This window comes from Prinia subflava, chromosome 1, assembly GCF_021018805.1.
Source record: "Prinia subflava isolate CZ2003 ecotype Zambia chromosome 1, Cam_Psub_1.2, whole genome shotgun sequence".
Taxonomy (NCBI): Eukaryota; Metazoa; Chordata; class Aves; order Passeriformes; family Cisticolidae; genus Prinia; species Prinia subflava.
The window spans coordinates 51,874,540-52,162,897 of NC_086247.1; the positions used below are offsets into that span (position 1 = coordinate 51,874,540).

At 41.3% G+C, this 288,358-nt stretch overlaps 5 protein-coding genes and 1 long non-coding RNA gene across 19 annotated transcripts; 3 read left to right on the plus strand and 3 right to left on the minus strand.

Annotated features, from left to right (window-relative positions):
* Window positions 1-4,211: 4,211 nt before the first annotated feature.
* Window positions 4,212-37,212, plus strand: RALBP1 (ralA binding protein 1). 6 transcript variants are annotated; one of them, XM_063396450.1, is made up of 11 exons: window positions 4,212-4,397; window positions 5,146-5,292; window positions 20,981-21,274; window positions 28,334-28,792; window positions 30,590-30,939; window positions 32,351-32,512; window positions 33,013-33,144; window positions 33,642-33,749; window positions 34,506-34,627; window positions 35,040-35,163; window positions 35,399-37,212. In XM_063396450.1, exons 3-11 carry the CDS (start codon window positions 21,031-21,033, stop codon window positions 35,660-35,662), a joined length of 1,965 nt encoding a protein of 654 aa, XP_063252520.1. In that variant the 5' UTR covers window positions 4,212-4,397; window positions 5,146-5,292; window positions 20,981-21,030; the 3' UTR covers window positions 35,663-37,212. The 6 variants fall into 6 exon arrangements, with proteins under 6 accessions (XP_063252520.1, XP_063252511.1, XP_063252538.1 ...); XM_063396441.1 differs by lacking the exon at window positions 5,146-5,292 and having other exon boundaries at window positions 4,213-4,397; XM_063396468.1 differs by lacking the exons at window positions 4,212-4,397; window positions 5,146-5,292 and adding an exon at window positions 4,612-4,918.
* Window positions 37,213-41,779: 4,567 nt separating this feature from the next.
* Window positions 41,780-106,743, minus strand: PPP4R1 (protein phosphatase 4 regulatory subunit 1). 8 transcript variants are annotated; one of them, XM_063396580.1, is made up of 21 exons: window positions 106,637-106,743; window positions 105,584-106,284; window positions 105,271-105,315; window positions 91,331-91,415; window positions 84,069-84,175; window positions 70,362-70,504; window positions 68,873-69,019; window positions 67,192-67,299; window positions 66,390-66,455; window positions 64,117-64,275; window positions 62,811-62,941; window positions 61,522-62,042; window positions 54,201-54,376; window positions 50,130-50,225; window positions 48,685-48,870; window positions 47,050-47,211; window positions 46,288-46,388; window positions 45,800-45,920; window positions 45,566-45,700; window positions 44,422-44,563; window positions 41,780-42,870 (listed from the first exon to the last, which is right to left on the minus strand). In XM_063396580.1, the coding sequence occupies exons 1-21, from the start codon at window positions 106,726-106,728 to the stop codon at window positions 42,707-42,709; spliced, it is 3,588 nt and encodes a 1,195-aa protein (XP_063252650.1). In that variant the 5' UTR covers window positions 106,729-106,743; the 3' UTR covers window positions 41,780-42,706. The 8 variants fall into 8 exon arrangements, with proteins under 8 accessions (XP_063252650.1, XP_063252632.1, XP_063252658.1 ...); XM_063396562.1 differs by having other exon boundaries at window positions 91,331-91,466; XM_063396588.1 differs by lacking the exon at window positions 105,271-105,315.
* Window positions 106,744-108,768: 2,025 nt separating this feature from the next.
* On the minus strand, window positions 108,769-124,492 carry LOC134550204 (uncharacterized). Of its 2 annotated transcripts, none has more exons than XR_010080269.1 (3): window positions 124,353-124,492; window positions 122,847-122,957; window positions 108,769-118,452 (listed from the first exon to the last, which is right to left on the minus strand). It is a non-coding gene; the product is annotated as an uncharacterized LOC134550204 (long non-coding RNA). The 2 variants fall into 2 exon arrangements; XR_010080268.1 differs by lacking the exon at window positions 108,769-118,452 and adding an exon at window positions 121,588-122,543.
* Window positions 124,493-124,568: 76 nt separating this feature from the next.
* Window positions 124,569-186,287, plus strand: RAB31 (RAB31, member RAS oncogene family). The gene is made up of 7 exons (XM_063396649.1): window positions 124,569-124,744; window positions 151,763-151,842; window positions 153,884-153,965; window positions 164,127-164,198; window positions 166,047-166,153; window positions 170,065-170,174; window positions 182,113-186,287. The coding sequence occupies exons 1-7, from the start codon at window positions 124,706-124,708 to the stop codon at window positions 182,208-182,210; spliced, it is 588 nt and encodes a 195-aa protein (XP_063252719.1). The 5' UTR covers window positions 124,569-124,705; the 3' UTR covers window positions 182,211-186,287.
* Window positions 186,288-201,700: 15,413 nt separating this feature from the next.
* On the plus strand, window positions 201,701-227,011 carry VAPA (VAMP associated protein A). Its single transcript, XM_063396634.1, has 6 exons — window positions 201,701-201,854; window positions 218,609-218,761; window positions 221,365-221,468; window positions 222,664-222,744; window positions 225,128-225,304; window positions 226,217-227,011. Exons 1-6 carry the CDS (start codon window positions 201,779-201,781, stop codon window positions 226,373-226,375), a joined length of 750 nt encoding a protein of 249 aa, XP_063252704.1. The 5' UTR covers window positions 201,701-201,778; the 3' UTR covers window positions 226,376-227,011.
* A 12,020-nt stretch (window positions 227,012-239,031) lies between these two features.
* APCDD1 (APC down-regulated 1) lies at window positions 239,032-267,001 on the minus strand. The gene is made up of 5 exons (XM_063396680.1): window positions 266,659-267,001; window positions 257,094-257,277; window positions 255,052-255,583; window positions 245,311-245,632; window positions 239,032-243,317 (listed from the first exon to the last, which is right to left on the minus strand). Exons 1-5 carry the CDS (start codon window positions 266,714-266,716, stop codon window positions 242,869-242,871), a joined length of 1,545 nt encoding a protein of 514 aa, XP_063252750.1. The 5' UTR covers window positions 266,717-267,001; the 3' UTR covers window positions 239,032-242,868.
* Between the last annotated feature and the right edge of the window lie 21,357 nt (window positions 267,002-288,358).

Below are 288,358 nucleotides of genomic sequence, written 5' to 3' on the forward strand. Positions count from 1 at the left end.
TGGCTTGCTTTCAGCATGCTTAATGGATTTCACATTTAATTCCTAAAAAATAAACATAAGAACACCTGCTTGTATCTTTAATAATATATCTATAGTCACTCCAGTGTTCCTCCCAAAATTATGGCTATTCTGATACCTGGTTCCCAAGCCCCTCATCCTGCTGGCTGGAGTGACCGGAAGTTTGCTGGTGACTGCACAGTGACACACGGACCCACACGACACGGATACACCCCGGTCTCTCCTGCCCCTGACCTGTAGTGCCCTGTCCCACAGCTGGCACTTACACCCTCATGGGCAAAGCCTGGGGACTCATAGCCTGGGAGGAGTTCAATGGGAGGAGAGGACAGACCATGCACTCTCAGGGTTGCTGTTCCCCGAGGTAATAAGGTTTTCTGTCTTCTCTTTGCCCTAAGTGTTTCACGCCAGAGACAGAGACAACAAGCTGAGTCCACCACTCCGTGTTCTCAAGGTTGTTTATTCTTAATTATCTCTCAGTTCTTTCCCAGCTCTGCAAGGCGTCCCCAGCAGAGCAGGACACGGGGCGGACTGGGCGGATCAGAGAGCCCTGCACCTTATGTACAGTACCCCTGACCCAACCACTGTCCACAATGTACTTTTTATTTACAAAACTGTACCAATGCCTACTACCTATACTAACATGTCAGTTCTACTCTAAACCAATCTCTAAAATCCAACTCAGCAAAAGATGGGGGACAAGAGCAAGAACAAGGAGGACAGGGGCCACTCCCCAATTCCTCCATCTTGTCTCTCCAGCCCCATATACTAAAAATCCTAACTTCCATATTTACATTCTATAATAAACTAGCTACTACTTATTTTAAATTCTTTCGGCTTGTGATTCTTCCTGCATGTAAATATTCACCCCCATGGACAGGGATCAGAGGCAGTGTCCTCCTGGGCTCTGTGTGAGGCTAGCTGACCCCCTTGTACAGATCCCAGACCCCCTGTCCAGTCTCCAAACCCTCCAGGGTGGCCAGAGGGATATCCTGGACTCCAACAATGCACAGCCAAACAACAACCTAACATTTTCCTGTTAGATGGTAATGTCTGTTGGGCTTGGCAAAAGGAACACCTCTACCAAGATTTGCCACGTTCCCTTGGCACGACATCTTTCACCAAATCACCAGTACACCATTAAAATTTGTGCTACTCACATGGGAAAACACACTTAGATACAAAATCTTCCTAGAAACAGAGCAAACCTGATTCAGACAAATACATCTAGGATGTAAGGGTGGCCAAGGCTCAAATTTTCTTATACATTGCTTAAGTATTTATATATTTTTCTTCCTGCCACAGAGAACTTGGAATTATTTAGCTTTGAGCAACCTGTTCTAAGGGAAGATGTTCCTACCCAGGGCAGAGGGGTTGGAAATGAATGGTCTTTAAGGGCCTTCCCATCCCAAACCATTCTGTGATTCTATGGCTCCATAATACTGCTCACAGGAGTTACTTAGGCTGAGTTCAGCACCATACACCTTTTTTGGCTTTGTTCTCCTGCTCTGTGGTAATTTCTAAGAACAACATACTTTCTCCCCCAAAGGCATTAACTAATTTACTACTTCTAGGTTTTCCTGTTGTATCTTCAGGCTCTCATTTTTTCACTTGTTTCAGCATGTGGCCATTATGTCTGCTGTGTACTCCTTTATTGCTAAGGAGAATTACACAGCATGTCTAAAGTTATCCCAGAATAGTACAGCCCATGGAGACTCCCATCTTTCCAAAACAAACTCAACCCCAGAACTGGCTTTCTTGAAGTAGTAGTAAGAGGAAGGAATTATTCATTAACACAGCTATGCCTTTTCCCTTTTCTTTCCATGACCAAATGCTATCCAAAGCTCCCCTCCATTATTATTTTATTACTTTTATGAAGCTCAGGTACATCAGTGAAGCTGATTTTCCAAGCAGAGAGCTTGCTACCTCAGAATCCTGGCTTCACTTTGTCTTTAAAGCAGTAAGAATTTACTGAGTGAATGTGGGGCAAGCTGAGGGTGTAAGAAAGTGCCTCGTAAGTGCCTGTGTAAGTTGGCCCCAGACCACAGTGAATTTTGCAAGTTAGAAATCATCCAAATGTGTTTCACATGGCAGTAAATTGGTATAGTCAGCACGGCACACAATCACTTGTTTGTCCTCAAAATCTGGGAGAAGATTCATTCTGGGTTCATTAGCTGATGGGCCCATTGTGCATGAACTTTTGTTGGCAGTGGCCTCTAATAATACACATTCTTCAGAGCTGAGAGCCTCTGGCCACTGTCACTTCAAGTGGCGATCCTCATGGGCAACCATCTCCAATTACTACGGGATGTTACAGAACTAACCCTTCTCTCTTCTTTTGCCAGGAGTAAGGTGGCCTTTATATATAACAAAAAAAGAAACACATTAGCTGTGATGTGAAGTTAAATAGCCTGTGAGCCCTTGCTGTTACACTGTTTCTTCTGGAGAGGAGGAGGGAGCCTGGAAGTTGCGAGGTTGTGTAATGCGTGGTGAAGACAATATCCCTGTGCTCCAACACTAATCGGAGTGTTTACAACCCTCCCTTTTGTAGCTTCCACTGAATAGCACAAATTCCTGTGGGGGACCTTTTACATTACCGCAGGAGGTGGCACAAAGAGCTCATTCGACAGGGACTAAGCAGCATTGAGTCTCAAGTGAATAAATGGAGCAGGTGGCACGCTGCCACAGTATTAATGGGTCCAATAGGCCGGGGATTATGCTGGAGGCTGTGGGAATGAATCGGCCCTGCTTCTGACTGAAACAAATTCCCCTGCTGATGAGCAATCCTGAAAGGGATTCAAATTACGCAGGTGCTCAACCTAACAGAAACTTGCATTGTAAGAGGCAACCCCCCCCCACAAAACTCCTTATAACATCACTGTAAACAGGATGCATCTTGAGATGAGGATGTGTTCCTTGGCACAAGTCGCCTCAAGCAGCATCCAGAAAATTTCTCCATTTCCCTCGCATTCCAGAAAGCAGTAGAGAGGAGTAGGTAACTCCTCTCAGGAGGTCAGCTTTGTTATGTGGGATGAAGCCAAAGCTACTGGCTGTTGTCGTGTGAACTGAGGACGTGGAATTCTGTCAGCAGTAACATCACTTGGAAAGTGGCCCAAGTGCCCCCACACTGAGGCTGATGTCTTGTGGTGTTTGTTGACCTCCCACTCCTACAAGCGTACTCGCACAACTTATTTAGCCATGTCCATCTTTAATCACTGCCAAAAGAATCTCAAAATCACAGAATGGGTCAGGTTGGAAGGGACCACAGTGGGTCACCTGGTCCAACTTCTCTGTTCAAGGAGGATCAGCACACAGCACAAGACTATGTCCAGATGGTGCTCGAATATCTGCAGCAGGGGAGACTCCACAATCTCTCTGGGAAATCTGTTCCAGTCACCTGCATGATGAAGTTCTTCCACAAATCCAGGTGGAACTTCCTGTGAATCAGTTTCTGCCCGTTGCCTCTACCCTATTACTTGACACCACTGAGAAGAGCCTGGCTTCATCCTCTTGGCATCCTCCCTCCTTCTGATACTTACAGACATTGATGAGGTTCCCTCCCAGCTGTCTCTTTTCAAGGCTGAACAGGTCCAGCTCCCTCAGTCCTCTCTTGTGACAGAGACGCTCTATCTCCTTAATTATCTTTGTTGCCCTTCACTAGAGCTGCTCCACGTCTCTCTTGTACTGAGGGGCCGAAAACTGGACACAGCAGTCCAGATGCGGCTTCACCAGGGCTGAATAGAGGGGTAGGATCACCTCCCTCGACCTGCTGGCAACGCTCTTCCTACTGCAGCCCAGGACATCATTGGCGTTCTTGGCCACAAAGGCCACTGCCAGCTCATGGCTCAGGGACGCTCACGTTCCTTGTGTTCCCAGAGGTGCGATGGACCTGCTGCCTGCCGGCTCTCGGCGGCTGCTGAGGGAGTCTCGCATACGGATCTCGCCGGGGTCCTCCCCCGGGACCGAGGCCGGGGTTCCCTCCCGCAGCCGGACCCCGCTCCCGCGGGCCTGGGGGCTGCAACAGCGATGGAGGCAGAGGAGCTGGATGCCTTCTGCAGCGCGCTGACCGCTGGGGGCTGTAATGCGGCGGCCGGCAGAGACCTGGAGTGCCCTTGCCGGCAGCGTCCCCCGGGAGGAACTACAGCTCCCGTCGTGCTCCGCGCGCGGGAAAACGGGTCCCTCCCGCCGCACCTGCCCCGCCCTCACGGCCGCGCGGAGCGAGGCAGCGGCGCGTGCGCGGTGGCGTGAGCTCGCGCCGCTCCCCGCCCGTCCCTGCGAGCGCCGGGCGGCGGCGGCGGCGGGATGGGGCGCGAGGCGGGGCGTGCCCGCCGCGCGTGAGGCCGAGGCGGAGCCGCTGCGCGGGCGAGCGGGACCCCCCGACGGTCAGTGCGGGGGCGCGGGCGGGGGCGGGCGGCCCGGCCCGACACCGCGGCGAGGGACGCGGGGCCGTTCCGGGTCCGGGCGGGGGCGGAGGAAGGGGGGGGCACACCGCTGGCGGCGCGAACCGCCACCGCCCCGCGGCGCGCGCGGCTGCCAGGTGGGGGAGGGGCCGGCGCGGCTCTCGAGCGGGAGGGGCGGGGCCGGGGAGGCTCCGCCCATTTCCCTTCGGGTCGCTCCTCGCCCTCCCTCGCTGTCCGCAACCTTCCCTGCCTCTTTCCTTCCCTCTCTCCTTTCCTCCTCATTTCTTTCCTTGCTTCTTTCCTTCCCTTCCTCTCCTCCCTCCCCTCCGTTCCCCGCCCGGGCGGGTGTCCGGCCCGGGGGCGATACGTACGGGCCGTGTTGTCCCTCCTGCCCTCACGGGGACGGGCGCCAGGCACCGTGTGCGCCTTGTTCCCTTTGGCGTTTGCTCCCTTTGGATCGTTCGCTGCAGCTCAGTCTGGGCTCTGGGCTGGCTCTCTGCAAGGTCGTTTGGGTTGATTTTTTTTTTTTTTTTTTTTTTTTTTTTTTTTTTTTGTGGGGAGGGAGAGGTCAGGGATTTTTATTCATCTACCTTCATCTAGAGGTCTTATCTTAAAACCCAGAAAATTTATTGTTATTGTAATTTTTCTACGTCTAGTGTGATTAGCAGGTTCTAAGGATGTCGTGTTTCCTGATAATGTTGTTTGGAATGTGTGTTACTGTTCATTATAGAATCACAGAATGGTTTGGAAGGGACCTCAGAGACCATCTAGTTCCAACCTTTCTGCCAAGAGCAGGGACGCCTTTCACTGGACAAGGTTGCTCAGAGCCCCATCCAGGATGGCCTTGAACACTTCCCAGGATATGTTAGTGGGTGATGTACGAGTAAATACACGTTATTTTTAAGTGCTAACAGATGTCAAAACAAGTGACAAAGAAAATTCCAGCAATCCACACTGAAAGTATCTGTTCATGAGAATGGTGTGGTTTGGATTTCCCCCATCCCCATGGCCCTGGGGTTAATGATAATTGTTGATGGGAAATAATCATTAAAAAAAACAGGCTAAGGACTTTTTGCCACTTGCATAAACCAGGGTGATTTGTGCAGGTCTCTTGTTCCAGCACAGGAAAACAGCCCTAATAACTCAACACAGGTTTCTGATCTGGAAATAGCTTGAAGTGCTTACCATGAATGCTCTGCATTGCCATAACCCACCCTTTCAAGGGTGACGTTAAGGCTCCGTTGGGTATGACGCAGGATGGTAATGGATGTAAATTTATTAATGAGCTTACAGGAGAATGGCAGAGGGATCCCTTAGATCCCTTAGGTTTGGGTTTTGATGTTTGTTGAGGTGTTGCATACAGCTCGTGGTGAATGGTGCTGTGCTTCAGTTCATTTCAGCGCAGTCCAGTCTGTGTATAATCCATACAGTCAGTGTGACAAGCTTTTGGGGGGCTCTATCATACAGAGAAATAAACAGGAATTAAAAAAGTCCTTCCAAACTGTTGTAGTTGTGAACATTTAGTACCTCTAAGTGTGTGAAATTTATTAACCCCCCTTGCTGTAATGTTCTAGCTAACTACATCAAGAATAGAGTGTCTATTTTGTTGAAGCAGGGAGCTTTACATTCTCTGTCCTAGGGATCTCATTTCTAGCTTGGGGAAACTAAGTGTTTTTTTTTTAGTCTTCTCACATCTGAAATGGAACACAGGAATAGCTGCCTTCAAATACTTAATACTCCATGTGCAACATTGGCACTGTTCTGTCTTAGTTAAGGTGTATTCAGGGGTAGGAGGGCAAATTTGGTAGTTTGGATTGGTGGGGGTTTTCCCCAAGGTAAAGATTTCACAGTGAAATCTCTGGTGTGATTGTAGTTAGGTGGGAAGAAAGTTCTTTTTCTGTAATGCAGATTATTTCCATTTCTATATGTGCACATCTGCACTGGAATATATTGTCCTGGAATTGCAATAACTGCATTCCTGCTTCAGAGGTGCACAGCTTGGTTCTGCAGATGTCCTTAGAGCAAAGCTGACAGACACAAGCACTGTGTCTAACTCTTTGGGGTTCTCATCTCCACTGTACCCTTCAGGCACTCTTCCCAGTAAGTTTTAGCTGTATTTTCTTACAGAAAAGGTTTGCATATTTTCTGAGTAAACACTCCTGTTTCTTAAGGGCGGTTTCTAGACTAATGTGGAAGATGCTGCTGTTCAGCAATGAATACCACCAAATGCTAATTTGCATTCTTTCTGTAAAGCTTAGTGTCATTTAGCCAGCCTCAAAATGCCAAAATACAGTATGATATTTACCGTCAGTTTATAGTAGTATAGTGTAGCATAATCTACCAAGCTTGTCTCTGAACTAGTGTATCTGAGTGTGTTGAATCAGTGGATGATTCACTACCCTTACAACTAGTCATGGTTTGCTATGTGCATGGTTTGCTATCCTTCATCAACTCCTTCTGCTGTTCCCCAGAGCCTCGTGGATCATAGTTTTCAAATTGTTGCTCAGAAAAGATAAATAAAATTCCACAATTGGGCTGGAAGTACCTTATGGAGTAGGAAGTTTTACTTAGGCTCTATCCCCAGAGGTGGTGGTGGTGCTGTCCAAATAAGGTTTACATCTTCTGCTTGCCATGGCCAAAACCAGAAGGGTAAGGATGCAGGTTGAGCTTAGAAAAAGGAAGGGTATGACTTCTTTTTGTCCATATTTACCCTTCTCATCCCAACCATCCCTCACCTTTTGGGCTTGACACCAGGGAATACAAACTTGGTTGAAGGTGTGGAGGTATAATAGAATGGAACAGACTTTGATGGTGGCAGCAACAGCAAGTCTGAAAAGCTGAATAGCAGCAGGATCCAGTGCTCCCTGCTTGCAGTTTTTCTTTAGGCTGCAGTAAAAACTGGGCAATAACTGCTTACCTGGGGCAGCTGCTGGGAAGTGCAGGATTTTTATGGGGTTACCCAAGTAAGGAGTGGTGATCCAGTAAGTTGGCTCAAATATATCCAAGGGGTTTCTAGTTTACTTTCTTCTGTTACTAGCAGATAATGTACTATGAAAAAAATATTTAGGTTTCATCAGAAAAATGCTGTGACAATTTTGAATTAGTAGGAAAGAACTTGTGAAAATGATAAACATGGGGTACAGTGACTTCAGTGGATAATAAGAAGGTAAAAACAACACTTAATACCTGAATGAAATACATCTGACCAAAAATATTTGGAATATATACTTGGGTCCTTAGTGTTGTTTATTATTAGTTGTGCATTAAAAAGGCACAGAAAGCAACTCTTTTTTCTTATCTAATGATTAATTCCATGTATACATCAGAGACTGAGATCTGCAAATTCAAAACCATGAGATCACAGTGTTTAGAACAATCAGTTCACTACCTACAAGCAGTATTTCCTTTGATAGTTAATTAAGGTGTGTTTAAATAGGGAACATGATTTGGTATTTTTTCCTTGTCTAATTCCTGTGATACTAAGTAAATAAAAGTAGAGATAATGAAGATGTCCCAGTTTCTTCCAGAAGCAGATCAGTGTAGGATCCTGACTAAAAAATAGCAACTAATTATTTACTAAACACATAATTTTATAATAAGAAAGAAAAAGTGCTTGCCAGATGCTAAAACAGTAATAATGTGAATCAGTACATATAGTGAATTGTTAATGTGTGTTAATAGTAATGTGATATTTAAAAAATATTGGGAGAGAAATTTTTATATTTTAAATAAGCAAATTTAGTATTGTTTTCTACAGAAATAGGAAATAGTGCAGAATAAAATAATGCAGTTATTCTGGTATAATACTAATAATTGAAGAAGGTGCTGGAAGTCACTTCATCTATGCTGGTGTGCCCTTAATTGTTAATAGCTTGCTGTCTGTCCATTTGTTGTAAGTGCTAGGAAAATAGGCAGAAATATAGACCTTATGCAATCAATGCAAAAAGAAAATTTCTTTAATAGAAGGATTATGATCCTTGATGTTGCACATTAATTTATGATATGACCTTGCAGGTGATCCCTGCCTTGCTTCCATGCAGGCTGTGTCTTCCCCGGAGGAAGCAGGGAATGGTTAATGATTCTTGCCAGCTGCAGCCCGACAGGAGCGCAGAGCTGGGGCAGAGCCTGTGTGAAGGTGCAGACATGCCCGAGTTTGGCTGCTGGGGCTGTGCTTTTCACAGGAATAGGTCCACCCTTCCGTGCTTCCCAAACAGTGGATTCCTCATACCCCCTCTGCCATCTTTATTCTCTTTCTTACCCACGAGGAACAGAGCTTTTTTAGACTGGCTATTCCGGTCCCTGGAGGCACACAAGGAAAGCAAGGGATGAGTGATGGCTCTTTGCATGAGGTGGGAACGGCCAGATGGTTGCTGGAGAGGAAGAAAGAGGAGCGAGTGCTGAGTGGTAAGCTTTGACATTCCAAGTCAGAATGCAAGTTTGGACCAAACTGAAAATTATTTTAAGGAAAATAAATTTAGTTTCATGTTCGTTGTTTTGTACATTTCTTAGCAGTGACTAACTCTTGAGTCAATTCCTATAGTTATGTATGGACAACATGTATTTTTGTACATTTTTGTCCTCTAGAATGAAAATTTCACAGGTTTCTGTTATCTAGGTGAAGGCAGCTCATGAAGTTTGCTTCCTCTTTCACGGCTCAGTAGGATCTGAGGGTCTTTTCTATTACTAGAGGACATGACATCTGGCAGAAAGGAGCTCTTGGAACTGATCATAGGACTCTACTAATAGAGCTCAAAGAATGATTTTAGAAAGCACAATATATGATGATAATTCTGTTAGCTTGACACTAGTGGAAAAAAGGATATCACAGTGGCAAAAATTGCAGCATGTCTTTCTCATTGAAAAGTAAGTAAGAATTCTTCAAGGTTATTACTTCTCTTTAAAATCATACCTAAATTTGTAAAATAGGAGTTACACCTATGAGTTTGAAGCTATCATTTAATGTTTATCCTCTAATGGCTTTTGTGAAATTTAACATTTAGCTTACCCTGGTGGTGAAGCTTGTTGCTACTTTAACATTTCTAGCCTGCCCAGTTGTGTTTTGTAAATACAAGGATCTGCAGTCAGGTGCAGAATTTTTTTGGATGTTGCCATAAAAATAAATTTTCAGTGAGCTTTATTAGAAGGAATTAAATTGAGTGCTAAGTGTAAAATCTAGTGCTAAACATGCCGGCAATTAAACTGTCTCATTTTGTGGTGGTAGTAGTGGTTTTCTACCATGAATACTGTGGAAGTTCATAATTCTCAGTTACTGTTTTCCTATATCCAATATACTGCTTTCACATACTTAATACTGAGTGTGTTAATATAGTGTATAATTACTGATAAAAGGTAATTAAGATGACAGATATTTTACTGTATTTGTACTACTCCAGTGGATTTTAATATTGTGAACCAAATGCTGTATATAAAAGTGTAATGCTAATCTGTACAAAACCCAAAATACCTTTTTTTTAAACTGGATTCAAAGAAAAGTGTAATTTCCTCTTCTATGTTTCAATTCCATGGCTTCAAAGGAGATGCCATTCTTTTAAGATGGCCTAAAGAGCTTTTCATATTTTCATATTTTATGGGATATTTTTAATTGATTGAATGGACTAAAAATATAAGAGCTTGGGTGGAAAAATACCAAGTGATAGAACAGATTTACCCAGAAACTCCTTGGATTATTTCAGTCCAGTGGTTTTAGCTTTTCTAATTCTTTAGGTGTTTTAATCATTACAAATTCTGTAAGTTTTCTTCTTGGTAGCCATTTGTTAATTCTAGATGCAGAGGTCTTTCACAGGTCATGCTTCTGAAGTTTCCATCCTGAAATTTGGGGTTGCAGTTCTCTAAAATTCATGCAGTGTGAACCACTGGTGAGCAGCTGTCTTTTAAGCAGTCAGATTTTGAAACGTTGTTGGAAGAAGCAAATTTCAATTTTCCACCTGAAAGAGGAAGTGATGAACATGTGGAGTTCTTTGCTGGTTCAGTAAGTTAGTGTGACAGATATACTAGGATGTATATTTAAATGCATGTTCCTCCACAAAGATAATTAAGAACTAATTTTCTGGCAATGGCTTTCACAAATGTACCTTTGAATATTCCAGAACCTGTATACACCACCAAAACCCAGTGGAGAAGGCACATCAGTTTTACCTGCATCACTCATTTTGTGTGCTGCAATTTTATGATATTTTATTTGGTCTATGATCAAATTCGTTTGCAGTTTTCTATGGGCTTCTTTTGGTTTCTCGTTCTTTATAAATCCTTTAGGAAGTAAGTTTTTAGTGTTATTTCAGTCAAACTTCAAAGACATCTAAAAGATAAACAAACGTGTCAAAGAAGTTTGCAGTTAGTGTGTATCATTAGAACAGTCAGTTGTTGGTGGATATTTCAACAGGCTAATTACATTTGGTGGGTTTTAGTACTTGTGTGCAAGGATTTCACCACTCTTAAAATTGCCTTACACTGATGGAGGCAGTTTATCTTCTTTTGAGGGAGAGATAGGACAAAGACCATCTTTGATCTTACGTGTATTGGGGCTTCCATTAAACTGTCTGCTCTAATTTTAATTAAAGCAGTGTGACTTGTGTTTAGACAAGGCAACACAACAGATTTGGGAATGGCAGTCAGAACTTGTTTGGTCCTGCTCTATCAAATACCAAACTTTTCCTCCATCTGTGAAGCATACAATATTTTAATGTTGTGTTTGTGTTATTATTCAGTTCATTTTTACTATATTTGGCAAGTAAATTGAAAACATCAATCAGTGTATTTCTTAAGGTATGGATTTTTTTTGTGATAGTCTCAGGATGTAGGATTGCTGAAAATTGCTGCAGTAGATGCTACAGACTGAGCTAAATAAAGCCTGTTTTAGAAAACATATGTGAATTTCATTTTAAATTCTGAGGATGTTTATACATTTAGATGTATATACATTTTAGAGGGCTGGTGTTTCATGTAAGCTTTCTTCTAAGGCTGTTTGACTAGGTAAATTGGCATAGAAGACAAGGCAAATACTGTGAACTTGTGGGTCCTGCTGCAGTTCCAGTAGTTGGCATTTTAATGCATGACAGGTTCCTGCTTTCTCTGCAGAGACCAGCAGCTGCCCCATGGTGGGTGGTGCTGCACCTTGCCTTGCATGCATTTCTGAATGTTTTCTGTGTTCACATGCGTGACATTTTGCAACATCTCAGGCCTGGAGGTGATGTTAATCATAATTAATAATCTGCTGAGCTTGTAAATATTTAAATTGACTTTCCCCTTGGGTGTTGAGTGAATCTGGGGCAGACGTGGAAAACAGAACTTGTTAATCCCATCTCTACATATGGTACTGAAAAAATAACTAAAAATTCAGAAATTTGCTGAAAGGCTAAATCCTTCATGTGATGTTAATGAAGAGTTGTCACTGGCATTAATGGGAATGTATCTGGGAAGAAGAGATGGCACAGTCCTACTCTTGTATGGAAACTTAACATACCATGCTAAAAATAAAAATTTTCTTTTGCATATAACATGAGTTTGAAAGACATTGACATCTATTCCCGCAGGTTCCTGCTGCAGACATAACATGGATCAGCAAAACAATTATTTTGCTGGCATGTCTCAGAACAGATCTCAAAATAAACAAGCTACATCAGAAAAAAACCTTTTGGTGGGTAGAACTGCATCTACAATAAGGCTGTGCTAAAAACTGCTGTGCTGGGAGCACAGAAACGTTACGCATCAATCCATTGTTGTTAAGGTGGGAAAACACTTGTGTGCAGCCCAGTCTGTGCTTGATGTTACTCAAATTTGGCTTAATAAAGCAACCAGTGAAGGTTGATTTCCAGGTCAATGGCCATTGATGTTAGCTTGATAATAAACAGGACTCCTAAGCCAAAAGCAAAGGTAATGCAGATAGACATAGTTATCAAATAATCACTAAGAATAATCAGCTGATAGACACAGTTGTTAAATAATCACTAAAAATAACCGGAGAAGCTGTTATACAAACAGTGTTTCTGGATCAAAGTATTTTTTGACTTTTCCTTTCTGCTGTTATAGTAGAATGGGTTTTATCTCAACCACCATAGTTCCATTTAGTATTCATTAGAAGCTGAACATGTTTTGCCATTGTTGTGCTGGAACATGCAGGATTTTAAACATGAAAAGAATCATACATGGAAATTGATCATCTGTGTCGTGTCTCACACCATGAAGAGACCTAAGCAAGGCTGTTCTTTGCTTCTTCTTATGCTACAGAGTTGTCAGTTCAAGTGACATCCTGTAATTGATAGATCTTTTCATCTGTGTTCAATACATGGCGGCAAAACTTCATTGTAAAGCATGAGAAAGTTAATTTTCACAGTTCAAGCCCTAAAGGTTTATGTATCATTAATATACTTTCAGAAGTTTCTTCTTTCTGAGAATGATAGGGCCATAGAATTGAATATTCTTTGCCTTTGGTAAGCTAAACTAGATTGTTTATACTGACCTTCCAGTTAAAGGGTTATGAAGTGACTTCTGCAAAGTTAATGCTGTTTGAAAACTCTATGAATAAAATAATGATCACAGTTCACCCAATTCAGAGAAGAAGCACGGTGCTTCTAATTGATTTTTTTCTGTATCCAGTCTGAAAGATGATATTTCAGTATTGGATTAAAAAGCCAGACTGTCTGTGCTCAGCGTGCAGTTCTCCGTGCAGCACCTGTGCTCTGCTGTTCCCTCTGCATGTTAAGCGGGTCTGTGCAGCTGGCAGGGTGTGGAAGGCTCTGTCCCTTGGGCACTCCGTGTTTGAGGGTGGCAGCATCACCAGTGAAGTGATGTTTGTAGGGGCACACACCAGTCCCGGTTTTGTTGTAATTGGCACGGGTAGGAAAGATGATGGTGCAGCAGCAGTGGCACCTGCCTGCACATGTCACCTTTGTGTGTTCCCAGGAGTTCCACAGAGCTTGAACTGTGCTGCTGGCAGGAGCCTCACGATGCCTTACTGCATCTCCAGTGCTGCTGTTGAATTTGCCAGGTGAATTGCTGCTGTTGCAGAAAGGCTGGTGCATTATAGGGCACATTTCTGGTGTGTGGGCATTCCCAGATTTGTTGCCACTGTTAAATCCAAAGCAAAGAGTCTTTGGTAACTGCTGTTTACCCTTGCCATTTCTGGTATTTTAGCATGTGTTAGCTAAGACACTTTAAAAAAGCCCACAAAACCCCAAATTAGAGTTTTTATAGGCTTAGCTGTTTTTTACTGGGTGTTGGAACTGAGTGTGCAGAGCTCTGGCCTCTCTGGAAAACTAGATTCTGTTCTCTGTTGTTTGATCTGTCATGGGTAGTCTGCAGATGCTCTTGAAAGAACAGCAGAAATGCTTAAAACTCCTGTAAAATATTTCATGCCGAATCCACTGGTTTTTCTTCTGCTTCATTTTGCATTTTTTACTCTGAATAGCACTTGCTTTTTTAACATCATTTGTAGTACATTCAGCTCAACCAGTCATGGGTTTATTATGTTTTTCTCCCTGACTGCACTAAATTGACAGCTGTTCTCAAGCTGGCTGCATTCAGGTACTGAAGTGTGACTGAATGATGCTGTAGTTTAAATCTCTGATCAGGAGAATTTGTCATTAAATAGATCCAACCCAGGAACCAATTAAAGTATAAAAATTAGTATTGATTTGCTAAATCATAATCACTGTGCAACTTGCTGCAGACCTTTGGGGACTAGACGACTCTTTGAAGAACTTGTCAGAAAATGTGAATTGTAAAAAAACTTGTATGTAGTCCCTAGGGCAAACAAAACCAGTGGTGATAGTATGTTTATAGTAATGGTTAAGAAAGTGAACTGCACACCTTTTGTTGTATTTTCCTGCCTTCCTCTGTTAAGTAGTAAAACTTTCTGTTCTGTTTTACAAGCATTAGCGCTGGTACAAGTGGGAATTTGGAGAGATGGACAAGGGAGAAAGGGCAGGGTTTTTACACCAGGAATAATTCTAAGGCCAGTCTAAGCAATAGTGGGTATTATATATGTTGCACAATGTGGTGGTTTTCAGAAGTATAGGAGGGTTCAATATGTTAGCAAGACAGTTGTAGTATTCAATTCAACTCTCAGTAATTCAGCTCTTATCAAAACTACCATATTTTAATTTGGACTGAAAAATTTTGTTTCAGAGGCTGGTACTTTTTATTTTTTTTTAAGCACTAACCAAATTCTTCAAACTGTTTCTGAGAATTCAGCTAGCAAGGAAATATCTCTTTTCTGTGATAATGAATGTTTTGGTGATCAGGCAAACCTTTTTAGTGCTACTTGGAATTTAGAGGGGAAACCTAAATTTGACTGGAGAAGACCTCCCAGATTGCCTTGCTTATGTGTGGCCCATAATTTGCAGAAGTTTTAATGAGAAGTGAGTGTGGGAGAAATAGAAGGTGGTGAAGGAAACCTGGGAAACAGTGAGCAGCCAAGAGGTGAGGTTAGATGAGAGACCGGGTGTGGAGAACAGGAATGGTGAAACTGAGTTTGCACAGGTCTAGGTTGTGAACACCTGCTTGGTGAGGAAAGGATTTTGAGCTAGAGGAGGGGCAGTCCTGATTGTGGAGGAACTGGACTGCAGGAACGAGGATGAGGAAGCAAATGGAGAGAGTGTGGGAAAGAGTGTGACTAAACATTGATGAGGCTGGTGAGGGCTTGGAACACAAGCCCTATGAGGACAACTGCGGGAGCTGGGGGTGTTTAGCCTGGAGAAAAGGAAACTCAGGGGTGACCTTATCACCCTCTACAACTCCCTGAAAGGTGGCTGCAGTCAGGTGGGGGTTGGTCTCTTTATCCAGGCAGAAACTGATAGAATGAGAGGACACAATCTCAAACTGTGCCAAGGGAAATGTAGGCTAGAAATTAGGAAAAGGTTTTTTACAGAAAGGATGGTAAAGTACTGGAATGGCGTACCTGGGGAGGTGGTGGAGTCACCATCCCTGGATGTGTTTAAAAAAGGACTGGATGTGGCACTCGGTGCCATGGTTCAGTTGAGGTGTTAAGGCTGGGTTGGACTCGATGATCTTGAAGATCTCTTCCAACCTTGTGATTCTGTGATTCAGTGTGAAACCATGGAGTGGGAAACCAGTGTACTGGGCTTGAGTACTATTACTGGAGGTATTGGATTACTTTGTGCCAACAAGACCATGGGATCCAAAAGAAAGATTTTCTGGGGGTAAAAACAGAGAATCCTGAACAGTGGAGTAGCACATTGCCAAGAAGTTTGGAGAATGAGAAATTATTCTTAGGGTGGGTACTAGCAGTTGCAGTGCAGGTGGCTGATTAGTCAAAATACTCCTGCAGAACTCTGGGTGCAGTGCCCATCTGTCTTGGGGGCATAGTTTGTAAACGCTCTGTATGGGGCTGTGGTTGTTACCCTGTAACAAAGATCTGTGCCCAGACTTTTCTTGTAGACTACTGGCTTTGGAGAGGTAGTGGGATATAAATTGTCACAGCCTGCCTCTCCAGGGAAGTGGGATGTTACAACAATATAGGACTGTGATGGTATAGCCAGTGCAGGAGGCGGCACCATGGGACAGGGGCTTTTCCTAGGCAATTCTGGTCCATCTCTTTTCAGTGTGCTCTCTCCTCGAGCAAAGCATTCAACCATCCATCCCCTTCCAGGGATCCAATTTTTGTTTTTTCCAAAATGTGTCTCTTGGAAACAGCCTGTGAATTGCATTCTGATGGAGCTTTACAGAATTTTGTAGGCTAGGGGCTGTAATACTGTTTTCCCTGAAGTGAACCAAACTGGAAAGCACGTGCTGCCACATATCTGGAGATTTTATCTTCATGCAGTTGCAAGACTTTATCATCTTGGGATTGGAAAACTTGTTTCTGATATGCCTAAAATGTCTAGGGTATTATTTAATTATTTTGTTTAAGGCTGGCTCCCTACTGATTAGATTAATGAAGAGCTGGAATACCCTCAATAATAGAGAGTGTTCTGGATACAGCTGCATATTCTAAAAGTGAGCTGGCTCCTCCAAGAGCCCACTCAGATGTGGATGTGGTCTGTAGCTCACTGACTGTCGACAGCTAAGTAGTTTTGTCTGTTTGTATACCACTCCTGAGCTGGAATGGACTCTCAGAGCAGAACTTGAAATGCTTTGGATGCTGCTGTAACTGGCAGACTTTATCCATCTACAGATAAATGAGAGACCACACAAAAGCTGCTTTTGTTACTTTTAGAGGTGATCTGATGCTGGCATGATTTGAAAAATGTACAGCTTGCTCCTATGTGAATTCAACTGTGTGATTATACACCCTCCTTTGAAGTAAATTTTGCAACATTCTCATGGCATCACATATCCTGTAAAATAACCTGAGGTTTAGGAGCTGAATTCTGCTAAACAATTTGTATTTTGTTATTTTTATCCAAAAAAAACCCCCAAAAAAACCTGTGAAGTCCCTTCTTGAGGCTTTAATTTTTGCCAATTATGAAAAGTGTGTGACTCACAGGGGAGTTACTTCATTGCTGTGTTTGTGTGATTACTTGTGACTTGTGAAATTTTAAACTTGCTTTGCCTGTCTATATGAAGTACTTCCTTATTCCTTCTCCTTTCCTGGCTGTGTTGCCTTACTAAAGAAAGGAAAGGGCTTTTATACCTGATTTTATACCTGACCACTGCTTATTAAATGAAACAGACTGAAATGTTGCCATGCAGTCAAATGTCAAAATTACATCAGAGACCACCTAAGTGTTCAGATGAAAACAGTGATTTGTATTAAGCTTTTCAGTATGTTGTAAAAAAATGCAATAGATACAGAACTTAGATGTGACACAGACCTTGTATAGTCTTGGTAAATAAATTCTAACTTGATCTTCTCATCTTATTTAAAAGTCTCAACAGTTATGAGTACCACTCATGGTTTCTGAAGTGTTTTGACATATTTAGCCCACAAGTGATAGTTTTTGTTCTTTCTTCTTATGGTTCATTACTTTCCTAAATGGAGCTGTGGTTGTTACCAGGATATTTTTTGTCCAAAAATGGTGTGCCTCATTTCTGCAAGAATCAGGTCCTTCATGCATGTCCAGATCTTTTGGACTGAAGGTCTGTGATGATGAGTGAGGTACTGCTGTGCTGTCTTTCTTTTGGATAATTGTGATAGGGCAGGTACTGGTACCTGAGTGAGTGTGCTCACTCTGCCTTCATATTTGATTAGTGACTTCCTGGGACTATTTTCAGTCCAACACCTAGGTATTCAGAGGGTGTCTGTTTGTGGCAAAATGGAATGACCAGGGGACACCCATTGTGCTTCAGATGTGGTCTTGCATAATATTTGTTGCAGAAAAATTCCACATCCTTCATTCCACCCAGAAGCTTTACAAAATAACATCTGTGCATGCAATTACCTGCTCTAATTTGCTTCTGCTGTTGCAATTGGCTACAAGGCACAAAGTCACAGTACAGACTCAGTGCGAAACAGAAATAATGGAGCCTTCTGTACTGAATGAAAGATCTGTGGATTTGGTCTTTCAGACTGCGCCTCCCTTTAATGTGTTCATGCCGACTTAGATGATACACTGTTGAAAGTGAGTTCTATTAAAGCTTGCTATCATCTCTGTCTTCCCTTTTCTGTGATTTTTCCAAACCTCATCTTTACTTACCAAGTATGCAGCTCAGACTGAATTTTTAGGAAAGAGTTCAATTATTTTCAAAAATGAGGCTTGAAGAACCACATTATTTTGCCTATGCAGGCATCTTCCTTCCTTTCCCCAGCCCACTTTCCTGTGCTTAGTCTGTAGTCTAGAAAAGTGGTGCTGGCATGATGGCTAGGAGATTTTGTGTTAATGATAATGCTGTACCTTCTTTCCGTGTTTAAAATATCTTATAATTTAGTCTTTCCTTTGGGGATAGAGGTCACGATTCTGCCCATGTTCAGTGAAGGCTTCTATTTGACATCAGTTATTCTGAAGGCTTGACTCAGTGTTGAGCAGGATGATGGTTCAAGAAACTGCATTTTAGGAGCACTTTAAGAGGTAGTTAGGTCTAAGAAGGTGCAAGAAGCTCTCTGATGCTGTCATGTAACAGCATTTGTGGCTTCTGTGGAAGAAGAGTCAAATGTCAAGTGAACGAGAAGTGGTGAGAGTCAAGGAGCCTCCTGTTGGCAGGGAGGTAAGAAGGGACTGTGATACTGGGGAGAGACTGAGAGCCAGGGAGAAATGGGGACAAGGTGAAAAGATGAGGTAACAAAAAACAGCAGCAGAGGAAGAAGTGGGAACTGGTAACTAATCAGATAGAAGAAACAGAGGAAGAAGAGAGAGAACTATGTCTGCAAGGAAGTGGTGTGGAGCAGGGAAGTAGGAACTGCCCAAATAAAAAATAAGATGAAGGGAAAGTAGGAAACTGAGCTTGAGTCACAGAGACCAAAGAAGATGAAGATCAGATTGTCTGATACACTGAGGGTAAAACAGAGTAGTAAGTCAAGACAAGAGCTATGGGAGTACTGACACTGGATGGTAAAGAAATCAAAGCCTGAAGTTATAAATACTAAGAAATAATTGAGATCTAGGAGATGAAGCTGTGTGTGCAGAATAGACAGAATGACAGAATAGAGGTGCCCAAAGAGAGAGGTTGCACTCGGTCATCGTGGTTCTGCCACTTCTTTGCTTTTCATTGTTAGTGCTTGTTGAGCTCTTCCACAAGCCAGCTCAGCAGCAGAAGCCTGTTGGAGCAGCTAACAATTCAAATCATCTCAAAAAGAGCAAACTGCTGCAATTGGAGGCAGAGGAGAGTTAATACAGGGAGTAGTGTGACCTTCCTTATGTAGCAGCAGTGAGTTATTGAATCTCCTGACAAATGAGAACTGCACAGGTGAAGAGAAGCAGTCTGAGGGAAGGGACCTGCTGCAGAGGAGAGGCAGGAGCGAAGCAGGAACAGATTGGGAAGGAAAAGTCTGAGAGGGAGAAGGTAGGAGAAAAGAATCCTGTTAGAAATGTTCCTTCTCAAAATTCCTAGAAGGCCCATGATTTTTTATTGGCCTTTTATTGCTGTCAGAAGACAATGGTAAAAGCCAGAGGAAATGTAAAGATTTATATGGCAGTAGAACATTAACATCCATTAGTCAAAGTGGAAGAGGTTTTTTCGGTAAGCTTAACAGCTCTCTTCTGCTGATAGGTCTTGATATAATTTGAACATCATAGAATTTCTCCCTTATTTAAAGGCCTAGGAAATGATACATATAGGAAAGTAATGCTTTCTTGAAGCTGTAAAATAAGAAAAATAAACATAAGTACAGTCTTAATTTGTTGTATTTGCAAATACACGCCATTGTCTTAATTTTTAGCCTGTGACTTTGCTTTAGCCAGAATAAGGAATGAACAATATTAAATAAAGATTTCATTACTATTTTCTCATCATAATTCTGTGTATTACTGTGCCCTATTCAAATTCTGATCTGAGTAGCTGGTAATTTCCATAAGCACTGTGAGTGATCTCCTGTAGGGAGACACAGTTGCATACATGCTCTAGAATTTCACTCTGTATACGGTGAGCTGAAGGATGAGAATTCAAAAAAAATTTTTTTTAAATTCCAACACCGAATAAAGTGAACAAACCACTCGCCCCAAAATCCATGTAGCTGGACTCATCTATAATTATTAACTGGGCACAATACAACACCATGTCATATTATTTCTGTATGCTACCAATCTGTAAATAAAAGCCCAGGAGCTGAGTGATACTGCTGAAGAGTGCTGTGGAATGTATCCTGGGTGACCATTAGACACAAAGGGCCAAATCCAGCCAAGCGGACTCCAGAGGTGTGGTGTCCCATACAGCATATCCATTCTGTGGAATTTCTGAAATTTATCTGTGCTAGGAAGGTTATGAGTTCCACTGCTGAGAATTTACGCATTGTCTTCCTTTGTATAAGCTTCTGTTTGGCCATAACTCTCAAGCAAACAATGTACCAGCATCTGGGTGCAGATGACCTCATACAGCCACTTCAGAGGGGAAATTGTTGTATACCAGAAAAACATAATCATTATTTTTTTACCTTTTTGAATTTGCAATAGCATAATTAAAAGATGAATTTGCTTTAGCTGTATTTATTTTATTTTCCCCCCTTATTGCAACAGGCTAGGCAAGTTCTTATTTGCATCTATAAAATATGCTTGGGAAAGAGGAAAATGCTTAAGGGCAGTGCTCACAAACACCCCGAGCTTCCAGGCAAATCTATCTGATGTCAAAAAAATTTGAAGTCAGCAAGCTAATTTGTAGTAAATACTACCAATCAGTATGCAAGCTGCCTATGAATTCTGTAAGAATTATTTCAAGAGTTAAAATATTCAGATACTTAATGTATATGTTTTATATATCATAAAGTAGAAATGGCTAAAATGGCCGATCTCATGTTAATATGGCTCAGGAGTTAACAAACAAATTCTGCAAACACAGCTTAAGACCTGATGTTGTGTTATTGTGTCGTGACAGAAGTTGGAACTCTTGTTGTAGAAGGTATTGCTGTTTATGATTTCAGGGTAGAGCTCCGAACAAGGTGGTCTGAAACCCACTGCTTAAAATCGTGTGGGTTTTCTTTTTGTTTTCTTCTGATGCAGGTGTGATGGACAGGTAGCAGAAGATTTCACTTGGATCTCCAGGTATCAGAATGACCGAGTGCTTCCTGCCTCCCACGAGCAGCCCCAGTGAACACCGTCGGGTAGAACACAGTGGGGGACTCGCTCGTACTCCCAGCTCTGAAGAAATCAGTCCTACAAAATTCCCTGGCCTGTACCGCACCGGTGAGCCTTCGCCACCTCACGACAGCTTACATGAACCTCCAGATATAGTATCTGACGATGAAAAGGAGCATGGGAAGAAGAAAGGAAAATTTAAGAAAAAAGAAAAAAGAAGTGAGTAGACAACTTTTCTTTTTATAAAATTCAGTGCTTTCAAGTTCTCTTTCCTTTTTTCTCCCTCAAAATTGCAAAGTGTTCCCAGTGGGTTCTTTTAAATTTGTTTCAATTGGAGGAAGTTAACTTACTACAAACAGACTTTGAGCAGCACCTGTGTCTCTTGCAAAAAACTCCACACCTTAATTTTTTTTTGTTATGCAGATACAGGTGCCAAGCATGTGCCCAGAATTACTAATAAACACATTTATCCAAGACCTTTCATGATGCATTGGTAAATCTGGCATTGGGTTTGTCTTCACATTCTAAGTGGAGGTTTTCAAATGTGTTTCCAAATACATCATTTTTAATCATAGCTGAGGTGCTAGCTAGAGTAACACTGTATGTCTGATCTGAATCATACACTTGTGCATTTGGAAGAAGCAGTTCCAACAACTGTAGCCCTTTTCCCATGTGTCTCCCTTATTCAGAGTTTGCTTTTGTGTACCATCCCAAGTTTTCACGTGCACACTGCTGCTTTTTTTGAGCAGTCACAAAATGTCTGTCCTTTTTTTTCTCCAGCTTCTCAGTTTAGTCTGATCATGCAGTTTCCTCCAGCAGTGCCAAAGTGTTATTGCAGAGGTCAAAAACGTGCAAACCAACACTGAGATCTGAATTTTCCAGAACTCACAAAGCAAAAGTTAGAAGAAGTAAAGCTTTGACTGTGGAATCCTTTGTCAGTGTATCAGTGTCCAGAGTGGAAATTTCATTTTAACAGTTTACCCCATCTCCAAAACAACAGAACTATCAGTTCTGACCTTTAGATTTGTGCAGAAAATTTTTGAAACATGAAATAGTTTTTATTCAAAAAAGTTTTTCTTCATATTCTCAAAGAACAAAGCACTTGGAAATACTAAACTGATACTGAGCACTCTCAGAAAGCACCTTCCTGTCCAAGTCTCTGAAATCTAAATATCACAGCCCAAGTGCTGGTACATTGTAAATGACATTTGTTTTAGCAAAATTTCAAAATGTCTGTGTCTGCTACTTCTTACATGTGGAATTTGGAAGATCAGAAACAGTGGGACAGCACACAGTATCCTGTTAGGATTAATATGATGACTATTTGTAATATGCATGCACATATTTAAATAATCACTCCTTAAGAATCTGCTGTCACTGCACTGCTTTTAATCAAACCAGTTTCCTGGAATGGAGGAATTCTTTCTACCACAGTTAAGGACTATTGCTATTTAACTAAAAACTAAAGAATACTGTAACTCAAAAAAGCATTCTCAAGTTAAAACCAAAGTGATTCCTTAGTGGTTTTCTGTAATGTAAACAATATTGACCTAGTACAGATTACTGAATTGGCAGTGAAAATTTGGTATTGATTGGGAAGGTCTAAATTCTGATTATCAGTAGTTGCTTTTTTACTGTCCAGCTTTCTGTTAGAGCTCTGCATTGCACACCTCTGAATCTGGAACTGGTGGATGGCAGCATTTTGCATTGTGTGGATTTCTTTGTATGGAGTTCAGGATGTCTCGTGGTGATAGTGTAGCTGAAGGCTGTTGTTTAGGAGGAAAAACGCTACTTCAGCAAATCCACCCAGGTCGGTGCACACTGGCACTGCAACTGTTCTTTTCCACAAGAGATTGCAACACATTTTATAGCTGATGTAAAGCAATTTCTGTTACTTAAAAGAAATTTTAAAGGTATGAAAAAATCCTCAAAGAACACAAAAATGCAAAACATGGGAAGAACAAATTCATCTCTTGCAGCACTAATTTAAAAGGCATTCAGCATTTCTTGGCCCTAATACATGTCTGTCATATAATTGCCAGACAGATAGAAGAGTAAGTTACATACCAAGCTTTCAGTACATCTCATACACTCTAAAAATAATCACTACTGTACCTCAACAGACAATTTAGACAACCTGTCTAAATTACAGGTGTTTTGTACAGTAGCTTATCATGGTTGATTTTAAGAGTTTTCCTTCCAGATTTGACCTTTGTTATTCCTCCCATCCTTTTGATTCTTCATTTTATTTCACCTTTTCAATTCTGTTGTATGTCTTCAAATTGTCTCTTCATTTTTTTCTGGCTACCTGCTTTGGTTTTGAACAGTGCACAACCTGCCATGATCATGCACATTGGGGTATAAACAAATATAATTGAACATGTTAGTGAAAAAAAGACAAGTTAACATTACGACAGAGTGAACTTGCAATAATAGTGAATTAATGAGTAGGTTGTTCTAACACCTGAAACTGTATCAAAGTTTAATCCCACAAAAATCTTGAGCTATTTTGAAAATGCTCTGAATGTAAACCTCAGAAGTTCTTGAAGAGCAGGAGGGAGGGGAAGGATAAATATCCCAAAGTTATTCAGTTTGGTTTTTCAGGTAAATAATTTCTGCAAGAGTAATGTATTCATAGCATCATTATTATCAACTATATCAAAAAAGTATTTTTGTATCCTAGCAAAATATCCTTTTCCACATTTTTTATGTAGATAAAAAATTAATTTATTTAAGTTATTTAATGATGTGATTTTTTCATGTTAGTGTCAGTCACCTAATAATACACAGCAATTATTCTGGGGGAAAAGTGCTAAAAATGTTTTGGAGCTAATAGAAAATTCAATGGAATGTTGTTTTTTATGTGGCATATCAGCTACTGGAAAAATGTTTCAGCCACTAATTTTTATTCTCCCCTCTTCTGTGATAGACTGGGTGTTGGTTTGCTGTACAGTGAGTTAGATTAGGGGATTTACTAGGGATTAAAAGGAATTTTCTTTTTACTGGCATAGTTTTAAATCAGATCTGTTCCCTGACTCAAACAGAACTTGTCCTGTGACAGCAGGAGAACAAAAATGGATCTGTGTTAAGCAGTAATGGATTATCTGAGACAGCAACCACTGTAATTGATTTTTGAAAATGTTTAACCACCTGTCACTAATCACGTGTTGTTAAAGCCATAAAATATGCAGTTTCTTGCAGAAGAAAAATGTTATGATAAAATACTTCTGAAGAAGCTCTTCTACCCATTAGAATTTCTGTAGATAAGGAGTCTGTATGTAGTAGATCTTACTCTGCTTATTCATTTTTCTTCTGAGATTGATGCTGGTGGGCAGGATGGGTTCAATATGCAGCTAGGATTTTTTTGTTTACAAGAATCTTGATTTTCTTTGTACAGGTCTTGGGAAAATGGAGAATTGTTGGAATTGTACTAAACTATCACATGAAAGCTTAGTAGGATCATTGGTATGAACTCTTTTGAAAATTTCAGGAAATATCTTTGAAGACCCGATCCTTATTGTGTTGGACAGGGCGTCCTGTATGTTACTTTGGAATGTAGATGAATGTAGAGGACTGAGACCAAACCACTGCTATTGCAAAGGAAGCATTATTTTTACTGTCTGGTGTGTGGAGAAGCTCTGAATACAGTTTTCAGATCTACAGATTTAGAAGTTATTAGAATTTTCTACATCTAATAAAGACAAGAGGCTCTTCGTATCAGGATTTATCTCTGGAATAAATACGGTATTCTGCTGAGGAATAACTTTGTATCTCTATATACCACTGTGTGTTTATCTAGCAAAGCACTATTTGCAGGTTGTTTGAAAGTCTGCCTTTCAATGCCAGTGATTATTTTAAATCAAAATAAAAAAAGACAAATTTCTTACTTCAGCTTCATTTGCTCTGCTAGCATAGTGCTGTGGAGCAATCTGAATGCAGAATTTCTTTGGGAATGCTGTGCTGACATCAGTGAGTCAAGAGAATATTAAAGACAAATTGATCTAATTGGAAATTGGATAGTGAGTGTTGGTAGTGTCTGTAAGGTGGAAGTTTCTGTTGATAATAAAAATGGATCTTGTGCAAGGAGAGAAAGTAAAATCCATCTACCCAAGCTCATTGTGCATTTGTGTGTCTTAGTTTTACTTAGGAGTGCTGTACACTCTGATGACAACCCCTCTGACAAACTGACATTAGGTAACTAATGCTTTCATTGCACTTCAGTCATATTTGACCTACTAAGTCTTTCCTATGTAAAAGCCATCCATGTTCTCTTTCAGTGAATTAATTACAGATGCTGCAGATTTCCCTGGGGAGCCAAATCAGCTGTAGAGTTACAAATTACTTAAAAACCTATCAAAGACCCAATGGACAAAATGTCTCTTGCAGTAGGTTTGATAAGTGGCAGTTCTTAATAATGTCACTCTTGGAGTTAACAGTAAATACTACAGCATGATTTCAGTGCTCTGTTGTGAGAACACAGGAGAAGTATTCCCAGGTATGCAGACTGATAGAGACAGTGCACTTGCTGCATGACAAAGATTATAAGCCTGTAAACTAGGTTTTTCCAGAGTAACACTGGAATTTTTTTTAATTATTTTTAAAAGGGTTTTTCATAATTCTCAGTAAGATAAGAGCTATTCTTGAAGCATTACATTTAAAATAACTGCAATGAAGGCTTGCTTATGGAAGGAAGGTCTAACAAAAGGAACTCGCAGATTATGCTGTGTCATTATGCTGGTGAAATTGGAGTATTTATTACATTAGTGCTGTTCTCATATAGATGGAGGAAAATGTCAGTGACGTGGAGTAGAGTCATGGGAAAAGGGCACTATTAGTACTGGAAGTCTTGAGGAAATAGTAAACAGAAATACCAGTTAACTATACCCTAGGTAATAGTCTTTCCATATTTAAAATTACCTGATTTATCAAGCACTTTTGGTAATTTTTGTTCTGTATAAATTTGTTTATATTTCAATATATTGTATCACTGGTGAAAGGGATACAATAATTTTATAACCAAAGTATAGTAAAGAAAATTGGGCTATTCTTGAGAGACATGCAAACCGTCTCTTGGTTTGGGTGGGATATTCTGTGTGAATTTGTATTAGTATATGTTGCTAAACTTTGTTGACTTACATTGGTGAGAAAAATTTTAAAAGGCTGGGTTTGTATTTAACTTGCTCCTTCATGTCTTCTCGTGAATTCAAGAAATACCAGTTTCAGTAATGTTCTCTTGCTGGTGTTACATTACCACAGATCTAGGCAGGCACCGGGGCTTGTGTTGCAGTGTGGAGTGTTGGGACATGTGGGGAGTGCTCTGTTGGTGGCACCGACCTCCCAGCTTGGTTCCAGTGCTGACACTTCCTGATGTGCATGTGGGAGCCCCATGCTGTGTCACTGGGAGCTGTCACAGCCGGAGGAAAGACGGAGGGCAGATTGTTCTGGGCTCTGTCTGGGGAACATCTGGCTTTCTGCTTGGAAATTGCATCTCTGAAGTTCATCTTGAACATTGGTGCCAGCCCCGTCTCATTCTCATAAAACACAGTGAAGGTGTGAGTCCTGTTGCTGGTGGTTCTGCAGTTGCTTCTGTACCAGAGTGAGATTTAAATCCTTACCAATTTTTGGGTTTGATTTACAAAAACCAGTAAATGACATAGCCAGTAAGCACGGGGAAGACCTGGCTGCTGGTTGTCTGTCAGTTAATGTTTGCATTGTTATGTTAAAATCCACCCCGACAGGAACAGTTCTGCAGTCTTTTTCAGTCTTCTATGAAAGTGTGTGTTTGGTAGTCCTAGGGAGGAGTATCAGCTGCAAAGACTGAGCTGATCCAACAATTGTAACTACTTTATGGTAGTTCCATGCTTTAATACATTTCTTATATTTGTTTGACTATTACAAGCTATCTTCTACAGAGGCTTCAAAATAGAGACAGTTCTTTTATATGCTGAAATCATGCTGAGAAACTCTGCAGTCTGGTATGGTTCAGAATTGGAAGGATGAAAGACTGAATGCCCCCTGGTTCTTCTGCAGATATTCCACTTGAAAAAAATTATAGCCTATAGTCTCGTGCATGATGTGCTCACATATTATCTAAGGGGGTAATTTTCCTCTACCCAAAACTATTCAGGCAGCAAGAGCACTTGGCTGTCAGTGCTGCCTCACAAGGGCAGACGCTCTGCCTGTAGGCAGTGGAAGAGCCTCAAAGGGTCTCTGCAGTGGGGGCTTGCTGCCCGCTGCCTTGGGGGACCTGGCTGGTGCAGATGGCGTGTCAAATGTCACCTTTGTTGACCAGGTTTCAGGCTTACTCTTCTAATATGGGGTACGTGTATGTAAAATTAGAATTAGTGGACTTGGAAGTTGTGTTGGATTGCATGTTGCTAGGTTTCTTTGTGAGTTGTTGGTTTGTTTTTTTTTTTTTGTTGGTGTGTTTGCTGGGGTTTTTTTGTAATCCACCTTTAAAGACTTTGGTGTTCTTGCCTGAAGGTGAGGCAGGGCCAGCTGCAGAGGCGTAGTGACTTAAAAGCACCTGGTGCATGTTTTAGACAGCACTTGGACTTTTGCTGCAGGAATGGTGTGCTCAGCCCAGGGACTTGTTTGAATCTCTCCCGTGTGCTTTTTAAGGCAAATCTGCGCTTTCATGGGCAGGTATTGTTCCAGTGTTACTGGAATTGTGTTATTCATCTAGTGAAAAGTAAGTGCTAGTGCTGTTTTGGTTTTGGTTTTGGTTTGGGGTGGGTTTTTTGTATTTTATTTGAGGCTGAAACTTTATTAACTTCATACTTGTCTTTAAATTCATAATATCCTGGAAAAGGGTTGGGGATTTAAGTGCTGGAGCTTCGTTTGTGGTTAATTGAAATTTGTTAGAATTATGTGTATGCAGTAGATGGTCCTTAACAGCAACTCTTATACTGTTGATTACAGGAACATAGAGAAGTTGCCAGACAGTTGTTTTTATTTTGCATTTCCTTGACTATTAGATGAGAATCTAGCCCATAAGATGGACATTGCCATTATGAGTAAGTATATAAAGTATTCGTTGTTTAGATCGTTCAGGAGCTCTGTGGCTTATCTTTGATGTAATTATACAACTTGATTTAATCCTCATCCACTCGAGTTTGTAGCAACTAAAGAAAACTTTCAGAGGGGTCAGGCGGGCACTATTTTTTAATTCATGTTGCTCCTTCCCTCTCCTTCTTACTTGCAACTTCTTGTTGTTGCTGTCTGGAAAGTAAACAGACTCACAGCTGTCCCCTTTCCCCCTCCTGCTTTGCCCCACAGCGGAAGGTTACGCTGCGTTTCAAGAGGACAGTTCCGGCGATGAAGCTGAAAGTCCTTCCAAGTTGAAGCGGTCCAAGGGAATACACGTCTTCAAGAAACCCAGCTTTTCCAAAAAGAAGGAGAAGGATTTTAAAATAAAAGAGAAGCCCAAAGATGAAAAACACAAGGAAGAAAAACATAAGGAGGACAAACACAAAGAGAAAAAGTCAAAAGACTTAACTGCAGCAGATGTTGTAAAACAGTGGAAAGAGAAGAAGAAAAAGAAAAAGCCAATTCAAGAGACAGAGATACCTCAAGTGGATGTTCCAAGTCACAGACCCGTGTTTGGCATTCCTTTGTCTGATGCAGTAGACAGGACCATGATGTACGACGGCATCCGCCTGCCAGCAGTTTTCCGTGAATGTATAGATTACGTAGAGAAGTATGGCATGAAATGTGAAGGCATCTACAGAGTTTCAGGTACTCTGGGCACACTGACATGCAGCTCCCTAAGGTCTTTACTTGCAATTTTCTTATTATTTTATCACTTCCAACATCTAGATGCACTGGTTTTAGCTCCATTAATTATCCAAAAGGTAATCAGCAAAGCAAACTTGTAGGTCTGAAGTACCAGAAGAAATTGGTAATGTGGTGGTACTGCTTAATGGTAGTAAAAACACACCTGTTCTGGCCTTTTGTCACAGGATGCTAGCAATGAATAAAATGTGTTAGTATGGGCAACTTGCATTCTTTTTCTTCTGCTTTATAAATACAATCGTAGCTGATTGCAAAAACAAAGAAGAGCTATAACCATTTTATTGCTTATGCTTCCCACTAAGTTGCTTTTCCCAGTTACTCCCATTGTATTTTTTTTCTTGAAAACTTATTTTCTTTCAGCAAATTTGCTAATAAGCAGAAAACTCCAGTTTCACTGTTGAACCTTAGCAACTGCAGCTAATTAACTGTGGTAGTTGTGTAACACCAGCTTTCATGAGTGAAACCTCAGTTTTAGTCATGTTAGACAGAAGAGTCCTTTTATTTGTGAGCTGCAGAAATGCAGCTCCTGTAGGTACTTCTGTGGGTACATTGGACGGGACAAGAACAAGCAAGGAAAGGAATTTCAGGAAAACATTTTGAATCACATTACTGTAACCAGCACTGTAAACCAGTAAAGAATGGTTCTAAAAATCAGTAAAATGGTTCTGAAAGCTTCATTAGCTGTCTTCATGCTGTCCATCTGCACATTGTTTGGTAGGCATGCAGACATACTGCAGCACCTTAAGTAGTTGCTTAGTCCTGCCTAGTGAAACATTTTGATTGGTTTTACACTCGATGTGTTGGGAGTTTTGACAGGTGTGTTTTCCTTAATTTCTGCTGTGTCCTTTGTAGGTGTTCTCCAGTGCAACAGCTCCCTCTTGTGCGTGTAGGATCGTTTAAATTCAGAGCTCAGAGAGAGCATTGCCGTGCCTTAGCGTCCTGCAGCTGTTGTGATGGCTCATTTTAGCCATAAACCTGAGCATGTTTTCCTGGCATTTTCCAGGGGCTGAGTGTGCCCAGTTGTGCTCACTGAGTGTGAGCCAAGCCAGGGCTGTGCACCGAGTTGGTGTAACCTGAGTGGGTGTTTGAGCTGCAAGAATGAAATTTCCCCAAGCTTAGGAAGATTGGAATGTCACTGAGTTTATACAAACACCTTGTAGAAAATCTTGGCTGGGTTGAATAATTATGTGAACACACTTTTATTCATGTGGTGCCTCAAATCAAAGATCCTGTGTGAGATTCCTTCTCTGAGGAGGGCCAGCTGGAAATCTGGAAACTAAAAAGTGTAGGGTTTGTTTTGACCAAAGGAAGCTGTTACAGGTAGAGCTTGTTGCACAGCATCTGAACTAAAAACATATTTGCTGCCTGGCTTAGGGATGGATAATTGAACAGCCAGAAAGAAGCTTAATGCAAATACATAATTGATCTTGAGTTTCCCAACCTTTCCTCACCCTATTTTATGTTCCTTGATGAAAGGGAATGCTGGCACCAGTTCTGATTCAGAGCTCTGTAACTGCTTTGGTTTTGCTTCATAGGAGTAGTCAATGCTTGTAGAACCAGTGGTCATGTAATTTTGAGTCACAATTTTCACTTTGTTACTTCTGGGTAACTTTTAAAAGGTGTTTCTCAATTATCTTCAATTGTAAGGAGAGGTGAAATAAATACGTCTCAAAAAAAAAGTTTAATTATTAGACATTTACAGTCAAAATTTCTCTTAATTCTTGATCTAACTATTTTAAGGAATAAAATCAAAAGTTGACGAGCTGAAGGCAGCCTATGATCGCGAAGAATCTCCAAACCTGGAAGAGTATGAGCCCAATACAGTCGCCAGCTTGCTCAAACAGTACCTACGGGAACTGCCCGAAAATCTGCTTACCAAAGAGCTCATGCCCCGCTTTGAAGATGCTTGTGGAAAGAGCACAGAAGCTGAGAAAGTTCAGGAGTGCCAGAGGCTGCTGAAAGAGCTGCCAGAGTGCAACCATCTCCTGATTTCTTGGCTGATTGTGCATATGGACCATGTTATTGCAAAGGAACTGGAAACAAAAATGAACATCCAGAATATTTCTATAGTGCTCAGCCCTACTGTCCAGGTATGTGCACCACGCAGCAAGGCTTAGAGCAGAACTGCAGCCCAAGAAAGACTTGTGGGAATTCTTTTGCAGGTGGGAACTGGGTGTTGTCTGATTCAGTTTAGCTAAATTACAGCTCCTCTTTATGTCTCAGGAACCCAAAATGCTGAGAAAGGGGGAACAAAAATCTTTCTGCATGTGGGCTTGCACGTGGGTCTGATATTTGGGTTATTATCAGAGTATTACAAAGACTGCTGTCTTTCAATTCTGTCGTAAGGAGAAGTCATTTAAGGTTGAATTTGTTCAATAATTCATGCAGATACACAGTTTCTGTGGAGTTTTGATTCAGTGATAGTTTAGTGAAGATATTGTTGCTTAATTTTAATATCAAGCTAATGAACCATGTCCTGCACATAGATCTTCCTGGTGCAGTAGTGACTTAGGTAAAATGGCTTTGTTGTCTGCAGCCTAATGGCTGGGGAATAACAACTGACTTGTTTTCCCATTAAGATTTTGTGGTTTCTGGATTGCTTGATTCCTTAATAGACATCTTGGAAACATTTAATTAAATACAGCTCAGAATTAGTCCTGTGCATGATGAAAACGTCACATTATTTGGTGTGGGTCTTCTGGAGCAAACCCTGCAAGTTAGAAAAACCTGACTTTTAATTATAAAGTCCATGTGGAGGCCCAGTAACAAAAGGGCTGGGTGTTATTCCTGGCTCTTTCACTGTGCCAGACACCTCTCTAGCTAGGAAAAGAAGTAACAATTAGGGTAAAACAATGCAGGCCCAATCATGTTTGGCTGGTAACAAGATCTTGGCAGTTGAAGTGCAGGTAGTGACAGAACTCCAGTATTTGTTTCAGGATAATTTTTAAAATTTTAATGGAAGATAAATCATCAAAGGCTTCTGTCTCAGGTTGAAACAAGGAATATAGTGAAAGATGCTTTCATACCACTTTTGGCTACTGTATTAAGTCATCTGAGAGAGAAGATGTAGCGAATACTTAAATGCTGGGGCAAGAGAGAGAAGGTGCAGCCAACCACCAGATAAAACACAGTAGGGTTGGTGTTCCCTTTTACTAACTGTCTTTACCTGAGTACAAAGAGATTTAATGCATTTCTACATCTACCAGTGATGGAAATAATTCTGGTAGGTTAAAAGATGTGAAGATCCTGAGTTTAGTGTGAAAATGCCTCAGAGGCACAGGTAAGAGAAACAGAGAAGTGATCTGTTGAGGCTAGCACTGCATTGTTGAAAGTAAAGATAATTTTCAATCCAGATTTTAATCTCTAAAGACAAAGTGACATGACTGTGGCTCACAGAAAGGTTTACTAAAAGCTGCTGTTTTTGGAGGATACTGTGCTTTGCAGATAAAGATGTGAATAAATCATCTTAACCAATATCCTGTCTGTCCGTCCTTTTTTCAGATCAGCAACCGTGTCCTGTATGTGTTTTTTACACATGTTCAGGAGTTCTTTGGAAATGTGACCCTCAAGCAGGTGACAAAACCTCTTCGCTGGTCAAATATGGCAACAATGCCAGCACTTCCAGAAACACAAGAGAGCATCAAAGAAGAAATCAGGCGACAGGTTGGCAACTACTTGAGTGTTTTTCTATTTATCTTTGCCCTGGCTTTTATATATTCAGTAGAAAATTCTCCTAAGTTTGCAACATACAATGTAATTCCATCACAATTATCCTATTGGTGGAGATCACTGGGAAGAGCTTGATGATTTCCTTTCCTTATTCATGGAAGGTTGTTATGGTCTCATGATGCTCATAACTGTGTCACCTGCAGAGTGCTTTGCTATGTAGGCCAGTACTTTTGTTGTGGGAGGAAGGTCAGGGGAGCCCATTAGGGAGGGTGGTTTCTTCAGTACTGCTCTTCAGCTGCCTCTGGATCCGTGCTGGATGTGTGTTCACACTTGTCATGGACATGTCAAGATTTTGGAAAACCAGAACTCCCAGCCCATTGCTACAAAGCCAGAAAGATCTTCCTTTTCAGTCTGCCCTGGTACAATATAAATTATTTTATTATATTAATAAATATAACAATATTTAAAGACAATTTCTTCATCAATCTTTCTAGGAGTTCCTTCTGAACTGTTTACACAGAGACTTGCAGGCAGGGATAAAAGACTTATCCAAAGAAGAGAGACTCTGGGAGGTGCAGAGAATCTTAACAGCTCTTAAGAGGAAACTAAGAGAAGCTAAGAGGCAGGTGGGTAACTTTCCTGTTTATTGGCCAGACAGCTAAATCATGGATCCTAATTCATAACAGTGCAGAGGTGCCCAGTTAGATCAAAACACCTTTCAATCTTTGCTGCAGATTTCTCATTTTAACTTTACATGCCTGATGAGCAATTGTGTTTTCTGCTTAGCTGGCTCTCCCTAGGGAGAGAGAGATCTTCCCAGCTGTTCACAAAAAAAATGTGTGATGAAAACCCTAGTGTTTGCTAGGGCACACTCATTACATGCTTAAAACATTGAGTCCTAGAGTACTGAGAGGGGTTACTGGAAGACTCGAGGTTAACAAATCTGAGAAGTGTATTTTAAACTATTTTATGTCCCACAGATGGGACAGACCATGCTCAAAATTTGGAAGACGACTACGATGGTGGTTCCAAATTTGGAAAATAATGCATTCAAAAAAATCTTTTTTAGAGTAAATACAGTCAGCAAGGAAGCTATCCTTCTAAATGTTTTCTTATCTGGCAGGAGTGTGAAACAAAGATTGCACAAGAAATTGCTAGCCTTTCAAAGGAGGATGTCTCCAAAGAAGAAATGAATGAGAACGAAGAAGTTATAAATATTCTGCTTGCACAGGTAGCTGGCAGGCACTTACCTGTTTGCCTGATGGTATTTTATATTTTAGATCTATTAAACACTCCTTCGTCCCTTCTGATGCAGAGGGGACACTGCAGGCTCAGAGGGCTCTCTGTGTCCATTAAAACCTCATGGCTTTGTTTTAATGGTCAGTGAAGCAAGGAAAGAATGCTGACTGCAGGAGTGAGCCCAGAGCTGAGGAGACTCTTGTTAACAGCAGAAAGGAGACACTGTGAAAGAAAAAAAGTGGCCTTTGTTGTTCATGTACATAGAAAGCACCACTTCCCAAAGTAGCCAGGCTCAGTACTGTTAACTGCTGTCCTGCTGATCAAAGGAACTAAGGCGGCTATTTTGGCTCTTTTGCCTTCTGCTGCTTCCCCCAGTAGCTTTGAAAATGAATATGAGGAGGAAAGTACAGAGGGGAGAAGATTAAAGACATATAATTCAGTTTTTCTAGTTATTTTACTGGTTGGCTAGAACTTTCCCCTGTGATTTAAGGCAAGGCAGCCAAACATGCCAGGATTTGGTGTGTCATCTCCACAACTGTTCAGCATAGTGATTATCTTGAGGATTTAGAACAGACGTTGTTGGGTTTGAACTTTTTATTTGCTTTGAGGTCTTGATGGATCAAAGTTCAAAGCAGACATGCTAACCACTGCCACTGAAATATTCAGAGAACAGCAACATCTCATACTTACTATATGTTCCTGTAGGAAATAAAGTCAAGGCTTTAAGTGAACTAACTGATCATTGCAGGAGAACGAGATTTTAACAGAACAAGAAGAGCTGCTGGCCATGGAGCAGTTTCTGAGGAGACAGATCGCCTCTGAGAAGGAAGAAATAGATCGGCTCCGAGCAGAAATAGCTGAAATACAAAGGTAAAGTGGACAGCTCACAGCAGAGCCTGGCCAGGATAGCACAGTGTGATTAACAGTACATAAATGCTTTGCTGAAAAAATACTCTAAACCACGCTTAAAAGCTCGCCCACTGAACATCACTGTTGAAAGCTACTTGTTTTTATTAAGTCTCGACAATTTGAATCTTGCAGGATGTTTTCCTGTTGTTTTAACAATGGTATTATGATCTAAAGGAAACTTGACCCTGTGCACTAAAGAAATCCCCCTAGGAAATCAGTGCTTTATTAAATTAAGCTTTGAAAGGACAGTCTGATTTTGCTCTTTAAACCACTGGCAGATGATTGAGAGGATGCAAGTGAAGTCTGTTATGTTGCCACAGTTCTGGCAGGCTTGAGGAAGTGTTTAAAGCAGAATTTGCCCTTGGTCTTTCAGTCGCCAGCAGCACGGCCGCAGTGAAACCGAGGAATACTCTTCTGAGAGTGAAAGTGAGAGTGAGGATGAGGAGGAGCTGCAGGTCATCCTGGAGGATTTGCAGAGACAGAACGAGGAATTGGAGGTAGGATTTGGTTCTTAGCGTTCACTGGTTCTCTGCCGCGGTGGTTACGTGATTGCAGAGGTGCAGACTGGTTGTGTGCATCGGTTTTGCCCAGGCTTGTGACCCACACACAGCTTCTAAATCGCTGCTGTGTGGGAGTCCCTGTTGCTGCCTGGGCCAGCACTGTGGAACGCCCCTGAGCCACAGCACTGCTGTGTCAGAGGGAGCCCTGACATTTGTTTCCCTTCCTCAAAAGATCAAGAACAATCACCTGAACCAAGCGATTCACGAGGAGCGCGAGGCCATCATCGAGCTGCGCGTGCAGCTGCGCCTGCTGCAGCGCGCAAAATCCGAGCAGCAGGGCCAGGAGGAGGAGGAGGCAGAAAAGCGCGGGGGCGTTTCTCAGCAGCAGAGAGACACTGTCCTGGAGACAAAAGCAGCCAAAGAGCAGCCAAAAGCAAGCAAGGAGCAGCAAGTCAAGCCATCGCCAAGTAAAGACAGGAAAGAAACTCCAATTTGATCCGGCTCCTTGGCTATGCACAAAATCAACCGAACTGTGCAAATTACTGTAATTTGAGTCAAACTGCACAAATTATTGGTGGCTGTGTACATTCTGTAAAGAAACTTTTCTTTTAAGCCCTGGAGACTTTTGTCTCTAATACTTGTGGCTTCTACTCATCAGACTCAGGTGAGTTTGGAGAGGCCAGAAGAGTTTTCCAGTTAGTATCAGATTATTTCAAGACTGGTTTCCTTCAGGTGATTTAAAATAATTCAGTAACAGTTTTATTTCAAACCAAAATCATTATTTACATTCACTGGAGCAGAATTGGAAGATCTCATTTTCAGTAAACAAACAAAACCCACCCACACTTACTAATGATTTGCCTTGTGAATCTGTTCATCCTCATCCACCATTATTTCTGCTTATTAACCTAGTCACTTCTTGCTTGTGCCTTTGATACCTTTCTGATGCAGATTATATACAAGGGAGCTTTAAATTTATTCTGGGTTGGCTGAAACGGTGGGAGACTGTGGGGTATCGTGTTTACCTAACATGCCCTTAAGCTTCATTTCTGTTCTGAGATGTACTGAATAAGTGTAAAAACTTGAGAGATGTTATTTATGTCCCCTTATGATGGAAATGTCCATGTCCTTTAGCAGTAGGTAACCCACTGACTCATCCTTAACCACCCTCATCACACCTGTTTGAGACAGGCCCTGTTCACACTGCTGCCATGTAGCCAAGAGCTTTGTCTTCATCCGCTTTAAATGTTTCCATCTCTTGGAAAAAGCCACTGCTTGTAGGCAGGGATGGGAGTGGTTATGTCTTTAGGACGTATCTGCCTGACCAAGCAATACAGCATTTCCCCTGCACAAGTCCCAGGCACTTGTGATTCCAAACGAGCCCGAAGAGCGATGCCAACGGGAGGCACCGGGGGTTCAGCAATAGCCTCTTTCTGTTGGTGTTCAACAAACCAACCAGTGCCACCTGGGACTTGGTTTGGGTTTGGCTGTTTTTAATGCTTCTACCCTTCAAAATCCTCCAGCCACACTGGCATTCAAGGGCCCTTTAATGTTTCAGATACGCTCATTGGACTCAGCCCTCAATCCATATATAGACAGAAACTCCACAGAGTGCATATAGGCTATCTTATTTTTTAATCTGGATATTTATTTTCAGCACCTGTTGGATGTGGTTGTATTCTTTATCTATTGCACTGTTGTGAATCATTGGCCATGATTTGATTTTTGTACAAATAATGCTTTGATATGTTATAGAAAAAAACAGCATAGTATTTTTTTAAAATTTGGAAAAAAAGTTTATAAACAGAAAATGTGATCAGATTACAAATGTAAACTAAAGCATTCTCCCTTGCCTTCGTTACATACATTTTATATTTGCTGGCAATATTTAAACTTTTTGTTTGTTTGTTTAATTCACACTAATTCCTATTGAATCATCACGAATTTTTCTAATGTTCTTCAGACAAATCTCTTAATATTGGTTAACTTTTATTTTGTTAGGATTGTATTTATCAAGCAAATAAATTCAACAGCCATTTGAAAGTAGTTTCTCCTTCATCTACTTCATAATGCAGATCACAGTTACTCTTCTTGGGTGGGTACCTGCAGGTGAGAGGTTTTTATGAAAAATTACTCAAAGAGAGGTGAAGCTGCTGCCCCTGCAGCAGTGCAGCTCCTGTAAGCAGGAACTTGGTGTCAAACCACCTGAGAGATGTTCCTTTGACTTGTTCTGTGCCTCAGCACAGGTGGGGCTGGGGCTGGGCACCTGCTCTTGCTCTGCAGAGGGGCCTGAGTGCCCCAAGCACAGCAGCAGCTTCCTCACCGCAGCCCTGGGCGCTGTCCCACCCCTCACAGAGGCCGATACCCTCAGACCTGTCAGGACAGGCCCCTCCCGGGGCACTGCCTCGGCGTGGGCACCGTCACTGCTGACACAAAGCACTTGCCACCACATTTCCTCTGGGGTTTCTTGTGTTGCCACCTTAACGGCGTGAGCTAGAACGTCTGCCAAAGGATTACACTGCACAAAGATAGGATTTGAAACCAGACATCCCCACTGCCACACCCTGGAAAATTCCCCATCCCAACCGCAGGAGTTCTCCGTACGGTCACGAGGTCACTGAGACCACTGGGGCAGAGCAACCCTGCAAACCGGGCTACTTCCCCTTCCCAAATCCCTCTTCTCTCTCAACTCCCCAGTCCAGGAGAGGAACAACAGCTGGTCCCAAGGCTCCCCCTGTGGAGGGGGAAGGGAGCCTTGGGCACAGCTTATGTAGCCTTGTTCATCTACAGCTCTGCAGATCACCATGGAAGTCTGCAGTCCCAGCATTTTGAGTGGAGAGATGGGAATACCGCATCCCAGAGTTTTGCACCAGTGAACACCACTTGCTGACACACAGGAGATGTGCCTGGGAGTCCTGATGAGCTCCTGCTGCTGCACTCCCACTACCGAGAGCCACTGCCTGCTGTTACCCCAGTGCAGGGCCTCAGGAAGTTGGGGGTGGGACATTTCTGCTGGCAGCACTGCCTATAGGAAACAGTGTCAGGAACAAAGATCCAGAAGGGGACTGGAAAAAAACAAACAAAAAACCCACCCCAAAATTCTCAGTCAAGAGACCAGAAGAACCCATGAGATCGATGACCAGTACGAGAGAAATGGCCTAGCCCCCATTTGTGCCTTTGCTGGCACCTTACTCAGACTGAGTTTATTTGGGTTTTTCTTACACCGCAAACCCAGACTGACTGAAAAATAATTGAAACTCCTTTTGATGTTCAAACAATGCATCTCTCCTCCTCAGCCTTGCTATAACACATGCAGAAGAAGTGTGCTCAGTACCTTCACTTGTCACAGTCACGATCCCAAAGCACCTGCAGGTAATCCCTTTAACACATTTCCCACACAGAGACATTACCACATGTCTGCAGAAATGGGTCACAGAATTTCAAGCAGACAGTGATCAGAGCTGTAAGGTGTTTAAACATTTGGATGTTTATCTCTGCTAAGTGACAGGGTATTTTAATCAGCTAGATGTAGTCCAACCTCAACAGCAACTGAACCCTAAAATAATCCCATTAACTTGGGCTCTGTATTTATTTTTCCAACCTAAATAGAATGTTAATTAACTGGCAGAATCTGAAGGCACTCAGGGAGGGGAGAAGATCATGCACACTTTAAATGAGACTTTCTGTCATACTTTCATATTTTAAGGCTGTCTATCGCTAAGTCATAACTCTGCACATAAAGAAATGATTAATCACTTTAAATATCCTTTCCCTGCTGGCACAGACAGGGAGAGAAGCCTTTCCCATCAGTGTCAGGGAGGACAGAGTAAGTGGGATACAGAACCAGCTTTTGCCCACCTGCCTGCCTCAGGCTTCTCTTCCCACCCTTCACAACAGAGGGGTCCCTGGGCTGAAACCAGCTCAGGAAACGTGAGCTGCACACCAGCTTCCCCAGCAGAAGACAAGGGACTAGCAGGAGGGAACTCAGTCAGAGAGTGCCTGAGCCATGGCACAGACTCTGCCCTCCTGCCCATCCGCTACCAATTGCAATCAGCCACCCCTGACCTCTGGCAGTGCAGGGACAAGGCACTGAGCACTAATAAGGCTGTAACAATACCCTGCTGTTCTGCTGTCCTAATGAACCCATGGGGCCAGGAACTTGTGCAGCAGCCATCTGGGACATGCGGAGCAGTACAAACACAGTTTCCAAGCCTTTCCTGTGTCTTGGTTATAAACAAATCCCCCCTCTACAGAGGTCCAGACATTTGCCAGTTTTATTGGCATGAAATCTGCAGGAAAGTGTGGCAAGGAAATGGGTCCCTGGGGAGAAACCACTGAAGGGAGAGCACCTGCAGTGGAAAACAGCAAGCAGGAGTGAGGCAGTGCTGCAACCAGGACATGGGAATGAAAGGGATTTTCTGTGAAGAATTCTCATTAAGATGATGCGAGATGAGTGAGCCAAAAGATTAAATGGCCAGCAATGAAAATTGCCTGTGAAGAACCAATCTGGTATTCCACCAAGCAGGTGGAGGTTGAGTGATGATACAGCTTTTGAAAACCAGGAACCAGGTGACAACTCCGGAGCCACCTCCCTTTCTGCTCAGGAAACCCTGACCAAAAGAGAACTGAAGTACAGAGCTCAAATCTTTCCTCAGGCAAGGCAGCCAGGAGGTAAATTCAGCAGGATGTCTGGCAGCATTCCCAGGCACTGCCCCACAGAAGAAACGCTGCCCTTTAGCAGCGCTCAGAACAAGGCTGCACATATTCCCAAACCCCATATCCTTAGGGACACCATGAAGATTGAATTATTGACACTGCTAACACTGCTGGCATGAGAAAATCCCCCAGCAGAGCTCAGCAATAGAGTCCACATCCCTCAGGCTGTAATGCTGTAATTTCCAAATGCTCTTGGGAAACGCTGAGAATAAATCAAGTCTCTCCTTCTCTTCTGCTTCTTGGGAATCATCAAACAAAGAAGAAAGGAAGGAGACAGATCCATGACACTCTGGGTGGAGGAGAAAGGACAAAGCCATTTCTCCACTGAAGATGATCTTCAGTTGTTACATGAAAGGGGAATTCAATTGAAAACTGCAAACACTCAAGTCTTAGGAAAAGCTTCAAACTCTCCCTCAAATTCCCAGGCCTGCACCACTACTGCATAAATAAAGCATCCAGAAGTTCTCTCTCATTTTTCAACATGGAAGTGTTTTACCTCTAAGTAACTAGAAAATACCTAAAGGGATCAGATACAATCCTTCATTTTACTGGACTAATGGAAGAGTACATGAGTACAGTGGTGGAATTAGGTTGGGCCATGTTAAGCCCTGGCCCCAAAGACTGGGATTTAAGCCCCAATACTCCTCCAGCAAATACTGTGCTTCACCCACAGCCAAGAGGATCACCTGAACCACCCTCTGGGCTCAACAGGTCCTGTTCACCTCAGGAACTGCACAGATGATTCAACTACCATCTAACTTTCATTACACAAAGACAAAAACCCCCTCAGATGAAGGGATTTATGTTCTCTGAACAAAATGCAGGAATTGCTTGGGCTTCAGTGCATACTGCTGAAATGGGAATCATCTGGTCTGGGAGGAGTCACTTCCAGGTGCTCTCCTCAGGGCAGCAGGGAGAGCTGCACTGCTCCCTGCTTCCACACAGCCTGCTGCCATCCACAGCCCTGTCACCCTGCCTAGTCCTCCAGGGATTTTGCCAATTTTGAAAAGAAAGAGGGACACGTGTGGGGAAAAATAAATAAGTAAGTAAATAAATAAATAACTACACCAGAAAAAGCACATTAAAAACACTCACCCACAAAAAGTAATAAAAAAATTTCATAAAAATCCTCAAGCCTAAAAGAAAAAAACCCCTGCAATTTAAAACCTCAAACCAACCCCAAAAATCCCCAAACCTGCCACACCTAAAGGCAGACAGAGATGACTCTGCATCTTAAGCACCTCCATGGCTGTGCTAAGGAGTACAAAAGCAGCCTCTGGGGAAGTAAATAGCAACTTTCTGTTTACAAGAGAATAAACTGCAGAATAATCTATTTTCCAAAAAAACAGGAGGTGGAAAAAAGATATCTCCCTAAGGCTCAACTGCCAGGGCATCAGGTACCTGACTGATAAGTGAAAATGTTCTGCTAAAATACATCAAAGATAAGCTGCCACAGACATTTCTACTTCCTCGGGGGAAAAAAGCTTCACATACTTTGGATTCTGAAGGCTGGAAGAAAGGTGATTTAAGGAAGTTAAGCCCCTGGAAGACACAGAAGGAGACACTGGATCAGTAATTTTAAATGAGAGGGAAGGAGAGCAGTTAATGGACTGCAGGCAGGTTAAGGGCAATTTGAACTCACAGCTTTCTGTAAATCTGACCGAGGTGGATGCTCAGACTTACTTCCAGCCAAGATGCCATTTCACGCTGGAGGCAACAGGTTCCCAAGCAAAAGGGACACTTGGAAGAATCCAGCAAAACCTCAACAACATGGTCAATGTACATCTGTGCTGTAACATATTCAGTCTCAAAATGCTGAATTCTTCATGATCATTAAGCAAACCCCTTGTCCCTGAAATAGCCACCAAAGTGTAGAAAACGGAAAGAAAACGTCCACTTAAATTTCAAACTTGTTTTTTTAATGTCTTAAAAAGGTCACAAGATTTTTTTCAATCTTATTAATAAATTTTATTTGGACAAGTAGAGAACAACTTGTATCACAACAGCTTTTAAACAACATGATTAAAGACTGCAGCACTCCAAGGAGGCTCACAGATATGTACAGTATATGAAGAAAAAAGTTGCACCTTCAGAGCTGATCATGATCAAGTTAAAAATACCTGACTTAAAGTACATGTGCTAATAAATTTCCTTTAGGTCATGACCAGCATGAAAATAATTAGAACACAGGTACTCAGCAAAGTTTTCTGCTAATGGGTACAGCAATATGCTGCATTTAAGGATTAAAATCAGATTCTAGTTTAGTGTTAGCACTGAGCCCTTAAGAGAAATCCAAATTTCTACTTTTTCCCATTTACAAACATCAAAGCTATTCCCACTTAAGGGTGTGCCCAGCTGCACACAGATCAAGTCCTTGACTGATAAAAACTTCAGCTCTAATACTGGAGGTCTCAGTCCCTGTACAAACTCACCTCTCTGGCCATCTCGCCTATCAGCTGCTACAGAAAAAACTTGCTAAGTTAACTCCTCAGGAGAAACAATGCAGGTCTCTGGAAATCATCACAACCTTTCTACAATGAAAATGATCTGCCAATTCAAGTTTCATTTGTTCAGGAAGACAGAAGATTTAAGGCTTCGGTGGCAAAAATAATCCTCTGAGCAGTGTTTTTCTAAAGTCAAGCTGACACAGGTATGTTTACTTTGCCTTGACTTAAAATCCCTGGTTATCAGTTTTAGATAACATCCACCTGTTAAACCTGGCAAGAAATCCCTCCTTCCAAAGAGGCTGCTCTAAGTCAACCATTTTAGAAGCATTTGAGGATAGTTTAATTTTTCTTTTTTTAATTATAGCAACATTCAGAACTCAGTAAGTTGATGAAGCAGTGCTCATGGCATCATCCGCAATTTTGGTACTGGCAGGGTGGATGCTCGCAAAATACTTGACATCACTGTCACCATCCATTTGAAGAGCCATAATTGTCTGTTCCACAGCTTCTTGGTGAGAGTTGGCAGAATTCAGGAAATACTCTGTAAAAGAAAATGCACAACACTTACAGGAGTAAAGGACAGCAGATACTTCAATACCAACCTCAGGGATACAAAATTTCAGAGGACAGTGCACACTTACAGTCCAACTGGAATATCTGAGCAGGCACACAAGACACTTCCAAATATACCAATGAATTCACCTTAAAAAAAATCATTCCATGTTGCAGAGCACAGTTGCTCTAATGATATTGTTTAAGCAAGGATTTCTATGGGCCTTCAGTATAAAACTGTGACAAACTCCATGGCCAAAGAGGAAGAAAAAGCCTGGAAGCAACTCCAGACAAGAGTGCTTGTATTTGTGACAGAGGAAAGTGAACCATCAACACATGGCCACTCCATTTCCCTGCCAGCCTAGCCAAATAATTATCAAATGACAGAGCTAAGATAACGTGAAACAGGAGTGGAAGAAGTTCCAACATTCCACAGTTTCGATGAACTACAGAACACAAGATCCATAAAAAAAGCAGTGTAACTACAAATGGCTCACAGGAAGATTAGTTGAGATCTGAGGTTTAAAAACTCCTGAACTGATTTTTTAAATCTGCCTTTCCCAATCTATCCACCCTCCCTAATCATACACAGAACACTTTTGGGGCAGGGACTACCTGTGCCACAAGCTTACACAGTGGCAATGCAGAATGGAGGGGCACAAAGATACCAATGCCACAAGAGAGCAGGAAGAACAGTGACATCCTTGGCACAGTTACCCTAGGATAAATCAGTGCCCATCTGCTGATCCATCTCAGCTGTCTCCATGTGCTTCCTCAGAGCCAGCATGCACAAGGCAGCTCCCAACAGCTCAGCAGGCCTCAAGCCAGTGGAAGTGAGCAGAAGTGGATGAAGTATTCCAATTGTGGACACTCTGCTGTTTTACAGAATAGCTGAATACTTCTAATGCTGCTTTCCTTTACAGGCCCTTGGATTCTGAGCACTGCTGACCCTTCTGGCACCTGCGAAGCACCAGGGATGCTTTCCTAAGCACAGTCTGCAATTTGAGAGCTGCATGTCTTATTTCCCTGAAGAGAATCCAGAGCAGCTTTCTTCCCACTGCTACCAGAAAATATAAAGCCCAAATAACAGCTCTCTTCTCCCCCAGTGAGAAAACAAATGGTGGTTTGTATTTGTGTAATTTTTTCTATCTTACTCTTATTACACAGAACATCAACAGATTTTTTTTAACTAAATAAAGGGCACTGTTCAACACCTTCACAGTTGCTAGCTGCTCACTTGTGCTTTCCAGTGACGCCTCTATGAAGCAGCTCACTCATGGAAAATGACACCAAAGGAACAGGCTGGCATATGAGCAAGAACTCATTTCCTCAGCATTACACAACAGCAGGTCAGACAGCACAATGGGGTCATGGCTTTATGTCAGCCAAGGTAATATCTCACACCAAAGAGACAGTAACAGCAACAGCAGCCCACATCTGATGTTGCTTCTTTTTTCCAAGATGAATTTAGGAAAATCAGAGAAAAAAAAGAACCAACCCCATGCAGTCACAGCCCATTGCAACTCCTTCTGCCACTAACCTTTCTCTAAAAGGGTTTGCTTCAATGTTTTTGCCAGCAGAACTCGAACATTTGGAACCTTGTCAGATGCCAAGTGCAGTAAGTGTGGCAACAGATGCACAGCAAACTGGTCCATGGGCAGGCAGTCATCTTCACTGATAGTCTGGCAGGAGCACAGAGGTGATTTCATTACATTTCAGCACAGGGAGGATGAAATCTCAACACATAATCACAGCTACCAGATCTTATTACCTTTGTAGCGCCTATACAATAGCTGGTATCCACGAAGTTTTAAACTACTGTAACAGTACTTTCTAGCACAAACCCAGACACAATCAAGCAAACTAGAGTTGAGGAAATTCAGGCTCAGTTAAAAGTCTACCTTGTTTTGTATAAAATCTGGAACTCCCTTTTTTTCTGGTTTTTTTTTTTGTTTTTTTAACAACTGTACCACTTGAAAACAGGAGAGAAAAGTAGAAGACCTTTGCAATCCTTCTCACAGTTAATTTAGTCTTTGTTTAAACTAGATACTGTATTAAGACAAAAATGTTTCATCTCAATAAACACCTCTTATACCAGAACATGTTTCTCTAAATAGGCTCGAAGCTCACATTTCTCCACACACATCAATGCAATGTCCACCTGGGCAGCAGCCACAGTGGCTCCCAGTCTGCACCTCTGCTACAGCCTCCAAATTTGACCATTTCCTTGGGATCCCAGCTAGTTCCAGCTCCTGTTTGTTTCACTGAGAATGCACAGGCTTTGACCAGGCTGCACAACCTGGCTGAAGAGGCACAGGCAGCACCTACTGATTGATTTCTAAAGATTTGTTATTTCACTTTATGCTGAGCAACAAAGCAGATTACCAACTCAGAGATTATTTTACTACACTTGAGCTCTATATTCAATATCAGATTTGATGACCTGTTGCTAATATGCAGAGCTAAAGAGGCAGTCAAGCTCAAACAGCCATGAAACTATTCCCCTGGAAACAAAGTTCTCAAATATTCACCAATATTGTGTCAATAGGCAGCTGGAGAGTTCCAGTCCCCTTAATTCTGATCACCACCCCCACCCCCCAAACAAAACAAGAAAACAGACAGACAACAAACCAACCAACCAACCTCCCCAAAACCCCCAGAATATAAATGAGAAGACATTTCACCTGGCAAATAAAGACAAAAGTCTGTCGACCAGACCATTTGTGGCATCTACAGAACTTTTCAACAAGTTCATTCATGAGGTCTACCACGAAGGTTGGTGTTGAAGCCATGTACAGCTTTTTTACCATTTCACTAACCTTGAAGAAGTGAGAAGAAAAAAAAAGTAAATACAAAAATTACTCCTGACCAGCAGCACTCAGAGGTCTGATATGCTAAATGCACTTAGATTGCTTTACCAGCTTGTAGGAAATCCAGCGGACAGAGGAGACTTTGTCTGCACAGAGGCTGAAAGCAATGGGCCGCAGGTAGTCGTAGATGTCCCTGGCACTGTACAGGTCTAGGAGCAGAATCAGCTGCCTACAAGACGGAGTAAGAGCCAAGGAGAGCACATCACAGCAAGAAAAAAGGCAGCTTAACTGAGTATCATCATTCATATAACAACACTTGTCAAACATGAGATGTGGCCATAATGAAGTTACTGGGGAGCAAAATCTACTTTTCAGTGCCATTGATTTAACTTGCAAATATTGAACTGCCACTTGCTCACAATAATGACAATAGAACTACTGGGAATTTTTAAGCAAGGGAGACATGGAGGAGGACAAAGACCACCCACTAATCAAACATGAAATAAGAAATATCATTGCAAAATAGCTATTATGTGATTTTCACATTTTTTTAAATATCCACAGCAATAAAAACAATCATTCAGAAAAGCACGTACTCAGCCAGCTCAGCACGGAAACGCCAGTTCCTGCTGTTATCAGTCACCAGGAATTCCTGAAGCTGATAAAGATACTCTCGTCTTTTGTCAACATGAAGAAGCTGTAACAGTAAATACAAACTTACAAAAAGAACTACCGGCTACGATCAGCAGATAGCACAGGAGCTTTAAATACAACTAATGAAACATTCCTTTTAATTTAAAAAGCCTTAAATCCTTAGCAACAGTGTTGCTTTCCTGAGCTAAACCCTGTAATGCTTAACACTGTAAAATCACATGGGGCACTACTGAGAGGAAAATGTGACAAGTCTCTCCTCATACTCTAAGAGAAGAGCCATAAAACAGTAAAGGTAGTTTTAGGATTTGTGTCTCTCAGCTCCAGAAATGAGGCAGTTACAGAGAAACTGCTACAGAAATTTGACAAGTAAGTTGTGTAGGCAGATTAGAGACCTCAAAAAGAACCCAACAAAATTCACCAAGAAGAAAACCACCAAAACAAACCAACAAACCCACCAAAAAAAAAAAACCCAAAAAAACCCAACCAACCAAAAAACATTCATATCCTGAATAAACATGAACAAAGCTCTTCAGAGAAAAAAGTACCAGCAACACAGATCTCCTGCAATATATATTCCTGTATTAAACAGATATCTACAGAGATCCCTGTAGAGTTACATGGGTGTTGTGCTAAAAAGCAGATGCACACAATGAAATGAAGCAAAATCTGTCAGTGCACTTGACCAGAGCTGAACACAGACGTACCTTCAGGAAGTCGTGCAAGTGCTTAAGCACACCTATCCTCACTTCATCTAGGTCCTTCAAAAAGCCATTGAAGACAGGAACTAAATCTCCAGCTGTAAGCTGGTCTCCAAGGATGACAGCAAGTTCGTGTATGGAAAATGCCAGCGTCCGCCGAACCTTCCACTGCAGCAGAAATCAATGTTACTGATCCAAAGTGCTCCAGTCAAACCTGAGGGCTGGTGTCCAAGCTGGACTCCCAGCAAATCCCACTACTTACAATTATCCTTACAGTGTCTCATGTAACAACTGAAAATTACACACTGGAAATTTAAAATGGAAAAAAAAAAAGGAAATGGAAGAGAAGACAAATGACAAGGTATCCTTTCTTCCACCTGAATATCAAAGAACTATTCAAATATAAGTCATCAAAATATTTTAAGTTTTCAGATGCCATGAAGCAAAATAGTATTCCTGACATCAGTAGTCTTGCACACATTACTTTTTGCTTTAAATTCTTTAGCATAAATTACTTTCATCCTACTACTCTCTCATTCTGTTTTTAAAATTAAATGAGTAAGATCTGTATCCCACAGCGTTTTAGCTGGGATATTTTAGCTTCCATAATAGGTAAAGTTTCTTCCACAGTTAGTGCCCAGCAGCCCAAGGACCAGTGTAGTTTTCAGACACCCTAAATTGAGGGTGCATTGTTTAATTTGAGTAATTATTTTAAGTAGAATTTTAAAAATAAAATAGCATCTGTTCTTTAGCCAGCACTTTCCAATTAGCATGGTCACTGTTCTTTTGCCCTGGTTTGGTGATCCAATCTTAACTCAGATTAGACTGGCGATAAATTCTGGACACTTCTGAACACAGGGTAATTTATTTTTACTTATGTTTTAAATTTATTAGCTGGTTGTTTTTAATGGCTGTAAAGGAGCCTGGAAAACATGAGCAATAGCCATGTATAAAATTACTCACTATGTATCACTGAGAACTGCTGCTCTGACAGACCGAGCAGCAAGTTCAAGAGAGGTGAAGCAGTCTGAGAATATTTAAAAAAATAAAAAAGAGCATCTCCAAAAAAGGAAACAAAGGAGGTCTGGGAAACAACTGTAAACCAACAGCAAAATGCAGAAAGCCACCTCCTTACCACCTGACAACAAGGAAAATGCTGCTATTTCCAGGATTTGTTTTTAAAGCAGCAGTGCTGCTGCGTGGTGATAGCGATGTTATTCCTGTATGACTAACTGGATGTGGCACCAAGGCCTGCTGTGAGGCTGACTCACTGAGCTCCAGACATGCCTGCAGGGGCATGTCTGCTCCCACAGCAGCACAGCCCCAGTTCTCAAACCTAGCAGACTCCCAGACACTGCCATAAGATCTCCAGCATGCAGCAAATCAGAAACCTCTCCTCATTTTCCTACTTGAGATCCATCTCCCACCCTAAACAGCCCATTCCTTTACTACCTGAGTACCACACTCCCCCTGCTTCCTCTGAAACAACCACTGCACCTTCATTCCTTATAGGATACCAGCAGCGATGGAAAGCTCTGAGTAAAAAGCACAGCAGCCCAGCACTCAGTGAAGAAGAGAAACCACTACAGAGGTTGTAACTAGTCTTTGTCACACACAGAATTTCAGACTGCTCGAGCTCACCTGCATGTCAGATGCCAGAGTCTCGTAGGTGTCTTTCAGACAGTGCCAGTTCTGCCTGCCCAGGGTCAGGGCCACGCCGGGCAGGCTGTAGGCACAGTGCTTGGCAATCTCGGTGTCGACTGTTTGTGCGCGGGACGGATCAGTCATGGATAAATACTGATCCAGCAAGGCTTGAGGTACAACATCCTGCAGCAGGACAAAGGCAGAGCGTCCACACTTTCATCACTTACTCCTCATAATGCTCACTGTAATTCCAGGGCCCTCTTTTTTCCCCATAACTATAGAATATTATTTAATTACGGTGTCTTAATAAGAGCAGAATGATTTTGAATCTACTAAGTTCCACCAAAAGGTTCCAAAAAAACCAGTAACATGACTGGGGGCTATTTGAAAATATCCAGACCAACATAGGAGGGGAGCAAATGGACCAGTCTTCTTGGGAGCCCAGGAAATGGAAAGACTGCATTCTACCTTTCTGCAAACATTGAGGCTCACGTGTTGTGCAAATTGGCTATTTTATGTCATCCATAAAGACACGTACAACAGCAAATTATGAGACTTCTGCAAAAAACCCTTTCCTAATGCTCTCAAAATCTTGAGAAGGTGTAGAGAAGAAAACTAAATTAAAATGCCTTGGGGAAGCAGGGAAGGGGAGGGAGCAGAGTAGTATGTTCAATATTGCTTCCAAACTCCCTGAACAATCAACAGGGAGGAAAAGGCCTCTCTAGAGACAAAGAGATCTCCAGTGAAGAACAATCCTGTCCACGGAGGAATTAAAGCATCTGAATTGAAGTTCTGTGAAAACCTCTTTGTGCTGACTTCACCACTGCCTTTGCTTCAGCAGTGCTAGGGACTGACTCCACTAAGGGCTGCACAAGAGCATTTTCCTCCCACAGCCACTGCAGTTCCACTGACAAGTGAGGGACTGACGTTTGCACTCAAGGAATCGCACTGGTGCACAGTGGCACTGTGATACCCAACTATGGAACTACAGACATTCCATTCCTTTTGGAAAAGACACCAGAGGCAGCTCCAGCTTAATGAAACACTTTCAAAACCGTTCTGCAAAAAGCTATCAAGGGGTGGGGGTGGTTCCTCTCAAAACACGCAATAAAAAACCCATCCTGTTTCCTCAATAACCTAATTCCCATGACAGCATGCTTTCCATAGAAAACTAAAAATGAAACAGAGCCTGAAGATCTTTGACAACTCTTATCTCATGTCAAAAAAAATTTGTCATCTCTCATGCACAGATGTAACAGAAGCAACTGCTAAATGAAGTCATTAACTCTGGAAACAAGGACTATATTAATGAAGAGTTCTTTAATAGAAACTATATCCTGTCAGAAATGACTGAATGAAAAAGCAGATAAAGGAAACCCCATATCCATAAAATAGTCACTTCTCTGATACATATAAGAAAACCAGAAGTCACTGTCCTTTACCTGTACTTTGGATTTTCTTTCTTCTTCAGGGCTGAAACTACTGTTGGTACTCAAATCTGAATCATTATGAATATAGTGAAGTGTAGAATCCATACTCTGAAAAAATGAAAATAAAAGGTCATACAAAACACACTCTAAGATTAAACACAAAAATACCAACATCAAGAAGTGCTGTCCTCGCCTCAGAGTCTATTTCTTAGATTAAAGGAATACATGTTTTATTATCAAATACAATTTTGCTGCAGCCCAAAATCAAAAGGTCTGCAAGATAAATCTGTTTTCAATGTCAAACACACGTTCCTCTTATTCTGCTCCATTTTGGTTCTTATGGAATGAAAATCACAGGAGAGGAGTACCTCTGAGACTGCATTAAAGAAAATATAACTAGCATATGGGTCCCATTGCTTCTTCCCTGAATGGAAAATGAGAAAACACCTGTAGCTGATTTTGCTGGATTTGTTGCTTTGGATTTGTGCTAGAAAAAAGTCAAAGCAAAGCCACCCTCATACTGAAGAGTAGAACCTGATGAGACTCATGCTGTTGCACCCTTCCTGGAGGTGATTATTGTATAATCTTCTCTGGATAAGCTTCACCTTATAAAACGGAGTCCTACTTGGCCACAGCTGCTGACAAGAGTCATCACCTCTCTCAGCAGTCGTATTAAAATCATTTTCAGCCATCATGTTAGCACCCTGGCTACACAAGTGGGCCTTGGGGATAAGGGCTGAGACTCTGCTTGGGAACAGTGGCAGGGGTGTGATGGGCTGCACTAAACTGTGCTGCTGGGGGATGCAGCACCGACGCCTTCGGTACAAGTCCAGCTCCCCAGATACAATGGGAGTCGTGTAACAAACCATGAATTTCCAGCAGCGTGCAATGAATATCTGGAAAGTAGATCAGGCTGCTGTGTGGTGGAACAGGACAAAGGCATTTTTGCTAGATTTGAGCCAAGGTATCTATCTATTCACAGATGCTGCAGGGGGAGCTCCTAGGGTCAACACAAGCAACAAGAACAAGCCTACTTCCACCAGATGTTCAGATCATTTTGACAATGAGAATTTTCCAGCAAACTACAAACTTCTTCAAAAAAAAGCCTCCAGGATACAATCTGTCTTCCTTGGTTTGACTTCAGACAGTTGCTTTTTCCTTCTGCACGAGCTGCTTTCATCTAAGCACTGGGCTGTAATTTTAGCTGCAGAGGTATAATTACAGGTGATAAAGAACAGGCAGAGCTGTGAGGCAATTGCATATCTCAGGCACAGCAGTCCATGTCACCTGTCAGGCTTAGCAAGCAGCAGCAAGAAGGTGTTAAAGAGCCAAGGAAAGAACATATTTCCAAGCAATTCCAGAACTAAACGTGTCCAGCAGCACAGAGCTCCAACTATAAAATCTCCAGAGGCTCTGAAAACTACCTCTGCAGGATTTTTAGTTTGACAGTCAATTCCTCCTTCACTTTTTAGCCTTTTGTTGAAAAAGAGATTATTTTCAGCATTGCCAGTCACCAGCTTTGATGTCTTGCAAATTAAGGAATGATGAGGTAACCAGTACACCCTAGCCATGGTGCTTTCCGTGAGTTGCCAGTTTGCACGGGACCAGAGGTCAGTCATCCATTCTGTTACAATAAATATGAAAGGACTACAGCTCACATTCCCTGCTACCTCAGTTCCAAAAGCTTCAGCTTAAAAATATCATACTTTATGGACTGAACCAAGTCAAAAAAACTGAATAAAACGGAGGGTGTCACGCATGGGAACGTTTTTACCCAGACACTTTTGAAGTCAAATATGCATTCTAGAGAGGAAGAGCTTCAGCAGAGAATGACAGCCATCAGTCAGTATTTAGGTTATGCAGTATCTCCACCCCTGAAAATGAAGTTCCATCTGTACTTCTTCCATGCACACACCAAACTGAGCATTGCAGAGAGCCAGGAATGAAAATCCAGCAGGGTTTAGCCTGAAAGCTTCTTGTGCACCAAATGCAAAATCTTTGTCATGGCCTTACAGATCTGTAAGGTTAAGCTTCCCTTGGCTGTGTAACAAGAGCTCCAGGGTTGTGCTCAAAGATCTCTGCTCCGTGTCAAGGGCTGGACACCAGGACAGCTGGGGCTGGTGTTTCCTGACGGGGCAGCTGGCCCAAAGAAAGAAGAGGCCAGAGTCAGGGGTCCATCTCCTCCTGGCATCCGTCCTATTCTTAGAGAGAGGTACTTGTGCCAGACAGGAGTGGGAAGGTTTTAGCCCAATTTCCTTTCTCCCTCTACCTCCAAATAAAAACAGACTCCAATACGTAACATCTCCTTATCAAACCTTAGAAAGAATGTACAACCTAAAGAAAATAAAAACAGTGCCTCTTGAGAAAAAATAAACAGCTACCTAAGACAAACAAGCTTTATCATGTCCCAGAAATCTTACTGGTTCACTCTAGTACACCATTTATTTTCATCTGAATAGAGAATCTGTCTTTAACATGCAGCATTAACTCTTTCATGAGCCAATACAGCTGCCAAAGGACTAGCAAACTGTGGTTTTGCTTAGTGGTATATATGCAGAACTGTGCAGGCTGCATTCAAATATAAAATTCTCTCAAGTCCAGTACGCTACTGACACACTGCTATGCTGAGACTTAAAAAATCCAAGAAACGACAAGAAGAAAAAAATCACCAAAATAACAAAACCCCCAGTAAACTAAAAAACCTGAACAACCACCTGCGAAAATCAGAGGTCTCTTCACTGCTAGGGGCAACAGTCTACTTGCTCAACACATCACAGCTTGATTCCCAGAATTCTAGGTCACCTCCATAATATCTGCTCACTAGTAAAATGAGGACTTGATTCAGTGCCAGTAACAAACAAGGAACTGAGATAAGATTAAGAGCATCCTTTTAAAGCATAAAACTGAAACATGCAAAATCAACATAGACCAGCTATGTGACTGGTTCTTAAATTTTCTATCAGCGCTATACTCTGTGTACAGAAACATAAAACGCAGGACAGGTCTCTCTGAACAAACACTGCCCTCGTCACCCCCCAAAATTCTTAAGAATGGAGGATAAATGTACACTGTCATTTTAGGTTAGCATTAGAAAGAAGAGATCCTACAATAAAAAAAGCATATTGAGCCTGACATGAAGGAATTGGTGGCAGGCTGGTGTTTTTGAAACAAACCCCATTTGTAGAGTTAAATTATGATTGTGTATAATTAGCAGTATCCAAGTAAATGTCACATTCCTGAACTCCTTGTATGTTTTTGGTCTAGATGGTAGTCCAACAGCGTAGAGAAAAAGTTAATTAAATGTCATCAAGAAACACTGCTCTAATTAAAGAAGGATGAAAATGTTTGCATTGAACTGATACTAACTCCTAGACATTTCAAAGACGTTTGTCAAAGTTTCATCTGGAAAACACAATTTCAGTAGTATGATTCAACCAATCACTTGCTGTGGTTTTATAGAGCCTATTTTGGAATCACTGCCTTCTGCAACAGCAACAGCATTTAATACCACCTGATCTTGTGGCATTATACTCAGTGAATGTGGTGGGTTTGGCCTGACACAGCAAAGAACAGAAAAGAGTATTAAATGCCAGGACTGCAGTCGGGCAGGGAATGGGGAGTTGGGCTGAAGAAGCAACTGCAAAAAATTCAAGATGTTACTGATTGCTAGAATAATTTTCTCTTTCAGCAGTCCACACAACATCTCAATTGCAGGTCCTGAACTTCTCTGATGCAGACCAGTAAACCACAATAAATCAATTCAACAGGGAGCAAAGGGAACAAAGTATCTAATTCTCAAGGTTCAGGGAGGGCACTGGAGAAGATTCACTCAGTATAGGGAGGGGCTCTGTTTTAAGCAAGGTAATTTCAGATTAATAAAATGTGGAAGCATTAAAGCATCTTCAAATGCAACAGTCACAACAGAGATTTTAACAGAAACAGTTTCAAGAATTTACATGGACAAGCAGAGAACTGGCAAAAAAAAAAAAAAAAAATCTTCACATGAATGCAAATTACAGCTCTGTTACTGGAGCCTTGGAAATCCTAATGGGAAAAAAGCAAAGTACAAAACTCTCCTCTTACCTCAACAGTGTCACCAATTAAAGGCACAATATCACCCAGTATAGGTTTAAAACTTTGTTGGTCATTGATGGTTAGCTCAGCCTGTGAATCTGTTCCCTTGCCAACACTGGCCATTGTCTCTTCTTGAGGATCCAAACTGGATGCTCTGAGTGCAGCAGACAACACCTCCACTTGTGCTGCAGTAATGAAAGAGAAATACATGAGAGACCAAACTGCAATAAACTTTTAGCAAGTCCACAGACCAACTTTTAGACAGTGACTAATTAGCCAAAAGATGGCAGAGGAGCTACAGGAGAGGTACCAGCTTAAGATCACTAGCTGTTGGTCAATGCCAAACTAGGGATGAATTCAGTCCTAGATTAACACCCCACTCCTCTCCTAGGGTACCCAACCAAACCACAGTCCAGTGAAATTTGTTCCTGAAGCTAAAATGAGCAACCAAACCCCATAACCCAAAAGGAGTAAGGAGACTGCTGTTATGGCTGGATTGGTTCTTTACCAATTTTAGTAAATATTAATGGTGCAAATAGGTTTTTTGGGGCAGAACAGCCCATGAATATTAACTTACAGACTGGGCGATTTGTGAGAGGTGGGACTAAGAGAAAGAGGGACAAAGTGGTTCAAATAAAGATTGAGAACAGGTTTAGTAGTAAACAGAGGACTTCAGTTCTGAGAGGTTATTTCTCCCTCCATACATTAAATTCTTACAATTTAATAGCAACTCTAAAGGAAGACCTATATAGAAAGATGCCAGACATGATACTTCAGCCTCCTTGGACCCTCCAAACAAATAAGGAGATTATACTGTCTGATGTTCTCATCTCAAGAAGGCATTGGCACTTCATACTCTGCTATCCACTCTTTTGGAAAAGATCCAGCAGTTCTGAGGCTGCTCTGCTTTCCATCCCTCTGTTTACTGCCAATTAGAAAAAGCTTTGTTGAGCAATGCTCCTTGGATATAGCCTGACCTGAGATCAGGTATTGGAGGCAATCTCAGCTGCAAGTGACACAGAATTCAATGCAGATTAATCTACCCTGCCACTCTCCTCCTCCACTTCTTTCCAAGAATGCAAGGAGGAATAATCTCCTCACTTACTAAATTCGAATTTACCCAGCCATCCGGAGGATCTGTTCCTCATAGATTTCATCTTTTCCAAGGTTTCTTAAATGTTCACTGAGAAATTACACGACAAACCATATGCTTGTTTTTAATCCCATATTGCCATGCTAAACTACAGAATTCAGAATTTCTCCCTCTAGCTTTTTGAGCATGCTTGTTAACAAGAACTAAACAAAGAAAGTTGGACTCATCTGTAGATGGAAGAAACAAATATGAAATACAACTGCTACAAGAAATAAAAATTGTTAATTCAGCAAAATCTTAAGATTAGAATCCTTAGCAAAATCTAGCAAAAATTGGAAAACACACTGTGGGTTCACTGGTTTGTTGGTAGAGTCTAATGAGCAGGAATAAAGACAATTCTTTACAATATGCAGTGCTAACTCTCTAACAGTGTCCAGTTTCTGATAAAATAACCTGAAAATATGATTGCTGTATTATTGTGTTCCTCAACAAGAAACAGGAAAAACACACTGTTAAAAACTTAACCGTATAACCAACATTATACTTATACTTCCACTACAAAACATGTGAAAAATACCATTTAAATATATATTATAATTTACGTATAAATATATAAAAATAAGGCAGTTTACAATTTTAAGATTAACGAGAGTCTGCTGCAACCTTACTCTTCCAGTATTACCTCACTGACAGTAAACTTATGTACTTTAAGAGCCATGAGAATAAAAAAGATCAAGGTTAATAAATTTCCCAAAAACTTGAATACATCACCCCCAAAACCAGGCAAAATAAGTGGCTATGCTAAGGCAAGAAATGCCTGGCTTATTTCCAAACTATTCCAAACAAGAAAATGAAAAGTAATTACATTCTGCTGCAAATTAAGGAGCCATTTTTCTTGAAGACCTCCTTCTTGAAGGACAACTTCATGAAAAATGTGCTTTCCTCTCACCTTCACTTAAAAGTCAAGAAAGCTTACCCTGACTAGGTAAACACATACTGCTTCAATACTGTTTATGTATTTCTGAAAAACACACACAGAGCTCCAAAGATGACTTCTAGTAACAGAAGCATCTGCAGCAGTAACTGGGAATTTTCCAAGACATATTCCCCACCCATGCCCCACTGTCAGCCTGCACGCCTGGCCAACCCTTGCTTAGGGGCTCTACAGGATGGAGACAACACCCTTCCTGATTTCCTCTGCCTGCCCTAGAAGAAATACAACAAAAATCTGCATTTTCTCAGCTTCTTGTCAATTCTACAATCTCAAGATGTAGAGATGACGGACAGGAGAAGCCAAATTCCCAAGGATTTCACTGACTGCCAAGTGTCCTCTTTCTTCTTTCAGTGTTTATTCCTGACTTCAGTGCTACCATTCACTGAAAGGTGAAAGACCTGGAGTGTATAAACATTAAGATGTTTAGCTAAAAGTTTAGATAAAGAGGAGTCAAGCATTGCTGCTGCTCCTCATCTCTCATGAAAGATTTCCTACTGACATGAGACAGAAAATGGTTTCCAGAAAATCATTTCAAATTCAAGTAAAGGATAAGGCTCCCCTTTCACGAATGACAGAGAAATGCTTCACGAAGGGAATCTGCTGGCTAACCAGCTTTCACAACTACCATCAGTAAAAACTGGAGTGTAAAGGTCAGTTCTGCACCTAGCACAGGACTCAGGTAAACTGCACTGCTCAGAGAAAGTCAATGTTCACTGGATCTTAGACCATTAATTAGTCTTTCTTCAACTTTTGTTTCAGGTGAGAAGCATTTTTAAACAAGAAAGTATTTAGTCTTAGCTATTGTACCCACATTCTAAAATAACTGGTACAATCTGCAAATTCTAAACCACTTTCTATCCGGTCTTACTGAATTTCCTGGTTTTCAGGAGTTCCTGTCCTTTCAACAAACCTTATTGTTGTTTTCTGTTTCTTCTGATGTTTCATTTATTTTTTCTTCTTTTTCATTTCTTTTTTTCCAAAGGATTTGCCTTCCTTACCCTCACTTCTTACTCAGAGGCAAAAGCTATGGGCCACAATAATGGGTACAGAGACAAAGTAACTGAAACATACGAACAAAGTTTCTTCTCCTCACCTTTTCCATTAACAACATATTTTAGACTTTTATTACAAGCAGTGCCTGTAACCTGACTTATAAACATAGTTCTTCTAAGGGAATGACCCCACATTTGGGCTGGTTTGTCCCTATTAGGTCTCCTTTTGGCAAAGCAGCTTGTAACTGGCTTAAGCCACAGTTAGCCTCAATAGCCTGCAGGTCAGGCTTCCTCTGTTCCCCCAAATAATATTAACGAAAGCTGATATTTCATGATTTAGCCCTTTCTATGCAGAAAGTAAGATGAAGCGAGTTAAACAAAGTGCCTGTGGAAAGAAAAATAAAGAAATAAAAACATCTGAGGGAAAAAATAAGCAATCTCTGAAGGAAGCCTCAGGGAACTGGAAAAACGTGACCTGAAAAAAGACCCTGTGATAATTTTTAAAAAGCTAGATACTTCACAGGAACGTGCAGGTTCCCATTTCCCAGTCTGAGACCTTCCAGATGTCTGGCCAGTGGATTGGAAAGGTCCTTTTAACAGGGATTACAATATCAGTGCTTAACTTTGCACAGCCCATGTAGCTCTGCTGGCCAGCAGTTTGCCTGTGAGAAGACACGCTGTCTTTGTCTCGGTTGCTGACTGCTCAACCACCTGTTACTCAGATTTATCACTAGCAATAAGCTAGCTCTGGAAGGAAAGCCCCAAGGTAAAGAGTGATATTCAGGTGAAGCAGTTCATCCTTTTGTGAGAATAAGATCAGGGAAAAAATATTCTATGATGGCTACTGATTACCATTAAAAATTGTTTTTGCTAGAGATCTCAACAGTCTCCATGCCTCGAAACAAAAATCTAAGGCTTCAAAACAGAAACTGCTCTACTGAGGTGCACTGCAGAAAACCCCAAACAAACCAATACCAACCATCCCCCCCCAAAAAATCCCAACACAAAACACCAAACCAAAACCACATAAGCATGACCAGTGTGTATGTACACAGGAACCCCTTTATGTTTGGCATCCAAGACATCTGGAAGATGGGGACAGGCACTGAACATGCCATACTCTGGGCTGCACGACCTGGTGATGCCTTTCCTTTGACTCTTCCCATTGGCATGGTACACTCAGATAAAAACTGAGTTCTTCTTTCTCAATACTTCTGCCATAATGATGCAAGCAGGTCAGGGGAGAAGCAACTCACACAACACAGAAGGGTGAAGCAAGACGTGAAGTAGAGGAATGCCAAACCCAGAAGAGAAATGAAAATAAAAAAGGAAATAGGAGGGAGAATACATGTGGAGGGGAGGGGATAGGGGTACAAAGGTACAATAGCTGCTAGGGATGAACATACAATGCAAAGCAGAGGGTGAGGTGGGAGGAAGGAACAACAACAACACACCAAGAAAACCCCAACAAAATCATATTTTTCTGACTCAGAAAGAATCAGTGCTGGCTGAACTTCAGCACCAAATCTCCACATCTGCCTCAGCTGTCAGGAACTGACTCTGAAACCAACTAGCAAAATAGAAATCATCAACCTCCTCTAACTGAACAGTGAAGTACAGCATCTTATCACCATCCCTAGGTATTCTGCAGATTCAAATAATAAAAATTCAGTGTGGTCTTAAGAAACTTCAAAAACCCTGTGCCATTATGGTTCCACACAACAGGAATTCATTGTCTTCTCATAAGTCTATAAAATGTTAAAAAAAAACCAACAACAACCAATAACCTATGTCAAGAGAAGGCTGCTGAATTTGCACAGTCAAGCATGGAGAGGCAAGGTACAGCCAGAGACAAGGTCACCTGAACAACTTCATCTTATTGACACATGCAAAAGATCATACACCACAGTCTCATTCCCAAACCACACCTCATCACCTCATCTTGTCATGCCTTCAGGATGCTTGGCCAGTTTGCTACAGATGCCAGAAGATATGTACCCATGGAAGCTCTCCAGTATGGCAGGCCTCCACTTACCCACCACAGAGAACACAGCATCTTCCACTCCCATCCCTTGGCTGGGAATGACGCAATAAAGACAGGAGCACAGCATGGAAGCAGGAGTCCAGGACTTAGGTGACAGCAAACCAATGAAGAAAATAAGTGCAAGAAAAAGATCACAGGGATTTAAAAAGAAATAAAGAGAGGAAAAAAACCCTCCTAGCTTGCTCAGTCACTGCTGTCAAAGCAAAGCCTACTCACAGTACAAGACTCAAAAACATAATGGCCAGCTTTGCAGAGAGGGGAAGCACAGGCAGGGAAAGACCCTATGGACCATTTGGGACCCAGGCTGTTTGGCATACATTTGTAAGCCATGTACACTGGAAACAAAATTATCTGTGAAATTAGGTAGTTTCACAACATTTCTATGAAAACAAATTAGGATAAGCTTTTGACTGAATATTTATACCATCAGTTTGCAACAACAATTTTAGATTATATTGCCATGAGCAAAGAGTCAGGGATCTGATCTTCTGGATTAGCCCCAGAGCAAGCCTACCTTTTGTCACAATTTAGGAAGTGTAGGATTCAAAACACAGGCATTAAGTCAGCTACTCAGAGACTAAAGTCTGGATATCTATCACTTCTATGTGTGCCACTGTGCTTGAGACAAGCATGCAAAATTAACACTACTTGTACTTTGTGCAAAACTAGAATTGAAATGTTACTAAATTGAAGCAGGCATGTAAGTTAAATTCCAGCTTCTCAAGTATTTAGACTGAATAATGAGAGCACGGGCAAGAGGCAAAAGAGTAGAAGATTTAGGAGGAGTCTTTTATGGGGCTTCACTACACAGCCTTGACCAAGTCAGAGTGTGGGAATCCATGGTGTTGACAACCTAGTAACAGTTTCCTTCTACTGAAATGCCCAAATATTGGTCAACAACTCCAGAGAAAACCTCCTGACACCCAGTCAAGAGAACTACAAACAAACAGAGGGAATTCCAAAAATCTGCCCTGAAACAAGACATGAACACACATGATGAACTCATCTGGATATACAAATACATGCTTACATAAACCACTGTAATTTATGTGTTAAGGAATGTTCTCTAACTATAGACAGAACAGTTTTACAAAGTAACCCTAAGCAGCAGTGCAAACTTCTGCAGGTAGCTTCAGAGATGGGTCATATGAAGACTGAAGCCATTAGCAAGGGTGAAGTGTTTTTCTTACCTCTTTCATCAGTGCCCAAAGCACTCCTAAAGCAAAGTTTCTATATGCTGACCTCACAAGAGATGAAAGTACAAAATGGATTTAAGAAAAGTTATTAGCGTATCAACCTACTAACAGTAAAAAGAAGCTGAAAGCAGTATCAGTTTATTCTAAAATGTTTTTCCCCAACTTGCCCCTTCTTTTACTCCTCCTGCCCCTATTTCTTCCTGGTATAGAGGCATGCTGCCCCTCTAGAGATCCTTCAGCTCCAAAATAATATGGTTTCTTCTTTAGTGGCACCTCCAGACTTTGTGACACTTGAGCCCGATGTGCCTTAGAATTTTTTCACCATCTGAATGCTAAGAAAAACCTATTTCCAGTAACTGTGTAGAAGAGCCAAGTCCTTTTAGCTCAGGAGCTGTCTCTGAAGTGCTGCTCCACCACCTTGTCACACTTATGAAACCCTTCTCCATTCTTCAAGAGCTTTTAAAATGGAGAATGTATGTTCACTTCAAGAACTCAGCTTGGACCAATTATCAGCCTGATCTGACAAACTTGTCACATTAAAGCTGTCAGCATGTGACTGCAATAACAAAGCAGAAAAAAATGAGACTATTTCATCCAAAATCAAACACATAATGTGTAAAAGGAAACCATTATTCACACTGATAATTAAAAAAAAAACCCACTCTTAATCTGCCTTATTTCGCATGCATGCTAATTAGAAATAAACTTGCTTATCAATAGCTTATGCTTTGAACCATCTATTTGATTATAATGTCAAAACAGGCAGTCAGAACTTTCTTCTGCTAACTGCACATGCATTCAGTTTATAAAAGGAATTATACTCCTTTTGAACATCTTTACACAAATGCAAATTCCCTTTTAGTTCCCTATCAATTTTCCTCAATCTCTTTGAGGACCAGGAGAAAACAGTACTTCTGACTTTTAAAACAACTAAGAGGTTAAAGCCCAAACTGCTGAAGGAACATATGCATATCTCCAAACACTAAAAATGCTTCAGTATCTTTACCATACCTTTAACATCTGGATCGTCTATATGGGGTTCCAAATTTTCTATCATTTCTTCTAATTCTTTCCTTGTTGCCATAGGAATGCTTGGAGACACTGGCATAGTGAGTTCCTGAATTTCTCTATCGAGTTTTGTATCAGAAGTCTGCTGAAGCTCAAAGTCAATATCTATTTCAGGAAGTGGAGTCCTCCAGAAATGGAAAGAGTTGTATAATTCCTGCTCTGAAAGAGAGGTTTCCTGCGAACTCAGCCCAGCCTCCTGCAGATCTGTTGTACAGCAATAAGAACTTTGCTCATACTCATCTGCCATTTCCCCACAAGATTCTGAAGGCAAAGTGCAATGAAAGGATGATTCAGTCTGGAAATCACTTTCCCTCTCGGAGTTATTTGACACTGTATTTTGATCTTCTATGACATTTTCAAGTTTTGGTGCAAAATCATCACTATCATCACTATGTGAAGACAGATCCTCTGTCCTGTTGTGCTCTTCATCTGTTGTGATATCTTCTGTGGTCCTGACTTGTTCACTGTTGAGTGCCAAAGAAAATGGACATTAAAAAACCAAAACAGACTTGTTATGCTCTTGAAAATTCACACACATGCTGTCAACTTGTTATTTGTCAAAGTAAATTTACTTACACCATAACAAAACAAATCACAGAATCACAGAAGGGTCAAGGTTGGAAGGGACCTCTAGAAGCCACCTGGGCCAACCTCCTTGTTCAGGCAGGGACAACCAGAACCAGCTGCCCAGGACTTGTGTCCACACAGGTGAGGATGGATACTCCACAGCCTTCATGGACAACCTCTGCCTGTGCTTAGTCATTCTCACACTAAAAAAAAGTGGGTTTTGATGTTCGGAGGGGACCTCCCATGTTTGGGTTTGTGGCCATTGACTCTGGCCCTGTCCTGTACACCATCACTTAGTGAGCTTCACCTAGGCACAGCTGACCAGCGCCCACGGGCACAGCCAGGCAGGCAGTCCTCAGCCCTCCTCACTATCTCCTCATCCGACCCAAACCTCAGCAGCTTCTCCACAAGCATCTCACAGGAGACCATGTCAAAAGCCTTCCTGAAATCCAGGTACACACTATGCACTGCTCTTCCTTGTCTATCAACTCAGTCATTTCACCACGGAACATATATCCTAATCATGGTCTTTGAAGATGAGAAGATCCAGATCTTTCCATTTGCCAAATATTCAACTTATCCAGGACAGTTAGTTTTTCTAATGTGCAGTTCATGCAGAAGAAGAACATGGAGGCAAAAATAACTTGTGGATTTAGCAAATTTACCTGTTTCCCTGTGCAGAATCACAATCTTCTGGGTTTTTACCATCTTCTTCTTTAAAGTACTGGCCACTGCTGGATGGATTAGCAAAAGTTGATATGAAAGGCCCCAGAGACTGAAAAGCTGCTTGGCGAACCTAGTGGAAAGGGCCCAAGGTGAAAAAAACAAAATTATATATATAAATCTTGCTGTCCTATAAAACATAAAATGCCTGCTCCTAAGAATTGAAAGGGTCATAAGCCTACTAAGGAAATCAAGACCAGAGGCTCCTGTCTGGAAAGAATCAGCCAGATGTATACAGACCGCCAAGTTTAAAAAAAAATGTTAAGAAAATTGAAAAAGCAGGGTGAGACCAGTTAAATCACAGGTAACCAAACTGACAGGCTTATTCCCCACAACCAAAGGAGGAATAATCTGTTTAGATAATACAAGCAGGTAAATTTGAGAGCTCAAGTCAGAATTTTAACAACTTGAAAGGAAATAAAAAATCCCACACAGCAAACAGACATTTAACTTTTGCAAATTTAACTGATAAACATTATATTTCTTTCCCTTTCCTATTTGGCTATGCTGTGCATTTGCTCCTCCTTTCTCCTACTATTATTTTCCTCTTATCAATAATTGTCTTTCTCAATTTTTGTTATTTGATTAATTCTGCTGGGCTACAACTTGCATGGCCTTCCAAGATCCACGAGTTCATGCTTCTGTGCAGATGATCCTTGGCTCTTGGAAGTAGTCTGCTCAGTAACAAACTTAAAGTTTGAGAGTAAATCTTCAAAATAATAAAAAATCCCCAAACAAATAAAAAACCAATCCAACCCCCCCCAAACAACAAAAAAATCCCACCCAACCCCCCTTAAAAAAACCACAAAAACAAAAACCTATCACCTAAGAAACAATAAAAATTTAATTAATAAACTCCCTGGCACCAACATCCAAAACATTCACAAAACCCCAAAACACAACCTCCACAAACTCCACCACCCCCTCCCCCAAAAAACGACATGGTGGTAGGGAAGCTGAAGAAGTAAAAGTATATCATAATTAATTTTCAAGTTTTGTTAATGATTCTCAGCAATGTTAAGTCACAGACAATTCTGTAGCTAAAATGACAGTTTTTCTTACGTGCTGCAGTGAAAATGTGAGGGATTCTTTACACCCATCAATGAACTAACCAGTCTAAGAACAATTTTGCTTGAGGTGCATGAAGTTAAGTTAGATTATCCACACCCATGAAAACTTCTACATGAAGTATTGCAGTAAAATCCTTCAAATATGACAGCTATTCAAAAAACAAAAAGCAATTCTTACCCATCGTGAAGGATCACTAATCAAATTAATAAAAAGAGTTGACAATTTTGTCCTCCGGACCTCCTGTGATGTTGCACAAGAAACTGCCATGAAGCACTCAGCACAGGCTTTCCTAACTCCCCACACATTATCAGAGCAGAGCTGGAAAAACCTCGGCAGCTGTTAGGAATATAGTGAGTGAGTTTGCAAGTTTGAATAGGCAGCACTTCAAACTTGTTTCAAAACAAGTTCTCTTTTCACTTTCATTTTCTTCACCACCTTCATACTTGGATGCAGAGTTTAACATTTGCAAGACAAAGAACACACATTCAGTAGCACCATGCTTCTAATCTGCTGCTTTCACATTACTTATGGATACAGATAAGGAAATTTCACCTGTCTGAAAAACAGCAAGAAAGTACTAACTCTTAAACCTGATTTATGCCCCAAAAAACACCCCCACAAAAGCCCAACTTCAAAATACCCCCAAGACCAACAAACCTATTGTAAGACAAGACCTCATGTCTGCACCATTCTTTTAAAGAAGGGACAAGAAAAATAATACTGGTGCATTACTAGGAAACAGTTCTTTACTGCAAGGGTGGTGAGGCACCGGAACACATGGCCCACGCAGATTGTGGATGCCCCAAGCCTGGAAGTGTTCAAGGCCAGGTGGATAAGGCCTTGAATAACCTGATCTAGTGGAAGGCATCCCTGCCCATGACAGGGGAGGTTGAAACTAGATGATCTTTAAGGTCCCTTCCACACCTTAACATTTTTTTGATTCTATGATTAACATTTTACCTATCAGAGATCACTTTGGATATTTTCTAAGAATACAATTCTTCAGAATTTCTTACTGAAATGCAAAGGAACAGCATCTTCAGAAAGAAAAAACTTCTTTTTCTACGACACTTCTCATTGTTAGATTTCTCAACCTCTGCCACCCTCTATCCTACAATGCAGGACATGAACTGCAAAGAGGAACACGGGAATGAAAAAAAGACTTCATTTGCTCAAGAGAAAACATGTCTGAACAAAGCAGTGGTTTTACTAATAAAACTTTCGAAGCATTTTGAAGGTGCTCAGGTGCTTGGGCTTTTTGGCAACATTAATGGTAAGGGTGGACAGAGTGCAGGTGAGGCAGAGACATGCATGGCTTGCAACAGGCACAGTGACAAAACAAGAGTAATCCAATGGCTGTTGCTACAGCCTTGTTCACAGTTATTGATGTTCAGCTGTTCCTACTCTCTGCAGCCAAGTTTTCTGGACTTTGCCTCTAATTTAAAAAAAGCTTTTAGGTTAGAAAATGAAGTTTTATCACTCAGCCTTTTACATCCCTCCTTTTTCCTAACAATAATCCAAGAAGAGCAGAAAATGGCATTTTCTGTCACAGAAAGAGAACCCCAGCTGTCCTGCCACATGTTATTGCTTTCAAATGAAATAATCATCACTTTTTTATTTCATAGTAGTCTAATTGTACCCTCTACAAAGTTTTAATCCAAATTCATTACGCTAATCACTAAAAAGACAGTTGTGTGAGAGAAATCAATTTACATCCCAAATCAGGAAGCATATGGGATGCAAATCCACACAAATAATCTTCACTACCAAATGACTTGAATCACTCAATATCTAGAGAACAATGCAGCAAATGCTTTAAGAGCATAAGAAATGGCCTGAGAGCCACAATAGGCCTACCTGCCCCAACACCACAACTGCAAAAAGCTGCAGTGCCTCTGGCTGAAGTCATGTCTGCACTCACACTCTGTCCATGTAAGTCCCTCACTAATTCAGGGCATTGATTCATCAGCCTCTGCTGGCCCTCAACAAGATCACTGCCCACACTGCCAAGAGGAGAAAGCTTGAAGAGGGATCTCAGAGACTGCCAAGCTGATTTTTGCTCCCTAGCCTTGTCATGTCTCCAAATCTATCAATATCCACTAGCTCCCTGGACCTACCAGGGGGATGTGGGCACATTCAAGGATCCTCTTCTCGCCACTCCATCCAGTTCCCTGCTTTTCCATTTTGAATTTGTCTCTCTTCCCTTTATTTCATTTTTTATTTCTGAGATTCAATTATTTTCTTTACCTTTCTTTTTCTTTCCCTCCTTCCAGGAGGCTGTTTGAGGCTTGAAGAGATTAAATCAGTACATAAGCCTCACCACTCTCAGCACTTTACCCCCGCTGCCACGCTCCCCCTGCAATCTCTCATCAACTGCCCTTCTTCTGTAGCTTGGCTGGCTCCACTCCTCAATTGTATTAATATGAAAAACCCTTTAAGAAATGGCTTACCAGCATTTCTTCGGTGGCTTGCTGTCCAACCACACTGCAGATATCCCCAAAATTGGCCGCACATACCTTGCAGACAGAATGCAAGAGATAAAGATTAAGATCACGGTTTTAATTCAGCAAAATCCAGGGGAAAATAAATAAACAACTTTTTAAATCAAAAAAATGTGTTTTGGTGCAAACTCACTATGAGCTACTTTCTCATTCCACAACTTTACATTGTTTTAAAAAAATATTTTTCTTTTTCTTCAAAATTAGTCAGTCTTTCTTAAGCATAGAAGAACCCCAGAACTTAAATGAAAAGAAAAGAGGATAAAATGTATTTGAAGTGCAGTCAAATTAAAGAGCACATGCAGCTATCAAGGGAAATAAACTATTCAATGGCAGGATAAGACCAAAATGCAGCCTCCACATCTGAACATCATGATGGAATACTGGTTTACTTCATCTTTAATTCCATCTGTGCACACAGATACAAGTTCAGGTGGCTGATGCTGTTGCAGCCACAGTTGGTTCATGTTTTCATGGCTACCAACACAACCATAAGGACATAAACCCAATCACACTGCAGCTATCTGTAGCAGATTCTTTCTTTGTTTCTAGCAATGAGGGTAGTGATTCTGGAAAAAAATCTCAGTATCAAATATTAAAATCTGTGGAAATGAAAGCTACAAAACCCCTCACAGCTTTCACTTATACATTTCACAAAAGAGATCTACCAGGAAAGTTTCTTAGTCACATGCAAGTTCCAAGCACATGACAAGTTTTCCGCAGATAATGTAGCCCAGATGCTCATCATGCACACCTTACGAACATGAAACATCCTGCAGTCACAGCACATCTCGCAGAACCGGGGAAGCACAAGCCTTTCCGTGATGTCCTTTCCAACCATGGAGGCCATTTTGCACATAATCTAATGACAAGACAGACACTAATCAGAGATGCTTGCACAACACACCCCTGTGTCAGCTAAGCACAGGCTTTTTACGTTCATTACAATGAAGAACAGATGTAATTTTACTGAAAACTGGTAAAAATATTGAAAACAAAACCCCATTTGAATTGAAAAGGTTTGGCCACTTTTGCAAAGAAATTTATTTCCCATTTCCCTGTTACGACACAACAAAGGTGTAGAAGATAGCACTGATTTTCCAATAAACTGAAACAAATTCCCAGCTAACAAAAATAATGGACTCTTAGAATTTATTCTCTTATATTATCCAACAGACGTCTAAAAAAAAGTACATGATTCTTCTACTATCTCAATATGAAACATATATATGTACAATTAACAGAAAATTATTGACAATTGATACGCTTAAGAGACTTTTGAGTCCTGTATGGTTTGAAATTAATTACAACACTACCCTGCAGATATGCAACTCCCAAACATAAAATCACCAAAGAAATGTATCACACCAAAAAAGAACTCTTCCCTCTAACTGCTCATTCTAACTTGTGCTGAAACATAAAAAAATAAAAATTAACTTTAAAAATCAAAAAGAATTTTACGTTTACCTTCCCCAACCATGTCAATAGAACTACTTACATTCGTTCCCCTATAATAACAAATGATGGCTTTTCTAACCTCTAGGGGGTTGATGAGGTACAGAAATTTCTGCCAAGTTTCAATACCTTCAAAACCATGAAGACAGATAAAACTAATCTGCTTATACTTTATTCCCTTATGTAATTGTAAGCTTCATCAAGAAGCACTAGAAATTTGGTGCCAAATGCAACAGTGCTGGAGCCTTTTTATTGTTTATCAGTCCAGCCACTGTAGGAAAGTAAAATATTAAATGAGGTCTCTCTCAAGCAAAAAGAAAAGAAAAAAAAAATCACCCAGCAGAAAGCATCAATTACAAAAAAACCAAAGGAAACAAAAGGGCATACATCTGCCATTTTTCCATTATAAACTAACTAATCTGCTTACTATTTTAATTCAGTACATACACTTTAATTATGAAGGTTGTGTCTAATGCAAAAAAAACCCTTCACCAACCAACCAACCATGAGTTAATCAACTCAGATGCTTATTACTTTGTCCAATAAAACACAACAAAATCAATAAAGAGAACAGACATACAGCAAGAAGCAACAGAACTGAGGCATTAAAGCTTTTGAACTGATGGAAAATTTCCATGCAGGCAATTTAAACTTCCATAAAATAAACAGACAAACCTCCAAAAAACTAAAAAGCCAACACAGCAGATGCTTTAGGAGCCAATAAAATTAATCCCCTGCACTGTCTTGTCCAGCTGGTTTGTTTTTTTTTACAGCATATATAAACTATTGAATTTAAATCTTAATTTGATCAGAGGGTACAGCACTGACACAGCACAGAAGTTGTTACAGATTTCTTACTGAGAGGGAATATAATGTTTTCCTTTTAGTAATGGCTGTGCAACTTGGAAGCAGACCACCACCACTGCATCAAGCACTCAGGCATACTTTTGGCTGTGTGATTTGGTCCTGCTGTTACTTACAGCCACAGCTTCTGTCTTCACATCGTCGTTGCTGTCTGGAGCTGTCAGATCTATCAGCACAGGGCACACTTTGGTCTCCACATCGTATCTCTCGATGAGTTCTTGCTCCAACAGCACTAACAACGCTGCCTGGCTTGTTTTTCTTACCTGCCAGTTCAGAGACAGTTTTATTTGTTGAAATGCATGTGTCCTGTGTTTTGGAAGCTGTTCCTATTACCAACACACAGCAGTACTACTGCACACAGTGAGAGGACAAGTGCTCCACAAGTGCTTTTGCAAGCCCTTCATGTTTGCTGTCCTGTATTTTGGGAAGTACAGGGGTGGACACTCAGGTGACAATGTGCGGGTGTTTCTTGGGATCCCACGCAATTTGTTTTAATGCCAAAAAGAGCAGTCATGGCAAAGCTCATACATGCATGAAGCAAAAGCAGCACAATTAATGGAGAGTAACAAATTTCTAAAGATGAATTTTATTTTAAAAATCCTCTTTTTCTGAGATTAACGAGAAATAGACTGGCAAGGAAATAGTGTTTGTTTCCAATGCTTTTAAATTCTGTGACACAATTTTGCTTAGTCCCTTTTTTTTAAAAAAATTGTACAAAAATAAGATACCCATTATTGACTTCACAGCTGGCTAACTCCTGCCTCTAAAAGGAGTAATTTCATCAGAAAAGACATTACATACAGCAAGAGACTACATATACTGCAATGCAGCAATTTTGGAAACTCCTTTGAGCTCTTTGTTTCAGAGATCCACAGCCCGAGAACTATTCAACATAGGTTAAAACAATGAAAAGCATCACTGAATCTTTTAGTAGGAGAACATCAAACAAAATCAGTGTTGTTGTATTATATACGAACTAGCAAAACAATTAGTAAGAAAAATAGGTTTGGGTAGTTATTTTTAACTATGTAAATTTTGAAAAGGGCAAGGAAAAAATGGACTAACTCAAGGCCTAAAATACTGAAAACAATGTATCAACTAGCATTAATCTAGTCTGAAATGACTGGAGAAGCCTCAAGAAAGCTCTGGACAAGCTATAACTTAGACATGCAGAGAAACAAACCACATGAGTTTAATCCAAAACTTCTATTGGACTGATATACAAATAACTGATAATGAAGGTACAGCAGGGTGTCAAAAAAACTGAATTATACAAAGGGCTCAGTTTTCCATTGCTACCATTCCTTTTTGCCAGAATTTAAATTAGGTAAGCTTGTCTAAATGACTGATTTTGTCCATATGAATACAATATCAGATAAAAAGCCCAAATCAGGACAGATCACATTAGATGTAAAAAACTGTCATGACATTTTCTTTAAACGGTTTTAATATTTTCTTTAAATAAATTCATAGTACCATGTATTTCATGTCCATTCCAAATCCTTATATCCCAAAACATAACACACTTGTACGATACTAACTTTAAATAACCTGGCATCACAACAGTAGTTCACCAGCTAGTAAACTACTCCCAAAGAAACTTACCTGGTTATTCTGGTCTGCGAGGTATCGCACCACAATAGGAAGCAGGTATTTGGAAAAAGCGTAAGGGATTGAAGGTCTGTTTTCTTGACAGAACATAGCAATATGAGGTACCTGTTCCATCAGCTCTGCCCGCACCGTTGGCTCTGTTAGGGTCAAAACAAAACCACAAAAAGGCACAATAGATATTTACAAGCATGCTCCCAGATGCTGCCAGAGTAAGCTTCTTACACTGTATTCTACATACAAAGTATGCTCTCAAGTGTTCGTGTCAGTGTTTTTGTCAAGCTTCATTTTGACAATCGTTTTACAAAACCAGATAAAACTACACCCTGTGCTGCCAAACTACTAAAAACTCCTGTCTCACATTCTTAGTAATGAAACAAGAGGAGGTGTAACACAGCTAGCTACCAAATGTTATGAGTATCAGAATTACCCAAACTCCCTATGAGCATCACCTACTTCACAGAAAGCTCCTACCCAGAAAGCCAGCCCAGAACTGGCACCACTGTGAGAAGAGAGGAGCTGAGGGCGAGTCTGGGCCACGGCCTCTTAGACGGGAAAGATCCCACTGAACAGGACAGCCAGCCATAACACAGATGCTGCTCTTCATTCTTTGCTTTTTAAGGCTACTGATGTCATTGTCAGATAGAAAAGGTCCTCGATCTTTCCACCTGTTTCTGTTACACCTTTGAGATGTGTTTCTCCCCAAAGTTGGTGATTATTTTAAAAATATTTAATTTAATTTTTAAATTCAAGAAATGGGACACTGCCCGAATGCATCCTAACCCCCCACAGAACATGCACATATATCTGGGGGATGAGAGAAAAGGCAAGAGAAGTAATACAGGTGTGGATTAAATTCCAACTACTAGAAAAACAGATTCAATTTAAGAACAGGACTTTATTGCATGTCTAACTTCTCCAGGGGGATAAAAAAAATCAGAACTAAGTACTTCTGCCCTTTCAGGATTTGACATATGTAGTTACCACTGGTCTACTGATTACCTACAGAAAGATATAACAGAACCAACGAATTACTCTCAAATTACACTAATTTGATTTACAGTATTTTAAATAATAAGATGTATATGTCACAGGATAAATAGGTATGCCTTACTGAATTTTTACCTAAAAGTTGTTCAGATAAAACTTAATGATATAACCTGAACCATATTCCTTGGAATACCTGTAATTAACGTGACTCATTAAAAATACCATCTTTTGTTAAATGAAAGCATGCAACATGTATTTGTGTTTAACATGGCAAATGTGTGCAGCACTTGACTTTCTTGAATGCTGGCTACAATTGTATACTCAGGTCTGAACAAAATGTAACAAAGACAAAGGAAGTCCCCAGCTGTGTGCAGGCTTTTCTTCATTGAGGACAATGAGAACAGGAAAGATCACTGCACACAAAGTAATTAAATGTCTATGGGCTCCAATTCTTTCACTACAGACTTAAATTACTTTTCCTATAGAAAAACATACCAAAATCAGAGCAGGGGGGACCTTATAGATCAGCTAGTTTCAATCCCTGGGGGTAGGGGTTCCATTAGACCAGGTTGCTCAAAGCCCCATCCAACCTGGAGTTAAACACTTCCAGGAATCCTCTGGAAAGTTTATGAGTTGCTGACCAAGTTGCAAAACACAAAATGAAGTCTCAGATAAATCAATATCATAAAGATTTGCTGTTCATGACAATAAAGTAAAAAACATCTTTCAACCTGCTCTGTATCTCCTCCCAAATGTTATCAGGAGCACACAGGAGAAAAACATTTTTATTTAAACTTCAGATGTTCTGAAACATGTGCAGATTGAACTCCATAAGCAATACAGGCATCCTGAGGTTTGTATTGAAGTCGGATCCCAAAGAACACTACACAAACTATGTGCAAGTTTCAGCACATCTAACAAAAATTCAAACCTTAACAAAATGCTGAACTCTAGTCTAGTGATCAAACACTACATTTGTAGCAGTAAATGTAACAGCTGACCAAAATATGCACCTGTAACTAGGACAAACTAATACTTAATGAGATTATTAATTCTGAAAGTTGAAGTCTGCATTTCATACTAATGCAAAGAAATCCTATCGTAGTAACTCATCTTTTGCTTCCTAATAAAAATTTGCCAGAGCAGTCCTTAGAATACAAGTAAGAGAAGGTGCAATTGTTCATTAGGATAAGGTAGTGTGTGGGGTCAACCAAAGCAGATCGGGTGCTCTGAAGAGTCAAGTTGGCAAAAATATCCATTTTCTTCCTACATTTAATTCTGTTCTGGTCCTTCTATCTGACAAGGCCTGGCTTTTTCAGTTCTGGAAGAGGGACTTAACGTGTGCCTGAGAAAGGAGTCCTTTTACGTGCCAATTTTGACACATCAGCATGTTTTTTTCCACCTGTGTGACAGCCTGCCCAAAGGTGGCTGAGTTAAAGAAGCCTTGCAAATACTGTCCATTTGCAACTGCCCAGTATCCACTGAAAGCAGAGCACTACAAATGGAAGAGTCCTTCCCTGCTGAGTACATTTTGAGATAAAGACATTATCTCTGAACACAGACCCTCTCCCCAGAGCAATTTGTTTGAAAAGGGTGTAGATGACAAACAGAGCAAGATGAGGAACCATCAGGTTGGGCAAGGAAGATGGGAACTTGATGGACAAGAAACAGGAACCAGTGCCCCAAAGTCAGGGCTGGAGGAACTCATGCCCACCTTTCCCATAAGGCTGCTTTTTCCAAGACATGCCCAGGACATGATCTAGTACAAGTGATTTATGTAGCAACACTTATCCCTAAGATCTTGCTCTCCCATCTTAGGACTCATGCCTTGTCTCTTGTGGCAGACAGAAGATGACTGCGGTGGGGAGGGAGGGCAGAGGTTAAAGGGGGTGAAGAGTAAGCAAAATCAATCTGACTGAGGCTGTATGTTTGGCAGCAGTGCTTCTTAAATGGCTTCTAAATTTGCTTTGGGCAGTTCCCACCCTCCCAGACACAAAAACCTGCAGCTTCCATTTATGCCAATGCTACTGTTCATGCAGACAGATAATAAACCCTATCAAAGAACTGATCTAGCTGATGCAGCTTTTGCCTCACCACAGCAGCATCATTAAACAGCAAGAACTGGCACTTAATATTGATCTCCCTGTGCAATCACACAATTCCCTCAAGTAGCAGAACTGTCTGATGATGGAAGCAAGCAATGGTAAAAGTAAGTGCTAGAACTGAGGGAAAGAAGCAAAATGCTGAGAAAATCAATTTATTCCTTTGCCTAGTGTGAAGCTGTGCAAAATGTTCAGGCTAGCCTCTTCACAGAATAACTGCACACTACTCATTTGATTGCATTCTGAACTCTGTCTTGATGCTGAAGAAACACCTCTGTAATCAAAGCCAACAAGAACTCTGTATTAAGTGCATCAAGAGCTGTGTACATACTTTGGACAAGAGGCACTCAAAACGGGGAGACTATTTCCATACCTCTTTGACACTTCCGCAGTTTGCCTGATAAAGCAACGGCAACAGTCCCTTTCCCCAAACTGATGAGGTTTGCTGTGAAACTGAATTCATACATTTCTTTATGAAGCACTCCAGTACGAGTGCAGGATGTACCAAAACCACGAGATCTTTTTCCTTCAGAACAGGGTTCATCTATTATGCAGCACTTATGTCAGCTGCTAGACAATACTAAAGACCTGTAGATGTAAAGTGAGCCCCTTTCTTCCTGAGCTACTAAGTCAGCTCTGGCTTTGTGAGAAACACAGGCAGATGAGATGATGCAATTAAAGATTTGAAACATTCATGCGCAGGAATGAATTTAGAACTGTAAAGTCACCTTAGTTCTTATGTTCCCCAGCTTTTAAGTACACGGCTCTGGGATCTTTGTAAGGTCGATTCAAAGCAACAAACAAGGAGCACTGTGTAGGGAACTGGCAGTGTAACACAACACCGTAATTTGCCATCAAAGGGCGCTTGTGCTGTTCTGGGGAATTACTGCAGCTATGCAAGAACCTGAACCTTAAGCTTACCAATTTAGATAAGAGTTTAATTCTTCCAAAGGCTGAAGCATATGTTCCAGTGTGTACTGAATAAAGCCTAATCTCGCAGTCTGATGCAGTTACAGTAGAGCTTTTTTTTTTTTTCATTATGTTTCCTTAAGACCTAAGCAACAATGCCACAAAAATCCACTGAAGTCAGAGAGCTTTCTCATTCCCTTCATCTACTCCTCAGCTTTGTCTTTAGCTTGAAAAGGTGGCAGCTCCAAGCAGGGATTCCAGGAGGCTTCAATACATAACAGTGTCTGCCATTTCAGTACAAACCTCCCTGTTGTTTAAAACCAAATTTACAGCTTGGTCATTGTGTTGGTTTTGGCTGGGACAGCGTTAATTTTCTTCATGGTAGCTGGTACAGGGCCATGTTTTTGATTTTTGCAGGAAATAGTGTTGATAACTTAGGGATGTTTTAGTTATTGCTGAGCAGCACTTACACAGAGCCAGGGCCTCTTCTGCCTTTCACCCCACCCCATCAGCAATCGGCAGGAGATGCACAGAGGGGACACAGCCAGGACAGCTGATCCCAGCTGACCACAGGGACACCAGACCATGGTGTGATGCTGATCATACAGAGCTGAGCGAAGGAGGAGGAATGGGGGTAAGTTTGGAATGGTGGTATCATCCCAAGTCACCGTCAGGTGTGATGGAGCCGTGTTCTTCTGGGATGGCTGAACAGCTGCCTGTCCATGGGAAGTGGTGTTTGCATTCCTCTCACATTTGCAGTGAAGACTTAAACATTATCCTGGGCTGTTATGCTCATAAATTTAAGTCAGCTTAAACACTGTTTCCAGCACAAATCCAAAATATGGGCCAATATTAGTTACTATGAAGAAAATTAACTCTACCTCTGCCAAAACCAGCACAGTCATCAACACAGTGAACAGTGCACAGCAGTTACAGGTTGCTTCATAAAGCATAAGCTCATCCAGCTGGGGAATACGTCTGCACTCTGTGTTTTTTGCGCTGTACAGTACAGCCAAGGACCAGGCTTTCACAGAGTATAAACAAAATCTGGGAGGAGAATTTTGCTTCATGTCAAGTTTCTATTTTAAGCAGTCTGGAAAAATCTCTGTGTACAGCTAGGTTCTATGTAACATTTGCTTGGAGCAGTATTTTTCCATTTGGCAGAGGAAGTATTTTTAAATGCTGATCTTTTCAAACTATCTCTTGAAAGTACAAGTCTATCTACTCTTTAAAGTAGCAATCTACTAAAAAGAAACCCTGGAATTTGTTAAAACAAAAACTTTGACAATAAATATTAATACAAAAGACTAGATTTCCTTACTCATTAGCATTTTATTTCATTCTATCATTATCTTGTGTATTATCTAGATACAGAATTACAATGAATTGAGTTTTAGGAATCAAACAAAACTAAGAGAATGAGAAGACAGTGCTAACAACTTCACTTTCTTCTGTTCATGAAATTATTTTGAAAGGAAGTTTCCAGAATAAAATGACATGGTTCTCTCTCTCTTCATTTCCAGACCACACAAAACCATCAATATGTTCAAATCTGCATCTCCAGAACCTGGGAAGACTTTTTTTCTGCATAAACAAATGCTCAGTTTTAGCTTTTTGACAAATGACCATTCAAATCAACATCCTAAACTGACTCCAAAATCAGAGAAGTAATTAACTATTTCTTCTTCATCCATAAAAAAACACATTTCCCCTTAAATCTGACACCATTTCTCATGTAAAGTGCCAGCATGCTCACTCGGCTACTCCTAGCACAGACACTCAGCTTGGATATATAAACGTGTAATGTTTATTTCAACCCTGCTGAGGCTTCAGTTCACTCTCTATTCCACTTCAGCTATGAGAGAGTAAAGCACCACCATCAGCTGCATACTGGAAATTAAAAGGGGATTATTTTAGAACTGCACAGTATAATACCAACTAATTGCTTCAGAGCAGTTATTTATAAATCAAGTCATTGTTCCACAGCCACCCCACAACTAGATTTATTTCACAATGCTTTATTCTGCACCAATGTATGATATTTAGAAAAAAGTCTGCAATGCTTTCATTATCCCACTATGACCATTCTGAAATACAAGCAGCTGTGAAGTCCCACTATATTTATGAGGGATTATAAGGTTTTTGTGTTGTAAAACTGTAGATGAAGAACAACCACTGATGATGTCAAAACTGCTTTAACTGACAAGTTTATGAATGTTTTAAGTACATCTGAAGATTAATAATATTGCCCTTTGTTCTTATTAAGGGTTGTGAGCAACAGAGGAAGGTGTAAATGCACGGCTTTGCATTAACACTTCCATTCTATAAAGGAATAACTCACAGAATCACAGAATATCCTGAGTTGGAAGGGACCCAGAAGGATCATCAAAGTCCAATTCCTGGCCTTGCAGAGGACCACCCCAAAGAGTCACACCATGTGCCTGAGAGCATTGTCCCAATGCTTCTTGAACTCTGTCAGGCTGATGCTGTGACCACTTTTCTGGGGAGCCTGTTCCATTGCCTAGCCACTCTCTGGGTGAAGAACCTTTTCTTAATACCCAACCTAAACCTCCCCTGACACAGCTTTATTTACCATCTTCTTTCCCCAAAGGCAACCTTCCATTTCCCTCTTTTATTCCCTCTACAAATGTAAGCATTTTCCCTTTTGATTTCTACCATTTCCCATTTCATCTTTCCCTCTGACTTTCCTACCTCTTACAAAGATAAAATAAAAGCTAGACAAGTGGAAATACACTGTAACCAGAGCCCATTGCTTTTAGCTTAGGAGTTCAGCAGAAAGGCTGATGTGTCTGACACATGTGCTGCTTCAGTAGTCAAGCTCTTTTCTCCTGCTAACCAGAAATGGATTTCATTACTGACTGGCAGAGCAAGGAGTGAAATACAGACTAATGAGGGAGGGTAAAGTCACCATTAGTCACTCATCAGATGCATGGAGAGACAAAAGAGGTTTACATCAAGCACAGGAGAAAACTCTTAGTGTAGCACGAGGTGGGAGATGAGGTATGGAAAATCTTGAAACATGAAGATGGGGCAGGGAAGAAAATACAGCTGGAGATATTGGCAGCTAGGCAAGGCAAATATTACCATTCCCATTAATATTGCTTACATTTGAAGATTTTTGTTAAATGAAGTGCTGCAGTATGTGCTGTTTAACAGGTAATGTTGGCATGTCTCAAAATACCAACAGCAGTAATTGAACCTACATTAATGAAATCATTTAAGCACACTATTAACTAATTAGGGTTGTGAGGCCATCCACATTAAGGCTGATTATAGAGCTTCAAAACCTAATGACCAATTAGCCTAATAATTGTTTTCAAAATCAGATTGTTTTGGAAACTGCATTTACAACTGATTCTTTGCAGTAAAGAGATTACTTTTCATTCAGAAGAAAAACACCCTAGTTGGCTATATTCAGACAAATAAGCACCAGCCCTTCAGGATCTCATTTTATTTTCCCCTCATCATTTATTTGAAAAGATACTCATGTGTACGTATTTCATAGTAAGCTAAATTACACATGCATTTCAGAAATGAAGATACAGACTTTCACTTTTAAAGAAACTTCAGAAAATAAGATTTAAAGCTTCTGGAGCCTCTTGCACACTAAGCAAAATGCCAATGAAGCAGTAACTCTGGCTGAGGCTAACTTTCAAAGCCGGTTAATCACACTTCAGCACACAATGATGCAATCTTGTATCATCTGAGCCACTCACAAGCTGGTACCAAAAAAAAAAAAAAGTTTGAATTATACCAATTTATTTAAGTGAAAAACTCAGACATAAAGCCCTTGTTCAAGCTCTCACAAGCCTGTGGCTAGTCTACATTTGAGAATGAAGAAGACCCGGCTGTCTTCATACAAAGATAAGCATTTTTAATCTAACAAGGGCTTATAGGGGATAACTTAACACTTGCCAAGCACTGGGCTTATACGCTGAACTACTTCTTGGTTTGTACAGATTCAAAGACACCACAAAAACATCTAAGTGGGAAGTCATACCTAATGTCCCTAAAGAAACAGAGATTTTACAGAGTGAAGGAACACCAGATACAAATGCAGTACAAGGTATCTTTCTTACCTGTCACTACTCTAGGAAACTCAGTACCAAAGACCACAGGGAAGTCCAGTTTAGGAGTGATACATACCCAAATTCCACAGCAGCATCACAGATTTAACAGCAACACCCAACTACAGCAATGAAGACAAAACCTGAAGTCTTCCAAACAATTCAGATTCAGAGAATAAATTTCTTTAGCAAGTGAGGGCCTTGGGGGCAGGGGATTATTCCCCAAATGCCACTGATGGGTTTCCTCTGTGGAACAGCTATTCTGTGCTGCCATGGACACACAAGAGTGGCACATGACACCAGGGCAGAATAAATCCTGTGTTCTGCCAGCACTGGGAGCAGCTCATTTTTACTACTACCTTTAGTGGGTATTTTTCCCAGTAAAAACACAACAGTGATTTTAAGGCTACAAGCGTAAACTGGAACTAATTCATTACCCACAGGTAAACTGGAATTAATTCATTAGAAAGAGTCCAAACTACCCTGCCAGGAGAAAGCACTTTATGTCCAGAAAGCACTTGTACGTGCAGACACAATGGTAATCAAAACTCTTTTTCACAGAATACAATTCACTACAATTCTACTCGAAGGGTCCAAATGAGTTTCCATCAAAAGCTATTTCTTTCAGATTTTTTTGACAAAAAGCTTTTATAAAACCAGTTTTAGAGCTGATATTTGCTTTTGCCATGATGCTCAAAAAATGTGTCTTAGCTAGTCAGTTGGTATCTCAAGATATGTTTCAATCATAACAAACCATACTCATCATTTTCTTCCATCCTACAATCATATATTTGGACCCAGATAATTTTTCAGTAAAAATTAATTTTTATTCCACATTAATACAGTATTTATTGAAACCAAGATGACATTTAGGTTCTTAAAGTTTTATCACAGTAGATGAAGAATGAAAATGATTGGAAATTCTCCTGCTTTTAAACACAGAAATGGCTGTCTCAGCGTAGCCCCAGCTAAAAGATATTAAAACCAACCCAAACAAACCTGAAAAAGCTACAAAAACCACCCAAGCCAACAAACCATAAACTCAAAGAATTTTTAAAAACCCCTGAGACTGACTCTTTTCCAAGCAAGGATCATGTTTGAAAAACATCAACCCAACTACAAGACTTCCAAAACTGCAAGGTTTTAACAGGACAGAGGACTCCCATGGCAACTTTAGGATAGCTGGTATTTCTAGTTCACTGCTGTACCTCTTGTTTAGAAATCAGCATCAGTAGCCCAGAAAGAGAACAGATATTGTGTATCCTGGGTATATGCTTCAATTCCAATCTCATTATACCAACTACTGAGAAAAAAAGGAAAAGTACCTTACTCTCTATGACATGATTTGACAAGAGAAGACAAGAGCTCCAAATGGCAAATGAACTGGCATAAGACTGACAAGCATCAACAATTAGAAATGAAAAGCCTTGTACTTAGTCATAGTTCAGTTTGACGTCCAAGTTTGCTTTTATTTTTATTTATTTAAACATTTAAACGTGAAGGTTTGACTCCAGGATGGCTCTAACCATACAAATATCTTGCTCTAACCAAGCAAATTAACACACTCAGGCACTTTTACAATGTTTTCTTATTCCAGATTCACGGGCTTTTATGTTTTATGGACAAATTGGAAAAAAGTATTATAAACGGAAAGAAGCAAGACAAAAATTAACAAGTCTAGTAGTAACAATCTTAAAGATACACACACATAAAATCCAAAACCCCTGCAACAAACCAAAAAGCCAAAACAAAAAAAATTAAACAAAACCCACTGTTTTATTTATGAGTAGTAGCTGCAGTACGAGTAATAGTCAAGCTCATATGCTAAGAAGACACAAAGCAGGATCTAGTTCCCTAATGAATTTTCACATGGTTTAAAACACAAGGATATTCTAATAACTTGTCTTACCGAAACCAGCCAAGTCCAATACTGCAACTGCTCGAGGCACAATACTCAGTTAACTCTGCACAAATTTAATTTGTGGGGCAGCTGCAGAATCCAGCACTGCTAGTTTGGCAGATCTGAGACAACTTCTACAATGCAGGAAAAGCCTGAACTGCTGCTTTTACTGATGCTGAGAAAATATCAGCCCTGAATAAAAATGTACTCCACCCTTGTTAAAGGCAACAAATTGATTTGAGCTCAACTCTTGGCTTCCACTACATTTCTGCCTAAATAAACTTCAATTTGACACACTTAGTTGGTCACCAATGAAAAGCCTAAGGCTACAAGTTGCTGCATGAGGCCATTTTCCCTTGGACACATCTGTCCTATTTTCTAAACTGAAGTGGAGCTTCAGAAAGTTTCTGATGCTCAAAACTATTCACAGGGCCACACAAACAGGCAACTGTATATGCAGACTTCAGAAGCAGAGCTTTGCTAGGAAAACAATCCACAAACAGCAGCATGTCACTGTTCTCAATTAAAGACACATTTTATTATAAGTGAATAGTGAGTTTTTTTCCCTTTAGAAGAATCCTTGGAGAGGTACTCAATACAATTATGTAATGCTTACAACAGGCTACTTTTCCTGGCTAAACAAGGACATTCCTTCAGAAAAATAAAACCATGCATTTTAAATTAAGACAGTAATGACAGAATAACAGAAATCAGCAGAATATATTTTTACCAGCATTATCTTCTGTAGTTTCAGAAGAAGGGAGAAAGACTAACAGACATTAGGTAGCAGAAACATTTTTTTCTCATTCAAGACTTAATACAAATTTCTCTCCATAGCACTCCAACAATAACAATGACCAGATCTTTTCTGATGTTTTGCTGCTAGACTTTCCTCCTTCTGGCGTGTCAAATGTATCAGCTATGTTGAAATCAAGCCCTTAATTCTTTCTAGAGCATCTTTAAGCCAGAATTGTTACAGCTCTGTCCACACTATTTTTCCCTTCATCCACTCCCTCATCACTTTTTAAGCACTCCATTTCTTTCATATTTGTTTTTCATTTTTTTCTTGCTTTTGCCTTTTATTCCAAACACTCAGCAGTCTCAATATCTTGATTAGCAACAGACATATTGGATCTGCAGAGCCCTCCTACTCATAGCAAAGAGCGTGCACAGCAAGCTCACTACACTGGATGACTTCAAGAGCAGACTTCTGGCACCTTCAGGGATCTGCTTGGTGGAGTACCATGGGATAAAGCCCTGGAGGGAAGAGGTGCCCAAGAAACTTAGTTAAGGATCACCTCCTCCAAGTGCAGGAGCAATGCATCCCAACAAAGAAGCTGTCAGGCAAAACCACCGGGAGGCCTGCATGGATGTACAAGGAGCTCCTGGACAAACTCATGCAAAAAAAGGAAGCCTATAGAGGGTGCAAGCAAGGACTGGTAGCCTAGGAGGAATACAGAAATATCGTCCGAGCTGCCAGGGATTGGGTTAGTAAAGGTAAAGCCCTCAAAGAATTAAAACTGGTCAGAGATGTCAAGGGCAACAAGAAAAGTTTCTATAGGTATACCAGTGACAAAAGGAAGACTAGGGACAACATGAGCCCTCTCTAGAAGAGATGGGAGACCTGGTTACCCCAAACATGTGAAGGCTGAGGTACTTGATGTTTTTCCCTCAGTCTTCAGTGGCAAGTTCTCCACCTGTGTCCCAGAATGCAAAGATGGGGATTGGGAAAAAGAACTGGCCACAGAAGATCAGGTTCAGGGTCATCTAAGGAACCTGGAGGTGCAAAAGTTCACAGGACCTGAGGAAACTGGCAGAAGTGGTTAAGCTACTATCCATTGTATTTGAGAACTGTGGCAGTCCAGTGAAGTTCCCACCAAACTCAAAAGGGAAAATAAACCCTTCATTTTCAAAAAGAAAAAAAAAAAGTAGACACAAGGCCAGTCTCACCTTAATGCCTTAGCAAGATCATGGTGCAGATCCTCCTGGAAACTGTGAGAAGGCACATGGAAAATAAGGACATGATGTGTAAGAGCTAACATAACTTCACTAAAGTCAAACCATTCCTGGCAAATTTGTTGGCTCTCTACAATGGAGTTAAAATGTTGGTAAGTAATGGAAGAGCAACTGACATCAGGTACCTGGACTTATGCAAAACATTTGACACTATCTGGTTATGCCCTTGTTTCTACATCAGAGAGACGTGGATTTGTCAGATCTCAAGATATCACTCAGTGGATAAACAGCTGGCTGCATGGTTGCACTCAAACAGTTGTGGTCAACAGCTTGATATGCAAGGGGAGACCAGTGACAACTGGAGCTCCTTACGGGTCAGTACTGGGTCGGTGACATGGATAGTGGGATGGAGAGCACCCTCAGCATGTCTGCCCACTACACCAAGCTCTGTGGTGGGATTGATTTGCTGGGGGGAAGGAATGGTATCCACAGGGACCCTTACGTGCCTGGGAAGTGGGCCCACGTGAATGTCATGAAGTTCAACAAGGCCAAGAACAGGTCCTGCACCTGGGCTGGGACAAACCTGGGTACCAATGCACGGTTAGTAGAGAACAGATTGAGAGCAGCCCTGAGGAGAAAGATTTGGAGGTGTTGGTTGATGAGAAGCTCAGTGTGACTCAGCAATGTGCACTTGCAGCCCAGAAAGTCAAACACATCCTGAACCGCATCCAAAGCAGCAGGGCCAGCAGGACGAGGGAGGGGATTCTGCCCCTCTGCTCTGGTGAGACCCCACATTGGGTGCTGCATCCAGCTCTGGGAACCCCAAGATAAGGAGGACATAGACCTGCAGCAGTGAGTCCAGAGACAGGTCATGAACTGATCAGAGAGACAGAGAATCTCTCTCATGAGAGAATGCTGATAGTGCTGGGGCTGTTCAGCCTGGAGAAGAGAAGGCTCTGGGAAGATCTTACTGCAGCCTTCCAGTCCCTAAGGAGGCCTGAAAGAGAGCTGGAGAGGGACTTTTTACAAGGCCATGTAGTGACTTGATAAGGGGCTTCAAACTGAAAGAATGCAGGTTTAGATTAGATATAAAGCAGAAATTCTTCACTATGAGAATGGTGAGGCCCTGGAACAGGTTACCCAGAAGCTGTGGATGCCTCATCCCTGTAAGTGTTCAAGATCAGGCTGGATGGGACTTTCAACAATCTGGTTTTGTGGAAGGTGTCCCTGTCCATGGCTGGTCCAACCTAAGCCATTCTCTGATTCTATATTTGCACCTTCACCAATTCTTGCTGCTTCTCTTATCTTCACACCTTGTTGCCCAAAAAGGTCTAAAGGAACAACTTCAGCATTTAAATTCTATCAAAACTTATGGGGGTTTTGCACAGATGGTTTCCAAATTTATTTTCAAGGCAAGAAACTAATCTTAATCTACAAATCTAAAATAACCATGTAGATCTCTTGAGCAGCAAAAGTACATAATAAAAGTTACTAAAAAATGTACTGCTGGAAAGCTGTAATCCTACATTTTGAAGGGGTGTAAATCTGTTGATGAAAATAGTAAGGAAAAAAGTCATCTTTGGGGGATGAGTAAGAAAAAATAATGAATTAATGATAATTAAATCTTACACTATTTTATTGAATTTGCAGAAGCCTAGTTTGAATATTGGAGAAAGAACATACTGCTCCTGTGTTAAACACAGATTCAGGACCTCTGAATTTCCCACATCAACCCAGTAAAATGTTTAGTGCTACCTACCTGAATCATCAGCTAATCTGCTGATTCTCTCCAACACAGCAATACAATCTCTCTCATCATCACTGACTTCCTTCAAAGTGTCCAGCAAACTTCGAGCCACCATTTGCCTAGTTTACAAGAAAGATTAAAAATCAGCATTATTTGTGTCCAGAAATACAGATAAATCAAGAAGTTGTGCAATCATACAAGTTTCTTACACCAAATAGAATTTTATATATACTCACTTTAAAGTCAGTAAATTTAGTTAGCCCTGCTTTGGGAATTCTTATTTCTGATACCTGGCATAATCCTTAAGAATTGTAAACCTTAAATATAACATTAAAAGTATCCCTTTCATTTACAAGGATAAGAGAAACCAGCCACCAAGACCAGAAATAGAAATCATCTGCTAAGCAGGCAAACAGGAGCTGAATGTTAGGAAGTCAGAATCAGCCTTCTATCCTCATTTATGAAGTCCCTAACTTGTTCCATACAAAGCAAAGCAACACTAGTATTGTTAAAACGTTTTTAAACAGAACTCTGAATTTATTTCACAAAAGCATGAACACTCAAGCTGAAGATTTTCATACCAATGGTGACAATTAAAGTCAAACTTCATTTGTATGCCATGGGTATACACTGTGAGCAGTGGGTATATCCTGTGAAAATAACATGTACTACCCAACCCATGTGTACCTGAGACATACATTAAGCAATGTAGAAACATGAAGAAAATATTAAATAAGTCATAATCAACTCAGTTACTACTTTGAATGAACAAGAAAATTTTCTATGCAATAATTTACGAGTGATGAGATATAGCCAGATTTGGGATTTTGTCCTCCAAGGTTCTGTCACAGCCTATATGACAAAGTCATACCCATCAGGTACCCAGATAGCCCTAAATGCAGCTGGGAACGTGTGGCAATCAATCTGTCTCTTCATAAACAGCCTGCAATGGCATAACTCCTTTCTCACTCTATTGGATAACATGGGTTACATGTCAGTTCAGAGCGCCAGCTGAATTATCCCTAGATAATGGAATGGGAATGGGCCAAGGAACAGCATCCAAGACACTGGTAGGTCTGGTAATGCCCTGGAGCAACTCAACAAAATGCTGAAGTAGCAAGTGTCAAGTGCCAGGTATTTCCAGAACTGAAGGACAGAAACACTCCTAGGATGCAGCCCAGGTAGAAGCACTGTTGACAAACAGCAGTGCTGTAGACAAGGGCAGAGGCATACCTAAACTTTATTACATTCACTACAAGCAGTGAACGTGAACAGTGGTCAACAACTGGTAAGAAAACAGACAGTTACATTCCTAGTGCACAAAAGAAACTCAAGAACTTCACAATTCCACTCAGAGAAAGGCAGGAGGTTTCCATGAATTTCCAAAGCTAAGCACACATTTTCTCCCACTGAAAATCAGTAATTTAAATACTTCACATTGCCCACTTGCAGAACTATCTTAAACTAAGCTGTTTTGACATACAGATGTATAAAATCTTCTAAAATAACAAACTGAAGAAACCACTGGCTTTAAAAAAATTTCCTCTCCCTCTTTTCAACTTGACAGAAGCACATCTCTCAGCAGAGATCCTGATAAACAGTTAAAATTCAGCCATCAAAACCCTAAGGGAGGGAAACAGACTGCATGACACACTAACCTAGAAGCAGAGTTGACTTGGTCTTTTAAAGGGCTGGATACCTCTGAAAAGAGAAGAGGAACAAATGAAGCAAATTCATAAACTAGCCTGTGTGGACACGTGTCTCCTACATATTAGATGTATTGGAAAGTGAGAGACAAGTCAACTAACCCACTGAGTCTCAGCAAGTAAGGAACCACAGTAAACAGCACTACAACCCATCTCATAAACAGCTCAAAATTCCATCTGACTCCTGGGGACTATGGAATGGCTCTCTACTATGCTGGGAATTTTGGAAAGACTCATCTATCTCCTCATAGAGCCGGACTCTAGTGGCTGAATCTCAGTGTCTTCACTAGTTCCTATGGGTTGGACATGTGGCTATGCAGAAGGCCATAAACCTGCTGAAGATGAGGAGATGAAAACAGAAATCCTAACCTAAGATCTTCTAACCTAGAAGTAGACTAGTAGACCTGAACTATCTACTAAACCTATTCAACTTATTCTGTGCACTAAATGTAGGATGGTTCCCTCCTGCATCCAGATGGTATTTCCCTCTTTCAGCTTGTAAAGAAATCAATGGATCTACTTTCACAACAAGTAGATTCTGGTAAAAAGCAAAATAGCAAAGGGCTATTACCAGAGCAAGCTAAACTCACTTCAACAAACCTAACTGGGTAAGCAGCCAGTAATCACAGAGTAAATGCAAAAATCACTCCATCCATTCATCACTATCCATCACTCTATCCATCATTCTATCACTCCATCCATATTTCTGGGAGCTGATGGCCACTCATGTTCTCCAAACATTACAGGCTGTCATCTAGTTCTGCCAAGGTGTGCTTGGTCTGTGACTGCCACCTCAGCAGCAACACAACTATTTATCCACTACAGTTTACACACCAAAGAAAGGCCAGAGGTCAAAGGCTGCAATGCAGCATGCAGTACAAGCACTTCCATTACTATGTGCAGAAGTGGGGGATATTTAGCAAAATTCAAAATTTCATGAGCCTGTCCAACATTAGGAAAGCTGATAGGATATCTTGTAGGTACACTTAACTGCAATTAGCAGCAGGACAAAATGGGAATAGATTACAAACACCCTGCCTTTATGCCCACATGCAGGTGACAGGTATTTTGAAGACTGTACACACAAACATAATATAGGATGTGAGAATATTCTGAGAAAAACTATAAGTATCTTTGCTTTGCTTATTCAAACTCCTTTGAAAATCATTAGCCCTTTAATAAATTTCTACTTTAGAATTTAAATTACTTCGTCTGCACAAGGAGCACATTTAGCTAATAAGCATATGTTTAAAAAACTGAAACAAAACCAGAGAAAAATAAAAGGAAAAAAGATATCTTTTTCTTTGCCCATTTTTTCAGAACTTGTAAATCAAAATTTCACAGAATCACAGAATATGCTGAGTTGGAAACACTCTGTCAGGATCATTAGGTCCAACTCTCAGCCCTGCACAAGACATACCAAAGAGTCATAGCACATGCCTGAGAGCACCACTGATATTTTGTGTTTAAATTAATATTGGCAGTAGTAACTGAGCTTGGCAGTGTTTTCCCCAAACAAGCTCAGAGAATACTCAGAATCAACTCTCAATTTCAAAATCAATATCTTTGTACCCTTAAGAAGAAGGCTAAACATGTAGAGGTACATTCAAGCATTGTTGAAGTAATTATGACTTTTTTAGAGCTTTGGGAAAGTTCTGTCCTTTGTTAGTTTGGCTTAAATCATTTTAACATACACTTAAAAGGTAGAAATTCTCAAGCTATATTTTATTTGGTATGCACAGACCTGCAAATCTATGTGCAAAAAGCCCCTGTTTTGAGATTTGTTTCATTTTTTACTACCTTTTAATTTTTGACATACACCAGGATCAGAAACACTGAGACAAAAACAGAGTAAATTTAGAGACCAGGAGAAATAACCTAATTTATACTAAAATGATGAGAATGTCCCTGTCAGAACAAGGTCAATATAGTTTCACCTGCATGTCTTCAGCATGAGTTTAGCACTTCCTTACTGTCAGTACTCAAACACCCAAAAAGGAAACTACAATGGGCTAGGCTGCAGAGACAGAATGGAAGAGGAAAAATGACTGCAGCTGTGGACAATCAAATTCTCTATTAACTTTAATCTGATCATACCTAAATAAAAATAAGGCAAGGCAGTCTCAACACCCCAGAAAACTGTCTTAGAGAGGTTTTTCATATGCATTACAGCAGGGACCCTGTAACTACAGCATTCCTCTGTTTCAGTGGGGGTACTTCATGCATGCAAGTCCCAATTTTGAAATACACAGTTAAATGAAGTTCCCCTGAAAGTGTTACTTTTAAGCTGTGCGTACACACACATGCCTAATCCCTCTTTGAGATCCAGTATATCCTCACTTACCGCTGTTCTACGAGTATTTTAAGTTTGTTGCCAAAAAACCTTTTCCAAAGGACATCAGGTATTCTCCCAAGGCAAAAGCAAAGACATACTTCAAAACACAAAAATGCCTGGCAAGAGGATAGCTTCCAATTATCTACATCGATATGCAGAGACAGTCTTGATAGCCAAGACTGACTTTATTCATGAATGAGAGTCTCCTGCCAAGATGTGCTTTGGTCTGAAGAGAAAAAGCAATAATTCCTCACAGGCTTATGAAAATGAAGGATCTGTGTTTAGGAACTGCCTCACTATTCAAATAGATTTATTGGTGAGTGCTCTACACTTTTGAGCCTCCTTTAATGAGGAATGGAAGCAAGTTCATGGCAATAAAGATTGGAAAAACCCACAAGGCATTTTAACACAAAAACGGAAAAAGAGACAAAAGCTACGCTCTAAATTGCACCAGCAACTAACAACTGGTTTGTAAAGCAAGTGGCAAAAGGGAATCATCATCCTTGCATGTATATACACACACCAGTGCCACCAGACACAAGACAACCCTGTGTTTTAGGGTGACAGCTTTGGCTTTCTGCTCAACATCTACACTTGCTGCAATGTGATGTTGGACTATAAAGGCATATGCTAGAGATGCTTCTCAAATCTGGTCTGGAGGCTGCCTCTTCAATAATCACACCACAGCCAGACTCCCACTTGCCTTATTCTACAGATACAACAGGGGGCATGTATTGTAATATTTGTCAGGTTTCCCTCCATTCTCACAGACTAAGGCAACATCTGTGGTGCTCACGAGCAACACCTAAACCAGTAAAAATGTAAACCATAACACACCCAAAGTTGTCACAAAGCAACTCTCTCCACCACTTTAACCAGCTGTTAAACCCTCTCTCTCTTTCAGTTAATCCCATCAAAAATCTTACATATGTAAACAAAGACATTCCTACTTCCCAGCCAAATCTCCTGAAATTTTTTAGGACACCAACACTGATCCATTTCCATCTCAGAACAAGTGGCTAAAAAATCATGAGTGCTCAAGGAATCCACTTAAAGGAGACTAGACTTTTGCAGCAGTTGTTAAAAATCCCTTCACTTTAATCATTCAATACCATCACAGACTGCAAATAAGCTGCACAGGTACATGATTAACCAGACAGAAAAGGATAATAAAACCAAATGCAAAGAGGAAATAATACCTAAAGTGAAATTCAAAGATAAAAAATTGCCATACTAAAAGAAAATTCATCCAGTTGAAGGGGAAAAAATATCTTACTCTAATTTACCCAGATTCAATGATTATGCTTCAAGAGTCTGGAATGTGTAATATGAAGCTTCCACAGAAATGCAGGTTCCAGGTCACAAAAACAACTGAAACATTACCTTAATCATAGTATTTTAAAGCTTTTAAACTACCCATTAGTAACTGGATGTGCTGATACCATACTAAGACATAGGAATAAACAAATGTAATTTAATTAATCTTTTTCCTATTAAATGCTCCAGGTCCTCTGCTTAGCAGAAATCCCCTCTATTATTCTGAGACTGACTAATACTGAATCATCATAAACTGACTGCAGTAGTCACTATCATTTATTGTGATCTAAGTGCTACTCACAATTATACCACTAATAATTATAATTTGCTATTTCCTACATTTTCTTATGCTACATAATGCAATACACCTACAAAGAGAGCTAGGATTAAAAAACATGTTTGTACCAGCAAGAATAATCCAAACAAGCAAACACAGGGAAAAAAAAAAAAAGATCAGGAAAAACTACAGTTACTCCAACCACCTTCCCCTGCAGGAAAGCACAGGATGCATAAAAGTTGGACAGAGCAATTAAAAAGATTCCAGGTTTATGCATGCCCACATCCAATGGAATCCATACTGAGAAATCAGACACAGTTTTTTCTTAGGTAAGCAAGTAAAATATTAGGATCAGCATTCTTGGTTAAAATTCAAGACACAACCTGAGTTTCTGAGTTTGTTCTCCTCCCTACTGGCTTTTATTACATAATTGTCACCTGGAGCCCTGAATGGGCTTCCCTCCCTCCCCCATGAAAAGCCAAAACATGCAAAAACTCTCTCCTGGTAGTATGTGTTTCATCTTAAATTGCAAAATGCAGCAAATTTTGGATTTCAGGAAAAAACAAAATTTGAAAATTAGGTGTGTTTCAGAACTCATCTGTGCATACAGGTTTATGCAGGTTCTAACAAGAGAAACCATTCTGCAATTTTCAGCTTTGATTCACTGGTATGTTCACACACATACTGTGGAATTTTAAGTGTAGCTCACGTGACTAAAGCTAAGAACAGGGGTAAGTCCTTTGTGAACCCAGGCCATGAACAACTAAACAGAGGCTATCCTATTGAGTGTTTGATCACAGACTTTGCTTCTGCATTATTACTGTATTAATAATTCAATATTAAAGCAAACACACCTCATTCAAAGCTTACTTGAAGCCCAAACTAAACCATGTTCAAATAAAATACCAGAAAATCTCAATGTTAACATATTTTATACACTTCTGTGATCCTGTTACTGTTTAAAGGTCCAATTAAAATTAACTATGGATTTCAATTTCTCCATTCAAGTGCAGAGCATCTGAGTGCAAGGGGATGGGGTGGGATGTGTGTCTGTCTGAAGTATGCTACAATACCTGTGGCTTTTAAATGAAACAACCATCTCAGTGGCATTACAGAAATAAAAAGGGGAAAATGATGAACACAGTATTAATTGGGCAAGTTCACTTTCAATAACCAGAAAAACTCATACTATAGAGGAGGTTGATTCTGAAATAAAGTCTTTGGGTTTGTCTTGGCAGTTCATTATGTTCTCCTGACTTTTCATGAAGTATTTTCTTAAACTCACTTTCACACAGAGTTATGGATGGAGTTTACTATCACCTTACAGTCCTGTGCCAACAGGAATGTTAGCATCTGCAAAAAAACCTCAACTATGTGCTCCAATTAATTAAGAAGTTAAAGAAGTCCTTCACTACAGTTGCTTAAAAGGTGAACTAATGTTCTTCTGTTATCATTAACATTTTGCTCTCTCTAAGTAGGAGGCGCATGAGCAAACAGGAGGGGTGGAAACTGAAGAATTTCGTAAAGGTGTTGGGTTTTTTGAAACTATTTGTATCCCATGCAAATTAACCTCAGTCACATTTGAATCAGACGAATAGTTTGCATACCATTAGCCAGACAGGACATTTAAAAAGCATACCTGTTAAATATGTTCTCACTTGCAGCGTACTTGTCCAATCTTCCCAAAGGCGTCAACATTTCATCTTGTGAGACAAAGTCCAGGGCTGAAGGTATAATAATCACATCAGACTCTGAGCTGTAGTCATCCACACCAACTATCAGAGACATCAGAAATATTCCTTATAATCACAGTAGTATGACACTAAAATGATGTCTGTTGTTGGTCTGAAATACAAAAGTCTAGGCAAGGTCCTATTGACAACATATTTAGTAACTGAATCCCATTGTTCCCACCAGCTTCCCCAGCCCCTACAAAGTCTTTCCTATACAAGTGTGACTGATGATCTATAAATGCATTTTGAGTCATTTTCTCTAAGTTCCCAAGTAAGATTCATCACTAAACTTCCTGAGTATTTTTATACCTTACATTTTTCTCAAGCAAATTACTTTTATCTCACTGTGAAGTCAGCTTTTTGAAGATATGTACTCAAATCATAGCATGTAGCCCAGAGTTTATACAACATGATCTAACAGACTGAAAACACTTTGTTCTAAACCAGAAAAATCTGAATCAAGCATGTAAAAAAAAAAATCACAGCGTGTTGCTAGATCTGACTACCAAATAAAATGGACACAATTCACCTACTGTGTAATTATTAACCAGCAAATCATCAGGGAACTTTATATACAGACCCATTAACCAAAAGAGAACCAAAAAGAGGGAAGAAGTCCAGTCCTGCTCTGCAGAGCTGCTTAAGAATAAGGATTTGAATCACCACCTTTTTAGTTTCCATATGCCCTCAAAGCTGCTCTAAAACTCAGTCCCACAGCAAACACACACTTCTGGCTGCAAATGAGATCACCTGCTTGAAAGGTCACCTCCAATTGTCCTGAAAACACAACACGACAGTACACTACCCCTACTCCTCAGTCTAGCCAAATGTCTCTGAAACACCTTTTCAAAACTTGCAAAAAGAGAAGAACAAAAGACAGACCTACAAGGAAGAAAAAAGATTACTGTCCTCTTACTTTCCATACAATTACGCCGTGCTATATAAATTGCTTACCAAATAGTGTGCCATTATTTTCAACATTCAGAAAACATCAACAGCTACCACTGCCTGAACATCTTCCTTACTGTACTTCAAATGTCAAGACAAATATTGAGCTCTGAGAGAGGTATATTTTCAGACATAAACTAAGTTAACATCACCCTTTTCCCAACAAAGTAATTTTCCCACTTTCTACATAGAATATCCACAGACATCAACTGATCCCATCCTTGCACAAGAGACCAGATTTTGCAGTTGCTGATAGGACATGAAATTCTTGCCAGAAATCAAATGAAAAAGTGATAGGGAAAGACCAAGTGTATAGGAACAATCTAAGACATGGGAGAAAGGAAGAAGGTGTACTAGGAGCCAAAGGAAGTGGAAGAGCAATCTGAGAAGAGGACTCAGTGGTGTTAGATATGTCTAAGGTAGAGGACAGAATAACAAACTGCAGGGGGAGGAAGGGAAGGCTGAAAAGAAAGATCAGCTATTGCAACACAAAGGGAAAGTGTTTAGCAATTCCAGGTTTACATAACTGTTTGAACTTGTGTTTGGTTTGGGTTTGTTTGGGTTTAACTTTTGTTGTTTAGTTTGGGCTTTTTGCAAGAATCAGTTTTATTTTCACAGGAAGTGGGAGGCAAGTAAAAAGGAACTCATAAAGCAGGCTAGGACTTTATGCCACATATTAAATTAACAAGGAACATGCTACACCCTTTGACAGGCTCGTAGGCCTTTAAGTCAATCCAACAATCCAACTGAGACCAGGGATTTCTCTGTGTTTTTAGCTCTGCCATCTCACACCCAGACTATTTCAGTCAAAGGTACCTTCAGCTATCATCCAGCGCAACTGCCCAACCACCTCAGGGCTGACCAGAAGTTAAATCACTTCTCTCTCCACTTCCCATTCTCAGGAATCCACAGAAAGTGATGAAGTCACCTCTCAGCCTCCTTCTCTCCAAACTAGACAGTGAAATTAGTTCTATGACAGGGTCCTATTTTTCTATTTCAGTGTCTGTTGATCATACTGTAAATTTTAAAACATAAATTGAAGAAACTGTGTCAAAATACCAATACAAAAGTAACTATACTGATGACAATAATTATTTAGCTATCAAACTCATGAATACAAAAAACCAAAATGCTGACCATTACATGCAACACAAATTTTACTCCCTCTATTTTCTCTTCTCAACCTCAGCTTTGTTCTATGCTCCTCTTTGTACCCTCTACAGTTATTTTTCCACAATTTTTGCCTCATGAAACCAGTTAGGTCAACCCAACTGCTAAATCCACTCTATAACAAATATAAATACCAATGATAAAAATACGAGCATCTGCTTACAATTTATCTGTTTGATGTCTCCTACTAGTTCAAACAGTGAGTTGTGTGGATTTGGCTCTGCTGAGTTTATGAATTGTAAAATTAGGCTTAGCACTACATTGAGCTTGATGTGCCTCTGCTACCAAACAACATTTTATGTATTTAAATAATTCCAGCATCTCAGCTCATAGTCACAGAAGAGATTGTTCAAATGACAGCATCTTGATTAACACAACTATAATACAGGGAAGAAAAGGATGGTAAAAATAAATCAATCAACACATGAACAGTTTACAGTTCTAGTAAAGTGCTGTTAAAATTACATTACATACTCATTTGCACTTTCACAACATCCATCCAAGTGAAAAGAGACAGTCCATTCTAACAAAGAGCTCTCATTCCAACAAAGCCCCACAAGTGGATGTTTGTCTTCAACTTGCCACAAACATGAATCACCAGCATCTAACCATTCCTCATCTAAAATGCATAAAGGACATACTTTGCATTATTTAATAAACCACGTCACTTTGCTATTCCCTCCACTTACACCAAAACAGTTACCAAAAAGGCTGTGGGGCTGAATATTGACTCTTCAGCCCTACTCTGCTTTCCACTCAACTTTAAGCACTTGACTAAGTACCACAGGACCTTCTATTTCTGTACATTCAAGTACCAAAGTAGAGCTAAATTAATACATTCATCATTTATTGAGACAAACTTTGCAAGTTTCTCTTCAAAACTCTACGCAATGACTGCCAAACACAAGCAAGCATCACATAACATGATAGCCACTGCCTTTTGCTTCCATGTCTGACTCTCATTAATCCATTGTATTACAGAAGCCAAGTAATTTCTCCTCTGTGTACTTCCATTTTCCTGTCAAAAACCTTTGTTTGAGTGGTTTTTTGTAGAAGCTGGTTCAAGCTTGTCTAAATATCTTGCATCTGGACCTTACTGTACTATGTGTAAATATATATTAGCATTCCCTGCTTTAAGCTCTCCTGTTTCCCTTAAGCTCTCCTCTGTTTTACGGCAAGGATACAACAACAACTTGACCCAGTTATTAACTAACATGAACTATACAGCAATCTTGCTGAGGCAGACTAAGTGTGGAGGTGCTTAGTTAACCACTGCCAAGCTTGGCTGAGCATACAACACCACCACAGAGGTCCATTTAAAGCTCAATCCCCTATAAAACCACAGCCTCAAGGCCAATTTTCAAGGGAGTTGGTTTTTCTACTACATGTCTCATCCTCATAGGATCTTTCACAAAGGTCTCTCATACTGAATCTTTTACAGAGAGGTGCACAAAATCACATTTGAAAAAAATAACTACTATTTTTTCTTATTTAATAATGCAGGAACAATTTTCCACCATAGACTGTTCAGTAACAAGGCCTATATGTACTGGTTTTTTTCTTTGGTATTTGCAATGAGCTCCATGGCAGAAACATATTCCTCTTTGTTTTGGCATAGAAACTCAGTGACAAGAAGTGTACTTTAAAAAAATAAGCAATTTTCAATTCTGAAAGCTGAACAACAAACAGCTTTAAGGATTAAAGATTTCCAGCCAATATTAACAGTTCTCTCCTTTTATCTTATGCATCCGCAAAGAATTCTCAAGATCTACTGCAAAATCCATATGGCAGACATATCTACTAAAATGGAGTAAATTTTATTCAATTTTAGTATAAGCTACTTACTACACTCTGCATCAATTGTTATCATATGGATATTCAGGATAATACAGCACTTATACACAGGAAGCACTGAGCTCTGTTCTGCTGCTCTGTTTATTTTTCTGCTTAACTGTAAAGCAAGAACTGTAATCTTATGAGCCCAGACATTTGATATCATGACCACAAAATAAGAGCAGCAGGTTTTGTTCTAAATTACTGCCCTCCATGTTGCAAAAGAATATAGTCACCTTGGATTCAGATTTCTGCAGAACACAAGCAGTATTCTCAGCCCTTCAATGTTGTAAACACATTCATTTCTATTTAACTTTCTGTAAGAAACATTACTTTGCATCTGATGTGCTGCAAAGAGAAATTCACCTCAGCATGAGCACTAATGCTTAAACATCTGCATTTGTTCACAGCTGAACTCACTACTCTTAACCCTTTCCTACTGCACTATGTCCCAGCCCTGGTTCTGCAGTGACAACACAGACCAAAGCATCAGTGACACTATTTCAGATTCATTTGCTACCACTTATTTCCTACATTGCTTCAGTAACATTAACCAACAGCTATAGCAATGGCAATCATACAAATTTTATAAATGTGCTTTTCATGCTGAATTCTACCACCCTGCCTGCCCAATCCAGGCATCACTCAGTGGTCATCACAGAACCCACCATCAGAGTGTAGGAGCTCTTTTTTCCATGAGACACTGAAAACCTACTTTTCAGTTATCCTCCTCCTGTAGTCCGAGACTGAAAACGCAACTGAGATGCCACAAGGTGTGTGAAGGCAAAAGTCATCAAGCAGAAGTCATCACTGCAGGAGATAATCTTAGATTCCAGCCTACCTACCCTCTTAGCAGAAACAAGAACCACCCTTCTCCTCTGCGTTTCTCCCCTAAATCAACCTTCAAACCACGGTGCACTATCGGATTTGAGCCTCTTACGAATGCCAAGTTACCACACCTGTATGCACAGACTTTGTTTGAACTCCAGGCTTGGCGGGACTGGGTTTGGGGGTGGGGCACAAGGAGTAGAGAGGCAGGAGCAAGGAAGAAAACAGGAAAGGTGGAAATGCAAAGCAGCTCAGATGCAATTATCACATTAGCCCCTGTGTAGCACTTTGATAGCAGAGCTCGCTAACACCTCAGCACAGACAGAGCCAACTCTTTAAAATAAAGCTTCAGTACAGGTTTGAGGGACTAAGGACAGGGAGCACTTAGCAGATGAAAGACACAGGAATCAAAACACAGCCACTGTTTACACACAGAACTGATGCAAGCATGGCACAGCAAATTTCAAAGACCCAGTAGCCTAAATGTAACAGGCCATGAGAATATTTTCATTTAGCAAAGGCCTTCATAAAAAGATAGCTGTCAAGCTGCCACAGGAATTGCATTTCTCATCATGCATCTGAGGAAACAAGGGGCAATACAAAATTCTTTAAGCAAGGAGAAGAGGTGCAGCTACACACAAGTTTGTTTCTTTCAGGCATATGCAAGCAGCATTGAAAATCCTGATTTGCTCTGAAAAAAAAGGAATAGTTCTATCTCATATTTGCACAACAGCTGAATGTACTTTCTACTGGTTAACAGTTTGACCTGCAACAAACACTGCTCCAGAGGAAACTGAAACAAAGAGAAGGACATCCAGCTACCAGTTAAAACAATCAACAGTTTATATTCTGTCTGCCTATTTCCTGTAGGGAGCCTGTCACGCCCATCACCAAGGCACTCAAGTTCCCTGCTAAGTCCCTGTCTTCTACCCCTTCCAAACAACTGCACGCACTCAAGAATTGTAGAATGAGGTTGGAGTGAAGCAAAAGCCAGCTACTGCAATTAGCTCTTGAGTAAGTTCCTCTAAGGTACTTTCTTCTCCTCTACAAGGTCATTACTGTCAAAGAAAGGTATCCCTTTTCTCTCTGGAGAGCACTGCTACTCACAGGATTTTTAACTGACCTCTTGATTGACTGAGAATTTTGTAGCACTGTAGCACCATCTTCAACCAGCATGTTCTCTTTGGTCCTACCACAACAGGACACGTGCATTCACTGTGCTTGGCATCATGCTCAAATTCTGCCACACAACTGGGTATCTGCTACACACAAAACCACCAAGTTCAAACTATACATTGGACTAACTAGAAGGAAGAGAGATATAAAGCAAGCAGCTGAAGCTCAAACACTCCTAAGACTTGTGCTTGATGTGACACCATGAGTTATGATACATCAGCTACCAAGTGTTATTCCACTCTCCAGTGACTTCAGCAGCATCATCACAGTAACTAAAATACACTTACTTAGGCTAAACACTGCAGAGAAGGCAAGCTCTACAACTACAGCATCCATAAGCTATAAAACATGGCTTTGCAACATGAATCCCTTTCAGCTTTCTAACTGCACGTTTCCTCTCTCCACTTAAATCGCAGCCCATGTTCTTGAGATGCTGCTTGACACCTTTCAAAACTCTTGGTGGGATAAACCTCTCTTTATTCCGGGTGTAGAGAGAAATTCTTGCTGCAGCTCTCCACACTCTTCCTGTCTGTGCTCAGTATGAAGTATAAAACTGGTCTGTGGAAGAAGGCTGAGCACTACAGAATGCAGTGGATTCGCTCTTAGAAAAAGTAACAACAGTCATGGGTGTTCACTGCAATGCAATTTAATGTTTGCATTACTTGCACAACCAAGCATCCCTACAGACTAATCAAGCTGTTCCTCCTGTAAGCTAGAGAGGAAGGAAAAGGTAGTCTCTCCTCCATTCAAATATTTGGGAACTGTTCAGGCACTATGGAAACAACACCAAAAAAATTCCCTAAGCAGATCTGTTTATCAGAGAAAAATGTTTCAACAGTCTGGAATATCACTCATATACCATGTCCATTTTATACACTAATCTATTTAGCTTTTCCAGAAACTGTACAGAGAATAACACATATTATAGTACTATTTGCTTCTCTATTTCCCTTACCTTAGAAACAGTAAGAAAACCCCACCAAACCAGTGTCTCAACTGTCAGTGCAGTTGCAAGCACACACCCTTCACAAACATATTCTGACACTTTTTCAACCTATCCCGCAGGGTTTTAACACCCTACTGCCACAAAGAACTGCAGCATCCCTCTCAAACCAAGAAACAGCCACATTAGTTTCTCTTACACAACAACTTGTAAAGCAGACAGAGGAGCCCTGATATTCTGGGAACCTTTAGGGGCAGCTGTCCCTGCCTTGCTCTTCCGAAGAGGGAACTGTTCCCCCAGCTCTCAAAGCAGCTATCCTTTCATCCAGCTCTGCTCACGTTATAACTCTTGCAATGAAAACTTCCTGCCCACACAGAGGGAAAGTCTTAACAAAAAAAGGCACACACAGGAAAGAAAAGCATTTTATCTTCAACACGCTGCAGACTGCCACCTCCGCAATAGGTCAGCAGTCAGAAATAACTGCAAGCACCAACATTTCACTATCTTAAGCCCAAGATTTTGAACATTTCCAGCTCCTTTGTGACTCTTTCGCTCCCTGTTTTTGAGCTGCAAGTGGGAGAGAAAGGAAGCCCAAAGCCCTAGAAGATAAATCATAAGGGGAAAAATTAAAAAAAAAAAAAAAAGAAGCAAGCTGGCAACCTTAATTGAGGATCCCTGCCAGAGATGGGATAATAAAAGGTGGCTGCTGAAAAGCACATTCCCACCTCCGAAGTGATGCTAGTGGCCTTGGAAAGCTGAAAGCCTAGAAAATTACTTCTCCTTCAATCCTCTGCTAGGTGTAATGGAGAAAAAATGTGCAGCTGCATGAGGAAGGTTCATTAGCCTACATCAAATCAAGCACAATCCTTTCCTCACATCATCTTCCTTTCTCTGGGATCCTAAGTGGTTGCTGGAGAAAGAGAGACTAACCATTACCCATCTGAGACCACGAATGCCAGAATTCCATGGGGACACAGCCATCCACCTGAGTCTCCCAGTTTCTCTGAGGGTCAATCATCACATTAAAAGACAAAGAAATGAAGTGAAGTGTTGGGAGAATTAAACCCCGAAACAACAGATTTAACACGTGTGCTTCATTAGCATTAGGGAACGGTTACTGGATTCCCAAAGGAGCAGAAGCTCACTCACACTGGAGAACCGATTCCAATCACTACAGAAAGTCTGCCATTCATTTCTGTTATTACTTTTTGCAATGCTGAAATGCCAACCCCATAACTCAAACTATCTCAGCACTCTTTGACCAGAGCTCAGACTCTGATGAGACCGAAACGTCAGTACTGCAACTGGGCATTTGAACGTCATGTTGGAAATTTAGCTATACTCAAAGCTGGCATTAAGTCTAAGAAGTGACACAATGTGCAGCCTATACAAAACAACTACTAGCATAACAAAATCTGCTAATTCTTATTCCGTGCTGAAGGAACAAAGAAACCACAGTGCAAAAGCTTCTGATATTGCTATGTACAGCTGTGGGAAAGGGAAGGTGAATTTTAACATACTGAATGCATGTTATGCCAGCATAATTCACTGCCAGAGAACAAAAACTACAACATAGCATCAAGCTGTGACTGTGATTTGACACCACAAGGAAATACGGATTGATTTTATAAAAACAAAACAACAACAAAGAAAAAACAACATTTTTTTACTTAAACTATCATTAAAAAAGGTTTTAAAAATTAAATCTAAATCAGCTTCCATTTGGAAAGAGACTTGTGCCCTATTCAAAGTCTAAGAGAATAATTTAATTAAAAGCATTCAACCAACACAAGCTCACTGCTAATGCCAGATGATTTGCCCATCACCTGGAAAAAGAACACAGCATCAATGATAAAACAGCTTTTGACATCTGCAGATGTGCAAAGAGAATTTTCTTCAGCTCAGCTAAATAAGTGTTTCACTCACTGAGAAGCCTGCTGGGAAGAGAGGCTAGGAAGACCTGTCTTCCCTTTTTAATCAATGGAAAAGAACTCAATAATAAAAATAGAGCTATTTTGAATCATCACTACTCTGTTTTTAGTTTTTAGAACTGTTTCATCCACTAGTAAAATCCAAACAGTAACATTAGATTTGCCAACTGCAAAAAACTGCCTTTAAATCTATCATACCATTAAACACACTTGTGTTAAAGAAAACAAGTTTACACATAGGTGCGTGTATTTATATACGTAAAAACTCATTTAACAGTTCTAAACTAGAACTGTCTGAACAACGCGTAGATATTAAAACTTCATTTTCTGCGTTTTTAGTTAAAACATCTGGAACCTAAGTGCACAGAAAAAGGAAATTCACCATTGTCAGCACCATTGGCAAAAGCTAAAGTTTCAAAATCTGAGTAAGCTACATAACCACCAAAGCATGCTCATATACTTACAACTACCAGAAGTCCTGATGCTGCATGCAGCTGTCAGTTATCACTAACAAAGACTTCTTCCAAAAACAAATGTAAAACAATATTAAAACCAGTTATCAGATCGATTTTTTTCCCTCTCCTGATTTAAAGCACAATTAGAATGAGTTGAATGAAGCAATCCCCTTTCCAAATCTGAATTCTAATTGCAGATGGTTCTATTTTTTAGAGCACACATCCTGCACACATCAGTGGTCAGACTGAAAGGTGTCAGCATCATGGTATGTTGCATTTCATCTATCTGTACTGATCAGTTCAGCCTTCAGAAACTGCCAGGGGAGGGGGGAACGAACACAAACTGTCTGGCAAGAGTCATAAAGAACACGTTTGTTTTTGACAAGCCCACATTTGCTTTTCAACCATTTTTGTTGCCAATTTTCTTTTCTATTCTGTACTTATCTTAGACAGTTAATACTATTCTATTTTGATTTTGTATGTGTTTGTATGCACAAAACAAAAGGTATGAATGAAAGCTAGATTTCCCCTGCCTTTTTGTATCCTGTGCAAGATTTCAGACAGAAGAGCAAGGAAGCCAATAATCCAAATAGTGGGATGGAGATTCTTCTTCAGGCTTCCACTTTGAGTTTTGTAATTTTTACCCTACTGTCTTTAGAGTGAGGTGCCTTCATTTTTCTTTAATGGATAATATCACACAAGGATTCTTCTTAGGTTTATCTTCACATAAATGAAATGCAATTTTATGTTCCTTATTTGAGGGGATTAGAGTCAATTATCATCTTTCATGATAAGAACTCAAATCTAGGAATTAATTTTTCTTTTATAGCCTTCTGTACATTCAGCCAGGGTACGCACACTGTCTTGGTTTTGGGTTATTTTTTTCCCTTTTGTTTCAAACAAACAAACAAGGAAAAGCCACTGGCTAAGGAATTCTGTAAGAACCAGAATTTCTTCAATCATTATCGCAGCCTTTGCCATCAGGAGCTGTATCCTCAGAAGTGACATATCAGCTAAAATCAAAATGCTGAAATGCCATTTGCAAGCTGTGTAACTACTTAAAGCAATCACCTGTTTAATGTACCAGGTGTAAAGTATGCATTCACCTCAAGAAAAAAAAAATCAGAGCTTTCCAGTGGTTACCAAGCAACCAAGAGCAGAAAAATAACATGAAGCTTTCAAAATAGAAATGCAAACCAAAGCTGAAATTAATTATTTAAAAGTCAATCCAGCCAGTTTATCAACCACTCTCTGAAAGCCTTTCTTATAAAAGCTCTTGTTTAATCTCTGACCTCCTAAACAAATCAACAAAAGGTTGTTTTTTTTAACAGATGCCTTCCACAGCATATATTCTGAAGGTCTCCACTACTCCAACAGCAGATTTACTGTTCTCTGTTGAAATCTAGGAATGTTTCATTAACCTAAATATTTATCAGGTTTTCTTCAGAAAAAAGGTAAGCTTTGTTTCACAAGCAGCTATTAAAACAGTACTCCAAAGACAAAATATTTTACTGTTCTATATTTCAGGTTAATTAGCATCCAACAAGTTGGCATAACAAATGAGAAGAACAAATTGTACAGTTGTACAAGTTGTTGATTAAACTCCAACTTTTCATATAACACTTGACTCTGGAGACCTTAAAAGACAAAGATCATAAAACAGCTGTTCTTCACTCTGCCTGTCTAAAAGATGCACAGATGCTTGGTTCACTACTCTCAGCAGGAACTGTGCATGGTTGTTTGCTCAGCTCCAGGACTTTCTCCTATTTCTTTAGAACATGACCAACCAAAGGTATCTCTTAAGTCACCTTAACGATTCCTTCATAAGGACAAAACACTGAATCACATTGGAAATTCTCATCACCAAAAGGAAAAAACCCAAAACAAACAATACAACAACAACAATGTTCATGATTCAGGCTCAAACCTAGGCACACTGATGAGCTACAGATGAAAACCTAATCTAGTGAAATGTCCTGAGCCATATGCACAGAGACTCAGCTTCGGATGTCCAATCCAGACTTTGACACATGCATCCAGTCTTAAACACTCCTGATTTCTCCAGCACACCATCACAGACGTCTTCCTATTGCTTCATATCAGATCAGCTGAAGGCCCAAAAAATGTACTGAAAACATAGTTCACTTTTCAAATAAGCCAGTCAATCAATCATACTATTTTACATTTATCCAATTCCTCCTCCAAAATTATACGGCCAGGACTACAGATATGCTTGCAAGTATTTCTCTCTTATTTGTCCTTAAATATAGCTTAGTACACTTAATAGCAAGAATGCAGCTGGCAGAATCACACAGGCATAAAAGCTGCCAGCACTTCCAGTTTTATCACTATTGCATTCTACTACTTCAGTAATGCACTTCTAAACCAGTGTCTAACTCTGCTACTTGAAAGAGCTGCAAACATTTGAAATATGTACAATAGAGGGATACTGTAGGGTGGGGTTCAGGCAGGAGCTGCAACTTTCTGTCTTATTTTTTTGTCTGTTTCATACGTGCAACCAATCTGTTGGAAACACTTTCATAATTGTGTAAAACGTGTTGTATATGGGTACAAAAGACAGTTATTTCAAATAATACTGCTCAAGAAACAGTACTTTTGACTAGATATGTACAGTCTCCTTGATCTGTATTATTCTTTGGCTCACAGACACCACCCAAGAACAAAATCAAGCACAATTTAAAACCATAAAAGCCACTGTGTGACTGAACTACACCCAGACAGCACATATTGATTCATATAGAGTCCTGGTTTTTTTTCTCTTAAAATACCATGTATAAGTATTGAGACATTTGCTTTTATCTAGTTCCATCAAAACCTCAGTAATTTTTAATGAGGTTTCAAATCTTTATATTTCTATGGCTTCTGCCTTCAGGATGCTCTCACCCAGACTGAGTCATATCTCCAAGCACATATTTTTTTTTTCATTTCAGAAGTCCATAACATTAAGACCAGCACCAGGAATCCACAGCTTCAGTCACCCCTCCAATGACTACAAATAATTTCAATTCCTGTCTTACAGTCAGGAATTAAAACCACAATCTAAGTGGAAACTTAAGAATGCACGTTATTTTTTTGTTAAGTGTGTCCCTTCTGAAAAAGTCCTCTGTAATCACAGAGAGTTTTCAAACACCGACTTATCATGCTGAATTAAAAAAATAAAAAACCCTGAGGGAAAGGCTCCCTCTTTGTGCGAGGCAAAGCACAATAGGAGCCTTCTAAATGTCAGCTGACAAAAGTGAAAAAGATGTATCAGTTAAATCCTGAAAAGTTCAAATAGCTCTCCTCTAAAAATGTAAGCCACAAGACACAAGGGTTTTTCTCCTGCCCTCCAGCCCTGGAGAGGGGATGCCCTGCAGACTGCACCGCAGACAATCAGGCAGCAATCAGGGGGTCTGCACACCCACAGCAGGCGCCTGCCTCTACCTCCATTTTCACTTTCCACCCAAAATTCACCCTCCTCTGCTTCCAAGAAGCTCCCTCAGTATCGACACGATCAACAGACACCTTCTCATGTGAGTAACATCTTAGTCTGCCATGCTAAGGCTTCTCAGCTCTGAGTTAGTAATTTTTGCACCACCTCAGCCACAATTCTGCTACTTTGCATCCTGACATTAACTCTTCTCCAGAGACCTCTGCAGCGGGGTCAGGACTCATGGAATCAAATGAGATCGTCCATCTAACCTGTGACCAAACATCACCTTGTCACCTGGACCATGCTACTGAGTGCCACGTCCACCTTCCTCCAACACCTCCAGGGACAATGACTCCACCACCTCCTGGGCAGTCAATTCCAATACCTAAGCACCGTTTCTGAGAACAAATCCCTCCTGGTGCTCAACCTGAACCTCCCCTGGCGCAGCCTGAGGCCATGTCCTCTCCCTTGTCGCTGGTCGCCTGGGAGAACGACCCCCTCCCCCGGCCACAACCTCCTTTCAGAGAGCTGTAAAGAGCAGTAAGGTCCCTCCTTGAGCCTCTTTTCTCCACGCTAAGCATCCCCAGCTCCCTCAGCCGCTCCTCACACGACATGTGCTCCAGACCCTTCACAAGGAAAAGAGAGCCTGAGGGGGAGGGGTGGAGGGGGGAAGGACGGGGGACACAAAAAAGATATACAAAATAGAGAGAGGTAAAAGGAACGAGCAACCCACATGCTGCTGCAGATGCAGCAGCCCTAAACTCCTCCTGCTCCTCCCCGGCGGCGCCCCGCCGTGCCCAGGCCAAGAGGGGACGCCGCCCCGCAGGCAGAGCCTCCCCTGCTTCCATCCCTCCTTCCCTCCCTCCCTGGCTCCCGCCGGGGCGGCCGCTAACGGCGCCCCCGCCCCGCCCGCCGCCCAACGCACCCCGCGGGACCGCCCGGCGCAGCCCCACGCGCGACCGGGACCGGGTCATGGACACCGGGAAGCGCGGAGCATGGCCGTGGCTGCTTCCTCCTCCTCCTCCTCCTCCTCCCCGCCGCCTCCCACAATGCACCCTGGGCGCTCCCCCGCGGAAGCCACTTCCTCGCCCGAAAGCCGCCCCGCCGCTCCCCCCTCGTCCCCACTCACATCCGTCGATCTCCTCCTGCAGGTCCTCCTGGAGCAGCGACAGATCTGCGGTGGGGGAGACACACACACACACGCACCATGTGCCAACGCGCCCGCCGACCCTCGGTGCCACGCGTGCCCCTGCCCCGCCCGCGGGCTGCGCCCCCCGAGGTGACCCGCCCCGCAGCCCCTGCGCTCCGAGCCCGGACAGCGGCGGGCAGCGCTCCCGAAGCCGGGGCGGGGGAGAGGAGAAGGAGGGGGGATAGAGGAGGGAGGGCTGGCGCCTCGCCGGGGAGGCGGCGTGTGCGGGAAGGGGGAGGGGGGCGATGCCTACCCGCCATCTTGCTGCTGCAGCCCCCGCGGGGCGCCCGGCTACATCCAGCCCGCGGCCGGGCGGTGGGAGCGGCGGTGGGAGAGGGCGGGCACCCGTGCGGTCCAGGCCCCGGGCCCGGCGGCGCCTCTCCGCGTCCCCGGGAGAGCCGCGCAGGGAGGGAGGGAGGAGGGAGCGGGCGGAGGAAGGCGGGAGGAGGGGTCTGGGCCGGACACGCTGCCCCCGCCTCCGCCCGGCGGAGCCGCTCTCGCTCGCTCGCTCCGGCGGCCGCGCCTCCTTTACCCGCGCTCTGACTCACGGCCGGAGCCGCCCGGGCTGGCCCCGGGGCTGGAGAGCGCCCGGGCTCGGCCACACGGCCTGGCCCGCTCACCTGCTCTCCGCGCTCCTCCGCCAAACCGGGGCTCGGGCTCCTCCTGCCGCCCGCCGACGGGCTGAGGCGAGGCCGCGGAGCTTCCCCTGCCCTTAAGTTTGGGTGTTGTGGGAGGAAGGGCCCCGAAGGTGCTGCTCGCCGTGGCCACCGTAGGCTCGCTGCCAGACGCGGTAGCGGGGCCGCAGAAGTACTTACCGCCTGCGTTGTTGGGTTACGTGGGGAGAGAGGTTCTGTGACCCACCAGAGAGCAGAGTGCGGCCAGCAGGTCCAGAGAGGCGATCCTCCTCCTCTGCATGGCACTGGTGAGGCCACACCTGCAGTGCTGTGTCCAGTTCTGGGCTCCTCAGTACAAGAAAGACGAGAGCATCCAGTGGAGGATTATTAAAAGATTATTAGGGGTCTGGAGTGTCTCTCAGAGGCTGTGAGAGTTGGGCATGTTTAGTCTAAAGAAGACTGAGAGGGGATCTCATTAATAGAGGTAAATCTCAGTTGGTAACAGGATGGTTCCAGACTCTTTTTGGTCGTTCCCAGTGACAAGATGAGGAGCAATGGCCATAAACTGAAACACAAGAAGTTTCACCTCTACACTGAGGGTGGCAGAACGCTGGAACAGGCTGCCCGGGGAGGCTGTGGAGTGTCCCTCTCTGCAGACGTTCAAAACCCACCTGGATGTGTTCGTGTCTCACCTGCTCTGTGTGACCCTGCCTTGGCAGGAGGGTTGGACCGATGATCCCCAGAGGTCCCTTCCATCTCTAACGATTCTGTGACAGGCAGTCATGTCGCCACCCCCACTATGTAGCCCACGAGCATCCTCATGGGAATTGCCAAGTTTCTGCAGCTGGGATCCCATGGCTTAAACACGCAGGATGTTGCCCCACTGCACCGCTGTGCCTTCCGACTTCTGCTTTAAAAACAGGCATTTTAGTTGTACACAGACACAAAGGTGCGCATCGTTTTCTGCTGGTTTTGGCTGCACCTTTTGGTCAGTGCCGATGGTCCTCATTTCAACTATTTTGATAGATTTTTTCCACTGTAAATTGGAATTTTTAAAGTGTTGGATGAAACAAATGCTCTATTCAGCTGATAACCAGGGCACTTGATAGAGGAAAGGACCATTACTGGTACTAGTGCTACCTGGGGATATTACTTGAGTCTTCCACAGTCTTGTTTTAGATCTCCATAATAACTGATGAAATTGCTAATACACAAAAAAAGCAAAGTAAATTACTTCTGGTTTGCAAAAAAAGATGCAATTTCATTAGCACTGTTTTTAGCTGTGTGTTTGAGAGTATGTCTTGTAAGCTGCTCTTTAACAATTTTTGGGTTTATTTGGTAAATTGTACAAGGATTGAATCTCCATAGTCTTTCATTCTCCTTACCCTGGTGAATGAAAATGTGTAATCTTTAAAAATCCATCCATCCCTTTTCTTACAATCCTGTAGAACGAGCTCTGTCCTGTTTCACATCTATCCAATCTTTGGATGAGCCACTGGATACTAATTATCTAACATTTTCTTTTTTCAGCTATATAACCTCAAAATCTGAGTAATAACCTCAAAATCAAGTAAATTGCCATTACTAAGTTATATGAACCATGCTATTCTCTGCCAGTGTAATTTAAGAAGAGATTCAGGGGGGAATATTTGACAACACAAATCTCTTGCAATGCTGGATGTGATAGCAATAGGCTTAGAACAGAAAAGGTAGGTGTACTTCAAGATCCCATTTTATTACCTTTATTACTGCAAGTTATTTCCAGGAAGTTGTATCACATCTCCTCTGCATTGTTCACCACAATCAGCTTTGCTCCCACTGAATGCAGCAGAAGTGAATCTAAGAATCTCTCTCACAACTCAGATTTGATGCACTTCATTTTCCTGGATGAATCAAGGGGTCTGGCTCCTTTTTCCAACCATTTAGGAAAAGGCACTAATGCTCACAAGCCACAGATTACTGTGGTCTGGGAGCATCAAAGCTATCTTAAGCATTATTAGGGTAATCATCATAAGGAGAACTTAATGAGATACATCTATGACAACTGGGTTTACAATGACCAGAATTACTGCTCTTAAATTGTATTAATAGTGTTCATTATCATCAATTAATTATTGCCCCATATATTATTGCCTCTAGAGTATTTAGGATTTTTTTTTAAATTTCTGTCTGAGTATTTGTTTAAAGGGAGGAAGTATAATTTATTGAATAAAGCAATGACAATTGCAAGCAGTCCTACTGAACATAAGATCATATAAATGAATTTTGGATCTTCCTATGTGCTTGTGATCTTCAGTGGCTGTTGGTTCTTTCTCTGCAGGACCATTTAAATAGCACAGGTAACAACGATCAGTGTGTTACAAATTATAATTGTTCAGGAGTTGCAGGGGTTTTTGTGCTTGGTGTTACCTGTAGAACATCAGACTTTGCTCCTCAGGCACAGTTGGTTCCAGCACCATCACTAGGAGCCATCAGGAAAGGTCTCTTCCTCCATGAGTAGGAACTCTGGCAAAGCCTTTGGCCCATACAGTGACACACATCTGGTAGAGGGAAAATAATTTAATTAAAACAAAAAAAAATGGCTTAATGCCAATACACAACAAAAAATTCCATTTAATGAATAAGTAACCAGGTATTTCTTAAACTCACTGGCCTCAGTAAATCCAGAGGTACTCCTTCAGGGCCTGATCCAAAGTTCAGGTTGGTGGTAAGATTCCCTGCCACTGGTCACAGATGAAGCAGACAGAGAACCTCATAAGTGTAGGACAGATGCTGACTCTTGCAGATGAGTGCCCGTTCCAAACCAGCACACCTAATTATGGAAGAAAATTTTCACGACAGACTTCTTTTATTAGACAAGACGTGTTAAGGAGCAAGTAATATAACACCTGCCAAAACATTCTAGCAGATTTTGTGCTGGACTTCTCATAGTCAGCCTAAGTACCCTTACAGGTACTGGGAAGTAAAGAACTGAAGAATGATAAACTCACATTCTCACACTACAAACGCTTCACCACTGCTTCAAGCAGGGATGGAAGGATACAAAAGGAAGACTTGACTTTTATTCTTGTGATAAAAGACACCTTTGCAAGTGATAAAAGACACCTGCATTGTTATCTACATGATATATCTCAAAAAAGTCCATAGCAATCAGCAAGACATTTCCATCAAGTAAAAGTATAGTATTTACATAAGGTACTACATAAATCCTTTCAAACTGGCACATTAAACACAAGATACCCAACATCCACCTAGACATACTTGCAACAACAATTCTGTACTTTGATTTGTGACATCTTTTCAATTAAAACTGTTCCGGGTTTAAGGACCTCAGGCTCAAAAACACTGCTGCACATGGAACTCACCCATGTGTTTTTATTTATTATCTAAGGTATTATTATCTATTTTTGCTCATTTGCTTGAAGAAGCAGGTCTGATCAGATAGTGTCAGCTTTCAATGTCCATATATTAACTTGCTTTGCATTTCTCCCAGGCTACATTCATGTGTGGGAAGAGCTTCCCATAAATATCTGCACAGGATCTCTCTATCCTCCTTTGGATTGCTCCAAACTCTCTTTTCCTGTAAAGCCTATCAAGAAATGGATCAGGGTTAGACTGCTGGTGCACAAAGGCCACTGCTTATCCTCTTGAGTAATCCTGACTCATCATCTTTTTGGCCACCCCCAGGATTCCATCTGCCTGCATGTGTTGTCCTTGATGGTTCAACCATTTGCTCTTTGCTTTCTGGACCATTGTTTTGTTCTTTACAGAGTGTTTAACCAAATTTGGCCCACCACTAAATATACAAATTAAGATACATATACACACATAAGCACACACATACCTTTAATATGTATGGATACATACAAAAACCCACTGGCTGAAGTCTGTGATTTGCAGTCAATTTGCATTTGAAAATATAGTAAAGCATTTCTGCGAAAAAGAAGTGTTCATCATAAAATATTTCCTTTCTTCTCTTTTCCCTTTCCCTTTCCCTTTCCCTTTCCCTTTCCCTTTCCCTTTCCATTTCCCTTTCTTTTTCTTCCCTTCCCTACTCTTGTTTTTTTTTTCCCTCACCAATAAAAATACTGGAGAGGGGTGGGGTTTTGTTTGGTTTGGGTTGGGTTTTTTTAATATATCTATACTCCTTGAGGTTGCAAAAGTTTTTAAATTTTACGTGCATTGAGGCACGTTTTTAATGTGCATCACGTTTCCTGGGCAAGAGTTTGAGCTGGTGACTACTGGCAAACCTTTGCGTTAAAGTTCAGCTACCACTGCTCTCAGAGAAGGCCTTGCAGAAGGATTTTAAACACACATTATGCCAATCATGAATAAATTAACACATAAATTTGCTGACAAAGAGCCTGGTTAATATAAAGTTTGCCTTGTGGGTTCCTCGTGTCATTCCAGGTCAGCAGCAAATTCTGTGGCAAGTTCAAGTGACGCTCAAACCTCTTAAAACTAGGAAATACCCACATCCCAGTGCAGAATTAAGGCTGCTCCGGGAACTTTCAGTGGCTCTTTGCATTAACTTGCAAGCAAATCTCTTACACTGGTGGCATGGAGATAGCAACCATGTGGACAAAAGGAAGAGAAGCATGGAAGTGAGGAGACAAGTCCTGATGCCTGATTTTTCAATTCAGACCATGATCAGTGGTGATATCCACAAGTCCTTTGGCCAAAGACCAAAGAAAGAGTGATCTGTCATCTCAGTAGCAGTGACGTGAAAGTCTCTGTATCTGACCCTTCAGGTGCTGAAGCTGACAGTGAAAGAACACAAAGAATTACTGCATCAGAGGCTGTTTCAAGGAGATGGGTCTCAGAGTTTGCAGCATATGTGCAGGATTCCTCATTTAGCAGCACTCACCTGGACAGAGGTTTTCCTTTAAGAACACTTAAAAGAAAGTTTTCCTTCAGGAGTCGTGGTGTCATGCATATGTATGTTACAGGAAGAGTGAATCAGTGATCAAACAACACAGAGTTCAGGTTGTACTGCTCTACCTTAGCTCTGAATTTCCTGGTTCTCAGAGGTGTCTATCTCACTGTCATATCAGAAGAGAACAAGACTGAGCAACAAGAAACTGAATCTTCTCCTCACTGAATTGCCTGGGGGATAATTTCTTGATTTTTTTGTGTGTGTTTTAGTGTTTTTGTTTGTTTGTTTCTTTTTTGAGGGGGTAAGCATTTGTTTGTTTGTATTTGGTTTGATATTTTGGTTTTGTTTGCTTTGATAAGAGAAAAAAGGGGTGAATCTTGGCAATTTCAAGAAATTCTAGCAACCCTTTATATATGCAGCTGTGATGCTATTGTAGTAGGTACATTTATCCCCCAACCCTTCATCTTAGATCTCCAAATCATTTTGAAAGGAAATAAATTATTCTCATTTTACAGGTAAAGAAACAGAGAACAAAAGAAGCAAAGTGATGTGTTTGACACAGCTTGAGGCCTGAGATGGCAATTAGTGCATAAAATAAAATGCAGCAAAAAAAAAATCTGTGCTATTTTTTGCCATCTGATGCCATTACATATATGACAGTAGCAATCTAATGTATGGTTCCTAATGTGCCAGCTCTCAGTTGTGTGCCAGGCCAGACCCTCTCTGTCAGATTAGCCCTTGGGCCAGCCAGGCTCTCCAGCCTTTCCTCAGCCCACACAGTCTCCCTTCCCCACCCAACTAATCCCTGCCTGGAAATACCTAGCCTGATATTCAGATTAATATATTTGCATTTATTCACTCCTTTGCTTCCTGGTCTACTGAGTCTAAATTTGCATCTCTTTAGATCTACTTAGATATTGGCACATAGAAGCTGATGGCTCACATTCTTCTGAACCAGAGATGAGTTATTGGGATCCCAAAACATTATCTCAAAGGGACAAATGGGACTGAATTATCACTGCTCCCAAACCTCCTTTTCCTTGAATTTCACATCTCTCCAACTGGTCCCTTCCTAAGATCCTTTCTTTTCTTACTTCAGTCCCGGTTCTCCCCACTCTCCTCCATCCCAAACTCCTCTCAGTAAGCTGCTGTGTACAGCACATTTAATTCTGATCTTGTTGACAGTTTTTGAACCTTCTTGCTTAATTTCTTATACTCATGTTGCATTTTTCCAAAATAAAACAGAAACAAAACCTAAATCCTGGCAGAAGTGGAGTCTGGCACCTTTGTCATATTTTAACTGGACTTTGGTCTGACTCAGGAGTAGCACTCTTTCATAACCCACATGAATACAAGCTGGCTGGAAGTTGTCTTGGCAGCCTATTCAGCCAACAACGGTGTAATCCATTTAGTCAGGGAGGACTGGGTACATGCCTATGCAGGCAGCCAAGCTCTTTTTCTGCTGATCTGAAGGGTGGTAGGTGCCAGTGGGAAGCATGTCAGGAGAATGATTGTTTTGGGACATGGCTTGTTATCCCGGTCTTTGCAATTGCTAGGACCTGTCAATCCTTAAAAATGTGAGGGGTGGAGAAGTCGAGAGGTTACTTCCTAAGAACCCTTTGTTTAGATAACCCTGGCTCTCGCAGGAAGAACACTGAATTTCAGGGTCAGTTACACACGTGTATTTTAGACCTCTGGAGGAGGCAGCCTTCAGATGTGTGTGTTTGTTCAGTCTTTTGAGGGCAGATGTGAACTCATTCTGTTTCTGCTCCAACCCAATCAGCAACTGTGTAATTACACTTCGTGTAGACAGAGGTATGGACAAACTGTAGCACAACATTTGGAGATTAGTTAAATAAATGCAAAATACAGCAGAAGTCCTTTCACTGAAGAAATAATTAAAACTAAAACTGTTGTTCCTCTCAAAGTGGAGGCTGACAACATCTGAAAAGACTAAATGCTTATCTTATTTGCAGTGTTAGAAAAGGATTACAGACTATGAGGAAAGGATTATATAACAGAGGAAACAACCACCAAAAACCTACCCAAAATAAAGAGAAGAACTGAATGATGGTTCTTGACACGTGCTGGTTTTTATCTCTTGAACTGGGAGGGAATCCACATAATTAGGTTTTTTATCTGAAATAAACGGACACAAAACTAGAGGGAATACAAATACACACAAAGCCCCACGTACAATTTCTGAGGAAGACAGTGAATAAAGTATGAGTTAAGAAATCTAACTGTGTACGGGGCCAGATGGTTTGTAATAGAAGCTACCAAAAGTTTAAAGAGCTGTCTGGTCCAAAAATAGTTTCTCTGTTTAATTAAATTAGCTAAGATGAGAAAGAGCAATTACAGCCCTAAAGCAGCTCCTGACTGAGCTCTCAATAATTTCCAAATCAGCTTTGCTCACTTGATATAAAAATGATTATTTCCTTTTCTATCATCATATAGGGCTTGACCTCCTGGGTGCCTGGTTGAGATACAAATGTAAGCTGTAATATTTTTTAACTGTGGGAACAGTTAAGGGGTGTCAGGTATATTAAGAAGCTTTACATTATGCATTTCAAATTCTTCTTGGATTCAAGCACTGGCAATATTCCAGGTTCCAAGGTTTCTGTCTAAAATGAGATTTAATGTACGTACACTGCAACATTGCCAATAAAATCTTGAACTGGGTGTGTTTTATTGAGTGATTCATAAAGTAAGACAGACAAAGTATGCACAGTGGTATTGGAATTTGGGTGGGATCAGGGTACTGATTTAGTGTAATATGTTTGTCAAGCACAGCATACAGGAAATCTTCTTTCTGAATGAAGATGGATTTAGCCCATGAGAACCTCAGTGTATTTCCAACTGTCATTTATTCCAGTGAACCCCCCCTTTGAAAACATTAAAGTAAAACTAAAAAATCTGCATCCCTCACCCTCAGCAATTCCGTTGGCAGTGAGACTACAGTCAGACTTCTTGGAAGTAAAAGGCAGGAAAACTAATAAAATTAATAAAAATAACATTGATTTAAAGGCACATTGTCTGCAGTTGCAACGCAGAAGAAAATTCTATCTGTTCCCTAACAGAATGGCTGCAACATTTTTACTTAAATGCAATTTTGCTGGTGACTGGGCATCCATAAGCATACTGAGCTGGGTATGGTGTGATTGTACATTTGCATGCATGTACCTCACCCTCTCTGCACTGTTCCTGTTTGCATCTCCTTCCAGACAGTATTTTGAAATCCACAGTGCTGATTTTGTTTCTGAGACTAAGAAGCCACTCGTACTGAGAACAAGGAGCTCTAACATTGAGAAACTGAGCCCTGCTTAGAGGGCTTCATACTGGTAGGAGGGATAATTCTGTCCTCAGTTCCATTATTAAAAATCAAGCTGTTGACATTTATGAAACACCTGTTTAAATATATTATGTTTGATTCTTTTTTGATCAAGAATTACATCTATTTTAATCATATACTGCCTGGTAAACACTAGGAACAGAGTATTCTGCCTTATCCCTGCTTTCTCCACTCAGATGCACTTGGAGGGCATAACCACCTTGTAATCTGGCCCTGCCTAGTCCTAACTGCTTTCTTGGCAAAACTGATGCATTTGTGAGGTAGCTTATTGAAATGTCAGGAAAACTAGCGAAAGGAAGGCTGTGGATGCACAAGGAAGAGTTTTATGGAGGAGAAGGAGCTTGCAGGACTCACACACACAGGGTGAACTCTCCCACTAACAGGAGCTAAAAGGGCTCTAGGTCTGCCCCTAGCGCTGGAAAGGATTCAGTACAGGAATCACTGCACATACAATGTTTTCAGAGGGCTCTCCACCTTTTCCTTTGAAAAGTAGTCTGCTGTTTTGCAAGACCCCTGTATAGAGAACTAATATTCCAAAGATGTTATTTTGCTCCCAGAATTTCCTACCAACTGTGATTTTTTTAAGGGTATGAATGCTATTAACCTATAGGTTAATGAATTAGCTTTAAATAATGTATTGCATCCTTTCCCTCAATTGTATTTTAAGATTTATATTAGATTAAATACACAGGGAAGATTTTAGTTTGTAATTTGCCTCAGTGGGAAATAGATGAAATAGAAGGCGTGCTTGCTGTGGTGTCCTTCAGCTACCCATGAAAAATAAGTTCTCAGAATGGTCATGGAACAAAACTTTGGGATATTAAGAACTTGAGAATAAAGGGAAAAAATCTTTCTTCTGGAAAGCTCTAGCTTATATGCATTAATTATCTCATGATACCTTTTGATAAGCAAATACAAAAGCAAGCAGTGTACAGCATGCCAGTGCATGTTAGAGGACAGGCAATGAAAATTTGGCTTATCTTGAAGAAAGGAAGCTGAAGCACGATTTTGTTTCTTTGATCTGCAGACAGATCCTTCATGAAGATAAGAGCAGGGAGTAGCATGTCTTGCTTTAAGGTAGGATTTAGGTAATCTTATCTTCAAAAATCTCTGCATTCTTTTTTCTTCCACATTTCACTCCTGATAGGCCACTAACACAGCTTATGTACACTGAGCCTGATTACTCACCTATCATACTTATTCCCTTGGACTAGATAAACCAATCAACCTGCCCTCAGTGTGAGCTTATTTTATGGGTGACAAATCCAAGAATAGGTGTGCCACAGGTGTCCTCCTCAAAGACATCTTTATGTCCTTGCTCCCATGCAGGAATAAATAAGAGATTATGAACATTCTGTTGCTGTGGGATAACACACCCAGGCAGTTCTGCATCTGGATGGAAGTCCTTGAACCCCCACAGGATTGTTAACCTTCCCTTCCTGCAGGATAAAGCCAGACAGTAGTTACATTTTTTCCCCATCCTCTGTGCAAATCATTTGGGACCCAGTTTCCCAGATCCTTTCTTATTTCTAGTGTTCTGATTTCCTTACTTTTCAGGCTATTGGATTGCAATGATCTAGGTCACCCAGATGACCAAGTGCTCCCATTCTCCGTGTGGGAGCCAAAGGAGATATTCCCACCAAGATGCAGTTCATCTGAGCTTTTTTAGAAGAGAAATTACAGTCAAGACACATGCTCAGGAGTTAAGTCAAGAACAGTGGCTCACATAAAGTCCAAATTGCTCACAGGCTCTGCTCTTCCCTTGCTAATGACTGCGTGAACACCTGGATCAGGGGTCAGGGACCACATCGCCATTCCAGCCACCTGTCATACTGAAAGAGATTACTTGGCACTACTAGCTCAAACTCACTTCAACCAAGGCTTGAAGAGTTGAATTAGAATTTTTTTTAATATGTTCTAACACCAAAATGAGATTTCTGACTGCTTCTGGGTTTTGGTGAAATGATATTTTGTCTATGCCAGAGCATCAGATGTATTTTCTAATTCATTTTACCACCCTCCTGATATCATAAGAAAGATTATGACCATGGTAGCTTCTCTTTAAGGTTGCTCTGCAGAGATACCTTCACTTTGCTGATTCCTTTGCTGAAGATAACTAGTGGTAGTTCTTTTTAAGCTACACCTTCACAACTTACTACTCTATTACTTTTTTATTCTCATCTATTCTTAAAATTTTTCTAACTGTGAAAATGAGATATATTATTCCATGGTCTATGTGTGATGAAGGTATGTCTGCAGACCCTTAGAGTGTAGACCTAGTATAGACCTTTTCTTTTGCATTTAATTGCCCTAAAATAACTTCTAAAGCCTCCTGGTGTACTGCAGGAGCACCCATAATCTTTAAAGAAACCACAGGAACTGATTGAGAAGGAGGGTAAAATAGCTGAACTGATACAATAGGCTGCATTGTGCATATTTCCAGTTTCTGCTCCTCAAGATAGTTTCTTAGCTATTAGTTATGTCAGGGTAATCAGCACCTCTTGGTGCAGTTAAGATCCTGACAAGTTATTGCTAATTTGAAGCATTTACTATATTATTACTCCTCATTAGAAAATCAAAGCTGTTGATCAAGTACTGCATTCTTTTCCCCCTTGTAAAATATTTCATTAATATATATTAAAAAGCTAATTTCTCATTTCTTTTTAGGTTTGAACAAACTCAGATTATCTGTGTTATTCTGAGTCCATAAACAAGGCAGTACTAATGCTGCTGTACAAGGAAATTGGAATAATTATTAAGCAAAGGGTTGTCCTGAAATAAAAAATGCCATCATCATTAACAGTAATAATTATAAATTGTGTGGTCAAAACTTTGCAAAATGGCAGGTTTCTTTAAGGATTAATTTATCCTCATAAAGGACATAAACCCAAAAAGGGAATTTGGAATTTATATCAAACATCCTCCGCATTTCAAGGTTGTTTAGACAAGTGATGAGAAGAGGGGAGGTCACACTCTCAAACGTAAACTCATTTCAACACACAAAAATGTTATTGAAAAAGCAGAACCAAAACAAAAGGGGAAAAAAAGGAACTCTCTTTTTTATGCTGTAGATTTTTTTTTGATTGATGAGAATTTCTTTCTCATCATCAAAATAATCAGATTTTTCTTCCTCTGAAATTCCTCTCTCCTATTATTTTCCTGTTTTCTTTTAGGAATGCTAATATCCCTCACACTGTTAAACCTAAACAAATGAATCAACTTTAGTATGTAAGACTAAAGACTAAGACATGTCTCCTCTGTCACCACCTGGTTTACAATTGGGTTTTAATTTCTCCTTTGCAGTTGCCTCATGATTGTTCCTAATGAACACCCAGTTCCACTGATGCAGACAAAAAGACAGGAGTGACACCACAAGCTGGCTACAGTCACTCTTCTCACTGCCTAAACTACCGTAAGGTCAGGATGGATAGATGCATTTTCATTTGAAAATTTTCATTTGAGCCTTGTTTGGAAGGTTCATGTTTGGGTCTTCTGTAACCAGAGGAAGCACCCATCAACGTGCATTCACTGCCTGCAGATTTAATGAGAAAAATCAATGTGAAGTTCAAACCTTCTCTGGCTGGCAGCACATGCTGGGTATGTTTTAGACAAACCTGCTGCTCACTTGGCAGGACAAATTTCTGAGCGTATAAGAGCCCTGTTATCTCTCCTTGGCAGTATGCACAATAGAAGCCTGCTTGCTCGACAATAGAACTTTGGCCTTAATATAAAACCCTTTTCATAGTTTATAGGGCTAAGCTTAATTAAAAGGAGAATTGTGTATGCTTTCCTTTCATTTGGTAGTAAACACAGGCTCCTTCACCTCATACAAAGCTAATGGTGGTAAACCAGATACTGCACCACTCTGTACAAGAATAGTGTACTGTGGAATATACTGCTAGAGGGAAACAACATGTCTATTCAGTAATTCCTGTTGTAATTTATGAGAACCTCGCTGGGCTGCTCCTGCAGTGAGCTGGAAGGCAAAAAGTTATCACTAACCTACTGCAAAGACTCCCTGAATTTTGAAGTAGAGATCTCCAGTTATCACTCCAACCAGGCAAACAATTTGAAGTGAAGGTGATCTTCAAATTCCCATTTCAAGCAGCAAGTAACAGGAGTCACCTATGCCAGAAGCATGGAAAGAACCGAGCAAACCAATGTCAGCATCACCAAAAGTAAACTGAGACAGTTCTTGTCATCTCCAGGGACTCATTCAGAACTTGCATCATCACAGTCTTTGCAAACTGTTCTCAAAACTGGCAGCCCAAAACGAGGATCTGCAAAACAGAACATGTTACAAGAGCTACGGATACGACAAACTTGCAGCCTTGAATATCCCCCAGTCAGTGACCCCCTGTTTAGAACTGTGCCTTGGCACAGGAAATCACAACAGCGTTTTGTTTGGATTGGTGTTTACAGTGCAAACCCCTACATACTCAGGCATGGTTTTGTGTGGAATGATACATGACAAAGGACTTGTGCAGCCTTATGAGTTCACATTAGAATTTTCAAGGTTCATGCAGAAAGTGAGTTTGATAATAAGAAAAAGAGCTTTTATCAAGAACTGACTGTATGGATTCCTCCAGTACAGGAATTTACAGGATGCAGAACTGGATTGCTTTTGCTGGACAGATTTCATAAAAGCACATGGGTGATTTCAACCTCAGCAGAAGGAGCTCCAGCTTGATTCCTGAGTGACCTGATGTCCAACCTCAGCTGTTGGTGTTCACTGGCTGTCATGCTTTAACCACAGCCAGCAACCAAGCCCCAGGCAGCCACTCACTGTCTCCCTCAGCAGTGGGTCTGGGGAGAGAATCAGAAGGGTAAAAGCTGGAAAACTCATGAGTTCACATAAAGACTGCTTAATAGGGAAAGCAAAAGCTGTGCACGCAAGCAAAGCAGAAAGGGAAATGAATTCAGTGGTTCCCTTGGGCAGGCAGGTGTTCAGGCACCTCGAGGAGAGCAGGGCCCCATCACACATGACAGAGGCTTGGGAAGACACCTCCACACTCCAAATGTCCCCTGCTTGCTCCTTATTCCCACACTTTATATACTGAACATGGTGTCATGTAAACATTCCTGTGGTCAGTTGGTGGCAGCTGCCCCAGACGTGTCTCCTCCCAGTTTCCCACGTGCTCCCAGCCCCCTCTCCAGCATGGCAGCATGAAGAGCAGAAAAGGCCTTGGATCTGTGTAAGCCCTGCTCAGCAATAACAAAAACATGTCTGTATTACCAACCCTAGTAATTTGTGTTCCGTCCAAATCCAAAACACAGCCCCATCCCAGCCACTGGGAAGAAAATTAACTCTACCCCAGCCAAAGCCAGCCCACTTGTCAATTTACTTAGCAATATGGACAAATAATCTGTTGGATCACTGAGTCTTGACTTCTAATTTTTCCAGGGCATCTTAGAAATTTCTTTTTCCCTGTATAAGGCTGTACCTTTAAATTAGCTTACTTTTCCTTTGTTTCTCTGACTGAACTTTTCACAGGTTTAGAAAGCCCTACCCCTGACTTCCAGACTAAGTCCATCTGAAGCTAATTTACGTTTATTTTTTAATTGAGCCAATATTTTGCTTTAGGTAGTTCTTGTCCCTTCTTGGTGCATAATTTGCTATGGTATCTGCAGTGTTCTCAAGTTGTACTTCAGCTTCTGTTTTTCTGATGTAAGCAAAAAGCTTTTTTTTTAAATTCTTTCCCCATCTAACAGTGGATAAATGTTGCACTATCACCAGCTTGAGGCTATGAGACATCATTTGCAAAGAATGAGAAGTCTTGCATCACTTTTCACTCCTTTGATAGGAGATTGCCTTGGGGATTAGCAGTGAATAAGCAGAGTAAACTTGACCCTCTTGACAAACATACTGCCAGAGATGCCAAAATGTTTCCCAAGCCCTTTAGGAATAGTGCATCTGTTACAAGGTCCAACAAGAAGCATGCTGGTAAGATTTACACAAACAACTCCCAGGTTTCACTCAACAGCAATAAAGCTGCTTTTCGAAGCTCTTGGCAGTCAAGCTGCAAGTAGGATCTTGCAGAGGTTTACTCCCCTCTAAGCTTTTCCAGCAGATTTTTCTCTTCAGAAGGGAGTGACTGGACCATCCAACAGCCATAAACAGGAGATGTTAAAACATGAAGCAACACTACAACAAAATGAAGTACTAGCCAGCTACATAATCTCCTGGCATTAATGCTGGAACCAGTGAATTATAAAGAACCTAATTCACTTTTTGCATGTGCAATGAAGTGGAATAACCTTTCTCAAGCTAAAAAAAAAAATACAGTGGCTTAAGGCCTGTGTAGCTGAAATCAGAATCATGCTCTTATTTCCACCAGGTCATTCCTCTGCTCTCTGGTTTTCATGTCCCAGGACTCTAATGATGTTTTTCTAGGGCAGTCCTTTCCTAGTGTTTGTTTAAGTAAGCAAACTTTAATTAAGTAAACATTTACTTCCATCAAGTAAACAAACAAACAAAAATAGCGTCTTCCAGAATTTTTGCCATTTCATAACCACTGGATTTTGCATGGGGTCTAGCAGCTGGAATCTGCTCCTCCCACTCAAGGAACAGCTTGCTCAGCAGCAGCTGCTTTCCTTTTAAGAGATTTTGGCAGTTTCTTGGGCAAGCACCAGAAAGATTTCTGTGGTGGCAGTCATTACTGCACTGTAAGTTTGTATCATCCAAGGGATGCAGAGGCATTTCTTCCTGGGCAGCAGGGAGTTAACTTGCCTCCTGTTCCCTGCCTTGGGAATAACAGCTGGGATGGCAGCCCATAGTAGGAGGGTCTGGATTGAATTTGCCAGTGAAGAGGAGGAATAACATTTTTGTGTGAGAAAGATGCTTGCCAAGAAATCGAGAGGGGAAGTAACATGGGAGAAAGGAAGTAACTCATCACTGTTTGGGACACACAACAGCAGTTTCAGGATCTGGGTACACATCAGGGTCTTGGATGGATCTTTCTCTACTTATGTCACTTACAGAGAAAGAAAGCAGGAGGAGGAAGTGTAGATGCCTTCACAAGCTTTTGAACACTGCCAGAACCTCAAAAGCATCCAGTTCCCTAGCAATACAGGCTTCCTAAATACCACTACACCACTTCTAGAGAGGAGGAGACTGAGGTCACAGAAAACTTTTCAACACAGGACTAGTGTTCTACCAGCATGAGCCACATGGGGCAGACACATGTGAGCAGGGGCAAAGAGCAGGGCAGCAGCAGCCCCAGCTGCCATTGCTCCAGACCACCGGAGGACGCCATGCCAGGACTTGTAGCTCTAGAGGAAGGCTCCTGAAAAACCAAAGCTCCTTGGCTTTGTACTTCCCAAAACAAAAATACAGATGAGTAGAAATAAGTGAGATACACCATTGCTTCAAAACTTACAATTATTCATTAAATAAAATGCTACAAAAGGAAGAAAAAAAAAAGAAAGAAAACTTCTGGGATGCACAGACTTGTTTTCCTTTATTTTTAATCAGTCATTTGAAAACACTGCAACATGACCAATTCTGCAAAAATGTTTTCCTGACCACAGTGTCTTGCATGCAGACAAACACAAGGATCATGCCAGTTCCTGGAAGAATGAGCGCCAGTAGCTTTTTTTATTACCAGAACACGTCTGTTTGTTGTTTTTCTCTCTTCTTATCTTCCTAATTTTGGGGATCCTCAGAATTTTTGGGGATGCCTTTTTTGTTGTTTGTGTTGTTCATAGGTTCTTTGTTTAAACAAGTACTATATGTTACTTTTTCCTCTGGTTGTTAATTTTTGTTTGGCTCTTTAGATTTTTTGACTGTACAATAAAATTGCCCTTAATAGCCTCTCTTCTGCTGTTTCAGCCTGAACAACTTCCACTGGGTCATCTTTGTGCTACTGTTTTAAACAGTTTGCTTGTTTGTAAGTAGCTAATTAGTTATTTGTTCTGTTCAACAAGAAACCTTTGAGGTCTGGGCTGTAACTTCTTTGAGTGAAAAAATTAAGTTTTTCTCTCTTTTAGTGAGAGCGCCTGTTTCACCAGTGTGTATTTGAGAAATTTCCCCTGGTAGGATGAAAGATGGGACTCTAACTTGCTTTCCTGGGCAAGTATCTCAGGCACTGTTTCATATTTTGGTGGTACTGAGCCAAGACAGTGAGTGGACATGTAGTTATATGGCTTTGAAGTTGGTGAGATGTATTACTGTCTGAAAAATGGATGGATGTCCCTGCCCATGGCAGTGGGGTTTGGGAGTAGATGATCTTTCAGGACCATTCCAAACCAAGCCATTCTATGATTCTGTGATGATGTAATTCCAGTGCATCTTGCTGAAATTAATGCAGATGGCATAATGTTTCACACAGACAGTAATGACAAAATCCAGGAGTTCCAAGAATTACAAAATCTGGACCAAAGGAAAGGGATAGATGACTAACAGAGTACATGGAAGATACAGAAATTTTAAAAAACATCACAAAACCCCCAAAAGAATCTATGGAAAGGTGATCCTGAACCACAGTACTGTCTGTGAAAGAACAGAGTGGGATGGTGTAAAACCTTAAAAATTTGTATCTCCTGTCAATTTGTAGAACTAATTGCTGGCTGAAATTTGTAAAACTAATTAGAAGCTGCTTTAAACTGAATGCCCTGAGTGCAAACTGTAATTTTTCTACATCAAGGAGTGTCTCCCATTTGCTTATTGAAATACCTTAGTGTGTAATGCATTCCTGTGGAAAGGCAATGAGCAGCCAGAATCCCTGCAGCATTCTGTACTGGTTGTCTGAAAGCCTTCTGCATTTTGCTTCTCTGCTAAATTCTCCTAAAAAAAAAAAAGAAAGCTTCATTAAATCAAAAACATCTCTCTGATGAGCCTTTCCTTTGATCTCTCTCTTTTGATAATCTCTCTCCTGACAGGCTGTGAACACTTACTCTGCTAGCAATACTTTGTGCTTTCCTCCATAGCGATAACAAATGCTCAGCTCCAGGCATTTCCTTGGCCTAGGATCTGGGATCTCTGGAAGAGAGCAAACATCTCCATCCAGCCTATTGGTGTGAGTGCAGGACTCTGTGTGGAACTAATTAGTGTTATAATGAATGCCACAACAATTTATTGCCAGGATCTCACTATGACTAATCAAGATTTTCTTCAATTCCCTTCACCAATTTTACCTGATAAATTAGTGCAGGGGAGAAAGAAAAAGGAGCCAAAAAACCCCTGTAAGCAGAATAGAGGCTCTGATTTAAAATATCTGATGGACGATGCTCTTCTGCTTTCCTGGGGTTTGCACAATCCTTCTCCATAAATTCTAGAACCTTGCATACCAAGAGCAGAGTGGTTATGATTCCTTCTTCACTGATTTCAGATGACTAGCCTTAAAGCTAATGACCTCAACTTAAATTTGGTATGAGATGTGTGGGGTGCAATCCTATCACCAACCTGAGGTTGACTATTTTAATCCAAACTGGGTGTGCATTACCAGGATTGAGTAAAAAAATGGAGTTAGTATTTTCAATGATTTCTGCACATAGCAAGAAAAGAAAAAAGAAAAAAGAAAAAAGAAAACAGAAAAAAGAAAAAAGAAAAAAGAAAAAAGAAAAAAGAAAAAAGAAAAAAGAAAAAAGAAAAAAGAAAAAAGAAAAAAAAAGAAAAAAGAAAAAAAAAGAAAAAAGAAAAAAAAAAAGAAAAAGAAAAAGAAAAAGGAGATGGATTCAGACGGTTCACAAACAGAGCAGTCCCCATGCCGTGCCTAGCCCAGCACATGGTGTGTAGGACTCAGCGTATGCACAGCCCCCTGCAGGATGCCGTCTCTCACAAACTGTTTTTCTCACAACAGCAAACATTTACCCTGCAGTACAAAAAAGAAGGAGCTCCAGGAGGGGGTCCAGCGAAGGGACACAAAGATCTTTAGGGGTCTGGAGCATCCCTCTTATGGGGACAGACTCTGGGCCTCAGAAAAGACCGAGGGGATCTCATTGATACATATAAGTATCTCAAAGACGGGTGCTAAGAGGATGGTTCCAGACTTTTTGGTCGTTCCCAGTGACAGGATGAGGAGCAATGGCCATAAACTGAAACACAAGAAGTTTCACCTCTACATGAGGAAGAACTTCACTCTGAGTCTGTGCAGAGCGCTGGAACAGGCTGTCCAGGGAGGTCATGGAGTGTCCCTCTCTGCAGACGTTCAAAACCCACCTGGACGTGTTCGTGTCTCACCTGCTCCATGTGACCCTGCCTTGGCAGGAGGCTTAGGACCGATGATCCCCAGAGGTCCCTTCCACCTCTAACGACTCCGTGCTGTCCCTGCTCACCGGCCCGGCCCGGGGCGCGGCCCTAGGGCGCGGCTCGCAGCCCCGGAGCGCCCCGTGCCCGCTCCATCCCGCCCCGTGCCCGCTCCGTGCCCGCCCCGTGCCCGCTCCGTACCGGGCCCGGCGGCGCTGGAGCGGGGGCAGCGGCGAGGCGGGGCCGGGCGCATGTGACCGGCGGCGGGGGCGGCCCCGGCGGGGCTGGGCCGCCTCGGCGGGGCAGTGCGGAGCGGCGGGGATGCGGAGCGGCCGGGCCCCGGGCAGATGATGGCGATACGCGAGCTGAAAGTGTGTCTGCTCGGAGTGAGTAAGGGCGACCGGGGGGTCGCTTGCCCCTTTCCTTCCTTCCCCTCTCGCCCCGCAGGTGGGGGCTGTGGGGCCGGGGTGCTCGCTGAGCCGGGGAACGCTGCCAGCCCCGCTGTCCCGGGGGCGCCGCTCTCCCGCTCCCGGGCGGGGCGGGGGGGCTCGGCCGCAGAAAATTCCTCCACGCCGAGACTTGGCACCGCGTACCGGCCGCCGGGGGCGGGAGAGGCTTCGGGGCTTGTTGTTTTTGTCTTGTTTCTCAACTTTTTACAAGTGAGGAGGGCGTAGCGGGCTGGGGGCGGCGGTGAGCGGCTCTCTTTCGGGGGTCTTCCCCGGCGCTCCCCGGGCGGGGGCAGTGCCGGCGCTGAGCCTTCCCCCGGCGGCGACGGCCCCGCGGAGGGCTCCCTTCGGTGCCAGAAGCCCGAAGGCACCCGGGGAGGGGTTAGCCCACCCTGCGGGCTCGTCACGGGCGGCGGTGGCCTCGGCGAGCCCCCGTTCCAGCGGTGCGGAGCCACCCGGAGAAAGCAGCAGCGCTGCCCAGCCCGGGACGCTGTGTCGGTGGCTCCTTCTCCCGGCGCTCGGTCCCGTCTCACGGATGTGCTGCTGCTCGGTGCTTTGTTTAGTTACTTGCCTGGCTTTATTCAGCAGCGCTTCTTTGACTCGACTCCTTACAGGAACGTCCTTTTTGCCATTCCTTTTGTTTTTTCTTCTTCTTTCGCTTTTTTGGCGAACTCGCGCGTGCGTTTCCCATCTGCAGCAACAATGTGCTTAGCTCGGCACTTTGGCTGCGCCTGCCCCTCTCTGCCCGGCACCGAGGGAGCTTCCCGGCAAAACGTGCCCGTCACGTTGGGATAAACACCGCAGAGCAGAACCACCTCTCCTGACAGTAACCAGCAGAGCATCACTACTCCAGTACACAAGTTCTTTTTAAAAGTCAAACATCTCAAGTTACCCGGTGCAAGTTGGGATGCTTTTAGGCCCCCATCTCCATAAGCACTCAGAGAAAGCTGCATGAGTGAAGGCATTTTGGAGTGAATTTGCTTTCATGCCATCCAAGTGAGCTGAACATTTGAAAACCAAACACAAATAGACGTTCCAGTTCTCTCTGGTTTGTGTTGACACTTAGCCCAGCAGGAGTGGGTACCTTGCCCTGGAGTAGTTCTTGCCAGGATGCGGTGCCAGGGCACTGGAGAGTTCAACCCAATATATTTGCCAGTGACCATTCCTCCTTTCTTGGTTAGCATTCCTGCCTTCAACTTTTAAAATGGCATAGTGACAAAAATAAATGTGGTTTGTACAGACATGAGGAGTCTGTGGTAGAATATGTGGCTGTGTCTTTGCTTGTTTTCTTCTCTAGCAGAAAATGTTGTAATTTTATAGAGATGAAGTGTCTTGTGGAATGAGATTCCTCATGTCCATAATTTATTTGTGTTTTGTAACATCAAAACTTACTGGAGGTTTTGTAAGGCAATTGTTTACTTTTTTTTTAAAGGAAAAGAAACCTATAATGCAGCTCTGTGTTACTAGGGGTATGCAATTACTCTGTAGTTTCATTGAAATGATGGCATGGCAGTAGTAGCACTTAGGGAGATGTGTCTGTAGTTATAGTCACTTAGTAATTAGTGAGATGTTCCTTCCTGAGTTTTAAGAGGGCATAGCCCTAGAAAATCTTCTGCTTGTGATTACAGACATCTCATTTACCATGGGGACTGACACTATTTTCCCAAAAGAGAGGAATCTTTCAGATGTTGAATCCCCTCAAGAAGTTCAGACATTTCTAGAGCAGGGAAACTCCATACCTGTCTGTGTGAGCAAATGCAGGCATTAGTCTTTTGATCAGTTTGAAAGCTAAATGGCAACTCAAAAACACATTCTCGTATCTACCAAAAGAAATCTTGACACTTGTTTTTTTTCAGTAGGTTCTGGACCTGGTTAATCTGCATTGTATGCCATAGCTCCCTTGATAATCAGTCAACTCTGGCATGTCCTAGTCCCAAGACAAGTTCTTATCCTTGTTAGAAATACAGATTCCCCCACTTCTGAACACAGCCCTAGGCTGCACCTCTGGATCAGAAAGGAGGATCACTGGCACTTCCTGGCCTCAAGATGTGCAGAGGGCCTGGGCTTGAACTGTTTCTGCCTATTCAGAATTTCCCAGTGGGAAAAAATGGAGCTGGTGCAACGTTCGCAAAGCCAGCTTCTCCATGAGCTCTGGAGCTCCATTTGGCTATAGAGGGTCTTGACGGGAAGATGATGAAGAAGAATAGAGAAGCCAGAGCTGTGGTCCATGTTGCCAGCCCTACGGTACAGGCCACTCACTGCCCTGGAGCCATTGCACTAGAGATGAGGAATAGGTTACTGGCTCCTGGATGTAACCCCACATTGCCAGGAGGGAGCCTGGCCTCTAGTTTTTAGCATTAACCTAACAAAATGGGATTTGGGTATCTGCGTTTCATTTCTTTTTCATCCACAATGTCTTGGGGTTTTTAAAACTCTCTGTGGGTGTCATGGGAGTGATTTGGAGCAGCCAGGGGTAGTGCACTACAAGATGATGGTTATGGGATTTGTAGCTGTTGAAGGAGACACCAGCAAGAGAAAGGCAGAGGGGAAATCTGGGGCAGCAGGAGGGTGGGAGTGAGTCAGTTTGGAAGGAAGGCTTTGTTGATTGCAGAGCTCTTTGGGAAGGGATGGTTCCAGCTTGCCAGTGGGCTAGATGGAGCAGCATGCCTGCCTAATTGTCCGGTGCCTCGCAGCCTCAGGTGTAGGAGCTACAGAGGTGCAGTTGAACAGCTCTCCGAAGTATGTTGCCATGCAAGTGTCCTCAAGCCTGCTCCTAAACTACTTCCTCCAGTAAATTATTGCTGCTGGGCAGTGAGGTATCTGCATGAGGAAGGTGTTCATCTTCCTGAGTGCAAACACTTGAGCTCAGCTCCAAGTCCTGTCTTCCTGGTCTCTCAGTCCAGTTTGTTGTTTGTTCCCAGCAGTTGTCCCTGTGTTAGATGCCACAGGCTTCTGGGGCTGAGCAGGTTTTAGCTCCAGCTCAGTCTGTGTGGTGGAATGGAGCATGGCTCTCATTTGATTTGCATGGTGTTTTGATGTGGGCACCTTGTTGAGGGGCTGGAGGAGAGAGGAGCACAGGGGAGCTGCTGTGTTCCTGAGCCGTGCTTTAGTGCTGAAATGTGGCTGGCTGTGCAGCTGCCAGGTTTCCTAATCTGTCTGTGGCTGCTGAGTGCCCTGTGCCTTAGCTCCCAACATTTTCTTTATGTGGGCTGGAGGAGTGATTTACAACTCCCTGCCAAATCCTGACATAATTGTGTGTGGCAACCGCAGATGAGATTGCCAGGTTTACGACTAAGGCAAAGTTTCTTGTCTTTGTCACTTCCTGAGGAAACTTTGACAACTCTTGAGACTTTGGGAGGTGGTTTGCTGACTACCATCTAAAACGACCTCCATTACTCCTTTCCTTTTGCTTTTGTTTATTACATTTTTATGTTGTGACTGTGCATCACAGGACCAGAGGAGGTAGGATTGGAAGAGGCTCGGGAGGTCATCCCTTGTCCCTAAAGCCCTTCTTATTCCTGACATATGTTTGTTTCCTCTGTCTAAAAACTCATGATCTTTTCCCTGGAGTTATGTCCCAGGGCTTAACTGCTTTTAATGTAGGAAGTTTTTCCTGAACATAGTGCCCACATCTTCCCTAGCTGAGACTTTGTTTCTTCACCCTTCTCTTTGTGCCTCTGTTTTCTTGCTCATAAGAAGTTGCTTGCTGGTCTGCGTTCTGCTAGCATGAAAATGCTTGTGAAGCTGGTGAGCTTGCATTTGTAAAAGGAGTGACATTTTCTCTGTGGAAATTACACTATGATACTGAACACAGATCACTGGGAATCTTTTAGTTTGTGTCTAAAATGTTTGTCACAATTAATGGTTTTATGGCCTACATGTCCCCACACAAATAGGAAAGCTGCTGTTAAAAATAAAACTGCACCCCTGGCTGGGTTGAACCAGTTATGGAGCTTTCTTCTCACCAGGTATGTGCAAGGTGGCCTCCATGGTAAGGTGAGCATCTTGCTGAAGACAGTAACACTGCACCGTGCAGAAGCCACGTGTGCATTCACAGCTGCAGTGTTGTAGCCTAAGAGAGTAGAGCAAACAAAGGGGGTCATGAGAAGAGGAAAAATGTACTGATGAAGTAAATGTGTGCCTTCTATAATTTTGTCTGAGAGAAGAACAGAGACTGCCAAGCAAATCTTTTCCCCCATGTTAATGGTTCATCATCACCTACTCATTCGTTTGTATTATGTAAACAAGTAGCTCTATCATGAGAGAAATTTTTGAGTTGTGACCACATGGCTGTCTGTCTTGTGAAGTGTCCATCATTGCAGCCTTTCCATCAAAGGAGCCCTTTGACCTGTATCTCTTTCCTAGACAGTTATGTTTTTGCATTGTAGTGAAACATCAAGTCACAGGTAAAACTGAGCAGTGATTTTAAGTCCATGGGGAGCTGAAAGACAAACACATGGTTAGCTGAACTGCATATACCTAATTTTCTTGGGAAATGTTTTTCCTTGGTATTCTTCTTTGGTGAAGAATACTTTGAAATTTGCACTTAATGTGGGCACACAGCATTTCTATATTCCATTGTCTTGCTTTGCCAGTCAAAAGAAGGAGACTGGGACTGGTGATTTTGTTTTTATTGTCTTTGTCAATATTGCATAAAAATCCAGTTATACACCAAGCAAGAAAAGCATGTTCTCTTGTATCAATAAAAAAGTGTCTTCAGAAGCCCAAAGCAGCCTTTTCATGTTATTTTATAAGATATTTAAATGACTAGAATCACACATTTTGCAACATATTCATTAAATATGTAGGTAAACAATTTGTCATAATTTGGAATTTAGGATTTCATGTTGATCTTGGCCCTAATGCTTTCCTCATGTATCTACAAAACATTTTTCTTTACTAATTTCTTCCAAGAGTTTTGCATGGGATTGTTTAGAAGAGTAGACTGGGACATCTTTCTAGGAAAAGGTGGTTGTGGAGGCCACACTCCACTTTCTTTTGCAGTGGCCCAACCAAACTGGCTTTCTGAAGAAGCAGAAGGAGGAATTTGAAGCAGATTTTAGTTTCAGTAGCAGCAAAGCCTCAAAGGGGAAGTTTGTCTCTAATAATCTGCTGGGTAGCAAAAGGGTACCCTGGGGTTGGTGCCTGTTGCTGCATTTCATGGGCTCCCATCCACTGACAACCAGCTGTGAGCTCCCATCCCATGCTTGTAACTTGCCTGTTGAATCAGTCCCTGCAGTGACTATCACCCAGAAATCATATGCAGGCTGTAGTTTTACTGTATCTCAAATTCTCTTTAAATTTAGATTTCCCCAGCCCCTTGCTCCTTTTGATTTCCGGGTGAAAAATTGGGAAACTTCTTGGTTTACAGTAGTTCTGGGCAAAAAAAAAAATCCCCTGCATTCTTTCTTTCTGCCAAAATAAGGAAGTTGAATGGTGATCAACACAATTTTTTTTTCATATAGTTGAATGCAGTTGTAGCCCTACTCAATGAAGTAATGCTGAGGCAGACTATGTGAAGGAGGCAGAAACTTTGTATGCAAACAATACATGAGGAAAAGAAAAACCCTCTAATTTTCATAAAGTGGTTCCTTTTAACTGGCTTAAGTCAAGCCATATTAAAAGGCCATTTTTAATTTGCATTTAAAGTGTGTTTTCTGAGACTCTGGTTGATGTTGGGACTTGTTTCTAAGGTGATAATTTACTTTAATTATCACATGATAGAATGTGTTGCAGTTACAGTGCAGTTGAGTTGCCCGTGGGCAAAGGCCTTTGAGTCTGCAGGGCTTTTGCTTGTGTTTGTGTTATAAATTACAGTGCCAGTGCATTTTGCCTGTGTTGGGTTGTGTCTGAGCTGGGTGCAGTGTGGATGCTGCAGACTGCAAGTGCACATACAGGTACAGAGAGATGTATTCTTGATGTATTCTGTCTAAAATGTCTCAAGCTAATTGCTTGTTGAGAGAAGCATTTACAGGGAGGCTGGACCCATAACTCTGCTGCTCTCCCTCTTTTACCTCCCTGTTGCTCCTTCTTGCAAATGCCAGTCTTCAGGGCTGTTAGACCCTCCAGGGACTGTGGTTAGTCATGGATTTCCTGGCCACATCTCTGTTCAGATAAGATCAGGACAGGCACTTTTTGTTTTCATTTCCTGCGCTGTGGTTTTGAGGGGAAGGCAGGGGCCACATTGAAGTGAGCACTGCTGGCTTTAGCAGATTTGCACTGTTGCAGAACGATAGAATGGTTTGGGTTGGAAGGGACCCAAAAGATCATCTGGTTCCAACCCTGCTGCCATGGCAGGGTCACCTTCCACTAGAGCAGGCTGCTGTTGACCCCACCTTCCCCACAGTTCAGGTGCTGCCTCAGAAAAGTGAGTGCAGGGCAAGGAGTTTCTCAGCTTCGGTGGCTCGCCGGCCTCCCCTGATGTGGGGGCTGGTTTTGGAGCTGTGGTCTCTATCCGGAGGTCTGGAGCTTCCTCTGCTCTTATTTTTCTCAAGGTGTTTCTGGGGCCAGCCAAGTGCTCAACACGTGGTTAGAGGTAACCCTTCCAAGAGGGTTGGGAAAGGAGGTGGGAAAGCTGGGTAGAGTTTGTCTGCCCACAAGGTACCTGCAAGTCTTACCTCCATCCAGTGCTAGTCACACCTGTAGGTTAGATCATCATGCCAGTGAGTTGGATCATTGGATCATCCCGTGCTTTTTAGGGAGGGCAGAGCACGCCTTCAGTGCTTTCTTTGCTCCTTGTCGTGTCCCCCACTACATCCTGACCGTAGGCCACGGGCAGCTCCTTTGGAAATAACTCTGCAGCCCCTCACCAGAAGGTGTCTGGAACTGCCATGGGACACATGCTTCCAAAATGAACCAAAATAAACGATGTTTTTATTCTTACAGAGTTGTTTTTCTTCTCACTACATACCTTGTAGAGGCTGGGTAGTGGTGTCAAGGTCAAGGTGAAAGGAAATATTTGAAATTCCATCTCAGTTTGTAAGATGCCAGGAAAGGACACATTTTAGCTTGCTTCTGAAACATGTTGTACACCCTTTCCGTGAATGCTCGCCATTTATGAGCGCCACTGCCAAAAGACAAATCCAGCTTTAGAAAGCTGCCAGCGGAGGTGGATGGGAGGCCAGCTGGGAGCACAGCCTTGTGTAAGCACATGCCAGTGCTTGAATTACGGTCTCTGGCCTTGCAGGGCTGCACTGAAAGCTGAACAACAGGCAATGGAACAAATGCTTTTTATTTTCGCCTGGATATTTTTAAACAGAAATGCTGGGTGGTGCATGGGTTTTATATTTTTTGCAGGCGAGGGTAGACACATTATGATTTTTCACTTTTTGTTTTGGCCAGAGCGTGTTCTTATTTGGGCAACATGTGGAAGTGCATGTGCCCGAAATCCAGCCACTAAATACTTTGTGTCCCTGAGTTATTGTTTCCTCCTTTGTCAGCAGAGTGACAGGATGCTGCAGACGTCATTGGGTGTCCTGGTTGGACCCCTCAGGGGACTATAGTCCCTGCAGGGGACTATAAAAAACTGTAAATGATAAATATCAGGCTTTTACAGGAATTCACCTACAGTTAGGGGCTCTCTGAAGCAGATTCACCTTTTCTTTAAACCCTGTCTACAGAGCCAAAATGAGTTAAAGGAGATTCCTGAAGTTGATTTAATTCTGAAAAAAAAAATTAAATCTGGGGCCCATTTAATTCTGCAGCAGACAAAACATAAGTGTTGATAGGATCTCATGGTTCATCATCCAAGCTGTGCTTGTGGGTGACAGAACATGTCTGAAGTCACTTGCATCTCCTTCCACACTCGCTGATGACCTGTGGGATACAACTGGATGAGCTTTAACCTTCTCTATCTTATGCTTGTAATTGGTAACTGATAGCTCATCTTGAGTACTGCTGTTGTGTAAATTCTCCAGATCTATCTATTTCTTCCTGTCAGGGAATTCAGTGTCAAAAAAGAATCCTTTGGTCAACATCTGGTGTGTGCCAACCCAGAGACGCTGTACTGGGAATCACCAGACTTGCCAAAGACTGATTGAGAAGAGCATTTCCTTGAATGTGGTGTGGTGTCACACCAAGGCTCAGCTTGACTCTTGAGACTTCAATTTTTAGCTACGTGATTTAAGGGGGTAAAAATATGTTATCACTACGGTCAACAGTTTAGGATTTAGAAGCATATTACAACTGAAATATTTGAGGTGTTGGTAAACGTACAGTCACAATTTCCATTTTGAGCATCTTCTACTATCTGTGGAAGCCAGTACTAATTTTGTTTGCTTTAGGCACTCTCTGTTAATAAAAAAAACCCCAAACCACCAAGAAAATGAACCTCTCACTGACTGATAGACATCACTATAAGCCTCTAAGGGTGAATTTCCACTTTGTGGCTGGATGAATCTTGCAACTGATTAATTCCTGGAGGGGTTTAGGAAATGAGAAAGGGAATATGTTCTTTCTTGACTAGGAAGTCCATTATCTATATTTTTTTTCCTTTTCCTTTGCATACTAAATACAAGTATGTAAGTGCCTATTTTAGGAATCATAATATCAACATTTGAAATATACCTTCTTAAAGCTCATATGAACAGGAAACCTCCAACCACTTTTAGGCCAGAAGTAATTCATGGTGCATAGTCCATGCTGACTTCAACCTTTTCAATACTGTAGACAGTGTAGACAAGCTTCCTTTTAGGATATTAATTTTGTGAATGTGCTACAAATACGGAGTTTCTTGCTACATTATCCCTTACACCAGCAGTTTTCTTTTTTGAATGTTATTGCTCTTGTGGAAAATCCAAGGAAAGTTGAACTTTGTTTTTGTCTCGGTTTGTTTAAATGTCAGTGAGGGAATGAAACCTTGTCTTCAAGTCTTATTACTCCAGCAACAGAGTGTAGTTTATGTGAATAGTCTTCAGAACTGATTGTTCTGTAGTTTGATGTTTATTTTTTTCTGCCTTGGATATATTTGTTTATTTTTTCCTGCAGAGTGTGCTTGAAAAGAATAAATGCACGCCAGGACATCAGACAGACAGTTGGAGCATGTTATATGTGACAAAAATGGCAGTTGGATAAAACCAGATAACATAAATTTGATTTGAGATTATGTTACTGAAACCCTAATCTGAGTAGCATCCTTGAGCATATGTTTGATTCTGAGCATTAGGATAATCCCTCTCCAGAAGAGTATCAGGGTACATTCTCCAGCCTTTGCTGCATGAGCTGCATTGAATCCCATGCTTAAAGCTCAGCATATGCTTTAATGCACAGCTGAATGCGCTGCTGTGTGGAGAATAAGATAAAATGTTTAGGCAAATTAAATATTTGAGATAACACAGCTCGTGAGTGATTCCTGTCACTTGACATTAAAACCAGATAGAGTAGCTGAGATCTACCTATCTTGTAGCTAGGTTTGTCTTTTCCTTTAGGCTGATGTGGAAAAAGGCAGAGAGAAAGCGAAGCTTTGACACCATAAATCCAAATTTAGAAAGGTTGTCTGAAGGAGAGTGGTAGCCCTGCAGCCTAAAAAGTTATTCAGGAATAGTTTAGGACCAAAGAATGCGTTGGGCTGGAAGGGACCTTTAAGATCATCTCACTGCAGCCCCCGTGCCATGGGCAGGGACAGTTTCCTGTAGACAATGCTCAAGGCCTTGAACACCTGCAGGGATGTGCAGATCAGTGGAAAAAGGGGTGTAGAAGCTGGCATAGAGGAGATTTGGATGAACAGAGACTAATGGAGGAGGAGTTGGGAGTACTGAAACTGTGAGACCAAGGGAGGACATGTGGGAGCGTTGTAGGGGGACTGGTGAGAGGGAATGAGGAACACAGAGGAGTAAAGTCAGGAGCAAGAGAAAGGGAAGCTGGGGATAACTAAACAGAAAGCTAGACAGAGCAAACCAAAAAATGTGGTAGTAATAATGACATGGGGTGAAAAAACCCACCAACCTCTCCCTTGGTTTTAGCCTTCAGTTTCCTTTTAGATTATTTTAAAACCCTGACTTTGCCTTAGTGCTGTTTCATTTGTGTTTCAAAACACTTTTGGCCAGTGGAGCTTGCAGAATTGTTGTTTGCATTGCTTTAAATTCAGCTGTATCTCTCAAGCAGTCAAAAGCACTATCACAGATGTGACACAGGGGACCTTTGGTAGGATCTCACTGGTCAGTTGATATGTCTTCCTCAATCTTTGTGCCTGTTGTTCTGCCATGTCTGGGATCGGTGGGAACTTTGGAGTTAGTTCCATGTAATCCCAAACACTCAGGCTGTGACACTGGAAGTGTTTCATATCCAGACAGTCTGTCTTGAGGGTGACTCCTCAGTACCTTCTGTGTGGCTTTTCCTGCTTTGGAGGGAAAGATGAAACGCACTCTTCTACCCCTTTGTCCTTTGAGGAGATGTCTTTAAATGTACTAAACTCCATGGTTTAGCATTCCATTTGAAATGCTCCCAGCATATTTTCAGTTGAGATTTGCAAAGTCTATACACTTTTAACCATTTCTGGTTTCCAGATTTTGAGTGAAGATGAGAAGAAATGGCCAGGTGAATAAAAACTTCCTCCTGCAAGTCAGTTGTAAGTTAGATGCTGATATCCTAGTTATTTTTGTGATGGAGAGAAGGTGCTTTAACAGTAACAGCCTCAAAACCTGGTTTTCCTGAAGGGCCTTTTCCTAAAAAGTTGAATTTCATGGCACTAGTGTTACCAGCTTTTAGAAGTTGCTGCAGTTTCATTCCTGATGAAATCAACGGGAGGTGAACATACTCAAGGAGTCAACTGCTTAAGGGCTACAGCCTTGCACTGATGATTTCCCTCCTTTACGAGCCTGTTCGGTGCAGATAGCTTTACATTTAGTAACTTCACAGCAGCACACAGTAAATCCACAGATAAAAACCTCAGCCCTGGGTTTTATTTTACCATGCCTGCTGTTATCTCTTCTGTTTACTTGCAGGAGTGATAGAGGGGAAAGCACCAGGTGGGAATTTATATGATGCTGTTTAAAATAAGTGGTGATGTTTGCTGTCTTAGGGAAAACTTTACATCCAGAGAATAGGTGCAATGAATATGAAATCACTACTAATTGAGGATAATTAAACCTAACAGTTGGGTGAAACATTTCTTAACACAGATTTAGGTTTAGGCAAACTTCTGATTGTCCATTTCCAGTCCTGCACATAAATTCAGGAAACGAAAACCCCCAGTTTCAAGGAATTTAGGCCTCTCCTTCATGTTGCCACCTAATGTCCATGTGGATGCATAGTATCTACATGTAATTTGTAGTTAATTGTAAATAGCAAATAACAGCAAATTTCAGAAACTCTCAACTTCACCCCTTCCCGATTCCCCCTGGAGAAGACACTTGTTTTATTGTGTCTGGAAGGCTGATGGAGGCAGATTTCCAAAGACTGGCAAATTGTAAAAATAGCTTGGTAAAGAGGGTGCCATTAGCATCTGGGCAGCCTTTAGGCTGCTGATAAAGGAGACCAGCTCACACCTTAGATGGTCACCAGAGGCTGCTGGTCTTGCAGGTTGTTGTATCAAAGGAACTGATAAGCAGAGGCAGAGTTTCTGGCAATAAATCCAGGCACGGATTTCTGTCCCACCCTTGGGAATCCTTAGTTTCTGTCCCACCCTTGTGGTGTTTCCTGACTCGCTCAAGGCTGATGGTGTCCGTCTGCCTTTGGCCAGTGGAGACCAGAGGAAGAGTTATTTTCTTCTGGTTGTTGGTAGGGGACATACCCGGTACCAGGGCTCTGCTATTGTGGAGCAAAGATCCGTGGCCATGAGGCTGGTTCCTGTTTGTTAGAGGAAATGTTAGTTTTTATAGCTGCCCCCTGAAACTGCCTTCTTCCTCTCTGTTGCTTGTTGCTGCAAGGGAGAAGGGATTGGGCTTTCTTGTCTCCAGGACTGAAGTTTTCAACTAGTGTTTCATTCAGTACTTAAAATTTATGTGGCTTTTTTCTTCCTCTCTGGTATGAAATGCAATAACAAGTTGCAGGTGGGACAGTTACAGATTGGGAGGAATATGTCTGAACATTGAATTGAATAGGGCTTACTGAGTTTGGATGGACAAATTTGAAGGTAATTGAGCCCTTTTACAGTTTTTCCAGGCAATTGCTGGACAATTTTTATACTAGGGAAATAGCAAGCTGAACATAAGAGCCATTTTGTCAAATGCTGTGGTTGACGGGCATTTTTGGTTGTGTAAGAGCCACTGCCTTCATTTAATAAAAGAAAATGACTGTTGGTACTTGTCAGCAATCTGCAATGTGAGATTATAGTGTTTGGATTGGATTATCAATTTCAGACTGGTTGGAACATTTTTAAAATCTTCCGTGTTGAGACAGGGATAGATATTACCTTGTTTTCATATTTACTAGGTGGCACTAACAAGCCTGCATTTCTAAATCATGACCCCTAATGATAGAATTTGACAATGAAAAGAGGTAGGGTGTTGGAGTATGAGCAGCAGCTTGTGTCAAACAGCAATTCAAGTCCAAGATTATCTCCTCACCATACCAGTATTTTGAAAGTTGCAGCTGTTATAATATATGTGGGGAAGATTCACTTAGGAAAAGAATTTGGTTTGGAAAGAACTACACAGAATTGTTTATCTCATTTTTTGCTGGCAAATTGTACTTGAAAACAACATTTGTCAGGATGCTGTTGCTGAATGTGTTTACTTAACTATGAAAACCTCAGGTTATTTATGCATGTAGTCTGAAAACTAGATTTATTTTGTCTGATCACTGCATTGCACAATGGTGATGAGGGACATATAACCAAATTGTTATACTGGTGAGTGTGCATATGGCCAATAGAGATAAAACCCCTGCAATCAATACTTGTTATCACTGACAATGTGAGGTACAGTGACTTGTATGTTACTTCCCTTACCTAATTTTTTGACTTCAGGGACAATTATGAGGATTTCTAAGTAGATACTATTCACACATTTTTTACTTTATCTTTAAATAGGAATTTCTCTGCTGGAGGAGTAGTACATCAAGTAGATTTTTGTGACTGTATGTGTGTTTTGAGATAGAGTGGGTAGGAAAGGGATGGCAGCATGCAGATGTTAAGGTCTCCCAAATTCGTCTAGAAAATGAACTCTGACCATTGGAATTACCAAAATGCAGGTATTACTATCAATAAAATTGCACACATATTGAAGCAGTACTTGCAGTTTTAATTAATTTTAGTGTTATTTAGCTCCTCCTGTTTGAGGTTTGACTTGCGGGAGAGATCTGTGAAGTTTCCTTTTAGTTCCTATTTCACTGATGTGAAGAGTGTGACCCATGGTAAACCAGGGCCCATTTCTCATCCTCACCTGAAAAATGAAATGGTAAACATGGGAGAGGTCATACTTAAGGGTCTGGAGTGGAGCTCAGATGGGAAATCAGCAAGCTGGCAGCAGGGAGATGTCATCAGGGTGAACTAGGGTGGTAGGAAAGCATGCCATGGTTTGAGGTCTCTGAGGGAAGCTGTGGATGTCCAAGTGTTCAGGACCAGGCTGGATGGGGCTTTGAGCAACTTGATCTAGTGGAAGGTGTCCCTGTCCATGGCAAGGGGGATGGAACTAGATGATCTTAAGATCCCTTTCATCTCAAACCAATCTGTAATTCTATGATTCTGTAACACACTTTCTTACAAGGCACCTGTAGTGGGTTTATCTGCTGCTCTGTGTTATACCATGGTCAGGAGGATCCTATGATCCAGGGGTCAGTAAAAGGCAATTAGAGGTATGATTCTTGTTTGCATGATACTGACTCCCACAGTCACTGACTTCCTACTGAAGTCCCACAGCAGCAGTCTTCTAAAATTAACCCAGAAGTTTCCCCTCTATGGCATACAACATTGTTGATACTGTGCAGGTTTGGGCGGGGTTCTTGTGGGCTTTGTGGGGTTTTTCCTCGTTTTGTTCATTAGTACAATGAATTAATTGTGGGAGAGGGGCATTCCTTTGAAGCTGGCATTCACACTACCCATTGCCACAGAGGGCTCCTCAAGGTGGTACCAGCAGTGGGAGATGCCTGTGATTCCAAGGGCAGGTGCTCAGGCACTCTTCTTTCCCTCTCGGTCTGCCTCACCTTTCTACTTGTTGTAAGTTCATCCTGCTGTCCTCTTTCCCTCCTTACCCAGCTTTTGGCTCCCAGCTCTCTGGAGCCCTGCAGTCGGTGTCCCTCCTCCGCTCCAATCTCAGCGTGGCCAAGTGGATCCCCCAGTCCCAGGAGTCACCAGGTGGTGCTATTGCCCAGTGAAATGCCCTCCCTCGCACTGCAGCACAGCCCAGCCCTCGCAGAAGGGTTCGGTGGTGTTTGTGGTTCTGTGATGGAGCTCTCTTTGCTGGGCTGCTGTGTCAGGTAGTGCGAGGGGTCTCCTCTCTTGCCACGAGTTCAGTCTTGAGTCAGTTTTATTGATGCAAAGTTGTTTCCTGCGACTTAATCAGCCAGTGCCTTGTTTGACAATGAGGTTCCCCAAAGGCTCGACTGACTGCTTGTGCACAGTTTGTAACCACCCTGTTGTACTCAAAAGCTGCTTCGCTGTAGTGTGAAGCATTAGCAAGTCTCATTAAGGATATCCTCGGGCTTTGTACTGTTGGGTCCCCCATGCAATCCAGTGGGAGGGATTTTTGCTTGTTCATTGCCATGTGCTGCTAGTCCAAAGGAGATTTGCGTGTGTGTGACCTTTCAAAGATGCTCCTCTTCTTTCTCCTTTCATCCTCTCATCTTATTAGCCAGCCAGATTGATAACACCTTATTTGCAGCTGGTTTTTATAGAGATCATGCTCCTACTTGAAACTGTAGAGGCAGTTCAAAACATGGAGTTGAGCATCTTAAATGAATAGCCAATGCCCCCACAAGCCACAATTTGAGGTGAAGGAATGCAAATAAACACCAAGTTCCTTCTTCCTTTTCACCAGGCTAAGCAATTCTCTCTCCACAGCTGCCCATACCACATGCTGTCAAGGGCATAAGAAATTGATTGAGATTCTGCTCTTTGATTTCAATTTAAAATCCTCAATTTCTCTTGGCAGTTCAGCTGCTGTTCTGAATTTGATAACTTGTGTGCAAAGGGGAAGGAAAGGTGTAAGAAAAGACACAGAGAATTAGCTGGAAATTTGGTGTGGGGATGCAGTTTCTAAAGAACTAGCTGGAAATTAGATGTGGAGAAGCAGTTTCTAAATAATATTAGCAACAATGAAAGGCTGTTATCTTTGCTGTCCATGCTCATGGTAGCATAGCACTGTGGTTAGCTTGCACTTCATATGATAAGATGTAGTGATTAAGCATAAATAGTGGAATTGGAATATGGATTTGGCTTTCGGGTTGTTTTTTGTTTGTTTAGTTATTTTTTTTTAAATCAGATTAGGTGAGCTCTAAAAATTGCAAAGCAGAGGTAGGTTGGCTGCAGCATTAATTTTATTGCTGAAGAATAGCTCTCTTGTCTCTATTGCTCTACAGCCCTCTGTCTCATGAAAAAACATCACTTTATATTCCTGTGCCAGCTTCGTAAGAGCAGCACGATTTGTAAGTCCTGGAAGAATGAGTGCACAGCAGATGTGGAATACTTTTCTGGGGCAATGAGTATCACACTAGGCCGGGGCATGAACAGATTGAGAGCAGCCCTGCTGAGGAGGACCTGAGGATTCTGCTGGATGAGAAGCTGAGCATGAGCTGTCAATGTGAGCTTGCAGCCCAGAAAGCCAAACACATCCTGGGCTGCATCAAAGGCAGCGTGGCCAGCAGAGCAACAGAGGAGACTGTGCCCCTCTGCTCTGCTGGGGTGAGACCCCACTGCAGTGCTGCATCCAGCCCTGGGGTTCCCAGCACAGGAAGGACATGGACCTGTTGGAGAGAGCACAGAGGAGAGCACCGAGATGATCAGAGGGATGGAGCACCTCTTGTACAGTGGGAGGCTGAGAAAACTGGAAGAGATTCGAGGAGATGAGAGGAGATTCGAGGAGAGGAGATTCGAGGAGAGGAGATTCGAGGAGAGGAGATTCGAGGAGATGAGATTCGAGGAGAGGAGATTCGAGGGGAGGAGAGGAGGGGAGGGGAGAGGAGATTCGAGGGGAGGAGAGGAGGGGAGGGGAGAGGAGAGGAGAAGAGAGGAGAAGAGAGGAGAAGAGAGGAGAAGAGAGAGAAGAGAAGGCTTCAGGGTGACCTAATTGCAACCTTCCATTACCTGAAGGCAGCCTGCAAGAAAGATGGAGAGGGACATTTTACAAGGGCATGTAGTGGCAGAGCAAGGATAAATGGATTCAAACAAAAAGATAGTAGGTTTGGATTAGAAATTAAGAGGACATTTTTTGCTGTGAGGGTGAGGAAACACTGGAACAGGTTGCCCAGAGTTGTGGATGTCTCTGGAAGTGTTCAAGGCCAGGCTTCATGGAGCACTAGGAAACCTGGTCTATTGAAAGATGTCCCTGCCCATGGTAGGTGGGTTGGAGGTAGATGATCTTTGAGGTCCATTTCTGTGATTCTGTAATTCTTAAGGCTGCAGCTATGGTTCTCCATGCCATCAACCCAGCATGATGTGCTTGGGATTGGAGCCCTAGTGATGATAGCAGAATAATGCCAATTATTTTGGAAACACTGTAGGAAAGACTTTGGTTTTATATAATATTACATGCATGAATGTATTGATGTCACTGGCAAAGTGAATTTTTTGCTAGCATTAGCTATGATACAGACGTTAGCTGCTCTTCAGTCTCACTTATCTCTGGCCAGGCACATCACTTTGGTAGGATGACAAAGTGCTTTTGGCCATCAGTGCTTGATTTTGTACTCTCTAGTTTGGTTTTTTGCTTGTGATCTTTGGGTAATGTCTTTGACAAAAGTAGATAGTTGAAGAGATTGTAATTAATATTGCAGTCTGTGAGGGAGGGAGGGATGGAGGGATGGAGGGATGGAAATATTCTTTTTTGTCTATAAGAGAGAAAAGGATGTAGCAAAATATTAAAGAAAGTCTATTTGAAACTTGGGCAATCTCTGAAAGGTTACTGGGCTGGGATCTGATGGAGAGCAAGGGGCCTGTGACTACAAAGAAACTTGCTAACTCCGAAGAAGCCTACACACCACCAGGACCAGTAGGACTGCATTCTCTGGCTCTGGGTATGACAGATACCGGAGCAGCTGTGCAGGCCTGAGTTTAATTCCACGGGAGGATGTGTGCAGGATGTGTGTGGAAGGAAACCACATGCTGAATAATCACACTGGTAAGGGTGCCAGAACTGGTAAGGCAGCAGGCACTTGGCTTTGGGGCCTGGTTGGGAACAGAAGTGGACAAGGCTGTAGACTCCCTTCGGCTGTAAGGTGAAGCAGATGGTTGGTCACTGTACATGTTTTGCAAATGGATGTGGACTGAAGGAAAGCAAATCAAGAAAAGGGATCAGATGATTTTTTTCCATTCAGAGATGTATTGGGTTTCCATGGCAAGGCTTTGGTAGTGGTGGAGGGGCTGTAGGGGTGGCTTCTGTGAGAAGCTGCCAGAAGCTTCCCTGGTGTCCCACAGCGCCAATTCCAGCTGGCTCCAGGGTGGACCCACCACTGGCCAACGCTGAGCCCACCAGTGATGGTGGTAATGCCTCTGGGGTAACATGGCTAAGAAATGGAAAAAACTACTGCACAAGAGCAAATTGCAGACAGAGGGAGAAGTAAGAACAGGAGAGAGAACAACCCTGCAGACACCAGGGTCAGTGGAGAAGGAGAGGGATGAGGTACTCCAGGCTCCAGAGCAGAGGTTGCCCTGAAACCTGGGTGCAGACCATGGTGAGGCAGCTGTCCCCCTTCAGTCCATGGAGATCCATGGTGGAGCAGAGATCCTCCTGCAGCCAGTGGAGGGGACCGTTCTGGAAAAGGTGGATGCCTGAGGGAAACCGTGATCACATGGAAAATCCATGCTGGAGCAGGCTCCTGCCAGGACCTGTGGACCCACTAAAAGAGAAGCCCACACTGAAATAACTTTGCTGGCCCAACTTGTGACTCCATGGAGGACCCACACTGGAGCTGTCTGTGCCTGAAGGACTGCACTCCATGGAAGAGACTGTGCTGGAGCAGTTTGTGAAGAACTGCACCGAATGGGAAGAACTCATGTGTAAGCAGAGGAGGAATGTGAGCTGTTTTCCTGCTGAGGAGGAGTGAGAGGCAGAGACAATGCTCTCGTGAGGAGCAGGTAGAGAAATTGGGAGTAAAGTTAAAGCTCAGGAAGGGGGGAAGGGTGGGGGGAGGTGTTTTAAGATTTAATTTTTATTTTTCATCATCCTACTTTGATTTGATTTGCAATAAATTAAATTGATTTTCCCATTTCGAGTCTATTTTGCTCATGGCAGTAATTAATGAGTGATCTCTCCCTGTCCTTATTTCATCCCACAGGTTTTTTGTAATGTTTTTTTTCTCCCCTGCCCAGCCGAGGAGGGGAGTGATAGGATGGCTTTGGTGGGCACCTGGTTTCCAGGTAGCATCAGCCCACCACAGGAGTCAGATACATGAAGCCCTGACTAGTAAATGTTCTTTTGTTTTAAAACAGCCAGTAGAAATATACAGGTGGTGTTAGAGACGCATATAAATACCAAACAAACTCAGTGCTTGGCTATCTCTTAAAGCACTTAAATAGCTCTTTGTTACTGTACTGTCTGAATGCTTTACAACTATCACTGTTTTACATCCCCATAATGCTGTTACAAGGTAAAATCAAATAACTATTTTCATATAACAGCTAGTGAGCTGAGAACAACAGCCAAGAATTCCTGTGCCAAATGCAGTCCTTGCAGCACTAGGAGGGAGGATTGCATTCTGATGTAACAGGACTGACCTGATTGTGAGTAGAACAAGTGCTGCACTTTTATGTGTAGAGGGAATTAATATAATTCTAATGTGCTCCAGAGGAAAAAGTCTGATTCTGTAGCTAATTTGTGCTCTGCAACAGCAGTGTTGGCCTGAAAGCGATTGGAAATGATGTGTAGGGTTTTTGACTATGTGAGAGTTGGCATAGGTCATCACAGCTCAGTGGGAATAATGTACCAAGTGACTTAAAAGATACCTTTACTACCATATATTACGAGTTTAAAGAAGGGAATGCAACAAAGGGAAATGCAAATGGTGATGTTCATGTAAAGTTCACACAGGGACAGATGACCAGAAGAACTCTGGTGGTTCCTACTGAAATGAGACTGCAGAATCCAGCCAGGGTAAACCCACTAGAGAAGGCCAGTGGTGGCCATCCTCCCTCTCAAAACAGAGTAGCAGTGAGATCCAGTGCTGGGACTGTGGGCAATTGGGTTCCAGTATTCAATGTGAGTGTTGTTCATTTGGCAAGTACCCTTCACTCAGGAAAGTACATGATCACAAAATGACATTTCTGGGAGCCAGCTCTGGTCCTAGTTCTTCCCTTTCAAAAATTTACTTTGCAGATGAGTTTCTCCCAGATCTTGGCAGCAGTTTCTTGAAGATCACTGGTGGTATAAGGCCAAATATTTTAATTTGGAATTTACAGAAATCATTAGTGTCCGGAATGGATGTGTATATTTTGACAGCAGAAGTGAGGCTTCAGAGCCCCTGTACCTGCATGCCTTTGATTCAGGCTGAAGCCTCGGGCGGTTTTGTGTTGGTGAAGCAGCTGGGAGCCAGTGTGTGAGTCTAAGAACTGCTCTTGTATTTTCATCTGTGCAGTTATGCAGTGACAGCTTTGCTCACTTGATACATCTTGCAGATGGAAAAGCTTAACAAAGGCGAGAAGCTTTTTGCACTTCGTCCTAGACATCGCTCTGCAGTGCATGGCTTCATTTTCCCTGGGACAAACCCAACACTTGGCAGATTCAATTCAGTCCCAGGGGTGTCTCTGAACTTCAGTCTACTGCAAGGTATTTCTCCTTACAGCAGTGTTTTTAGACAACTGAAAGTGATACCCGAACACGGGGAAGGGTAAAGGATGTGTTTAGGGTTAGTGAAAAGTTTATTGGGTAGAGTAATTCTTGGATTAAAATACTGCCCTTGGAAACTGTGATCAGGAATCTGTTGTGCATAACTCTTCCTTGTATGTTCATACAGTTGATAAAAATCCAAAGGCAGTTTGAGATGCTCTTCAAGCTGCCTGTCACAGCCTTCCAGAGCAGCTGTAACTGGATTAGTAAGACATGGAAAGTATTGCAATGCTACATGCATTTGATCATCTGAGTAATGATTAAAATGTTAAAGGCAGGCATAGAGGACTAAAGCAGGCTGCAAATTGCAAAGCTTTAATTTATTTTTCAGCTTGTTGCTTTTTTGCCTCCACTGGAATTTAGAAGACAGCCGTAATCCTGTACTCACCTTATCGTGTCACATGCCTTTGGGTTAAGAACTGGCAACCCTGAAAGCATTTTAGATGCAGGTTGGGTACAGTGCTGCATGCCAGGCCTTACCCGAGGAGTGGCATTCCTTCTGGGCACCAGAGCTGAGCTTACATTTCTGGTAAAGCCCAGCGATACTTTACAGCGCAGGCCTTGCAGTTTGTTTGATGATAGCTAATGAAATGCAAAGCATTTAGCAGCTCGGAGATGCAATTACACTGCTGTGAATTTTCAGATTCCATCAAAGTCCTGCTGAGGACTGCATGGGAATGGGCCAGGGTGATTCAACTGTAAATCAAAAACGAAAGCGTGGCCAATTCTGACAGTGGAAAGAAGAGCCCTTTAAATGTGCAGAAGCTGATTTGCCAAGCCAAAACCAGCTGTGCTTTACAGAGCTACTGGAATGAATGGTCTCTCTGCGTTTGTATTTTTTTGTGACTCATTGATTATTTTTCTTCCCCTAAAGTTTAAATTCTGTCTTTCTACCTCAGGTTGACCTGGCCAGTTGCAAAGGTTTTCAGTGCCTGTTTTTGGTATATAAAATACCAAATGCATTGGTAATAAAGGACAGTTTTCTCCTTTTTGGTAACTACATACCAATTCAAGTGTTTTGATCTGTACGTCTTTAATGCTTCAACAGTGAAAACTCTACTCTGAGCAAGACAAAGACCTCTCCTTCCTCACTGCACTAGCACTGGCAATCAAATCAGTGTTACAAAAAATGGAATTTAACTTGGGAAATCTTGAGCATAAACTGGCTCCTCTGTTATTTTTCAGTTAGGGACGAATAAGCCAAGATATTCTGGTAGTGTGACTATGTAACAGGGAGCCAGGAATTGTTGCTTCTCTTAACAATGAAGAGCAGCCAGCAGCCAGCTTCCTCTCTAAGCAGGTCCTTTTCCAGGAGAGTGGGACAGCTTTTTGACAGCACCCCAAATCTGTATGTTTCATCAAGCCTTTTTTTTTTTTTTTTTTTTTTTTTTTTTTTTTTTTTTTTCTCTCTGTCTTAAAGAAGACAGAAGGTGGTATTATCTCACTGGAAGGTTCACTGTTCACTGAGAGGATTGTTAGAGACAAATTTGACCACACATGTTTCTGGTGCATGCACTTAATGGTCCTTCTTGATGTTAACCTGTCTGGAGGAGGCTTCAAAGCAGCTTGCTGATAGGCTCTGGTTCTCCTCTCTGGCTCAAACTCCGAGTTCCATCAGTGTGAGCAGCTTTGTAGTCCCAGCTCTATGCCTGATGAAAAAGCTTTGCCATGGCAGACTTCCCAGGGGTTACACTAAATTAACCCTGACTCCATTGTTTGTGCTCTTTTTCTCTTGATCAGGCATCCTCAGAGGAAGGGTTCAGCCACCAAATGCTTGTGCTGCCTTTGCTCAAGTGGGGTGGTTGGCAGCTCAGCTTTTGGGGAGCCTGGCACAAATGGCCTCTGAGGAGCAGATGCATTCCTGCTGTGAGGTGCAGGGAAGTCCTGCTGAATTTGATGGACGCATGAGCAGCGGGATCAGTGTCTGGCTTGTGGGAAAGGATAAAAACTTGTCAGGTCCAAATGTTTCTCATATTATTACTGAAATAACATCTTCTTTGCCTGGGGATTTTTGAGCATTTAGTATTAATACCCTCTAGGTTGCCAGGGCTCATTCTTCTTCCGATCTGTACGACTAACTCATGTTAAACTCTGTCAGATTTAATGAGACCTGTCTGTAGTTGATGTCTCAGTGACTCTTAGTCATTGTGAGGAATGTTTTGAAGGGACAAGCATTTTTAATTTTTAAACATTTTTGCAAATTCAGATTGTAAATTTGATTGAATCCTGGCTTTGTCCAAGCTGATGAGAAAACTTCCTTCTTAAGGAGCCATGTGTGGGATCCCTATTTCTATAAAGGTCAGTTCTCCATTGCTTCTTAATGTAGATTTTTGTGGTGCCTGTCTCCAGGGTGTCTCAACCTTCCTTTAAAGCTGAAATGGGAAGTTAGTCATGAGATCTGTGCTGGTTACAAGCCAGATGTTCTTTTTTTCTTTTTTTTTTCCTTACTTTGCAAGTGGAAGGACAGAAGGCAGTTTCTTCAGTGTGTTCATTGTTACAGTGCCATTTCCTCATGTGAAGTGTTGTCCAGTGGTCTGTTTTGTTTTGTTTGTATTTTCAGAGTTCTGGAATGATAAAGGATTTTTGTATGGTTTATCTAATTCTACACATACTTAGGAAGCCCTGTGTGTTAACATAGCAGAGAAAGACTCTGCATAGTCGAGACTAAAAAAGCTCTTGCAGCAGTGTGCATGATTATAGGCCTGCTATTTAGTCATCAGTCATGATATGTGTGGATTTTTTTGTGAATCCAACATTTATTCCATTTCAGATGTAAAAAAACCCCCAAACCAAACATGAAGAGATTAGTTTACTCAGCACAATAGGGCTTGACCCTCAATCCATTAAACGTTATAATACCAAGGCTGCAGACTAATAGCCTAATCAGAGATGTGTTTACAGGGTACCATAGCTCCCTCCAACTTGGAAAAATGCTTGGAGGACCAGGCCCTATGTGCAAAGATATAAATGAGACATCAAGACTTAAATTAAAGAACTAAATTTTTCTGCATTAGCTTTTTCTGCTGGGATAAATGTGTTTGGAACAATAGATGGAGGAATATACCAAATGCCTATTTGTAATAGGAAAATGGTTTTCTTTTTTAATATATTGCTCATATTTTTTCTGCTTTATTTTTTTAATCTCCTTGTGAGCTGCTACAAATCAGCCAGAAGAGGTCAGCAGCTCTGTTGTTTGCCTGCAAATGAGTTGCCAGCATCCTGTAATGCTGCTAGGTTGAAATACAGTCTCATCTCCTTTACAGTAATGAGAGCCAAGGAGAGCCAAGTGGGGTGGTTCCCTGGGAGCAGGAGTGTGGGTGGAAGCACACACAGTTTTCTGTGGCATTCTGGTGCTCTTAAAATCCTCACACCTAAATCTGCTGGTAAGGGATTCTGAAAGAACAGAGAATGTGTTCTCTGGTTAAAGAGTAAAAATCTGGAATTAGTCATGCTTACATTGGTTCTTTCTATTATCAGAAACATCTGACACAGTTTCAGATTTTTGAATCCATTTTGCTGACCAGGGGAGATTCTGAAATTGTCGCTACTTATTCTGGCAAACTAATAGTGGCTGACTTCTTGTGAATTCCATTTCTGCTTCTTTCCTTCCTCCCTACCCCACCCACTTTGCTTATCTCGCTACAATGCGGTTTACAACTGGTGTTTTGTAAGTGTGCTAGGAGGCTTATGAAGAAGAAAAGGGAAAAAGAGAAACCCGTTGTTGGTTCCTGGAGTGACTCGTGAACACCTTGATACACAATAATTATTTTATACTTATTCATTTCTTGCCACTTCTTTCCTGGATTGGTATGCTATTGGTCATGAGGAGTTAATGACTATAGTGCTGAAACCCTTGGTTTTCTCGTGAATGAGGATTTTTCCCAAAGAATTGCAGAATCTATTTCTTGAAGTGCAACATAACTCCTGAGGGCATGTTCTCAGTTTCTGAAACTTGTCCAATCCACTCTGCTCAGTGCTGCCACGACCTTTGCATAAGCCAAGATGTTATGCCTTTGTGTGTGTTTGATGTTATATGTACACCAACATCAGGTAAAACAAAACAGAAAAACAGATTGGAGGGTGTGATAGCAGAACTTTGAGAATTGGAAAAATAAATCTTCTGTATGCCTGAATGTTACCCAGGCATGTGGCTTGATGAATCTGCCATAATCTTTTGAAGAAGAAAGAACAAAACAAGGGAGATCATCCCCATGAGATGTTAGAAAAATAGGTTTGTGTAGAGAAAAACCATACAGTAAAGTACAAAGCAGATGGTTGCATGAAAGGTTTATACAGCCTTAGCAAGGAGGTTTAATATCAATGCACTGCTGAGAAGCTTCTTTGAAACAACAACTCTGCTTTCCTTGTGTTCTGTGAGAGACTTGAAAGATAGTTCCTTGTTGTAGTAAAAGTTAAGGTCTCATTAGCTCTTTTCAAGTTGTTATATAATGCCATGTTTTGCTGTGCTTTCAGGCAGGTGAATGTCTTGATTTGTGGGTGTCAGTGCAGTTTTCAGTAACATGGACTGAACACTGTCTAAGTAGTTTTAAATCCCGTGATGGAATGATAATCACTGCCTGAAGTAGGAAGCTTTTTCAATTTTACTTCCTTCCCCTCTGTGCTCTAATTATACTCTGGTAGATGGTGGTTTGCATCCTCCAGGCAACAAAAGGGAAGCTGGGAGTGCTTGTTTCAACTGAATCTCCCTGGTGCAATGAATTGTTGGCTCCTGGAAAGCACCAGCCACTGGCTGCAGCATGCTCGTCCTAGAAACAGGTTCTCTTGTGGTCCAAGCCCATTGGTTTCACTCCAGTTACTCGAGGGGGATATTTAGCCCTCTTGGTAGTGCAAACAACCTCAGAAGCAAAGCCTAAGAATGCCTTTAAGCTCCTGGAGGGCTGTTGGTGTGCCTGGCATATGCTTAACTGTGCTCATTGTGAGATGTGAAAGCAATAGAAACTTTGAAAGGTCCTTTTGATGTTATCATGAAACATTCGTAAGAACCGCGAACCGAAAGATGAAGAGGTTCCAGGAAAATGAGCTAAGCTTTAATCCAGGCTTGTGGATGTCACGTCCCTGCCAGAGACCCTGGCTTCTCTTGTAATTGCAGTTGCCATTCGGAGTGACCCGTCAGGGGAGCTGGAGGAAGCAGATGAAACTGAAGCAGCGTTGGGTCACCGGAGTCTAGTTCCAAACGTGGTGGCAGAAACACTGTCCCCACAAGAGGGAAATGTAATTCCTTGTAATCAGTGGGTGATAATTCTAGTTTCTCTATACCATTTAAAATCTGGAAAAAGAATTAGATCCTCAGTTTCAGGGCAACGGGTTTTTTAATTTTATTTTTGTTAGCGTGTTCTGCCATCCTGGTGTAGTAATTATACAGCGAATTCAGCTGGAATCGATAATGAAGGCAAAATTTGGGAATAGTAACAGGATGTGTTACTGCTATTGATCAAAGGCTACAGGACTGTTTTTAAACACTGCTCCTCTCTGATCTTTTTTCCTATTGATTGAACAGAGTAGATAAACAACTGTCTGTGTAACATGAGCATTTATTATGGATTTTAAGCTGACTAAGGACAGCTTTGAATTAAATATGAGCGTTTAAATGATGGTTTTCTAATAAGTGCTGTCTATAAAGACTGGCGTGACAATACAGTTTCATGTAAGCATGGTGAAAGGAAATGTAGATACAGGCATTTTTTCGTTCTTATACAAAAAGAAGATGACAATGCAAAATTATTATAAGAGAGGCAGAAATGCTATTTTTAATCTGTCATTATGTGTGGGCAAAAGCTGCTTTTCTGTTTTTGTAATATATACTTATGTCTGTCATGCTGTTAACAAACTGTATTGTCTTATCTCAGTGTTTTTTAAGAGTGTTGTGTAAACCAGTCATGTTAAAATGTGGATACAATTGGAGCTACCAGGTGCACTCTGGTAGTTCTGCCATCACTTCAATGAAATTAATAGAAAACTTTCCATTGACTGTTTAATGAGTTAGATTGGACCCTAGGCTGTCATTGTTAATGTCTTGGAAAGGTCAGTATCGATTTCCTGGCATCCTTTTTGTCTCTAAGGAGGCTCTTTGCAATTCTGTGGAAGATACAGCGATAATGTTATTCCTCTTCCTTGATAATTACCTGTATAATTTAAGTTCTACCTACCATCCAGTGCTTTGGGCAAAACTGAAAACTGTTGCATTTTAGGGAATTTATTTATATCTTAAATACCTAAATAATATTGCTGCATAATTTCAAGTCTTTTCCTGCCCCTTCAGGTTATTTTGAATTTTATTTCCAGTATTGTACTGCTGTTATTCTTCCCTACTGATTGGATGTATTAAAAGAAAAAAAAAAAGACTATTCCTGCAAATGGAATCAGCCTGTCATGTTGCAATGTAGAAAGTAAGGTGTGTTGCCTTTAAAGTAATGCACTGCAGGCCTCTAACATGGCATGCACAGGAGAGCTGCACATCTCTGGGGATCCAGATCTTTGGATTCCTACCTTTTCAAAACCACCCAAAGCCTCTGCAAAGTTTCCACTAAGTGTGCTGGTTTGTCATGCCATGAAAAGGTTATTTCCACTAAGTCAGTGCTGTCAGAGTGCTAAAATGTTGTGGTTTTAGTCTGGTTTAGAAGCTTCCTTAGGCTGGCTGTGCAGCAGGCCTTAGTGAAATTGTTTCTCTGGCTCTGCTGTGTAATGCACCGTGTTTGGAAAGCACAAGGTTTGCTTGTACAAGTAAATGGCTATGCTGGATGGACTGCAGTCCTTGCAACAGGAATATAAAATCCACCCAATAAAATAGAGGGCTTGGAGAGAAAGGAGTCCTGGGAAGAGGGCCAGGGAGATTCACTCACAATGCTGATGTTTGAAAAGGATAAGCCATGTCCTCACTTCTCTTCTGAAATGTGTAATGTGCCCTGCTTGCCATAGGACAAGAAAAAGAGTCAAATATTAATTCTTGAAAATAAATCAAGTGAAGTATCTAGGGTCTCCTGGATATGACTCCATGACTCACTGTCATGCTTTCTTTGATTTTCAGGATACTGGGGTTGGGAAATCGAGCATTGTTTGTCGGTTTGTCCAGGACCACTTTGATCATAATATTAGTCCTACTATTGGGTAAGTACCACACATAACATCACTTTGGTTTTCACTGGTCAGTGAGATTTCAAATCTGAGCCTTGAGTGATTTAAGTCCTAAGGTCCTACGGCCAAAACAGTCTGACGTGGGAAGCTCTTGACAAGACAAAAACCAAAACCCCACAACCCAGGAGGCTGGGTGTGCTGGTAGGCTGGGCTGGAACATGGACAGTGTCTGTTTCTCCACAGATGTGTTTCTGTCTAAGTTTAGGATGTGTCACATTGTCCATTCTAAAAATAGGAACAATGCAATTTAAACTAAATATAATTTATTTATATTGCTTATTTAAAAACTACTAAGCTTCCATATATCAGACTATCAGAATCCTAATAGCCCTGTACTAGATTTTAATTCAGATTTTTTTTTTTCTTTTAATATCTGAGGGACAGTTCTTCCAAGTCCAGTGCAACTTGGAAAATTTTTAAAGTTATGGATCTCTTATGGGAAAGGAAGCTATTATGGAATGTACAGAACAGAGTAATTTGTGGGGGAGAGGGCTGATCTGGCATGTGTGTCAGAGGTGTTTTAAGTAATCTCTGAAGGACTGGTATTGATTGCTGTGCCATGTTCAGAGGGTTGGACAGTACTTTCTGAAGCTCTGCCTTTCAGTGCTTGGAGGAGTCTCAGCTGGAAACTGCACGCAGAAGTTCCAGGACAATTTTGGATTCCTGAATGAGATGAATAGAGAAAAATGGACAGAGAGAAAGGAAGCATGTCATGAATAAAATTGCTGTCTGAAGGACACTTGTTTGCAGTGAAGGAATTGATGGCAACTTGAGTGGTTTTCTTTTTACTTCTAAAATGTTAGTAGCCTTTTTCCCCAAGTAGTTCTTGCTAAGTAAATGCCTTCTGCTCAATTTGGAAAACAATTTTCCTCTGTTATCATTATTATGAAAACTAAAGGAATTTTTTTTCCATTGTGATATTAAAATATGAAGGCTAGCTGCACACAGGTGATATTATTTGTCTGCACAGATAAGGTTTTTTTCTTCCAAATTATTTTAAATATATAATCCTTGCAATCAACAGTAGCCACAGTGGATCTATAAAGTTCCCATTTTTGAAGCTGTGAAGTGTTGCTTGTTGGTTTGAGAAGGAGAGTGACAACTGAAAGAACACACCCTGAAAAAAACCAAAGAAATGTTGCCCTTTTTTTTTTCCTTAGTATTTTCATAAGCAATGCAGTATTGTTAAAATTAAGCAATTTGCAGATGGCTGTAGAGCAGAACTCTGGTATATCATTCTCAGGAAATGTTTTGTTCAGTCATATGTCATTTGATGTCATTCAGTGCTTTTGTAATGACCATGCATTGTATCAAATGCATCTTTATGAGCCAGAAAAAATGTTACCATAACAAAAATGGTTCACCAGTACCGAGATAGGATGGGGAAAATAGAAATCTGCAGAGTTTGGCAGCCTCTCCTACCAGCTTTCAAACAAACTGCTGTAATATAGAAAAAGCCTATAAATTTGTAACCTTCTTTCTTAGAGGAAAAAAATTTGAAAATATAGACCTATCTCATTTCCTATGGAAAATAAATGAAATGACAAAGACTTCTTCATCCCAGTTGAAAGAGAGAACAACTTTCTTGCATTTGTTTACTGTGTGCACTCCAGCAGGTGACTTTTCTGTTCCCTGGTGATCCAGTCTCATATGTTAAAGTGGAAAGTGGTACATGATGTTGTCTGTTGCCTTTTTGTCAGGTCTGTATCACCAAGAAGATGGAGCTGACAATCAGCAGAGGCCATGTGTGAATGGCAGGAGCATTTGTGTTCCTGGACCCATGAACAAATGCCCTCTGAACTTCAGAGGCTTTACCCTTCTTTTAAAAAAATACATCTATAGGTAACATACATCCTATCTGACAAAAGGAGACTTCTACTTCTGCAGGTATTTTATCAAGGTTTTGGAGTTTTCCCCAAATGCAGTCTAATCCAGCAGAACTCACTAAGGTCTACAGGTTACATATTCAGATTGTCAGTTATGTTGCAAATTTCTCTTTCTTCCTTATTTCCAGAGCATCCTTCATGACTAAAACTGTGCCATGTGGGAATGAGCTTCATAAATTTCTGATATGGGACACAGCTGGTCAGGAACGGGTGAGTATTAGTTTGCAGAGTGCTTTTATTATCCTGGTCTCTCTTAATGTATTGATGTACTTTTTTAATGTGTTGATGTACCTTTCACTTTCAGAAGACTTTGTAAGTATCAACATCCTGAATCCTTGCAAGGCTCTGCCAATGCAGGTGGTCAACAGGCACCAAGTATGTAGGTTCCCTTTCCATGGATGGGGAAAATGCAGAGACAGGCTGACCATACCACCTACCTAAAAAAACCCCAAACCATGGTGTGAATTGTTAGCCATCTTCCCCAGGACAGCTTGAGCAGTGCCCCAGCAACATCCAGCTCCCCTCTGGTTCCATCAGGTTTGTGTGTGACAGCTCTTATTGGCATTGGAGAGGCTTTGACTTGCAGCCCGTGGGCTGGGGAGGTCTGAACTTAGGTGGTGACTCTGTCGTCGTCTTGGACTGGGACAATGCATATGGGCATGGCTTGTGTCTGCTGTTATTATTTAGGAAATTACCACCAGCAACCTGAACCACTTTGGGTTTTTGTCTTGATTTTTTTTCAAGTGTGTGAAGCGAATTGCTCAGTTCAAGCACCTTTTCCTTTGACTTTTCAAAAACAAAAAACCAAACCAAAACAAACAAAAAAGCCATAATGGATTTTTGGGCATTAGTTCACCTTGACTGTATGTAAGTTTGGTTGATCATTTTTTTCCTTTTAATAGCCTCAGTGGCAGTAGTATGCAGTAATAGACTGTAGAGCTGTAGGTTTCTCTTAATATATGCCCACGTTTATCTTGAGAAATATGAGAGAAATGGAAAAACCTATGCACACTTCTAGAACATCCTCAAACTTTTAAAATGGCACAGTGTCTCTTCATAGGAAATTGTAGCTATGCTCACATAAGGTTGTGATAAAATGAGATGCTTATACAGACTGGGATGTCAGTCCTGATACATCCTACAGGATTCTCCATACCTTGTATATGAATTGTGGGCAAAGAAGATTTTTGCTCTTAAGTGCAGGAAATGCTTGTGCTTTTATTTTCAATGCACGGCATGAGGTAAAGTGACCCTGATGAAATCTGTTGGCTCATAACAATTCAGTAAGTTATTTATCATGGGAAAATGGACCTTGAAAAACATATTTGAAGTATAGCCTAATTCCTTCCTTGAATCTTGTTTGTTCCATTTCTGCATGGTTTGGAGCTGATAACTGACTAATTATTGCAAGAGGTAGCAAAAGTTCAGGATTTTTTCCCATGGTTTCAGTTTTCTTGCTTATTCTCTCTCTTTTCCCACCACTGCCCTGCTCTCCTTGCTTTTTCTTTTCCTTTTAGCACTTTACACACAAAACTCAGTTGGATTAATACATCAAAATTTAACTATTTTCCTACATAGTCTAAGGACTTTCAAAGCCCTTTAAAAGTAGGTGAATAGTAATATTCATGTTTACTGAAACAAATGATTCCTCATTTGAGGCAGGAAATCTGTGACTGAGCTCTGATTCTTGGACACAAAATCCATCCTTCTCAACTAGTCCCTTATGTTTCCTCTCAATTTTTTTTAGCTCATCATTTTTTCAGACATCTGCTTTCCTTTTTTGTGTGTGTGTGTGTGTGTGTGTGAAACTGTGGTGAGCAGTGTGCAGCACAAACTTTGTTAGATTGCTCAGCATTTATTACAGATAAGACATGTTGAAGGTTTTAATTAATCAGCAATCACGAATTAGTCCAGGGACTATCTTTTTTGTTCTGTGTTTGCACAGTGTATTCCCAGTCCTTCACTAGGACTAGGAAAGTGTAGTTATATAGTAAACAAAGTTCACTGGTGTGTTGAGTGCAAGCTACAGAGGCAGACAAGTTTCCCAAGGTGAGGCCCATACTGGTCCAGGTCATTCTCTGTTGTAGGTGTACATTCCTGTTTGACATTACAGCTAAACACATGATTCTTCTTTATATATTACTTTAATTAGAGATTTTTGGTTGCTTTGTTTTGTATTGCTCCTTCTGATCTGCTATTCAAGAATAAATGTCTCCCCTCTGTTAATTTTTTTCTAATTATCCTCTGAACAACAATGATGACCCAACATTTCCAGCCCATCCTCTGGGCCTGTTGCTGTTTTCATAGTGTAGTAATAAATGTCTTCTGAGTGTTGTTTCTGCTTTGAGAATTGTCCTTCCCTTGTTCTTCGCAATTTCAGTTGAGGCTTTGTGTTCCACTGCTGAAGCCTGGTAGTTTTGTCAGTCTGTACTGCTGAGGGCCAGGTTCAGAACTTCCTGCTCTTTCAACATTGCCTTTGTTTGGCTTGGCTCTCCTAAATGCAAGGCCAAGCAGAGGCTTGTGCTTATTCTGGGGCTGCGGTGCCCTGTGCTTCCCCAGCTGTGCCAGCTGTGTCTGCCTGCTGATGTGGAGCCTTCACAGCAGAAGAGCCCTGGCTGAGGTTTAACTTATGAGGCCTCACGCCATGAATGTTAGGCTCAGCCCTTAGCCATGGTAGAGCAGGCAGGCGGAAACAGCAGTAGTGGCACTTCTGCGATCCTTGTTCATGAGTTTGTCCTTTTTCATGAATTTTCACTTCCCTGTTCATGATTTTCTCTGGGAAACTGCTAGCTTGGAGTCCGTGCTGCAGAGTGACAATAATGCAGCAGAGAATGGAGATTAAAAGCCTTTCTATCACATCCCTGGTGAGGGTGAATGCTGAGTGTGCTCCACATCCCTGGGGAGGGGGGTATGTGGCTTGTGGTGAAAAATTCACATAGTACATGATTACAAAAAGAGAGAGAGAGAGCTTCTTAATCCTTGGTTTTTTTTTTTTTTTTTTTCCCTTTTTCTTGACTAGAAAGGAACAAACTGGCAGCACACTTCACAAAATCACCCTATTTTCTGTGCCTAAATACTGGTCTCTATGGACCTGGTTGCTTTCTGTTGGTGTGCTATCCAAGAAACTCGCTTTAATTTTTTCTTCACGGTCCCTTTCCCTCCACACCAGTATTTCCCAAATGTCACTTTTTCCCCTCCTATCTCACGTTTTCCCCATTAGCTTTGAATTGTTGCCACAGACATTGGGACTTACGTGCCCAACAATTATGCTGTTATTAGCAAAGATTCCCTCCCCTAAGAAGAGTCTCCTTGCAAGTTAGTTAATGATGTTTTTATTAGCATATATTTTGGTTCATGGTGCCCTAAGTAGCTTCTAATTACAATGCTTTGTTTGAATACCTTGGGTGGCTGCCAGCTTTCCATTTTGCCAGCTGAGGAATATTGTAGCAAACAGGGAGTCTGAGGGCCACGTTTCTAGGGCAGGAAAATGTATCTCTGTCCTGTTTAAATTTACTGTGTTGAACTCAGGGACTTTTAATTTTGTTTCATAGAAGAGGCCTCAATTACTTGAGCCCAGTTTAAAGCTCGATAGGAATTATCCTGAGTTGTGAGCTTTTTCTTTTTTTGTTTTTTAACCTTCTCCATTTCCAGGAAAAGACTGACTGATGACATGTCCACAGCTCTTTATAGCTCCCTCTTTTCTGAGTGGCAGTAGTTGTCCTGGTGATTCAGAGACAGTGTCACAACACCATCTATCAATGACTTGAATTATTTCTGCAGGCAAAACGCAGCCTGAATTTCGCTCTGTGGTATCATAAATGTGGCTCTGATGGTCTCCCCCAGCTCAGTCAGAGTGGGGGTGGTTCCTTGTGGGTGGTGTGAGGACCTCTTGCCTGCTGCAAATGTTGACAGGTGATTTGGAAGTGTGTGAGAGCACAAGTAGCAATAGAACTAGCAAGCGAATATGTTATTTTTACTATTTTCAGTGAGCATAAACCACAGTAAATCATTTAAGGGATGCATTTTTATGTGTTTTTTCTTAAGCTTCAGCAAACTTGCAGCATTTGTAGCCTGATGATGAGTCATGGTTTTGGTGTAGTGTCTTTTGTATCCTTTGTTTAATGACTGTAAACGTCAGAATGGCTAAGCACAGGTCACTTCTGTGATGTTGCAAAAGTTTGTTTTCTACCTGTTTAAAATACCTTTGAAAGGGTAACCTAAAATGTTGAGATTTTTACTTCTTCAGTTGAAGAATTCTTAGCCATTGGAAAAAAATGGTCACTCTTTTGTATATATATTTAACCTTCAATTTAACTAGCAAAAAATACCTGTAGCTCAGAGACAGATAGATCTTTCCTGATTTACTCAGCTTGCAAATCCTGAGAACTGGAGTTTCAGCCTTCAGTCATATAAGGAAAACTACTCAAGGTTTTAAAATGTAAAATGGTATCTGAAAGTGGCTTTCATGCATAACATTTTTCCCATTTACTCTTTGCCAGCTGGGAATGTCAGGAATTTTGTATCCCTCCCTGTTCAAGAAGCTTGCGTCAGGATAATCTGTTTAATGCTTTTGGGGTTTGCCTTTGCTTCTCTCTGCACCACCACAGTTTTCTGTTTGTTGGTAGCCACTACTTTGAAGGTGGCAGGAGTGAGGCATGTAACTGCCCACGCTTGGCCAAGTGTATTTCAGCTGGTTTTTGGGACAGGACTGAAGGGGTTTTGTGGGAGTGGCCTGGCAGGAGGGGCCAGGGGTAGGAGAAACAGGATACCCAAAATCACCTGTAGAGGTGTGAGGATGATCTGCTGAGCAAGGGGACTGATTTGTGTTTAAGATAAAGTCCAGAAAGTGTGAGTGTGTGTCATAGGAAGGGGAAGGAAGTTGCAGGGCTGTGACGCTGCCTGCACATGTCAGCAAGTAGCTGAGCCTGAGGCTGTGCCTGTCCTTGCCTTAGTGGCACCCAGAAAAGAGTGAGAGTAAGGACCTCTGACCTTGAGAGGAACGAAGTGGTTTGGTCTTGGCCACTCAGATGGAACATATGTTGTCAGAGAGCAGCTTCATAGGAAAGGGAATGAAATTTAGTCAAATGATCACAGCTGTCAGGAAGCAAATCTTGTGCTGCTGTGCACCTGCAGGTGCTTGAGAAGGCACTGTGTAAGAAAATCGTAGCTGAATTCAAAGTGTGTAACACTTGCTGAGCACTGCTGTGATTCTGCTCAGTCTGTGCACCCGTATCCTCTCCAGCTGTGCTTATGGGCAGAATTATAATCCTTTTGCAGGAAAAGCAGGTGATGTTCTTTACAGTCTAGAAGAGTAAAAGCAACCAAATACAGGAATTAGGTGGTGGTTGTAGTTGTTGGTTTTGGTTTTTTGCCTCTTGACTGTGGAGTTGGGAAGAGGCAGCCCTGCTGCGGCAGTATGCCAGTCCTGGGATATAGCACCACAGGATGGTGCAAAGAGCTGCTGACATGAATTAATGTTCCCTGGTGTGCCTGGCAGATTGAATGAATCCCAACTGTCTTCAGCAGCATTTGTCAGCCTGTATATAAACAAGCAGGAGTGGTAGTTTTTATTTCTGTGTTCATTTGGCCTCTGTTTTGCTTTCTAAATCAGCATTACATCAGACAGGGTTAAGAGACTCCTACTACCACAGCTCAGGTGTGATTTATGCTGTGTTCCCTTGATTTTGGTTTTCTGTTCCAAGTATGATGTGATGGTTTTCCTTCTTCCACATTCTTTACTGTTAGTAAAGAAGAAACGTGGTAAGCGTTACCCGTGACCAAATACCACCCTCAGTGATGAGATGCACAGGCAGCAGAAAGCAAAATACTACAGTGCTTTTAAATAGGTGGTAAATTCCTTAATGGCTACTTTCCTGGTATGGTTCTGTCATACCGTCCTTTGCAAGGGCAAAACATCTGTTGCTTCATTGAGATGGCCAGATGAGGGGTTGCAGGATTCCAAAATACTCCTGGAATGAGTGAGAGAAACTCTGGTTATGCTCAGCTTGCATTTGCACCATGTAAGACTGAATTGGCTCTCTGTGCGATGGGGCTCTACAGCTGTAAAGGGTTGGGCAGCTTCTAGTTGGACCCTTAGAAAGAAAGGGCTTCTGCTTTCAGATGAAATTTCATAGTGCACATGTGGCCCCTCTTCTTTGCTTTGTGTCAGAGATGAAGAACCACAAGTGCAAAATGAATGTGTTAGTAGAGGAGCACAGAAAAGAAGGTGCTCTGAGCCCAGTCAGCAGTGCGTCAGGATTCAGGTGACTGTAGGCATAGAGCACACCGTGTGTCCCTGAGAAGGAGAGTCCTGAAAGTCTTCCTGAAGTAATTGATTCTGGGTTTTGGCATGTATTTGGTAAAATAAGTTTCTTATTTATATTTTGAGTGGTCCTTTCAGCCTGGCTGTTGGACTGGAAAATGTACCCCTGCAACTTGAGTATGTCTGGATTATCAACCTCAGCCTCACCAGTTGTTATCAACCTTTCCAAAAGCAAAATGGGACTAATGAGTGATGCAGTTGGTCCAGTAGGAAAATAGGCAAACTTTTTTTGGTGGACACTGAATGAGAGGCATGAACCTTCTAAATTCTCACAGTAGGTGACCTGGTAATGGTAGTTTACTCATTAGACAGAGATAGGAGGTGTTCCCAGTGCTTAGAAGGTGGAAAGCAGTTGAGATGAAATTTGGAAGTGTAAGTACCAAGGTTCTGTAGTTTTTTCTTCTAACAAAAATATGTGCTGTAAAGTTGTGGTGAGTTTTTAATATTTTTTTTGAGGGGATTTGAAACAGAGGGGAAAAGCCACCTCTGAATGCATTCACCAGTTAAAGGATGATCATGTGAGTATGATGCAGCCGTGAGAAAAGTGTTAGGGGATGGGCAGTTAAGGCTGTTCAGTTAGTATAATGCTACGTAGAAACCTGGTCACCAGCAGTCAGGAAAGATGAACTAAAGCTCGACCAGGCACAAGGAAAAACCCTGATTGATTATACCCTGATTTCTCCCTTTTACTTTATCTTCAGAGTGGAAGAGCCTGGTATAGCAGACTGGCAAAGTTAAATCTGCAAGCTTGTCACTCTATATTAATATTTCAGCTAAAGGCACGCAATGGTCCCGAAATTTTACTAAGTCAAGATGCAAGCAAATTACAAGTAATTTAGTAATTAGGAATTCAAAATGTTATTAATTGTCAAACTAATATGATCTCTGTAGCAGTATAATGAAAAAAGAAAACTATTTTAGGCAGAACATTGATCAGCTTTTGAAACGGGTTAGGAGTGTGATTATTTGTCCTGGTGGGAGCTGATGGACATCTATTTCTGGTCTGTGTTTTCCTGTTATGCCAAGGGGATGAGAGCTGCTGCTGGCTGCAGGAAGGGGTGATAGGGGTGCAGGAAGCTGCTCTTGGCTGCAGGTTATGGAGGGGCTGACTCCCTTGAAAAGTTGGGGCAGTAACCTGAGTGTCTGTGTGGCAGAGCTGGGAGTGGCTGCCTGAGCGTTTTTAGGTGGCCCTTCTCAAGCAGAGTTGTTCTTATGCCAAATCTCAAACTGCTCGTTTCTCCTAATTTTCTTGAAGATTACTTGGATTACTGAGCTATAAAATCAAGGTTGTAGACCTTGTCATTTATAATACAGAAGGTAGTCCCATGAGATTTAATTTTGTGAGCTGTTATTTTGTGTGTCACTTGTTTTGGGCATCTGTCCCACATTTGGTCCTTGGCAGGTGAAAAATGTGCAGATTAGTATTTTGTATCCTTTTAATTAATTTGGTGTGACTTTCGTTTTCCAATTAATTAGGCCAGAAAAATGTTCAAGACTACTTTGCTTTTGGGCACTGGTTTAAAAGAAAAATTAAACATAATTATTTGAATGATATTGGAAAATTCATGTCCACGAAGCACATTTGTTAAGTCTATCATTAGATCATGAAACTCATTCCCTTAAAATTTTTCAGCCTCTCTTGATTCATTCAGTGTTGCAAAGAGGCTTTTCCTGTTTTCCTGTAGAAAGCAGTGATTTCTTGTGACTGGGGCATAGTGTATTGTCATGTTTGTTTATTAGCCTGTATAAGAGAACGACAAAGGCTTTTTTTTGTTCTGTTTGTTTTAAATTATTTTTATTTTTGCTTTCTGGTGCTAACACTGCAGATATTCTTCAGTGAAACAGCTATTAAGTGAAGTGTTCTTGTCAGCTGGTCAGAAGAAAAGGGAGAGAAATTCCCAAGATGTTGTACAGGTTCTCAGTGTGCTTTCAGGGTCAGTCTTGAAGGAATTTGGAGTATGTGAGTTAAACTGCATGGCTCCTGTGAAGTGTTATTACTGTTATCTGAGAGCTCTTTGTAAATTCATGAATGCTGTGTAATCTAGATTAAAATGTAATCTAGATTAAGACCAAATCAGCAAGTGTGTAGGGTATGTATGTTTTTTTCCCTGGAGTTTACAGACTGGAAGGAATGTGCATACACCATGAAAGGTCAGATGTACCCTCCACAGTTAAGGTTCCTGAGTTTAAGGATGCTTCAACACAATACTTACGTTGAGGAGAAGGTCTTGGAGGTTCTTGGGGATTGTAGGAGATAACTTCTAGTTGCAGGCATTCTGTGAGCCAAGCAGGCAAGATGCCCTCCTAGACTTTGTGATTAGGAAGGACTTAGGTGATGTGGTAGTAGGTGGGATGCCTTGGCCACAGTGATCATGAAACAAGTAATGAGTCCAGTGTTTTCTTTAGACCTCCTCTGCTGTCAACACACTTGAAAAAGCCCTTTTTGCTATGTGAATTGATGCCTCAAGCTTGTCAGTGCTTAAGAAACATTTGGACAATGCCCTTAACAAGATGCTTTAACTTTTGGCCAGCCCTGAATTGATCACGCACTTGGTCTACATGACTGTTGTAGGTCTATTCCAACTGAAATGATCTGGTTTTTTCTAACATACTGAAAATTTCTGTCGTGATTTAGGAGCCTAAAAATTCTGGAAAGCACTTATTGCATTAAGCACACAAGTAATAAAGCTACACACTAAAACCGCAGGAAGCAACATCTACCTAACTCCCTCAGGATCTTGGCTGATCCCATTTCTTCAGACCATGCTTCTTGACTGATTCCTCCTTCTTTTCTCATCCTCTTTCCTGCTGTTTTCTCTTATTAATGAGCTCTCCCACCTGCCTCGCTCCCCAAAACACTTCAGTACTTGACCATCTGTCACTGCTGTTGTGCATCCATGCTATTATAAAAGAAAGCGCCGACCTTGAGCTGGTGTGCGTGATCAGTGATAAATAGCTTACAAACTGGCAAGTGAACCAGCACTGCAAATAAATTGCCTGATACGTTGCACATGAAACAGCAAGAAATTTGGAAGCTGCTAAAAGTCTAAATGCTCAGTCAGTAGGTACAGTTCTGGGAAAAAGATGTGTCCAGTAAATGTGCAGAGGTTAGCAGTGTAACACGTGCATCCGTGCATGTTTGCTGGACAGTGAGATGCAGACCCTGCCCTAATAATGTATTTGATTTAGGTGCTGACCTCAATTATTAGCTGCAGCTTAATATGCTGCTTTTGCAGATAGAACTTCCCCCCAAAAATTATAAAATGGCTATATGAGCATACTGAGACTGAATGTATTTTCCAAGAAAAATTATTTCTGGCTTGTTTGAGACTAAGCTTAGTTGAATCAGCAGAAAGACTTTTTTTACTTCCTTTCTCTAATTGTAATTGTAAACTGAAATTCTAAATCAGCTGCTTAGTCATTCGTAAATTACAAAAATTATGCTGTTCTTCAGTTGTTATAACAAACATGTTTATTTCTTGGGCTTTTTCCTCAAAGAACATTTTCCTTGAAACAAAAAGCTGAAGAGTAACTGCAAGAATCCATGTTTTTGAAATATGTATCGTAGTATAGGATAGCTAAACAAGACAGATGTTCAGATTTTACTGACAAGTTAATTTTTTCCAAGTCATTTGCAATGTTTTATAAAATTCAAACCCAAGCTGAATCCAGTCTTAGATCTACAAGGCAAGACTGTGATTTGCCAGGGGAAGAGGTCCCTATGCCCTCAGGTTAGGCTTCCAAGTGTAGTTGATCTTCCTGTCAAAACTTGTCCTCAGAGTCCATGCCCTGTAGTGGGAATGGTGCATTGAATCAGTAAGTGCTGATTTCTTGAATTCAGTAGGATGAAGAACAGCATGAGATAAAGGAGGTCTGGCTTCTTTGTGTTTAAGGGAAATGAGAGATGGGCAACCACTAATAAGGTCTGTTCTCTGTGGGATGAAAGAAAGAGGGTGGTCCTGCCATGGCAAGTCTATGAGACCTGGCAAAGCATGTGATAATTCTGATTTATTAATGATACTTTCTTTTGGGGGTTTATGTTTTAACAGTTTCATTCCTTGGCTCCAATGTACTACCGCGGTTCAGCAGCAGCTGTGATAGTGTATGATATCACCAAGCAGGTAAGACCTTTGGGATGCTTTTGCCTGTGTCAACTCCTGTGTTTGGGCTTGAGTTGGAGTTAAACTCCACAACTGCAGAATTTAGTTTGTCTGGCATGTATATGCTTCAGTAGTTTGTGTAGATCTGGGTGAAGGTGTCCAGCTGGCGTAAAACATTAAATAAAAAGTTCTGCTTCTGTGTTGTTTCAACTTCATGCAGACAAAAGGTTGGAGACTGTGTTTTGTCAATGTTTCTTTAGGTTTCTGCTGGCTAAGTAGACAGGATTAATGTCCTGTAATACCCCCTACCGCCACCTATGTTCTCTGTGTGGAGTTGAATTTTTACTACAAAAAGCAGCTGTTAGCTTTATCAGCTGAGTAGAAATTAAGTTGTTTGCATATTACTGATTTTAAAACTAATTATTTTTGTCTAAGCATATCATTTCATGTTTGTATTGCAGGCATCATGTCTTAATTTTGAAACTGGTAATGAAATCATAAGTCTCTGACCTTTTGTCTCAACATTATTCATTTGGAATGAAAATTATATTTTTAGGTCCTTAACTTCTCTGGCTCATTTCTCAGGCAGGGGAGGCTAGGAGATTCCAGCTGCATGCCTCTTTCTCTCCTTTTGGAAGATATAGCTGAGTTAGAGGCAGTGCTAACGGATGGCCAGGAGAGTTCACTAGCATTTTATTCCTTTTTTGCCAATTGACTTATTTACTACAAGGTTGGGAGGGCTGGTTTGGTTCCTCAGTGCATTAGTGTAATGATCTGTCACTGATGGTGGTGGTCACTGTTGTGCAGCAGTGCTGTTCTCCACTGCTAATTTGCCAGGAAAAGGTGGGGAAGAGTTAATCGTGCTGGATTGATACTTTTGATTTAAATATTTTGCAGCTGATCTTGTAATATATTGTAAGAATAAAATTTTGTTTTGCTAGCCTTTCTCCAAGCTTATGTGGAACAGCTCTCAGGATAAAGAGGAGGAAATAGGAGAGGAAGGTCAATGTGTATTTCACTTTCTGATGCTTAATATTCAGTGTTAATCATTAAAGCAGAATGGATTTTTTTCCCCAAGTGACTGATAGGGCTCTACCTTCAGTGATACTGATGCAGCTATTGCTGATTTAGACACAACTCTTATGTGCATTTCTAAAAGGGAAAAATTATTTATAATCTATTTGGGACCTCACTTAGTCAGTAAAAATTTCAACTGTGCATTATAATTAGAATCTCCAGAAAGAAGTGTGATCTTAAAGCTACTACTTCACTAGTGTAAAGAAATAGAAAAATACTATTAAAAGATAGGTAGCATTAGATAGAGTTTGATTTTTGTGCTTGGAGGAGAAAAAAGCCAAGTGAATCGTCACCTCTCTTTAGTTTTATAATGAGTAAATTGAAGTTTACCAGGTTGCAGATTTGGAAATGCGGCGGGGGGGGGGGGGGTGGATATCACTGTGGAAGCTCTCCTGGATATTACCAGAAGTATGACAGTGGTTGACATGGTAAGGCACTGGATAGAAGGGAAGTTAGACAAATTAAGCTTGCATTAAATGAAGGAAATTAGCTACTAGACAAGCTGGGGTAGTTTCTTCATCGCTAGAAGATTAATATTAGGTGCTGCATTGGAGCAGGGAAGAGGGAAAGTGGAAAAGAGGGAAGCATCCAAGTTCAAGAATTAATTTGAAGAAGTCTTACGGCCTAAAGCTTGAAAAGCAAATTGCATAGATAGATAAATGATCTTCCAGTCTTGTGATCTGTATAATCATTATTGCATTAATAATGTCAAAGCTCTGCTCCTTCAAAAAATACGCAAATTCATTGGCAGAGAGTATGCTGGTAGCTTACTTTGTTATTTCTCTGACATAGGATTCATTTCATACTTTGAAAAAATGGGTGAAAGAACTAAAAGAACATGGTCCTGAAAACATTGTAATGGCCATCGCTGGAAACAAATGTGATCTTTCTGATATCAGGTAATACTTTTTGTTGTTGTTTTCATTGCAGTAACTATATTGTTTCTTCCCTTCAGGTAACAATTTTGCCTCATTTTTATAATAGTATATAATTTTGGCCTTTTGTACTAGACTCAGTGATTCTAGCAATGCACAACCTCAACAACAACAGCACAACTTGAACGACATATTTTTTAACCTCTCTTTTACTGCCCTTCCTCTTTATTTGTACAATCTCTACATCCTTTATCTGCTGAATCATTGGGAATGGAAAAGGGTTCTCTTTATTGTTTCTCCCTTTCATTCTGTTAGAAGGTGCAGAATGTGATGAGCAAAACCACAATGTAAAGCTGGGAGTATGGGCAAGAGGTAAAATATTAATCACAGAACTTTGAGAACTTGTGATTTGAAAGAACCAAAACTGTTTCATAATGCTGGATGTAGAAAGTGTATTTTTGGGGTTTGTTGGAGCATAACCTCAAGTAAAACTTTCATCCCCTGTGTGAAGCAAAGAACCTCCTAGATAAAAGAGGGAAGGGTTGAATCCACACCCCTGCAGGAGAGCTGAGTTGATGTGATTTGGAATAAGGGTGAAGCTAGAATCACTCTTCTGCTTGTTAGCTCTATTTTGGATTTGCATTTATCCTTTCAGGAAATGGAAGCACATTCTGCTGTGCAGCAGTGATTCTGTTTGTCAGTCCATGACTATTATTTCTTGCTTCATCTATGAGTACAAACCCAATGATCGTATTTGATGCTTTTCTCTTATGACCTCATAGGCTCTCGTGGGTGTTCAAATTCATCCCCATGTGTTTAGTTATTGTTACTTTGGCCCAGATTCACCAGAGCTCTGAAGCATGTGTGTAACTTCAAGTAAGTGCTGCAGTGCTTTGCCTACGCGAGGGTTTGATCTGTGTGAGTTTTGTTTTGTTATCTCCCCTGCCACTGACAGCTATGAACCAACAAAGTTGCAACTCACTGCTTTCTGTAAGTAGTGAACAAGCCCTAATTCTGGCAAACGTCTGGTTTCTGTTGGGCTAAGAATGAGGGGCTAAGAATCAGGGACTCAGATGTATTGGCATCTCCTATGTAATGTTGCGATATGCTGGTCAACATGGTGAAACTGAGTCCTACAAGACAAAAATTTCCAGATACGAAGGAGGAAAAAAGAGGACAGGATGGTTATAAAAATAAAACTTGTTACCACAAGTCAGGGGTTTTGGTTACCCTGAGAGTCACTTTTAAATTTATTGCATAAGTATTCCCAGCAATACAGTTGCCAGATTAACTCAAGGGTCATAAGTTTGTAGATGGTGACAAATGGCAACAATTGGCACATGAGTCCATAATCAGCCTTCCTTCTGCTTGCTGTTGCACCAATCGAAGACTTTAAAAAAATCCTGCATCCTGTAAATGTTGTGAAAGTACTGGACTTCCTCACAGAGCAACTGTGATCTGTGATCTTCTCACCATATTATTATCAATCACTACCTGTATTTTACTGATTGCTGATCATCCAATTCTTGCTCTTGTTCAGCCAGTATCGCTCTTCTTTGCACAAATTGTTTTGCTGTGCAAATGGTCCTCGTTGTGCTCCATGAGCTAATGTCTCTTAATCTTTTTGGCTTTTATGGGAGAGGACATTTTTTCTCCTCATAATTATGAATACTTTTGGTAATATTTTTTGTGCAGTTGTTCTTTCTGCATCCTTCAATCTTTTTTCTTTCCGAAGATATCCAGTGATGTCCAGCTTAAGTTATTTTGGTGGAAAAATAGAGTAGACTATCTCATATGTGATATATTTTCACAGTTCTTCCAGAAATCTCATCGTTTATGCAATGCATGCAGCTCTTTGCATTCTCTGTCTGCTTTATGTCTTCAGATTTACTTCAGTAAAAATGGTTTTAGGTGAAACATGTCACCAATTTATCAGATTGTTTCCAATGAGTAGAAAATACACATGCCTTTAGGCATAGAGAATTTACAAGTAAGATAATGTGAGCGCACAGGAACAAGCTGCTGTTTGTATGCATTTCTGGCATCTCTCCTTGGTTTTGTAGAGCTTTTGGCAGATGTTTTGCTGGATATCAGAGAGACAGCTGCTTTTAAGGCCAGTGTGAACAGATGCAAAAGAGGTCAAGCCGACCCAGTTCAAGTTGGTTTGATTCTGCCATCTCTATGAGTGTAAGAGATAATGTAAGGAGGAATTAATGTATTTCTCATAATCATTGTCCATGTTACCCTCCCTGTTTAGCATCTAAAATTTGGTTTTGAGCTACCAAGATATATTTGGGATACTTAGGGGTCACACTACTTTTCCCCAATGTTGTTAATATGCTATCAGCAATTCTTGGTGCTCTGTTGAAGTGTATTTCTTCTCCACTTTGAAGGAATTTCTACAAATAGGCAAGCAATTTTATCAAGTAAAAATCCTCATCTTTGTTGTAGTACTGTCAACTCTTAGAACTGCAGAATGTTCAGCATATTTCTAAGTAATAGGAATAAGGCTTATAACAGGCTTCCTTCTGATGTGTCCTGTTCTTCTGACAGGTCATTAAAAAGTACTTTCAAAGACAGGAGATGAAACTTCAATGCTAAAATGTTGTAAGTGTCCATAATACTTTTTTGAGCATTATAGAATTCAATAGTTGTAACAGCAACTAGGAAGTGTTCACTTCTCTAAAAATGTGGTTCACCATCTTAAATTGTATTCACTGGAAATCCTTGGTTAAGAGAATTCAGCAGAATTTCATGATCAGATCTTCATTCTATGCATCCATAATATTTCCTTATTCCATAATTTATCTGGACTTCTTTAAAACCTTTGACATGGTCCTTTACAGCATCCTTCTCCCTAAACTGGAAGGAGATGGATTTGATGGGTGGCCTGTTTGATGGATAAGGAGTTGGTTATGCTGTAACTGGAGGTAGCAGTCAAGGGCTCAGAGTCCTGATGGACACCAGTGGTGTCCCCTGGGGATCTATGTTGGGACCAGTGTTACTTAATACCTTCAGTAATGACACAGACCAAGGGATCGAGTGCACCCTCAGCACTTTGCTGATGCCACCAAGCTGAGTGATGTGTCTGACATGCTCATACTGGGAGGAAATTGTACAGGGAGTCTCTGGATTGGTACACTGGAGCTGTAGGGTGAAGCAGTTGGTGCAGATTCTGTTGTTGCTCAAAAATCAGGAATAAAGATGGTTACAGATAGCGATGCACGTGGGCAGATCCAGCTCTTGCCACCTGGCTCTGGGAGATACAAGGCTAGCATGGGGCTAGCTTGTTTAAAGCAGAGATCTTTTTGAATGTTGTAAACTGTATTTGTCAGCTTTTAACATATGAAGTATTGGTTGCAAAATGAGTGTTCTGCTGGTGATTTTAAGATTGTTTCACTTTGGTGAAATGGCATAGAATGGAGTCTTTTCCCAGTGCACTGGCACTCACAGATTGCTCTTGCTGATGTTCTCAAAGTCAGTGGCTTTCATATTTATTTCAGAATCTCTTGTTTCCTTGCTGCTTGCAAAGACCAAGACATACGATGCTCTTATCGTTTTCATCCACAACAGTTGTACCCTATCTTGTTTGAACATTTGGCATGTGGAGACTGCTTTCCTTATCAAAATCAAATATAAAACATAAACAAATGTGATTTTCCTTTTAATTATCTTCCTTTTCTCAAGGCATACATTCAACAGCAAGTCACAGAAAACTGCAGATGGATCAATTTTGTTGAAATTTTGATATATTTGAATAAGATGATCTAAATGCCATATGAAGAAAGATAGTACTGTTTTTATGGAGATGAAGAGCTTATTAATGCTTTTCTGATCAGGTTGTGTTTGAAGTTGTTTGGAGTTTTTTCTTAAAAATTAACTTTTTTTTTTCTAATTTGGCATTTTTATTTATAAATATTTTAATTTTTTTTCAGGGAGGTTCCTATGAAGGATGCCAAAGAATATGCAGAATCTATAGGTGCTATTGTTGTTGAAACCAGTGCAAAGAATGCTGTTAACATTGAAGAACTTTTTCAAGGAATAAGTAAGTAAATGGTCCCTTTAATTAATTAATTTTGATTGTTTCAAAGCTTTCTGGAAATAGCTGTCTGTTTCAGGTCTATAAACTACTTCCCCCAAGGACATCAGTAAATCCTACGAAGCCTGTGGTATGGCTGCTATTTATGCAGATGTAAACTAAGAACAGCTTTGAATACACCAGAGCAAAACATAGTAGATAGTAGATACAGGGTAAGCCTGTTCCTTCTAAATCCGTCTATAAATCCTGGCCTGGGTCACATCTTTTGTAGAGGCAATACTGCTATCTTATCATCATGTTGCTAAAAAACTTAAATGTTGATAAAATGCTCCTGGAGGGCATTGGCAAGTAGAATGTAGTAATTGCAGTGGAATACATTAAAAAAACCCAGACAGATACATTTCTCTCCAGGCCTTCTAAACATGATGAGACCGGCACTTGTCATGAGGAGAAGAAAAACTGTCCTGTTCAGTTTGTCTTCCAGGGGTTCCAGTGCTGGTCACTGTTTGCAAGTGGGAAGGACCTTGCAGGCTGGAAGGGACCTCATGAGAACTTGAGTCCAGATTTCTCCCCAGGCAGACTTGGTAGTAAATTCATACCAGATTACTCAGGCCATTGTCTGGCTGAGCCCTAGAGCAGAGGTTCCACAAGCTCCTTGAGCAGTTGTTCAAATAGTCCTCATAGTGACATCTTCACATCAAGCCAGAGCCTATTCTCATTCAATTTGCTTCTTGTCCTGGGTGCACCTCACTGAAGAGCCTAGTTCTGTTTCTGAGCAGCCCTTCCTGTGGGTACTGACTGGCAGCTTTGTGGTTCACCAAAGCCATTGTGTCTCCAGGCTGACGTGGCCCTATTTCCTCAGCCTCTGCCCACAGGGCAAGTCCTCCCCTGTCTTGCAGCCCCCCTCTGAGTTTGTGCCAGCTTGTCAGTATTTTTCTTGTGTTGTGGGGCCCAAAGCAAGTGTGACCCAGCTGGTGTTACACCACATCTAAAAGGGGATAACTACTTTGCCTCATGTTCTCTCTTGGCTCCTGTGGCTTGCTGCTAGCTGTGTTTGCTGCCAGAGCATGCTGCTGGCTCATGCCCAGATTGCTTCCCTCAGGTCCTTTTTGGGCAGAGCTGCTTCCCAGGCAGCCAGCCCCTACCTCTGTCATAGCCAGGGGCTCTTCCTTCCCACAAGTAGCTGGCATTGCCCTTTCTGAAGTATGTAAAGGCTCCTTTTGACCCGTATCTGCCTCCAGCCTTAGGCCCTCTGAAGAGCAGCCCTGCCCTCAAGGATACTGGATGCATCTCTGAGTTGGTTGCCATCTGAGGGCTGAATTGGGTGGCTGTTTTTTCATCCCTCAGTCTCTGATAAAATGTAATAAGCAAGGTAACTGGCCTGTGGGTAGACACATACTATTAACCACTGACCTTTGAGTCTGATGTTCTAGCCAGCTACTCACACACCTAAAAGTCTGCCTATCTGGACTGTAACATCCCACCTTGGACATAGTAGGATGCTGTAGGGAGAAGTATCGAAAGCCTTGCCAAAGTCAAGGTAAACAACATCCAGTGCTCTCCCAGTCATGCTGTCACAGAGGGCAACTGGGATGGCTGGACATGATTAACCCTTGGCAAGTCCATGCTGACTGGTCCTGGTCACCTTCTTCACCTTCTTATGCTCAGAAGCAGCTTCTCAGAGGATTTGCTCTGTGGTCTTCCCAGGAAGCAGAGTGAGGCTAACCAGCCTGTAGACCCATGGCTTGTTATGTCCCTGTTTGAAGACAGATATAACATTCTCCTTTCTCCACAACCCTTCAAAAACAACAGGGATGATAAAGAACGGTGTTGCTCCCTATGCATCCTCAGGCTTGTGAAGAGTTAAGATTTCTTAAGAGCTCCATGGTCTGATCTTCTTCCACTACTGCTGTTTCCTCCTCTCCCTGAATCCTCTTCTGGGGTGCAGAGACCTAGGAGACAGCGTGTCCAGACACTCAGCTACATTTCCCTGAAGTTATTTTATTTTGTTTTATTTCCCATATTTTTAATCAGCTGATATTGTCTAGCACACTTTCCCTGTGATGGGGCCTGTTCAGCTGTTTGCTTTGTTTACATGGGATGTATTTGAAATGGTTAATGAGAGCCAGTATTCCTAGAATACAGTACCATTCTTTGGCCTCCTTTTGAAAAGGAGGTGTGTGCCACATGGCTGTCTGGAGGAACTGGTTCTTCCCTGTGATAGTTTACTTGTTTGTCTGCATCTGATGATTGCGGATGTTCTCGCAGAGGAACTCATTCGTGCCACATAATTAGATAATTAGTTTCCATCTTTGATAGGCATTGCTGCAGCTGGCGGTGTGCACTGTCCCTAATAGTGAATATAATAGATGAGGAAAATCTGCTAAATTAAGTTTAGTATGAACTAGATACCCAGGCAAGTGCACTTAATTCCACAGGCAATTACTTCTATATATAGAAATATTTGGTCTCAGTGGATCTACTTGTGACCTTATCAAGCACTTAGCAGAGAGAAAGGAGAGAGTTGGTATAGTATGTTTATAGAAATATAGTGGAAACTGAGTGAAAAATGCTTGATTAGCAGTAGAATTAATTAGTGTGATTGTGACTGGGCAGCGAGTATTGATACATAACTTTCTGATGTTTTACACCAGTTCAGTCTTGGTGCAATTTCCAAAAAAATCTGTCTCTGCCCAAGTTGGGTAGCAACATTTCTGCCTTTTCAGAGTATGAAATCCTCCTGTGGCAATGTCTCCTACCCTGCTGGCTAATTTTGTTTGCGTGATGTCCTAAAAGTCACTCTGCAGCTTTAGTTTTGCCTTCATGCTACTTGAGAGCTCCTGCCCTTCTCCCTGTACTGCTCATGAAGGGCATGGTGCAGCTCCTTGGCTTCTGAACAAGGAAGTAGCAATTTCTGTTTACCTTGGACTTTGCAGGTGGACTCTATGTGTTATCTATTTTACAGTCTAGGTTTGGAAGGATATTCCAACATGTGTGGAGAATTTCTCTATTAAATCCTCTTTGAAATTCATAGCCCAAGGAGAAAGGGTAGAGTTCATTTCATTTTTTGGTAAAAAATTTACCTCCTTCTTGCCTATGCTTTTCATTTCCCAGGGGCATTTTAACATAAAAATTTTTCATTCCTGAGATGTCTAACAACTGTCTCTTTCTAGGCACAATGTTGTGAATGGGGTGAAATAGTATCATGGGAAAAATACACTCATAATGATAGAAAGAAAGCATAAAGAAAAAAAGGGAAACTGGTATGTTTTGTTGACAGGCAGAAGAATCTTGAAAAAATTACAGAGATCATTGCATTAGAAAGATTGCTTTATTTCTAAGGTTATTATATTACACTGTGCTTAAAAGATTTTTAAAATAAATTTCTCTCACAATTTGAGGATTTGGCTGCTTAGAGGGATATCTTCATAGCACAGTCTCAACACAGATCTCTCATCCTTTATTTGTCTCAAGAAAATACAAGATGTGAAAGACTAGAATCAGTAAAAGTTTCTGATTTTTTGAAGATGGGTTAAATTTGGCAGGAGAGGTACTCTGCAGTCACTGTACTTGGGCAAATAAGGCTGAGGGGGCAGACTGAGCATGAGAGTCAGCAAAGCCAGTGTTCTCTGCACTGAGAGTTTGCATTGAGCTGAGTAATGGGCTGCAGCGCCTGGGTTCTGTTGTACCTATGGGATTTCAAATGGTAAGCCACTACACTTAGCCTGGTTTGTTTAGCAGTGCCTGGCTGAAGGCTTGCTGTGATTGTGAAATATCACAGGACTGATTTACAGCTCTGTAAACATGTAACGAGTATTTTTAATATAGTTGTATATTTCTCTCTTCAACTAAATTTTCCCAATGTCTTTCTTTAAAGGTTTTTGACATGAAAAGTGCTTAACATTCAGAGTTTCTTTCATTAGTTCCAGTAGTTCTTTTTCAATAGCTGAGTTTCTATAGGAACAAATGTTACTAACTTTTTTATTCCCAACCTTAAAAGAATCTTAGTCACAATGGCTCCTTGTTGCTGTTTTTTGGCAGCAGCAAAAATGCCAGGAATGTGTTATACAATAGCAGTATAATAACGTACCTGTGCAGGGAGTCACACCAGTGCTGTATTGCCCCTTCGTGTTTGTGGGACTTTAGCCCACTGACCTTTGCTTGTGCCTGGCTGGTTTTCAAAGACTAAACAAGCTACCCCGTGTGTACTATAATTTAGTGGCAATCATACCCTTGCAATTCTCAGACACCTGTTCATTTACCAGCTCAAATAAGCCTTAGTTACCTTATTCAAATCTGATACACACCCAGCTGTTTCTCTTGAGCCTGTGTGTGTTGCCTGCTAGCTCAGCGTGAAGGTGCCCCAGATATGAAAGAGCAGATTACGTAAAAGCCGCCCTCGGTGTGCGGCAGAGCCGAGGCTGTGGCTCCCTGGTTAATACCAGGCTGCATCAGGAGCTCTGGAGGGGAGCGGGTAGTGGGGCAAGCAAGCCGCTGGAGAATGCCCAGCTGAGTGAAACGCAAAATAAACTTGGGGTTAAACAAAACAAACATTATGGCCATGTGTTGTTTTCTTTAAAGTCTGGCAAATCATAGGACAATAGAATGGTTTGGGTTGGAAGGGACTTTAAAGATCACCTAGTTCAACTCCCCCACCACAAGCAAGGATGCCACCTAGTAGATCAGGTTGCTCAGGGCCCCATCCAACAAAAGCTGGAGATCAGTGTGCTACCAAAGGGGGCAAGATTGCAGCATTTCAGCATCCTCTGTTGAGGGTGAGAAGGAAGTGGGAAAAACATTATCAGAACACTATGGAGACTGTGCAGAGTGGTTAGCCCACTCACTCTTACTGATACTTGTACTACGAGAAGGAGAGACAAGCTGATGTTTAAAATCCAGATAAGAACATTCTTCCTAGATGAGGCTTCCTAATTAGAGCAGTTTCTGTCTTGGGATTCAACCTTTTATGTGGTAAATGCTCAGTTATAAATGTATGAAGCTATTGATTTTCTGATGCCTTGCCAGCAGCTCATATATTGAATATTTAATGTAACCCAAATACTTGTTTCCTAGAAGTACTGGGAGATTAAAAAAACTAAATCAAACTCAATCTCCAGAGTTTACAGTTTAACCAGTTGTATACTGGACAAAATAAAGAGGAAGGTATAAAATACCTGTGGAATGGGGAAGGGATCCTTTCCAGCAGACATCCAATGTTTGCACTGGCTCAGATGGGCTTGGATGGGTGGAATTGCAGATGGACAGTCTTCAAGTTTTGTGATTGATGAGTATGGTGGTTTTCATCCTTTTATCTGCTGATTTGCAGGTATCTTTGAAGTACTTTAAAGAGGTCTGTGGAAGATATTTTAAGAAAAGAAAGTACATTTAGGTTACAAAGAAACTTCACATATGCCAATTTTTAAGGTAGTCCAAACTCATAATTGAATTTTTGTACAGTGCGAAAGGATGGAAGAACATTGTCCAAACTTATATTTGAGATTATATTCTTTACAGTTTATGTTCGCTGTGTTTCAGGATTGGTTCTCCTGTTGCTTTCAGACTTTAGTGAATGGAACAAAACATAATGACCTTTGGACTATTCCTAAAGTTAAACATGTGAGGTACTGGATTTTGCTCCAACCAAGGAGCGAAATCTTCAACTTAAAATAATAATAAATAAACTGACACTGCCCAAAGTTAATTACAGCAAGACCTTGAGTCAAGGTTGGATCTCTTAGTAATTAAGTAATTAGGAATACTGTTGTTTACTTTGATACATGCAAGATTTAAATATTTGTTTAATATTTAAATTTGTTTAATATTTGGGTTACGTCTGGGGATTTTAATTAAATGAGCAAAATGCAGTTGTATTTCGGCTTTCCCTAGCAAGAACTTGTGTCAGCAATCTATGCTTTTGCTTTAGATCAAACCAAAGGCTTTATTTTCTTGCATGTAGATGCTGTTAGCTGTCCTATTAGGAGCATTAAAATAATTGCAGCCTAACTATGTTTACTTATGCAATAGGTTTTATTGTAAAATTGATTGTGTTGCCTCGCATGAAAACTTACAACATGAGTAAACAGTCATCTCTGACAACTGGGGAAATCTTAACATCAGTGTATGTATTGTGTGGGGAGAAAGAACTAGAGACTAGTGAACCAAGCTTTATAATCCATGTGAGAAACTTCTAAAATATTGGTGGTTGATTGAGAGATGGAAATACTGATTTGGTGATCAGAATTCGATTTTACTCAGGTTTCCCAAAAGCTTATATACTATTTCAGACAGGTTAATAATTTCTACTACAATAATCAGGTTTAAAATCACACAGAAAACTCATGCATTTTACAATAATTCTTTGCTTGCAGAAGTTGATTGAATCTTCTCTCTTCCTGTAAGCAGGTGTAATCCCATCTCCTGTAATTTTCACAGTTCTGTTTGTTCCTGCCATGTCATCTTGGTTATCAAACCAGCTATTCTAATCAAGTCTGTTTGACTCTCTGTCTTGTGTATTCCCACACTAAAATACCACTGAAATAGGTTTCAGAGCATGAAAGAATTCAGGGAGATAAGGGACTGTTTTAAGTCCTACAGGTACAGAAAACTGCCAAAACTGCTGGATCAGATGTGCCTGCTTCGCTCTGCTGTGTCTTCACAGGTGGCTGTTCTTTATTAATGGGGTTCTTTATTAATGGGGTTTGCAGGGGCTCATCTTGCTGTGATACAGCTGGCAATTTGAGGAGGAGGTTCTGGCCATTGTATAGCTGTTGTACCACTGCTTGAAGAAGTCAACCTTTTCTCAGGTGAGCCATTAGAAAAGCTCACCTGAGCTCTGACAGCTGTCAGGCTGCTGCTCTGGGGCAGAGTAAAATGCATTTCACCTTCCTTCAGCCTCCTAAAAATTATGTTGTACATGATTTTCAGGAAGATGGAAAGAAAGGCAGAGAAAGCCACTGCACAGGACTCCGATTGCTTCTTATCCTTAGTGTAATTGTTGTTGTGTTAGATAGCAGGACTCTGCCTCTTGAATGGCCCGAAGTTGTGTCTGGGGAGGCATAGGTTGAATATTAGGAAAACGTTCTTCTCTCCAGAGAAGTGGTCACAGCACCAGCCTGGCAGTATTCAAGAAGCATTTGGACAATGCTGTCAGGCACATGGTGTGACTCTTGGGGAATCCTGTGTAAGGCTAGGAGTTGGTCTTGCTAATTCTTGTGGGTCTCTTCCAACTCGGCATATTCTGTGAGTCCTTGGGACTTGACTTCATCATCTGGATGTGCCAGCTCAGGTTGATCACAACACATCTGCTTCCACAGTAAATGAGTTATCTGTTCCATGCATTGTTGTGTTTGTCCCTTTGTCATCATGGTAACTGTTGCAGGTTTTTTACTGAGCCTTATGCGCAGCTCTAGGGCTGATCCCAGCCTTTCCTTTCATGCAGTCTTTTACATATCAGTGATGAAACTAGTTTCATGTTTAAAAACCCAAACAAGAACAAAAATCTCAGCTCCAAGCCTGATTTTTCTCAGCTAGTGAATATCACAGCTTCGAAGTGGAGCATCACATTTAAAAAGGAATAAAGAGAGCAGCTTTTATTACTTAGATCATGCCTCCTGCTTCCAGCTGCAGCAGAGCAATCCCTGTCCATCTTTCTTCAAGTTCTGCTCACTGAGCTGTTACCCAATCCCTGTTGTGTCTCTTGCTTCTCTGCTCCACTTTTCATTTTTCTTCATTCCCATTTTGTTTATCTCTTGTTCCACCCTCCCATTTCCCAATCTCTTTGCCTCTGGCACTCTTAGAACAGCAACGCCCACAGTGCTGATTAATCTCTTAACAAACCTCAGATTCAGTAGCAGGAGTTGGAACTCTGTGAGGCTTTGGAGAAGACTCTGACCTTCATCCTGGACTGCCTCAGCCCAGCTCAAACATGCCAGAAAGGGGGAGATGCAATTGCTTTAATGCTTTTCATCTGTTAATCTGGATGATTCACTTCAGAACTCTGACAATTTCTGTAACCCTACATTTAAACAGTCTCTTGTGATGCTTTTTATTTTACACACCAGTGTTTACTGGCATGAGAGAATGGAGGACACCAAGACCTCTCCAGGAATGTGCAGAAGTGGATGGTTACAAAGAGTTTTGTTGCACAAAATCTGTGAAACGTGGTCTGAACCTTAGTGAAATGAAATCAAAATACATAATCTTATATTTAATAATAGTGTAAAATCAAATTTTAAGTTGCAGTCAGCAACTTACTCTGTAGGAATATCAGCAATAGGAACCATAGAGGACTTCTATACGATCTCAGTAATATTTTATCCCTGAGTTCCTTGTTTCACCAGTTCAGCTGCAGAATTCCTAGATAAATGTGCATGCATTCTCTGTGAGTAACTATTTCTTCTGGAATCCTAAAACACACTCCTGGTGATCTTTGGCAAGCTGGCAAGTTGTGTCCTGCTCTTTAAAACAGGATGAAGACTATTTGTGGTCTAGTTTGTCAACTCAAGTTAAGCAAGAGATGAGAACAGGTTGTCCTGAGAGGGTGTGGATGCCACATCCGTGGAAGTATTCAGGGCCAGGCTGAATGGGACACTGAGCACTCTGATCTAGTTAGTGACATCCCTGCTCATGGCACGGGGGTTAGAACCGCTCTGGTCTTTAAGGTTCCTTCCCACCCAAGCCATTCTATTATTCTAGGAGTTCAATCTGATTGTCCTTTTAAGCTGACTCTATCTTTACCAAGCAGTCTTCAGTTTGAAGAGGAATTGCCTTAATGTTTTTATTTCTTCAACATGAGAATTGCAGGGTTGGATATCAGAGCACTGCTGCTTCTTTCTGACATAAACTGCATGAAAGAAATAACCTACAGCATTACTAATTTATGGTATTCAATACCAGGGTATTTTTCATTACTCTGGAAGAGAGACTATGGATGCCAGCAAGACACAATTTTTAAATGAGTGTATACCTTCCAAAATTAATTCAGTTTGTGACCTCTGTTGATCCTGACTCAGTGCCAGCTATGTTTGAGTTGGTGTCAGCAATATTGGTGCCATATTTATTAGGAGCTGAATGACAAGACGAGATGATCGCAGTGCTTTTAGGTGGCAATAGTGATGGAGCTGGGTTAGAAGCAGGAAATACAGATGCAGGCTCAGCGTTTCACTGCTCGTCCTTAGTGTTCTGCTGCTGCTGTAGGCTTTTCTCTGTTACAGTGCCTACTGTCCGGGAGGCTTAGGGAAAGACAATAAGCCAGAAAGATTTCTGATTTTTTTATGCACTTCCCCTGATGCCTGATGAAAAATCACTGTATCATTTGCTGTGGAGCTGGTTCTCAGGTGTTAGACTGAGATTTATACACCAACATAGTTACTCCTGACTCCTGTCATGGTAAAAGCTAATTGGACGGGGATGTCTTTTCACTAAAACTAAAATGATTTAACTTGATGGTTTAATAATTCTGGTAATAAGAGAAATAATGAGTGAGGGAAGAATCACCTACTGAAAAAATATTCTCAAACTCGAAAAAAGTAAAAGTTTAGACTGTTTAAACATTTATTTCCTTACACTGAGTTCAAGGAGGGGGTAGCGGTATCAAAACAGCAGAAAACATGGCTAGTTCCTGACAAACAGTACTTAAGTTCAAAGGCCAGAATAACTAAACAGCAAATTGGTGTAGAGATTTTTCTTGTCTTCATTATTTATAGATATCTGTGTGGGTTTTATTGTTCTGGGAAATTACTTTAATCTGTGTGATTCTTAACAACATATATTGTGTCCTGGTCTGAACTGGACAAACTGCTTGCTGACTTTGAAGCCTGCAAGGTTTTTGCTCCAAAGATAAGTGCACCTCCTTCTTGGAATACACATCAGGAGTACCACAGAAAAGACTCATAGTAAATATGAAAAGCTGAATGAAAATGAAATAGAGTTAATGTCCTTGTTTAATGCAGAGCTCTAAAATGAAAGGCTAGTTTGCACATTAAATCTTGCCTCTTCCAAAGTTACTGTTAGAAGAACCAAATGTTTAGAGGGTATTTGCTTTATGGAAGCCATGTCTGTAGATGCCAGGGTTTTTACTACATTGTGCTCTGTCTGGGTCAGATTGACAAGGTTTTGTTTCACTGAGACTGAGTAGAAAGCCCTTTGGAAGTGTTTGGTACCTAATGCAGACGTTCCCCACAGGTCTCTATGACGACAGCGTTGCCTTCTTGGAAAGCCTCACACAGATACCATATTCTTCATATTCTCTAGAGTTTTAAGAATTAGTGGATTCTGTTTTTCTCCAAACAAAGCCAGCAGAACTAATGTATGTAACAGCTGGGTCTATAACCACCTATTCTGCTTTTTATTTTACTTTACAAACATGAAGTCTGAACACAATGTTAAGCAGGATGTGAAGTTGATATTTTAGTCACCCAATTAGAGTTCACCATTGTAATGTCAGTGCTTATACATGCTTTGGCCCTCAAGATACACATTTTTCACTCTGTTGGACTACATACAGTATCTTTACCTTAGTAATGTGAGGATGTTTCACTTTCTCATTCAGTTGTACAAACACTCAAGATTATCTGCTTTAAAACCCACACTTTTCTTGTACAGCATACCTGTGCAGAACTAACTGAATAAGAGAAAATTTGAATCTTGGCTAAAGCTAATTTAAGTTTTACAGATCAAATTTTGCTGTTTGATTTCTTTGGGATTGTATTCTACCTGAATGCTTTTAACTCGTCCATCTACAACCACTCCGCCTAATAATTTGTAGGACTCAGGCTTCAACATAGGTATGTAATTCATAGAACATTTGGTAAGAGAGAGCTGTGAATAACTGAAGCAAAGGGTGGGCAAATCTAAACTGTAAAATCCACCTGGATTATGATGAGCTGTTCAGAGGAACTCTGCATTCTCTGAAAGTGGTATATAAGAAACAAATGTTAAATATTTTAACTCATGTTATTTAACATGGGTAATGGTAAACCCAGGAATAATTAATAAAAAATGGATTCAGCTTCAGAAAAGAAAAATTTGGGAAATCCACTAAGTGATGGGAAAGTACATTACCATGACTATAAAATCTCAAGGTACTAATGGAGAGCTCACACAAGGGTTTAATGCAAAAGTCAGGTGCACACCAGAGAAAGACACAAGATGGATTTGACCTGGGAGAATCTTTTTTTTCCATTTATTATTATTATTACTAAGCACATTGTACATTGTCCACTAATAGGAAGCCAGTTAGACAAAAGATGCAGCAGTACTAAAAGGGCACACAGGGGAGGGAGTTGGAGCAGCATCCTTCTGCCCCAGGGGAGATCTCTGGCTCTCCTCTAATGGCTGAAATTCTTTCAACACTCTAAATAATTACTCTGCAAGATGATTAAAAAATCAAGAGAGTTTGTGGGGGGGGGGTGATGGTGATGTTAAATAATCAAAGCTGTCAACTGCGAAGACATGGGTACCCCTAACAAAGAGGAAGGGATTCAATAGAAAGAACAGATCTGTTTTTCTTTGTCAAGTATAGGCACCATGTGTTTAGTTACAGTGCTTTGTAAAACTCCAGTGTGCTAGGACTAAATGCCATGCAGATTTAGGACGGGCACAATCTCATTAAACTTGCACATTTAGGTGGAATTAGAAGAAAGATGAGAATTTTCTCCTTCTAAGTTGTAAAGAGCTCAGTAAGATCAATGTTTTTTAAAAATACATGGATAATATCATTTCAGTGTACTTCATGCCTTTTCAATAGCCATATTTTGTACATTTTTCTAATGTGAAAGTCTTTTTCGTGAGCAGGGTACAAGGAAAAATATTCAAGGTATGGTTGTCTCTTGTAAAGTTTCACAAATGTAATTCTTATGCAAGCTAAATTCTTCTAACTGTTACCTGCATGGAGTGTTGTTCTTACATCAGGAAAACTGAATTCATGTCTCCTTATGTGTTTCAGGTCAGCAAATCCCACCCTTAGATCCTCATGAAAACAGTAACAATGGAGCAATCAAACTTGGAAGGCAGACTTCACAGATGGGTAGGCGGTGCTGCTGACCCAACTTGATCTTTTTAGATTTACTTGAAAAACAGCACCATTTGCTTTTTTTTTCACCGAGAAAGGACTTCGTGATCTCAGTGACGTGGCTCCTTATCTTGAAAGCAGCAATTTCAATACTTCCCGTGAGCAATAACGCAAGGACCAGAAGCAGAAGGCTTTACTTCAAAAGGATTTTGCAAAACCCAGTTGGAAAATCCTCTCTAATATCCTGTCAAAATTACAATGTCAAAGTACTCCGATTCTCTGTTTAAACCAGTGACTGTTGGGTTTTTTTTTTTTTAATAAGAAGATCAGTTTATATATAAAATTTAGGTTTGCTGCAAAAACTTTTCTTACATTGGCAAAGGGGACTTGGCATGTAAAGTTTTCTTTCTAATAATAGGGTGAAAAAAGCCCCCATAAACCCTGAATTTTAGCTTATAGTTCCTCTGCCATCTTTTTAGCTGGACTCTGCTTCACAATTTTTCTAAATCTGCAGCTTCATCTCCTACTTTCAGTAAACATCAGCAAGAAGGGGACTGAATTTGCTAACTGAAGAAGAAAATGGATCCAAAGGATAACTGAATGCAGTTTTTATGGACTGGAAGTCAAAATCTATGTCAGGAAGTGCTGTGTATGTGGAAGAAGGAGTTGTCATGAAGGAAACTGCTGGACCCCATACAGTTCCAGTGTGCTCCAGAAAGAAGTGAAAATGCAGCCACTGCGTAGACTGGAATGATTCTTGTGTGCAGGGTGTGTGTTTCAATAATTGCTGAAAATATAAAAAGATCATAAATACAGGCTTAATCTTCACTGCTTACCACAGTTCCTTCAAATCTGTGCCCCAGACCAACACTCTCTGTGTTCAAAGTTGCGTATTGCTTGGTTTCTAAAAGAGGGTGCCACAGTACCCCACTCCTCATGGTCTCACTGCTGTGCTCCAAGAGGTCTTTGAGTTCAAAGAATCGTATTTCTGTACAAAAAGCTGCTCAAAAGAGTACAATATAATTTGGGCTCAGAGGCTGAAATCTAAAAAAAACCAAATGCGAACGGTTTGCTTCCAGATGTAATTCCCTGAATTTGTGGAGTAGTCTTCTTAACTGTGTGGGGATGTGGTGTGGAAGACACACTGTGTGATATCTTTGAAGTGTGATGCACTTGGAAATGCAGTGGAGGAAAAAATTCCTGCAGAGGGTTATGAACTAGAAATAATGTAAAACTGTATGTGTTTTCCACTTCCTTCTTTTATGAATGTGTGGGACTGAGATGATAAAATCCAAATTTATCTTCTTCATCGATTTCGTTGGAAGTGGGAATCAGAATAAGAAATGCTTTGCTCAAAGCCCAGCCTGAATTCCACAACATTAATTTGATCTGTTATGAGGAAAATTATCGCCACTGCACATTTTCAAGAGGGCTTATGAAAAGCAAATAAAAGGGAAAAATAATTTTCCACAATAAATCATGAACAGGCAACCTAGAGCGTGGTTTCCGTGTTGATATGTACAAAACCAGACCTTATTGGCTGGTTGTGAGATTGCTTAGATAAAATGGCACTAATTGTTAGGGCTTGAAACAGAGCCAGATAAAATCAACAGGAACATTTTGTCTCCAGAGGGCTTGGAGTAATATAGGTGGGAAATATCCCTCTGGATTTTATGTAAGATATTACGCTGCACTGTTTTTTCACATATAATTAATTTCTTCTATATTTTGGCCTCCTTTGAAAACACTCATTCTAAAAAATATGGCCATGGATATTTTGAGTAAACTTTCAGTTTTCAGCTGTGCTGATGTACATGTCTCTGACTCATAGCAGCAACTATTTTACTGGTAGTCTAGGGTTATTTAAGTGAAAATTCAGTAATCCTCATTGTTGATAGCTAGGGAGGGAGACAGGCTCCTCCAGGGAACATCTAATTCCATCCTGGTACAAGCAAGTCTGCCAGGGATGCCTGGCTCTTTCATTTAGCTGGGGAGGGAAAAGCTTAACATGGCCTTCAGTGCTAAGGAAATACCAAACTTACCAACATGACAGGTTCATACATTTTATGGGGTCTGTAACCCAATGCTGGAAGAGATCTGATTCCTCCTAGGTAAAACCCAGTAAGAGGCTAGACCAGTTACCCAGAAAACAAGGTGAGATCAAACCCATGTTTTTAGAGGTCTTATAAACTTTAGTTCAATGTATAGAAATTATCCATAATTGATTTTTAAGCTTTTGTAAATCATTGTTACATATTTCTATTTTTTTAACTTGGCATCTCAAAACTTACTAAATCCTGAGATGTCTGAAAGCTTTGCAAAACAATTTTTGGAGAACCTTGTATACTTTAATTTATGTTACAACTGGCAATTGATGCTGATCTTTATGGGATATTGTCCTGAACAACTAGCTCTCACGGCTGGCTTTGAGCAGTGTGTGAATCAGAACAGGTTTATATGTTAAAATAGTTTTAAATTGGAAGTTTTTACAATGGATCTTTGACAGATTTTAAAATTTGAATGGTGACTAAATAGGTGTTGCTTTTGGTGGGGCAAATCTAAATCACTTTATTCTGCTTTTAGTCAAGAAAAAGATTTAAATTAGTAAGGATTCTGATTGTGTAAGTTCTTGAGATTAGGTTACTGACAGCTTCAGTAGGGAAAGCTGAAGCCAGAAGAAAAATAACAGGCCAATGTGCTGTGCAGAGCATCATGCATTTTCTCTGAACACAGGGCTCACCTTTGACAATGTTGTTGCCTCTCTGCTGTTTGTCAAAGCCAAGGTGCAGCTTTAATATGCCTCTTCAAATGAGGCAATTTGTTATAAAATAAGTGATTTTAAAATGTAAAATCAATTATTTCTGCTTCGACTGGTTGTCCATGTTTCTTGGAAAGTACCACCACCCTTCATAATCAGCCAGAAAAATGAAAGAAAAACCCCCAATCTCAGAGTTGAAAGTTTCAGCAGCAACTGGAATTGCTTTTAGTAGTTAATGGCTGGTGAAAAGCTAAATTACTGTACTGGAGCACCTGACTGTGTAACTGATCTTTTCTAATAATAATAATATCAAAGCTGCAGTTCTTTGTTAGCCAGCTGGTGCTGGGTTTGTCTGAGACTGGTTTTCTCAAGAGAGCTGGCAGCAGGACTGAGGCACAGGCTATAGTGCCAAGAATATTTGGTGGAGCTTGTTTGCACTGTGACTCAAGACTGTGACTGTCCAGTTAAGGGTTACTTGCTTTTCTGGCTTGTTGTGAACTAGTTTTAAAAAATATGAAGGAGCTAGTTTTTCTATATGCTCTGCATATATGTGTGTATATAAGTACAGTTTTATATTATTCATATATCAGCAGATATGTAGTGTTTTTTCACTATGTCTGGTTCTCATATACTATACATTGTATTCTGTAAGTACATTTTTCTGTTAATGATCATTTCACCTTTATGAACTTAAAGTTGTGGATCAAATGTAGCAAGAAGATAGAGATAGGCATAGGTACAATTTTTGACTTGCCATTCTTGTGCATGAAAATGGCATATTCTAGAAAATGTTTGTCTTGCAGACTGAGAAATCTAAAAAAACCCGTTATTATTCAGGAATTGGAATTTAGAATAATAAAATAAAAAACTTACTGCTTTTGCTCACAGTACAATGTGTCTATCCAAAGTGCTGCCATGCAACATGAGTCTGTGTCAATACCTAAAAAACTTACTCGTCATCCCATGTCTCCAGTAATCCTTAATGGCACATGGGAATAAGCGTGACTAGATAGGCTACATGTGTGAGCATTCTGGCTGTCATCAGACTGTTCCATTACAGTGATACATTTTACTAACCTACCCTTAATTATTTAAACCAGAGTCAGTGATAAATTGCCAGTTTAAAATCACCTGCTAGGTACTCTTCCTCTCTTTTGTTTATATAAGGGCTTTGATTGGGCTGGACCCACTCGCTTCATGTATGGGATGCTGCAATTTGTTAAGACTTTACCTTCTGTTTTACATATTAATTGTATCATACCTAATAATATTTTTCCCACTAAAATGTAGTTTTTGTGGTTTATTTAACCTACAATGATTAACGCTAATAAATGTTTTAAATGCCTCTGAATTGGGGATATCTGTTTTTTCAATAAAGCAGAACAAAATAGCTGCCATTTTGCACTTCCTTTGCTCTTGAAAAAGGGCTGTCTGCAGTCTGTGGATTACTTGCCTGGGATTTAAATGCTGCATGAAATGTGTGTGGCTGGCCTTTTAGCAGAAAGTGAATGCATTCCTGCAGGATCCTGCAGTCCAGGTGAACTCCCAAAAACCAGAAAAAGAAGATCTGAAAATCCTTTTGTGAAGTTATTTGATTTATCCATTAGAAGAGAGGGATCTGAATGGCCAGCATCTGCTTAGAAATTTAGTATAGTAGCTCTCAGTAGAAAGTGAGCTTCCAGTTACCACTTGTTTTCAATAGCAGCAATGAGTAGTATGGCACATGAGACACTTTGTCTTTTGTATGTTTTTATTTTGGTGTGCATTTATTTTTCACCCCACTTTATGTCCCTTCCTCAAACTTGTGTCTAGGAGTTAAGAATTAATACTCTCTTAAGAAGTATGCAGTGTTTCATTCCCCTTGGTGCTGTTGTTTCAAGAGGTGTTTAACTACACCAGCATTTTTTTTGCACTGTTTTGTTCATATTTTTAAAGTTGTTACCACAACTATGAGGACTATGAATGAAGAGCTGTTTTTCAAGGAAAAACAGGGGTTTGGACTAAGACTTTTCTGACTACCTAGATAAATTCAATGCACAGCAGTATACAAGAAGCAGTATAACTCAGCAGCACAGAACACCACTTTTCTGTGTAATGAGAAACCAGTATTTCAAAGAGGTTGCATACGTTATGGCTTTAGTTACTGCTGGAAGATACACAGCAGGATCTGTTCCCTGCTTCAAAGCAAGTACAATTATCTTGAAAAAATTTCGTATCTTACATCCAGCAGTGCATAAACAAGAAGGAACCCAGGTATGTAACTGTAACCTAAAAAGTGATACACTTAATTTATGGAAAGCCTAAGTAAGCCCCTTAACTATCATCAGTGTGTTGGAAAGTCTGAAGTGAATGCAGTTTTGCCCTTAGGTCTTTAAAGAGAGTTGTGCCCCTAAATGGATCAGTCCTTGTGTTGTCAGTGGGAGGTTTTACATGGCTTGGAAGCATGTGCTTGTGGTGCTCTAGGTTAGCTTGGAGTTGAATTTAGTGATGAGAGGGGAGCTATACAATTGGCTGGAAAATAAATCTCTGCTTTCCTTTTGAAGATTGAAGGTCGTGTCTTGAGGTACTTAAGGAAAAGTATTTGACATTTCGGCCTTCAAAATCTTCACTGCAGCTTCAGTCTCTGCAAAGAGCATCACAGGACACCCTGCTGTGATCTCCTGAGCACTGCACTGAAATCAGGACAGCCAGGCTGATGAAATAGTCTGTGTAGCTACTTCAAACCTCCACCCCCTCACCTAATCTGCAAAACTGTTTAGGCCACTACCAGGTTTTGCCTCCCTTCCCTGAAAGGAAAAGAGTAAACTGCAGGATTATTATTTTTTATGTCCTCTCAGTGTTGTTTTATACAAGGCTACAGAATAATTTTCTTTAAAACTCTTAAAACACTCATAGGAGGATAGACTAGCTAAAGGTGGTGTACAAATGGCTTTGTTAATTTGTGCTGGTTACCCCCTAAGGACATCAGTGATAGGATGGATTTCTCCATGGTGTAATGGGGTTCTTGGCCATCAATAAGGTCCTCTTTTGATCTCCTGTTTTTTGCCAGCTGGACCAGAGATAAAGTCATTGCTTGATATAAATGCTCTCTCACTGTCCAAAAGTAAGATTTTCCACTAAAAACTATAAAATCAATAGCTAGCCACATTTAGCAGGTTAAAGATGAGAAATAATACATAATAGGATAATGTGGCATAATACAACTTTTTTCATATCTGTTTCAGGTAGGTTTCTTGTGTTTCAGTTAAGAAGAGTCATTGCAAAATGCCTGATTTCTGATACTACCAAGTGAGTCTCAATGCAGATTAGTTTGCCTTATCACCTCCCATTGCTGTGTATTTTGTTCAAATAGGAAGACATGCTCTTGATACTCATTCATAATCATTTTGTTTTCAAGACACAGCTGTAGAATTGTTTTGTAACATACACATTGTGAAAACTTAAAGATAGTACACTGACAGAACTTGAAGTGTAAGAGACCTGTACAAACTTGCATTTAGTGTCACACCAATTAAGTTTTTAATAAGATATCATTATTTAGTGTTGAGAAAAGAATTTTGAGGCTCCTGTATTAAACATTTAACAGCTTGGGAAGGATTTCTTTTTTTCTGGCTGTTAAATTACTAGTTTTTTTATCCCCGAGACTGCCTGAAAGACTTAAAAAAAAAAAAAAAGCTTTCTTTGAAAAGTACTGACCTTGTTTTCTTGAGACCTTCCTGAGAACTCGAGCTTTCTCTTTCCCACCATCTGTCAAAAGTTTTTTGAGACACACCTTATTTATGATGAAACACTCAACCATTCTGTTTGCTACACTGGGAATTTTAGAAAACAAAAATGCCTTTCCCCTAGAGTCCATTTAATTTACATTTATTTTACTTAGTCAGTGCTACTCTTGCTCCCTTCACAGCAGTAAAATACATGTTTAAATAAGAAGATAAATACCTAACTAAATCTGTATTCCCCTACATCAAGTAGAGTAGCCTGGGGAAATGATCTGTTACAGACTAAAACAGAAATGATCCTTACGCTTCAGATTACGTATTGACAAGAACCAATCAATAAGGAAGTCAGCTTACATGTCTGAGAGATGCCCTTGAGGAAAATGAACATCACATTCCTTCCTCTTGGTCAATATAACATGACTTGGGGGGCAAGCAATAGCTTTGTTGTTACCCACTAAAAATAAATAAAAAAGTTTTAGGAGGATAGCAACAGTTTCTCTTCACTTCTTTAATAGGGTTGAAATGTAGGTTAATCACTTTATAAAAGAAATCCCTGTTACCTGTCATCTTCAAAGACACTGGCAGCTTTGCAGACAAATGTGTGTTGGAAGTTCTCATAGCTGTTTAGCAAGAAAGAGGAATGGATGCAGCCTGCATGACACAATGCATTTCTATATTCCAGTTTTGCAAAGAAAATATGTCATCACCAAACCTATAGAATCACTACCAATATCCACGTTCTTGTGTGTGTTCATCACGCATCACATGGGACAATTTTGCACCACAGAGATTTACCAAAAAATAATAAAATGTGTAGAAGTAATCTAACAAGAGCCCTCAGAAAGAAGGACATTCAAAATAAAGATATAGACTTTCTGTGCTATTTCTTAAGACAGGCAGAAAAACAAATGAGAATTAAATAGCTTTTCTGGCAGCATTCCCTTTAGAGATACTGTTTGTCCTATGAGTTTTGCCACACTCTGTAAGTCATTCCTGATTCTCAAGGAAAATTTGCTTTCAAGGTGGCAACCTGAACTGCCTGCTGGCACCCAGCCAGCTCCCCTCCTACAGTACAGCCTTTGACACCAGAATGGTTCTCCTCATAGTCTCAGGAAGAAAGCACAGAAGTCTAGATATATGCTGGAAATATGAACTCATATTGATGTGGGAAAAGGTTTCAACAGATTAACTTGTTTTCCTATGATGAAAATACCAGAAAAGGAAACAATTTTTTAATATATATGTTTTTCACCACAGTATTTTTTCCTGCAATGTTTTAGGTGGTGAAATTTCTGGAGGAGAAATAGGTTTCCTGCAATGAAAATGAAGCTAGAATGTCTTGTTGATTACAAAATTCGGAAGAGGGAAAATAATGTTTAGAACTGAAAAGAAGGGACAAACAACATGAAGATGCCCTACCCTGGAACATGCTCTTCATGGTGGGTGACAATGCCTCTGAGGTGATAAGAAACAAAAGCTATGTCTGAAGCACAATATCTAGATTTGGGGTAGAAAGGGTATCGTGTTGTAAATGGTCAGAGTGCATATACACTCATTTCATGGCACAGCCATGCCACCTTAACACCATTGTTACTTGAGAACCCTAGCTAATAAGCGTAAACAAACACAAGATTAGAGTACATCAGGTGCCTGTGCCTCACCTAGTAAAGAATGATACCATATCTTTACCTGTGGGTATGCCCAAATGTACCAAGTGCAAAGTCCACGGAGTAAAAGATGATACCCATTCATGCGGTCCATGACACACCAGTTACTGAGCTGGAACTCTGGACAAAGGGCTTTGGCAAATACATTCCAGTACATTTATTCATACACCCTGCCTGCATGGTTTAGCTTTTCATGATGTTTGATGCTGTCTGAATGATGCCTTGGAATGATGGGTGATTTTGCACAAACTGTTTCAGAGAAGACTAAAGAAGAAAGGATGAGGTTGTCATAAACATATCCAAGTAGATTTACATTGACTGATTTAACTACAGTATGCAGTATGTACTTAAGTAGTTGCTGTTGGCAGTACAAAGGCTTTACAATAACACAGCATCCATCACTGAAAGGTAAAATGGAGGGATTTTTAATTTAATTCTCTCAGGAGGAAATGGATGCCTTAGAAAATCCGCAAGGCTTGAGTCATCAAGTCATCACTGTCAGCGGGCATATCTTTCAGACACTTCACCTTATCTCACTGTGACTCACGCACCAGGGGAAGATGCACACCAAGGCAAAAAATTGCACCCTCCCCTGCGTGATAGACACAGCTGAAAAAATTACAAGGCCTGAAGCAACTACTAGATTAGCAGGAGAGCTGCCACCTGAGAAGCCTGTTTCTCATCACATCTGTGACAGCGAGGGAAGGATGTCTGGGAGCCACAGGTTTCAAAGCTCTAAGAAAGTGGTTACTTAGCTCTTTGGCAAAATGACTCAGGTCTCTCGTAATGCAGGAGAGCTTGAGGTTATTGAGGCAGCTTTCTGACAGGTCTGCTTTCAAAGACAAGTAGCTTTCCTGGTGAAATGGTGCCAGGATTCCCACGAGAAGTCCTCATTTTTCAAGAAGTTCAAGGAAAGACGTGATCCCCACATTTTCAACCAGCTTTGGAAATTTTCTTTCTATTTCGTGGAACCTCCAAGCTATAACAAAATCCTGGATGTTAGGTAAGCCCAATGTATATTTCAAGCCAGGCAGCCACAGGCAGGAAGTCAGAGTTCAGGAACTTGTGATTTTCTACTGGTATCTTCAGATCATTCTGGAAATGTAAGGAGGCCGTGTTTTAAGCTAGGCCATCTGATTTTACACACAACCATGTCATAAAAAGTGTGATGAGGAGATTGAAAAACTCTATCTAACTTTTGTAGTTGTGACCATTTTAAACATAACCATTACTATAATGTCACAGTTGTCATTTGCTTGCATGTTCTATACTCAGGGCAGGTCTGTGGAGACTGTGCATCAGTAACAAAACATTTGACCAAGTTAAAATTTTGGGTGTTCAGTCTGAGGAGGGGGCTAAGCCAATAAGAATACTCCTCAGGTCATTTTCATATTCTGAGTTGGGTTTCCAAGCCTGAAATGCAATCTTCAGCAAATCTCAGGAGGACTGATCTGAATAGCTTTGATGAAGAGCAAAACAAGGAGATCTATCGTTATATTTTTGCTAAGTCACACTTTAAATCTGAGAATTAGACTCTTCTTTAAAAACCATCATGCATTTGGGAAAGCTAGTGTATTCCACTGACATTGTGTGATATTTCTTTGACATTTTTCCCTTTATATTTACTGAAAAGTGAAATGAGGTTTTCAATCTTACATTGGTCTCTTAGAGAGTGAACTGGATAGAATGTGAAAATGGCCTAGAGAGAAATCTCACTAGGGCTTAGCCACCCCTAAGACTGAACATCCCATATTTTGACTTGGCTAAAAGTTTTGTTACTGATGCTTAGTCTAACAGCTCTCTCTGTCACAATTCTGAATAGTCTCTGAATAGCCAACAAGAGCAAAACGCAATGATTTCTTTTTTGCCTTTGATATGATTTCATGTATGGATTAGTTTTTGGATAATAAAGCACAGTTTTTACTAAGCTACTTTGAAAAGTTGTATTTTTTTTTCTGTTATCATAATGAAGCGATTGGGTTTTTTTTCATTCTCACTGTATGTATGAGAGAATGTTCATCAGTGAAAACAAAACATATCTAAATCTTCAGGCTTCAATGCTCCCAAAGAGTATGACAAAAAATGGTGGAAATACTGTTGGTGCCATTCATCTTCATTCTGAAATAATATTGTTGGTGTATAGGGAAGAATTTAGAAAAAAGTAAATATGGTGCACTGTAAAGAATAAATGCAGGGAGTTTGGATAATTATAAGCATTATATAGACCCTGGGCAAAATACTAATGAAAATAGATTATAAAGACAGAAATAAATAGCAATTAATTCATAGGTAGTATCTCATGTAATGTTAATAAATATATTTTTTGTGTTGGAAATAGATGTATTCAAGCAACAAGATGAGACTAAAATGCAGTTGCTTAAGAAAGATGTATTGAGTTAATACATATGGACTACTTTAAGGCATTTGATGTAGCCCTGCATAACAATCTGGTAAAAAAATGCAGTACTATACAAAATCAATTTACCTATATCAAATGCTCTGGGAACCAATTAGCAGCTACATCAGCATGTTTCAGCTCTCTTCTAATGGGTTATTTAACAGCTTCAAAGGAGCTAATACAGCTCAATATCTTTATCAGTGATCTGGAAGAAAACATAAACTCTGCTGATAACTTTGCAAATTACACCAGAATTGCTGGAAAGGAAAGAATGAAGAGAACAAAATGACATAAAGGTATTGAAGATAGTGTTCAGATCTTAGGCATTAAGCCACTATGTAAAAATAGGATGAATCTCAATGTGGAAGATACACTATGTGGGATCCTCTGAAGCTTCTGGTGCTGACCCAGAGAAGGAGAGTGATTAACGAATACAGACTACACTCTGATCCACTGGAGGTTCCCATTTTCCTCATTTCTATTATTTGTCTTACTCATGGAAGGAAAAGCTGCAAGGAGTGGCTTGGTATAGGAAGAAATCACATTCCAGATTTGCAGTGGCTAACTCTGTTTTTCTATTAGGTTGCTATTAATTTCTATTAAATTTCTTTTTCTCATACTAGGGAAAAAGGAGGGGAAAACCCACCAGCCTCCTTTGAAGAGGAAAGTAGGGGAAGTTTGCTAGCCTTGCTGAAAGATGGTGGGAACACAGAGGCAGGAACAATGTGAATTAGGAGAAAGGGAAAGGAAAAAAAACCCCAAAAATGTAAAAGAGGACAGAATTAGTTTTGGGGTGATGGACTGGGAGCACAAGAGTCTCTCTCACTTTAATGTATTTCCCACTGCAGAGCAGAATTGAAGACAGGAAATCTGTGGCATTAAAATAGAGACTGCACAGTAAAGTCTGCATTGAAGACATGATCACCAAATATTGACAAGCATTTAACTTTATGAATTTAACAGTGAAAGTCTATTTATGGTTTTGTCTGCAACAGGTATGTAGGCACAGGACCAAGGTAGCAGGTGAATGGGTACAGTCTCCTAAGCTTCCTTGCTCAAACTTGGTGTTGGAGGAGGAAAATGGTAGATATTCACAGTGGTAGGTGGAAAACCCTGCATATGGTTGCAGTGTCCATAGCATAGGTAGAACTCTGTTGAAGGACAGAAGGGACTGGGTTGCCCACAGGGAAGAGGAGCATCAGAGAAACCTGACAGGTTGCTGGCTGGCAAATGCACATGGGTGGAGTGGAAAGGTCCCACATGAGCTAATCCAGGTCTGAGCATTTTTTGCTACATGGGGCTTTCTGCAGGCCTTTTTAGCCCTTGCAACTTCCAAAATGCTGCCAAGTATTCCTGCTTGGCCTCTGCTAAGTGTTCATACCTCTTTTAAGGTGACCCACCAAAGTAGCAGAGCAAAGTCTGAAAGACACAGCCCTGTTTTTGTGCAGTGTATCAGTTACATATTGAAATCTAACAGGTCCTCATGGATATCATTTGTACAATTAAGTGATAAATAATTCAGTGTTTGGCAGTCATAGACTCAATCCATAATAATTGCAGACTTTTTCTTTTTTTCTTCCCAGAATGCAAAGTAAATATTTCATAAATGATCTCTCAGGTAGAGTGTTCAAGCTTCTGTGAAGACACAGAACACATCTGCAAGAAACAAACCAGAGTGGGGAGCTGATTTTAGAAACCTTGTGTCTTTACTCCTAGACATAATAAATTACTCAAAAGCAAGGAGTTTTCATGTGTGTATTAGTTCCACATTAACTCGACCTTCCTGCATCTGTTAAGGAAGCATTAGGAGTCCTTGCCTGTTTCCTGCCACAAGGATAAATGGGGAAAGAATTTCCAGGAGATGCCACAATCCACAAAAGCAGAGTGCCTATGGATGCCCACAGGAGCTGTGATCTTGCAAATATGCAAGCTCTTAACTTTATGTAGAACTTCATGTATTCAGCATTCCTCTCAATTGCGCAGCAGTGCAATTGCAGAGGCAGACCTTCAGCCGGTATAAGTGCTTGTGATTTAACTGATCATTTAGAGTGGAGAAAAATCCTTATGTTATTTGGTAACAGACTGTGGGAAATGGATATTTCCTCGTCAGTCACTACACAAATGATTGAATCCACTGACAGCTTTAATGTCTCCTCTTCCTTTGCCCTGCTCATTTTCAGGCTCTGAGCTAATTTGATCTTTTGTCAGAGACAAACATTTCATTCTCATGTTCATGATACCTATTTATTTTTAAAGTGTTGTTAACATAGTTTCAGCTGTCTCCCTCTGTCTGGCCCTGCCTAATTGATATAAAAAATAGCTGTCTAAAATGTTCTTCCTTGAGAAAAGTTGCTAACTCTCCCCCAGAGATCTTCTCCTTCTGTCTGCCTTCAGTCAATTCCACTCAATTTTGTAAGAAAAATCTAGCACTGCACCTTCAGAGTGTGTTTACTTTCTCTTGTAAAACCATTGCAAACTAATCTGCCCTGGGAAAAGGAGTTGGATTCATCCCATTTGCAAATACCATTAACAAAATTGTGGACCAAATTCCATATGCAGCTCCAAATTACACACTCAATTAGGGTCTGATCCAATGCTTATTAAAGTCACTTGGAAAATTCCCCCTGATTTTAATGGGCTGGAGCCCAGACCTTGGGAAGTGGACATTTCCACTGCAGATGATCATTTAATCTTGGAGCATGCTAGAATTCATGCAATGATAGACTCATAGGGCTGGAAAGGACTTCAGAGGTCACATCTCAAGGCAAGATCAGCTAAATTTACATCTCCCAACAGATGTCTAACCTGTTCTTGAAGGTCAGTGACTCTCCCTGGAAGCACACCATGGATTGTGAACCATGAATCTTTTTCGTTAATTATCCTTACTCTTAAAAAGTTCTTCATACCTGCTCTAAATTCCTGCTCCCATTACTTTGTGGTTTATTCAAAGTAAATGAGAGAAGGCTATTTTTTTTTTTTTGCAATAGATTTCAACGTATTTGAAGACTATTACTGAAGATGAGACCGTCCTTTCTTCCTTAGACTAAACAACCTTGTTATTTCAATCTGTTCTTATGTTTCAATCCATCTGTTTTCTGGATCTTAGTCAATACAGGTCCTTTCTTCTTGACTCCCTTCACTTATCCCACATATTTCCTGACAGATAATGCCCCAAACCAGACAAATCACTCGGTACAGGTTTTATCAGTGCTTTGTAGAGTGAAAGCAGTTCCTGTGTCAGGCACAGTCTCAGCACAGTGCTTGTCTTTCACACGCTGATATGACACTATTTGCTCACATTTACCTTGTGAGTCATTAAAACTGAAACTAGGCATAATTCAAAAATATATTTTGAGGGCTTCCTGGCACCACTGGGGAGATGCTGAGGGCAGAACTAGCAATGCAGAGCTGCTATAGAGCAAATGAGAGAGAGAGATTTTGAATCCCAGTTGCCAGATGAGTTCTTCAAGCTGAGATTCAGAAAGATCATGACATTGTTTGCAAGAATATCAGTCTGAGAAAGAGATGTATGTGATGATCATAGGGCACTAATATGCTGGTTCTGTAGAATTACTTCTCAGGTAAGACTCTTTTAAAGAATCTTTAATAAGGCTTTAAGACTTCTCTTCTGGAAGCAAGTTTCAACTAGGTACTTATGCTTGTATACTTAGCTACAATTTTGATTTTTGGCTACTTTTTAGGAAAGTCTTTGTTGATTTCTAGATATGCATCATCAGCAAACAGCAGCCAACACATACACATAGAGTCTGTACTTTGTATATTGAATTGTCTCATTACATCCCTCATGAATGGGTATGAATGTAAGAATCAATTCTTGAAACAGTATTCAAAACTCCACTTCCTTAATAACTTTTTCCTTTATCGAGGGACTAATGGCTTTTAGCACATTTGAAATAGTCTGAGGAATCCTTCAGTTCTTTAAACTGTACTTTAAACCACAAAGACAAGACAACACTTCTGTCTTGTTCTTATAGAAGCTAATGGTCCAGGGCAATTTTGTGTTCAGTAGAACAGAATTGGGTCCAAAATATGAAAAGCACATTAAATTTTGTGCTATAGCTATCTATGAGAATGCCATTATGTGTTATTGGCTTCTTTCTTCATGAATATTCAACATGTATTGTCTGTTTTTATAGTCATTTACTGGAGTAAAGAAATACACTGTAGTTGAACCAAGTTGAAGATATTAACTAAGATTTGCTTTTCCATTCTGTGGCAACATTTGAATAATGCCATAAATCTTCAATAATGGTATGGACTGTGACTTAATCTCTGATTTAAAATACAAGTGGGTCTAAAATTCTATATGGACCTCTAGCAGTCACGTAAATGATCACTAGAGCTGCTGAAAGAACAGTTTTGTATTTCAGAAGAAAAACAGCAGCAGCAATTTCCTTTAAAAAATTGGAAGATGTTCTTAGCTTTACACCTTTGCATTTTGCAATATTCACTGACTTGGCAGTGCAAGATGCATGAGATACTTCACTGAGTGAGACCCAGAATTTTTCCATTAACACAACAAGTAATGCAGCACTCGGTTACTCTTTCTGACAATCTCAGTAACACCGAGAACTGGCAAAGAAGGTTGTGATATTGTCTTATTGCAAGACATTTTCAAGTCCAGAATTGGTGGGACTGACCAAACAACCCGCACAATAAACAGTGGAAAAAGCTATTAAAAAACTGAATTTATTCTATTACTTCTCAGGTACAGAGAGTGCTTATTTAATATTTAATAGCAAACAGTTTTGAAAGATGTCAAACTACCTCAAACCTGAAATATTATAACAACAATACTGAATTTGCAGAGTGACTCTACAAGATCAACAAATACACAGGACAAATGTTGACCTCAGATTAAACAAATATTATCCTTTTGCAAGCAGTGATGAATACACTAAAGGCACTTCTGGAATGACATTATTATCTCACTGAAATCAGTGACAGGAGTTCTATTGACTGATCCAAGGTTTCATTCCTGAGGTGTGCTGTGAGGTGATGAAATGAAATAAATCAGATGCTGAAGAAGGTTACCAGATATTGCTGATCAACAGCACAGGTGTTGTTTTAATATCAAAAATTACATCAGTCTGATTTAAAATGAAATAGAAGCATTAGATCAGAAATGATACTAAATGCAATAAAACAGATCAATGCATTATTAAGCTTCAAAATGTGTTCAAATAACAACAAAGACCACATTACAAAACCAGCTTTGAGTTGCAAATTGAACTATGGCCCTACTGGGGTCGTTTGCAGCCTCGGTGATGATGTGACTACCCCCCACAGCCTGGGGCTGTCCTTCATTTGCTGCCCCTCACTGTGCTGTTGATAAATATCAACCCAGTGCAACCCCCAACCCGTGCACACCCCTGATGTCAGTCCCACCTACTGCACAGCCATGTCTAGCAAGGTGTTTGCATGGGAAAAACTGTAAGTCCTGTTATCATATTAAGGAGAGATCCAAACTTCGGGGTTTGCTCAGTTTTTCTTAAATAAGAGGTGTGTAGAAGAATTAGACAACAGAGACACTTCTGTCTTCTAAATCTGCATAGCAGAAGCTTCTTTTGCATTTGTACTCTTTACTGTTACTTTTTCACCTCATTAAAAGGAGAAAAGACAGAAAATTTTGTGGCATTCAGTATTTTGCAGCCATTTCCCACATCTTGTTTTTTTGCAAGCTGAGACCCAGTTCTTCTGGTACAGAAGCAGCAGGTAATTCTGGAGGTGAATTACTGTTTCTGAGAAGTGTGCACTATAGCTGAATCTGTGCTTGATTCATGAACAGAAACAGAGAAGAAGTGGAGATAACAGAGTTAACATTCTTCTTTTGTGTTAACATAGAAGAAGAAAAACCTTTGTTTTCCAGTTTATCTTCCAGATCCCAAGGGTAAAAATGCATAAACAGAGTGGAACATTGGTTTTGTTAACAAAGCCCAGCAGACCACCAGATAACAACCTGAAATACTGCACTGTAAATAAAAGATGTAATTTAAGATGCTGTTTTATGTGCATCATAAAGTAAGTCTGGAAAGAAACCTTCAGCCAGAGTAGTTGCAGAGCTCTAGTGACATTTTCACACATAGGTCATGTAACTCCATCTATTGAAGCCAATTCCAATCAAGTAAACCTGCTCTGAGGTGCTTTTCTAGAGCACTTTTTACTTGTTTCTTCTTCAGTCAGTGATGGTATTAAAAGTCATGTGGGTTTTGGTGTTGGCAAGAGTGATGTGGAAAGAATTAGGCAGGAATGATGGCAGGCCTGGAGAAAGGGCAGGCAGCTAAAATGGAGGGTGGAGGCTCCAGGGCAGAACCTGAGCCTAAATTACTCAGAGGGTCTCCCCAGCCCCATGGCCTCACAGCCCTTCCTCCATGGCTCGGCTTAACTAGAGGCATTCACCAAAGAAATTACGTGATCCACAGGTATTAATATGAAGAGCTGATTTTGAATGAAAATCATTGAAGTCCTCTCAATGTATTTATTATCAGGACATATTTTTCAAATGGGTTATTACGTCCCTATACATATTCCTAGCATACCTACACCAGATTTCACAAGAGTCCTTCTGACTGAATTTCCATCACCTCCAACCTTCCATGAATATAAACATATATCTTACAGCCAAATTCTTCAGAAGCAGATTTAGGACACAGAAATCATCAAGGTTTGGATGGATTTAACTGTCTAACTGTTTTTTCTTTGTTTGTTTTTTTTTTTTGTAACTGGTGCATTCAAATACCCCAGGATGCACCATCTGCTTGAAAGTATGGTATTAATGAAAAGGCCCACTGTAACAACATTGTATCTGACAAAACGTGTTATTAGCAAGGAGGATGGCAAACAACTCATGTTCCTGATTACTAATAAATAATGGCTCTTATTTTTCATTCAGGTTTTGCAAGAGCTCAATCTCTCCCAACTTTTCACAGAATCGCTGAATTGTTAGAGCTGGAAGAGACCTCTGGAGATCATCTGGTCCAGATCCCCTCCCATAGCAGGGTCACCTAAAGCAGGTGACACAGGAAGGCATCCAGGTGGGTGTTGAATGTCTCCAGAGAGGGAGACTCCACAACCCCTCTGTTCCAGTGCTTGGTGACCCTTAACATATAAAAGTTCTTCTTCATGTTGAGATGGACTTCTCGTGTTTCAGTTTATGGCCACTGCTCCTTGTCCTGTCTCTGGGCACCATTGAAAAAATTGGCACCATCCTCTTGCTATCCACCTTTGAGATACCTATATGTTTAATGAGATCCCCTTCAGTCTTCTCTAGATGCAACAGGCCCATTTATTCCCTATTAATATTCCTAAGGCTTAATGTAGCGACAATTTTCCTACTTTAGTGGTTTTGGCTGTTTTCAATGCCAGAGGGTCAGGTCCATCCACGTCAGTGCCCAGGTCCCTTTAGACCAGACAACAGCCTTCCCAAGGAAGGTATCTAGCAGCAACTGGGAATTGCCTCACCCATGAACAGCACTGACCGTGTCAGAGCCACCAGCGCCGCCGGGACCCACCATTCAGGCTCGCTCTCCCTTCTCCAGTTTAGAAGGAAAGGCCGGTCAACCACTGCCCCTGAGGCCCGAGGGAAGGGCGCCCGCTGGTGTCTCCCCAAGACTACAACTCCCGGCAGGCCCCGCTACCGCCGCGTGGCATGCCGGATGCTGTAGTTCCCCCGGAGCAGCTGCTCAAAACGCCGAGCCAGCGGCACCCTTCCCGCTCCCGCCCGAACTATGCGTGTTGTATGCTTGTGAAGGCAGGGAGCGGGGGTGCTTCTTCTCCTCGCTCCGCTCCAGCCACCGCTGCTTGTGGTGCTGAGCCGCGGCGCGGGGGACGATAGACTGTATCGATGAGCCGAGACCAGTGGTGTAAGGTTCAACAAGACCACGTGCCGTGTCCTGCACTTGGGTCACACCAACTCCTGCAGCGCTACAGACTGGGAAAGACTGTCTGGAAAGCGGCTCAGCAGAAAGAGGCCTGGTCAACAGCAGCTGAACATGAGCCAGCGTATGTCTAGGTGGCCAAGGCCAATGGCATCCTGGCCTTTATCAGGCATCATGTGGCCTGCAGGACCAGGGCAGTGATTCCTCCCCTATATATAGTATTGGTCATTCGGCAATTGAGAACTGTGTCCAGTTCTGGGCCCCTCGATTCAGGAAAAACATTCAGGTGCTGGAGCGTGTCCAGATAAAGGCAACGATGCTGGGGAAGGGTCTGGAGCACATGTCGTGTGAGGAGCAGCGGCGGGAGCTGAGTGTTTAGCCTGGAGAAGAGGCAGCTCGGGGGGGTCCATACAACTCCCCGAAAGGAGGGTGTGGGTAGGTGGAGGTCGGTCCTTTCTCCCAGGCAATTAGCAGTAGGATGAGAGTACAAAACCTCAACTTCCACCAGGAGAGGTTTAGGTTGGACATTAGGACTAATTTCTTAACAGAAAGAGTGATTACATATTAGAATGTGATGCCTAGAGAGGTGGGGGAGTCACGGTCCCTGGAGGTGTTTAAAGAAAGACTGGACGTGGCACTGAGTGCCGTGCTCTACCTTACAGGGTGGTGTCCGGTCACAGGTTGGACCCGACGATCTCGGAGCTCTGTTCCAACCCAGCTCATTGTGGGATTCTGACCCGCTCTAGCCGCCAGAGCGGGCGGGAAGGCTCTGCGGGTATGTCCCTGTGTTTCCGTGTCCGTGTGCGTCCCGCTGTCTCTGTGTGTGTGGGACGACCCCGCGGCGCGCGGGCGCATGCGCACAAGGAAGGCCGGGGGGCAGCGCGCCGCCGCCGTCGTGCCCGCGCAGGGGGCGGTGCTGCCGGGGCGTGGAGGGCGCGGGGCCGCGCTCGGGGCCGCGCAGCGGCAGCGGCAGTGCCCGCCCTCGGCCCGCGCCCCGCCGGCAGCGCCCGCAGAGCCGCGCCGAGACACCGCCCGCCCGCCGTGAGGGAGCGACGGCACCGCCGGCCCCCTCCGCCCCTCCTCCTTCTCCCCCGCCTTCTCCTCCGCCTCCTCCGCCCTCCCCCCTGCCCCTCCTCCCGCCGGAGCGAGCGAGCGAGATGGCGGCCGCCGGGGCTCTGGCGAAGCACGAGCAGATCCTGGTGCTCGATCCGCCCACCGACCTCAAATTCAAAGGTGAGGAGGGGGGAACGCGGCGCGGCGGAGAGCAGCGGGGCGGCAGCGGCGGGGTGTCCCGTTCCGCCTGGGCGCCGGGCCGCCTCCGGGCGCCGCGTTCCCCGCTGCCTCCCGCGGGCGGGCCGCGGTGCCGGGCGCTGCCCGCCCGCCGGGGGATGGGGGGCGCCGCCGAGCCGGCGAGCGGGATCGGCCGCCGCCATCTTGGGATCCCGCGGGGATCCGCGGTGCCGGGTGGGATCGGCCGCCCCCTCCCTGCCCCTGCCCCCGCCCGTCCCCCCGCCCGCCCCGCCGTGTCACCGCTGCGCTCGTAGGCCCAGCCCCGGGGCAACGGCGCCCGGGGACGCGGGCGTCTCTCTCCGGTCGCTGGCGGGGCGGGCTCCCTCTGGCAGCAGCGGGCAGGAGAGGCCCTGGGGCCGGCGGCGGAAGCCTTGCGGGGTTCCAAGCTTCACGGGGCTGCCCTCACGTCTGGCCTTGTCCCACTTTTCCTCTCAGGCGTGCTGGGGCCCCGGTGTCCGGGCAGAGCTGGCGCGGCTCTGCACCATCAGTGCCCGGCACCCGCGCCCTCGCCCCTGGGTGCACCACAGCCCGGCAAAGGGCTCCCCGCCCTTTCCCCAAAGGTGTCGTGTCTCGGGCAGGCTGTCAGAACATAAACAGGCAGCTCGCCTCTTCCCTGGCAATGAGGGAAACGGAATGCGTGCCTTTCGGAAGTTTTATGTGTGCTGTGTGCTGCGTGCCGACCGCATGGCTGTGACTGCTGACGTGCTGCTGTCAAAATAGGTCCCAGCTAGTGCTGGTATCGTGTGTGTGTGGTTTTCTCTCCTCATGAATTAGATGTGAAAGGAAAGGCTCTGTCAGAAATGAGTGATCGTGTAAAGGCAAGGGCATGAAGAAAAGCGTGTCAGAACATGTAGTTTTTGTGATGATATCTTATACCTGTAAAGGGCATTGAGAAGAATCTCAGAACATTTCAGACTTGGAATCATCAGTATTAGTTGTTGGTTTTTTAAAATAAAAGTAGTTAATATTATGTGAACTTACATTTTTAAATATTGTGACTGGTGTCAGCACATGTACGTGCCTAATATGTACATTCTTCTGCTTTCCACTTTTAGTAGGTTCATTTTTCATTGTTTTAGAGAACAGAGTGGAATTTATGAGGTTGTAAAAATCATCCCTGGACAACTAGAAAAAATAAATGTTTGTGTCAGAAAAGAACACTGTATTCCCCCAAAATACCTTTGGTCAGGCCTAGCATTTAGATAAATTAGCAAACTATAATTGTTTTATTGATCTGTCAAATCAATTATACCCCAATATCTAATTATGCATATGAATTTCTTGATAGCTTCAATTTTAAGTTTTTTTAAATTGAACTTTTATACACAGAGTCAAAACCCCTGCAGGAACTTGTCATTTTCACTTGGGTTTTGTGTTGTTAAAATGCTGCGGGTCTGGCTGCACTCACATTTCAGTATGCTGTGTTCAGAGCAAGTTGATGCAAGAACAGGTTGGGGGAAAATGCACTATTTTTTTTTATTTTAAATTATAAAAATACTGTGTCTGATTTGAAGCCTGCAAATGTTGAGATGTCTTTGAGCTGGAACTAAGCCGTACTGGTGTGATACAAAACAGTGTGCTGATAGAATAAATACTAGATTAGAAATTCTGTCTATGTGAAGCTGTTGTCAGTCAGTGATCTTCATTGTGCTGTGTGTTTATGCACTTAGAGCATGAAATGTGTATTCTTTAGGCATAAACTTTGGTTTCAGGCTAATGCATATATTAGGAAAATTTCTGTAGAGCAGACTAAGCAAAAACAAAATATGAAGCATAATGAGACTGCAGCACTCTCTATTACTGTACTATTGAAGTGCTATCAATTGCGAGAGCATTGAGTGCACTCTCAAGAAGTATTTTCTAACTGTTTATTGTTTAGAGGTGTTTCAAAAGGTTTGTGGGCCACAAACGAATCCAGTTCTAAAGTACTGTGTTGAAGAATACAGTATTGGGAATTCTGAGTGTCACCTTTTAAAAAGTAATTTGTTAGTAAGAAAGAGATTATATGACTCAGAATAAATGTAACATAATGTAGGAAAAGCATAAAACTTTTAAAAGAATAAAACTACATTTTTTCAGTGCAGCTGGTTGTTCAAAGTTATGTTATTGGTACAATCACCTGTTTTTATTATTAATGCTGTTGATGCATATGTAACGGAGATCCAGTTTAAGTCTAAACATTTGAATTGAACAAATTGTTTTGTTGGTTTTCTTGCCTCAGGAAGTTATAATGGATTTGCTGACCTTAGGGTAACAGTGAAATAGTGTGCCCCTTTACAACTATTTCATTAAGAGATATGTAGTACTTATCTTAAGAAGTTATTAACAGGGCTTTAAATTCATCATTGCCTGATGAAATTGCTTTTTTTTATTAATAGAACCTAATTTACTCTGTCAGCAAAAATAAGGTCTGTAATACATTTATCCTTGAATTTTATTCAGCATGATTCAAGGGGAGTTCTAAAGAACATGGCCTGTGGTGGCTAACGCATTACATAGTTCCCTTGGTGTCCAAGATTGCAATCCTGTTTTCATAGTGCTTGTAGTCCTAGAAATGAAAGTCATTAACAGTGTTTGGGTCCTGGCTAATTCCCTCTGTCCCCCTTTGGTAGGGAGGTTTCTTTGGATTCTGAAACTATGAGGAATATCTTAAGAAAAACCACAAAACAAATATGCTTTTCATAGTGCTTTGCAAATGTGACAAGGCGAAAAATTGTGCGTAGAAGTGATGAAACCGAGAGGCAGTTGATAAACTACACAATACTACTTTCAGACACTCAGCATGGAGCACTGAGAATTTGCCTTGTTGCAGAATTCTGGTCTTGTACCCAGGTTCTTCAGCCATATTGCTCCTGCAGATTGATGTATTCTAGTGTATTTTGTTTAATTTCTGAAATCTGAAGTTGTTGGAGTTTATTTAGGACTGGATAGGAAGAATTGAAACACAAGACACTTAAAAGCAGCCCATTTGGAAAGTGGAACATCTGCTTCTTACTGGTGTCTTCTTCTTGTGACTCATACATGTAGTTGTTGTTGATAGTTCTAGTTTAGTGAAGATTATGGGAATCTAGAGTTTGTGCCCTGTGAGTAAATATGGTTTTAAATTTTTTTTGTTAGTAGTCATGTAGTTTAACAGCAACATTTGAAGTTTTACATTCAAAAATTTGTAGCACTTTCATGGAAACTTCTTCTTCCTTAAGCTGAAGAAGCCAGTTTTGCAATTTTAAGTAACTTGGATTTAAATTTGTCTTGGATTATGGCTGTTTAAAAAAAAAATTAAAAACCTCCAAATGTGTAAATCAGCCACAAGACATGCTTCTGCAACACCTAATTGAAAATCAACACTAGTTGATTTGATGAGCTTTGGAAGATTAGTAGACAGTGTTCAGAATTTGAATTTCATGTGATTCAGAGGTGTCTGACTAGCAACACAAGATTATACAAATGCCAGAATATTCTCAATTGATATCCTTTATTCAAATTCTTGTTTACAAGTGTGTGAAGTCCAGTTATGTTACCTTTATAAACATCTCAAAATAATGAACCACTCTTTAGCAGAAAGGAAAAAAAAATTGGAATGTGTCTGTGTGCAGTAAAATTCCTTTTTGATGGGTTGAGTTACTAGGAGAGATCAATGTGACAGAGAATGTTTGATTTCTGATTGTTGATCTGAATCATACTCTAGAATTGTCAGTGTATAAAATCAGCTATCAGCTGGTGTGTGTTCAAATGACTTTTCATGGGAGGTGGAGAGCACTTCACTCAAGTATTGCGGCTTATTCTGAAATGCAGATTTCGACAACCTTTTAAATAATACAAAAATATTGCTGTAAATTATTTTGTAATCGTTACACTGCTGTTGGTAACACTGAAAGCCATGGGATATGTGTTGCTGCAAATCGAGAAGGTGGAATTTAAAGGCAAAAATAGCTCGATGTTAAATGCATCCCTTGCCGTCAAGGTCTGTTGCCAGAATTGGCCTGTGATGCCTTTTGGTGTAGGCAGAGTTTGAAGTCCTCAAATGTGATTGTACTGCCTTACCTGTGTGTATCTTGATTATGTCAATTTTTATGCCTGTTTTCACTGTCTTCAAAGTACCAGTAAATTTGTGATGTCCTGATTTTCTCGGGTTAGAAAAAAAGGTGATTGGGATGTCAGTTTTGTGGTATCTTCGTTCAGGAACATTTTTGAAACTAAACAGTGGGAGTATAGATGGGGAAAACTGGTTGTAAGTGATTACTAATATAGTTGTGACTTTCTGATACTTTGAAATGGTTCCATTTAAGTTAATATTTTTGCTGGCTGAGAATTGCATAATGGCAATAAAATGACTATATAAAAATAAAATAAAATACAACACACAGTCTGGCTTTTTTTCCTTTTAAATACAAGAGTGGTTCTTGTCATTGTGTGCTGTTCCTGTATCTGTACTTCTATCAATTGTTCCATGGCTCAAGCATAGTATTTGCTGGTATTTTAATTTCTTTAAATTATACATATTAGTGAAAATCGAAGCACAGGATGATCTATGGGAATGTGTTAAGGAAGAAAAAGGAAGATAATGGTTTTTTACCTGGTGTTGCTTATTAGGTGGTATTATGTTATACAGTCGTCTCTACCACTGTGCTAGACTGCATTTAAAACTGCCTTGTAAAAAGGGACTTATATTGATCTGTGAAGTCAGGTGTATTATAGTGTTAGATTATATTTTGGAAGAACTAGTTTATCATTTGCTTTAAGATTCAGTTATGGAATATTTTCCATTGGTGATAGAGGTATACAGCAATGAAGATTTAGAAGTTTTGTCCTTTACCTGGAATTTATAGGGCTCTGTTGTACTTAATATTGCTGTTGCTTCACTAAACAGTGAAACACTATCCAAACCTCACATCTTGTCTTTCTAGTGTGTACCAATGATTATTGGTATAAAAGCTTCACCTTTGCATTGTAATTACTATAAAGTGCCTACTCATGCTGCTTGTTGATAGCATAAGCAGGTGTTCTAGATCACCACAAGACATTTTTATTAATATTATAAAAACATTCTGTATTATGCATGAATAGTATACTGTTGTTCAAGGCCAGGTTGAAAAGTAGAAAGCTTGAGAGGATTGAGAGGAGCTGTTTTATTGCATCTGTAAATAGGTCTGAATATTTAGTGCACCGATTGTCTGCTGTGGAAATAGAAGTTGTTCCTGGTTTGGCCTGACCATGGTTTGTGAACGTTCTACTTTCTGACCAACTTCATCTTTGGAGGTGTTTGTTAACCAGATCTTCGTGACCATCAGTCACTAAAGGGCTTTAATGCTTCTCTTATAAGCCATGAATTCAAGTAGAAAAGGTTTCTGAGGAGAACTTGCTGTATTGAAAGTGGAAAAGCAACCCTGACTAATTTGATAAGTATTACACTTTCCAGTTTGGAAGCTGTCAGCTTACAAGGCTTGTGGTGTCAGATGAACCTGATAAGTGAGTGTAAGTTAATTTCTTTAAAAAGAAAAAAATCAGCAAACCGATTTATCTACTAAGATTATTATTGTTATTTACTAAATGATTATCTACTAAGATAATTTCTGATGTGGTATTTTTGAAAATAAAAATGCATAATTACAAGTTGGAATTTTACTGACTTTGTTTTTCTTGAGGTGGTAAGACTTTACTTGGGGCGTGTTTATCTTGGCCTCTAGCTTCTCTTGCCTTTTAGTGTTGTTTTGGATTGTGTAAGGCTATTTCCTGGCATTTTAAATTATTTAGCAATGTAGATGTCATATTTCATTGTAGTATTTGAAAGTATTTAGAAATAGATGATTATGTAAAGGAAAATAGACATTTTCAGTTCATTCCTATATGAACAACGTCTTGTGAATTAAGGTAGTGTACTGAATATTATCCTGCTGTAGGACTTCATGTGTTTAATAACATGAAAGAGGAAGAAAATAAAAATATGTATTTGCATGAAATTTAAAAAAATAATCAGATCAGAATTTTTCTCCCTTTTGTTTCTCAAAATGCAGTCTTACTTGGATTAAAATCTTATTCTGACACTTCAGTGCTTGAGCTGATCTGGCCTCAATAATAAGCAAAGCCTTAGAAGAAGGAATAAGGGCATTGGGGTAGATGGAGCATGGAATCAAACGCAGTGTCCCAGGTGGAATGTGGCAGTCTGATCTGAGACCTTCTCTATCTGTGATTGGGGATTGCCCTGACCCCTGTGCAGGATCTTGCACCTGGCCCTCCTGATGCTCCGGAGATTCCTGTGGGGCCACTCTTCATTCCTGTCAAGGTCCCAGTGGGAGGCATCCCTTCCCTCTTGTGAGTCCACTGCATCGCTCACTTGGTGTCCTGTGCAGACTTGCCAAGGGTAATGTCACTTCCACTGTCAGTGTCATTGATGAGGACGCTGAATAATGCTGGTCCCAGTAACCATCCCTGAGGGATACAGATACCACTTGTTGCTGGTGTCCACTTGAACATTCCGGCATTGACTGGAACTCTTCAGGTGAACCACCCAGACAATTCCTTGTCTGTCTAACAGTCCATGCATCAAACCCATCTGTCTAGTTTAGGGGTAGGAATGTTTGGGGGGACCATATTAAGGGCTGTATAGACGTCCAGGTAGGTGACATGCATGCTTTTCTCTTGTCCGTTGATGTCTGCCCTAGAAGGGCACTGGATTAGTCAGGCATGATTTGCCCATGTTAAAGCCATGTTGGCTGTCAGTACATTTTGATATATTTTTGAGGAAAGCCTGTTCCATTTTTCGTTAATGACCTTGGTATGGGTGAGATGTGCTGGTACAGCTCGCTGGTAATGCAAGGTTAGGAGGATGTGATGAATGCAAAAAAAAATCGAATGTGTGCTAATAATAAAACATTTTCTTAGAAGTGATGAAAAAGAAGTAAAACTAGTGACTAGTACTTAATCATGGGTTTATTGTGAATGTGACAAGTCATGAAATGGGGCAAATACAGGACTGTAATTTTGTAGTGAGGAAAGTATTAATGTCAAGGTTTTTGGCTTTGATGAAGCTTCTTCATCTGAATGCATCCCTGGCAACACCTAGTCAGATAAAATGAACCCAAATGGGAATGATGCAAAGACAACTTTATTAACACAAGTGAAGTAGAATAGCTTTAGCTTGTTAATCTTAGCAAAATGAAGACTGAAAGGGGATCTGATTGCTATCTATAAATACATCAGCAAGGTAAGCACTGGGGAAAAGAAAATCTATCTAGACTAAAGGACAGGATTGGTGGAAAAATGTGGAAAAATGAATTTGCTTCAAGTGGCTATGAATGTATTCAGATCATTAGAAGCTTAGCAGAATCTGAATCATGTCAGTCTTAACCAATCTTCTAAAAATTATGTGGGCAAAAATAGTTTTAAATTCATCAGATACCATCTTACAGAATTATTAGTTTCATGTGGTCTTTGAAAAGCTTCTTCTAGGTCATGAGTTGACAGTGTTCTTGAAAGTTTGGTAGGACATTACTGGTACACAATTATGTACTTAAGTTAGAGCAGTTATGTTGTGGTACATTCCAAGATGTTAGAATACCTTGACTGAGATATGTTTAATTCTTTTCCTTTGTAAAAAGGGGCATCCATGAATTTAAAAATCATATACATGGGAGTAACTGCTCCATATGTGAAATAAACCTAATATCCATAGGGGTATTATGTTAATTTAACATGTTATCATGTTTAACACTATGGTGCTAATAAGACCAGTAAACATAATAGACCCACTGAAAATAAAAACTTTGTTTTTTTTAATTTGAATGTCCACTAGCCATCTACCAGGCACGTTCCATGTTGTAGCTCCTGTTGGAACTCAGCTGTTTCTGTGGAAGTGACCTGACTGGTCCTGAGAAGTGTGGCTGCATTAGCTCAGCTCAGAACTGGGATGTGAAGTTGATGAGGAAGTGGAGTTTGTGGTCCTGCCTGATCGACAAGACCGACTAAATGCAACCACTGTTCAAAGCAGGTGTTTGTTTGCGTGAATGACTGTAGGAAATGATTGTACCTGGCTTTCAGTGGCTTGGGAAATGGAGACCTGTAGCCTGTGCTTCCAGAGACTGAAAAGTCACCCTGAAACTGCAGTGGTGTATTGGTGTGTTTGGGAGGCAGTCCAGTGTCAGCTACACCTGTCTGTAGGAGATTTTAATATCTGATATACAAGTCTATTTTGACCAGGCTCTGTGTTAGGAGCTGAGGTTGGATGCCATGTAGCAGTTCAACAGCTAAAATGGTGGGGGGTTGTTTGTTTGTTTTGTTTTGTTTTGTTTGTTTGATTTATTTTTTAAGAAGAATTTTCTGGGCTTTTGTCAGTACTGAGAGACTTGCGAATTTAACTTCCTAATTTAACTTGGGATTTTTGAAGTTACTTTGTTACACTGTTGGGATACTGCTTGCGGGCAAACCAGTGAAAACCACAAGAGCTTTGGTGGTGTGTTCAATGTTTGTGTCTGGCCTCTCATACCCGGTTCTTGGAGCACATTAGGAAAAGTGCAAGGCAAGAGCTTTAGATCAGGTCTTCTGTGGGAAGACTGATTTTCTGTGTGCCACTCCAGCTGTCATCTGAGATGATTACAAGTGTTCTGATTACTGCTATAGAGTTTGAAGAGGATCTTGTACATTGCAATGCAGATCAGTTAGGTGTATCCAATGGGAGATTTCTTATATGACGATGCATATGGATTTTAAGCTGCTGGATATTTGAATATTTTAAACAGCACCGGGGTTTTTCAGCATCACTGAAGCCATTTGTAAGCTATAGCAGGTTAAATACAAAGCAAGGTTAAAGATAAAAAGGAAAGGGAAAAGTTATTTGTTTATTTATTTCTGTTGATCAAATATGCTAGTATTCTGGAAATCTAAGAACCTCTGTAAATATCAAACTCATTAGTTATCCTACCTTATGCAAGCAAAGAGAACCACAGTTGCTCCAGCAGGAAGGGGTTATTACACAGCCCTTACTGAACTAAATCTGTACTGAATTGTATTGCGTTACTTCAGGACTTTGGGGGGATAATTTGATGGTTTAAATGTTCAAGTTTAGCATCATTGAAATATTTCTGCTGTTTTTTTTCTGCAGTGCTTTGGCATGAATAAATATGTTATGGTTAGATCCTGAAGACTTTATCCTAGTAGAGTTAAGAGCTACCAGTTTTAGTATGCTCTTACTATCTCTTTGGCAAGAATAAGAACATAATCAAGGAAAGCTAAATTGCAAGTAAGAAATTCACAATATTATGGAGGTTAAGTTTAAGTTACTAGCATCCCTTTGAAGTTAGTAACCAGACAGTTCTTTAGTAATGGCACTCTTTCAGTAGGAAAAATATCAAGAAATTACACATATGACTGACTCGGGCCTAGATTGCTAGATTTTAAAGCTTAAGCTAAACACCAGCAGTAAGATCTTTGGATGAAGTTATTCCATGTTAGACCATCTTATTACTAGTGGTGTTTTGTTTTTGTTAAGGCTAAAGAAACCATTGCCCATATTTAATGTTATATGCAGGACAGTCTACATTTAGTCTGTATTTTATCTAATTTATAAAGAAAATAGTGTTCTCTTGACCAGAATTCCTGGTAATGATCTGTGGCTGTACTTTACCCTTGAGATAGATGCTTACTGCATTTTTACTTCGGTTTCTTGGCTACTAACAACATTTCAGTCACAAGCTGGGGGTGAATAAGAAGTTTAGATCCAGAAAAAATATGTAAGGAAGTGTTTTGTCTGCTTTGAAATGTCATTGTGTTGTATTTTTGTCTTTTCTCTGTCAGAAAGGCAGGCAAAAGGTTTCAGCTCCCATTTCTCTTACACCAGCCCCCAGTAAAGCATGCGTGCCAGGGTCTGCACAAGCACCTCTAATAAGCTGTGTTGCCGTATGCAGGCTCTGTCCCTTTGACAGAGGAAGATGAGCTATTTTAGGATTATAAAATGAATGTTGTCTCAGCATTTTTTAGAAAGAAAAATCTGTGATAGACACATCAGCAGCATGAATGCTGACAGCGTGTCATCGTGGGGAGCTGAGATAAAATCTGATGTTACCCCTTGTAAACAGTGGTAGCCTGGAATCAGCCCTCAGGAATTGTGGACATTGAGGTGTGTCAGCTTTCTTATAAAGCCTCTTTTGCATTCTATATTTTGCATTCAGGTTGATGATAAAGCACAACTATTTCTGAAGTGCCAGGGTAGAATAAGAAGTGAAAGATTCTGTAATGCTGTTCTAATATATGAATATCTTCCTGAGAGCCATGGTTATTTGTAGGTATAATTAATCTCTCACCTTCATCCACTGATTATTCCCAATCATTCATATCCATGTTTAAGTATTAATCCATGAAACCTAAGCTATTATGCTTCATAGACCATGAATAATTTTAATGTAGGTGATTTGTTAGAGTTGGGATTTTTCTTCCATTTGGAGAAGGTATTTGAATGGTCATGGTTCTGGTATTTCAAGAGGAAGGAGTTATTTATGTTCATTGGCAATGCATGTTATATATTCTCTTCAGATTTTTTTCATAGAGGTCTGAATATTAATTTCTTAAAACGAATTTATGGAAATAAACAACATTCTACTCACTTTCCTTTGTGTCATCTATGTCACCTTTTTTCAGAAAAGTACTATAAAATTCAATTTTGAGCAATAAAGTGCTTTGTATATATTTAAGATTATTTTCTAATCTGATAGTCAAGGGAGTTTTGTCTTGCTGCAGAACACAAGTATTTCTCTTTTTTAGATGCCTTTCCTTCAGTACTTCTGGTGGACGATGATCTGGTCAAGGAATACTCGAGTAAGCTAGACGTAGTAAGTCCAAGGACTCTGCTGGAATGCACACATGAGTGCTGAGGGAGCTGGCAGGTGGACAAACAAGCTGACAGGAACCTTGTGAAGTTCAAGAAAAAGTGCAAAGTCCTGCAGCTGGGGAGGAACAACCATCCAAGCACCAGTGCAGGTTGGGATGTGACCAGCTGGGAAAGCGGCTTTGCAGAAATGGCCCTGGGCGTCCTGGTGGCCACCAAGCTGATCATGAGCCAGCAATGTGCCCTTGCTACAACGAGGGCCAGTGGTGTCCCGGGCTGCATTAGGAGAAATGTTGCCAGCAGGTTGAGGGAGGTGATCCTTTGCCTCTGCTCAGCACTGCTGAGGCCACAGCTGGAGTGCTGGGTCCAGTTCTGGGCTCCCCAGTACAGGAGAGACATTGACATGATGGAGGGAGGCCAGGGAAGGGCCACAAAAATGAAGGACTGGAGCATCTCTCTTGTGAGGAGAAGCTGAGAGAGCTGGGGCTACTCCAGCCTGGAGAAATGAAGGCTTGGGAGAATCTTACTGATGTATTAAAATACCTGAAGGGAAGGTGCAAAGAGGATGAAGATGGGTGCGCATGAGCAGACCAGAGGCAATGTGTCACGGTGCTCACAGCAATGGGCGCACCTTGAAACACAGGAGCTTCCCTCTGAACATGAGAAAACAATTTTACTCTGAAGGTGACCAAGTAGTGGCACAGGTTGTCCAGGGAGGCCGTAGAGTCTCTGTCCTTGGATGTATTCAGAAGCTTCCTGGCCATGGTGCTGGGTGGCTGGCTCTGGGTATCCCTGCTTGAGCAGGGAGTTTGGCCCAGATGACCTCTACAGGTCTCTTGCAGCCACAGCCATTCTGTGATTGCTATGTCAAATGTTGGGAAAGAAAAACAATTAAATTTTGGCCTAATTAAAAAATTCCATATTACACCATACAAATATAGTTTACATGGAGCTTTCTTAACTTAGCTTACTCTTTCTTTACTCCATTGTTACATTTGATTCTGGCAGAATGAGTTGCTGAAGATCTTAATCTGTTCCTCTCAGGTCTATCCAAAAAAGTCAGTTTACTTGGTCTCAAAATTTGTCTTGCTTGGTTTACAATATCACTATTAGTTTTTATTCTGCTGACTTGAACTTATTTCTCATTTATTAGGGCTCAAACTGTCAAATGCAGTAAATGAGTTTTCTTTATCTGCCCAACCTGACCTTATTGTGCACCCAAAGAAAACAACCTCATCTGAGTTGGTTTTAGTGAAGGTGTATTGAAGTGTTCTGTATGTTTCAAGTGTTCTTGGAAATTCAAAGGTGATGCAGCAGCTGTGAAAAAACAGTGTTCCACTTAAAGCATAAAATCCCCATAGTTCTTGAAGTTAATAATGTAACACATTTTAAGGAGTTTGGGTTCCTTTTGCCAGTCTGTGTACTTTTTTAATGTGTACTTACATTGTTTTTAGATATGGCTGAATATATCACTTTGCTGTGCCAATTTACAGCGTAAATAAACTTCAGTTCAAAGCATAAACTAGAGTGTTTTCTGGCAGACTCAGCTTGGATATTGGCTTTTGCAACAGCTACAGTTCATTGTCTTAAATTGAAGAGGGCAATATGCTTAACATTTAAGCTGTTTCATAAAATGCTGTTGATTTTGTTTAATAATGCATGCTCATTTTTGTACAACTCTACAAAAGATCTGCCTTCTAATTATCAAAGATTTTGTGTAATTTAATAAAATTATAATTTCTTCTTTCCCAATTTTAGGTAGAGGTGGTATTTTAAGACAGGCTGTTTGTGTACATTATGACAGCCTTACTAATTTTGAATGGAGCTTCTTGCTGACCAAACCTGCCCCCTTCTCAGAAGTGCTTTGTTTGCTCTGTGCTGCCAACAGCTGGAGATACTGCCATGGGTCTCCCCTTTCCCAGGGGTGCCAAGCCTGTGGAAGTTTATTTAAGCTCTTCCTTCCCATGCTAGGAAGGCCTGTTCACATCATCATTTTTTCCCTGATGTTTGACTATTTCATATGATAAGAAAGTGGATTTTGAAGCTGGGACAGTGAAGGAGACCTGAATCTGAAGTGAAAATGACACTGTTGATGAAAATTATCTCTGTAGGGATCCTACCTGTCCAGTAATACCTATATTTTGGTTTTACTGCGGCATAACTGGCAAGCTTGTGGCACGCTGGGAAACTTGGCACTGTTCCAGCAGTAGAAACTGGCTCTGCAGAATCTGTGGCATTTCTTCCTGCCCACTAGTTGCTGTATTCCAAGCTGTGTAGTTGCCAGAGGCAACCCTGGCATTAATGTGGTGACTGCACTGCAAGATAGCTGAAATAAAGACTCAGCACGTAAAGTTTTTTTGGCTATGTCTGGTATTTTTGAGTGTGATTAGGCAGGTGTCTGTCCTTCTTTTCTGAGGCCCTCGTAAGTCAAAGTGACAGGAAAACTTGTGGCATGAATTGTCACTGCTCCATTCAAAACCAGTTGGAAGAAACTGGCACTCTGACAACCTTCATTCCAGGAGGATGCTGTAATTTGTGTCTTGAATTTACACTACTAAGAGAGTTGTTAAATTAACTGTCCCCTCTAAAGTAACTCTTGACTTGCAGCGGTTATTGGATTGAGATTACAGGTGACCTTATACAGCAGTGACCTCTTGTCATTAGACATCATGTTACATTGGTATATAGCCTGAGGATTTTATTAGTTGAATTACCACAGCTTTTGTGTGTACAGTTAGACATAAGCCTGTCTGTGAGTTAAGTGCTTAAATAAAAATCTGTTTGGATTTGAGTGTCATGCAAGCAGCAGGTGCCATGCTATTTTTGAAATTATAATGCTGCCCTGGTGTAGCTGAGTATTTACTGAGATGAAGTGGGTGTGCATTTGTCCATTTTGATGCATAAGCAGAATGTTTGTATCCATTTTGATGCATAAGCAGAATGTTTGTATCCATCTTTGCCAGTTCTTTTCCTTGTTTACATGCAGTCTGTGTAGTATGATCCAAAATTTCTCCTTCCTGGTTTTTCTGCCCCTGCCCCACATTTTTCCCCAGGAACGGTGGTAGTTTAGGCTTTTGCACTTAGGCTGTTGCTGTCACCTTGTACTTCATTTCCCTGCTCCTCCAAAGGTAGTGATGCTTATGTTTGTGTAATAGTGAACTCTAGAATCTTCTATAGGTGTTGTAGTTTCTTTTTTTAAGGGTATGTCATGCTAACTTAGATCATGTGGTTCCTCTGAAAGATAATAGATTTTTTTTCTGATTTACTGTCCTTCTGTTCCTGCCTGTCTCTGCTCAGATCCATGCTGTTGGTTTGCCACTAAACCACCAAACAGCTGGGATCTGCAGGAACAGTGAAATTCACTCATCTTTTCCTTTTGTGCACCAGTTTGTTACTACCTGTTTATTAAATCTGATGGTTGCAAGTCTCGAGAGACTTTATAGAGCTATTTTCTTTAAAGCTTTTAGAAAGCAGGTGAAAGGTGAAGCTATCATAAGCATCCTCTAGACATTGAAAAAGATTTCAGTCACCTCTGAAATATCTGATTCTAAAAAATGTCCCTGAGCTAAAAGCTTTTTTTTTGTGAAGTATCCAGGAGATGCGAAGGAGGTCACTGCATTCATGTACCTGGGAAAGAAAAGCAGATTTCTTTTAATTATCTGAGGTGTTGAAACTGACAGTAAATATCAGAGTAATTTGAAGAATATTTTGAATCCTGTTTCATTATTGCACAGTATAAAAAGGTAGTCATGAGGAGACCTATCACGTCTCAAAAGAAACAGAACATCTTTTATTTTAGTTGAAGAACTAGTTTATCATCAGTTTATAAAGTTACTGTTGCTTTGTCTTGAAACAAGCTGGTTTTGAATAGTATAGCTCCTTTCCTTGATGACTGTGCTTTTCAAAATGAGCCTCTGAACTGTGTCTTTTTTTCCTTTGTGCAGAATGTCCTTAGTAAAAGTAGTTGAGAAGACTGAGAAGCAGAGCTCCTTAGGTTGCCCAGAGCTGCAGTTAAAGAAAAAGTAACTCATAAGTTTGAAAGTCAGATTTAAGGTGCTGTTTGCCTCTGGGCACTGCAAAAGCAGTGGTTATTACATGACTAATAGCTTAGGTGGTTGTTAGTAAAACTCCCAGAATAACTTCCTCAGAAATGTGTGTGTAGCTTGAAAAAACTACATGTTTGGTGTATTATGAGTGTATCACCAGCCTTAGACTGAGAAGAGTATTCAGCTGCCTGGTTTTAGTTCAGTTTGTGGTATGGGTGATGGGAGGGGTTTTTTTGGATCTCCCGCTATGGGTAAGGACAACCGGATCCTGCAGTAACCATCAAAAAAATGAGTGGCAGGAAACTTACAGGTAATTTTGTAAATCTTCGGGGCTGTATCAAATTTGCCTGAATTGAGAGGATGACTTATTTCATCCACCATATAAAGTCAGATCAGAAGTGAAGTTTCAGACAAATAATACCAGTTCCTATTTTGTCAGAAGAACCTCACTGAATGTAAACCTAGCTCACATGTATCTTTATCTACATCTCAGCATTCTAGTTTTCAGTGATTCCCTTTTTACTCTTTATGTATTTGTATCTTGGTGTTTTGTGTTAGGACTGTTTAACGCTCTCTCAAAATCAAGTATTTGGAACATGTTATAGAAATAAATGCATCAGTCAAATAGTGAGCCCTCTAGTGTAGTAACGTGTTCGATGGTGGACAGAGCCATTTCCTTCATAGAAGTGCAGACACCTCTGTGGAATACGGTGTTCAGAGAAGAATTGGCTTTCTATGTCTCATGCAATTAATGGTTTTGTTGTACTTTACCACTTGCTCATACCACTTATATTTTTCATCCAAATTAATCTGAAGTTTGCTTTCATTGTAGTTTTTAAATGGAAAAGTTGTTGTGTTTTCAATGCTGGTAAAAATTACTTTGTAGTAATTTAATGTGTAGTTTTAAAGAACTATAAAAAAGGTTATTAAAAGCTAATGTATACGTGGAATATTCTTGAATAAATTTTGTGTTCATATGAAATACCATTTTCCTAGAGCCCTTGCAGTCTTGCTTTCTGATGACACAAACATTAATAAGGGTGATTAACACTGCTCAGAAAGCTGTGAACCTTATTTTTCGTACTGTTGCTGTGTGGCATTGCATGAAGGTGATCTCTGCTGGAAGATGTGCTTTTGCAGCATGATATTGAAATTATGCCTCTTGTCCGGACTTGGAAGGAATTTCTATCCTGAAGATTTTAACATCACTACAGTTTAGAGAGTACACTGCATTGAATACATAAATGTAGCAATGACTACAATAGCAACTGCTGCTCTTCTGGGGATCAGTTGGAATACATCCACAGAGTATCATCTCTCTTGCTTATTTTAATTTTAAAAGAGGAATTGATACCTTTTTCTGTCAAGTCTGTAGGAGGTCAGAAGCCAACAGAAGTTGAAATCTCAAGAGCAGTGATTGTATTTTAGTCTCAATGTTTTCTTTCTTTAAACAATTGAAAGAATGTGTTGCTTCTATTCCTGAAGAACAATTCAACAAAATTTACTTTTGCATATGACTAGTACCTTCTAGGTATTTTAAATATTAAGAATGATTCGTTAAGAATAGCATATATGTATATGAACCACTTGTGCCAGCAGCTTGAGTCTATTGTAGTATTTAAGAGTTCTTGATTGCTGTAATGTATATTGTTATAACTAAGGTGACAGAGCACTCTTTGCATGTAACAAAGTGTATATGCCTAACAGGTGTATGATTTAACCTGCTTTTAGTAGTTTGTTGGCAACAAGATGCATTTTTAAGAGTTACTTGTACTGTGTGAACAGATTTCTTCTCCAGAGATACATGTGTATTTAAAAAAGGCCAACCTTTTTTTCAGGTCCCTTTACAGATGTAGTCACTACAAATCTTAAACTACGAAATCCATCAGATAGAAAAGTATGCTTCAAAGTGAAGACCACAGCACCTCGTCGATACTGCGTGAGGCCAAACAGTGGAATTATTGACCCAGGATCATCTGTAATTGTTTCAGGTAAAAATAAATATATGCAGTTGCAGGTTAAGTGTTTTTAAGGCCTTTGATGCCTAGTGCTTGATCTTAAAGACTACTTGAAATAGTTCAGCTTTTTAAAACTTCCTTATTTTTAAATAAAATGATTCCCCTCATTAGTGTGATGGCAACTTGATGTTGAGCTGCAGTGATACATGAAAATATATTCCCTATAGAAATACTTGCTTTGTCACATTTATCTGTGGCTCTCTGAAAGGAGGAAAAGCAGGTTGAAAATGGGCAGTGACATTAACAGTACCTTTGGCTAAAACTACTATATTCATGTTTGCGTCCTGATGTAGACCATTCTTGGCTGCTCTGATGTGCTTAATGTGTAACATTTCATAGTTCATTGCATTTAAGAAAAAAATAGTTTACTGTTGTATCTAGTTGCTTTTCTCAAGAAAATGGGAAGACTAGATACTAATCTTCTGATTTGGTAAATGTTTTTTGTTGGCCATTCTCCTGACCATTTTGTGGTAGAATCTCTAGAATTAGGGGAATTCAGGTTGTAGAGATCAGAAGCAATACAGGTGTGAACTCCTAGATCTCCTACATCTAGAAAACAAATTATTTTAGAGATCTCCACTTGGAGATCTCTGTAGCAAAGCAAAAGGGAAATAATGGAGCAATCCTCAGAGCTTTTCAGATTCACATTCTTGCACCCTTTGGGGAGTTTAAAAGAAGCTGGAGAACTATCTTCAGGTGATATGTTCAAATGAGGCAAAGAAGAACACAAGAAAATTTTGTGATTGGTTAAAACCTTAGAGTAACTTTCCTTGTTAGGAGTTTTCTAATCTGATATGATCTGTAGAATGGGGCCCTTTAAAACTTCATTACTGGTTACCATGGGCAATCCAGCATCTGGACTCATGTTAATCACTGACTTGGGGATGAAAGATCATTTTACTGAGAATTGACTTAAGATTCAAGTAGTCAGAAACTCCTTTATTTCCATCTTCAACTACAACTTACAGCCATTTTGTTTTAGCTGTGTGTTTGATCTGTTATCTGGGATTTTTCCAGTGGATATTTTGACATCACAATCAAGATCTTGCTGCCATTTGTCTTCAGGGAATTGAATAGATTGAGGGATTACATCCTGTGTGTTTTCATAGTTACAAATCATCCTTTTAAAGCTTTAAATATTTTGGGATTTTTTTTAAATGGGTCAGTACTGGAGTTGTGAACAATATTGTGACTTCAGGATCTCAAATAAAGAGAAACAGTGTCACACTGCTTGAGTCTTCAGTTGGCATAGCAGGAAGTCTTTGATGTGCCTATTTCTGTATTACTGGATTCTCATACAGTTATTCATCTACAGTGACCTCAAGATGTTTTCAAGTGCAGTTGAAAATAGTTTAGTTACAGTGATTCCACAGTGCTTTTCAGAACTAAGTTCTCTTCCCCAAAGTGTCAGCTTCATCTTTTTGTTTTCAGGTATATAATTTCTTTAGGGTCATTTGCTAAGATATGTGTTGAGATTATTTTTCTAATGACCCACTTTATTTCATCAGTCTCTCAACTGAATGTTTGCAGTGCTGAGTCATCTTTGATATAATTAAAAATAGATTTCTTTCACATTGTTTTGCAGAGAGAAATAACTATAGGATACTGTGGGTTGAAGCTCTTACGTTCAAAACTGAATGTTGAGGTAGTGTTAGCTGTCTTCAGCTTGTTTAATGCATCATGCTGATTCAGAGCCAAGCCAGTTTTTAAATTCATTGTTGGAGATGTGATTTGACAGTCATTGTAAGGAAGTCCACTGACATTTTTTAATAATTTATTATTTTTCAGTTGTGAATCACTAAGTAACCTTCTTCAGCCATGTTTTTTTCATTTTTTCCAAAAATACTTATTCCATAAGAGCTGTTTTTCTTTACCTTGATACCCTAAATTTACTCTTTATTATCCTTCATGTATTGTTTAACTTGTTAACAGCAATTGCTTGTTGTTGGTTTTTTTTTCATAATCTAGTATGTTACTCTTGTTCTTTCACAGCTTGTTACTATTACTTGTTAATCTTTTTCCTTCTGCTTTTGCATTTTTCTAGCTATATCGGTATCTCTGCCATGGTTTTTTTCATTGCTATAAAATAGGTACATATACAGATAATGGTTACAGGACTCCATGTAATTTTTTTTATATTTTTCTGAAATTGCATCTGCTTCTCGTAATTTTATATAAAAATACACTGTACTGGAATTCCCATTCTGTGGAAGACAGGTGTATGTGCACTGCCAGATAATTTATCTGTCCAGTTCACTGAGTTCTCGTCCTCTGGTAGGTCAAGTGGCAAGTCTACCCCCAGATACACATATTTAGATATAATTTTTTCAGTCATTTTTAGAGGATCTGTTTGCTCATATTTTTATATGAAATGTCTTTTCCTATAGTAATTACAGAAATAATCATGTCAGCCACACCAGTTTCTGACCTCTCAGTCCCTTTTTATACAGGGTTTGCACTGCCTTTCCATTTTAACTTTCAGTGTCTGCTCAATGAGGAATAACTCTAAAGTGGATAGCATGCTTGCTGTAGTGATTAGCTGAAGAATCACAGTTTTATTTTTGCCTTTGGAACAGTAATGCTGCAACCTTTTGACTACGACCCAAATGAGAAGAGTAAACACAAGTTTATGGTACAAACAACCTATGCACCACCAAATATTACAGATATGGAGGCAGTGGTAAGTAGAAGTGGAGTAAAATGGCTGTTGTATATTTTTTCCTTTAAAAATCAGGCTTAACTATAAATGATCTATTTGCAATTTCTTTTTGAAGAAGGTTTGGGTTTTCTCTGAACAAATGTGACTTCAAATGTGAATCAGATTTTTAATAGGAGATACAAGGTCAGTTTGTAGAACTTGCCTGTAGTGATTAACCTAGAGGCTATTGAATGGAAATAGTAGTGAGTCTAAGGTAAGGTCTCAGTGTTAAAATATGGGCATATTATACCTTTATATGCAGCTAATTTGAAAGGGATAAACAGATTGAATTTGAAGGAATCAAGAGTATATTCAAGAAGCAAGCCTGAAGCTGTATGAAAATGAGTTCACTTGGTATGAAAAGTGTTTAAGTGAAATGCTGAATGGGATTATAATTAACTAAAACATTTTCAAGACTAAGATGTGTCTTGAAAGATACCTACAAGATACCAAGTGGCTAAACACAGCACAAATGATAGATTTGTTTTCTGTTTTAATAGAACATGTTGTAGCTTTAGGTCTTAGGCTGGGTTGTTCTGATGCGAGATGCAGAAAGAAGTTACATGGGTTTGTGCTTGTTTAGAAGTAAGGTGCCTGTTTCTGATTTGACTGGCTGGCAGCAATGGGAATGAAGCCCTCCATTTTCAGAACGTGCCTTTTAGGGTGTATGTGGACTTACATAAGTATGTCCTAAGGTGGAAGTCAACGTTGCACATGCTTCTGACTCTGTAACCTATTTGAAGGAATGCCTAGGTTTACACAGGTACATTTGATGTTCACTCAGGGCAGAGGAGGAGAGGGAAAACAAAGGATAAAGATGAGATTGTATAAACTGCTGAAATCCGAGAGACCTTTTCAGGTTTGGGCTCTATCCCTTTCTCATTGTGTCTTAAGAAACCACTGTATTGTTCCCTCTCTGTTTCTTACAACCTCTGATGGATCCATCCTTGCTTTCAGTTTACTCTTTTTCATTTCCAGACTGGAATAACTATTTCTAGCTTTTGTTACTTCACAGCAGTGAGTGAACAAAAAGCATTGTTCATAAACAAGTCTGAAAATTACAGGGAGGGTAAACACGGTATCCAGCTGTCTAGGAAGACAATGCTAAGAGCACTGAACTGTTGAGATGTTTGCATGAGTCCAGCATGTTAAATAACTGTATTAATTGTTTTCTTAGTGGAAAGAAGCAAAACCTGATGAGTTAATGGACTCCAAATTGAGATGTGTGTTTGAAATGCCCAATGAAAATGATAAACTGGTAAGTAAGGAATAAGAAACTGTCATACACTGGTAGGATCTCACAGAAATTTCAGGGATTTTTTTAACCTATTTGATTTAATGATTAAATGAATTGGTGGAATTAATACAGGAGGGGTGTTCAGTATATAACTTTTTAAGGATTCATAGAATCATGGAACAGTCCAGGTTTAAAGGGACCTTGAAATACCATCTGGTCCAAGATCCTGTCTGAAAAGGAACACTCTGTCCAAGCACATCTTAAAAAACATCAGCAGTGGAGAACAGTGCCAAAAAACTATCTTTTTGTTATTTTTCTGCTTTATAGTTTTCAGATACCATCTCAGTTTAATCTTGGGGGGAAAGGGATGTAGAGATTGCTTTGTGGTCTGGGGTTTTTTTTTTTGGTTGGTTTGTTGTTTTTCCTTTCTTTTTGGTTAAGGATAATTTATGAGATGAAGGTGTAAGCTTCCTAAGTGTCTGTTAAACAGTAAAAACATAAAGGTTGAGCATTTATTATTGAGGCACTTAGTTATCTACTTTCTGGCCTTAATTTTATAAAGTGTGTAATGTAGTGAGAGAAATGTAGTGGGTTATACAAAACTACCTCCTTTTGTACTTTCTCCTAAGAAACTGTCCGTAGGGACAGAGGAGCTTACTCTTTAATTAAAAAGTTAGCTCTTTACAGCCACTCTTCAATGGCTTTAGGCCCTTTTAAGGCAAACTCTTTGAGGCCATTTTCCTTAAAATGCAAGATCTCTCCGTCGTGACGTGTGAGAAATGAAAGAAGGTAGGCCAGAAAATGGCATGGCTGAGCAAGGATCTGCTCCTTGCACTGAGGAGTGAGAAGGCAATGCGCAGCCAGTGGAAGCTGGGACGTGTGAATTGGGAAGTACAGAGGTATGGTTTGGGGGTAGGGATGGGATCAGGAAAACTAAAGCACAGATTAAATGGGATGTGGCAGTTGATGTGAAGAGTAATGAGAAGGGACTCTGCAAGTATGGAATATGTCAGAAAAGAAAGGACAAGGAGAGTGCCCCCACCGATAAATAAGAAAGGAGAACTGGTGACAACAAGTATGGAAAAGGCTGAGGTACTCACTGAGTTCTTTGCCTCAATCTTCACTGGCAGTCAGGCTTGTCTTGGGGGTTCTCGTGGCTGAAAAGCTGGGCATGAATCTGCAGTGTGTGCTCACAGCCCAGAAAGCCAATTGCATCCGGGACTGCATCACAAGAAATGTGGCTATCAGGTCAAGGGCAGAGATTCTCCCTCCCTCTGCTCTGCCCTTGTGAGACCCCATCTGAAGTCCTGAGTCCAGCTCTGGGTTCCCCAGCATAAGAAGCATGTGGACCTGTTGGAGCAAGTCCAGAGGAGGACCATAAAGATTCTCAGGGGGCTGGAGCACCACGCCCATGAAGACAGGCAGAGAGAACTGGGCTTGTTCATACTGGAGAAGAGAAGGTTCCATGGACACCTCATTGCAGCAACTTTTAACACAAGCAGATACTGATAGCACAAGAGGGAATGATTTTAAACTAAAAGAGGAAAGATTTGGGTTAGATGTTTGGAGGAAATTCTTTACTCAGGAGGTAGTGAGGCACTGGAACAGATTGCCCTGAGAAATTGTGGATGCCCCATCCCTGAAGGTGTTCAAGGCTGTGTTGTGGATCAGGCTTTGAGCAATATGATCTGGTGTAAATTGTCCCTGCCCATAGTGGTGGGGCAGGGGAGTGGGGCACAGGGAGGGGTTGGAACTAGGTCTTTGAGGTTCCTTCCAACCCAAACTATTCTATAGTTGTGTGATTTTGAACAGAGCTGTGGGAATTAGATTGTTAATTTTAATATTGTTCTTTTCACAGACTTCATTTTTGGACTTCATTTTTGTGACTTTTCAAAATTAGTAATGTGTATTTCAGATGCTGTAAGACTTAAATTTCATGTTTGTGCAGCACTTTTGTATTCCTTTAGTAAAAGGCATTATAAATGCAAACCATTTGTGTCACACATACTTCATAGGAATTAGTGACCAGTTTTGTTTTTACACTTTTTGTTTCATACTATTGTGGGATTACTTTCTTGCTTTTATTCCCACCCCCACCCCCCCCCAAGTTCAGTTGCTCTTGGGTGTATTTTCTGCCCTCTTTTGGATGCCTCCTGGATCAGTGTTAAGCAGCTAAAGTATTAATTTGTATCCCAGTAGAGCGTAGTAGCAAGTAAACAGTGCAGTTGTCTCTCGGGTTTTTAATACTTGAGCTAATCAGAGTTGAACTGTCAGTGTGTCTGTTCAGCTTACTGTAAATATAAACCTCATTGAATTATATTAGTAGCTTCATTGTTTCACTTTTAAGCTGTGGATGATTTTTCTGTAGGTAAGTAAATTCTCAAATCATTCTTGATGTTTGTAGAATGATATAGATGCAAGCAAATCCGCCCCAGTACTGAACACATCTAAGCAGGATGGACCGATGCCAAAACCACATAGTGTTTCACTTAATGATACTGAAACAAGGAAGCTCGTGGAGGAGTGCAAAAGACTTCAGGCGGAGATTATGAAGCTGACAGATGAAAATCGGCACCTGAGAGTAAGTTCTGTGTCCACATTTATACTGAAGCAGTTTGTAATTAGGCCAAAAGATGTATATTCCAGCAAGTAGATAAAGCCCTTAGAATGTCCAAATTGATTCATAATGTATGTCTTGTATATAATGTATATTTTGAACTTGTCAGTGATTGAGGCTTTGTGATTGTCATGGATGAGACATTGAAGCTACATAATTTTCTTAAACAAAGTAGTCTTATTTACGGTGATCTTAATTATTTTAAGTCTAAGTCAAAGCTACTGAAATAGTAGCTTTTAAAAAGTGCTTTATTTTTCATAATTAGTGAGTGAGATCCAAAGCAATAACATTTTGTATTACAAACAACTAGTGAACAAGAGCACTTGTTTGGCCAGAGGAGGTAAGCAAACACTACTTTCCTGTACATTTATGTGAAGGTGTCATTTCAGTAACCTGTAACTAGTCAATACATGACTTTACATGTCTTTTCTATATATTTGCTTTTAACAGTTCTGACAATTTCATTGGCCATTGTAGCCTTTTAAAGAACTGTGAAATAATCTGTTATCTCCACATGTGTTACTCTGGTGACATTGACACTAAACTAAGCAGATGCTTCTCCTTAACAATAAGGAATTACTGCTATTTAATTTTGACACATATTAAGTAAGAGCAGAATGCTTCATTGGGCCTAGCAAGATTGTTGGTATGTTTTTTAAGCAGAGAGACTAGTGAATTACGATCCTTATTTAAAATACGGTTTTCAATGTTCATGTTTTGGATTTTGGTGTGATGTAATGTTACATGTGTTGAGGGTTTTTTAAAAACCTTATTTAAATATTCACCAGTAAATATAATAGCCTTTTGAGTTCAGTTTTTACTATCTTAGTGATGTATTTATGTTTTTTTTCCATCTGTGTTTTTTCCTCCCCTCAGGATGAAGGCTTGAGGCTCAGAAAGGTAGCACACTCGGATAAATCTGGATCACCCACAGCTTTGGCCCTCAGAGATAATGGCTCTAATTCTCTTCCTTCACTTCTTGTTGTAATTGCAGCCATTTTCATTGGATTCTTTCTAGGGAAGTTCATCTTGTAGAAAGAAAGAGTGAGAGAAGCATGCAAAACTGCAGCTTCCTTTTTTTTTGTTTTGTTTTGTTTTGTTTTCTCTTGGCCAGAAAAAGGTTTGTTTACCTACCACATCATGGGTAGTACGGCCCAAGCAGCCGTTCTTGTGTACAGCATCATAACAGGCTTTGCCTTTAATGATCTCGCACGGTTAGAAAACACAATCTGAAAAGACAAACTGTTCAGCTGCTGGACAAAATTGTACATTCAGTCATCAATAGCAGGTATCAGTTGCACAGTCAGTCCTTTATGAAAATTCATAAATAAAGAATTGTTCTTTCTTTCTGTGGTTTTAATAAGAATTCGAAAATTGTTCAGAGTCTTGTAAATGTTATTTTAATAATCCTTTAAAATTTTATCTGTTGCTGTTACCTCTTGACAAATGATTTATTAGATTGCTAATCCCACTCATTCAGGAATATGACAAGAGGTATTCTGGGGGAAATGGTGCCTCTTACTGTGTAAATTTTCTCCTTACCTTACTTTGCTAATATCATGGCAGAATTTCTTTCTTATTCCTTGTGAGGCATTGTTGAGAGTTCTTCATCCTTAACAGTCCTGTCCCATAATATTTAACATGACAAAAGAAATAAAATTGTTAACAGATTTTTCTGCTGGGTAGCCTGTTTGTGTGTGTCGTGCTTTTAGAGGGGATTCTTAACAAGTTCATTGTTCATGGTAATTTGCTACTTGTAACAAATGGCTATTTTGAAGTTTATTTGCTTAAGTCTCTGGCTTTGACTGTTGTAATTGAAGCTTGGGAAAGAAAAAAAAAAGATTTCCATTCCATTCGTTTAAAGAAATGAACTGTTTTCTGGCTGCTTTCAGCTACTAAGAGGATGGTTATCAAACTTGTTTTGGGACAGAATAATTTGGATATCCAGAAGGTGCAAATGCCAGACATGAATGTTTTCGATATATTAATAATTTGCTTGGATTGTGCAGGAGTGTAATAATCAACCTTCTGTTCCATCTTTGGATCTTCTGGGTGTCTTCCAGGAGTCAGCATTATTCTTTGATTTTTTAAAGGTACTTAATTCACATATATTAACTTACTCAGTTTATAATTCTGTCTTAGCAGATATTAAAAAAATGCAAGTTGAATCATTCAGACTCCTGTAGTGAATTCCATGATGCAGAAGAGTTGATATTTGCTGAGTTGCTCACCTTTTGCTCAGTTGCTCACTTTGGGAAATAAAAATCATTTTATGCAACTCTTGGCAGATCTACCTGTTTTAACCATGTATAGCTAAGTTTTAAAAAATGCATTTTGGGGGTCTGAAATGCTTCCCTGCACTTAATCTTACGTCTTGCCTCATCTCTGAATATGTCATAAAAACAAACAGTAGTATTGAAACAAAATATTATCTGTACTTCTGAGTAAGCATAATCCAAAACAGGAAATTACTTGTAATCTTGAAAAATTGTGGAAGAGGTACACTCCTGTAAGCAAAATTGTGTATGCTCTTGGACAGCTTGACTTGATGTGGTGCAGCTAAGTGTGTTAGACCTTGGTATATGCACACCTTATGTAGCTGAGGAAAATGTTCTGGGAAAGATGTTTGTTATCTTGGTTGCCTTTGTTTTCTAGTGCTTTTTTTCTTAAAGAAAAAAAAATTACATCATGTTCTGTCATAGCTCTCTGTGACAAACTTTTTTTATAAAATCTTGCACATATATAAGGAAGATGATGGAGAAGATGCAAATACTGCTTATCTTTTCACTTAAGCATGCAAGCACTGATGTTTCCAATTACTTGTTCCAGTGTCTGCATTCAAGTCTCCTTCCATCCTAGTGACTGGAAAAAACTACTTTAAGGTTTTGATTATTTTGGTCCTGCTGGTTCAGAATGGTGTATTTCTTCTGATTTTTTTCTCTAACAGAACATTTCCACATCAAACTTTCATAGCCCGTTCCAAACTGATTACGTGGAAAATAACAAAAGCAATATTGTGCAGGATATAGTTTGCTTCAGACAGAGCAGTCATTCCTGCGTTGAAGGGAGAAAAACCAAACCCTCTGGAAGATCTTAAAATGTTGACACCATGGTGTACGGAGGTTTTCAAAGATGCTAGCACTTAGAGGACTTTAAACCAGAAAAATAAGTCATTGCTCAATGCAGCTGACTCAGGTTTTGATATCTGGCAGCAGAAATGTGGTAAAAGTAATGATTAAATCAGAATGAAAGGACTTTTTTCATGAATAAGAAAACAGTTGATGGTAAAACTTTGGTCATGGTTTAAGTGATGTTTTCAAGGGGAAAGTGTACAGCACTCTTGTAACCAGAGTTCTCAGTAATGCTCTAAGGAGACTGTCTTGGTTTCCCGTAATCCCTTCATAGCTGTATATAAAATGTAATGCTAAAACTATTTTGCTCTCAGGAGTCACTTTGGATGAGATCAACTGTATTCAGTGAATTATGTAATATGGATTAAATTGTTTGTCTTTGTTCCTGAAATGGTTAGAACTTCTTGCTTTGTCTGCCTGCTTACTCGTGTATGTAAGCGCAGGGAAATACAGTCTCTCCACCTGCTCCTGGTGAGATGAGCAGAAGGTGATGCCCATAAAATCCTGTGAGGGTAAATGCGTAACTTCAGTTAAGTACATGTTGCAGGTTGCTCTTCTGATTTCTCAAAAGAGCAAGATGATAAAAGTGTACAGTATCCAAGTAGTTATTTAAATTTTTTTATGAATATAGCACTTTAAAAAAGTAGTGTGGTTCAGGGGGAAAGAAAATAAACCTAGTTAACTAGAAGATACAGCTTCTGTAGTAATTCTGGGCACCAAATTTAACCCACTTCAAAAAAAAAAAAAGATGTTCATTTAAGAGAAAAGTTATTTGTATTGGTGCATAAGTTATTTGTGCGTTTCTACTCATTCTCTAAAAGCTGTTGACAAACACTATTGCCCAGGCTTGCATGTTTCTGCTGCTATGTTTGAAGCCAGCTTACTTAAAAGAAGCAACCAAACATTAGCTTGGAACTTCATTATCCTCCTGGGAGGAGGGAGGGTGGAGGGAGGGGTTCAAGGTGACATTTTGCCAAAGGGGAAAAGACAAAGTCAATAAGCAAAACTTACCTTTCAGGCCTTCTTCAAAGTTATTAAAGGTTGAAGTGTTAATAAACTATTAAAAATGTAGCAGTGTCCTTTTTTATTTTGGAACTTCTCCCTGACTGCATTCTGTAGACTGCTGCTAGTGAACAGTGTATCTGGTCCCATGGGCGCTGTTACTGCTCTGCTCTAGGTTTTGCTGCTAAATGGCAAGAGGCTGCTTTGGATGAAGAGTCAGTATTGGAGTGAAGAACAAGTGCCTCGATTCAGGCAGCACTGAGGATGCTGATGGGTCTATCAGATTTATGAGAATCTTCTTGACAAATGATTTTCCTTTTGAGAGTCCCCAGGTTATGTGTGAATTGACTTGCTGGAGCAAACACTTGTTTCAGTCTGTAGCAAAAGATGTAATGAGAGCTATGCAGTTACAGAGCAACCCTCATAAATATTTGCTCTAATACTGAAATGCCCTGCTCTCCAAGTTTGCAGGCAGGGTTGAAATCCCAAAATTAGTCTTTTTAGCGGCATTGCTGTGAAGGTAATAGTTCACTGCCTTGCCTGCAACTTTGGTTCCTGTAGAATGGTTTTGTGGGGGATGTCCTGGCAGACCCATCTGTGTGCAGCACTCGCCACTGCTGCTGGCGAGCCTGTCTTTGCTGATCCTGAGCTTCTGTGGTAGCTTTAGAGTGGTGGCACATTGGAGTGTTGGACAAGAGGGGGAGCTAAATGCAGGAGTCAGTTTCCACAAGGCTTTGATCTCCTTCCTGTGGGCAGTACTGAAACTAATGATGATAAAATGAAGTAGGTTATTTCTTGTCCAAATATGTTTCCCAGGGACACTCAAAGAGTGTAACCAAGTGTCTGATTGAAGCTGGTCTCTTGTGTTTTTCTATTTCAATGTGTGTTAGGTATGTTGAAGAATAGCTGATTCTGACAAGGCTGCACAAGCAGAGGTAGTGCTGGTGTTGTGACTGCTGTGTATGTGACAAATAGTTGTGTAGAACGGACATCTTGTGCAAAGACAAAACACTTCTTTTATCTGGCACTGTCATACTGCCAGGGGGTGGTAAAATCTGCCTGTGCCTCTTGCTGGGACAAGGGTTTATGTGTTTGTGTGGTGAACTAGATCTGGAAACTGCTTTGGATGAAATTGTTTCATCCCCTCCAAATTATGTTTTAACTGAATCCTGGTACAAGCATCTCCACCACATTGCAGTGCCATTTGATTTAAAACGGTACCAGTTTATGTAATGTTGGTAGCAGTGCCAGCAGGGTATTGAATCCCTGTTTGTACTGCAACTACTCGTGCTGGCAGTGGTGGAAGGCTGATGTCCTCCCTCTTCCTTAGAAAAGACTTAGAAGAATGTTTGTGGTAACTAAGCACAGAGACTGTTTGAGACAGACAGCCATAATTACAGTGAAGCAGCCTGAGCTCAAATACTTGAAATAAGTGAAATGGTAACTGAAGGGTGGCTGAAATAGTTATTGTTACCTTTTGAATTAGTTGATAAGAAAAAATGCATGGTGAGTTGTTTTGTTTAGTTGTGGTGTTGTTTGGTGGTGTTTTTTTGGTGGGGTTTTTTGGGGGTTTTTTTGGTTTTTTTGTTGGTTTTTTTTATTAAGATAGGCTGCTGATCATCCTAGTTCTCCAAGGGAAAAAAAAACCCCAACAATCAACCAAGCAACCAATTGCTACAGTCTAGGAATAATTATTTCAGGATAATATGGAAAGTTTCTACTAATATTGGTGCAGGCTCACAGGCAAAGGTGAATTTAGAGAGACTGCTATTGGGGTTCAGTATCTAGGCATTTCTCCCAGTTGGTAGTAGTTATAAAGCAGTCTTTGTGAGCATCTTGGTCTGCCTTGTCAAGGATGGGTTATCCTGGCTTTTGAGATGGGGAAAGTGAGGCACGAGTGTTGAGGCAAATGACTGGGTAGGTTAAGCATAGCCCTTATTCTCTAGCATACACTACGTTCTGTTTCTCGTCAAGTATTCCTTGAGCCACGTCCAAGTCTTTTTTTGTTTGTTGAATTTCAAAAATGCTGCTTCGTGTTGCTTAGACATCTGTAATAGTCTTTTGAAGCAGATTCCTAAAGATGTAGCAGTTGCTTTGTCTGTTCCTGAAGCCAAGTGTTGAACAGACAGAAAATGTAACTGTTAGGTTACACCTTACAAAATGTTAGGTGTTTAAAAGTGGAATGTACTCACTGGGATTATAATGCCTGACCTCAGCCAAAGATAGCTGAAGGGGGGAAAAAAGGAAAAAATATGCTAAACATTTGGGTGTGTTGTGTTTGTAGTCCTGAAACATAAAAGTCAGTCTGTGTTGCAAAAAACTTCTGTGGAGCCAGTGTTGTTTGCACTTAGCAAGTAAAAGAAAGCAAACGGTCCTTAATGTGTACAGCTGCCCTGTTAGCAGGGGTATATATTGCTGCACTGGGTTTCCATGGCAAGGCTTTGGTAGTGGGCTGGGGGGGCTTCAGGGGTGGCTTCTGTGAGAAGCTGCCAGAAGCTTCCCTGGTGTCCTACAGAGCCAATTTCAGGTGGCTCCAAGATGGACCTAACACTAGGCATTACCGAATCTGTCAGTGGTGGTGGTAGTGACTCTGGGGCAACACGGCTACAAAAGGGAAAAAGGTACTGCACAAGTGCAAGTTGCAGCCAGAGAGTGAGAATATGTGAGAGAAAGCCCTGCAGACAGCAGGGTCAGTGAAGAAGGAGGGGGAGGGGAGGAGCTGCTTCAGGCACCAGCGCTGAGACTCCCCTGTAGCCCGTGGGGCAGCCCGTGGTGAGGCAGCTGTGCCCCTGTAGCCCATGGGGCTTCACGGGGATGCAGAAATCCACCTGCCGCCCATGGAGGACCCCATCCTGGAGCAGGTAGATGCTTGAAGAGGCTGTGACCTTGTGGGAAACCTGCAGTGGAGCAGGCTCCTGGCAGGACCTATGAACCCATGGAGAGAAGAGCCAATGCTGAAGGTTTTCTGGCAGCACTTGTGACTGTGCTGGAGCAGCCTGCTCCTGGAGGACTACATCCTGTGGAAGGGACCCGTGTTGGAGCAGTTTGTGAAGAACTGCAGCCCATGGGAAGGACTCACGTTAGAGAAGTTTGTGAAAGACTGTCTCTTATGGGAGGGACACCATGCTGGAACAGGGAAAGAGTGAGTCGTTCCTTGAAGGAGTGGCAGAGACAATGGGTGATGAACTGATCACAACCTCCATTCTCCATCCCCCTGCACTGTTTGGAGGGAGAGGAAATCAGGAACAAAATCAAGCCTGAGACAAAGAGAGGGGTGGAGGGAAGGTATTTTAAAATTTGGTTCTCTTTTTCATTATCTTACACTGATGTGATTGGCAATAAAGTAATTTGCCCAAATAGTCTGTTTTGCCCATGATGGTAATTGGTGAGTGATCTCTACATATCTTTATCTTAACCCATGAGCCTTTCATTGTATTTTCTCTCTGAGGGGAATGACAGTGCAGCTTTGGTGAGCATCTGACATACAGCCGTGGTCAACTCACCACTGTTGCTCTGCCCATGGAAGTGGAGAAGTATTTTTCCTTTGCTGCTTTGATAGCCCAAACACAGGTGATACAGACAGCTACTTTAGAAGAGCCAAGCACTTCTTTTTTTAAAACCTAAACATGTTTGACTCTTGCAAGCAAAGGTGCTCCAGAATCCATCTGACTCCGAGGTTAAGCCCACTGATGTGTTTTCACTCAATATTAGTAAATGTTGCTGCTACTGCTTTTCAGTCTGCAGTAGACTTCTACACTGGTATGAAGGTTGGTGTGATGAATATTAGTAATGAGAATATCTTTCCTAATGGTTGAGAGACATGATTTGAAATCCTTATGTAATTTACAGAGCCATGTTGTGGAAAGGCTTAGGAAGAATGTCTACAGAAAACAAAACCTGAACCTTGGGTCCAGCCCTCTGGAACTGCCATCAGAAGTACTAAGAGTGCAGCTTTGATAATGAAGTGAGTGGTTCTTAGACAGAAGAAGCTTATGTAGTGGCTATTTTTCACTGCTTGCCTTGATCTCCTCTGGTTACTTTAAAATGTTGAAGTGATAAATATGAGATATGTGTCCCACACCTCAGGAATGGTTGGTGTCAAGTGAAGAAAAAGGGAGTCTGGTGGGAAGAGATGGCCATGACAAAAGTGAGGTGGACTGCTTCAGAAGTGGCTTTGTGATGGCTTTATAGTCCCAGGACGCGTGAGCGTTAGAAAGGTCTGTATGTGCTGCCTTCTCTCCAGACATATGCTGGAAACTGCCATGCCTTCTCCAGGCATGGGAATTTCTCTTCAATTGTAGGGTGTAAAGCCTCAAACATGGTGGTTTCCCTTGTAAACAGGAGAATGCCAGAAGGATTTTAATTTTATTCGTGCCCAGGACTGTCTAACCTCAGATTTCCAGTGCAGCCTTCAGCTTCATGGCAGTGCATTCTGACTGCACTGAATACCTTGAAATACTTTAGCCTTTGGGCCTCTCATTTCACATCCTAGCTTCAAGAAAATGAGAACAGATTGCCTTCCTGATTAGGTGGAATAATCTCTTCATCCTGCCTCCACAGGAACCAGGTTACAATGACAAAGGAAGGTCAGTGTATTTGTGGAAAAACCTGACTTAAAAGAGACAAGATTTATGTGATTGCAGCATTTTTATGCTGCTGTTCCCTGTGTGAATTTGGAATCTAGTTCAAGCCACATTTGATAGAGAGGTGTGTGTTTCACAGATACCAATTACCTCCAATTAAAGGAAGATTAGAGCTTGGATGAAAGACATTTAAATTGAGTCTCCCAGCCTGGACAAGCCTGCGTGGCAAACTGGAAAGATTCCTGTTCTTGCTGCTGTTGGACCAGTTAGTGCTGGCATCCTTGCCAAGCTGTGAGCATGGGCACAGATCAAACATCCTGGCAGCTGCTGGCGGTGGCCCTGCTCTTGTCAGCAATGGGGTGAGAGATGAGTGGGCTACAAGGGAGCAGGTTGGCAGGAACAACGGGGGCAAGAGCTGTCACCAGACTAAGCTCATGGAGGGGGTGTGGAGGTGAGGCTGCTTGATCTACCAGGGAGTGGGAATGGGTGACCCAAGAAACCTTAGAAATGGGCTGAGAAATGCTAAAAATTGGAAGAAAGTATGATCCTGTGTGTTTGCAACCTCATTTCACTGCTCTGCTCTGCTCAGGCACTTCAGAAACACTAATGGTTCAATGATTGCAAACAGATGGGAGGAGTCTGCTGTGCAGAGAAGCCAAAACCAAGCTCAAAGCTTCTTGCAGACCAGAGCTCTTTTATAAATTGTGGGTTTCTAAAGCCACTTTGTGAGGTGTGTAGAGGTTGCATGTGTGGAAGTAGAGGTTTAGAAATGAAGCAGGTAATCAAAAGTAAACCAGCAGTGTATGGAAGGGGCCTCCTGATTTCCTTGGCTACTGCTCAGGGAGAGCAGCAGGGAACAGTGGTGTGTGACCAGAGTCCTCTGGTACTCTGCACACACAGCACAGTGTGTTAGGTGAGCCACACCAGCATTAACTGCCCTGTGGGGATGACGAGGGGGTTATGCCAAAACCATTTTGTGTGTCTGTGTATGTTCATATTTATATCCAAGTCATGAACACCAGTCTTTCTGGGGTGCCTGTATGTGGGCTGGTGGTTACAGCAGAATGGCTTTCTAGCAGGCTTTGCATTGTATCACACATTTGTAATTGCTTCAGTTGCCTCTAATCCATTTTCTTCCTTCAGCTGCTGCTAATTTTTGGGTTACTTTAAAATTGCTGACTTTGAGGGTGGCTGCATGCAAAAACACTTCCTTCCTTCTTGCCAAATTGGACCCATCTCATCTGAAACCCCTCTGAAATGCACTCTGAGCTTCTGTGTTGAGACCTTCAAAGACAAACATGAGGCTTGAGCATGAGAAGGCTCACATAAGGTGAATTTCCAACATCCAGGCTCAATTGCTACCGCTTTTTTGAAGTCACATGTCTCTGCTGTAAATGAAAATCAATTTTATATTTAAGAAACTTAAACATAGATTTTTTTACTTTGACAGGAGTCCCTTCCCAGTCTCATGCCTGATGGCCCCTAAGTCCTGTATGCTCCCTTCTGTGTCACTATATATGGACAGCTATCTCCTAATCATGGAAACGAAAGCACTTGCTTTTATAATAGGGTGAAAAAATAATAATGTAAGATTTAAAATTATAGTGCATCTGTCAAAATTCTGTAATTTCCTCTCCCCCCTTAAGTGTATTTGTGAGTTTATGTAGCTCTTAGTTTTAGCTGAGTGTGTGATAGCTATTAAAATTTTTGGTAATTCCCTGGATAAAAGACTTTCCTATGAGCTGTGTATGTATCAGTACAATTTTCGGTTGCTACCTATATATACATTTCTGGACAGATTTGGAATATGGACAGATGGCCATATGTTGAGGCAATGCAAGGCTGGCAGTTTAGTAATTGTATTTTCCTTCTATGGAAAATGCATAAATGCAGAACTGGTTGGTACAGCTTTGACCATGTAACTATTTCCCCTGTATTTCCTTGCAGAGTGTGGAGAAGGGAATTGTTCAAGGCATAGGTTCAGCAAGTTTTGCCCTGATCATATGGCACTGGGCATGCAAGAGGGGTTTCAATGAAGGCCGCAGGGACAAAGCTTCATTTTCACATTTTCTAGCTTTTGAAAGTGTAACTTCACATTTTTCTGAGTGTAATTCCTGATTTCGTTTATCACTACTGCTCCCATGGATGGTGCGCGCCTCTGGTAAGGAGACAGCATCATGCATCATGTGGAATGAAATTGTAGTGTTAGTCTGACCCTCAGGGAAGACTTGAGAGCTGGCTTTAAAAGATGGATGTTTTATTTTCTGTACGCTAAAACCACGGCCTCCGCAGAGAAACTGGCTTTGTTATTAATTCGAGTTTTGGGGGTGTTTTTTTGTTTGTGGTGGTGTGTTTTTTGGTTCTTTTTTTTTTTTTTTCCCTTGTTGTGCTCGATAAAGCGGACAGAGCCTCACTTGGCTTGGCAGGGTTCGAGCCCCCCGTCCCTCCCTCTCCGCGTTCCCGCCGGATTTTGGCGGGGGCCGCTCTGAGGGGAGCCGCTGTTCCGCAGGCTCCCGTCGCCAGATGGCGCTGTGCCCCCGGCCCGCCGCTCCCGGGCGGCTCCAGGGCCCGCTCCCGCCTCCGGGCAGCCCGGGCCCGCCGCTCCTCCTCACCCCGCTCCCGCCTCCGGGCAGCCCGGGCCCGCCGCTCCTCCTCACCCCGCTCCCGCCTCCGGGCAGCCCGGGCCCGCCGCTCCTCCTCACCCCGCTCCCGCCCTCCCAGAAAGCGGCGGCCTGTCTGGGGGCTCGGGTATCTCTTGTTCGTAGTGTTGAAACTATTGTTTGTAGTGTTTGCTGGAAGATGCGATTGTTTCCAGAAATGCCTTAGAGAATCCTAGAATGCCTTGGGTTGGAGGGGACCTTACTGCTTCCAGGTTGCTCGAAGCCCCCATTCAACCTGGCCTTGAACACTTCCAGGAATGCGGCATCCTTAGCTGCTCTGGCAACGCGTTCCAGTGTCTCACCACTCTCACAGAACAGAATTTCTTCGTAACAGCCAATCTAAATCGACTCCCATTCAGTTTAACGCCATTGGCCCTTTCCCTATTGCAGCAGGCCTTGCTAAAAAGTGTGTGCCCATCTTTTCTTTTAGGTATTGAAACACAGTAATAAAGTGTCCCTGGAGTCTTTGAACTGAACGGTGCCAAGTCTCTCAGCCTCTCCTCATAGGAAGTGCTCCAGCCCTGATCATCTTCATGGCTCTTGCCTGGACCTGCTCCAACAGGTCCATGTCTTTCATGTGCTGAGGACTCTAATGCTGGATGCAGCACTCCAGATGTAGGGTCTCATATTGAACATAAAATCAGCTTAATAAAGCTGAAGCCCACACATAATTTTGATTATTGTTTTGGTCTTTGGTTGGCACTAAGAGCAAAGGGATTTCTTTAAGTGCAGTTATTTAAAGAAATTGTTAATGTGTTTGTCCAGCAAGCATCTGTCCTTTGGATGAAGGTACATACGTCTGTTATTTTTTACTGTGTGTTAATCTAGGAGATCTAATGCCCAACATTCCCAAGGATAAACCTTTTTCTCCCAGCATTTTTCATTTATTTATTTGAAGACAGCACCACTCTGTGCAGCTTGCTTTCTCATTTTCCAACAGAACGTTTTGGAAATGGCAGCAGACAAGGAGCACTGTGGTTCCCATGGAAAAGGATGTTTTCCTGCTTTGAGGTGGTGATCATGGGCAGTTCCCATTTTTGGATGACATGCAGGAATTAATTACTGGCCTCAGGGCTTGGTAGGACCTGAGCTAGAATCCATCCCGTGGACTGATCCTATACCCTAGAATGGACCTGGGAAGAAGATGGATGGGCACAGGGTGCCTGATAAGTAATTGCTCAGGCCAACAGCACTTCTGCCTTGGCTAATAAGGGTACCCATGGTATGATTCCTCCAAACTGTGTTTGTCTCTGCCTGATTCTGAAGTGGAGTTTCTTATTATTATTTATTGCTGGTAGCAAATGGCAGTGAAAAAAATCCAAAGTGATTGCACTAGAGGAGAAGACTAAAAGGCCAAAAATACTTGTAGAAAGAGGAAAAATTATGGAAAATTAATGAAACTGAACCAGAATGAGTGGTGCTGGGTTTTGTTACCTGTCCTTCCATGTTCTGTCAGGACTGAGTAAATTATGCCAAGCAGAATCTTGCAGAATTGTGAAATAAATTACCTGAATTATCCATACTCACTGCTTTGGGAGGAAGGGAGGCCACTTCAGAGCCTGTGGCTACTGCACTTGAAGTACCTTGTAATTTCAGGCATGCTTCCCAAAAACAGAACTCATCTTTCCCGAGTCACTAAGAAAAACTCAGGAACTGGTGAATTCCAAAGTTTTTGATGGTGGTGATGGAAGGCTCAAAGACTTCATTTCACCTCTTTCTATGTGTGAGGCAGGAGTGAAACTGCAGAGCACTGAGCAAAGACACTTCTGTTAATCCTGTGTCTGGCTTTCCCTTCATGGTTTGTTTCAGGTTTTTCTTTCTTTTTAAGAAGTGTCCTTTCCACTCCCTCCCTGCTCCTTGCCCCAGGCTGTAGCCCTTAAAGCTACTAGGATGCAATAGCAGAGCAGCAATACTGGTTTGTTTGTTTACACCTCACTTATGAAAAATACTTGGTTTCTGTTGAACCATACCCTTTGCCCTGACACAGCTGTTTTGACCACACTCTCCTTGCAAGCCAACACTGCTGTTACTCACTGGGCACCTCCAGCCATGATTTTGTTCAGAAAACCTGAAGATGTGGCTCTGAACCCCAAATCCTCTATCTGTATTCATCAGAACTGTTCTTGGTGACAGACATGTTCTGAAACAAAAAATGTTTTCTTGTGTACGTAGTAAAAAATGAGCTTTTCTGTGCACAAGTTACTCAACAGTCAGGTTTTTGGCTGTTTCTTTCCAAGACAACTAACTTTTTTTTTACACTTAAAAAGTCAACAGAACAGGAAACTAACATATAGAGGAGGCAAAGAAATCCTTAATTTTACAGTTAGGGTTTTTTTATTTCAATCAATATTTTAACAAGTGCTTAAACTTCCCCAGCAGTTTAATCTGGAACATAGTTGAGAAGAAAAATATCTTCTATAACTTTACAAAAATAAAACAATTTTTTTTTCTTTTAAAATCCTGCACTTTAGGCAAGCACGCTCTGACTCAAGCAAGACTGACATTATATCCTAAAATACAGACTTCTGTTCATAGAAATGACATTCTACCCCAGGACAGCAGGCACAATATGTGAATGGTATAGAAACAGAGCAAGAACACTTGTTTTGACTTTTCTGATCCCTTTTGTCCTATTTCTTGAATAGAGGCTCTTAAAACAATTTACCTAAGAATTTCTTTAGGTTACCATTTCTTCTGTGAGGTGGATCCTTAAGTAGGATATTACTGAGGGAAAAGCTTTCACCTGTCTTGGAAACACTGGCAGGAGCTAAAGATACCAACATTAATGGATTCTTTTTTCAAAAAAAACCCCTTCTGCATTTCAGCAAGGGACAAATCACTCGGTTTGCAGGTCTTCCACTGCTAAACCACTTGCAGCTTAACTTCTTTAGCAACCAAGGCTGCCAGCACATGAGGTCAGGTTGGAGAAATAAAATGAATGGAATATATTGTGTCACATATGTATGTGGTGCTGTGCAGCAGTTAATTTAGTGAGTGATGAAACGAAAAGAGGGGGTAAGCTTAGCTCCTCATCCTGTGCCTGCAAGCAAGGAGAAGCCTCACAGAAAATACAGACTGGCACATAAACTATGCACTCTGAAGACTTACAGCTTTGTCCAACTTGACTTGTATTGGCTAAAAGAAAAATTAAAAATATATAGGCACGTGGAGGGAAGCTGGTGCAGCAAATGCTAAGAACCCAGATCATAAAAGTATGTTTCTGGTCAACACTACAAGTAAACTACAGAAGTCCCCAGTCAGAGTTCATGTAATGCATTGTGAAGACCTTTTAAAAATACTTCCTTTTTAAGTGTCTTTAAATAAAAAGGAAAAAAAGAGCATTTATTGTACAATTTGTACAGTGAGTCACATTTTCATGTAGTCTAACCATAAACCTTGGAAAACCTAGACCTTTGCAAATCTGTGATTCAAAACACAGCCCAGACATGAATGTGCTTTTAGAGGCTATAACTAGACAGATCTTTCTCTTGAAACTGTTGCAACTTTTCTGACATTAGACAATTTACAGAGGAGTCACAAGGCACTAACAAACTGTAGATGATTGCCAGAATGACTACAAAAAATTGTGCTGTGGAACAGTTCCTTTGGTCTTTGCTTTCATCCTGCATCACAAGCTTGTGCAGATTTCAGCTGGGATCAAGCTGTGTGTGGCACTTACACAGGCAAGTGACATAGTCTGACAACTTCTAACCATGGATATTTTTTCAGAGATAGGACCACAAAGGAATGGTCGATGGTGGTGAAAGCAGCTTGTCTTGTGTGATCTAAGGAACGCCACACAGTACCCATCCTTTTAAATAAAAACTCGTGTGAATTCACTCCTGCCACTAGATCTCAAACAGAAATCAGAAAGCAGGTAGTTAGGGGACTTCTTTGACTGTAACAGCTCAGTAAACCAGTTAGAGATATGCTGGTGTCACTCTGCTGACTGCAAAACTCAATCTAGAGAAAACCAAACTCCATGCTGGTTCGTAACTACTCTGTCAGAGGCATTCTGTCTTCCTTCTTTGACCCCCAGTTAAAACTCTGCTCCCCACCAGCAACTGATCCAGAGCTGGCTCTTCACTGCACGAAGCAGAAAGCTATCAAGAAATGCCGATCAGAAAAGCTGTTGTTCATAGGGCTCAATTCAGCATGGTGAATTGGCTTTCAGATCCTTCCAACAGGCTGAAGGAGGATCTGACATCAGATGGATGGATAAACCCTTTTTCTGGTGACTACTGAGCCAACCTGAGTTCCATTCCTGACTCTTAAGTAAAAGGTTTTTGTGACTTTTCGTTTGTTTGAGAAAAAAAACAATGAAAGAAATGTGGTCTGACTCAGCAGCATGTCTATCTGTGATACTGCTCCTTCCCTCTGTCTTCCTGCTGTCTCAAAACTTGGTGAACTGATTCAGTTCCAGCTCTGAGGAAATTCACATCCATGTTTTCAAGGAATGTTTGCTATAGTAGTCAGCATGAAGACTTACTATGTAAAGTTGAAAGACCCTCATTCAAAACATATTTTTCCTAGGATACTGAAAATAACACATTAAAGGTTCTTTTTCTGACACAATACTGGGCTGGGCAGCTAGCAGCTGCTTTACTGTAAGAGCTGCTTACACTGAAGAAATGCTACTTTACTCCTCGTGTTTCTTATAGATGTTCCTACTGCTCCTGTGAGCCAAAACATGTACATCAGTAAAAGCCACAGCGCAAATGCAAGATTAAGCTATGCCCTCAGTTCACTCCCCATTGAAACAGGGGAGCATCGTTCATCTATGAACTTCTAACTCCTTGCTGGCCTTAAACATCTCCCCTACTGCTTCCAGAGGCTGCTCTGATTTGCATCAGTGCACAAAAGAATATGCTCACCTCTGAGGGAAACCCGGGAGTTTCCAGGGCAGGCTCTAGTTGACAAATGCTCTCTGAGGGCTGTGTCTATCCACCTTCCCAGCAGTGTCTCCTCAAACCAATGCTGATTTAAGCTCTATGAAACCGTGGCATGTGTTGGGACAGTTCAGCAAGGAGAAAAGGAAGGATATGGTTGCATTAATGCAGCTCTTGCTCCTCCCTGTGTAAGACTGGGCTGGTGTTCCTCCATCTGAGGGTGTACTTCCTGCTGCTTTCTTGCCCTACAAGGGACCACAGTGTGCTTGCTGCTGTAACCCTTTACCCTGTTCTTACATGAGGTCACATGACTAAAAAGATGCTGCTAAATTGGCCTGCAGAACACATTAGATCCCACTTGCTTTACTTTGCTCACCCAGCTGACCCAGTTGAGTATGTAAGGCCTCAGGAATATGGCAAGAGAAGTCTTCCCTGCAGCCTTGTATTGGCATCTTACCTGCACTCTGTGCATCTGACAGAAAATCAGTGCTGCTGGCTGGCTTTGAGGGGGCTTGGTTGTAACTAGTCACTAGATACAAAGGGAGGCCTCGAATCAATTACACAGCTAGAGTTAATTGAATGAGAAAATACGAAACCACTGGTTATTTTTACAACTTAATGATTGTAAAAGTAGCTTAAATTACTTGGAGTATTTTTTTTTTAATTAGGGGTGTCAACCATTTAGCACTTTTTGAACAGAGGGCTGTTGGTTTGCTGATTCTTTCTGTATTAAGAACTGTGAGATAATGGTAAGATAAATCTTTGTGGGTTTCCTCCTTATATACATATCTACATCAGAGCTGTGAAGTCAGAGGGGGAAGCTGCTATCATAGTACTGGCACAACACCGAGCCCTTCCCCAGAGCTAAATTCTGATGAGAAAGCGGGCATTGGGGATAAGAGTACCACAACAATAAGATGGCAGAGATGACTGAAGTAGGATCATAGAGTTCATCCTAGCAGTTAAAAAAAAAAAAAAAAGAGACCCCCCTCCCTCCCCCCAGAAGTCTGCAGTCCTAAAGTGCAATTACTTTTGTGCAGTCGTGTCAGGCCAGGGATCAGACTGGATGAAGTTCAAAGCACAAACATCAAACGAGTGCCGTTCGGGATTCGAGGAGGAAGAGGGAAGTAAGGAAAAGAACAACAGTTCTCAGGCATTCAAGTGCATCAAGAAAATAAATGTCCTTCTCTGTCTGAAGAAAAACAACCCCCAGTCTGGTGGAATCCTGGCTTTGCAGTCATGAAAAATAAGTTTTCCTCGCTTCTAGCTGAGAATGTCCCAATATGACACAGTACAAATAAACAACAGAGCAAGAGCTGGGGTGCTGGGATATTTTTCCGGTGCCCTGCTGCTATACAGCCTGATTTTATTCTCCTCTGGTGACTCTTCAGATCTGGGTACTGATGAGGCACACTGAATTAAAGGCATCTGGTAAGAAGTGGCTCTTTTCTCGGGTCGGTCGGGGCTGGAGCCGTCGCTCGGTCTCTGTCCGTTGTACAGCAGGTACCTGCCCTGGGCATCCTGCTCCATCTTGAAGATCTCGTACTCGGTGTGAGGTAGGCGGATGCCAAGCGCGATGCAGCCGTTCGTGTGGGTGACGTCCTGCTGAACCCCAACCTGCCACGATCCCTGTGCTCCACACTCATTCCCATTGAAGACGTTGAGCAGCGAGGCTGTGGATATATCCATGGGAGTGACCTTCATGTGATTCACTGTGAGAGGGGAAGAGGGGAGCTGTTAGCAGAGGGACAAAGACAAAAGCAAAGCCAACATGCAGATTGGGGCACACCTATTAAATCAAAGTTGTCTCCCCTTGTTCCTTCTTAAATTAATTTTTCACATTACAGGTGTGTCCAGCAAATCTATGAGCATTTTATGACTTTGTCTGTGCAAAAATTGCGTTTTGCACAGAACAACTTCCCTCCAACTCAGTTAAAGGAAACCTGACAGCCACATATCTGAGCCAGAGATTAAGCAGAGCTTTTCATAAATTCCAGACAATCCTTTACAGATAAAGCCTGGTTGGTTATACTAGGAGATAGGGAAAAGAGGAAACAATAAAACTTTACTCATGTTTTATAACTGTCTGTATTAATCCGTAAGTGGAGCATTTATCACATATTTTTCATCATTTCTTAACATTTCCTAGCTGTCCTGTAAACCTCACAAAACTAATTAGTTCCCAATGGGAAATCTGGAAAACACTATATTTGCACTATCATCCTATACTGCCTGTCCTTTTTTGCATGAATTATAAGATATAGATGACCTACAGAAAGATGTTTTTTCTCATCTTTAAACATTGGCTGCAGCTTGCAGTATCAAATATAGAACTGCTGCAGCTTCTTTAGTTCTAACCTGCTTGTATTTCAAAGGAGTTTAGGGGATATAAAGTTTTGTTTTCCAGCCAAGTTAAAAAAGGTGGGAAAAGCCAAAATGAATGAGTCTGCAGAAGCTGAATAGAGATTTTTCCTGGTGTGTGTTTGACACTGTAGATCAAGAAAAGGGGACCTGAATTGATTTGTGCTGACAAAAACAGAAGCAAATAACCATCCCTCATGCCTCCCAACATATCAAAATCCCAAATTCTCTTGCAGATCATTTTATAGTAAGATTTGTGGGGAGCTTTTCCTGAGCTTTATAAACAGCCATTTGACTCAATGGCTCTACAGTTCATATTATTTACTCTAAAAGGTAAATACCTGGTGTAAAAGGTAATTTACAGAAATTGAACCTGAAAATTTTACCTAAGCCAAATTAGTGACCTTGATCTGTAGGTAAGTTGGGACAACATAAACCAGAAATGCAAGCAGAAACTGGATTTCATACCAGGAGCTGAGACATGCTTTAAAACGCCAAAGCTCTGAGAGGCAAGGGTATCTCCCATGTCCTTCAAAAAGCTCAAGATTAGTAAATTATTTCTTCTAGTTGGATGCTTTTCTAAATTAGACCCATGCAAGATGCTTTACGCTTCTAATATGGTAACTGAAATAAACAGAAGAGCCTACAGAGAGCTTGAGGCTACCAGAGGCTCCGCTGGGGCTGGTGCCATGGTGGGATGTTGTGTTTTGGAGATGTTTGTTTGTGCGAGTGGTTGAGGCCCCTGAGCAGTTTTTAAGCAGGGTGCCATGGGGCTGTTTGCACTGGAAAGCTTCTCAGCTGTGGGTGGCATCACCACCGAGAGCTGCTTTCCAGAGTACTCCATGGCTTTGGGTTGGATACATCTTTTCTTTGCTCTGGCGTCTTTAATCAGAGCTGTCTTTAGAGACTTGCTTGAGGGCCCCTTGGGAGCACATGAAAAGATGCATGCTGCTGTTTCTGTCTTCCACAGAAAATTATTTATACTGCTTCAGATCTGAAATGCCTTCTGAAGATGCTTTATTCTCTCCACTGAAGGAGCCCTAGGACACAGATCTAACCACTTCTCTTAGAGGCTTGATGTCTGGCCACTGGACTTCAAGATCACTACGTAATGTGAAGCCTTATTTTCTTGAGTGTACTTAAAGACCTCTGCCTCAAATGAGTACTGCTTCTGGAGTGAAATCCCATGCAGCTGTACAGTTTGGCTGGGCAATGCCTGCAAACTTCCCAAGAAATAACGAACTCCTGAAAATCACAGAATGAAATCATCAGCAACCAAGTCATTATGAGCAAACTGCTTTGGTCCACAACTACCTCCCTCCCCATTGTATCAAGCTACTCTACCTTTGAACACAAACTCCGTGCCACCCATGACTTTGGAAGAGTGGACTCCCCGGCTGTAGCGTCCCTTGGCATAGATGGTGAATGTGGGGTGCTTGCAGATGGGGTCGGAGTAGTGGTAGTAGTGGCCCTCCCAGGTGTTGTTGTTGTCGTGGAAGATGAAGTGCCGGGTCAGGAAGAGCACCTCCGGCCGCACCTCGCAGCGCTGGCTCACCCACTCTCCGTGCAGCCCGATGGTCAGGTCTGCCTTGGGGGGCAGGATGGGCGGGTGGTGCTCGTCCGAGCGGTAGATGATCCTGCACGCGATGCACGCGTGGTCGTGGTTCTGAAACACAGCAGAGAGAAACACTCGGTAAGCATCACCAGGGATACAGACCAATGCATCAGGCCGGCCACTTCATGCTGAAGTGACACCAGCTCCACAGTTCAAGGAATGTATTGTCATTTCTGATCTTATTAGTGACACCACTTGGTTTTTTTGTGTGACACTGCGCAGCAGAAGAGCACGTAAGAGTTTAGTTCCCTTGTCTGCATTTATCTGAAATTGACATTTTAGTTCAGGATCTAGAAAAGGCTGACTTTATCCTTCAAATCATATAAGAAGCTAGCAGGTGGTAATTTACTGTGATAGGATTTTACAACACTTGTGTCAGAAACCAATATATTTGCTGAGGTCTTATTTATCTGTCTTTCTTTAAGTTGTTAACTTTAAGTATTGTAGATAAACATCAGTATCACAGTGACTTCTTTCTTTTTTGATGGCACCTTGGGAGAACCATAACCAGTGCTTTTTAAATTCTTTCCGCTTTTCTGCGCCTTAACACAAGTTTGAGAAGTGTATGATATGGCTGCTTGCTGCTGGGCATGGTGAAAGCTTTATGGCCCTCTCCAGCAGGAACAGGGTCCGTAGTGCATGCCAAGCTCCAGAGTGGTTTACCACAGCCATGCAGCAGTCTCAAGCAGACAAGTACCCCTGGCCCCAAATGTGAGTACCTGGGGTGTCTGCAGGCTCCAAGTCTGTGGCAGGAGCAGAGGCAATTTCAGGCTGAGGCTTCCACCTCCTGAGTGACACCATTTATAGTTACTTTGTGCATAGACCATTATTCTACACCCCAGGGACATGGAACAGCAGCTGATTTCACTGATTTCATATTGCTGAAAAGACTTGGGATGACTATCTGGTCTGGGATGGGGCAAACATAAACCCTGTTTAACATGTGTAAAAGAAATATATTGTGGCTGTTGTACGTTCATTCTCTGAAGCTACCTATTTTGGTCATTTACTGGAGGAATTCAGGGCACTAATGAAGACTCTGTGAATGTCACCCCTAAAGTAAGCCACAGCTGGAGGCAGTGAATGGAGAAATGCTGACTTCATAGCAGCTCTCGTGGACTTTAAAGTAAGAGCAGTGAATATGAGCATTTATGTTATGGAGGGGGCTCAGAGAGGCCTCAGAAAAGAGGGCTGGAAAGGTGTACAAAGAAAAAGTATTTCTGTAAATCTCCCAGATGGCTGCATGTTGAGCTTTAGCTCTTAATTCAATGCATCTCAGGAAAACAGTTCACAGTTTGAATGTGGTGAATGTAACCCCCAGTGCACCCCCTCTCTCCAGGAAGGATCGAGGAGTGTCATTGAGAGATGAAGGCACAAGGTATCTGTGTTGGTTGATCTGAACCAGTGCTGGCCAACAGCCCTGCTCTGAGGAGGAAGGAGGCTGGACTTGGTGATCTCCCAAAGGTCTTTCCACCCGAAAACACATTGTCTTCTGGAGACCACATGTCAGCTGCTCTTAAAGTGGATGTAGTCCTTTCCCACTGTGGAGCTTGTTACCAAATTTTACGATATGTTTTTTTCAGCTAAATTCTGCAAGCAGGTGCAAGGTCCATTAGTACCTTAGTGAAATACAAAGAACATTTAATTGAGTAATTTAACTGCAACTGGTGAAGTTAGTGCAAATATATGTACAAATGTATCTTTTGATTATAATAGAAGTAATGCTTTTTCTTCACAGAGATCAACATCCAAAAGATGCCTCCACTGCCTTGCATGGACACCCACATGGATCCAGGCCAAGGGGTTGCTCTGTGGAAGATGCCCGTGCCTTTTAACCACACATTTCTGTCCTGCCATGGGGCAGACTGGCTGCACTGTTCCCTGACACATCACACAAAGGGCACTGATGACAGTAACTTTATGGCTGTGATTGCCCCACTCACATAAAGCGAAGCCAGAAAGCAAGAAAAAGACAGGGCTATAAAACTAACATAGCTTAAATAAGCTGAATCCATCAATAATAGGAGAGAATTTCTGCTATAGTCCCTTCTCTACTGAAGTGAATTTGAAAGCTTCTATCATCTCCCAGAGGAGACCCTGGCAGAGCAGTATATTGGTTTGGTTTATATTCACATATTCCTCCCAGGAATCTGTCCTCCAAAAACAGTTTGTGAGCCAAGGCAATTTAACCTGGGAACCAGTGATTTCTGTTGCCCTTGTTCAACATCTTAAGAAAACCAAACAACAACTCAGCCTGTTTTCTTTTTTGGTCACCACTGGCCACCATTACACTGCAAGCAGAGGTGACTCCTTTGGCAAACTCCAGGAAGGTCCTTGTTAACTCTGTGTTACTTGTCTGTGGTTCACTTAGCTCTTTGACTGCTGTGGTCCTGAACTACTGTAACTCTGTGCAGCCCTTCTCATTCTGAAGGCTTTGCACCAGCTGTGAAGGTCTGGCCGGGTGGGCTGCTCAGGAATGTCCAACCTGATGGCCTTCCAGTCAGTGACGGTGTGCCCAAATGAAGGGGCTGAGGTCACCACGCACTTTTTGCCTCGAACGGCGAGTGGAGCAGGAGAGGTTGGGGTGGTGAGGGAGGAAGCAGAAACATCCCTTTCGCAGCTGTGAGACACCAGCTGGCCCTGGCCCCTCACAGGGATGTACTCTGAATGCATTGCTTTCTTGAGACCAGCATTTAAATTGAAGCCCACCTAAACCTTTCTTGCTGTGATACTATCTTTCACAACATTATAAACTTCTTAGTGGAAGAATATGCCAGGTATAAACTCCCCCAGTATGATTTTTGCCCAAGTAATGGGCAAAGGGAAAAGCTAGTTCTGTTATGAGGCAATTTGATTTAATTATGGAGTAATTTATGTTTAACAATTGACTGTATATTTTGCTCTTGCTTTTTTAGGTCAGCTGCTCTTGGCTCTTAATTACGTTATCTGAAGCTTTGCAAATCACTCCCTTTCCATGTGTTTCAGGAAAAGATTATTTTCTAAAAACAGGCATTCAAAGAAAATAGGGAACAGAGACAGAGGATGTTTGAGTCCAAACACAATTAAGAACTCTCTAATAAAAAGCTCATTGGGGCATGCCATAAACTAGAAAGCAATAAAATGAGCAGAGGACAGGATGAACATCGGTTCTACATTTTGATTATCTTAGGTACACAGTGCAATATTTTTAATAGTGGGGCCTTGAAATAGTTGGAAGATCCCTTCCCATGATGTGTGGCTCCTTGCAGCTCTGAAATGCCAAACCCATAGTGCCACCATTCTTCATCCTTCCAGGTGTTTCTTTAAAGCCATTTTCTGAACTAATCCACAAAGCCATGTGTGCCAAAACAAGGCTGAATCTCTGGCTGAAAACTCACTTCTTGTAGCTGGGGAGAAAATAGCTTAGGATCTGAAAATTTCCACCAACATTTTTTCTTATCACTCTCTGCTGCTCTTTCAGCTGAAGTGGTAATAAGGCCAGAGAGCTCTGGAAGCCAAGCAAGGGGGATTCTGATTTAAAAAAGCAAACAAGGATGAGGTTCCGTCATCTTTTTCCCAATTGCTATGGACAGTCAGAAACATAAACTCTTCCAGCACAGTTTAGTTTTCTCTTAAGTTCTGTAGAATCCTATGGCTGCCTAAGACTAATTATTTGACATTGTCTATGCCACATAGGACATAACTGGGTCTGTCACGTTGTACTCAGCACATCCTGGCTGCAGGGAGATATGAGATGTGAGATGTGAGATGTGAGATGAGGCATTGGATTTCCTCAGGCACGGGCTCAGGCTTCAACTGTGTGCAGTACAGATCTAACCAGTACCCTGGGATGTTGAAGGGGCCAACAGCCAGAAAAGCTGGGGTAGGAAACCTCTGCCATGTGAATGCATGTATTACCATGAGGAGAACTGCTGAAGAGGGGAGAGAAAAGCCACACTCAGCTGTGGTCCTGCACACCTCCTGAATACCACGTGTCACTGGCAGACTAGGTGGGACCAGACTCTGTCATGCCTGGTCAGGATGCTTCAAATCTCACCACCCAAAGAAACACAGTACCAGGTGTTAGTGTTAGTAACTAGCGCTCCCAGGATAAGTATAAATGGAAATTCTTGGGAAAACATCAATTCAATGGAAATGCTTCCAGCTCAACCAAAAATAAGTTGGATGGCTTTGCTTCACATTGCCAAGGAGCCAAGTCCACAGGAAGGACACATTTATGAATTGTTCAGGATAGTATCAGGCTTGCTCCTCCACCACTGTAGATAACTGCAGACCAAGACAACACTTTAAAAAACGACCACAAATTCTCTCCAGTACGAAAGTGATAATTTGCAGGCTTTGCATGACCTCATATGAAGCTGAGTTGACTAATGTGCATTAGTCGGCTCTGGGGAGTTGACAGGCACGGCTGACACAGTTATAACTCAGCTTGCCAAATGGAATGAAGAAAACGAAGATTTAAAACTTTAATTAAAAATCTTGAGGCAAGTAAAATGCTGGAGAGAGCGGTAACTCCTTTGCAGAGTTGTCAGATGGATATTTCTTTTGGTGGGGAACAGAGGTGCTGCAGCAGGAAGGAGGGTGGAGACATATTCAGATTTATCTGCAAATGTGTACCATATATTCTAAGATGTTGAGGAATGGTTTTTATTAACTGCTCTTTTGAAGGGAAAGATAGTGAAGGAATCTCAAGGCACTACCATTACACAACTGTCTGATCCACGATGTTGATTCTGTTGCACAACGCTGCATAAAACTGAAATAAACAAAACCAACATGAAATGCGAAAGTCTTCTGGTTGCTCTTTTCTGGTATAAATGACTTTAGCCTGGGCAAAAGACAAGAACAAAGAGAAAACCAGACTTCTCAGATGAATGTGCTTGCATGTCATCTGTCCCATTAAAATGATACTAAATTATGGTGACATGAATGTTTTATGAGGTATTAACAAAAATAATTCCTGGAAAAGCTGAAGGGACAGCTTGAATTTCCATTTTCAAGGATAAAGTATTCCCAAATAAAGCTGCCTTATGTATTTATTATGGCTTTACAAAGTATCCTATATAGCCCTCTAAACCATGCAGTATTACCACTGAGTCTTCCCTGCCCTTTTACAAAAGATGAAGCCACTGTGCTTAGATGCCAACCATAAGGAAGGTTTCAGCAGTTCAGATACATATGAATATACAGATACTCAGATACAGATACATATGCTGAGTTCACCGAAGGCCTGGGGTTTATTTTACTAGGCTAAATAGTTACTTTTGATCCCTGGTACTGCATTTGAGTTGGGACAGGCTTTTACTGCAGCTGCAGAGCTGACAGTGGTAAGTGCAGTGGTAAGTGCACCTTCAAAGGCGCAGGGTCACAGCCGAGAGCGCTGCTGAGCAAGGTAAGGGCCAACCTCAGCTAAAAGCTCCTTGCTTCCTCAGCTCTGTGGGGCACCACACACACTGTTATTGTTCATAAACCTGGAATTAACCCATCTGAGCATTCTTCTGAATATTCCTACTTTGCTTCCCCTCATAATTTTCCTTCCAAGAGCCCTTTTCAAGTAACAAGGGACAAAAGGCACCCTTCAAGTGTCGCCTTAATCTAGAAGTCTAGTGGCACTACTCAGGCAAACAAAGGAGTTTTGTCTGCCAAAATTATACTTTTTGGTTGAGTTTTGCATATTTCTCTGAGTCGCCTCATATGTTTAACCTCTATTTATTAACTTATGATTACATTTTCCTGGGAACTTCACAAGTACATAGCATTCCCCTACAGATGAAGTCACTGTGTTTCAAAGAGATGAAGACTCAAATTTTTGAAAAGCACAGAAAACTTTGCACACTTTGTTCTTTCTTGGCTAAAAGGAAGCCCAAGCACCAGTCTCCATACACTGAATCTGTATCAGCTGCAAATTCCAGATGCTGCTGGAAATCCCGGAGATGAATAAAGTTGTCATAGATAATTGATTCATTAGAGTCACTTTTTAAAGGGAAAACATCTTACTGAAAGAGTGTGTCCAGCACCTGACAGAGCATGACAAAGAGTGAAGGTTATCCTAGCGCTTTTTAGGTTTCTTGTGATGTTCCAGACCATGTCAGCCTTATTCCTAAGTAATGATCTAACCAGAATGACCAGTCATCACAGTCCTGCTCTGCTATTTCCCATTACTCTGTCACATGATAAAATAGCACAAGGAGTTCTTTGTTTACAAAGCAATATTGCTGAGGCAATTACATCTGAAATAAGTCTCCCAACACTGCTATTATACACATTTTCTGTAGTTTAGAGCAGACATTTCTGAAGACATTTTCTGTCCTGCACAGAGAACGAATACTACATTGAAGCCTTCCTTCATTCTACAAGTCCCTGTATACTTTTGTGGTATTACAACTAATCAGGCAGTCTCTTTGGTGTTGTCCTAATTGGGAACATTTTGTGTAATACATGTGATTATGGCCAAGCAGTTCCCCCATCCTTCCCTTCCCACCCATGTGCTCTCTCATGCTGGCTGAAGAAGCTCCAAGTGCAATGGCTTGGATCACTTGATAAACTTGCAATACCAAGAGGCATCAAAGATATTCATCTCCATTCATCAGCCAGTCCTAACCAGTATCCTGAGCCAGGTTAGAAAACAGCCAAGATAAATCTATATAGTGACCTATTCATCATCTGCACTCAAGAACTTCCACGTATTTTACAGGAAGAATTTGTTTAAGGCATGTTCTTATCTAAGAGAATTCGTAAAGCCTTAAGAGATGACATATTATATGTTTTTATAAGCTCCCTGATTCTATATGAACACTTGAGATATGGTAATCTGTGAATTTATTCAGATTTGTAGCTCAGCATAAAGCTGTCTGGTTTTTGGACAGCCCTTTTGATTTACCATCCCGTGGTGAAATCACTGCAGGAATTTGGATACGGTCCAATTCTATTTGTTTAAAGTCCTGATCATGTGGCTTTGGCATTCCTAACATATCCAGCAATCATTTGCTTTTAATTACCATTCATTTCAACCACATAAGTAATGAATGTGGCCACCACATCCAACTTACAGGCGGTGTAAACTCTTGGGCTGGGTGGAACCTTGTTCTATATAGAGGCTTAACTATAAATTTAACTCAAAATGTGAATCCTCTTAACGTATTTTAGGCAGGACTTTATGAGTCTAAAATATAAATAAATAAAAAGGAAATGAAAAAAGCCTTAAATGAAAGATTCCACACAATACACCTGATTCACTTCAGAAGCAATTTCCTGGCCGCTCCAACCTCTTGGTATGACTGCAGAAACCTTAAAAAAACAAGTTGATTTAATGTTTCTATTTATTCATGGTGTCCAGTTTCCAGAGGAGTCTGTGACTTGTAGTTTTAAACTCAATTTAGCTTTTAAACTCATTTTCAGCTGGGTCCCAGTGGAGCAACAATTAGAAAAGGAAAAGAGTTCAAAAAGGAAGGGTTATAACCTTTCAACGGTATGTTTGCCTGGACTTCAAGAAAAAAAAAGAAAGAAAGCACTTCTGTTACTATTCTTCTTACATTTGGCAAACAGTAGGTCAGAGAGCCTGTTGGTATAGGGATCTTCATGCTCAGGTACAAAGCAACAAACCCATACCCTGGAATCTTTCACAGCAGCTGAAGCAAAGGCACATTTTTTATGGTATTGCTATTTATATCATGCTGAAAGCCTAGGATCAGCAGGCCCAGCTTCTCTTAGCTAAGCTGTCTCAAGAAACACACCTCTCGTTGGTAACATTTGGTCCCTTAAATTTGAACATTGTATTTTAGACCCACTATATTTTAGAGAGAAAAAGGGATGCTACAGTAGCAGAACAGACAGGCAGGAAAATCATTACCTAAAATTACAGCAGGCCTGGACAACAATCCTAATTTTCTAAAGCTGGCTGAAAGTACATCTGACTGCTGACTGTAATGAAATTACTACAAGGTGGAAATGTAGGCACTTACTATCTTATCTATCAGCCCAGAATAAGACACCTAGATTAGACCAGAAAAAACACTCAGCTACAGTGATTTAAATCAATTTGTCTCTGTTTCAAGCGGTTAGAAAAAGATCTACAATATTTTCTAGAACAGATACAATACAGCTGGTGTCTGATAATTCTTTCTACAGATACCTGCAAGGAAGAGATCTAGCAAAGAACCCTCACTCTTAAATCAGTAAAGTGAAACTCGCTGTGGTAGTTTGAATCAGTGAAAGGAAAACAAAGGAAAAATTTTGCAGAGGACTGTGCTGTGGTGTATCTGCTGCTGCTGAAACTCTCTATTTTGGGAAGGTAAGTTTAAAAAGAAAACTCAAATTTGTCCTTGGTCACTTGAAGACAGCATAAAAATGACAGAAATTACCACAGTTTTCATACAAAACAGTTGACTGTGGATTAAAATGATCCCAAGGCAAGGCTACAAAGCAATTAAAGGCAGATTCACGTAAGGACCTAACCTACTAAAATATTTTGTTAACAGGAGACAGAAACAACCCAGGGCAGATGGTTTTGAATGGAAGGGAAATTCAAAGCTTTTTTATCAAAACTCTCCCTTCTCCTGTTGTGTTTCCTGCTATTGCTGATAAGCTGTAACTGATTTTTGAACCATTTGTGATGAGATGATTAAAAATAGTGGCAGCCCATGAGCTGGAAGTGATGCTGTGGCAATGCCCAGCTGGAGCACACCGACGGCAGCAGCACCTGGCAATCCTGGTTCCAATTGCTGCCTGCCTTTGAAATATCAACAGGAAAGATCTATGACAGCATTCCTGCTACAGACCATCAGTGTCTGTTCTTCCTGTCTGAGTTTTATTTAGATTACTATGGGTTGATCAGTTCCCAATGAAGCTGAGGGCACTTTGAGGCCCCTTTGAACACTGAATTATCAAATGGAATTAGAGCCCCATTCAAAATTCACCTGTTTTTCATTTCATTAATATGTCTGCCTATGTCTGGTTCCATGACCTGTGCAGTCCCTCATTCTTTTTTCTCTTCATGCTGCCCCTTCCATGTGTTTACCTCCCAACTTCCTTGTCTCCTCTTCAGGTTATGGATCACCCAACTTCCATATGCTGATATTCATATTTGATTTCCTCTCTCCCTGCCCCCCTCCCCCAGCTACAGAAGTATCCACTGATGCCTGCTCTGCTATCTCAGTCCTATATGAAACCTTCCTCTCAGCTGCTAGCCTACAGCCATGGTCCCAGCCAACCACTCCCACTTCTGCCTACAAGCCTCTGATTCCACCTTCAGAGTGGCCTTTATTGAGTTTACTTCACGAGATTACTTTTTTTTGCATATTTGCAGTAACTTCTGTTATCTTCTGTTAATTAAAGCTGTAATCAACCCCCTGTATTAGAAACACATCTACATTTTAGGTTACACCAGTGCATTTACTCAGAAGAACTGAGTGATTTGGGCTTTTTCACCAGTGTCTTAAAAAGAGGATATATGCAACCCCCCCCACACGTACCTTGGCATTTTGAAGAGGAGGTTGGTAACTAGAGGGCCGATAGTACCTCCTCTGAGTAGCATCAGTGTGAATGTCGCCGAGGAATAGCTCCTCCACAAGGTGGTCTACATTGTGATGCAGGTACTGCTTCTCCACACGGATCAGCTGGAGTTCGTGCATAGCAAAATTCAGAGCTTTGGTGCACTCACAGCCATTCTCTTCTCTCAGCAAATCATAGCTCACATCCTGCTCCCAGGGCTTATCTTCCGGGATAAATCCAGGACACGTCTGGTTCACCAACTCACTTAATTTTTTGGCTACTGCTTTGTTGTGGCATATGATCTGTATGTTGCGGAGCTGATAGTCGGCCTCAGTGCCGCCGCGGATGATCCAGGACGCCTGTCGGAGGCGTATTTTGCCACGGATGACCAAGGTGTAGATGGGGTTTGTGCAGCGATTGCCACCGTAATAGAACTGGTAGGCCTTGAACGTGTTGTTGCCCTGGAATATGTAAGACCTCGTGATGAACTCTGGGCCCGCTCTAACTTCGCAGCTGTGGGAGGAGAGAAAGCGTGGAAACAAAATTTCAGCAAGGTGGCACATCATGTATACTACAGGCAACAAGACCCACATGGGTCCACAGAGACACCTGGGTGCTAATATCCCTTCAACAGGAATGGGAGTAAATAGGAACAAGGCATCTGTGGCCTGCCAATTATCCAACAATTCCCTCTGCTGCTATTAATACACTGCTTCATGGTGATTATATCTAAAGGCTTTATCTTGTAGGCTTAAGTACTTTGAATCTTGTTTGGCTTTTGCCTTTTGTCTAGGGACCACCATGTGACTCAATTTTTGTTGAAAAATGTGGCAGCATATTAAACACCTATTGCTCTCTTTTGCACGGTAGATTTAACAGAATGACTGATAACATCAGGAAGTGAAATGCCATACGTCCAGGGAACAGCACAAAGAAGTGGCTTATAAGCTGCTCTAGAAGCTTCTCTGTGTAACTCCATGATCTCTGGTCTGCTGTGGATATATAGGATCATGTCCCGAGCTTTTCCACTCAAACATTCAACAGCATTGGCAGTGAATGCAAAACTTCTACTTGGCTTGAATTTGGACCATGCAATATTCAGGTTTTGTGGGTTCTTTCATCCCAGTGCCACCTTTTTTTTTCCCTGAAAGTGTAAATGGCACTTAAATTCCACTTCCTGTACGAAGTCCTTCTGTGCCTTCAAATTTGTTTCCCTTGTCATCTCTACACTGCCTAATATAAACTGTAGAACTGTAGAATGGTTAAGGTTGGAAAAGACCTCTAAGACCATTGAGTCCAGCCCTTAACCCAGCACCACAATGTTCACCACTAAATCACATCCCAAGTGCTACATCCACACGTCTTTTGAACACTTCCAGAGATGTTAACTCCACCACTTCCCCAAGCAGCCTATTCCAACGTCTGATCACTCTCACAGTGAAGAAATTTTTCTTAATATCTAATCTAAACCTCCCCTGGTGTAACTTGAGACCATTTCCTCTCATCCTGAAATACACTCCTTTCTGTTTAAAAAACCCTCAGTCTTTCCTACAAGTCACTTCCAATGAGCATGTGAATATTGCCTGCTGAGACAGAGAAAGCAAAACAGCTCCCTGAAATACAAGTCATCAGGTCTAAAGAGTAACAGGACTAGTGAAATACAGCTTCTTAATTTCTTTTGCTGATAAAACCTGTACTAGACACATGCTCTGAAAACAAGGACCCATTCAATGGCTCTAATGCATGGAGACAAATATAGTACAATGTTAGGTTTGAATGAGCATCCATTTTGGCAGCTTGGTAGGCTCCATCCTATTCAGAGAGATTTAAAGATATTTCACAGCATGCTGTTTAAAATCCAGACAATAAATTAATTCATCAAGACAGCATCTGGAATTTAGAACATCACCATATGAAAGAAAATATTTCTGCTGTTGAAAGTGGGAATGTTCATCCTTCCCTTTCTGCTGTTTTACCATCTTCTCTTCCCCATCCCTAGCACCTTGTTTTTATCTTTCCTTACCCAGTAGAGACCCAGTGACCCTCAATATTGGGAGGCATCTGTACAGTGATCCGGGCTCCATTGTGAAGGTGTTTCAGCATATGATGGCACTGTGACTCCTTGAAAGCCCTCCAGGCACTCTTCTCCAAGGACCGAGGGTGGGACCTGCTGTCCGGGTGAAGAAGAGCAGAACCTTCTCCCAGCCCTGTGACAGAAAGTGTAAATTATACCATGAGACCTTGCTGAGTAGGGCTGCAATGTGATAAAGATATTGTGACCATCTTGTGTTGAGTGACACTTGTTCATAGTGTTATGTGTCTGCGCAAATACTGTTTACCTTTATTTTCTCATCTGAAAAAGAAAAATATGGGAAGCTCCTCCTTTCTGTCGCCCCACTAATGATCCACTACATAAATTTATGAAATGAACGGGGGAAAAGAGCTCGAACTGAAGTGTTGTGTTTCAGTTCCCAGCAGATGTGGCTCTGAAACTGTACTTTATAGACACCTCTGTTATCTCTGATCAGGACCATCAAAAACCTAGACTTTCAAACTTTCAGAAAGTTGCATCCAGATCCGGACACAAACTTTGTGGTTTCAGACCACCTCTAATTTGAACGCTTCTATAATAAACTTGCAAATAAAGACTACTTTTTTAAGTCAAGGGAAAACAGATATTAAAAGCAAAGCCTCTGCACACAGGAAGCCTCTGTGATGACTGAGGTGGTCAATTAAAGGCAGATCCTTCTATTTTTATTTTAAAGGGGAGAAGGAATTTCAAAAGCTAACTTTATCTCCAGCACACAGTAATTTTGGTTTCTCACAATGTATACACACAAAATGCACCAGCACGCTCTCTACACAAGATTAATTGAACAAAATGAATACATAGATTCCAAAGGAATGTGCCTTTACTCTTTTAGACCCAGCCTGCTCTTAGATACATTGAAAAACACGGATCAAAAGAAAACCCCACATCTAGGGGTTAAAAGGTGACAAACACGAACCTCACATATCGTGTTGGAAACTGTATTACATTGCCAGAAGGAATTTGAGCACCAGAGGGCTACAAAATGGATAAGGGGTGGGGTGAAGGGGCTGTTTGAATGCCTGGGAAGTTAGGGCAGCCATCTCAGGAAAGGGATGTCTCACTGTAACATGCTTTCAGGGGCAGGGTCTGGGATTTATCCCCGTATTTTCTGCTGCCTTCTCAGCTGACCTGGATAAGAAACAGGGCTGTTGGGGATCACCAGTGAGAGCCAACCAGTACATGATCCTAACTGTTATGCCCCGGCCCCATCTGACATCTGGGCACATGCCTGGTGTTAGGTAGATACTTTCTTAAGCCTTTCCCATTTCCTATTAAAAAAAAAAAAAAAAAAGTGATTCATTATGTTGGCTAGGTCTTGGCTAGGTCTTAGATCTTCTGGAAGAAAGTTGGGTAACACCTGGAAAATGGCATAGCCAAAATTATAAATACATGTCAACCATTTAAGAACAGCAACTCCTCAGCTAAAGAGAAGCAAAGACTTGTCCAGGAGACAGGCTAAAAAATGACCAGAAAGAATACAATAAATACCTTAACCTGAACAGTTAACCACTGAGCTAACCCCACAGCTCACCAGTGAACAACACCAGGATTTAATGAGATTAATGAATACAAACTCAAAATCTTTTCTAGAAAATCTGATAGCTTTGTTATGTTGCAGGTTACAAACAAGTCTTCAATGTGAATGAGAATTTATGGCCTTGCTTTCTATAGGGTAATAAATACAAGGGATCCTTTGATATTTGAGCATGCTGCCTGAGATGCCCTTACAGAAGCCAGGTTTTCAGGAGTTCAGTATTTCTCCCTTTCTGGAAGTCAGAAAGTTCTCAGGTATTTCTACATTGCTGAGCACAGTCACTCATGCTAGCACCAAACAACTCCCATTCTGCAGCCAGAAATGATGTAGCCATGGCAGAGTGATGCTCTGTTTGAACTGACTACATCTTTGGAGAGGCGGGATTGACTAGGTTGGGTCTGTGCTTCATGTTCATTGAGATACACGGCAGAGGCTGTAGCCACCAGTGCTAACTTTCAACATGGTGTCTCCTGCAGACAAATTATCTCACACTGAAAAAAGACTTTGAAATTGGCATTTCCTTTTGAAGTTGTCAAACACTTGAAATCTGCCATCACAAGGAGGTTTTGAAATTGTTCAACTGGCTATTTCCAAGGCATATTGATTGCACCACTTGCTTTTATGCAGTCATATTTTGCCTAGTTCATGTCATATGACTCATGAATACAAATGCATTTAGAAATGATTTATTCATTTAGACATACTTGGGGATTTAGTTTCTTCAAGCAAAAATCCTTCTGTGGGAGGACACCATCTTGTATGCACACATATCAAAGAAGAAAATGAAGTAACCACATCAGACATTCCCAATTATTCCCTGAAGGAAATAATGAAAAGAAGGAGTTTTTGAAAAGGAGTCAAACTTCATGTGGTATTGTACAGTGTCTTTTCTTTGATACAGCTCAAAAGCAACTGTGTCTCAGCTCTCCATGTCACTTGAAGGTAGTCCTGTCTGTAACTTGCAAATGACAAACTGCAACAAGGAAATGGAAGAGAAATTTGCATTGACAGCCTAAGAGAAAAGAGGGTATTTGTTTGGGACTCTATCCATCCAACTGTGACAAATGAAGGCAAGAACAAATTCAAGTAATCAGGAGAGGTGTAAGAACATAATGAAGGCTGCAGAGACACAGGGAGAGATGTAGAAAGCACACACATAGAATGGTCTGGGTTGGAAGGGACCTTAAAAATTATCCAGTTCCACTTCCCCCTGACCATGGGCAGGGACACCTTTCACAGGACCAGATTTGTCAAGGCCCCATTGAGCCTGGCCTTGAACATTTCCAAGGATAAGGCATCCACAACTTTCCTAGGCAACTTCTTCCACTGCCTCATCACTCTCACTGTAAAGAAGACTTTCTTCCTAAAGAAAGAAAGGATTAGATTTAGATCCAATCTAAACCTGCCCTCTTTCAGTTTAAAGCTGTTCCCCTTGTCCTATTACTACATGCCTTAGTAAAAACTCCCTCTCCAGCTCTCTTGCAGGATCTGTTTAGGTACTGGAAGGTGCTCTAAGGTCTCCCCAGAACCTTCTCTTCTCCAGGCTGAACAACCTCAGCTCTATCAGCCTGTTGCCATAGGAGAGGTGCTCCAGCCCTCTGAGCATCTTCGTGGCTTTGAACTTGCTCCAGCATGTCCATGTGCTTCTTATGCTGGGGACCCCAGAACTGGACACAGTACTTGAAGTGGGATCTCACCAGAGCAGAGCAGAGGGATAGAATCCCCTGCCTTGCCCCGCTGCCCACTCTGTTTTGGATGCAGCCTGGGATGTTTGGCTTTCTGGGCTCCGAGCGCACATTGCTGGGTCATGTTGAGCTTCTCATCAACCAACACCTCCAAGTCTTTCTCCTTGGGGCTGTTCTCAATAATGCTAAACAACATCACAGGACCGGAACATCAGAATATGAAATACAGTATAAAACTAAGAGACAGCAATGGGACCTTTACCTGTGTTGGCCTTGCTGGAGCAAAGCAATACTTAATTTAGTGCAAACTTCTTCCTTACAAAGAAGTAATTTCAGCACTTTTGTAGTTACTGACATATGCCTGTAGGTACAACCGCCATACAAAGGAGATATAATTTCCCCTTGTACCATCTGCAGGTCAAACCCTGAGACCAGTGATATGCTTCCCACACAGAGCAGTAAATCAAACACCATCTTCTGTGTTTTTCCTCACAGCAGGTGCTCAGAGGCAGTGCAGTGCCCCCCTGCTCCACCCTTGGCAGTGCACACGAGGTGTTCTGCGAAACTGAGGAACTGCAGGGATGATGTCATTTATTTTAAAAGATCCATTTTGCCATGTTAAATAAGACACTGCTGGTAAGGCTCAAGGTTAAAACATGCACTCACAAACTGGGAAAAGAATTTCACCACTCTTTAGAAGCCCACTTTGGAGAGTAGATGCAGTTGCAACATAGTTGGAGCGATTACTTTCATTCAGAGAGATCCAAGTCTGCTATTCTCTACAGCACTGACAGATGGTAGGTTTCAGTATCTCCATGACTGACTATCTCAGACTCAACTGAGAATACTTCAGACTGTCTCTCTGACTGTTAGAATTTTTGTGTGTTATGAAGGAATATCACCCACTTGTTAAAAAACATAAAACCAAAATCCACCCACTATGTTACTATTCAAAAGTGTGACAGACTTCAAACAAACAAAAATCTTTGCATGAGACCAATAACAATAATTTTGTGAAGCCTCTGGCTCTCGCTTTAGCTATACCACAACTACAGATCATTATGATTGTATCCCCCATGCCACAGCATTTGTTTTCACAAAGGAGCAAGCCCAAAAGGAAAATTCCAGAATCCACCTGAAATACCAGGTAGCAAAACAAAAGCATTTTATGATGAGCTGATATCCAGCTTCCCTTTCAAAATCAAGCCCTAGCAGTGACGCAGCTTTACCATGAAACTAATTGAATATAGCATAAGAGGTGCTAGAGCTCACTGGGGATCCCTGCCCAGACCCTCAGAGACCACACAGATCTTGGAGGGCCTGTGATCCCAGATCACACTTTACAGGGGCAGGATCCAATATCCATCTGAGTGGGAAAGTGGAGGCCTGTACAGCTGCCATGCTGTTAAGACATGGATAGGAGCACGCACCACACCAGACAGAGGGCTTCAGGCTCTCACATTCACCTATAAACCTGTATCTGATGTGGGAACAACCATTCGAGATAAAAATAATTGTTAAGGGAAGATAGGTTACTTTCAAGTTCTTCAAAGATTTCTGCACATAGCTGCGAGTAAAATACAAATCTTAAAAGGGCAATCTGTTGGCAGCCCATTACGCAAACGTGTTTCAGAAATGGTTATGACAGAGCTCTCCGCCAACATTTCTGCAAAAAACTGCAAGCTGCTCGAATGAATGTTTTGGTTTTCTGAAAAATAGCATGCAAATACCATACAATTGCAACAAAGATAATAGGTAGAGTTGTGCTGGAACACAAATGGTTTTAATTTAATTTGTGCCACAACACCCAGGCCAAATTCTGTTCACAGCAATGCCAGACTGCTAAAGTATAAGGCAAATAATCTTAAACTGTTTAGATTTTATCAGTTTAATGAACGTCTCTACCAGAATCTAAATCATGGCTTCGAACATGTCCAAGTGCAGCGCTTCAAACCAGTCTCAAAGCTACCAGGTGTTCAGCAGGTTCATCCTTTGCTAGATGGGGGAGAAGATGTTACCTCAAAGCAGGATTCAAACCTGGATTGCTCAGCAGGAACCAATTAACTTTTTTTTTTTTTTAATTTCTAGTGATGTAAATACAGAACAAAATTTTATTATGAAGTAAAACAACCTCGAGTGATAGTGCAAGTTCAAAATCAGCAATGGCTTCATCTCTGACAGAAACATTTTAACATTCACGCTTTACTCCTGCAGCAATCTCTTTTCAAGTTAGAACTTGTTTGAAACTGGAAAAACCTTCCAACAGATAAAAGAATAATTGGCTGGATTAACTTTATAGCTCTCCTTATCTGGGCAGTTGCCCTGCACAATTAAATAAATAGACATTTGGATTATGCTCTTTCTTGATGTGGGATAGTGTCAGATAATGCCTATGACAGGCTTTTAGCTCCAGTGCAAGCTTACATAATTGCCATGGAGAATATAATGTCCTGTTACCAAGCCACGAGCTGTGTTTACCAGTGTTTTCCCTGCACTTGAAACTTCAAAGAGTCCTTGCAAGACTGGGGCCCAAATTAGCTACTACAAACAAAAGGGTTGGGAAGGGAAAGCCGGGTTTTATGGCCAGGGAAGCAGACAGGACAATGACTTCCTTTCACATGTATCTGTTGCCTCTCTTGTGCACACAAACTTTCAAAGTGCAGCTTTCGGAGAGAGGCAAAATGAATGCTTCAGTGCATGGAAAATCTTGAGGAGGGATCCAAAGTATGTTTACAGGGGACAGCTAAAAAGTAACCCTCTCAAAGCTGACAGGCCCAGCATGGAGGTCCCCCGTTACCCTGCAGCTTGGTCCTTATTCAATGCCCTCATTTGGAAGAGGTCAGAGAACCAAGTGCCAAGCAGTTACACAGCCCATAACCTCTGCTCAGCTGAAGTTCTTAATTGGGATGGCTGCTGCTACCTGTGCAAGGTGAAATGGCACTGCCCAGAGTGAGGGTTTCTTTATGAAACCCTGAAGGGTTAAAGCCTATCTTCCTTCAGGGCAGTGGGAACTCTGCCCCTGCTGCCCCATCAGCGCCAGGATGTCAGTGTGGTACAGTATCAGTGGTAGTTTGGTTTTGCCCTCTTTGCAAGAAACATCTGCTCTCTGCCAGAGACATCTGCTCCATCCTGTACCCACACCTTGGCACTGTGGTTTATTCATGCAGAACTGTCCCCAACTCCCCTGGGACTTGTGTCTGGGTGAAGATAGTGCTAAGCAAACTCATTACATATAATCCTACCCTCTATCAGCCCTAAACAATCACCTCACTAATCAAATACTACCCCTGCCTTGAATAGCTGAAGGTACTTGCCTCCAGTGTGGTTGAGGCTACTTTTGGGCCCCACTGTGTGCCAGCCTACAGAGCACAAAAACTTGCCCTTTCTGTTGATGACATCAACATCTCACCACTGTGTTAGCCCACAGTCAAGCTACAAAAAAAGGAGTGAAATAGAATTTATGCTGACAAAATTGTGAATAAAATTTAGTCCATCTTTTAACTCTCCCTGCAAATTCTCCAAGCCTTACACTAGGCAGTGTATCCTCCCATCTTTTTATTGTCTTCCAGATTTTGAAATGCATTATTTAACAAGGAAACAGCTCACATATGTCTCTGGCACAGAGCACAATATATGTTCATCTTATGGCTATGGCATATCTCCTGATGCATTTACTTATTATTTTCCTGAAAAAGTTTTGAAAGAAAACACTACTATGTAACTAATTTAAGCAACATTGCCAGAGAGCTTTTAAAAAGCATAAACAGTTTTGCTCTGAAAAGCCTATCAGTCTTGTTTTCATCATCTTTATTAGTACATTTCCATGATGTTATCGACTAATTGTTTTAAAGTTTCTAACTCATTACTCTAACAGTAGCATAATCAGAAATACACTAAAGTTTTTAGCATCTAAATTTATAAAAAAAAGGTTATGTTTACAAAAGAAATTAGCCAATTTTCTTTTGAATCCACTTGACTGTAGCTCTTATTATTCAGGTTTTTTGGAGTTGAATGATCTTAGTGTTTGACATCTGAAACTTCTGCGGCTTTTTGTCTAAGCAAAGAAAACAGTGATAATGGACAACTTCCAGCTGCAAACCTTTTTTTTTTCTTTTTCTTTTTTGTGACACTGTACATGTACAGGTTTTATTTTGATTAATGAAGACTAGTTTTTCCAAATTTCAACTCAGTGACGTTAAAGTAGGCATTTCTTAATGTAATGAAAGCAGAAGCTTTAGCCTTACAGGACATTTTAACTTGTGTCACAAAGCTTTAAGCCCTAAAAATCCTTAACCACCCACCCACATTCACTCACTCTTAACCCTTAAATTGCCATATGCAATAGAAATCCAGAAAGAAAACACTGTATGCTACAAGGAGGCTTAACACTGCAATCCCCTGGGATTGCTGGTTATTCTTACACATTAGCAATTCGGGATAGCCACAGATCGAAGGATGCTTCTACTGACTTTACGGCATGGACAGAAAAGCTGTAGACCAAGTTAAAGCCAACAGGGTAAACACATTTCCACGGGCTACATTTAAGTGCACTATATGCCACTAATATAATTTTCAAGTTTGTAAGAGGGAAATGGTTTCCAAACTCTTGAAACTCTGATCCAAACTGTGAACTGCTACACTACCAAGGTGTTCGTCTTCATACACAAGGCAGCAAGTTGTATCTTTCTACAAGAATTTAGGTTGTTGTTATTTGGTGAAATATAACTACAGATGGAAGAAATGGATGACTTTCCTTCATCATCTATTACAATCCTCTTTTGGCAGCTGCTGTTTTGATCTGATCACTGGCCCTGATTTGTTTCCTGCTCCAGTCAGCATTCAGCTCTGCTCTGTAATTCCAAGCAGATGAGCCAGGGAGTCCAACCCTGCAATTACACCTCCTTTCTTTACCCTCTAACTTCAAGTCTCCCATTTCAACTTTTACATCTCAAATCACAGAGTTTAAAGAACACCTCTGGCGTCCTGTCAGGTCTGGCTCAGCTAAACACGTTTCTACGCTCTCTGGATCTCATAGCTGAGCTGTGAGAGGAGTATAAAACCCCCTCCTGGGGATCAGAGCCTCCTACTCTTTCTTTCTCTAAACAAAATATACCCTCAGAAGCCCATGCTCTTTATTATTTATTAAATGCCATAGTGTGTGCTTAGCACTTGTACAAACACAGAGAGAGACAATCCCTGCTTCACAGAATGAACCCCAGGAATAGCTTTGAAATCCTTAACCCCAGCTCACAGATCTCCCACTGAATCCATGTAGGTCACTTGCATTTTAACAGTTAAAAAACATTTCTCTTTTTACATCTAACCTTGGGGTCCTGAGAAATTTAACTGAGGATGCTGGATGCTACAAAGAACTTCAGAATTAGGAACACTCTTCAAAATGATGCTGTAACCAAGTAGCTTGAGTCACACTTTCAGAAGGATATCATACCCAGAATTTTCAAATCTGGCAGCCAAATGTTAGACATACCTAAGCAGCTCATTAAACAGCCTCCTTCTCAGAAGTTTCTCCTGAAGAACACTGGCTTTCTGGAAAGATGGGTTATCTGTTCAAGGGCCTACAAATGAACTTACAAGCGGAACTTTTGAGTTTAAATACGCCAACTTTTCTCACTAAAATTCTGCCTACTGTGCAGTTTCAGAGAGATGTCAGTCCAGAGTTAAACCGAGAGGCTGTCAAAACAGGACTGTATGTAATAACACCGAGAATTTTTGTGCTCTGCAGCAAAACAATTTTAGTTGGGCAGAAGATCCGGTGCTGGCACACTTTGCTACCGAAGGCTTCCCAGGTAACACCTCCACGGCAAAAAACTTTTCCCGGTAAGAGGAGGAACGCGGGCCCCGCAGGGTGTCTCGGTCAAACGTGCCGGAGTTCGGCGGCGCCAGCTCTTGCCCGGAGGTGAGTAAAGAAACTTTGTGTGAGGTGCCCGGACCAACTGCTCCATCCAAGCAGTTCCAGGCTGTAACACCATCCGCCGACACACGCCGGGGAGCGGGGCGCTTTCGGCGTGGTTTTACCCACGCCGGCGGCTGCCGCTCCCACGCGTGGTGCCGCTGACACGGGGGCCAGGCAGAGCCAGCGGGGGCTGCCCGCTTCCCATCCCCTGCCAGAGCTCTGCCCCGGGCAGGCGGCACGCAGAGCCCGCGGCCAGACGGGAGAGCGCACCCACCCCCGCCAGAGAGGCTCTGGGGCCCCTCGCCCCCAGCCGCTTTTCGGGGCACCCCGCGGGCCGAGACCCGCCGGCGGCCGCGCACTCACCGTGCAGCAGCAGGGCCGGGAACAGGTACCGCACCAGGCTGCCGTGCGGGGCGGACATCTCCGCGGCTCGCAGCGCTCCTCGCCCGCTCCTGCGCTCCGGCCGCCGCCGCTCCCGCCGCGCCGCCCGCGCCTCAGCGCCGCCGCGGGCAGCCCACGGCCCGGCGCTGGGGGGCAGGCGGCTGGCGGCCCGGGGGCCACGGGCACCCTCCGGGGCCGGCGCCGCCGCCGCTCCTCAGGGCTCCCGCCCCGCACGCCGCCGACCCGGCAGGGCTCCGGCTCGGCCGCCGCCGCTCGGTGCCCGAGGATGCCCGCGCCGCCGCTGCCGCGTCCCCGCTCGTCTCCGCGCGGCCAGGCGACGGCTCCGCTTCATATTTCCCCTTCCAGCAGGAGGAGGAGGAGTGGTCGGGAGGTGGGGACTCCTCCCGGGGCGGGGAGGGGGCGGCCCCGGCTCTGGGCTGGCGGCAGCGCAGGACAGCGCTCCCACGGCGGGGGAAGGGGCGCTGGGGACCTGCCGGGCGGATCCGCGGGGGCGGGAGCGGGACGGAGCGGACACCGCGCCGGGTGGGCCCCGGGCACCTCGGGGCTTTGCGGCGCTGGGGTGTGCACGGGATCGCGGGGGAGGGAGTGCGCGGCCGGGCCGTCCTCCCGCGGCCGGGCAGGGAGCTGCCGGCTGGGCTGCCGCTCCCGGGGCCGCTCTCTCTTCTCTGGGAGCGCGAAGCGGGACTTCGCCGTCGCGGCCGTAAGCTGAAGAGAAAGCAAGTTAGTGTGCGTCCTCTCTTAGAAGAGAAACCTCTGTGTGGTTACTGCTTTCCGTGTAAATACGGCAGTTTACAAGCTAAAAATGCGTGTCAAGGATGCCTTTGGTGCTGCGCTCTCCTTCACGCATTCCCCCATGTGTGTTCTTGATTAGTTTTGCTTTTTTCTCTGGTCTTCGTTCCTGGTCATGCAAACAAGCATGGACTTAATATAGCTGTGAGTAGCTCCTCCCGGAATTTGATCACGGGACTTTTCATTTGTGATGTCCTCTGGATAGGGACATCACATTTTCCAGTTTGTGTTTGCTCTTGTGGGCTCGGCTGTAGGGCCTCATGGCAAAGAATGTGTAACAAATTTGAGGAAATATTGAGAAGATCAACAAAACTATGTTTTGAACAGCTTAACTGAGCTAAAGTGTTTGCACCTGCATACTTAAAAAGAAATACGAACAGTGTTGATTCCTTCCAAGTCCCTTGAGAGGGAAGAATAAACTTAATCTTCCTCATTTATATAGGGAGGAAACTGAGACAGAAGCACATAAGTGGTGAGTCAGAGTCAGTGCTCTAGTGCCTTGGATTCCCAGGGTTACGCTTGCACCTTCACACAAATGTCCAGCCAGAAGGGATGGTTTCCAGAGCACTTGGTCTGTACAAGCCTGTAGTGATCAGATATCCTCTCAATGACCTGGATAGACATGGACAGAGAAAAGCAACATCCTCCAAGAAACAGGTGTCTGTGAACATGATCAAGTAACACTGGGTAAGGCTGTAAAAATGGCTTTACCCCACGTTCATTGCTTGTCTTCTCCTGTAGTTGCCACAGAGGTGTTTGCCAGGCGAGCGTGTGAGGGGAGGTGATTCACGCTGTAGATGCAGTGCATTTGGAAAAAGCGTTGTGTATCCAGGTCGAAATCCTGATGTTTGTCTGCAGGTTAGTAAGTGAGTCAGATACAGTGAGCAAGGAAAACTACAATATCCACTCAAAATGCAGTACAAGCTTCTGCATTTCTGAATCTTGAGGAGCTGTGAGGTGCTTCAGGTCTGTGTGTGCCAATTGCCTCTTCTAAAAGAAGTCTCTTGCGTGGTTATCAGTAACATACGCTGGGTGTTCAAATGGGTGTTAGAAGGAGAAGGGAAAATGGATGACAAAGGGAAAGTTGGTTGACAATTGTTGTTGGTTGACCAGGGTATTTCTAAGGGGTCCTGCCTGCTGGAAGAAACCAACCTGAAGAGTCTCACATGTTTGGCACGCATGTAGGCATGGCATGTAGGAAGTCTCCTAAAGTAACTTCTGCTATTTACCTGAATATAAAAGGCAGGCCGGTGTTGCTGTGAGCAGTAACGAAGGACTAGGAGTTTTGAATGTAATTGTATAAAAACAGCAACATCCAACAGGAGAGGCTTCTTATAGGCACAACCTGTTTTACCATCCCCAGATCGAGCAACATAATAATTTGCAAAAAGATGAGGCTGAGAATCACCTGCAAAAAATTATATCTTACAAAAGGCAGTTATCGCAGAAGGTCATGGTTTCTCCCCTGGGAAGTGACAGCCCCCTATGGCAGCATCACAAACAGCTTTTCATAAAAGGAAAGGGCAATGCCTTTACTGCTTCACTGGACAACTTTGAAAATTAGGCTCTGCTTGTGATTTACTATCTGTGCAGCTTCAGATGTGGTAATGAAATAAAATGAAATCAATACCTAGTGGAGTCAGATATGGGAGAACTTGCAAAACCAACACAAACTATACTCCTTTTTCCTTGTCTTTATTTTCCTTATTTTTTTTGACATTTTAAGGCTATGTGTTTTGTTTTGTCAGCCTGATGCATGTTATTTTTCTTTAAATATACCCAGTCCTACTTGCTTCATTGCTGTGTCCCTCTTCAAAATGTGCTGTAATGGGAAGCAGCGACAAATAACAGCTCTCTGCTCTTTGATCTAGGCAGCATGTCACATCAGTACTCATTAAAAATGGCATTAACCAATCCAACCATGACTTTCTGAACTGGAGTTCCTGGGGTGTATACCTAATTTAGGTATAGTGTAATATCATTCACAAAGGCATCTCTCATGCATATTCTCAAAAATACCGTAGAGGTCAAAGCATTTCAGAAAGGAAGTCATCAGCAGAAGTTTGCACAGAAAGGAGCTGTTTTGAAACAAAAAACCAAACCCCAAACCTGATGGGAAATGTACTTTGTGGCTGAGGCCCTCTGGAAAAAGTATTAAAATAGGAGGAAAACAAACTTGTTGGACTTGTTGCGTGACACTTCAAAGATCTAGGCATATCAGCATAGCACTTGTCTAGGTAAAGTGCCGACTGGTTGGCTGGCTGCCAATGCCAATCTGGTGGTGAAAGATACTTAAAAGAGGGAGAGGATGGGAAAGAATGGAGGCAGCGAGTGTGTGGGACACTTTACGCTCTGGAGAAGAATGGGATGGGGCAGCACAACTCAGATTTGCTAATGGCTATGTTATGTTTTTAAAAAGAAGGGACGTGAAGATTTGTTGGAAAGGAGTGGAGTGACTAATTTGCAAAGAATCAAGCGTCTGTCAGATTTCTGTGAATTGCCCATGGCAAATTAATCAAAATAAGTAGAGAGAAGTCTTTCTACACATCCAGCTTGAGTTAGAATCCATAAGATGAGCCTGGAGCCTAATTGATACAGAGAAATATTCACTCTGTGGCTTCTTATTGTGGCTTCAGCTGCTTGAGGAAGAAGTTAATCTATTTAACGATGTAAAAGAAGTGGTAATTGGTTTATTTCTTCTTTCAGTCTGAACTGAAAATGCCGTAATTTATGGGGTATAGCAGAAAGGGGGTTTATCCCTTACTTCCTCTATCGGTTTTAAATATTTAGAATAAGGTGTTTAAGCTGCTGATTTTTTTTCTTATTCTTTGTTAAAAGAGTAATTGAAAGAACCTCTGGCAATATTTCCTGAATGTTTGGCTTCCAAATTGTGCAGACTAATTGACCTTCCCTTACCAGAGGTTTGATCTTCAGTGTGGCTACTGAAGCCAGTGGAGTTTTATGATTGTTTTAAGGGATGCTGAATCTGGATTAAGTTTTGTCAAACATGCTACCTGTGGTAAGGCTGTCCTGGAAACTAAGACTCTGAGGTGGAGCAGGTTACTACAGAGGTCTATCCTTTATTGCTCTTCCTTTTTTAGGTAGATAACTGGTTTGATAAGTGTGTTTTAGAAATAAATTTATTTTAGTAATCTAAGACACAATGCACATGTTGAAGTCCTGTTACTTGGAAACAGACATAGAGAGCATAGACCAAGCATAGTAAAATGAAGTTATTGTGGCCATTGTCGATAGGCTCTTTTCTTTCTCTTCAGATACACAAAGAGATGTGCATGCACATAAAAACACAGAGCCCATCTGCTGGAATAGACTTGATGGCTTCACAGAAATGAGGTTGGCTATCTGAATAAGGTTTGTTTAGTTTTTCTAGAATGATTTAAGAAGTAGGTAGTAGGTGGAAATAAAGGTATAAAATGGTGTAAGAGTAGAAAAAAAATCAAAGATTAAAGAGCTCAAACATAGCCAGTGGCTTTTCATAAAATAAGCTCTCTCTTTCTTGTTTCCTCACTTGCTTCTGGCATTTAAAATGTGGTTTTGATTTGATTATTCCGAGGCAAAGAGGAACTTCTCTGTATAGAATTACTTTAATACAACCACGAATTTCATGGTGCTGTTGCTGCAACCAGAGTTTGAGGGCCAGGTCCAGCTCCCAGTGAGCTTGGCTGGGGTCTTGCCATTGACTGGAGCAAGGGATGGCTCAGGCCTTGAGTGAGGCTGTTGGAAACACCAGCTGGGACAGCCAGTGCTCATATGTTGGTGACATTCATCTGGAAGCGCAGCAAACAGGGGCCAAAGGTGTTTCTTCACCCAGCATAGGGGCAGCCATCCTAGCCCTCTGCAGCACTGCCATGCATTCATGGCACTCAAATACCATGAAAATGGGTGTGGTAAAAATGTCTTCATAAATGTTGTTTCACCCTCCTGTTGTTTGCGTGGTGGCTTAGTGATATTGTGACTTAAGAAAAAGAAAACCACCTCAGACAGCTAAACCAGCAGATTGAAAATCTGTTGCAATCTGGACAAAAAATGTCCTTCTTATATCTTCTTTCTCTGAAGAGCCATGCAAAGGGTCAAAGAAATAATAATTTTGATTCCTGAAGACAAAGAAAAACTTCTGGAAAATTTTAAATGCAATTAAAGTTTGAGTTTGATTAATTTCTTAGAGAAAATGGAGGTTCTGGCAATTATTTATAAGCTATCTAGAGAAGCAGATTTCATTCCCAAACTGAAAAATGGAGTAATGTGATCCGCCAATCTTGTGTTTTAAAGTCTCAAGTAGCATCTAATGCACCTGGGAGCTGCTTTCTTAGTTTTTATTCTTCTTGTAGCCCTTTTGGGGCCAATGCTTCTCCAGGTTAATAACATCCTTTGGGAGAAAGGATTTTCATCCCTTACAGAGCCTGTGGTCTTCATTTCACTTGTCAAACTTTTGCAGCAGGGGATGGACAAAGAGTAGGAAACGGAACCTGTTCCAGGCAGTCCTGTTAAAAATAGAGCTGTTCCCTAGCAAGGGGAGGAGGAAACCCTCCTGCCCTTCTGACCACATCTGAGCCAAGTGGCCAGCTGGACTGGGTGGAACTTGAGTGTTGCCTTGAGGGAGCAGGTAGGAATTTTTTTTTCATGGTTTTGTTCAGTGTTTGTATTTGGTGATGGGTCTCTTGCAATGTGCCTTAGATACACAAATGGCCAAACAGAAATTGAAAGTATGACCCGTTTTACAGTGCCCCTGGGTTTTTGTAGCAGCCCTTTGATTGGCTTGTATCCAGTCTCATTCTTGTGCTAAAGTTGGTTATTTCTCAGTGTGATGTTACAGCAGCCACAGCAACCTTAATCTTGCATCGCAGGTCTGACTGTGCTGGTGTTCTGCAGATATCCCAGACATACCCACACTGCAGGCAATTTTTCTGTGTTCATTACAAAGCTGACTTTTGTTCAAAGCATTCAGTGAATTTTAGGCTCTCAAAACCACTCATATGTTCAAGCACTAGTGCGTTTTATCAAAGCTCCTTCTCAAAGGGACCTAACCAACACTCTAAGAATGACATACTGTAGGTGTCAGTGTGGCCACCAAGGGCACAGTTGACTCCAAAGAAATGTAGAAGCATTTGTTTTCCCAAGAATTTTGGAAGTTAGGAAGAGGAAAAGAAGTAAGCAACAACAGAGAGTTATGTTTTCTACTCTTAGCAGCTGATGTGGAACAGACGCCTGGGGCAAGCCTCCGCACTGGTTTGATGTGCAAAGCCAGTGCAAGCCACTTGTTTTCTCAGGGCCTCAGTTTCCCTAACAGTGGGGAGAAGTAACTAATCTGTGAATAATGTAATGTACTAAAAGGAATGTTTGTATAATAAGAACTGTTAGGGTGAGAGCTCACACACAGAGAGAATGGCATTAATATGGCTTTCAATAAGAAATATCTCAGAATGGTTGAGGTTGGAAAGGACCTCTACTGTTCATCTGGTCCAGCTTCTCTGCTCAAACAGGGACACCCAGGGCCAGTTGCCCAAGACCGTGTCCCGATGGCTTTTGAATATGGGAGACTCCATAACCTATAGAGGACAGCCTGTATATACACTGTCTCCGGGTATTCCCAATCAACTACAGTAAGTTTTTAATTCCTTCCATCATTTCCATCTATTTACCAATGTAAAATGTGTCTTATATACATATATTTGTATGGGTGATGTATGTACATATACAATATGTATATATGTATAAAATATGTCTATTTTCTATATGCATAAAGTCTTTGAAACATCTGGATAGTGCATTATCCATGCATATGTGCTTCAAGTCCTTCTGCAGCCAGCCAGCTTGCTGACTGTCTGAATTAAACTGCAGCCTTCCCAGACAATTCTGTCTGCAGCTGTAAGGTGTTCTATAGGTTACCTAAAAGCTGCCAGGTTCTGTAGAAAAACTCTTTATCTGCTAAAAAAATGTTACCTGCATCTTTCTGGAGAGAAGCTCCGAGTTTCTCAGAGCAGTGGCTAAATTACAGTTTTAGGTAATAAAAAGGGAAGAGAAGAAGGAAAGGAAAGGCACCAACCAGATGAATTCTGTCTGATTTCTTTCCTCTCATGTATCTGTTCTTGGTACAAGAAGTAGGTAGATAACAGCCAGGTTTTTGTAAGACAGGTTTGTTTTCTGTGGCTGATGCTATTTAGGGTCTAAAAAATAGCGAGCAAGTAACTGCTCAGAGTAGCAGAGGGCTGCTCTGTTCCTTTTTGTGTCTTTGCCTCTTGGCAACTCTGCCAAGAAGTTGCATGGTTTCTGTGTCCAGAGCATCACAGAATCACAGAATCACTTAAGTTGGAAAAGACCTCTGAGATCATTGAGTCCAGCTTTTGACTCGTCACTACCTTGTCAGTTAGACCAAGGCACTGAATGCCATGGCCGGTTGTTCCTTGAATACTTCCAGAGACGATGACTCTGCCACCCCCCATTCCAGTGCTGAACAACCTTCTCCATGAGGAAAGTCTTCCTGATGTCCAGCCTGAAGCTTCCCTGGTGCAAGATGAGGCTGTGTATGACCTCTCAGCCTATTGCTGGTTGCCTGGGAGAGGAGGCTCATCCCCACCTGGCTACATCCTCCTCTCAGATAATTGTAGAGAGAAATGTCTCTTCCCTGAGCCTTGTCTTCTCCTGGCTCAAGAACCCAAGCTCTCTCCCCTGCTTCTTGTGGGACTTGTTCTCCAGACCCTTCACCATCTTCTCTAGGTGTGCACCAGCACCTCAGTGTCTTTCCTGTATTGAAGGGCCTGGAACCAGACACAGGACTTGAGGGGTGGCCTCACCAGTGCCGAGTGCAGGGGGACAGTCACTGCCCTGTCGTACCTCCTCCCTCCTCTCCTGGCTTTTGTGTTTGGACAAAAAAACCTCTGTGGAGGTACTTTTCTTCCTGCAATGGGAGGAATAACAGCAGGACAGAAGTCCTTTATCTCATCCCCTTTTTTGAGGTCCTGGGAGCTCCAGCACCCCTTTCCCAGCCCTCCTTTCCGCCCCTTCCCTTTGCACTGCTTCCTGGCCTTGCACCAGCAGGAATCGCGGACCTGTGGAGAGTTATAAAACACACCTGGCAAAAGGGACATACTCACACCTGCATTGCCTCGTGTGGTGTGGGGCTCTGTGTGTGGGGTGCTCCAGGAGAGAAACAGAGAGCAAAAGTGTGGACCATGGAGTAGGTAGCCAAGGTGTGGTGACCCTTGCATTGCTGTTTCTCTGTCAGACACATGTGTGCACAAATAAACACCCCATGTGCAGGTGACCTGTGGAACTGTTTTTCCCATTGGAATAATTGCAGCTCCTCCAATTATAATCACACGTGTGTGCGAGTTACTCCTGGCAGATAATTCAGTGATTGTAAAGCTATCAAGTTACTAAAAATATCCCCTTCAGCCTGCTCTTTAATTACTGAACTGTTTCCCATCACATTACAGGATGAAAAAGCACATTTGGTAGTAATTGTCTGACATGAAGGCGTCTACACACAGAGTTCTCTGCTCATCATGCAAGTGTGGTAAACTCCCTGAGATATTTTTATAGGAGGCTTTTACAGAGGTTGCCTCCATTGTGAATCAAGGGGCAGACAGCTGCTGCTGCTTTCACTTTGGTCTCTCCCAGATCTGGAGGAAGCTGATGTGGTCAAAGTGAGCAGCCGGTCGGTGAGTCTGCATTGATGCATGTCTCGGGAGTAGAATTTTCTTCTGAGCATTGTTGTGTGTGAAATGAGAGCAAGCTGCCTGTGGTGAATGGAACTACTTGGAAGGAGGAAGAAGGGGTGAAGTTCGTATCCATATACATCTTGTGCATTTTCATTCTTCCATATGGGGCACAGAGACACAAGCAGTGAACGGGAGCTGACATTTCATTTAAAAAGTGTAAAACTACTAGCTACTCGCTCTAGCTACTGCCTATTTTTATAATTGTATATTATGAATATAGACAGTAACATGACTACTGGTTTCTGGCAATGCCACAGGGTCCACGTTCCTATGGGCTAAAAACTCCAAGGAATATGGGAGGAGGGGAAGAGGAGCACAGATGGCTGGATGTAAAGGGCCCTCTACAATGTGCTCCACTACTCTCAGGCTCTCTCTCACTTGAACATTGGGACTGGAAAACCAAGAACTCAAAAGAAGTGAATTTGGTTGCTTATGTGCTTTCTTTCATGGTTGGCCATTACCAAACTGTTGTTACTCATTTTCTTACTGTTTGACATGAGTCTGTAGCTATTTATGAACTTCCCAAGCCTTATTTGATGTGCTTATGCTTGGTTTTGGACATCTTAACAGTATAGAACCTTGCTCTGAAGAGCTGTGCATTCCTTATTCACTGGCAAAACGCCCTAGATATGAGCACTGGGAATGGTTCCTAGTGTGATAAGCACTTCTACGGCCCAAGGTGTATCCTTTAAGGCCTTTTAATAGATACCTACTTTATTCTCTTAGCTCTGTCTTGTCTCTGTTCCAGGTCAGCCTTCCCAGGGCATCAGTTCAGCTCTTATCCCAGGGACAAAGAGATGGTTGGCAGTCCTTAAATAAAGGATGGCAATTAGCCTACGTTTTGCCAGCATAGACAACCCACTGTGCTCCCTTACAACCTTACCCACTCTGTGATTCTGTGATTCTTTGGTGATGACAATATTTATCTTTTTACTTGTTATGTTTCCCAGCAAACCTCTATCACTAAGTACCAGGTTGTTCCAAGTTTTGTCCAGGTTTATACAGTGCAGAAGTTTTCTACTGCAGTCAGTGGGAGTTTTGCCTGTGATTTCAACAGAAGTAGGGTAGGTTGTAGGGCTAGTGACAAACCCTTTATAGTTCAGTCTGAAAGCAAGTGCAAACAACTAGAAGAAATCTCTTAATAATTTGCATGTTGAAACTTACATTGCATAAATGTGCCATTAATATCATTAATATCTTCCTGGAGATAAGATGCAATGAACTTCTTTGAAGATGAATTGCTCAACTCACCCTTGGCATGACTTCAGTGGAATCTCACCCACCTCTGACAGTGATTGATTTCGTCTGGAGCACTTTCCTCTGGGAGTCCAAGATGTCTATCTTTTCAAATCCACACAACGTAACATCAGAGAACTCAGGAGCAGGACTCTCAAGTTCCAGTACTAGCTCAGCCATGAACTAGCATTATGCTGGTTATCTCATTTAATTTCTCTGGGCCTTGCCTTAATCATAAATCTCATAGGCATACTTATTTCTTGCAAAACTTATCAGAATCTCACTTTGAAAGGTGTACTCATGAAAAATTTAAATATTCACAAATTAAATGCCTCTAAAATAATTTGCAAGCAGAGAAGGAAATCCATTCCCACAAATAGGAAAGGAGGAGATGTTCCCTAAGGCTGTTGTATACATTTTTGGTCATGGCTAATATGGTAGAATAGCAAAGAAATATTCTTGGTGTGTTTGTTTGCAACGGAAAGGAGAACCTGTTCTCAGCTTTTTCTGTTGTATTGGTGCTTATCTGTGTATATGAAAATTAAAAGCATTACTTCAGTAGCAGGAAAAGTGGCAACAGTCCAGGCTTGAACATGAGTTGTGAAAGGCTGCATTTAAAATTTGTCACATTTGATATGGGACGAAAAATTCTCTATGCAAATGTTAGTTTTAGAAAACAATGCTAACATTGTAATCCTTTATGTTAAGTGAACTGCTGGCTTTCTTTAACCCACTTTTATGCCTCCTTGATGCTGGCTCTGATCTATTTAGGGTCTGAAGTGGCTTTAGGTGGTCATTTTCAAAGTCCAAAAGTTTTAATATTTTGAAGGCTTTGCCTCTTGCCTCCAAGAAGGTATGAATGAGAGTGGGAATGGCACATTTCCATAGTCTAAGTGTCAAGGAAATTTGCCCATATTGCAGCAGTGCAACATGCACTTTAAGAGTGGAGTCCTTTGCTTTTGTACCTCCTCACTTTTCATACCTTCAATTTTTATTGTAGGTACTCAGGCTCCTTTTTCTTTCTGTGATGGTAACACCAAGGGACCCGTGGTCTCATCTGACTTATTCTTAACAGAAGGGCTTTATTTAATAGTGCAGTCACTTGCTGCTGAAGCTGAAAGAACCATTACTTGTCTAAACAGTCTCAGACACTTGGACACAGCAAAGACAATTCAAAACATCCACAGGCAAAAAAATTATTATAATGATAGAGGGAGTGGCACCTCCGAGGTATGGTGGCATTTAACACTTAGAGAGATCTGTTAACAAGAGAAGTTTTATAAGCTGTTTGTAAAGAAATATCTATCTGCTGGTGAAGAACACTTAATAAATCGCTGCAGTTGAAGAAATGCTAGGTAGATTGGGATACAGTTTATCATACAAACTACACTGTATTCTCCTGTTACTATTTCTCTGCTGCATGTGAATATTAGTATTAAAATACTTAAGGTGTATTTTAGAGTCTACTCATATATATATATATATATGTACATACAAACACACATATATATGTGTCTATGCCAAATTCTTTTATGTCTGAACTGTAGATTGTGTCACAAGATTAAACAGCTTGTTTTTGTAAAAGTAAAATAAAACATCTGTTTGGAAGGGCCCTGGCATTTTAAGAAATTTTTTGCAGGCTGGATCTGCATTCAATGAACATTAACCCACATAAGTTTTTATAATTATTTCAACTCAAATAATCTTATCACATACATTCAGAAACTGAAGTTAAAGGATCTGTTGAACTTAAGCAATAGCTTTTCCTGAATTGCAGTTGTTAAGTTCGTGTAGCTTTCTCTGTTGTAGTCTGTTTTCGCTGGTATCTAATTTTCTGAGCTGCTTTAGTCAGCTCTCTGTTTGAAGGTGAAATATGTTTTTCAATGATTTAAGCAAGAAATGATTCGTTTTCACCACTTCTGTGAAATGCCAGAGAAAAAATTTGCCTTACTTACCATAAAATCCTGCCTGTGAAGCTACTGAAGAGGACTGGGGATAAAATAGGGGACCTGGGGATCATAGCCCTTCTTATACAACCAAGCATCTTTAAGAAATATTTATTAAACATACAGGAAAATGTGACTCCATCTGAGGAATTAAAATTAACATTTAAAATCGGCATTACTTATCTCAGGTCTAACAATCAGGTCTTGGTATCCATCTTTCCGGGATGCTCAGCAGCGTTTTGTCTACAAGACATCCTTGCTCCTCAGACTGAAATGATTCCAGATTCTGTTCAGTTCTGTTTCGTGATGAGCAGAGGATATATTTACCCATCTGGGACAATCCCTTTATGATCTACCAGGGAAAAACACGTTGTAATTGCTGTGCTTTCTTAGTGCTGTTGATACAGATTGGCTGCCTGATGTACTGCTCAGCAGCAATGGAACAGCACAGCGGGTGGAGGCCTGCTTCTCCTCTGGAAATCAGATCACTTCATGTTGCAACGTAATTTCTCAGTCCTTTCTGTATTCCCCTCAGATAAGATAGCTCAGATTTGAATGCTTGCTCTGGGAGCAGGGCAAGGACAAAGAAAACTGTTGTCTTTTCATCAACATACCACAATCTGTGTCAGAGCAAAGAAATGTGGGCTCTGAAAGGGAAAGGTTTTTTACTTTATCTGCCTGAGTAGAAATGAAAGCAGAAGAATAGCAAGTTGCAGTTGTGAAAAATGTCGCAGTTTTCCAGCTATAATTGTCCCTCAGTAAAACCCACAAACTGGGAAGCATGAGTGATCCAGTTGTACGGGCATTTCAGCATGGAGCAGGCTGGGTGTCAATGCTGTGTGCTTTTCCCTTTTGCAGGTGGGCTCGGTGGGGTGGAGGGGCTCCTGCAGCCCTTCCCACTTTGTATGGCTCCTTTTGCATGGCTTGTTGCACGCTACCTCGGGGCCTTGGAAAGATCATCATGTTTAAGCACCTCAGAGTTCTTAGTGATCTCGTGTGACTCTAGGAGTAAGCCTGTTCAGTCTTCCACACAAGGCTGTGGATGCAATTATGTTGGACCAGGTTCTGGACCTTGTAAGTGTACAGATATGGAGGAAACAAACACAGATATTAGCTTTTAGAAGAGCAGAGCTCTAAATGCATACCATATTAGTCTACACAGGCAGGTGGAGGTCCTTTAACATTGTTATGCATCCAAACAATTGCACTAGATTTCCATTGCTTGCCCTCCTATCCCTATTCTCATGTTCCCTCAGCCACACAGACTAAACATTCAAAGCATAGAATTGCTGTTTTTCAGTTTTAGGCCCCCTTCTTTCCCATATGCTTTGTGTTTTGCCTAGGCAACTGGTTAAGACTTTAGAGGCTGCTTATTAGCATCCATGTAGATGTAATTTAACTGTCTTTTATTCCAGTCATGCTTTTATTTCAAATTTTAAAAGATAGTGGTACAATATTAAAAAGAAACAAAGAAAAAGAATATAACACGTGATCCCTTTCAGAAAAGACAAATTATTCTATGAAATGATGGTCCACGGTGCAAAAGAAATCAGGCTATTAAAGAATAAGAACTGAAAAATGGAACCAATGAATAATAAGTATCAATGTCCAACAAATATTAATCTACAGACTAGGCACCACAGACAAAGTTTAGGCTCCATTCTTGCATGTTCTTATGTTCCTGAATAATCTAATATCTATGGGAATTGTCTATGACTTTGTCTGGAGGATGTGGTTCTGTGTGAACAACTCTGCTCCTTGGAATAAGGCGATGTATCCATTTCACTGTTAGAGCTGTAGGTAAGTGGCACTAAAGCACTGAATTAAATTCAATCAGATTAAAATGTTCTCGTAATAACCTTAAGGCATAGGTAAGCCTTATCATGTACATTCAGGAAAAGATGAGGCACACCATAAATTTTCATGCACGTACTCTGTGGGCCAGGCAGCTAAATTAATTTTGAGTCAGGTCTGTTTCCTGTCTTTGTTAAATGTATTGGATCCAACAGTGGGGCACACGTGCTTTTAATGCGGAATGAAGCAAGATCCCATGTCCACATAGTTTGTTTCTGATGAAATCTCATCTTATAGGTTTGTAAACATTGCTATTTCTCTCCTGGAAACTCCCAGCACTGTGCATAATTTCATCAATTTCTCGCATAACCATTTCTGACACAGCACGTACTCGGGCATGCAGCACACGCACACGTCGCACTTGGTGGGGCCAGCAGCAGCCGTGCTCTCACGAAGGGATGGACTTGCTTTTGCTAATAGGGACTTTGGCCAGCACACGTGGCAGGGGCAGAGCTGTGCCTCTTGGTAGGATACAGGCTGTCCCCTGAGGGCACCCTGCTGGGGCTGCCTGTTCCTCCGCTGTGGCTGCTGGCACCTCTGGGACCAGGACTGCCCTGCCCTCATGGTGGGAGCTGGGAAGTTTGGCCCAACCTTCCTGAAGATGGGGTCTGTGATTTAACAAACAGGTCCTTAGAGAACTGAGCTGCATTTTTTAGTTTTGGATGCTTGTTTCTATCTGGGAGAGAGGTTGCTTCTTCTGGTCAGCACAAGCTGGTCTCTGGTGATCCTGACCAGGGAACTGATCTGCCCAATAAATAAGCACTCCTCAGCCCAGGGACCTTTTAGCGCGAGGAGATCATGCTCACACCAGTATGGTGGTAGGAAAGACTGGCCAAGGATTAGGTGGTATCCCAAGAGACATACTCCTTGGGGAGAAAGAAGAGGGATGCCAAGCACTTGAGTCCTGGAGTGCAGGGAGTTCCAGCTGAAATGGACTTGCAGTGCATCATGTCAGTTCCATTTTAAACAATTTTTGTTTAACACCTTTGTTCTCTCGTCGGTTTTCCAGAGTTGAGTATAGAAAGGCAAAAATATTGATTGTATTTTCTGTCTTTTTTAATGACCTTTTTCTTTTCAATGTGAAGAAAAACATAAATAAAGATAAAGAGAAGATCAGGACTTTTCTTGTGCTTTTGAAGTAGCAAATGTCAAAGCTTTAAAAAAGCAATAAAAAAAGGAATCAGTTGGGATTGTTTAAAAAACACAATCATCAAAACTCTATGTTTACAAAAATAACATTTTTTTATTGAAGAAAACCCTATTTAATTGAAAAAATGCCCTCACATTGACTGAATTATACAATGCTTTGGTGACAGTTGCAGAAATGAAACACATAAAATTTAGTTCTTCATGTCAAGCAGGCCACGCTGTCCCATACTTTTCCAAGCAGAGCTAATTTTTAGTGCAGGATGTCTCACTAGCATGAAAGGCCTGTTTGAGAGCCTTCTGAAAAGCTGACATTTGGAATGAGTCCAGGATAAGTGTTGCTGACCCTTTTAAGGCTGGATATTTATTAAGTAAGCCCAGAGGATTTTTAGCTTGACCCTGTCAAATTTAGCAACAAGGATTTTTGTTGGATGTTCTGTTGTTGCTGTGTTGGTGTTTTTGCTTTCAGTGTGTATAAATAAATTTAAAAGTATCTTTTTTGAACAAATGGTGGAATGTTTGCTTGTAAGTAAACAAGACAAAATGTTCACAAGCCCTGATTTTTTTAATCACAGTTGGACTAGCTTGAAAATACTGTACTTCATCTTGACAATCAAGTATATCTACCTGTTTCCTCCATAATATCTCAAGCTTTTTCTAAATAAAAATCTTTAATGGCTTTTCTTTACCTTGGGGTACAAAATCATCCAAGGTTGCTATTGAAATATCGTATAGGCATTTATAATGTATATCATTAAAGCAGGATTATTTTATGGGTTTGGTTATTTGTTTGTTTCAGTTTTCTGTGTTGTTTATTTGGGGTTTGGCTTGGTTTTTTTGTTTTTGTTTTTAAAGTTGAAATATTTTGCTTTGGCTTTAAATTTACAGATTGGGTTCAGACCAACCTATCCCTTGGTCATTCTTCTCTGACAAGTCATGCTGATTAAGTGCCCAAAGCATGGGGCATCAGGTGCTCTGGGATTAATTTATTCATTTTCTTTACACCACGTGTACTTTGCATGTAAATGTCAAAGTCTGCAAAATTTGTCATGCAACTTGTGCAGTTCTCCTTGACATCAATACTGTTCTGTTTCCTTATCAGTGGCTGGGATGTTCCTCAGGTGACTCCAGAGAAGATTTATCTCCAGAAAGCTCCTCTTCTGTAACAGAGGAAGGACTGAAATGTTGCAAGCAGGGTGCTGAAAGCAAGTTGTTCTGATGAGAGGAGGGTTGGCAGGTAACTTGGATCTGAGATGGTTTAGATGGTAACAAAAATCTGTCTCTAGAAGTGGTTTTCAGCATCAGAGATAGAAAATAGGAGTGTAGGAATGGCAGTGCAGTCAGACCAGACACCCATCTAACCTAGGAACATCTCTCTGGTGTTGGTGAGCCATGGATGGGCAGTTAAAATAAGAACAGGGCTTAGTGAGCAGTGCTTGCCTGGTTTATCTCCTGCCAGCCAGCAATTTCAGGTTCAACCTCCCCTGAGCTGGAAGTTGCACCTGTAAAATGCAGCAGTCCCCTGCAAACCTTTGTTCTGCGAATTTGTCTGTCTGTTTTCTGAAGCTGCTGCTATCCACAGCATCCTGAGGCAAAGTGCTGCAGAGTTTAATGACGCGTTGTGTGAAGAGCCTCTGCCTTTCCTTTGTTTTCCACCTGCTACCTCCTCTCTTCATGCTGTGCCTCGGTTCCTGCCCTGAGGGTACAGTGCTCCCATTGTGCCCACTTTGCTCCCCCGTGACACACGTGTGTGATTTATGGACCTCTGTCCTACCCCTGCTCTATCATTTCATTTCCAGTCCATTCTGTTTAGTGATTCCTGGTGGGGAAGCTGATCCACACCTTTGATCATCCTTGTGACCTTTTCCTGAACCTTCCCCAGTTCAAATATATCGTTTTTGGCATCAGAGGAACAAAACTGCACAGGGTATTCAAAGTGCAGTCACATGAGAAATAACCCAGTGGCATAATAACTTTTCAGTCTTTTCTTTAACAACCCCACTGTTTTATTCCTCTTACTGATTGCTTCTTGCTACAAAACCTTTATTTATGTGACAATATCCACATAAAGGATTGTACTTTACAGGGGTAATTGTCTTAGAGATCATAATTTTATATCAATCTGGAGAGCTAGACTAGACCAGACTGGCTGAACCATAGCAATAAAAAAATAATAGAAAAAGCTTTTTCAAGATGGAGAGGATGATTTTTTAAAAAATCCAGAATGAAAACAAACTCCTCTAGGGCAATTCACCAGAATTTTCCTTTCACATTTTTTTCAAAATGTTTTACTTGAAAGTGTCTTTATATGTCTTTCTTTACTTTGTAAAGAAATATTATAGTGGTTTAGAGATGATTCAGAAAGTTTCAGGCCAGGAACCTTACATTCAAGCCTTGCAAAAGGCTTTGGAACTACTGAAATAAGATTAATTTAGAAGATCACAGCGAACGTTTGCAGTGGAGATTGTGCTGGGCAAATCCTTGGACTTCTTTGACTATGTCAATGAAGTGGTCAGTGGATAATCTAAAATGAATTAATAAAATTTAATTAGACTTTGAAAGACCTTTGACAGCAGCTGTTAAAAAATTAAGTAGTCACTGTTGCTGTTATTGCTGAAAAAGCAGGAAGGAATCCATTTCTATCAGTGATCAGTTTTCATTATTACAAAATCCTCAGAGCAGGGTCTGACAAGTTTCTGTATTATGGCCAATGTTTCTTGTATACGATAATAACTTGGAAAGGATGGTGAGCCCAGAGGCAGTAAGTCAGCAGATGGCCTCCAAATAATTTAGACTAGTCAAGATGAAAGATGCAGATAGGAAGACAAAAACTGGGAAAAATTTGGTGAAGCTTAAGAAATCTAGATAAATGAACTACTCATAGCAAATGAAGCTCAGTAAGGCTAAATGCGATTTATAAATGCAGTATTACTTATAAAAACAATGGGAAAACAGTGCAAATGTATGGAAGTACTCTGTACGCTGTAGGCAGTCCTATGTTACAGTAATTCAAGAAAACATTGCAAAATATCTGCTCAAAATGTAGCTATTAAGCTGCTACAAATAGCATATGCAGTAGGGAAAATCCTACCCAAAGAAGAAATAGAAACTATTCATGTAGTCAAATCTCTCCTTTTAAATTTAAGAAGTCCCTGAACCACATGGGTTTGGAAGACAAAACATTCATAAAGAGCATAATTTTGAAGATGTTGCTTCCCTTGCATAATTATAGTCTTGGTAACTAGCTAGAAAATTGTTCTGACTGGTGAAACCCCTGACTTTGACTAAATTAGGTTAATTATCATTGTAAGTTGTTTGAAGATTATAAAGATAACTATCTTTTGGTGTACCAATAAGCTACCTGTAAGTTTGAGAAAGTTCTCACATCACAGGCTTAATTTACTTAAGACTTGTGGAATTGTTTCTCTTTTGTGACTGACCTGTGTAGTAATATAGTCCTGGCTGCTTGTCAAGTTAGGGGATAAAGCCCATTTAAAACTTGTTTTTGCTCAATATGCAACGTTGTGCATTTCTGCCTTGTGCAAGCATTTGAGCTAGTAAAACCCAATATCATAAATATCCAGAAAAAACAAACATAAAGGAGGAAAAAGCAGCTGGGAAACATTTATTTAGAAAGTTGATCAAATATTTGCACACTTTTTTTCCTTCTCCCCCGTATTGACTTTCCTGTGAAGACACAGAAGCAGTTTTCTTTATGTAGGCAAAACTTTTGACATGTAGACAGTTCAACCCATTTAGCAGACAACAAGCAAGACATGAACTTCAATTACATTGGTGTGAGCTGAGCTGCACTAGCCTGTGGTGTGAGGTGGGCATAGAATACCATTTAGAAGCCACCTCCCCCAGTTTTGATACTGTGCCAATATTGTATCAGGGAGGAAATAAATGGCAAAAGTGGAATTTGACCAGCAGACTTGAATCAACATTTTCATTGCATTGAAGAACATCCTAGATCTTTCTGTGGCTGCAAGTGGTGAGGTGCTTCAGCCAACCCCTCTGAGTGATTCACTGGTCATATAGGGATTGCAGCACTCAAATCAGAAGTTTTTAGAAGTCCTGTGGTATCTTACAGACTCCTGCCAGCTTTTTCTAATGTCAGAGGAGGTATTTAATGTATCAGAGAGGTCACTGTGGATCGTACACGGGGCACTCAGTGAATTGCTGCCTGTCTCTTCTTCCTGTTTCTTTCTTCTGCTCAGGTAGATTTGCTGCAGCTTGAATCAAATGGATTCCATTTGTCAGTCTTCAGGGTTGATGCAGTATCTCGCCTTACATCTTGATTGACTTTTCACTCTGTGCTTTTTGCTCTGCAGCTGCTCACAGTTCTTTACTGTAAGTTGTCACAGATGCAGACTTCGACTCACATGCTTGCAAAATGAATCAGTGGCAACATCTGTTCCCCCAGAGGGATGGGCGCACCGGCCCCGAGCCACCCACAGCGGCAGTGCCTATGGAGGCTGGTATTTCCTGGCTTGCATTCTGGCAGGCACGCTCACTAAGCGGGGAAAAGAAAAGAAAATCCATCCACACTTCTCCTCTGCTTTTGTGCACAGGTGTGAAGATCTCCCCCGTGTTCAGAAAAACAGGGTCAGGGAGAGGGAGTCATGCAGCATTACTGCTAACAGGCATCTGAATTTTTCAATTGAATCCAAGATTCCCTACATGGTTATTGCAGTCAGAGATGGCATTTTTACTGTGTGGCAGAGGTACCAACACACTGTAAGAAAATACTTGTTATTGAAAGAAAAACACTTTTAGGATACGTTTTCCCCTCTGTTGCTTTAGTGGGCCTGCATGCTGGTGTACCTTAAGCTGGCCTGTGTGGGCCATCCATGGAGAACCAGATGTGGGTCCTTGTGGGAGTCTACCAACCTACAGTGACATCTGCAGTCTGACAAATGAAACAGTGGGATTCTGGGCAGTTCAGAAGAGGAGATACCAAGAAGAGGAGAGCCTGTGTGAGTCTGATTAGGCATCAGTTGCAGCCCTAAATCATGACCTGTAGTTCTGTAGTTCTTCTGGTGATTAGACGCATATTCTCCTTTAAAGACCACCTCTGGGAAAGTTCATGTGATTGAGATCTCTCAGACTTCAACGGTAAAATGGGAGAAAGCCAGTGATGAGTGGACACAGGAGCTGAGGCAGTGTGTTATGAGGAAGGATTAAGATGAAGGAAGGTTTACCAGGATGGCTTAGTTTCCCCTCCTCTCTATTAGTAACACAAGGAACACTGCAAATTGTGGGTGAAGTGATTGTGAAAGGGGCATGGCAAGGTGTGGTTTCACATCCTCGTTGTGGCTGCACTCCTCCATGGATGTCTGGGTGGTCAGTGGAAATGTGCTTTTGATCCTGAGAGATCACAGGCTGGGCACCCAGGCTGGCCAGGGTGAGACATCTTGGCCTTCTTGTATTTTTAGGTTTTAGACTTCTTATTTCTATAGTTTAAAGGACAGGAGTGCATAATGGCAAGACAATTATTCTCCCAGACAAAATCTTGGGTGTAAATCCTCCAGTCCTGGTGTGAGGAAATACAGAGCAGGCAGCCTGAGATCTCTGTGGTTTGCTGGCAGCATCTGTGCTGAGGGAATCACAAGGGATTTACCTCTTTACCAGACTCTTAGAACACCGGGTTACAAACAAGAGGTCAAGGTACTTAAGAGGTGGCTTGATGGGAAGTTGATTGGAGGAGCAGGGCTGGCAATCAGAAGTGGGGTCATGAGCCTGGAAGTGCACTGGGAAGTGAGGTCACGAGAGGGAAAAGTTGAGAAACTGCCCAAAGATCTGTGTTCAAGTGCACTGCTGCCCTTGACCTCTCTCTCAAGTTCGCATCTCTGTGTCCATAATGCTCCTAGTGAGGATTAACAAGCCTCTTCCCGGTGCATGAGAATATTCACTTGAATCCCATTTCTTTGGTATGGTTCAAAACAATTGCCAGCAGGCTAACAACAATCTCCTTTGTCAGCGTGAGGAAAAACCTGGGAACTCTGTGATCAAGGACTATTTCTCATTTTCATGAAAGCAACAGGAAAGGGTTGAGCCACAGGGGAGACATTTAGAGTCAAAGAATAGAACTTGCCTCAGCAAAGCTGTGATGCATATACACACAATATCTAGTAGAGCTTAGAAATCACTGTCTTGTAGCACCAGACCGGATTCTCTCTGAGAATGATCTTGCATAAGAAATGAGACTTAATAACTATTTGTAATTAAAAAAGGCTATTTGTTTCTATGTGCTGTTCTCATGAACCCTGTTTCTTCTCAGTCTGAATAAGTAAGTAAAATAATCTGTCATATTTTCCTTTGTTTTCCTATATATTAATAAAGAAACCAAAGTTAAGCTTGTGAAAAGGCTAGTAACATGCTTAATTAATGTTAAAGCATTACAAAGGGAGATGGCAAATTGTTCTATGCAAGCAACAGAATAATTTCATCTACTATCCTGCCCAGTATTCGTGGCCCTGCAATTTATGTTTTATTAGGAACATTTTCCTGAGTGTGCAATAGGATCCTTACATATACATATTAACAATGTCCTCTTAAAAGGAGACCTTAGAGGGGGTTTTGTGATCTTTAGGAGAAGCAAGCAAGATGCAGGATTTCCTTAGAACTGCACTGATCTGTAAACAAAGTTTCTCTCCATATCTCTGAAATTATAAATGGCACATCTTAAGCAAGGCACAATAGAAGTATCTCAGGGTTTGCACATTTTGAATAATTATTTTAATTGAAATGTTGGATTGTGTTCTAATTCCTACACCAAAATGTCTTGCAGGCATAGAGAAGAGGAATTATTTGTGGAATGCAACATCAGCCAAGTCTCAACACACACACTGGAAAGAATTTGCATATGCTCACCTAGTTTTGTGTGCAGAGGAGTCTTGAAATATAGGAGTTTGGACTGGTTTTTCTTTTTAATTCTTTTCATTAATG

Bases quoted from the DNA above. Each gene is read 5' to 3' on its own strand.
- RALBP1 (XM_063396450.1), top strand. From the start codon at position 21,031: ATGACCGAGTGCTTCCTGCCTCCCACGAGCAGCCCCAGTGAACACCGT. The intron at 28,793-30,589 runs GTACTCTGGGCA...AACTATTTTAAG, and splicing joins AGGCATCTACAGAGTTTCAG to GAATAAAATCAAAAGTTGAC. The intron at 34,628-35,039 runs GTAAAGTGGACA...TTGGTCTTTCAG, and splicing joins GAAATAGCTGAAATACAAAG to TCGCCAGCAGCACGGCCGCA.
- PPP4R1 (XM_063396562.1), bottom strand. From the start codon at position 106,728: ATGACTGCCTGTCACAGAATCGTTAGAGATGGAAGGGACCTCTGGGGA. The intron at 70,505-84,068 runs GTAGGTAGCACT...TGACCCTAACAG, and splicing joins CAGATTAGCTGATGATTCAG to AGCCAACGGTGCGGGCAGAG. The intron at 54,377-61,521 runs GTATGGTAAAGA...TCATTACTGCAG, and splicing joins AGACGATCCAGATGTTAAAG to CACAAGTGGAGGTGTTGTCT.
- RAB31 (XM_063396649.1), top strand. From the start codon at position 124,706: ATGATGGCGATACGCGAGCTGAAAGTGTGTCTGCTCGGA. The intron at 166,154-170,064 runs GTAATACTTTTT...ATTTTTTTTCAG, and splicing joins TGTGATCTTTCTGATATCAG to GGAGGTTCCTATGAAGGATG. The intron at 170,175-182,112 runs GTAAGTAAATGG...TATGTGTTTCAG, and splicing joins AGAACTTTTTCAAGGAATAA to GTCAGCAAATCCCACCCTTA.
- VAPA (XM_063396634.1), top strand. From the start codon at position 201,779: ATGGCGGCCGCCGGGGCTCTGGCGAAGCACGAGCAGATCCTGGTGCTC. The intron at 221,469-222,663 runs GTAAGTAGAAGT...TTGTTTTCTTAG, and splicing joins TTACAGATATGGAGGCAGTG to TGGAAAGAAGCAAAACCTGA. The intron at 222,745-225,127 runs GTAAGTAAGGAA...TGATGTTTGTAG, and splicing joins CCAATGAAAATGATAAACTG to AATGATATAGATGCAAGCAA.
- APCDD1 (XM_063396680.1), bottom strand. From the start codon at position 266,716: ATGTCCGCCCCGCACGGCAGCCTGGTGCGGTACCTGTTCCCGGCCCTG. The intron at 255,584-257,093 runs GTAAGGAAAGAT...CTCCTCCCACAG, and splicing joins GGTCACTGGGTCTCTACTGG to CTGCGAAGTTAGAGCGGGCC. The intron at 243,318-245,310 runs GTAGAGTAGCTT...CCCCTCTCACAG, and splicing joins CACGGAGTTTGTGTTCAAAG to TGAATCACATGAAGGTCACT.